A 235,063-nucleotide genomic window follows, 5' to 3' on the forward strand; every position below is an offset into this window, starting at 1 on the left:
CCACAGCTGCCCTAAATTAACAGCATTGGTAATTACCAAAATCTTTTTTTTTTTTTGTTTCTGCAATGGTTAATACACCAATATGTAGAAGATAGTAGATGATATTTTTAATGCTAAAATATAATTATTATTGTTATCCATGAATTTTCAAATGTACTGATTTACACCAAAAAACTGAAAAAATAGTAAAGCACATTAATATTTCTTTGTTAACATGTCAAATTATAGTTATTTACTTGCATTCCTGAACAGAAAAATTAGTTTTAGTGGTTGAATGTTATGCTTGATTAATTTCGGACTTCTCAGAGAAGCCCAGTGAGCCGGCTCAAATTTGCGTGAATTCAGTTTGAAATTCCTCATTCCTGTTCAAAATGGTGAAACGAGGAGAGCTGACTGAAAATGAAAGAGTCCACATTAAAGCACTTCATGATGCTGGATGGTCTTTGAGACAAATATGTCAGGTAGTCTAATAAGTTTGTTAAGCATTGTATATATACAGCAGAAGACAGGTTACAGAAACTAAGTGATAACACAAATAATCATGTCACCCCAAACAGCCAAACCTGACTCACTGTTCTGGCATGAGCAACTGATGTTTGGGCCAGATGTGGCCTTAATGTTGCTAGACAGACCTGTCTTGGGTAACAAGAAGTGTTGCTTTGGCCAGATGTGGACCAAATACCATGGGCCAGACCTGGCCAGGGTTTACAGTAATTGTGTGAGCCAGATGTGGCCTGAATATTAGATGCAAAATCTGTCTTTCATCAAGTGTTTTTGGGTGCCAGTATGCAAGACAGACCTTGCTTGGGTTGCAACAAGTGTTGTATTGGTCATATGAGCCCAAAATCTGGAAGGTTGACTTGTCTTGGGTTGCAGGAATTGTTGTGAGCCCAAATGTCAGAAGCGAGACCTGGCTTGGGTAATGCCACGTGTTTTTTGGGCCAGATGTGACCAACCTGTTGCAAGCCAGGCCTTGCTTGGGTTATGGAAAGTATTGTGAGACAGGTTTGGACTGAATGTAACGAGTGGGACGTGGCTTGGGTTACAGCAACCGTGTTTAGGCAACATATTGCCAAAATGTTTCACGCTGGACCTGACTTGGGTCACAGGAAGTGTTGTATTGGCCAGATTGGTCCAAATCTGGAGTGCAGCCCTGTCTTGGGTTACAACCACCAAATGAGAACCAAATGTCGTTAGGCAGACCTTGCTTGTGTTACAGCAACTGTTAAAAGACCAAATAAGAGCTATGCCTTGCATGGGCAAACAATTGTTTCCCACAGATGTGGCTCACATGTTACAAGCTAGACCTTGCTTGGGTTATGGCAAGTGTTCTGAGACAGATGTGGACAAAATGTAATAAATGAGACCTGGTTTGGGTTAAAACAACTGAGTTTGGGCAAGACATGGCCAAAATGTTGCTGGTTATAGCAAGAGTTGTTTGGGACAGATGTGGAACAAGTATCATGGGCTGATACTAGCCTGGGCTACAGCAATTTTTCTTGAACAGATGAGACCTAAAAGCCATGAGCCAGACCTTGCTAGGGTTATGATGAGTGTTATTTGAGCCAAATGTGGCCCTCATGTTGCAAGCAGGACTTTGTTTGGGTTACGGCAAGTGTTTTGAGATGGATGTGGACGAAATGTAAAGAGCTAAACCAGGTTTGGCTCATGCCAATAGTTCTTTGGCCCAGATGTGGCCCTCATGTTGCAAATGTGATCTTACTAGCCTTATGGCAAGTGCTGGGAGACAGACTGGGACCAAATGTAGTAAATCAGGCCTGGCTTGGATTACAGCAGCTGATGTTTGGGCAAAACATGTCAAAAATGTTGCTAGCCTGACCTGGCTTGGGATACAGAAAGAGCTGTTTGGGACAGATGTGGACCAGATATCATGGACCAGACCTGGCTTGAGTTACAACAATTTCTTGACAAGATTAGACCCAAATGTTATGAGCCAGACCTTGCTTGTGTTACAGCAAGTGTGAGACAGATTAGGACCAAATATAATGAGCTGGACCAGGCTCAGGTTATCATGGGGATTTTAAGTTACTTGAAAGAAAATAATGCCCTTGTTACAGGCCTTGGGAAACTAAGCTGCAGTTTTGTTTTGACTTTGAAGTGAGCAAAAAAAACATGAAGAATATGTTCAGATTTTTTTAACTTTGTATTTTATACTAGCACAGAGAATGTCAAGACAACATGTAGGTCTGTCAGAACACTTTAGTCTCAATCTGAGTCAACTCTGTAATTAGGACAGCAGCAGATGCGGGCCCTATATAAGTTGGACATGTGGCTGAGTTTAGACAGGCAGATTCACTCTGTGTGTCGTGATTCAAGGCCAAATGTTAGCCAGAAGAGAACTTAAGATGTGGGCCTATTTTTGGCTAATTATTCTTTGCTATCTGGGACACTTAACAACCAAGCAACTTAGCTTAGTCACTAAAGGAAGTAAGTCAATTCAAGGACTGTTTTGGTCCAGTTTCATCACAACAAAAAGAATCAGAGTTGTAAGATGGCCCAGCCCACTCCTGTCAGACTCAGGTGCTTTGATTAGCCTACAAGTAATTCAGCCAAACTTAAAAATTCTGTCCTTTAATATTTTTTAAATGTTATGTTGATCAGGTAATTCTCTCAAAGAGTGTCGAAAGAACTCTGAGGGTCTCCGGCTCTGAAGGAGTCCAGATACTTGTTTACGAGCTCTTCTCCCTCATCTTAAACGAGTGGCATCACCGTGGGACTTGGCTGTTAAAACCTCTCCATCCCAGCAGTTAGAGTCACAGCGGGCTGAATCCTGGGCCCCGGGTCCTCGACTAATGAACACCTTAGGGCTTTTTCCTTGAGCCAGGAAGACACAAACTCACACAGAGCACATAAGGCATACACACACTGAGCTCCATGGAAACTTCAACAACAGCCTTAGCAAAGACAAATCCTGATCGCCTGACTGATTCGGACTCTTCACGGCGGGAGAGGCTGTTAAAGTGTCGATCTCAGAGTGTCTCAGTGAAGGAGGTGGAGTAGACGATACCAGAATAGCCTTTACTTTGGACATTAAACTATTCATCAAACCCTCCCCTTCTATGTCTCTAACGCTCTCTCTCACTGCTCTCTGTAATTACTTGCCATGGACCCCTCATTTATTGTGGGCTCCTTTTAAGGTCTGAAAATCACTTTTCTTTCCAAATTTCAGTTTGTTTTTCAGTCCTGGCCTAGTCAGGTGTTTTTCACAAGGTTAGTTTACTTTGGATTTATGTTTGAACAGGCAAAATACTTGTTTAACCTGGAAACTTACAGTGTTTTTGTTTTTCACACTGTGAGAAAGAGAGGTGAATTGTACATAAACATATTTAATGAGACAAATAAGCTGAAAATTTGAAGCGAAAATATGAAAACTAAAGTCTGAGGAACTGTTGAGGCAGTGATTTCATCCTTCTGATAAGAAAGGAGGTTAGGATTAAGCATAGGGAAGAGGGAAGAGCCAATATGGTAGATTTCAACATGGTGGATTTTTCTAAAACTTGGGTTAAGCCTGACACTGTCTTCAAGACTGCACATCACCACACACACATCATCCCCAATGTGGAGCACGGTGGTGGCAGCATCATGCTGTGGAGATGCTTCTTGGCTGTTGTAAAATAAAATCTACTATTTCAAATCCCAGCGGCCTGGATTGTCTTCCAAGAGGATTGGGGAGAGATAGATCATCTTTAGAGCCATCAGATACTCAGGCCTTTGCTGTTGTGGTCTTGAGGGGAATCGAGCCAAATATCATCCAGATCATCTTGAAATTAAGCCTAACCAACCTACTTGATATACTTTTACATATATATGTAGAATGGGATATATTACACATCCTTTTGAGGAAAACCCCATAAAAAGTGTTTGGGAGGATCAGAACCTTAAAAAAAACAAGGTGATTGGAAATATATTCCATCTGGCCAACTAGAGCAACAAAATATACAACTTAGTAGGGATGCCCCTCTGTTTAGGAGCAGAATGCGTAACACAAGCTTGACAGGCAGCTGCTATCATTCACTATCAGTGGAGCCAGTTGGTGAATTCAACTCTCATCACCATTACTGGCTGATTTACAGTACAACTAAACCACACCTGGTGGCGCTGATTGGCTCATCCATTCTTAGACCATCAGAGTGAAACTTTACCAGATGGACCGACCTGATGACAGACATGGTATCTAGCCAGTTCATCAGCTTTGCAAGGTCATTAGTGAGGCCAAAATCCCCCAACTATCTTAAAGTGTTCACCCTGCCTTAGAGTTAGAATAGGTTGGTCAGGTATGAGGAGTGTATGTTTAGGGTTGCTGTTAACAAGGGTTGAGGGTAAACCCAAACCCCACATGTTATGTATTTATGGGCAGTGCTGCCAAAATTGTTGCCTTCATTATTTAAGAATTCCCCTCACATGTACCGCTCATCTTCCTTTTGAAAAGTCACTGTTACACCACATGAAACTGGAGACAACTTTATGTCATAGCTACATGATGTTACATAACGGGTTAGACTGCCAGCCTTCAGGCGGTAGTAAAGGAACATTTACATAGTAGTTAGTAAAAGAGAAGGTTTGTGACTCTCTTAAGAAGGCCTTTGTGTTCGGACTTTAAAGTTTCTGACGACGACAGCCAACATTACTCAACAGATATAGCTGGTGGCAGTTTTAGTCAGCAGGTTTAATCACAAGGTAGAAATCAAGCAGGCTTTTTCCTCTGCAGTGACATGTTTCTAAAGAAGAAAAAACACATGAAAAACTCTCTTAACTAAAGATAGCAATCCATTACATAGAAGACTGGTCTAAAGCTTCGTCATAAAGTTGTGAAAAGATATAAAGAACATTTTAAACCTTTACAGGAGCTTCTGAAGGTTGAGTGTACCTTGTAATGTGAAAAGAGTATTCCTATGAGTCTGCAGCATGATGATAACAGGATCTTGTACAGCGTTTCTTCTTAATCACACCAGTGAGTCATCTTTTTATGTGAGCCTTGTTTTGCTCTGAAACAACAGAGCTGAGCTCAGCTCGCGCGTCACCAGATTACTTTGATGCTTTCAATCAGTTCAAGGATTCGCAGACACTGAGATGATGTATTTATAGACAGTCAGGGCTTTATTTGGGACAAAAACAAGAGGAAAGATATGAAAACTAGAGCTGGTTATTAATATTTGATAATTTGTCCCAAACAAAAGTTCAAAGCTTTTAGGTTAACTTGTATTTTATCCTTGGGACCTCAAAATGCAAACTTTTCATAAATATCTTCATTGTGCAGGATAAATGTGCATTATCGAATGATAACTGTCAGCCTTTATGTTGATTTAAACCATCATTCATACTTTTTTAGTGAGTACACTTCAGGGTTTTTGTTTTGCCATGAAAACTTTAAGAAATTTAAAATGTGTAAGGCTGCCCTCATGCTATCAAATCTTAAACAGCTTCAACTCATGACAGACCACAGATTAAAGGACAGTTTCAAACAATTTTTCATTGTATAAGCCTCTGAAAACTTCAGAAGAAAACAAACATGGACGACTGATGGATGGCTGTCCTGGCATGCCAATTATGGTAGAATTTTTCCTTATTTTTGTGTGGGGTCCACATTGTGTGCTGTGGTGAGTAATCAAAGTTTGACGAGCTGCCACGGCTACGCACTTTGAGTTTTGTACACAAGCCCAGTAACTTATTTTCATAAAGGTGTCTTCTAGCAGCAAACAAAAATTCAAGACAATCTGATTATTACTTTTGGAGTAATTCTGGAAGGATCCCTAGAAATGGCTTCATTTCCAGTTTTTTAACAAAAAATTCAAAATGGCAGACTTCCTGTTGATTTGGCGATATTAGTCTAGAAGGCCTTTTTGTAGGTCCTGCTGTGCTGAATATGTTTACCTAATTTCAAAATCATGGGTTAAACAAGTTGCGGGGGCTGATTTTTTAAAATACCGTACATTAAACTCAGTGACTTTAACCTTTGACCTCTAAAGTCTATTGAGCTCTTTGAGTCAGAGTGGAGTTGTTTGCAAAGTTTGAAGAAATTAATGCTCTTGACATACAACTAATAACTACTGCCTCAGAGTTATAGCATTATTTTTGACCTTGAAACACTCATTTTTTTAATGAGGAAATGCTCCCATCCCTGTACTGCCCTCAGAGTTAAGTTAGCTTTTCCATTCCCTCCCATTTATCACTTAGTTTCATCATCCTTCTGACTCTCTAATCAATTCCCCTCACCTGCCTCCAGACGACAGCACAAAAGTAGCTCAGCAACAAGCTAATTTGTGCTACAACCTGTCAGATTTAGATGGAGTGTAAGCAGGCAAACAAGGAGCACTAGTGTGTCAGATTCCTGTGTTGTTTTTATTAGGTCCATTAGGCAGCTGGCTGTACGGTCCCCGAGGTGTGTGAGCTCGGTTAGCGTGTTTGTTTTTCTCTGGGCTTTGTTGGCGTTAATGATGTCACCATTAATTGAGGCACACATGCACTTCCTTGTCTCTGAGGATAGGACTGTATTTAATGAGGAAGATCTCTAACAATGGATTACTGATTCCAGCTTGTTAATTTTTACAGTCACATAAATGTGAATAGAGGAAATAAAGAGCATGAATGCTGTAAGCTACCTTATTTTTATTTTCCTTCTTCCTGGTTCTGTTCATACTACACAGGCCAATTTAAGGGGTAGAACAGCTATGCTTTAAATGTTTGTTGATCTTACGTCTAGCAGTTTAAAAAGCAGGTTAATTATCTACATTAAATTGTGACCTTCACATGTCTAATGAAGAGGCAAAAATAGTCCTCTTTGTTTGGAATTAACCAAACCTTTTAAGAGGAAGACTTAAGCCAGTGTCTGTCTATACAGTCTTTGTTACAACAGTCACTGACAATTTTTGAATCAGAACTAGAATTGGGCTTATTGACAAACACATTTTCACATACAAGGAATCTAGATTGGTGTTTGGTACAAACCAAGTAACAAAGGAGAAGAAGAAAAATTTTAAAAAGGCGGATAAAAATATTGAGGGCCAAGACTTAAATAGATTGTTATAAAAAAAAATTAAAAATCTATAATACAGTGTAAACTAGTACTGTTAATTGATTTAAAAAATTAATGAGGTTCATCATATCACTATGCTTTAGTTTTAGTAATTTCTTTTTTTATTTTTAAACTTTCTTATTATCAACTGTTTATTTTCATTATTTTAACTATATCAACAGCACTTTGAAAGTGCTTTTTACTAGACAAATTATTTTTTATTACTATTAGTAGTCATGGTATTATTATCTATAAATTAACATTTAAAATACTACCATTTACTTGTATTTTTGTTTCAGATAAATTAGTGCAAGTATGGTGTTTAAGTGAAGAAATATTAAACAAACTAGAGTTTTTGAACTTATTTGTGGTTTGTAAATCAGAGTGTCTTAATTCACTGAGCAACAGTGTTAATTTTGTTGACTAATTATTTTCGTTATAGTTTTCGTTAATAGCCTTTTTACCCCCGACGAAAACGAGACAGTAACTAATAAAAACAAGTGCACATGGACAAAACTAAAACTAAATTAATTGACAATTTAGTCAACAAATAAAAAGAGACGAAAATGTTTGACAGAGACTTTTATCCAATCAGACATAATTTCATCATGTATAAAATAGAGGCAAGTAACTAAGGCATATATCCAATCACAGCTACTTTGGCTGTGTGGAAAGGTGAGATGAGATATGGGGGAGATCCAGTCACAACTGCTTTTGCTGCATAAAGAGAGCACTGCGTGGTGGGGTAAGTTGAAGAGAGATCCAATCAGTTAAATAAATTTACTGTAAATTTCATCAACTAAAACTAGACTAAAACTAAAACAATTTAAATGACTAAATTATGACTAAAAGATATTTTTGGCAAAAGACTATAACTAAAACTAAATTTAAAAGTGCTGTCAAAATTAACACTGCTGAGCAATGATATTTATAAACTGCAAACGATCCCAGAAGACAAACACATCAGGTACAAAATAACTTGTGCTTGTGTCTTGAAGCCCCTTGTCGTCAACAATGTCGATGGTCTGCAGTCTCTGGCGTCCCATTAGCGATCTTATTAGTTATCTTAGATGTTGTCGTTTTGGGGACAAATCTCGGTCAGCTGGGCTGCGCCGGTGTAGCTTGACGTTATGGCTTGATCCTGTGTTGTTGTTAGCATCTTTGCTAACATTAGCAATGATACGTTTTGCCCGGAGGTGGTACTTCAGACTCGTGCATTGGGGTAAAGACAGTTCATCACTGCGGTATGTACACACAACTTTTGTTTCATCTGGACTTTTATTAGGCAGTTTTTTTTTATGGAAATTTGCTGTGAAGCAGACCTGGGTCTGTCTCCTCACTCATCCCTGCTGACTGCGTTTGACCCACCTGTAACCTTTTCACCCCAGGGATGTAAACATCCGCGCAGGAGGACTACGGGAGGAAGTTGTGGTCACACTGAGTCATATGTTAAAACTGCATTATTTATTTTTTTTTTTTTACGCGTTAAGTTTTCCAGAATAATCACGAGCGTTAACGTGTTAATATTAACAGGCATAATAACATTAGATGGTCCTGGGTGATGTGGGTCCCCAGGAAGTGGAAAGAGTCCACAGTGGAAACTGAGGAGCCACAGAGGGCGATGGGGGCGTCAATCATAAAATTCAAAGAGGTGTTGCACTTTGGCCATTTTATGTCCAGAGTTGCTGTAGAGCATTGTGGTTAGAATGGCAGCCATGGACACTCACAATTATAATGTGCTTTTGTGATCACAAGATAGCAGACAAAGTGTCCATGAATGAGGCTAACAGGTCAAGGTTCAGCAAAATTAGAGTAATGGTGCAGGGAACCCAAAATGTAATGGGAAGTAGGAGGTTAGAGTTGTATCCTCATAAACTTATAGGGTCTTCTCTAGCTTTGAAAAAAAAAGGTTGGGGAAAAAAAAGACAAACTCAAGAGTTTAAGCAAAGCTGTTCAGAAACCATGTTTGAATTCAAAGATGGTATAATCCAGCGTTACACACAACTAGAAAAAAACAAGCGTCAAGAAATGAGTGTGCTTTTTTATTGCTACTTAGCACTGTTTCCTTTTGAAAAGAATAAATATCCACTGTCTACTTTCATAAGTTAGACAGTACTGCTTTAACTCAAGTTAAAAACCCATTACAGCCATCTACCTGCCAGCTTCTCCCTGTCCAGTATTTGAGTTAAAAAAAAAAAAAAAAAAAAAAGGTGGGCAGTGAGCCATTTCCAAAGGTCACTGGACCTGATTTTGCTCAAAAGCTGTTAAACATTGACTAGACCTCCTCCCTATGGTCCCAAATGTTTCCCTAAAAAAACTGCCCCACCACCTCCACACCAGAGCTCTGTCCTCTTGCCCGGCAGCCAGAGCCAAAGATAAGATGTAGGGCACTTAGCCTGGCAGCAGCATGGGAGCCCTGCCGCCTGGAGGCCTGAATAATTCAGTGCCTGAGATAAATTCACTGCTTATAGAGACATGGAAAAGAGACAGAACTTTATATTATCTACACTAAAATTCATGTGCATATTTTATTTCCTCGTTGAATTTGTGAGAGAGAAACAAAACTGGTAACACCCTCAACCTTGTCTTTTTTAAAGTCTGAATAAAGAGCTAAAGTAAACACACATACGTGCAACTGGAGTCAATATTTGCACCGAGTCCATGTCCTGCACTGTCAACCACATCTTTCAGACAGGTTTAACACCCTGAAGTTATCCTGTGACCTTGTGTGTGTGTGCTGACAGCAGTGGGTGGGGTGGTACAGGGTTTCTTTCCCACTGCATGTAAATGTTCTCTCATCCCTGTCAACACTCGGAAAGTCAATCCTCCCTCCGGCACGGCCAAGTGACACCAGCGGCTTCCATGTGTCAGTCAGAAGGCTTGTTTAATCTTTTCCTTGCTTTTGTCCTGAGACAGTCAGAAAACAATCATTTAGTGAAATAATAGCTAAAGAAATCAGATTTTTACTTTTCTTTTAGCTAATGTTAGGGTTCAACCATTAGCATTATGGAATTTCTTTGAAATGTTGTAACAATAGTATCCAATGAAACGCACTCATCATCCTCCCCACCTGTGAAACAAGCTTCTGGAAAACGTGAGGTCCGCTACAACCATGAGCTCAAAAAGTTAAGGCTAAAAACATCTCTGTTTATTTTTATCTTTTTCCTGCTTCGCTATTAACATTTTACTTTCAAATTTGAAGAAAATATTGTCAACAGACAGACAGAGCTAGCTACTGCCAATACACTGCTAATGAGCAGGAGGAACCACTGTAGCTAAACCAACATGGCGGATCTCTTACAAAGCATTGACGCATGATGACACAATGGAATTTTCCTGTATGTTTCAATGTTATTAATCTGCAATTAATTGGCAAAAACTAAGCAGGAAAGGAATAGAAAAACGTTTCTATTTTGAAATGAAACACTACTAAATTATTACTTCATGAAAGGTACAGCTTAGCTAACAGATTTATTATCTAGCCAACTATTTAGGCATGTAGCTTGTTGTTATATTGCGTTATATACATATATACATACAGTTATATGATATCCTACTTTTATGGATGCACCTGTATATAAAGCTAGCCAGCCAACTAACCATTTTGTATTGTGCAAGTGGCGTATGAAATATGTTATCCTGTCTCCTAGCAGATTTTGCCTTTTTGACATTTTTTTGGTACTGATGAATCAAGAACGAGATGAGTGCATTTATATGTGAATAAACTGTCATTACCCATATTAAAACAACCTGCCTTGAGCTTCCAACCCTGACAATGACTCAGAGGAAAATGACCACTAAGTAATTATTGTCAGTGCTCTCTTTAAGGCTTGAAACTTGTGCATCCGTTTTACAATTATGTCTTTGATGCAGTGAAGAATCAGGTCAAGAGGAAACAAAAAGCCAAGAGTTGTTAATCCTCGGTGTTGCACATCCAGCACAAAAACACCTCCATCTCCGCCTCATCTCCATTATCTGGAAATAATATAATAGAGAGCCTGAGGTCGTCAGGACTACCTCCTCGAGATGAAGAAGACAAATCATCTTTTCATTACAGCAGAGATGGGAGAAGGAAATGAGAAAGAGCAGAATATGAAGACGGATGTTTCCATCTGTTGAGGGAGGAGAGGGTTAGCCTGCAGGTCAGTGGACGCTGGCTTTTATCACTATAATGTACTCATGTTTCACAGTCTACACTGTGATTAAAAGACAACAGTACAGTCAAGCATTTATGGTATGATATGTATTAGTCATATTTATTTACTTTTTTCATTACACAACAATAAAAGCAAACTCCCATGTTATTACTTATAAAACAGTGTTTTTAAAAAATGAGGCACTATATGACATTCACAAGTTGACACAAAAAAGTCTAAAATGACCCAAATATCTGAGAAAAATACATATTTGATGAATATGTCTTTACTAAAAAGATACTCGAAAGCTTAGTCACTCACATAAGATAGTTTATGAAAAAATCAAATCAGCTAAGGCCGAGGTATAGTGACTTCATTAAGTTGTTTAAGTGCCCAAAACAGGAGTCTTACGTTTCCCTTAATTCTTAAGAAGCTTCTCAGTCTTATAAACCACTAAATTTCAAACCTTTTAAATCATGATATGGCTTCAGATTGATGGTAAAGGGTTCATGTACATTCATTTAAGACTTCTTTAATGTTAAACTAGATAGGTTTATACGCTGATGATATTCAGATGTGATGTTTAAAGCAGCAAAGGGGCAAAGATAAACAATACAAGTAGATTTACAGGTTTGGATTTTCTGACACGTGCAAAATGAAAATACGAAGACTAGGTTGTGTTGTTTTTAAATTAATAACACTGTCGCTTTAAGGGACAAACACTGAGTGAACCGTATGTTTAAAATCTTTTGGAATGCCTTATTCTCTTCTTCTTAGGAGGTCAGATTTGAAGAAACTGGTCTGAAACGTGTGCCGCTATAATGCTGACATGTTCACGTCACAACAGGATATTGAGCTTGTCGAGAGCATTGACGCAGTCTACTTCCTGGTTCTGTGACCACTTAATCAGGTTGTTCCTGCTTCCTGGTTGGGAATGACAACCTAATATTTAATCTCAGACAAGCTGAGCAGGTTTTCTTGGGTGTTTTTTATCACTTAACTGGTTGATGAAACTCTCTTATGTACACACAACATAGTTCAGCAGCATCAAACAGTTGCCTTGCCTTAATGAGCTAAAGCAAGGCACTTTATACGTGTAATATAGGAGGAAAATGGAATGATATCCCCCTGCTTGTAAATACCTGGCCTGTGTGACTGTGCGTGTCACTTTTGCCACTGTCACCCTCATCAGCAGCACTTTGAGCTCACTCGGCGCTGGAACACGGAGGGATGTCTCTTTTTCTCCTCCTGTGCTGATGTTTGAATGTTTGTGTTTGGGTTTATATTAGTGTCAATATGTTTTCTTTGTCCTGTTTTTGTAAAACCTGCAAAACAAAATTGTTGTTTTATCATTGAGACATAAAAAGGGCAAAAGCACATGCACGTAACTGCTTATAAAGTGAAAAATTACCTTGATTTCTATCGTTTCTCTTTGTCTGAGTCTTCTGTCTGCTCCTGCTGAGAATGAAAAGTGAAAAGTCAACATGTGAGCCAACAGTGAAATTAAACAAAAATGGATGTTGTAAGTGTTCCAAATCTGAAAATAGGTTTTATGTATGTAATTGGTACATCTTTGAATCATGAGGTTAATCTCTCTCCACCCTAAAACCAAGCTCTGATCTCTGAAATGACCTAGCCACATTTATAAAAGCTGCTCTTGATTCTTTGGACTCAGTGTAAACAAGAATGTTTGTACCTGATAGCCTTTTAAGCTTTTTGTTTGATTTGAAATTGGGTCATTTTATTGCCTTCATCACAGGTCAACATATCAACCTTGTCTAGTGTGCAACAAAGTTCATAAACTTAGAAAGTACCTCAAGTTTTTTAAGGGTTCAAGTTTGATGTTGTGGGGGGGGGGGGGGCAAGCTTTATAAAGCTTATAATTATCTATAGAGGCCATGTTATCTCCAGTAGGGCGGTAGTAAGTTAGTAGTGCCAATGCAAAGCAATTCTTATGCCTGGTCTTTTGGGAATAAAAAAAATACAAAAGAAATGTGTTCTAGGATCTTGGCTTTTCGATTTACTATTAAAACAAGTGTTGCACTGTGACATCAGTGTGATCTGACACCATGACTTACAGGTTGGAGACAGCTTTGAAGGCTGTAATATTTTAAACACAATGTTTATTACTAGTATACATAAAAAAAATGTGCAGGAGTGCATGTACAAAATGACTCACTGAAATACAGTGATACTCAGTAAATTCGACAGCACCTGTTCCTGTCAGAAGTTGCAGTTTAGTTTAGATAAGATAAGATAAGATAAGATAATTTTTCATTAAGCACACATCAGGGGAATTTTGGTCATTACAACAGCTCAATAAGAGACAGACAGGAACTAGAAATATTTAACAAAAGTAGAAATAAAATGTGCCAACAATACAAAAATACAATACAACCAAATTTGCAATAAAAATAATGATAATATTTACATGGTAACAAGTGTACACCTTCGCATGTGGAAGGAAAAGACCAGATTATAACACACACAGTGTGTATGATATTGATGTCTACATTAGTTATTTTCCAGATTAACAATTCTGCTCAACTTTCCAAAGAAGTCTTAACAGCCTGCAATGGTTGCAGTGCAACACAGTAGGTGATCTGTTTTTGTCCTGTCACGTCTTTCCTCCCAGTCGCTCATGGTGAGAATGGCAAGGAACAAGGAAAGATGGAGATGATGAGGCATCAGGAGAATCTGACAGGAATATTTTCTTGATTTTCTTTTCCTTTTCTCAATCAACAGAGTTTGTTAGCTTGTCTTACAGTGGAGGTGGTTGTGCATTATTAATATGCACATCCATTATTCAATTAAGTTGTGCTCCAACTTGTGTGTAAATCAAGGCAAAAATAAAATAGTTGGCTAAATACTCTCCCATAGAGCTGGAGGATTATGGCAAAACTCAAAATCATGTTTAATTGAACTTTTTTTTTTTAAACTCAATTACTACTAAATGATTATCCTATCCCATCAGTGACTTGATTTTTTTCCTTGGGCTAATGGATGTTTAATTTTATTTCCATAATAAAATATTGCCAGTCTATTAACTATTTTAAAAGATCTTCAAAAGTGCACCAGATTGCATCTAATTCAGGCTCTCATTATAAAATATATATGAAACTAATCTTCATCAGAGAAGTGTGCTTTGTTAGCTTTGTGTAGCAGAAAAATGCTCAAGAGTTTAATCATCAAAGACAATAAACTCTCATATCTGATGAATGACAACCATTAAACACAAATGTATTTAACATCGTGTGTTGGCAGAGAGCAGCCTAATGAGGGATACAGAGTGAAGACACTCAGGATACTGACCTGCTGAGACTCTGACGTGGTCCGGCTCTTTGGCTCCGCCTCGACAGGAGAAGTAGGAACGCTGCCGTTAGAGTCTGATATCAGCAGAGTCCGCCTCTCCCTTGTTGGTTTTTCAATCTTTGTCACCCTGAACCTAAGGGAGAAATTAAAAACAGGAGAGATTTTGAAATAAAAGAAAGGCAGAAAAGAGAGTTCCGGTTTACTGCAGTGTGAAAATTAATACACCAAGGACAGCCATTACTGTTCAATGCTTTTAAGAAACTTTTCAAAAAGGAACCAAGAGGGAATTATTTTTCTAGGTCAATAAAAGAGAACATGTTAGCCCATGCTCTTGCTTCTTCTTTTTTTAATAGCCTACATACAAACAGAAAACTATCCTTAAATGAGTGCAGTTGTGACTCAGTGGGTATCAGCCTCACTCTGGCTCTCACCTGTAGTTTACACCTCTCATTCACCCCTGCATGCACGCTCACACTCCAGCAGCTTTAATTAAATCAGCAAATGAATATTCGTATCCAGGTCATGTTGACCCTGTGAGTACACGTCCATTCATCTAGGCCTGAAAATGAAAGCAGCCTCTCTGCATCCCAATCAGCTCACGGTGGGATGTTAGGAAAGAGGAGGGGGATCCCTGCATGACAGAGACGAGGCTGTGCATGTTCACAGGTTGACTGATGGGCTGAGGATGTCTTCTTTAATTTTAAGATCAGAGTCATGTCATATAATGGCAGCATGCAGCTTTTTAAGGTCAAATGCTGGTTGCAATTCAAATTAAAGCTTTTTTGGCAACAGCTATGCGGAGTTAATATTTATGTCTATATTGTTTCCAGTTTAGAGAGGCAGTTTGCTATTCTTCTGCCGGATTCAGAGCACCTTTAGATGCTTTGAAAGAGGATGAAGTGTGCCATTCTTTTACTTGATTCAGAGTAACTTTTCAACTCTTTAAACAACCCAAAATTCACCATTATTGCTCACTATTCTGCTGGATTCAGAGAACCTTTTTAATGTTTTGAGGAAACTAGAAGCAAGATGTTTGTCCACTAGTTTTTGTAACCTTTAAAATACTTGAAGCCTTTTACATGGACTGAAAAGTGTCAAATTTCACTCATAAAAGATGATGGATTTAGTCATTCTTCTACTGGATTTGAAGGTAAATGAGTTTGCCATTCTCCTAGTAGATTCTGAGTACCTTTGTCACTTTTTGTTGGATTCAGAGATGGCCAAGATATGGAGAACTTGCCAGTTTTGTTGGACTTTCCTTTGGGGCATCTTTAAGATTTAGGTTTAGGTAGTTTTTTTGTATGACAGACCTCTGTCTTATGAAAAACCAAGCCGAATTTCAGTCTTAAAAAAAACTCTTTGAAATCATGAAAAATGTGGCAGCAAAATCTGCTCTAGGATCATTAGGGCGTGTCGGTTGAACAAATCGAAGCCACACCCACTCATGACAAATAAGATCGACTCAAATTTTTAAAATTGCTTCTGCTCAGAGCACAGCTTCCTGGCTATGCCAGAGCAGGGAGACAAAACTTAGGGATTAAATTTACTGTTTTCTGGCACAGATCTTTCCATTATGTCCTGTAGTCCACTGTGGCTGATAGACTTGGGAAAATTACCTTACAACGAACAAAAACACAGCATGTAACATCAGCTAACAACAGACTGTACTGAGATGAACTGCTCGGTAATTTTATATCACTGAAGCGTTGGAGCGGACGGGGTAGAGACCGGTGATGTCATTGGCTCCTATATTTCCCTCCTATATGTTTTCAAAAATTATTTTGGAGGACTTCTGCCTTTTATAATGGAAGCCCATTTCCGCCAATTAAAAAAGAAAAATGTGGAAGTATGACAATTTAAAAAGGAAAAAAAAAGAATCCTAAGTCATAATTATGAGATTAAAAAGTCAATATTATGAAATTGAGGTTTTCACTTTTATCATAATTTGGACTTTATATCACATAGTTTTGACTTTTTATGTCATAATGATTACTTTTTATCTCATAATTTTGACTTTATCACATAATTTTGACTTTTAAACTCATAGTTTTGACCTTTTATCTCTGCTGTACTTTCACTTTTTTTCCTTTTTTATTTGGCAGAAATGGTCTTCCATATTTTATTGATCATACCACTGAGATAAATTAGAAAGTGGGGGAAGACATGCACCAAATATCACCAGGACTGAGAATCTATCATGGCACCAGTGCATGGAGGTAGAGTCTGCTCTACTAACAGAGCTAAACCGGCGCCCTTGGCTGAGTGTTTTAACATACAAACTACTATCTTTAGTTGAAGCTAGTAAACTTTAATGTTCATTAGGTTTAATATGCAACAATTAAGTTTCTTTCTTTTTTTTTACTTTTACTCAAATGCTAGGTCTCATTTACCAATCACCACTTCAGCACACATAAAAGTATTTTCTGTCTACACAGAAATTATTCTTTCAGGCTTTTTTTATTGTTAAAACCAACATATATATGATCCATTTTTCAATCTAATCTAATCCATACCATATAATATGTTTTAATAATTGCAAAATAAAAGATGACATAAAGATGACAAAACATTTGCAGATGTGTTAAAGGCCTTTACTTCTAGCCTGAAATGTTATTATTAGGGATTATTTTGATGAGCATCTTTCTTTTGACAGCAGGCTCTGTTAAACTGTCAAAATCAAAAGAGTGACTTGCTACTGAAATACTATTCCAGACTCTTTAAATATATATTATAAACATAGTTTATATATATTTGTATAAATAACAATGAGGTATTTTTCACCACCAATGCTGTGCAAATGTAACTAAAGGCTAGTCCTGTCGACGCCAATCTCAAATATTGGCAGATTAAAGCCTGTTGTTTAAAGATAATAAAGAAGGTATAGAAAAGGTCAGTATAGTTCATGGTTTGTGGTTCTCTATGCAACAAACAGCTGTAAACATCTGCCAAAGAAAACCAGCTACTCTGCAGAGAGCTGTCAGGTATCGCCCTGTCTTTGTTGTGTGTGAACCTCTTCTTTTTGTGTAATTATTAATAGAAATGTTTGGTTCTTAAACACGAGTTAACCACTGAAGCTTTGCATAAAAATTCATAGCACTAACCCAGCAGCCTCTACTTTCCCAGGCCTGGATTTTCAGGGTCACTAGTTTGGTGTCAAAGTGCAGAGAAACCTTAGTCTGTGTAATTAAATGTTGATTTTTCTTCTACAACAGTGATTGTTTTGAGTTAATGTTTACATGATGTGTGTTGACTTTTTTCATCAACAGGTAGAACTCCTTCCTTAAAACTCACACACACAGTCACACACACCTGCCCACCTGCCCACGGCCAGCACCGTCACCTCCCCATGGTGGCTGCGGCGCTGCTCGGCCTTGCGTGCCGACGGCCTCCTCATCAGCGGCCATTTCTTCTGGCTGCAGCGCGTGCAGATGTTCTTCTGACCCCCCAGGCCGCCGATGGTGTGCAGGTGGTTGCAGGTGTGTTTGGCGGCTCCCGGAGGAGCGCCTGGTGATACGGGAGTCATCGGTGGAGTCGGGGTGCCGGGGGAAGTTGGAGTTAATGGAGGACTGAAAACAGAGAGGGAGATATTAGTGCTTAAACATTACACCCTCTTGTAATACATAGTACAGTATAATTAATTATGATGTAAATTTTTGATCATGATTACTCCTGAATGCCTTTTCTGGCAGAAAAATTATGCTACCAAGGAAAAAAAGGAAGAAAGCAATATTTAATGGGTCAACAGAATAAAAGAAGCCCCGAAAATGAAACATAAAAAAGCTGTCCAAAGACGACAAACATGCCGTATCCTTACACGTCTTGCAGTGTGTATCTCCAAAGTGTGTTTCTTTTTTTAGATGCAGTATGTGTGAATGATTTATAACCCAGGAGAGCATCTCTTCACACTGTTTACACACACAGGTGGAGTAAACAGAGTCTCTGCTCCCTCACATAAACATTTAATAAACAATGTGCATGTGCTGCTGCCTGCCTGTCAAGGGACAAACGGCATTAATGAGTTACAGTATGCCTTTTTAATGTGTGTCTTCAGTGCTGAGGAGCCAAACTGAGCAGAGAGATGCTAAGATAAAATATATGGACACCTGGCATGGGATTGTTAAAGAGTGATAGCATTTGAGTTCTGCATTAAGAGTCTGCCCTCTTCTGTTGGGGCTTTTTATTACACTTAAGTGGTTGACAGCAGCATCAGACCGCATTAAGATATTAGTCCAAATCCTTCGGCAAGATGTATTTTTTTATTTAAAAATCAGATATTTCTGCCCAACCCCAAATACAAAAAGCTGGGATGCTGTGTAAAATGTAAAAAAAAAAAACATGATGAATTGATTTGCAGATCTCATAAACCCATATCATAGTCACAAAAGAACAGAATTCTGTTTTTATTTACCTTTTACACAGTGCTCCAACTATTTTAGAGCTTTGGTTATATGAAAAGCCATTATTTAATACAAGATAGCTGCAGCTGAAAACTTTCAGTCCTTTAAAATTCTGCCTCCCCACACTGTTACTACCATTGTTAAAACATGAAGGCAGACACCTAAGATACCGTTTACCCTGATTTAAGTTTATTCTCTGCTTCAAATTTGCCTGAAAGAACAGGGGTCGTCTTACTTTCACCGTCTGGAACTTTGAATGCCGATATTCATTCACAACAACAGAAACGGCCACCTTTCTGTAAATGTACTGCTAAAAGGGCTTTCAAGGTCACATTTGCAGCCCTGTATGGAAGTTAAAAGACACAGTACTCTGTGACAACACCACGGTTCATCCATCAGGAGGGAAGCTTGGATCAGAGGGAGGATAAGATCACAACAATAAAAATCCTCTGTCAGCGGGATCAGCTGCCTGAAGTTTGTCCTCACTCTTGTGATCGTTGATGCAACTCTCTTTAACAGGCTTCTCGCTTGGCCTTAAGTAGACCTGGAAGCAGTGGTTGTGGAGCCACAGCCCCGAGATGAGCTGAACTCTCCCAAATCCTGTCTTGGCCTGAGGATTTCATGAACCCATACCCACCAATCTCCTTTGCTGCTCTCTTCCTCCTTGGCAGAGGAAATGCCGGTGTTTTCCTTTGACAAGCGGATAGATCCACTGTGCATCCAAAAATATAAAGAAAATATCTACTTTTACTACTAGCTACTTAGCTACTTCCTCATACTTCCTCCACTATCTATCCCCATTGTCTAACTTTTTATTGAACATAAATGTCTAACCTCATTCTACTGTATGATGATGTAACATTAGAATGAGGCGGGGCATTGCTAACTTGTCTTGCCAATCAATTAAACCACAAAAATTTGGACTGGTAGTTTGTGTGGTTTGTGATAAATTCACTCAATAGCTTGTGAAAACTGTGGACAGGGTCTTTGCCACCTGGAATTTTTAACAAAGTAATTTTTATGTAGAGTTTTAAATGTTAAGAAATGTAATTTCCAGTTTCTGAGTTGTTAAAAAAATAGTATGTTCAACTCAGGCTGCAAGCAGAACTGAGGGCTGTGTCACAACAGTGAATGTGTAGCAATAGTTTGGTGTTTGCAACCCCTGCAGAACAGCAGAGAAACCAAGTAAATCCTTTCAGAACAGTCACAGAATCAAAAATAATTAGCATGTTACACTTTGTATATGAGATAATACTGGCTGCCAACATTAGGTGGCAGTATGACAAAGCAACAAGAGAGTTGCACCAACTTCCTGTAAAACTGGCGAGTCATTGAAATGCTCGCCATCGCTAGTGAAGTGTCCATTAATGAAACATGTAGTGGTGAAATATTAAGGACTTCAGTTCAAAATTTGAGGTTAATAGTTTCAGCACGGTAAGAGGAATGAAAAAAGGCCAAGTTGTGTGAATTCCTGTCGGCAGTAGGAGGCGCTATAATGAGATCCAATCCAATCTGCTTCAATCCAAGCCATTCTGGACGGTCATACTGGTGATGGAAAAGTAAACCAGCACGGCTTGTTTGGATTGGCAAAGCCTAAAGTGATAGTGGAAACGCCCTATGTATGTCAAACCCTGTGACTGACTGAAACTAGGTGTACCCGCTTCCTGCCCAATGATAGGTGCTACATATCATAACATGTTCTTGTGAATCAAATATAAACCAAACTTTCTTTAACACTCAAAGTGTTGGTTGGTGGGTGCTATATTAGGGAAATTCAAGTTAGAATGAGCCAGCATTTCTAAAAGGTGACCACCACAAATGGGCCTCAACAACAGGCTTCAGAAACCAATGAGACTGAGACTATGTCCATGTTTTATACAGTCTATAATCAGACAGTGGGAACCTTATCCAACTAGAAAAGGACATTACTGTAATGCCATTTCGAGTGAACCATCAGTTCCAACAAAACCCAAGCAACTTTCTAGATTTTTCTCCTCAAATGTGTCTTTGTCCTGTAAAAAACAATAATTCTGGAATTCCTTTTTAGGTATTTAAAGTTACTGTACAAATAATGTGTTTTTACAGGGAGTGGTAACAACCTTATGACAAATGTTCAAGTAAACATTGCATGTGAACCACTAGGGTAAACAATCAGAGTATTTGCATGTGTGATGCATAAATTTGCCCTTGTTTTTTTTATGTATATACACTGTAAAAGGTGCCTTTTCTGGTGTATAGTGGGGTGTTTTCTGATGAGCAGAGGAATCAAGCATGAGCGAGAATGACAGGGGGAAAAACCGACATGGCAAAGGGGAGATGAAGTGATGTAGCCGCATCTGTGGACAAAGGGAAAGGGGAATGAAGGATGGAGGGATGGAGAAGAGGTGGAGGCTGGAGGAGTACTGACGTGGAGAGCAGCACTGAGGCGAGTTAAGTACCAAATCTGGAGGGAGAGATAGTGAGGCCTGGCCACACTACAGTCACTCTCCATCCGTCTCTCTCTCTCTCTCTTTTTTCCCTCACTCTCTTTTCTTTCTTTCTTTCCTTTCTCCCTGCCTGTCTGTCTCCCCTCTTTAAGTGTCCCATAAATTACCCCCCCAATACCCCTCTTCTCCCGCGACTCCACCTTCTCTAAGTGATCCACTGGCAGACTGCCCAACCTGGCTTGAAACTGAGAGAGAGAGAGAGAAAGAAGACAGATAGGCAACAAAACGAGCAAAAAGTGAAGGGAATCTGGTGAGAAATATGTGAAAAAAGAGATTTGGAGGGAGAACTGAGGGAGCTGAACACATGAAAGCGACGCGGGGGGAAATGTGTGCGTTTGCAGATTTTACAGCACACCCAGTGTGACTGAGCAGAAAACCTCAAAACCTAATCTTTAATACACTCCTTCCATTTATCCACACAGTTTTCTCCCAACAAAAGAGAACATTTTCCTGCCTTTATCTCCCCCTTCTTTTCCTCCCTGAACAATATGTCGCTGGGACAAAAAAGATGACAGGAGGAGAGAGAGATGGAAAAACATACGCCGCTAACTCGATTTGCTCACACTCATCTTCTGTCACAGGCATCTCCTCCTCCAATCTGTCTATCCGCCCGATTCAATCTTCCTTTTATCTCACAGCAAAGCAAAGACGCCTAATCTTAGCTTGTACTATTGGCTGCTGGTCTAATGGTGAAGGCTTGTTTTAAAGAAGTTTGCTTTCAAATGTTTTTGTAAAAATGTAAAAAAAAAATACACCTACATTAGTTTAAAGGGTAAAAGATATTTTAGCAAAATATCCTGGATAGCACTGCAGCTAGCTTTTACCTATTAGCTATTACTGTTAGCTTAGCAGTTGTTACTCCTTTTACATATTTTTTGAGCACATGGTACATATTTATAACAAACACAATACTACATGTGGTTCTAGTCAGTGGTTTAATAATGAAAATAAAAAGACTTAAAGTCATAACTGAGCATTACCTAGCTAACATGCCAATTCAGCTACTGTTAGCTCAACAAGTTGGTTGGACAAACTCAAACAGAACTGGCACAAAAAGAGTCTTAATTTGTCCATCTGTCAATGAGCATAATACACTTCGTATATGACATAGTACTGGCTGTCAGCAGTAGGTGGCAGTATGACAAAGCATGATGCTGAATTTTGGCTGTGATCTGGGAAGGACTGATAATCATGTAAAATTAAAAGAAGATCGGACATTTTATGTAACGGTGCTATTGTCTTATCACAGTAGGTGGCGCTACAACAAAAACTATAAAAAGAACATTTGATCATAGTTCAGTCAGACATTTCTTATGAGAGTAACAGTGACTTCCTGTCAAATGGAGAGAAATAGGAATTCTTGCAGTCACTGAGGCGTCCGTCATTGGAACATCTCTGTTTCATATATCAAGGCCTTTATTCAGGTCTTTAAATCTAAGCTTGATAGTTCAACTTAGTAAGAGAAATAAAGAAATTGCCCATTTGTGTCATTTCCTGTTGCCTGAATTTCTTTTTCCTGTGGCACTTGAACCCATCATGATGACCTTTAATTTACCTAAGTGTAGGTTCTCCATCCACGTCGAGCAGTAGTGGAGAACACCCCCTAGAGGGCAGGAAATTATTTCTACATAGAGAAATGCTACTAAAAGGCCCATGTTTTGTGTTGTTAACGACTATGTCAAGCTTTCAAAGTGAAAAAATATCAACCTTCTTAACTTTTAAACTACTTCTGTGTCCTGAAAGTAGTGAAATATTTTGGCCAAAAAAAAAAAAAAGTTTTAAAAAACTCACGGAGAAACAGCAGGCAGGAATTAAAAAGCTTATGTCTAAGGCCTGGACGAGCAGTTTCACACAACACTCATGAATGGTCCGTTTTCACAAAGCAGTCCGGTTTGTTTCAACACAGTTTGTCACAGTTTAGCACATTAAACTCTGATCTTACCCATGTTTTGCCAGCCGATGAGGCAACCTGTCTCTTTAAGAGATCTGGATCATTTGGCTCAGAAGTAGAGCTGGTTGTTTGGCTCTCAAACGATACTTCGATTGGTCATGTTTTTTTATTTTGTGTGGATTAAATAACGACAAAGGATGGTGGAAAGGAAACTGTTACTCAAACGGGAGCTAGCTACAGTGGCTAATGTTAAAAAGCTGTTTTGTAGCACAGGCTTGTTAGCGAACAACACATCATACTCACTTTCCCCACAAAGTTGATAGTATATCTCCCTTTCAATGCAAACATATTTATAACAAAATGAGGATATGTGTTATGTGTCAATGTGGCTCAGCTAGCCTCTTAGCTCAATACGAGACTACTCAGCTGGTTAGACATTGCTAGATGCTTGGAGGTACTTAATGTATGTAGACATTTTTGGTGATGAATGCAGCGAACTGCATTGCTAAAATTCCTCCATTCTCATTCTTTCCTTATGGCTGCCTCCCACTTCTTGTGTTTTTAAACACTAAATGCTTTATGTGTGTCATGATTGTTTGATGCTCTTATATGGTCCTTCAATTTGACTGTATTGTAGGAGTAGTATGGTGCCAGAATTTTCTTGGGGATCACTTAAGTTCTAGCTTATCTTAAAGAAAAGTCATTCCAGTGTTCTTCTGGCTCTGACATCAATAAGTAAACATGCAAACATCTCTGCTCCACATGCCGCAAAAACCCCACAGTACACTAAAGTGGAGCACAGTGGCATTTTGAATGTCCCCAGCTGCTTGCTCTCAATCAAACCTGCCAATCTGGAGGAGTATCAGAAAAAAAATGTGGCCTAATTGCCTTTAGAGTTGATCTACAGTGGATACTCTGGTTGCGGTCTGCTCCGACACCAGCAAGCTTTCACAAAGCTTATGCTGCCATCTTCTGGTTGAAGAGGGGACACTCACCCGTCAGAGTCGATGCTGTTTTCATGAACCATGGCTTTCAGGGCGTCTGAGTTTGCTGAAAAACGAGGGAGAGAGAAAGAAAGTTAAACACTTTTGCAGATACGGGAAGGGAGCAGAGGGAGGGAGAGATAAATGTAGTGTTGGGAATTAGCGACGGGAAACGCTTCAGTGACTTCAAAAGCACAGGGCTTATTGGGAGATAACGGATTAACTCCTAACACAATTAAACAGCGAATCACACACACAAAACAACCTCAGAGAAAAAAAACCCTCCAGAATATGACTCAGAAATTATAAAGGTCATGAATTTTGCACGGGGAGATGAAGTCAGACATCAACATTGAGACGTACATTTACATAATTTCCTCCAAGAGACAGATTTCCCCAAGGCTTAAGCCTAATACATTCACTGTTGGCACAAAAGCATGCAGAAACGGGAGTTTGTGCATACCTTTAGGAAAAAAGGGGGAGACACAGCGATGACTCAAACAGGAGTTTCATGTTAGGATTTTATCCAAATATGCAAGGACATCTGACTAATTCTGTCCTCTTTATAATCCCCCTGTATCATCATCAGACACCACAGGGGGGTTTAACAGAAACACCCTGATGATTGTTTCTTATTATTTTAGTCTTTAAGTATAATGAACTTGCTTTTGTGTTAGTCATCTTTTCTCAACAGCACTGCCCTAGGAGGACTGTGGTTTCATTAATGTACAATGGTTCTTAAAAAAAGCTAGAAAAGGCTACACCAGTTCAACAACTTAAGTACCAATTATTTAAAATAAAGTTCTGCTACACAACTGTCAGTCACACTTGAGCTAACCAAACCCAACCAAGAAAAGTAGCTATGCTTTTAAGGGTTTTGGCATCCTTCTGTTGGGGTACCTCCTTATATCTGGAACAAACTCCCAGAAAACATCAGGTCTGCTGAGAGTTTGAGTTCTTTTAATCAAGGTTGAAGACACACCTGTTCACTGCTGCCTTTGACTAAAAAACGTTTTACCTTTTTAATTTTCCATTTTTGTTCGAACTCTGCACTGTAGCTTTTACTTTAATATCTGTTTTTATCTTTATTGATTTTTTTTGCTGTTTTAAAAAAAACTTTCTATGTGTGTTTTTATCTTTTTTGGATTTTATCATTGTGTTTCTTTTTCCCTTTGTCAATGTATTTTAATGACCTGTGTGAAGCACTTTGAATTGCCTTGTTCCTGAAATGTGCTATACAAATAAACTTGCCTTGCCTTGCCTTACCAAGCATACCTATAGTTCCCAGGGATTGATCTAAAATGTCATCACATCCTGTGTGACAAATTAAAACTCTGCCAAACCAAACAGGTCTTCTGAGATGCTACCCATTTCTGGTGCTTTTCTTTTTTTACATCCAAGCAGTGCAGTGAAGAAAGAAGGGTTAATTAGCTGCGCTACAGTGAGTCTATGGTGAAAGATCTGGCAAATGGTGGGCAGCTGCATTACAGCTTGAGCACAAACTTCAACCATTATTCAGGTACACTGGGTAAAAGAAAGGTACTAATTGTTTAACCGACTAGTATCAATGGTGCCGACTCACGCAAGTGACGAAGTTTAACTATTTACAGTGCCTATAAAAAGTATTCACACCTTGGATGTTTTACCATTTTATTGATTTTATGAATAAATCATGGTCAATGTAACTTTTTTTCCGACAAAAAAATTACAAAATGCGCTTTAAAGTCAAAGTGAAAACAGACTTCTCCAGAGTAATGTCAATCAACTAAAAATATGCAAGGTAAATTAAGTGACTGCATAAATACTCAATGCCTTCAAGTCAGTATTAACTAGATGTTGACAGGTCTCAATCAGGCTTGCACATCTGGACACTGCAGCTTTACTCCATTCTTCTTTGCAAAACTGCTCAAGCTCTGTCAGATTGCACAGGGATTTTGCGTGAACAGCATCTTCAAGTCCAGCCACAAATTCTCTTTTGGATTCAGGTCCAGGCTTTTACTCAGCCACTTCAGAACATTCACCTTGATGTCTTTAAACCATTTCTGTGCAGCTTTCACTTTATACTTTGGGTCATTGTCTTGCTGGAAAAAAAATCTCCCAAGCCAAAGTTCTCTTGTAGGATTTTCATATAAACTGCCACATTCATTTCACCCTCTACCTTTAAAGCCTTCCAGGGCCAGCTGCTGAGAAGCATCCCCACATCATGATGCTGCCACCACCGAGCTTCACAGTAGGGATGGTGTGTTCTTGGTGATGTGCAGTGTTTGGTGTCTGCCAAATATGTATTGTGTCTTGTCTGATGGACAGAAAGCACCATTTTGGTCTCATCAGACCAAAGACATTTCTACCACTTGACCATGGAGTCTCCTACATGCTTTAAGGTGAACTCTAGTCAGTCTCTCTCACTAGTCTCCTGCAGCGTCACTCAGTTTGTGAGGATGACCTGATCTAGGAAGATTTTCAAATGTGCCATCCTTACATTTCTTGATGATGGATTTAATTAGAATCCGGGGGATGTCCAGTGCCTTGGAAAGCTTTTGCTGTAAGACTTATTCTTTTCAATATACCTTTTCTCTGAGTTGTTTGGAGTGTCCTTTTGTCTTCATGGTGTAATGGTTGCCAGGAATACTGATTAACTGGCAGCTAGGCCTTCGAGAGACAGCTCTCTTTATACTACAATCACTTGAGACACATTCACTGCACCCAGGTGATCCCCATTTCATTACCTGTGAGACTACTAGCACCAGTGGGCTGCATATTTGTTGAACTGGGTGAGTTACTTTAAAGGGGCTGAATATTTATGCAAATCACTAATTTAACCTTACATACTTTTATTCAATAGACATAACTTTGTAGACATCTGTTTTCCTTTTGACATAAAGAGGGTTTTCTTGCCAAAAAAGCAAAATTATATTGACCATGACTGAAAACTAGACTGAAGTATACTTTAAATCACTTTTTTCCAAGGGGTTTCAGCCTTGAAAACACAATAAAATGTGGTATTAATGCAAAGTAAACCAATAATCAACACCAGACACCAATTACATCTTCTTTTGAATGTCAGAAACATCTGTCAGGACAATAAAAACTTGTCTGAGGACGAGTAAGGCTGTCAGCTGAATGTTTTACTTTAAAACTATCTCTAGATGGCAGTATTTTCTCAGTTTTAAAGAACACTTCTCCCACTCTGGTTTTCTGTTTGTTTCAACATAGTCTGATACTGGTCTGGTAGAGACGTTTTGTATTAGAGCACCAAAATCAGTGCGAGGACCCTATTGAAATTGAAGAAATTTGTATTCGTATTATTATCATTTTCATTATTCTGCGCTTTGAATTGCCAGCAAGTGAGATCATAAAGGAAAAGGGACATTTTGGCTTTTTTTTTGTCAATTTATGGGTGTCATATTTGAATCATACGCCCTAAAACTAATTCTCAATTATTTCTTTAAAAAAAAAAAGGAAATACATCTTAGAGAAGCCTGGAAATACAGTGCATTCAGAAAGTATTCAGACCCCCTTAAATTTTGTCAGTTTTGTTACGTTGTAGCCTGATGCTACAGTTGAAAAATATATGTATATTCTCATTACTCTACATCATTACAAAGTGAAAACAGATTTTTAAAAATGTTTGCAAATTTATCAAAAATAAAAAACTAAAATATCGCATTGACAAAAACACATGAAATTTTGCTCAGGTTCCTTCCATTTCTCCTGATCTTTGCTAAGATGTTTCTACACCTTTAACTGAGTCCACCTGTGGTAAATCAACTTGATTGGGCAGGATTTGGAAAGGCACACACCCCTCTATTACTTATGCCATTGTAATATTTTAGTTTATTTATTTATTTATTTATCTTTCTTTTTTTTTTTTAAATTGTTGAGAAATAACAAGACAGAGGAGTGATACTCAAGTAGTACATGAGGGACGGTGAGAGATGAAGAGCGGGAGAAAAAGAAAAATACATTTTTAAAAGTATACATATCAATATATATAAATGATGTTGAAACAGAATAATTAAAATGTATATAAAATGATAATAATAATAATAATACAAACTAAATAATAAATAAATAAAAATACAATAAGAGGGACACATAGTTGAGACAGCAATGCAGACTACTGGAGGCCTATAGCAGAGATTTTCAGAAGGACAGTTGTTGTAAAATTAGAGTGTCAGTTGGTCAGTTTTTTATTTTTAATAAATTTATAAAAAGAAAAAAATCCAAAAATCTGTTTTCACTTTGTCATGATGGGGTCCTGAGTGTAGATTAATGATGATATAAATGACTTTTATGGACTTCAGCATCAGACTGCAACATTAACAAAAGTGAAGGGGGTTTGAATACTTTATGAGGACACTGTAGTTTATTCATACTTTTTCTGGGTTTAATATTATAAAATGAAACACTGTCTTCTTTGAGACAGCAGAACTGAAACAGTCATTTTCCTATAAGGTTGTGTATTTTTAGAGTAGGAATCTTAAACCACACCATGTCACCACTGACCCTGTGAGGGTGACTCACAGCTCCAACTCGACAAACATTGATTCTACAGAGGTACAGATGAGTCAGCTTCAAGTTTTACTTACTCTTCATGGAAAATAGATCATCACCATTCATGTTCTGATTACAAACTGGAATGTTGCTAAAACTGCCTTTTAGTACTCCCTCTTAATAACCTCTAACAGTAATAACTTCTTGTAGCATGAAATGTAGTCATTAGTAGTCTTTAAAGTACCATATTAATAAAAAAATGTCAATTTTACTAAAAAGTTCTCTTAAATATAACAAATGTGTGATGTTATACTGTGATTGATCATTATTATTACTACAGAAAGTTATTTTTATTCAGTTAATAAATAAACAGTTCTCTGAAACTACTGCATCAGTGTTTTTAAGCTATTTTAAAAATGTCTCAGAGAACTGTACAAGGAGAAGAGGTGCTATGAGACATTATAATTAATGACAACACTTTCTACAGCAAACAAGAAACTAAAAAGCAGTCCAATGGAAAAGCAGGATGGAAAAAGTGTGATAATATGCTACTATTGTGATGCTGTATCATTAAAGAGAAAGCAATTAAATGTAAAAAAAAAAAAAAAAAAATGTCATCTATTTTACTTAACAATATTATCGGCATAATTTGGGTATCAGCGCCTATTAGCTATAAAAGCTAATTAACAGATATGAAAATTGTTGCTGATATTGACAACTGATACTGGGCCAATATTCACAGGCGACAGGCAGAACCCACAGACCTACGATCATCCTCATTCCTTCAATTTAGAACTGTGTTTTAAGAACTGAAGTTTTGGGTCTGAGTATCAGTATTAATATCAGTATATTTGCTAGAATTAATCTGTAAATATCAGCATATGAATATTGTCAAAAATTCAATACTGTGCATCTCTCGTATCTTTAATTGATGCATGGTTCACACAGCCAGGCCTTAATTGTCCAAATGAAGAGTCGAGGGAAATTTGACAGGGGTCGGCCCAATCCCAGTCTCCACCTTAATGCCGAAACTCTAAGTTGGCTATAAACAGACAAAAGCTTTTTCAATTGTGCTGTAATAACCAAAAAGGAAAAACTTACAATTTTCACATTAACTTGTTCTGATTACAATCATGATTGCTTTGATTGAATTTATTTCCCCTTCAAGCATCACTGTATACTGCTCCAATAGAGTCTGTGTTTGTTTACATTTAGAGGAAGGCTGGATGGTCACGTTCTTCACGTCAACAAGTTTGCAATTAACTCTGGGTACATCCCACAGGACAGTCTGTGGATTCTTATGGATTCACGGAAAGAGCATAATTTTCCCTTTGAGAAATCCACACCTAACCCCACCAAGCACAACCACCACACACTCAATGATTTTTCAGTCGGACCACATTAAGAACTCACACACTTACTGAAAACATGCCTCAGAGTCTGTGAGTCGGAGTGTGGAGTTTGAGAGTCAGCCATAGAAGTTGGGATGACACAAAGGTATGAAACAAATCAAGGTTTTGGCCTCTTTTTTTCTATACTTAAAGAGTAGCTAACCCCATAAACAAATTTTATTCAGCAACAAAAACCTTTCTATATGAACTTTTTTAAAATCTTTTTCTAAGATTTATTTTTGGCCTTTTTGCCTTTATTGGATAGGACAGTGGATAGAGTCGGAAACAGGGAAGAGAGCGGGGAGAGACATGCAGGAAATAGTGCCACGGGACAGATTCAAACCCGGGTCACCTGCGTATATGGCATGCGTCTTAACCACTTGACTACCGGCGCATCTCTATATGAATATTAAGTAGTGTTGCTATACAGTTCAGGTCCAAATCTGCTCATAATATTGGGATAGACATGTGCATAGCTATTGCCCTCTACAGGCTAAAAACAGGCTATGGCAACTGAATTTTTGCACTGGCTGATCTGGATGTAGGTGATAAATTGGAATAATATTCAGTTCCTCTGGCTGGCATTGTCTACAATTCAGGGACATCTCCCATCCTTTCCTGCCCCTCCATGTCCTCAGCACTGGGTATCTCAGCACTTACTTCATGTGGTTTAAACTGATGCTGATTTGTTGAAATTCCAGGATAAATGCACTTCAGTCTCAGGGGGTTAGTTACCCTTCAAGTGTGTCTTAACCGTAGGTAGAAACTCTGGGTGGCTTGGTCTTTGAACCACTGTTATTTCTATACTTGTGCCTCTTAAAATAAATGACATGAAGAGTTCAGTTTTTCCTAAATAGTGTGGCAAACAGTACAAACTTACAGTTGAATTTCTACTGAATGACTCTGGGAATGTCTTGTACTTTATGTTCTTTAAAAAATCTCCTGCCTTAAAACAATGCAGTTTTTGGATCTGTATTTTTCCTGTAGGGTCTCTCACCTCAGCAGAAATAAAGAAGCATAACCATTGTGTATTTGGGAAAAAATTATTAGAAATACTATAACTTAAAAACAACTGTGGAAAACATAACGTTAACAACGTAGAGTAAAGCTGCAGTCATTACAGAGAGTCATTAAATCATCATCAGTTTGTCCTGAAGTTGAACTTCCATAAAATCCTGTTTCCCACATTAACAGACTCTCACATCTGCTGCTACAATTAAACTCACGTTTCCTTCCTGTATGGCCTTACAGTAACAATGAAGCCGTCAACACTCTAACAGACCCAGCTTTAATCACTTCTATGGAAAGAGGTTTATCAAAAGGAAAGCTTCTCTACCATAAAGACTTTCAGAGGACTATTCTATCTGAAGCTCCTGAAAAAAGCAAAAATTCAGAAATATAAAAAGATACACACAACACAATGTGCAACTGATAGTTAACTTTCAAAATCCCTGATAAAGTCTGCATTTTTGGTTGTTTGTTGAACACTTACCTTCATTTTTCATGATATAGCGAACGATCTGTCCAACTGTGTCGTTGTTGTCACTGAAGGTGTCGTTAATGTCTGCAAGACAAAAAAGACACAGCTGATTTAATACCATAAAAAAAAGTCTAACTTCAGTAGATTAAGACGCCTTGAGATGTAATCCTATACAGATAGAGTTGCAAAGTGGTCACATTACGGCTGCTTCATGTTACAACATGGTATGATAGCAAATCAACTAACAACAAAAATGGAGGGTAAACTTCAAACCAAATAGTATGCTTTTGAAACTGAAGAAACCGAACAAACAAATACATAACCGAGCCAAATAAGTCAAATATTCAATTCGAATCCTGGTTCATTTTAACTTTATTGTTGGTCAGTTCCTACCTCATACTTCAGCAGGATATTTAACCCTAATATTGGATTATTCAAACCAGGAGCAAGCGGTGTGTTGCCTCATGAATCCTACCTCACAGGTAATAACTTCTAATTTTTTCATTCTGTAAAGCTTTCATACAAAATGCAGATTGAGTTAATTGGTGCTTGTTGGTTATTTTTGCTGCTAATTATCATGTAACTTTTTATAATCCCCATAAAGGGGACTTGCACAACTTGATGTGCAAAATGAAAATAGATCAAATTTAAGGCCAATAATTGTCTTAAAGCACACAGAACAGTCACAGAGTTACTCTGATGGCCATCAACAGTCACAGAGTTACTCTGATGGCCAATCAACAGTCACAGAGTTACTCTGATGACCAATCAACAGTCACAGAGTTACTCTGATGACCAATCAACAGTCACAGAGTTACTCTGATGACCAATCAACAGTCACAGTTACTCTGATGGCTGCTCAACAGTCACAGTGTCAGAAAATAAACTTTCATTAAAAAAGTACCTTAGCCCTACTTTATGTAAGTAATATTCACAGTCTCTAACTGCTTTACTGTATCTCAAATACTGTCAGAAAGCTCCCTTTTGTAAATGCCTCAGCTCACATTCATATTTGCACTAACTAATCCACTCACCGTACTTCAAATTTAGTCTATTTACCATAATCAAATGCTGTGAGTAATTAATCCATTCACATTTACTCGAATACTGCAAGAAGACTTTCTGTGGTAAAATGCCTCACCTCATTTTTACATTGCACTTTTCAACTATCTTAAATCGTCTTATGTAACTCATGTAAATCAGCCAACATCCTTGCATGTTTTATACTCCTGAGCATGTCTAGTCAGCATTCTTGCACCCTTTGCACATCTTCCTTGCACCCTTTGCACATCAGACTTGTATATCCCAGAATAAATACCTACAAGAGCTTACACATATCTATATCTCTTTTTTTTATACTTTTCTGGTTGTGTTTATTTTTGTATTTAATGTTTAATTCCTGTACCTTGACAGCGAGGCTAACCGGGGTAAAATACCGTATTGTGAAAGCATACTTGGCCAATAAAGCTGATTCTGAGATCCTTTGGAATTGCTCCGGGGATGTGGTCTATAGGGATAAAACAGCTGATAACACCCCTTACACACTTCCCACACCCCTGTGAGGCACTTCCTACAGCTTCTTGTTCACTCCTTTATTTTTGTCCTCTTTGCAGATGAAGACAAAACCTTCTTATATTTTTAATGGGCTGATTTTATACAGTGATCTATCAGTATAAAAGTGAAAGAGAGCACCTCATGATGTAGAAAAGCCTCTGACAGATACCAAAAGAGAAAGAGAGGAAACCTGATCATTGTGAAACAAGAGAAGCATGTATCAACTGAATGAGTGAGCTCACACGAACACACAAGCAATGTTTGATTTTTTTTTCTGCTCTTTTGTCTCCACATATGAGAGAGAGAGAGAAGGAAAGGGTTGGGCCTGTTGACAGAGACAGTGGGGAAAAACCCCAGAGCACTCATGACTATTGTGCTGCTGGCAGAGAGCTCACACCGCTCAAGAGAAACCAGATTTACATCTGCCCTTCTCCAAACCTGCTGCACTTTTAAATGGCTACAAGTGAATTAGATTAAGTGGAGAGGCTAGGTGACGGTAGGAATTTCCCCCAGCCTTAAAACATACAGCAAACATTTTCATAAAGGTACAAAAACTGTCCAAAAATAAAGCATTATGAGCTTTTAATGCACCACTTATCTCAAAATGACATCCTAAAATTAAGTCACATCAGCCTAGCATTATCTGCATTTATCACTGCAAGCCGAGGGAAATTACACTGGAGGATTTTTTTAATTTCATATTACATAACACCCCCGTGGTTGAGTCACAACATGAGTGATGTGCATTAGAAGCTTCTTCCTGGTTTCTATCAGCCTCCACTCCTTAAAAGACTGAAACAATGAAAGGATTTGGTTTAGCCAAAGCTGCAACTAAAGACAATGTAGATGACGCACAAAGCTTTATATTGTTCATATATTGAGCTTGTGTTTGTGAATAGCAGAGACTAATCTTCCATGTAGGTTTTTTGTATGTTTTTATATCATTTTTGACAAAAATGCACAGAGAAAAGTGCCATTCATGTCACACTGGTGTTTCTGATATTTTTCACCACTTATAGGACCTGGCACACAGCAAACTCATTAAGTTTAAGAGTTTAGCATGAAACCGTCATTGCTAGAGAGCAGGTGTGAACATACAGTAATTTCACTGCCCGATAGCTGACCTTGAATCTCACCGTCACACTGGAAAACAAGTCATAACAAAGCACCTCTGTATTTACTTCCTATTAACCTACTGAAACCAAACCAAACATGGATTGATTGAGTAAGGTCAATAAGAAACCTGAGTAAATGTTTGATTTGGAGTTTCTTCACTTCATGTGCTGCTGTTGAGAAGCAAAGTGGGAAAGTTGAAAAAGTTTTATAAACCACAAGATTCTCATTTTATTAACTCCTACTTTTGATGGTGGTCATTACTGTTGTAGTAGTCGTCCTCCAGCTGTGTCTCAATTCAGGGGCTGCATCCTTTGAAGGGCACATTCCAAGACTGACTGCAGTGTCACCACAAGGCCGACCTATTTTTAGACTTGCTTAAATACAACCTCCTTCACAGTCAAACCAGCGCATACTTTCTGGGCCCACAGGTTTCTAAATGTATTGTTCTCTAATTAAAACAAGATGGCAGATATATGCATCAGTGTAGAGTCCGTTTAAGTGTAAATAGTTGGCTTTAATCAAACTAAATAGCTATTAAAATAAATGTTACAAAATCCAAAGAGGTCTTAAAACGTCAATTATCTTTAAACAAAATAACAAGTTAAATTACATGATGTTAGTTTTGTTAGCTAGCTGCTTGTTGCTAGCTGTCAGGAGCAGTACTTTTTGACACAAGTGTAAGAGCAGAAACAGCTGCTAAAGAAAGCATCTACGTCCTGAGACAAGGCAGTCTCATTTCAGTTCAGCCTATGTTGGATGTTCCCTCATAGCCTGCGTTCTTGCCCCTGAATTGAGACACAGTGTATGAGTTTTCTTTGTATATTTCCATCTACCTACAGTAGTCTTATTCATAAAGCAGCCACAGCCATTCACTGAATCATTTCAGTTCAAACTCTGATGGATGCATCCTTCATAGCTTGCATGCTTGCCCTGAATTGGGACACAGCTTCAGGTGTTTTTCTGTATTATCTCCTTACAGTACTCTTTTTTACAAAGCAGTCACAGCTATTCACTGAATAAATCAATACTGCTATTAATACACAAGGGAAACTAAAGGGCACAACGCATCATCAAAAGCTTGCTCTCATTCTGAATTTATCTCATTCATATTAATCCAAATAGAAGTCTTAATGGGAATCTGTTAAATTAATAGTAATGTAAACTTAAATCCTTCAGCTGCTGCTTTATATCTAAACATGCATCTTGCTTCTCCTAGAAGGAAACAAGAGTGACCATGATGCATATGTTTATGTGTAAATTTTCACATCCCATTTCAGTAGGCATTGATTGCACTTTGGGTTACAATTAACCAACTCTTAACAACAACAACAACACAAGTTTGTTTGGCTGCCCTGTAAACACGCACAACAAAATACTGCCACAAGGACAGAAACCTTTTGTAGGTCAATTCATAGATTAACATCTGCGTGGTACCCTCAACAAAGCGCTGTAGGATTTCTTCACAAGACTTTGGGCTATTGCTGATACAGCATGTGCAACAAAGCTTTAATGTAACCACATGACAATCTTGAAGAGATATTTTGCTATTTTTGAAGTTGGGTTGTATAAGTTGCTTGGCAATAGTTGGCAAAAGCCTGATTTCAGCGTGTGTTGCTCTTTCAAACAGGACATGCATGAGGAAGTTAGGCTATACAGTGCTACAAAAGGGTACAAATGCTTTAATTATAGTACTAGTTATTAGTACAAATTATTCATAGCTGACTTTGTAATCAATTTTCAGACAAAAATAAATGCTTTATAAAAATAAAAGCATTAATTAGACCAATACATTGATAAACGTTTATGATACAAGCCAAAACAAGCTTCTCTTCTGTCAAGTTATTGTCCCTTCTCTCCTTTATGTTGCTTAATCTGTTTTCCATATCCTCAGATTAATCAAAGCCTGCTTGAGCAATAACACTGGGTGTGTTCTGTATATGAATGGTAGATGCCTCACATCGATGAGTCCATAGATTTAATAAACACATTAAGCTGGCTGTAATCGTGTGAAACACCACGACACATTGTCTCACAGCTGACTTGTCTGTAATGTCAGATTGTATTTCAACACCAAAGAGTTTCTGAAGTTGCCTGGATGTTTTAGGCTATGTTCACACCGCAGGCCTTAATGCTCAATTCTGATCTTTTCTCAGATCTGTTTTTTTTGTTTGCCTGTTCACAATGCAGTCAACTTCCAAAAGATCAGATACATATCTGATTTAGAACCACATACAAAAGTGGCCTGAATCTGATTCTAAACAGTCAGATTCAGTGTGACTTGCGCTGTTCACACTGTCAGAAAAAAATCAGATACAAGTTACATGTGAGCAAAAAAATCAGATTCAGGTCACTTTCAACTGCAGTGTGAACGTAGCCTCACTCTGACGTCCTCACCTCCCCCCAGCTCGAGGTCTCTCTCGTTTTCCTCCACGCACTCCGCCTCCTCTCCATCCTGGGCCTCAGTGGTGCAGCGGTAGCCCTTCCTCTTCAACACGTGGCAGATGACGACCCCGAGCAGGCCCAGGAGGAAGAAAACAGGAACAAGGACGAACGCTATGTAGTCTGGGTTTGACCCGCTGCCTCCACCTTTATCTGTAACAATTGTTGGACCCGCTGGAATGACAAAAGTAAAGAAAAAGGATTAGTTTTAACAAAAGGTAAACAAAACACAAGATGATATTAGAATGCCCTTGATTGCAACTGGATACCGTCTCTGAGCAGCTGAGGGATTTAAATGCCATCAGCTGCAACATGAATGAGATTTCATGTTCCTTTCCTGGATCAATCAAGCCTGCTGCCGTCTCTGCCCTCTAACCGCTCCTCTTTAACAGCTTTCAGTGATGAGAGTGAAAAGGCTAGATAACCTAGAAGTACTAAATAAATACAGCAAAGTCCAAAGGGAGTGTATTCAAGCTCGCTTTAATGATTTCACATGCTACTACAGAAGCATGGCTGTTCTTTTACAGTGACTAACCGCAGCAAAAAGAGCAAAAATACTATAAATTTTACAACTCAGGTTACCTTCTCCCACTCCCATCTGCCCAGCCACCCACACATCAGACTTTAGACCCATCAGGGTATCATAACGCTCTTTGGGAAGGGAGCAGGAAACAGCAACAGATTTCAGCATTCTGCACCATTTTATGAAAACTAGACTATTCAAGACTCATTTAAAAAAAATCTCTGCTGCAGAAGTCAACAAAGCCTATATTAAGTCTTTAACATGTTGAGAGGTAATAAACAGCTACGCATCAGTAAAAGGGATTTGAATTTTAAGTCAAAGAGGGCCCCTATGTCATTCTGATTTCTTTAAGTGGAATATCTGCACTAAAGCACAACAGCCATGGACATTTCTGGCAGATATTATTGTCAAATATCTTAAGAAAAAAAATAATACTATGGCCACTAAAGGGAGCTCTTGTGTTGTGAGGGATATAGACATTTTCAAATAGGATTATTAATAGAAAACTCATCAATTTAACCATGAAAAACTACTCAAAATACTCAACACTGGTTCATCTGTATGCTTATCAGGATACATGAGTTTTAAACATCATTATAATATTAATTAATCGGGGTGTAAATCACCATTTTCATCAGGATATGATACCATATGTATTCTTAGGACAAAGATGCTTTCCTTACTTTTATTATATTTTGCCAATTGCTTGTCCCTCTCCTGCTGATCTGTTGTGATAACCAAATTTCCTCCAATGTGGATCAATAAAAGTTTTACTTAACTTAACTTATAAGGTACTTTAAGATCCATTTGAATTAGGAATCAACGGTAGACATTTTAGTTAAAACATGCTGACTTCAAAATATCCAGCATTTTAAGGACCACTTTTCTTTCCTTTCATGTGCTCGGATGACTCTAAAGCACTAATATGTGCCTTTTTCTCACTATTTCATAATCATGACTAAGTCTTTTGGCCTCGTCCTGTTTTGAAATTTCTCTTGAACACATTTAGACACATATGAACTTGAATAGGTAATTCTTCTCTATATCAGCCCTTTATACTTTACATATTAACGGTGCAGTGTGCAATATTTAACGTAAAAGCACTCTGCAGACCAAAGTTGGTAAAAATGGAACATGATATTTATAAACAGGCCTATCTAAGTTAGTTTTTAATCACCTGACTGGATTTTAAGGAGCACCAGTCCAATTTCAGTGGAGCCCTGGTTAGCCCAGGCTACCGCTGGCTCCACCCTGGTCAGAATGAGAATGACGCTACATGTACCTGAGAATTTATATCGTTGTCTCAGTTTAAGCCACAAAAAAAGAACATTGATGCATTGTTTTGTCAAAATGTTTGTTCACAGGTTTTGCACGGTAGGATTGTGTAGTAATGAAACCAAACCATACCCTTATCTAAATAAATTCATACTGTCTTCACAAGCGATCATTTGTTTCTGTTTATTTATCAACAGACAAGTGTAGCTTTGTGTTATCTTCCCGGACGAGCTTCCAAGGTAACACAAAAATATTTTCGTCTGTCGATAAGAGAACACAGACGAAATATACACTACAGTTAAGCGTGAGCCTCATGTTCTAAATTTTTCATTAATGTGTTAGATTTTGGCAAATGAAAAATGGGCCAAGGGCCACATTTTGCACCCAGGCCATTGGTTGAACACTCCTGACTTAGAATAAGCTAGATAGTCTGCTTGCATGTTTCTGTAGTATCGCAAAAGGGACCAAATAACAGAAAACGTACTTTTTTATTCCACTGGTTAGTACCACCAGAAGGGTTTAGCAATCTAGAACAGGGAATATACCGAAAATCTATCAAATTTAATTATTTATAAGACCCTCTTCAAGACCCTCTCGGTTTTTCTTAAGACCCAGTTACACTGGTGACACAGTTATGCATGTCTTTTTTGCAGATTGTAAGATAGCAATTTCGCAATATAGTCAAGAAAATGCAGATATTTGTTTTTGTAGTATGTAAATCAAGCTTTCTTTTAGAAGCTATCTAGCATCTATTATCTCTAGTATCATTAAGACTCTATGCTAGTATTACAGCAGGTAAAAGCTTCACTGCAAAGCTGCTTTTTATTTGCCAAATCCTGTTACAGATAACTATCTTGTCATGAGCAGGCTCATAACAGAAGGGGGGGGGGTGTAAAAAGAAAGCAGCTGTCCAGCTTGAATTACAAGGAGGGCGGGCGGCTTATATTTTAATTATAAATTCAACATGAGACATTAGACTATGATCAGTATAGTAAAGGAGGTATGACACAGCAGACTGTCCTCTTTGTTCAGCTGTAGAGCCTTTATCAGACAACATTCACTACTTCAGCCATAGATAACAAGGAGAAGTGATTTTTATCTGTAAACAATCTTGCACAGTGATCAAATACAGATAAAAACGCAAATGTAGTTGTCAAAAAAAAAGGCGGGAGACCTGTCCTGCTGTAGTCTATGGTCGAAATACAGTCAAGAGAGGAGTGGGTATCACTGTCATCCTCTTACTCTCGGCTGCTAGCTTTCAGTGACTACAGTTCAGCTAGCTTGTTTGAAAGTTAGGGATGACGCATGGCTGGGCTGAAACTGTCAGCAGGTGTGCAAGAATTAAAAAATAATAGCATAGCTTATCGTTTGTTTGTGAGCTCAGACATTAAAAATAACAATAACCACAATCCCATAGAGTCACAGCAATGTCTCTGACTGTAGGAGGCCACTGTTGATTGGCATTTCCACAAATGTCACTCTTAGCAGTAGTTTGAGGGAATTACAATGGATTGATGGATTCATTGTGCATGTCTCTATATTTTGGACCCATTTTCTTCGGACTGATAGTGTCAGAGGTCAAAGGGTGAAACATGACCTGTGTGGAGTTAAAGGCGAGAGCTCCCCTGGCTCTGCTGTTTGAGCACCACGTGAGACATTCCAGTACAACACACAAGAGAGCTTTTGTCTGTTCTCCTGTGTCCATCAGTATGTGTGAGAGAGAGACACAGTCATATAGTCAGTCAGGGAGTGTTAGAAGTATGAACAAGTCTCAAACGTATCCAACCACATGCTCCTAACAGTTTGAAGTGTACCACAGTGCTGTGTGTTAGTGCGTCTGCATACCTAACATGTGCCTCCTGATGCATACAGGCATCTGTGCTCTCTTATTGTCCCGGTCCTCTGGTGCACCAGACTGAAAACACACTGTTAGAGACCATTGTCTGCCTGCTGACGTTCTTGTGAACGGCTGCTGCTGTGTGCATGTAAAGATCAGCATGCTGACACAATCCCATCATGCCTCTTCTGCTGTCTCACAAGCGATCATGTGAGAGTAAGTGGGGTTGTGATAGGAAGCTTTGAAAGACAACAAATGGGCTGTAAGGAGTCCTTGAGGATGATTTTGGAGATGAGTCATGAATCTCTTAGCAACCAAAGCTGGTGACGAAAGTCTTCAGCGGGATAGCTGAGACACATGCACAACACAGGTGCAGATTTAGACAGAACTGTTGCATGAATGTTCTTTCCTTATGAATTAAAAGCAGCTTTTAGGCTTTGGTAAGCTTTGATGAGATTTTGTGCCACAGCTGTGTGAGGACACATTTATCATAGTAATGCTTCACTTTAGGCTGTGTGAGTCCTGCATACAGGTGATTCATTACTAGATTAGATGCTGCATGTATGCTTCTTCTCATCACCACTGTAGCATGCCAGTGTTATTCTCCAGTATGTATAACACTTATTTGCTTTGCTAGCTCAGTCTTGTTGTAACTAAGATATCTGCTGAAAACAGTATCTTTCTGTGAACAAATTTAGCCACCACAGCTTTAAATGTCTCATGTGCTAGCTAGTACAGCACTGCATGCCCTTCTTACTTGCACAGCTCATGGAGGGGATGTTTCAGTGTGATTTTTATGAATATACACAAATAAAGCAATAAATACTTCACAAACCTAAGTATTGAGCAAGAGAGATGTGCCTCCAGCATTAACAGCCTTCATTTACCAGGATGCAATGCACTTGAAGTGCACTGATTTAAAGCAAGAGAGACTAGCAGCTAGCTGGAGTAGAGTGTAGTTTTTTTGGCCAAGAAAACATGAAGAAACAATGACAGTGCTGGGGAAATGACAGATACTGCAGCTGGTTTCAATCTACACACCAAAGACAAAAACAAAGCATCTGCAACCACTGTTTCAACACTTTCTAACTTTCTCTTGTTTTAAAGCTGGTTTTCTCAAGTGAATAATCTTTCCTGGCTTTGTTGAACATCAGTGAAAAGGATGTTGCAAAACAAGCAAATAACGTAAAAAGAAGTGTAAGTCTGACTCACAATGTTATTTTAAAAGTAAGACAAATATCAGTCAGACAATTTATCGTCATTCAAAGTTTTCTGATACAACTATTGAACTGTAGGTGAAAAAGATGAGTATTCATATTTGTTGATGATATAAAGTTCTCTGAACAGATTTCTAAGCCAATATGAGTCACCACATCACTAATTCATGACTCCTCATGGTGCCACTTTGAAATCAATGAGGGTAACATAAGAGAAGAGGACAGCACCACAATGTCTGACATATAAAGAAGTTAAGAGATGAAGAGTAATAAAGGTCAAACTGACAGCAAATTGTGGTTACAAAATCATGACCTAAAACAAAGAAATGCAACATAATGTAAAAACCCACAACATTATGTAACCCATAAAGCAGTCACATCATAATTTCACAATACAGTGTAAAACAGCATAATGAAATGCAACACAGCTTAAACCCCAACTGGTTCGGTTTAGGCGTTTAAATCCAACTGGTTAGGTTTAGGCATTAAAACCCGACTGGTTAGAGTTAGGGTCAGCCTGTCGGCAAGCGGATAGAGCTGAAATTTCGTCGTGGGTAATATACGTCACGCCCCAGCGTAGAGGTCCGCCGGATCGGGCAATATACGTCACGCCCCAGTGGAGAGGTTTCCCCCCAAGCGGAGAGGTTTCACCCCAGCGGAGAGGTCTCCAACCGAACGCCCCAGCGTAGAGGTTTGCCCGAGGGCTGCAGCCAGATGCCTCTCCATCATCCCCTTCAATAGAGCAACTGAGTTCAAATTTGCCATATGAACCAAAATCATTTAGAATTTATTTTTTTTAATTATTTATTCCTAGTTTTATTTATCTAATACGATGCTTGTTTGAATAAAGAGTGATTTATTCCTTGTGTTTGTTTAACACATTAGATGGGGAACCTATAAACAATCGCATATTAAAATTGCAATAGCAATATAAGGAAAAATAATCGCAATTACATTATTTTTGCTAAGCATTCAATCCTAGATGCCACACAACACAACACCACTTAACACGATACTGTGTAAAGCCATGCAGACTAACATCAATGCAATCATGACAAAGTAACCAACACAATGTAACCACACATTTGACGGAACCAAGCGACAACCTCTGATCCTAAAAAGTGAAGCTAAGTATCCACTTGAAGCTGGCTGCAGGAACATTGGAAGTCACATGTCCCCTCACTGAACAGGGGGGTGAATTTATTGTACCACAGTCGTCTCGATTATACTTAGGAAAAAACCTCACTGCGCACTGATTGGCACGTCTCATTTGATTGAAAGATAGCTCGACGGGCAGACGCTACCTTTCTGTCTACCAGAATGCTAGCTAGCTTAGCTGACAGGAAGTTGAGCTCAGTGGGCGGGCTCTTGCCAGCCATTAGGTTGATTCAAAGTTGGAACAAGACAGTGATTTCAATGTGGAGGCTGCAGTTTGAGTCTGCCTATTGTAATCAAACAGCTGACGTCACACAGGATTTGCCCAATTCTTTTTATGGATGGATCATGAAGTAATGGTGCACAAAGTAATGCAAAACAAAATCAAGCAAAAAAAAAGAAACACAACACAAAGTAACAGCCAAATGTAACCAAGTTACACAACACAGTGCAACACAATGCAACATAAGGGAGGGAGAATGAGGGAGAATAACTCATGAGTCTTTTCTTTTAATGCTGCATCATGTCTTGTTGTGCCATGCTGATATAATGCGCTGTAAGGCTAATGTTACATATGTAATGTGACATAAAATCTTGTTTTATCATATTTTGCCATACGTCAGCCTGCCCTCCCACACACACACACATACATACACACAATGTCGAGAAATACTCAGGAGTGACGTGCATGTGTGAAAAGCACTTATGAAACTCACCCTAGGTGTTAGAAATATATACAAAGTGTACATTACATCCTGTGTTACACACAAGGTTGTGTGATCTAATGATTCTCTGGGATTTGTGGTGAGGTCAAACAAACACTATCTGGGCCAAACAGCCTGTAGATTTAAGAAAACATATCAAGTCGGCCATTGCTGCTGTCCTGAGGATTGATAACCTTGTAAAGCCGATGGATTGGCAAAACTCCATGCAACAGATATATGAAGCGGTCCATGTGGAGTGTCAGGTTAGAGGACTGTATCAGGTAAAACTGAATAAGATAACTGGCTCTTTGCCAAACTCTCACCACTGAAGAAGGGTTTCTAAGAAGCACCAGCCAAAGTATTTCTGCCTGCACTGTCAAATTCTTCAGCCGAAGCATCCACTGGAGCCGAGCCTAGGCTGAATAGGTCAGCATTACTGTTGTAGTTGTTTAATTTCCTGCAGTTTTATGGGGATTTAAAAGGCGAGTTGTGTCTGCCTGAACGTTATCGATGTCTCTCCTGCAACACCAACTCTTTCAAGGGATGATGTGAAATCGATCCCTGGAAGAACGCATCAGCGAGAGAGATCTGTGCTCAAAAATAACTGAAGAACAAAACCCATAGACAGATTTTCTTCTTACTTCTTGCTAATGCATATTTTGAGCCTTAACCCATTCATTTTTGGACCACTTATTTTTATGTACCTGTAAATAAATATACCTAAGCTATCATTATAGGCAAATTCAAATGACAACTTCTCTTCATCTATTATAATATTTAGATCTTAAACAATATTTTCCTGCTGCCTTTGTCAGCAGCTAATTCAAATAACCTGGCAGCGCAACAGTGCCAAAAAGGAAGACAGAAAAGAGGATGTTCCTTTCTGCTGATATCAGCATAAGATCCCATGACAGGAAATCACAAAATGTCTTCGAATGGCATTTTGTTTTACTTTACTTTCCAGATTACTCTAAACTTTTGGAATCACGTCACAGAATATTTTGAAGGAAATCAGAACTGAATGTGAGACTTTTACCCATTCATCTTTAACTGCCAGCTACATTCTGTCAGTAATCTGACCCTTCTCTAGTTGTAACTACATCACTCTCCTCTATGGACTCATCGAAGGAAGCAGAGAGAGGATGTGGGATCTAGCTGGCATATCTTTGCTGACCACTGCTAAGCAAGTCAATAACATTTCCGTCCGTTAACAACAATGTCTATTTAGGTATTAATCTTCAGGAACAACAGAAATATTCCCAAAGAAATACTCTAAATCAATCTATATATACTTTTTAAATGGAAGATCTGGGACAGGAAGCATTTTTTTATAAAATTCTTCTGAAGTTCCTACGTGTTTTCAAGCTTTTCCTGACTAAAACTTTCCAAACTCCTTTGAGGGTTCTTTCCAGCCATATTTGTGTGCATATGCATCCCAACATGGAAACAAACAAGGCTTTAATATGGAACTGCCAAATCATCCCACACATGAACTAACTATCCACCATGGTGTGATCTTATGTCTGACATCTGTAGCTAAAGAGAATGTGAAGTCAGAGGTAGAGCCACTCATCATGATAAATGGGTATCAACATACTGTCAACACCGTCTATGGGAGGTTTTCCAGATGGATGTGTGAAACTTAGTTTCCCCTTAGAATGACACTTTGCTTGGGCAGTGTTAAAGTCCATTCTGCCTTGCCTCATTATGTATCTTTTGTTTTGTTCCTATGCTTTTGACAGTATGCATCAGCAGTGCGTTGTATAATCCAACAAAATAACATCACTCGCCTTTTGAAATGTTTCCATAATCATAGCAAGGGAGATGCATACATGAACGCTTATTATTGATGAGGTAGCATATCACAATCATCACTCTAGAGTGAAGAAGTACACGATGATATTGGCGGGAAGAAGCTGTGGAAAAATGTTGTAACAACGAGATATGGACTTTGTTTTTATCTGGACACATCACACCTTAATGAGTGAATTTATTAGAGGGATGTGCCAGTGGACTTATATACAAATTCTTAAAAAAAAAAAGAAAAAGAGCTCTGCAAATATGCCTGGGCAAACACTGATGTCACATCATATCATATCATCTCACATTATATTAAAATAATATAATATCACAGGCTGGGAAATTAATCCATATTTAGATTAAAAAGCAATATGGCAGTTTTCAAATCACAGACCTGAAATGTGTCATAATACCAGTTAATCATATTCATACAAGTGTTAATTCTTTAGAATAGTGTACAACAAATCCTACTTTCCAAGTTATTTTTGTAAGTTTTTCTGATTAAAAATGAGACTGAAAATAAACTACTCATGCCTTCAAACAACATTTTTATGGATTTTGCAATACGAGTCAAAATGAGGGATGCCTGCGGTCAAACGGTTAAATCTGTGTATCAAATTAGCCTGTGCAAGATTTACAACTGGGTAAAACTGATTACCTATAATTACTTATAAACAAGGGCTTAAAACCATGCTATTTGAAATTGTTATGAAGCCTCTCGCCACTAGGAGCCGCTGTAGTTTCAGTTAATGGCTGCTGCCTTCCTTTTAGAGCTTTCCCCCCCCGGCAGGTCGCCAGACGTAAATACGAGAAGCTTAGCATTTAGTAGTAGGAACAGCGCAGTATAATTTTATTGAGCATCTCAAAGCAGGATATCAATCTGCAAACAGGAATGAAGGCTGGCAGAGCTAGCTGCTGATGTTAGCCTACCCCTACAGGCTCACATCATACCTGCTGACACAATGACCCTGTGGTGAACTTGTTGGTGAAAAAGTCATTTAAATGGGCATTTAGCTGAATAAGGATTCAGATCATTAAGGGGTATAAATACGGTATCCTTATTGATAAATCAGCAACCCCCCTCTCTACTGCTCAGCACAATAAAGTGTTACATCATATCTCTTTGTAATGTTACGTGGTATTCAAAACTTCTCTCTCCTGCAAGGGAGCAAGTTGTCATGAGCTGGGAAAACATAACACCTGGTTGTCAGTCAAGCATGAGCCATTAACCTGCTGAAAAAGTGACAAGGAACACAAATGATTCAATGACTAAAGCACATCAGGGTAAGAATTTGTGGCCTGCAGCTCTACAGTATGCTAGGTTTAAAAGGTTGTCTGTGGTTTCCTCATATTCAGGAAATCATGAGCAGCTAAGAAAGCAAATTGGAGAACCGCTGACATTAACTCACCACATTTTAGGGACAGCTCTGCTATCTCAACCTCTAAGCATTTATCAGCTATGTGAGTGTCATGAGTGGAAATGAAACCTCTCTCAATCGCTGTCTCACTTGCTGTGTGATCATCAGAGCAAAGGTGTCAGATTGAGCGTGTGCAGGTATCTCTGGATTTATTCAGCTCTGCAGGTTAGCAAGCAAGCACTTGTTGTGTTGCTTAACTGCATTCTCATGCTGCGTTATGATCAGTGAGCGGAAAACTCAAAGTATACCCATACAATGAGACGATGCTGTGCCCAGCTTGAGAGCAAAGATACTAAAAAAAAAATCATAGAGAAGGGCAGCAGGAGGTGCTCAGATTTCAAACCTCTATTACATTAAAACAGAAGTAAACCTCCTTATTTTGTCGAGCAGCATTATGAGGACTAGCAGTTATTGACTTGCAATGCTTCCAGTCAAAACTTAAATCGTGCATCAATTAATCATGACAGTGTCTCTGCTCTCTCTACATGTGAGGCAAGAATAGCTCCTAATTACCTCAAGACTGAGCAATAAAGGATCTTCCTGCTGTGGCCGCTTAATAATGTAGCTCCATGTGAGTAAAAGCACAGCTCCAAGGACTTCACTTGTTATGTAACCTCATCAATATGCGAGTGATATGAAACCGTAATTGTTCAACTCAGCTGCAAATATGTGTTTGGAAATGTATTTTCCTCCTTCCAAACGGCCCATTTGAAATACTGCGATAGAAAAAGGAAAGGGAACACTGGCACCCTAAAAGTCCAATTCCTTCTAATGACTATTTATCTTTATTTCAGGACCTTAAACACAATGAAAGATGATTTTTTTTATAGAGGTGCACAATACTTTCACCATAATATCAATATCAGCAGAAGGCTCTTTATGCAGGAATGGGTATCATTAAGTTTTTTTCCAATATCGGTGCTAAATCAATTCTTTTGAAAAAGTGCCAGTGTCTGAACAGTTACTGAATCGATCCTTTTAAGACAAGAACCGGTGTGTTGAAAGTCAGCAGCTTAACAAAAGCTGGCTTGTTATTGATTCATTCAGAAATAAAGTAAAGAAAAACAGGTGTTACTTTCTCACATAACGGATTTCATGAATTTCCTTTGGACAGGTGTGGGATCACATTAGGGTCACATTAGTCACGCTGAGACACACAGATTGAATCCTTCTGAAGAGACCTGGAGTGGAATCATGCTGCACCACCCAAACTGAGGCACTGATTTTTGGTTTGTTATTTGGTACAGTGGGTATCAGAGACATTGGTACCGGTACTACGTTAATAAGAAGCAAATTACTGGCAGTCAATATATCATCAAAGGATGTAAATATAAGTAGTAGGGATGTGCACTATAAAGAAAAGTCACAAGAAAATTTTAAGAATCTAAGAGATGGACGATGAGGTTCACCTGCATTGTTAGCTTGATACTGACACATAACAGCCTGGCATGCCAGATGGATTTGTTTCACACATCCATTTGGAAAACCACTCACAGACAACGTTTGGGAAAGGGTAGAGCCTTTGAAAAAAAACTCGGATGGTGATTGGATGAACGTTCTGTCTGTCACATCTTTACAGGCCAATCAGAGCAACAAAAAACATGATGCAGCCGCCACCAAGCTGCCCCCCTCCCGAAGGAGTAAACTCTGCAAACCATGGCAACTGTAGACACAGTTGCTGTTTTAAAATTGGCCTACTACATACTCCTGCCAAAAGCAGTATGGAGTATGTACTGCGCACTGTGTACTGCGTTTGACAGTAGTATGCAGTATGACTGCCAGTCGGACGTTATTGTGTAGTATGCTTGGCCCGGTTTAGCTGGTTTTCGGTATACAGAAGTATATCATACCATGGTCAATATTAAACGACGCTACAGTGTTTTCCATCCATTTACGAACAGAAAAAAATCTGGGAGGTGTTTTTATTTGATTTTTCGGGATTACTATAGCTGTTGTTTTTAGCTTGGCATGTATAGTGCAGTGAAAGGACACACATGACAGCACCTTTCTGGCCGTTATGAGCCATAACGGCTAAACAAAAACAACAGTGACCCTATTACAACTTATTTCACTATAGTGCATGTTAAAAAGGTAAAGACAAAAGGTAATGGCACTTTTTGTAACCGTCAGCCGCCCTGGTTAAAGTTCCGCCCCTCTACACTACTACGAACTCTGACCCGGTGCTTTGCATTGTGGGTAACAGTAGGCGAAGCAGACTGGTCCGATGCATACTGTAAAATTTTCCCGAATCAGTACGTCATCCGGGTATTTTTGGCATACTGCAACTTTTGCATTTGTTCACATACTGCATACTACATTTTGGGCAAATCAGTTTGCACTGCTAGTATAGTAGCTGAATTCGAAAACAGCCAGTGTTTCCCCAAGCGGCAACCTCCCGTCCTGAAAAACAAAGCCAATGCGGAACTGCAAAAAACTGTAATACTGTGAGTGACCACTTGAGGCTGGCAGGAACACCGGAAGTCCCGTCTGGACACGTTAAACAGCCGTTTTTTACACTAGAAATAAACTGGTTTACAGCCTGGTTCAAAAAACCAAACATGTCTCATTAGCTAATGTCTTCATGTGCTCTCACTGTACGGGGTTATTTTTTTGTACCACAATCATTTAGATTATATTGAGGAAAAACCTCACTGCGGACTGATTGGTGCGTCTCATTTGACTGACAGATGGCTTGGCAGGCAGAGGCTACGTTTCTGTCAACCAGAATGCTAGCTAGCTAGCTGACAGAGAGTCGCACTTGGTAAAGAAAAAAACTCACTGCTGTTCTTTGATCTTCTTTTAACTAATAAAACTATACGTAATAACACTTACGCTTTAACAGCATCCACGCTAATCTCTTTCGCCATAATTGCACCGGCCTCTTGTTGTTGCTTGCTTACGTCACGACTCCGTCATGCCTGAAAGTACTGCCCCTGTTGCTGATTGGTCCTGTCACTTTCTAACTGGGCCCAAACAGTTCAGATGGCAGCTTTGCAAGAAGGACCCGCAAGTGAGAAACACGGAAACAGGCGTATCTATCTGCTTTGCAAGGTTAGACACATAATGGAAATGGCCTTTAACCCTGTGACTAGTGCAACAAGGATGTAACCTCTGTACATGGGCTCCTGCTCTACCACCTGAGCTAAACTGACACCCTTACCTTTTTGTCCAATAGATTATTTTTGTGACACTTCATAAGTAATGTAGAACCTTTCTCTGGGTCCTGACCCTGTAGTTGGAAAGCACAGACCCGGCCCACAATAAGTCCTCAAACTGTTAATAAGTGTCAAGCTTATCTGGTTATGCACACTGCTCTGAGTGGCAAAGACAGCTGATGCTATTACAGACACAACAGTATGCTTGCACTGATATAGATGGTTGTGATTCTTCCAAGTAAGTGTTCAGCATGACTTGTTCTAATTAAATGAAGACAGGGACTCAGCCTTGGCTTTCCACAAACCTGAAGACTTTTCTGGACTCTTCGTGGAAAATGGAACCAGGTCCAGTGTTTTGAAAGGTTGCAGAGAAAACCAAAGCATTATCAGCATAGATTAAAATACATGTCCGACAGAATGTTTTTTAAGATTAGATTTTTGGGCTTTTTCCCTTTTTTTAGCTAAAACAGCTGAAGAGAGACAGGAAATATGGGGGAAGACATGCACAAAATAGCACTAAGACCGGGAATCGATCTCGCAACCAGTGCATTGAGGACTCCATGGTCTCCTCTACCACACTAAGCAGCAGGCCACAAACTTCATGCTGAGTTTTGTGATAAAATATTAAGATTAAGTCATTTTCTTCAACTGCAAATTGTGTCTTCAAACAAAATCTCCATCTCAGATAAAGTTTCCTGTCATTCAATTTACTTTTATTGTTGTTACTGTTGACAAATTGAGATTGTCACACAGTTAAAAACATTTTTTTTAAAGCGTAAAAAAAGATATGCAGATTTTTCAGCATCAGGAAAGAAAAAGAACATTTCTGGCACATTTTAATCACTTTCACCTCCTGTGAAGAACCTTCATAAGGTTAACTAATAGATTAGACTGAATGCCGATGCCTCTTTTTAATCGACAAAAAAAAATTATTAAATTAGAATTTTTGCATTTATGCAATACAAGTGATGGTTCGAAGACATTGGAACAGGATAATTTTCAGAAAACACTGCCTACAAATGTATAGAACAAGATCTGCAAAGCTATAAGTCCCAGCATGTTCTTTAGGGGGCGCCAAAACTGACACGACTGAAAGCTTCTCACCGCAGCTTTAATCTGCGTTTGCATTATCATCACAATAAATTAATAGAACTACAGATCAATCTGTGTAGCTATTGAATGACACCAAACAAATAAATTCAATACAGTGTCACTTTTTTCTCTCCATAACTTGGAAGTTGAAAAAATAAAAATATTAAGGAATACTGAGTAGAAAAGACAGCAGATATGATTCAAATAAACATCCTTTGTTGTGCTTCACATTATCACTATTTCCTTTCTTTTCTTGAGATCATTTTGGAGCACATTTTCAGTGACATTTAAGCTGGCATGGCAGTAACTTATCATACCCCTGCATCAATATATTCCTTTCTGTGGAAGTCTGATCAAAAGATGTGCAGTCTATGACAGCAATCATGTAGATATTTATAACTTAATTTATGGATATAAGTATGTGAAAATAATGTTTTGGACATGTATAACACATGGCCATGTAAAAAAAACAAAGGAGATAACAAAAGCATCTTGCACCTGCCTTACTCACTCTTGATATGATTCTTTAACATGATTAGCCCTTTTATACCACAATGTCATCTGTTTTGAGGAGCTCCAATATGAATTATAAGGACTTTTAAATAGCTTTTTAAGATTTTCAGGACATTTCTTTACGTCTTATCCATAACTGTAACATATTCATCCATTTTCCAGCTTTTCAAGGAGACACGGGAACCCTGCTTATCAAAATCATTCAGTTTGTTCTTGTAATTTATGTACAAAAAAAAACAATTTTGACGATGTAATTCAAGCAAATAAAATAAGGACATGTTCATTCCTAAAAATACTACTGTAACTCATTAAAAATGTCTTCGTATACAGTTTGGGCAGCTTCATTGACGCACCATACTCCAACAGAAACGGAAACTGGTGGCAAGTGCTTTTTGTGAGGCGCTAAGGTCAAAAGTTAGCCTTAGGTTTTGCTTTGAAACATGGGCATTCGTTATTTAATGCCTTTATAATGAGCATTTATATATATATATACACTATCAAATAAGACGTATACTGTGTTAACCTTATTTTTCTCTTTTTTCCAGATGCTCAACGTGTATCTTCTTTAAAAACATCACAGCCAATTTCTGAAAACCCCCTCAAACTTTCCTCATGCTTTGCTAATGATAGTAGATGAACAGTTCGGACTTTGACTCAATAAACTCTAGCTTATTTTAAAAAGAGCACACTTTTCTGTGAGAGGGAAGAGGAGAATTATGACAGTGCAGCACTGCTGCACTTTCTCATTTCTACTGTCCAAACGTTGTAAAAGAAAAAAAAACTTACGGGAGACGGCGGGTGTATCAGCCATTGACGGACAGGACCGCAGATGGCCGGTGGGTCCGAGAGATGATGCTTCTGACAGGCGGTCGATGAAACCCCGTGAACGGTCAACCGTAAACCGTGGCCAAACTAAACTTAGGGACGGACTTCTTACAAACATCAACGCATTTCCTAATTCTTAAAAACTGGATACGCCCTAATCTTAAAGTGGTACTCCCTCAGACAGAGAGCACAACACAGGAAGTCAAGCGAGAGGATGCACTGGCTGCTACTTCCGCATTCATTTGAAAAATGGCGGTTTCAACGGTGTTTTAAAATCAAAACTCACAATTTGTTCATGAACTTCCTGTCCCTTTCCGTTTAATTGGATGCTCCTGTGTGAAAACTATCAATTACCACACTAATCTAATTATTTTTATTATGAGTATTTCGATAGTTAAATATAAAACGTAGTTTATTAGTTTGAAAATTGAAAGCTAGCACTGTAGCCAGTTGCTCCTTTTAATCCCTTAAAAAACATATTTTTTTTCCAGCCAAGTATTCCTTGCATAGCGTAAATTAAGTATGATAGACTCAAAGGTCCTGACTATAGAGCTTCTTCGTAATAGTCTGATTTAATCAACAACAAACTTTAAATAGAAAATTTGTAATTTAGACCAACAAGCTTAAAGTCATCTGTTGCTAACTATTTGGGGGATTTTTCTCTTTATTTCTCTTTTATTTTCAGTAGATCATACAACTCTTTTAAACAGATTCCGTAGTTTTATTTGCATTTTTGGCGCTGTTTTTACCTGTTTTAAATCTATGGTGCTGTCCATTTAATCTCACTAGGAAATTCCAAGCTGACATCATCAGAAATGCACCCTGAACCTGTAATTCCCAATTGGAAAACCTCTCCTGGGTTATGAGCTTCAAGGAAATGGTATGCATTCATCTCAGTTATGTTGTCATTCCCAGCTCCAACTTCCGAGGTAAATGGAAGAAGCATTACTTTACAGACAGAACATTGTATGAGAGTATGGGGGAATATTTGTCTAGACTTTCTGAAATTCAGTGTGGTTTTTCCCTGAGGTTCAATTTAGGCCCTACACTTAATCTTTACATGTTACCTTTAGGGAATGTCATCAGGAGGAATGGCATCAAGTTCTACAGCTATGCTGATGACACACAACTCTACATTGCCTTGTCTCCTGATGAAACAGGGCAATTCGATGTCCTTTTTATAACTGTATGTAAGCTATCGAATTGTGGATGGCAGAGAAGTTTTACAGCTCAACAAGGACAAAACTCAGGTTTCAGTCACTGGTACAGGGGCCAAGAGAAGGAAACTGGTCGGCAAACTCCAAACATTATCTGTTAATCCTTGCTAGCAAGATAAAAGTCTTGGCGTGATATTTAAACTGGACCTTAGTTTTCAGCCACATACTCGAGATATCACAAGAAAAGCATTTTATCACATAAAGAACATTGCCTGGGTGCAGCAGTTTCTCTCCCAAGCCAATGTAGACATTAATACATGCTTTTATTACCATACATATATACATGGAAACATCCGTCATGATCCTATGTATGTTTATTTCATTTTCTGCCATGGAAACACCTTATTATTAGGGACATTGAACCTAAATAGCAAGTGGGGCAAACAGCACAAGCTGTAGACTATTTTGGAGTTAAATGAGTCCTTGGCCCACTTACAATAAATCTGCACTATTGTAACAAAGTGCTGTTTTGATGTTCATTTTGCAAGCACTTGTGGTGAAAATCATACAAAAACAAGATTTTTTTTTCATGAGTAAACTCCTTGATGGTTTATTTTCTTATTGTTTTGTCGACCAACAATAACAAGCTTAAGCTGATAGCAAGTCACTGTTTGGAAATGCTTCCCTCTGGTGGTCATATTTCATACTGCTAACATTTGAATCTGCACTTCCAGATTTCCACATTCCTCATGAATGCAGCATGCAGACTTCAATGAGCACATTTTATTGTGCAAAATGTATTTATCCTCCAAACACAGCTTTATGCATCCCCACGTGGAATTGTTCAAGGCTTTTTAAACCCCAGAAGATTGTTTATTCCCCCTTTATATTCATTTAATTTTGAATAGTCCTATTTCAACTGCTTAATATTTTAAACTGACTGTATGAAGAAAACAAAAACACAATAATGCCTTTGTTTAAAAATATTCTATATTTACTTTTCCTCTTAATATTAAATGTTTAGCCCAAAACAGTAATGATGGCATAGGAAGAACAAAACAGTTAATGTCAAATATAGAACAAGGCCAACTGTGACTGCAATGACATAGCATTTCTAGATTTTGAATGAGGAACATTTAAACTGGTAAACAAGTCAGTGCAGTGTACTGTTCCATCAGTCTGCAAAAAGATGTGGACACAAGCACCTGCCAGTAGCTGGTGCCAAACACTGACCAAACTATTGGCCAGATGGCTGACTACAGCTCAGCCAATGAGATGCTGCAAATCCAAACTAATATCCAACCAGTCAGATGGAAACATACTTTTAAAGTGGCAGCACTGAAAATGACCCACTTCTCTCTGTCTCTCTTTCTGTCTTTATTTCTTCTGTCACTCTGGGGTCTTGTAGGTTAGATATTCTGAAGCTTCAAATGAATCTTTTAGTCTATGTTTCACACTTTTTTATTCTGACACATAAACTCAGACAAGCTAAGTGCAAACTTGCAACCATTGGCAGAGAGGCCAAGTAAACCGCTGGCTGGAGAAGAGAGTGGAACATTCAAACAGGGCGAGTTTAGACTGAAGTATTAGGAACATTTTACCTAAATAGTGAGAAACACATTTATTTTTTTATAAACTGATCAGCTGTGCCTTAATAAATATATATGTTTCTTATCTTGTACTTTAGACTCTTACCTTGTCCAGTAAACATTACTGCACATCCTGTGAACATACTTGCTTGTTGTCTATTTTAAACATAGCCTTATATGTTCTGACAATTTCAAAATACAGTGAAAGAAAATAAGATATGTAGTTCCTTTATTAGAATTTATGCTGGGATATTTCAAAATCTAATGGATGTCAAACACTTTTTTGTTCTTGTTTAGATGTATTTTGACACAATAAATGTACTCCAGATAGTGACTACTGTGTTACTACCGTAGTTCTAATTTTCTCAGTGGCATGCGCCCTACATCTGCACTGTTTACAGGGACTCAACAACCACACCGTTAGCCGCGTGCCTTCAGAGAGAGCAAGGAGATCGAAAGACGTCACCATACTGAGAACACAGGGAACACGTTGAAATGCTCATGTCTGGGTCTTGGCGCAGCCGTAAAGTGCGAGGTAAACGCGCAGCAGAAATAGCTCCGTTAGTGTGTTCATGTCTATAGAAATTAGTCGAAAATTAGAAGCCACGTTTTCTTGCTACTAAAACTTGATTTTTGTTTTACCGACTTCCCATTTTCGTTTCTCAATATTAGAAAGAACAAAACAAGCTTTAGTCTACAGTCCTATACAATGGGTAAGGATAGATATGAAAATAGAAATAAAATACTGGTGATTAAAAAGCCTTTGTGATACGTACGGGCGCAGATTCCATTCCTTGAATTCGGACTACTGTCAGTAGATGAGTGGCATTTTAAATTGATACGTTTTACACTAAATATCAATGCGATGTTATTATACTTTTTACGGTAAATCCAAGTAGGCCACTTCAAATGTGGGCATGGACGACGCCCTCTCGTGTTCCAGTGTGTTTGGAAATGAGCTCCAGACCATACACTCTGCAACGTGATGTCTCAGCCTCGTGCGGGTAGCTCCGCCTCTCACAGCCAATCAAAAGACGCTTAGCCATGCTAGGGCGGGGATAATTCCCCGCGTTGTCCAATGGCGATGCCTGTTTCAACATTACTTGCCAGACCATGCACTGGCACGTGTAGCCCTGCGTGTAAACTACTGCTGAGGGAAAACCGAAATGTCCCGATCACAGATACAGACCGTTCAGCGGAGACAGTCGACGCTGCGGGATTTTGTGCTGTTTTTGTAGACTTTTACTATATCATTGAGCATTATCGACTCATTTGTCAACAAGAAGCATATCTAAGGTAAGACGGGGAGGTTTTGGGTGTCGTACCGTCCGTCGTTGTTGGTTTCAAACGTTAGCTAGCATGCTAACGTACCTCGGGGTAACAGTACGCCAGAGTCTGAACAGCTGAAATATCTTTATTTCACTATCCTGTGTCGCTGCCCTACGATATAGACACAGGATAGTGAAATAATATATATAATATATATATATATATATATATGTTCCGAGTAAAAAAACTGGGTGTTAATTCACGGCATTTGAAGTTGGGAATCGTGCTTTGTTTTGACCCTTTAGGTGCCGCGTTATGCTATCAGGTAACGTCACAATCATATCACCTCTATTATATTTAACTTCGATTAAGTCAACGCAGACATAAACGAAAGAAAATTTTGGAAAATAATTTTATTACTAAACATTTTTTGTTGTTGTTAAGGTTGGAGGATGGACGCAAATGTTGACGTTGCAAAATGTAGTTGCAAGGCTGCAACATGGAGCATAGGTTCAGTACAGTCGCTTGTTGATTTATGCTCGTAAACTATTAAAAAAGCTCAAATATCATTAAACAAGCCACTCATTTACATAGTACTTGAAGCATTAAACTATTATGCACATTATTTTAATAGCGCGTGCTCATTAGTGTAAATGTAATAACTCAATTCACTGCCTGGACCCTTGCAAGTGGCACATTTATGCTGGATTGAATTTTCGAGTTTGCCTTTGCTATAAATGTTCAAACACCAGCACCCTTGTGTGCTGTTATTACACCAGTCGAAACAGTAATTTTAACTCAAATCGATGTTGAATTTTGATCCACTAGAAGCTCCTAATACCCATAAAATACACAAGATGAGGGAGTAACTAACCAGTTAATCAACCATGGTTGGCATCTGTTGCAACCCACCAGTGCATATTCAGTGTGCAGCTGCACAGAGGCTGCAGCAGCTGCATATCACATAGCTTTGCTACATCCCAACATTCTTGGGCTCTTGAATCAGCTTCAATTGTGTGGGCCCTTTGCTTGTGTTTTGTCATTGGGCCAGTTTGAATGCCTGTTTTCACACCCAGCAAGTGGCAAGCACATATCGACAAGCTTGCATCCATATCCTCACCCCCTGTTATGTACAACATGTTGTGGCATTTGTGACACCGCACATCAAAAATCTGCAAAGCTCTTTTTCAGGATGGCAGATGCTTCATGAGGTGATCGTGCAAAGACCCTGCCCACAGAAATCTGAATAGCAGTTGTATGAAACAAGATTGTAAACAGCAGGACAAAGAAAGCCCTCTTCTATTGTGACTTGTTAACAAGTGCCATGGAGATTTTTGGGCAGGCAACACTGTGATGAGTCTCCCTGATTCTGCATAAGCTGATCAAACTTGTTAGTTTTGACACTAATAGTGTCAGGCAATGTGAGATTACAGCCATGGCAGAGGTGCTGTGAACCTCATGATTGCATGCATTAAGGAGACTGAGTCATCGGCGCAGATAGTTGAAGTAAACATCTATAATTTCAGCCACAGTGATGTTGTATAGAGTTATTTACTTGATGAGTCTTAGGCTAAAGAAAAGTCACACAATACATCTAATTTTACCTGCCTTTACATAAATATACACCCAGCACTTCCTGCTGCATTTGCCAATGTAAATTGAATCTAGTTTGCCCTGAAATAGTGAAAAACCAAACAAAGAAAGGGAGATATACAGAGAGTATATGTGTCCTCCATGTTCTCAGATGATAATAAAACTATCATGGCCACTGGGCTCACCACAGGCTGCCTGGAAATAACTCACAAGTGGCTCTTGAACTTGCCTGCGGTTGCAGGGGTTCTGGTGTTTTTTGCTCATTAAGGATGTCTTGCCATTTAGAATGCTCATTGCTAGGCCTGGCTACAAATTCTTAGGCTCTTTTGGTAGTATTTTGAGTCTGTTTGCCTCATTTGGCTTAGCTTTAGCTTTGTTTTCAGTATTTGAAGCCTAACAGGTTGTTGAACCGAGCTCTGGGGGTGGCTATATTTGAACGGAATTTAATATTTCATTTCTCTGGGCTTGATTTTACAGTGTATAAAAATATGCTACATCTTTTGGCAGGCTAGCCAAACTGCATTATTTATTAAACTGTTGCTATGAGCAGTGGATGTTGTTTAATATTTTTCTTTATAGGACAGAAAACTTGGCTTTCTCTAGTATAGCATGTGGGTGTTAAGATTGAATTTAAGATTTTTTTTTATCTTTTAAACCTTGTTTGGATAGGACATGGACATGATAGGAAATCAAGGAGAGACATGTGGAAAGGAGCTGTAACCAGGACTTCAAGGAGTATTGGTCTGTACACGGGGCGTGGCCTAACTGCTATGCCATATCCAGTGAATATATGACTTAGCGTATTGATAGATACCCAAATTATCTACGTCTTTAACTTCTTTTCTTTTTTTTGCATGCTTTCATGGATTTTTTTGTCTCTAAATATGTTATATTTACATTAACAGTGCAGATTCAGAGATTTCCAAAAAGCATAGATAAATGGGGAAAAGTTGTATTGTTGCAGGGGAGTGCAGGATTCTTTAAAACATTCATAATGCACACACCCGTGAATATTTTAATAGCATAATAAGTTACTGTAATTAGTTTACTGGGAACATGCTGCCTGGCTAATCTATCACATGGGTGTTGGAGAAAATATCCAAGGCAAAAAAAGTGGAAATTGCGAAGGGTTCGTGCATTTTATGTAAACTTATATTTGCACCTTGCACAGGTAAACCTTTCAGGATGTTCTCTTTCCACATGTATCAGTAATAACTGACGGACAGTGCTTTGGTGTAACTTTATCAGGAATAATCTCACATCAACAAGGTGCTCGGGTGTGAGCATAATGCAGAAATGTGTTACAACTGTAACTGTATTCATGAGAAATCCAAACAATGCAAGTGTTCTTCCAGGTTAACCCTTAGTATCTTTACCTGGCTGAAACAATGGATGAATAAACTAAAATAAATGGGTCTCTTTGGTTTAGGTAGTTTGAGCCACAACAATCAGCTATAGGAGTTTATTTAAACACCAACTAACACATGACAGAATTATGTTTAGTGGCAACTTATTTAATGCCAGACACTTTTTTTTTTAAATCAAAATTGTCATGCAAAACTGATCATTTGTAGGGATGTACTCATACTGATACCAAGCCTAAGAACTCATGCAACATTGCAGGTACTTTACCTGGTATCATTTTACAGCATAATGTTTGCCTTTCAGCATTTAAGCAGGTGGTTAAAGTTGGAGATGTGTCTGGTGTTTGATGATATTTTAGCATAAATGAGGGTGATAAAAGAAGGGCAGGCTGCAAACTGTGCAAGGCCAAAAAGTCAAGAGTACAGGTAAGGATCATCAAATGAAAATAGCGGAAACTGAATTGCCATTATTAGGCATTTATATTTGTACTCTCTGTATTGATGAGTGTAAATACTTGTACTTGTGCTTAGTATCAAAAATAGAGCCAAAGCAACCGTGCATCCCTATCATTTTTAATCAAAATGGCCTATGTTAACTCCTTTGCCCAGATTGTAGTGCTATGTAGTTGGGCATAGGGCAGATTCCACTGTTGAGTTCTCATAAAATCTGTTATTTCTCATAATTTGTGCATATTATAGTGTTTCAGATTTATAACTTACAATACATAACATTGTTTATAAATTAGTATCAGAATATTCACAACATACTGAAACTCTGTATTTCAAAGTGCTTTTATTGCCCAATCCAAAACAAGCTCCAGTAAATGTCAGAATTTGTGTCCATTGTTCTTACAGTAGCATGATACAGTGAGTGCTTGACATGACATCATGGAAATAATGTGGCATCAGTAATTTGCAGTAGCTGGTTGTGGTTTGAAAACCAGTTTGAATGAACATTAATTAGATTTTGTAGCATCCTCCTATAATAACACAGACGGAGAATGGTGAACAAATGTCACAGATACTTGCTGCAAAATATCCTAAAGGTTATGGCTGCACCAAGTGGAGCTTTTCTGATTCCTTACTGACTGGAACTTCTGCATTTTCTATGAGCAGAGGAATGTTATCATAGGTGAAAAATTTTATCTCAATGTTAAGGCAACCAACAGGGGCATCAAAGATAATCCACGAATTATTAAACAAAACAATTTCAGCTGATTCTGATATGATTCGTTTGTAATACCACATCAATAAATTACTAAAATGCCGTAATAAAAGTTTTTTCCCGCAACATAAGCAAAGAAAATCAAATAAGAGTGGATATAAATGAGTACAAACGTTCGTTTGTAATAATTTAGTAACTAAATCCCACGTTATGTAATACCTCCTACTATAAGAAATAATGTGGCAATGAACTGAAGACATTTTCCTCTCAGCAAACTCATGCAAAGCGCGTGTCTCGTTCTCTGATAAATGTACATCATGTTCACCCCGCGCGCTCTTTCGCAGTCCCTGTTCCTGGGTCAGCTCGCGCGCCTGCCTACTGCCTTCCTTATATTGAGGGCAAACTCCCGAGTCTGATCTGAGATCAGCGTCTGGCACACTTTTCAACCAGGCAGAGTCCTCTGTCGCAGGCAGGCCAGCCTCTGCATGACGCGAGCTCTCATTGGTCTGACGCTCCGACCAATCAGCGGCCAGCGAGGCTCGCGGAAAACGCAGCCGCGGACACGTGCCGTATGTACACAGGAGAGAGGCGGAACCGAGCTGCGGTGTACTCGCTGTCAAACACAGGACAATGACAGCTTCAGCATTGTGCTTTCGGTTTTTGGTCCTTGGGACGCTCAGAAGGATTTAAACGGTCCTGGTCTTTGACTCCGACGTGTTTTTATAAACCAAACATGCCGTGTTGATGCGGGTTGTGGTCACAGAGCGGTTTTACAGGCGGAGATATTCACACATGGTCACGCACGGAGCCACGCCACAGTGTCCCGCAGCCTCCGACTGTACTCTGCAGCAGGGGAGTGTTTCAGGTTAGCACGAGTGCGTTTCAGGTGATTGTTGTTTTGAAAAGGGAGTGTCGTTTCTATAGTGTCTGTGGGTTTCAGTCTAATGTACATACTGTTACTGCTGCTGGCTGTCAAACCGACACACCAAGCTTTGTTTATGAAAAGAAAATGTACATTTCATTTCTTTTGATTTACAGTCAATGTAGAAGCCTTACATTATGGCAAACTTGTTCTTCAGTGTTTTACTAGGGCTGACTGGTGTGGACCAAAAATCATATCTCAGTCAACTGTATGCCATACTTCGATATGAAAAAGACATAAAAATGGTCATCATGATACTAGAATCAAACTTCAATATAAGAATATTGGGCACTTTTTTGTTTTGAATGATCAAGCATTGCAGGTAAACTCCTACACAGACTCTAACTTGTAGGAAAACATTGACAACTGTACAAAGTTTGTCAAAAATGTCACTACTCTTAAATACCATGGGTTTCAGAATGATAAAAATCCTCATAGTGTTTATGGTCATTGGTATCAGAAATTACCAAAATATATTGATCTTCAGTTGTATTTGAACCAAAAGATAGAGAGCACTGCCAAAATTGCACAGATACATTGGCAACTTTGGAAAATTAGTTCAGATGAGTGCAAGAGTTTGTCTGCAATTTTTGAGCCTTCAAAATAATATTTTACCCTATGCTGGGGGTCTATGGGGTGTAATTTTGGTGTGTTTTTAACTAATAAATGCTCTTGAATTAGATGAAAAAATGAAGTAATAATTCAACTTTTAGATGAAACAAAGTGACTCATCCTGCGGTCATTAAGTGGATTTCTGTTATGGGTAAACAATATTACTGAGCATTATGCCTGGCATCAGTTTTTTGAATCAACAATAGCAGAAACTTGGATATTAATGACACTGTCTTACCTTATAACTCATGGGACAATATAGATATTTTAAAAACTCAATATATTGGCCAGCTACATGTTGCATAGACACTGCACATGTATAGTTTAATATATAATACAACCCCCTCAAAGACTGACACATTCAGGTACATGGACTGCATCCATAATAATAATGATTGCAGCTTGATTATTAATCAAACTGATGCCTGGCCTGTTTTGTGTTTAAAATATCAAGAAAAACATTCATCAATTTTCCCGTCATATAAGCTGGTGTCCTGGACCAGTTCTCAGTTACATTGTATGATATGAAACCTTTAAACTCTGTCTTTCTTTTTAATCTGTTAATTTGCTAATCATTTAATTCATTTGTTATTTTTGTCTTGGTAGCTTGAACCCCTTTGTTCTCTCTTTGTTGTTTACTTTTGTGTCCACCTAGCAGAAAACCGATGTTAACAGTATGCTTCTGGATAATTAGCAGCGCCTTCTCTTGTGAGCTCTCTCTTTCAAAGGGCTGATTATTTTTGGTTTGAAATTGGCTTTGTATGACTCACTGATTATTCTGATTTTCAGGCTTGGTGTTACATGGAGTTTGAATGTTTAGATCATATGATCAGACCAAAAGGCAGTTCTCTCATTCTAAACGCTGTTTTCTTTCTATTTGTTCAAAACCAAAACTTATGCAATCAAATGACACAACATACACTTATGAAATATTTGCTTAAAGAAACTTTTGCTTGTACATGTGGTATTTTCATTGATAGGTGTAGTGTAACAATGGAAAGGACTGATGCTGTTTGACTGTACACTATAAAAGCTGAAAACACACTGCAGTAGCCATGCAAGCAATAACCATGTAAGAAAATATGTTTTGTGATAGTGGATGGCTATCAATAACACTGTAAGTAAGTAGTAACATGCTAAGATTTTTTTTACAGGGACAGAAAAGATGTAAATACCTTTGCTAAGAAAGCTTAAAAATAAGAGGGAATTTACTGCTGGCATCTTGCACACCTAACAGCTGAATTAGAGAAGAGAATAATTGTTTGGGGGGTTCTGACCAGAGCTGTTTCCAAAGTCAAACAAAGGAGACAATTTTGCATTGTGGGAGTGTTACACCAAAAGAAGTAATGAAAAAAACATTGGCATCAGTGTCAGCTGTTGGATAAAATATTGTTTGTAACACTGGAATTGGCCCTGATTTTAACAATCTGTGCATCTCTAGTTTTTAAATTCTGTGCACACAGTTTTATTAAGACTAAAAAAAATACCCACATATTGCATTGTTCATAGTAATACAGTCAATATCATATGTGTCCAAAAGTAATGTATAGCCAAATTCTTGCAAATGAACTGCATTAGCTAAATACTGGGGTACAAGTCAGACTTACTTTTTGCTTGCTTTAAGCACTTCAAGTGCTTTTAATCCAGGTTATTAGAGTGTAGTTGAATAGAGGACATGTTTATTTCCATTTTCACTTGTACAGGGCAGTACAGGTGCATTTGAATTTGTTACAGTTGCTCAAAGAGTCAGCTTTAGTTAAAGAAAATAGGCAAACAAAAAATGGCAAGAAAATAGACTTAATACTCTAGAATATAAAGGAGGTTGTGCATAATTGAAAAAATGTAGTTTTATCCTTGGGATGGTACATTAAAACTGAGGAAATGCTTTTTTATCATTAATTGCACACCATCTTAGCTGGAGTGATCGGTTGACAGTTGAAACAGGGATCACGTTGGTTGAGGGCAAAATGGTTTGCATATGTGCCACCCACAAATTTCCCTGCATGCATTCAAACAACATGGACAGAATAATTTATGCAACATGTGGCAGTTAAGAGCAATAATAATCGGTTACAGAGGGAGACATGAAATCTCAGAAATTGGTGTGTTTTACCAAATTAAAGAGTGCTCAAACAGTTAAATGAATGTTTATCAGAGACAGAGGCCTTGTTTATAATCTTTTATCATCTGATGGTTCTATATTGTTTCCCACACTAAGATAGCCACCGCCTTGCATAATTAGACCTTGGTCTTACTGAGTGCATTTCCTGTGAATAATTTGAGCAGGTGGGCGGCAGAGCGGCTCATTGGCCTGCACTGTTACTTCACAGACATGGGTTCAAACCTGACCCGGTCTTCTCAGGCATGGCAGTGTGGACTTGGCATGTCTGCCTCGTGTTTGTGTGGGTTTTCCCCCGCGGTCGGTGGACACGCGTGTTACGTGAACTGGAAACTGCAAGTACAGAATTGTGCCTTTACCCTTAATTTGCTTTCATTGGCTGGAGTAAATCAAATTCGGGGAAAGTTTGCTCTGTGAGTGGGCAGCACATCCAGGTATTCTAGTAGCCTGAACACACCACCTCCACCCACCGCCTTGTGTCTTCGCCATCACCCATGGAAGTATGCATGGATGCCAGGCTGCCTCGACGCCCACTCACACCCTGCTTGCATATTTCCATATCATAATTACTCTCGCCTCCCCCCCGTGGTCCTGCAGAAACACACAGCTCGTCATGTGCAAGTATACATCATCCATCTGACTAAACATGTTGATTAGCACTTCATGGACACCTAGGAGGCTCTTCAGTAGCTTTTTTTGCAGCAGTGTCACCCTGACAGTGAACTTTTTGAACTCTCAGGGTTGTTACGTTTGTTTTAGTTATTTCTGTTATTGCCATTATCCTCTTGTCAGATCAAATGAGCACTCTCGACCAGTCGTACTGCGTCACATAAAGCCTACATTTGTCTGAGCTCTGCAGCGCAGGAACCCTAATTGAAAATGTCCTGGACAAACTCTGCCACTTAAAGGCATCACGGCGCATCTGAGGCAGGCAGGTAAAGGGGGTTGTGGGGCAGCCAGGTGGACACATTTGAATGGATTTGACGACTCCAGTTGCGTCTGTAGGGATTAAAGGATTATAGGGCGTCTCCATCGTACGGGGAATAAATAGTAGCAGACTCTCGCTTGCGTAGGTGGAGGCCAGATATAAACACAGAGATACTATTCATCTATAAACAAGCTTCCTCTTGCGCGCTTTCTCCCTGTCCTCCTGCTGTTCTGTTTACAGTGACCGTCATCTGGGTAAAAGTGGACTAAGCCATGACGACCAACTAATGTCCCATGTTAATTTGGCTCTAGCACATGTTCACCTGGTCTATATTCGGATGTTTACATACGCACCTATTGCATGTGAATAAGAGATTATTGTTTGTTCCTGTAGGATGAAGTGATTGTTTCCTGTTAGTAATCTGGGTGAAAGAACATCTGGAACTATTCAGGAGGAAAACATTTCATGGCCATGTTTGAATCCTCCTCGAAGGCCAATGAGATAAACTATTGATAACCACTTTTTTTGCTTCTCAGAGTTGAATAGGGAGCATATTAAGTCCTGCTGCTGATATTATTTCTCCTTTCTCTGTCCATTTCTACCTTACAGGTGGCCTTTAACACCCAGAGCAACACATCTCCAAAGAGGCGAGAAGAGCGGATACAGAGCGAAGAGATTGTTTTTGTCACTCTCTCACCATCTTTCATCCCATCTGTCGGAGGTGCCTATGCCAAGGCTGTTTCATCAGAAGAAAGCCATCTTTAAGTGACAATTTTTCAAGATAGTTGCTGTTTGGTCTTTTTTGCAGGATTGTTACAACTGCTCTTTGTGAACGCTTAAGGCCAAGAGCCTTCATTTTCCTCTTTTTTAAAGCACAAGAAAGAATGAATTTCTCTCCTTAGTTTCTCATGAAAAACATCAAGCAACTATGATTCATCCTGGTATACATAGTAGTCCCACTTAAACTAGTTCCTTCTGTTTCCCCCCGGCTGACACCTAAATCAAGCTGTACCAGCCTCATCCTACTCTATTATGAGTTATGACAACTCTAAAACGCCCAGCAGCAGCACTCGTGGGCGAGGGACGAGGGCTGAAGAGAAAGACAATGAGCAGGATGCCGAGTCAGAAGGGTTAAACTCTCCAAAAACTGACAGTAGTCAGAGTGGTGCCAATGTCAAGACTCAGGAGCAAGGAGGCGGAGCCGGCGCCGGACGGGGCTCGTCTCCCAGCGGAGGTTCGGGATCTGGGAGCTCATCCGGACACCGAAGGGGGCCAAACTCAGATGACACTGACGGCCTCTCCAGCGGGAACGACTCTGGGGAAAGAGAGAGTGAGGGGGGGATGGAGAGGGAGAACGGGTCACGCGGGCGGCAGTCAACGAGAAGCTCCAACAGCTCATCGAATGGGAAGGACTCCGGGATGATGCTTGAAACGACAGAGAGCAACAAGAGGTGAGAGAGGGCGCCATTTTTTTTAATCTTTTCTTTTTCCAAAGATAGATTTTGTGTTGCTAATGCTTTTCTTCCTCAAACTCAATCCCAGTCTTGTGCTGACTGAAGTTTTATTCAATGATGCATGTAAGAAAAAAAGCTTCATCCTCAGAATCAGGTAGTCCTTAAGAAAAGCTTCCCGCCCTTTAGGCAGAGGTGGAGAAAACGCACAATTATTGAGCTCAAGTTAAAGTACAAATACTCTGATTAACATTAGCTGAAGTAAAAGTACTGGTCTATAAATCTACCCATGAAAAGTATTTTATATAAAGCTTACTTTAAGTACTGAGGAGTTGTACAGTAAAATAAGAGCCTTTCTTATTCGCAAGAACAACAAGAGAATAGATCTCCAATCAGGTTGTTCAGGCAAAGTCACACCTCTATAATAAAGTAAAATACACAGTAAAATTGACAGTGTTAATTATACTCATATGGAGTTAAATTTAAATTTTATTTTAGTCAATGACACTTAAAGTTAGACTATTTCACAGTAAGACAGAGCTGTAGAAAATCTGTGGCATGGTGGGTCTCCTCTGGTCAGAACAAAGCAGAGCGTCAACCTCATATTAAGATGATGCATACTGATGCACTATACGTCTTTCAGAAACACCTAAAGTGACAGGCAGAAACTCTAACTCAGTGGATGACTTCACACACGGTGCAAGTGTGTCTCACATCAAAAACAACAACAACCAACCAGAAACATGAAGAAAGAAACCCAGAAGTGACCACTGTACAACAGGCAACATCCAAACACAAACACATCTAAACACTCTGCCCAAGGGCATGATGGGAACTCTGCCCAAGTATCTCCCAAGATTTGTCATTGCAGTGAGCAGAGCAAAGATCAGTTTACTCTCTACAGAACTGAACTAGCATTAATTTTTCTATAATTAAAGCATACATTTCTTGGCAAGATATAATCTACAGTTTTCTGATGTAGAAAAACTGGCTTGTCATTTAGTAAATAAACACTGGGATTCAGTAAAAAATCTATGAAATCTAGAAGAAGGTTAGAGAAGCTCCAAAAACATTTAAATGAATCACAATGCCAAAAAAGAAGCATAAATGTTCCTTACATCCTGGACAATTCAGTGGGAAATCTTTGGATTTTTTATGAATCCTACATGGAGGTGTATAGAGTCTATATCAGGGATGTACGATACTAGACTTTTGCCAGTATCCAATATGTTGATATTTACAAATCAGTTTCAGCTGATATAATTATTTAGTTCAGACCTACACTTTAGTCCTTAAAACACACAGTTTAAAGTTCTAGGATAAACAAATGACACATTTGAGGCTTGAAACACACTTAAATTGTGAGGAATGATGATGAATAAAGAAGAAGACTTCAGCTGATGTAGGTCTGTTGGTGCAGCTCAAAAACCAGAAACATATTTTTCTGTACGGCCAATATTTATAGCTGATAGAGGCGGATTTTTATAGGCAGAATGTGAGTTGTGTATATCAGCAGAAATGTTCCTATCTGCTGATTACAATATTTAATTTTTTGAGTTAATATTTGCCAATGCCAATATCATGCTGATAATATCAGGCATCCCTAGTCTACTTATGAATATTAAGTATGCTTCTTTAATTCTGTTACTTGTTATTGGAAAGTATTTCTTTTCAAATCATTTTGCAAAGTGTTTTCATCTAATCCCATCCTCAACTCCTTTTCCCAAATTGCTTCTACTGAAATAAATGATAAATCACTTCCTTTAGATAATATTTCATAAAATATTGCAATTTTACATCTAATTGGGATGGACCGTAGAGTAGAGGGAGATGGCAGTGGCCATGCCAAAATTCTTGGCACAGTCCCTCCAGGTCAAAAGAGTATTAGAGATAGTGAAACTGACCTTTCATGATTTTGATTGTCCTGTGAGGTAGAGTTAGACTGACATGGCGATGTCCTATAAGTTGGAGTATTTTCAACTGAGAGCGTGGTGAGTGCAGGGACAAAATCCACCTGACGACAAGGACATTTTAGCACTTGGACTACTCTGGTTTTGTATTAATAATGGGTGAGGATTCTCCTCTGCAGATGTTTTGCTAAAATATTTGTCTGCCTTTGCGTCTATCCACCTTCTTTTGTCCTAACAACATGAGAAAGATTTTTAAGAAATCAACACACCCTGACAATTACACTAATATGTCTGTTGTTCTGGGCACTCCATCACTTGAGCATTAAGTGATGTCCATCTCCTCATTTTACCTCCCCCTCCACTCTTGCAGCACCAACTCCCAGAGCCTCTCGCCCCCCAGCGGCTCTCTGGCCTACAGTCTGCTGTCCACCAGCTCCGAGCACGACCCCCCTTCCACTTCGGGCTGCAGCAGCGACCAGTCGGCGCGGGTCCAAACCCAGAAAGAGCTCATGAAGGCCATCAAGGAGCTGAAGCTGCGTCTGCCGAATGAGCGCAAGGCCAAGGGTCACTCCAGCACCCTGAACGCACTCAAATACGCCCTGCAGTGTGTTAAACAAGTGCGAGGTGAGAGGGTGTTATTGTTTTTCTTTTCTTCTAACTTTAGCCCTCTGAAGTAAGCGATATCCACTGTGTAATGTAATTCTATCTTTACCTCAGTTCACCCTCTGACTGATGTGTTTTGGATGTATTCCAGCTAACAAGGAGTACTACCATCAGTGGAGCGTGGAGGAGTGTCATGGCTGCAGTCTGGACTTGTCTGCTTTTACCATTGAGGAGCTCGACAACATCACCTCAGAATACACACTCAAAAACACCGTAAGCTTATACATTTAATTACTTCATCATTTTCTAAAAGCAGATTGATCAAGTGACCCACCAGACTTTGGGAAAGAGTGCTTCACTGGGTGCAGAATGCGCTCTATCTGTTGCATTATGCAGTAAAGTTTCGCTTTTTTTAACCAATTCCTCTGAAATTAAACAAAGCCCTTAGTAGTAGTGGTTTTACCCACTTGATAAGCTTTTGAAAGGAAGAATTTAAAAACATAAATGCTGTAAACTTCATTCTTAGTGAAGACAAATGTAATAACTTGACTGTCTAGATCAGTTTCTTTAGGACTATTTTATTCAGGAACGTACTTTAACTTCACTGAGTCGCCATCCACATTATCTTTAACAGGTAGACTTTGGCTTCAAGCACTTCTCACACAGTCCTCTCCTCCTCTGTTTTTTCTCCATTTAGGACACTTTCTCCATGGCCGTGTCTTTCTTGTCAGGCAAGGTTGTGTACGTTTCACCTCAGGGTTCGTCCCTGCTGCGCTGCAAGCCTGAGTGTCTGCAGGGGACCATGTTTTCTGAGCTTTTAGCCCCACAGGACGTCAGCACTTTCTACAGTGGAACGGCACCCTGCCGTCTGCCACCCTGGGCCTCCTGCATCGGGTCTGGTAAGAAAAATGTGGTGAAAAGGCATAAAAGGTTGATGTGGTTGTACGGTGTGAGATTATATAGAGAACAATGGTTGTCCTTTTTTCAATCTTTCCATCTCTGCTCCTTCAGCTTCATCTCCAGTGGACTGCACTCAGGAGAAGTCCATGTTCTGTCGGATCAGTGCGGACAGATCACACGGCGGCGAGATTCGTTACTACCCTTTCCGCCTCACGCCATACCAGCTGACCATCAGAGATTCAGACGCTGCAGAGGCTCAGCCGTGCTGCTTGCTCATCGCAGAGAGGGTCCACTCTGGATATGAGGGTATTTGTCTCACAATTTTATAAACAGATATGCATTCACCTAGTTAAATAAGAAGAAATGCAACATATCAACCCCTAAATCAGAGCACATGGCAGTTTGTAAGAATTAAAATATAGTATTGATAATTAGTTCTCTGACACTTATAATAAAGGTAACATTTTATTTCAGTGGGCCCTAATTACCTAGAAATTTTATATATATATATTTTATTTTCATTTTCCAAGCAACAAAAATTACACAGACGATAAGAGAAATATACAATTATCATATAAAAACCCAAACAAGAAAAGAAACAAAAAACAAAACACACAAAAACAAAAAACAGATCTGTTTTTTTATGTGTTTTTATAAAACTGAAAAAAATACCTCTGTTAATTTTATGGTTAGAAATTTATCAGCTACATGGAAAAAATGAAGAGTCTTTTAAGGGAATCTATAACACTGCCAAAGCATACTTCATTGTGGAATAATCCTTGGATAACTCTTCAGAATAAAGTGTTAAGTTGGTCTACATGGAGGGAGAGAGGTATAGAAACGGTGGAGGATTTAATGAATGGTAACAAATTAATTTCCTGGACTGACTTTAAAAGCAAATATGGTCTGTCCAGTGGGGAATTCTTCAGGTACATGCAGCTGAGGAGTTTATTTCAAAGTTATGACCTTGAATCTTTTGGACAACAGAGTGAGTTAGAGGAAGTTATACTCAAGTCTGAAACATGTAACAAACTGACAAGTAAAGCCTATAAAATCTTGCAGAAATCTTATTTGGTTGACGCTTTGTTGAAATCCAGAATTTGTTTATGGAACCAGGATTTAGGCAGGGAGGATATAAATTCCAAGTGGGAACAATGGTGGAACATAACAAATGATTTTACAGTCAATGAAAATCTACATTTGATTCAATATAAAATAATGTATAGAATTTATTGTACCAGAGATAAAATGCATAAGAATGATAGGAAGGTTTCAAAGAACTGCTTAAAGTGTGCAGAGTCTTTGTTTCATGCGTTCTGGCAATGTGGTAAAATTCAGACAATATAGTTGGAAATAGAGAACTGGCTATCAGAGGCTCTCGGTACGAAGCTTAATTTCCACCCATCACTTTGTATCTTACAAGATGTTTCAAAGAATAGTGTGCAGTTTCCACAAAAATGGATCATTCTTCTTTCCTCGTTGATATTAAAGAGACTTATTTTTAAAAAATGGAAATGTACATATCCTCCATCCCTTAATCACTGGAAAAATGAATTGTCTTATTATTTGAATATGGAAAAGCTTATTGCCATTGAAAAAAACAAAGTGACTCAATTTGAGAACATATGGGGAAAAATAATACAAGTGCTGAATGTGTAAAATTATATATTTAACAAATAAGTAGTCTGTGTCTTACTAGTATAGCACTCTGGTACTCCCTGATGTTTGTGTATGAATTGTCTATGCTGATGACAGAGTATTTATTTATTTTTTCAGTAGGTTGAATCAATAGCAATGCCTGATATATGGAAATTTATATGAGTTGTTCAGAGAGATGAGTATATTCAATTTGCTGGATTATAGGGATTATAGTGATTAAAGTTATGATAAAGGACATGAAAGGAGGAAGTTGAGTCTTTTTGTTTTTCATTTGGGTCTGTTGTACTTCTATGTTGTATAATTACCTAGAAATTTTATAGTAATAAGTGTAATTATCCAGTTATTTCGCATGCTAAGGCGGTTCATACCTTGTAATAAGTTTGTATTTTACCAAGTTATATATTTCTTCTAATAAAGACCAGGAATCAAACTGTGGATTAAGAAGTGGGAAACAAAGAGAGGAGAAAAATATTTTTGTCTCCCTCTTCTTTATCCACAGTTTGACTCCTGGTCAAACACCAGGCTCCGCTTTGTCTTAAAGTAAACTGTAACCATGTCATTTCTCTCTCCATGTCTGTGATGAGGCTGTGCATTGATAAAGTTATGTCAGAATAACCCTGACAACACAGATACAGCAGGTTTTTGATAAATGTTCAACCAAGAAGAGTTCTTCTTCCTCAGCTTTCCAAGCTTTGAGTTCTAAGATAATCATCATTTCAACACAAGAATTTAGTTTCATTGTAGCCAATGAACTTGACAGTGTGTAACTTTGAAGAAGTCAAACACTCTCTTTAATTAATCTTTATAGAGAATACAAAGAGGCTTTTTTACTCTGAACATAGCTCAAGTTTGCATCGAAATATGAAATCATCTGTGTATAAACTCTGTTTGAGTTTATTTCTCACCCTGTCCTCTTAACATACTTCGTATTTTTGGTTCCTCTCAGCTCCTCGTATCCCTCCAGACAAACGGATCTTCACCACCAGTCACACTCCCAGCTGCCTCTTCCAGGAGGTCGACGAGAGGTCAGTGAGCTGAGTGTTTATATGATGTTTTACTGCTGTGTTGCCTTCTGGGAAAATGTTTTTTTTTTTTTTTGGATGATAAAATTACACATGAAAGTGTCAGACTTCAGTAAGTCTGTGTTTATAATATACTTTGTTTGTCAATGAACTTGTAGGGAAAGACAAAAGGATTAGAAGCTTTTGATTGGCTGACTAATTTAAGTCTTTGCAAGCAAAACACCATGTTTTACTCAGTTCATTCCTTAGAGCAGGGGTCCTCAACTTCATTTTCACAAGGGTCAGCTTTTTCTTGACCAACACTCTGGGGGCCAGACATTGAGATAAACTGAAATAAAATCTATATTTTCATCAAATTAACACATCATTGCAAAAATATTATCTTCTTCAAAAATTAATGGAACTTTAAGTCTTTAACAGGGAGATCAGCCCCTAGATCAGTCAGCCACAAGGGGGCGATAGAGATATTAAAGGTATTTAAGCTGCATATTTCTGGAGCGCTCATGTAGTCTATCTCTGTTTGATGCTAATATGCTGTGTCTTCATTGGCCGAAAACACATGCAGGAAACGGGTCTGCTGTGAAGATTCTCCGATGGGGAAAGTGTACTCTAATGTAGAAAACTGATGTGAAAAACTGCAGCTTTAATCAAGATAACAATAATAAGTTTATGTTTACTATACTAAATTACAGAAGTGCTCGTGTGCTTCTTGTTTGAAAAGTCGCCAGGTTGAAGGTTTTATTTAAACATGAAGAAGAAAGGCTTAAAAAAAAGCATGGCTTATTTTTGCCCTTTTACATTTTCTGAATTTATTAATCCTCAGGGGGCCGGATGGGAAGTCCTAGGGGGCCTGATGTGGCCCTCAGGCCTCCAGTTTATGATCACTGTCTTAAAAAAAAAACAACTTTTCACTCTTTTCTTGGTAATGACTTTATCCTGGCTGTTTTTCAAGAATCTAATGGATTCTCCTAGTAATCTCTGATAACAAAGGTGGTTTTTCCTGTTAATTTCAGGGTTTTTGGGGGATCTGGACTTTATTTACTTATTTTGTCAAGTTATCAGTTGGTTTTTCTCATGATAATGGGATAATGGGTTGCAAACTGTGTTAGATTAGACTGCAACATGAAATGTATGTGTTTATTACCGACATGAATATGGTAAATAAAGTCTATTTCTATGAATATGATGTACAGAAATAAACATCTTGATAAAACAACCAGAAATTACTTTACACTGTGGGAAAATAGAGTAACAGAGTGTGTGGTTTCATGTGAGTTTGATGCTCCATGTATACTACTCTAGAACAGTGTTTTTTGGTCTAACTGTGTGTTCATACGTTGTGTTTTTCAGGGCAGTGCCTTTGTTAGGATACCTGCCTCAGGATTTAGTTGGAACTCCCACCCTGCTCTACATCCATCCTGAGGACCGGCCCATGATGGTGGCCATACACGAAAAGAGTTAGTCTATTTAACTCAGTTAAAATGTGTAACTGCTGCTCCCAATTATTGAAAATATAAAAATCTTTTTTTTTCTTAATCTCCATTTTCTTCCATCTGAATCATGCTTAGACTGCTCACAGTTGCACATTGTTGTCTTTTTAGTCTTTCAGTTTGCAGGGCAGCCATTTGAATATTCACCCCTGAGGATGTGCGCCCGCAGCGGGGAATATCTGACCATCGACACCAGCTGGTCTTCATTTGTGAACCCTTGGAGCCGCAAAGTGGCGTTTATCGTAGGACGTCACAAAGTCAGAACGTAAGAGTGTTGATTTAATTGTCAGTAAATTTCTGAGCTTTGAGCTGAAAGGAAATGTAAAGTTTACAGCCTTATGTTTGAGTAAAGATAGAAACACATGGTGTACATTTTGTTAAATATAAAAAGAGCATTTGTTGGATTGAAGGTCTAATCTGAGTCTTCTTGTCCGATATGTACTTTAACATCTTCTCCCATCTCATTCAGGAGCCCTTTGAATGAGGACGTCTTCACGATGCCACAGGGCTGCGAGAGCCGGGTCACCACGCCCGACGTCGTCCAGCTGAGCGAGCAGATCCACCGGATCCTGGTGCAGCCGGTGCACAGCGGGGGCTCTCAGGGCTACAGCTCTCTGGGCTCCAGCGGCTCGAGAGGCTCCCGACGCTCCCACCAGCAGCACCTCAGTGCCTCCGCTGCCTCATCCAGTGACAGCAATGGGCCCGCTATGGACGAGGCTGCAGCTGCTGTCGCTTTGCACAAACCAGTGAGTCTAACTAACCAGTGGATTTAAATCTGGCTACGTTTTAGTTGGCTGCTTAGGATTGGGAAAAACAGGTGTTTTTATTCCTGTGGTAGAATCACTAAATACTGTATCTAGTGCCAATATTTTGACTGAAAACAAGGCACCCTTACCAGAGTAAGCACTTCAAGTACTCCTCAAAACATGAACAGAACTAACTGGCCAAAATAGTGGTCATCATAATAAAAAGCAGATAATGTCAGAAAAGTGAAGAGAAAAATGAAAATTGTTTAAAGATGACAAAATTTTCATAGATTTTAGCCTCTTTAATGTGTTTCGTTTGTTAAGTCATATGCTGTTTGTCTTTAGATGACGTTCCAGCAGATCTGCAAAGATGTTCACATGGTGAAGACGAACGGACAGCAGGTGTTTATCGAGTCTCGTAACCGGCCACCACCAAGAAAAAACACTAGTGCAGGTATATAAAGGGCCAACTAACACAAAAGTGTTGTGCGTATCAAAAAAAGTTTGACGACAAAACTTCCATTTCCGGATCCTCTCTTTATTTTTCATCCAGGCACAGCAGGCAGCCGAGCCGTGGCCAGCAACCCTGTCAGAAGTGTGATCCCCGATCTAACCAAAGCTCCCAAAGCTCTGGTCCCTGCAGCGCTGGTGCAGAAGGATCCTCCTGCCGGCTATTCGTACCAGCAGATCAACTGTCTGGACAGCATCATAAGGTGTGTGCTCAAGCAGATGAAGACCCCGTGTCTCTGCATTTCAGTGTTTTCAATCAGGGTTTAAGTTTTCAGGTTAATGTGGATATTTTACCAGGTGCTGTTTCATGCTTGCTTCAGTTATTACCTCCATAATTACAAGTGGTAAATTACAATATAATAAGGAGATTATGATGTATAGCACAATTGGAAACAAAAGACACAAAGTGGGCTAAAGGAAAAGGGTAAAGAAAAGTCAAAAATTGATTCACCAAAATGCTGAAAATAAAGTCCCACACTTACTGTATGTGTCCTGAGCCAGGTCATCATAGTACGTCTAACTTTGCAAAACCATGTGACTCTGCGCAGGTACTTGGACAGCTGTAACATTCCTAACACAGTTAAAAGGAAATGTGGCTCGTCCTCGTGCACCGCCTCCTCCACGTCTGATGACGACAAGCAACAGGAGGCGAACAGCAGCAACAAAGGTACTTTTTATTCCATGCTGATGATAATGTGGGAGACTAAGGAAAAGTTTAGCTGAACACTTGTTATTTACCATCAAAGTACTTATAGAAATGTCTTTCTTGTCATTTCATATAGAATTTTCTGGACAGATTTTCCACATTAAAGCAGGCTTGTATCTGTATGTTTGTGTACAGCTGGTTACACAGTCTTTACTGAATCTGTCACACTCGTGTCCTATCTGGTGCTTTAGTCAGCCTTGTAGGTGAGCCGCCTCCGCTACCCCCTCTAACCATGGCCACAAAGGCGGAAAGTGTAGCCTCAGACCCATCGCAGTGTAGCTTCAGCAGCACCATCGTGCACGTGGGAGACAAGAAGCCTCCTGAGTCAGGTGGGAACCCTCCACACTCACGCTCTCTTACCCTGTTATAGCATGATTTCCTCAATAATTTAATTTGAATTTTTGAGGAAATTGAAGATTTAGCAAAGACTTTCCAGATCTTTTAACTCCAGAACCCTTTTTTTGTCTTTTTGTTGACCAAAATTATTTTGATACCTTATTTTTGTTGCAAAAAAACTGATCAGAATGGCGTTCACAGCTTCAGAAGTCTTAAGAGTTATCTTGCAGAAACGTGTAGCAGCATGATAAAACTTCAGAGTGAAGGTAACCTTTTTAACTTTTATTTTTTCCCTTTCTGCTTGCTTTTTTAAACTTCTGCTGTCTAGAGAATTTTGCTCTGACTGGATCATGTTGAGTTTGAAAATTTGGTGTAACAGTAGCACAAGTACAGAAGTATGGACACCTATTTCCACCGCCTAAAAAAAGGAAAAAACTAAAGTTAGGTAATTAGAATTTTTTAAATCGCACACCAAAAGTATGAAATAGAAGTTGGCATTGTGAGATAGAAAATCAAAATTATAAGATATTGAATTGTAATGATGAGATAAAGGTTGGCATTATGAAATTAAATATTGAAATTATGCAATAAAAGTTGACATTATTAGATAGAAACTGAACGTATGATATAGTGAGACATAATTATGAGATAAAAAAGTGGAAATAAAGAGTTTAAAAGTCAAAATTATGATGAGTCAAAATGATGAGATGAAAGTTAGAAAAAAAGAAAAAGTCAAAATGTTGAGATGAAAAGTTGAAACATCGATAAAAGTCAAAGTTAGGAAATTAAAAGTTAAAAATAAAGAGAAGGAGATGAAAAGTTGAAATAAAGAGATTAAAAGTCAAAATGATGAGATGAAAGTTAAAGATGAACAAAAAGTCAAAATGATAAGATGAAATGTTGAAATAGAGATTAAAAAGTCAAAATCAGGAGATGAGCAGTTGAAATAAAGAGATAAAAAGTCAAAATTAGAAGATGAAAAATTGAAATAAAGAGATAAAAAGTCAAATTAGGAGATGAACTGTTGAAATAAAGAGATAAAAAGTTGAAATTGAGGAAAAAAGTCAGAATTCGGAGATAAAAAAGCTGAAATTAAAGTCAATTATGAGATGAGAAGTCAAAATTATGAGGTAAAAGGTCACAAGTGGAGAAAATTTGATACAAAGAATCTCATAATCTCATAATTTTGAATTTTAATTTAATAATTTTTACTTACTTTCCTGTAAATTCCACTTAAGATTTTCGATAATAATTGCCTTTCTTGCATACTTTCTGTCTGTTTTTCTTTTCTTATAAGGTGGGTGAAAGGGGGAAAATGGGCTTCCACACAGAAGAGTCTCAGAGTCTGAAAACCTAAACAGAAATTTTTATTCCTCCATAAAACGTGCTAAATTAGCAGCTGTAAACCAGTGATTATACTTGATTAAACAAGGCTGTAGCAGCAAACTTAATGAGTGTAAATTTAACCTTTCATTCCTCTAAAAAAGAACAGAAGTCTTTCAGTTGCACTTCAATGCTCTGAAACTCCTCCATTCTTCTTCTTCTGCCTCAGACATCGTCATGGAGGAAGCTCCCACGACTCCCACAACACAGCTCGCTCCTTCAACAACTACACTGCCTCGGCCCACCAGCGGCCCCACGCCTCCCGTCAGTACTGCCATTACCCCTCCTCCTCCTCCTCCCCCTCCCTCTATCACACCGTCTCTCCCTCAGACCAGTCAGCCAGAGAGGGACAGCCGGAGGAGTGGAACTGTAGGAGGCAGTGGTGGCAGTGGGGGGAGCGGTGGTGGAGGCAGGATGGGTCTGACGAAGGAGGTTCTGTCCGCCCACACGCAGCAGGAGGAACAGGCGTTCCTCGACCGCTTCAAGGACCTCAGCAGGCTGCGGGTGTTTGATCAGACGACATCTTCGGGTCTGCGATGCCACACTCCAGCTGCCAACCCTCTGTCACGAGGTACAAACGTGCTTCTTACACACAAATGTGTTTTATAATTATGTTAACGAAAAGTGTGCATCTTTTTCAGTCTGTTAGTAGTTACATTCATGTCATAGTCTTTAAATAACCTGAAGTTTTTTAATTTTTCCTCTACAATTAAAGCAATTCTGTATCCAAACAGGAAATCAATTACCCTTAGTTTAAGACAGTATGAAAAACCTAAATTAAACAAAAAAAAACTATTTTAAATGCAAAATTTTATCATTTCAAAATGTGTAAAAAGTGGAGATTAATCCTGATTAGGAATTTAAATCATGCGCGTGGGAGGCCCAGGTTGAAGTCTGGCCTGCAGCTCCTTTTCCACATGTCTCTTCTCTGATCTCTCATCTTTGTTTCTGACTCTGTTCACTGTCCTCATCTCTAAATAAAGGCATATAAAGCCCAAAAATAGATGTTTAAAAACTTGTAATCATTTGACAGCACTAGTGAGAAAGGAAGTACGTGTATAAAACAGCTTTAACATATGAAATCATTACTATTTTAGAGACATTGCTGTGACACTCAAGGACTGTGGGTATTGTAGTATTTCTGTCTGAGATTGGAAATAAACTTTTTTTTTTTTTTTTTGATATCTTTCAAACCTTTGTCTTAGACAGAAGCATATACCAGCCTGTCAGACTCCAAACTGATGGTTTGGAGTGTTGTACATATTATATGATTAAACTGATAAAATGGCTAAACTAAAAGTCCTCCATTTGTTCCTAGGAGTGCGCTGTTCCCGGGATTATCCAGCTGCAGGAAGCAGCACAGGTCACAGACGTGGTCGCGGGGGTAAAAGGATCAAGCATCAGGAGTCTTCGGACCAGCACAGCTCTCTAAGCCGGAGTGGGAGCCGGCGGGACAACAGAACCAGCACAGCCCCCCTCCCCCTCAACATACCTCTGGGACCCCCAACAAACTCCTCCTCCTGGCCTTCTGTGGGCTCCCAGGCCAGCATTCCCTCTGCCCCCTTTGCTCCAGGAATGCTTCCCCTCTACCCTATGTACCCCCCACTCACACAGCCCTACCCCCAGCCCGTCCCGGATCCCTCACGCTTCCCCCCGAACCAGATGGTCCCCCCCATGATGGCCTTGGTGCTGCCGAACTACATGTTCCCCCAGATGGGAGCCCCCCTCTCTCAGACAGGCACTACACCCGGACAGTTTTACAACCCAAACTTCTCGTTCCCCGTCAACACCCCTGCCCCCATTTCCAACTCTGTCCCCATCCCTAACACCTGCGCCCCCTCCCGCAGCAGCACTCCCCAGTCCTACAGTCAGACTCCAGCCGACCGGGAGGGTGCTGAATCCCCTCTCTTCCAGTCCCGGTGCTCCTCACCACTGAACCTCTTGCAGCTGGAGGAATCGCCAAGCAACCGGTTAGAGGTCGCCACAGCTCTCGCTGCATCACAGCAAGCCACACCTTCTGCACAGGGCGGGGCAACTCAGCCGCTCCCAAGCTCAGCCAATCAGGGGAGCTCTGATGACACCTCGAAGGAGAATGAGAACGTAAGTACTCAGACACTCAGGAAAGGACGTCACGCTTTAATAAAACATTTTCACTCATGAATGTTGTTCTTTTTTCCACCTCAATAGGGTGAAACTAATGAGTCCAACCAAGACGCTATGTCCACCTCCAGCGACCTGCTCGACATGCTGCTGCACGAAGACTCCCGCTCTGGAACTGGCTCGGCCGCCTCTGGTTCAGGGTCCTCTGGCACCAGGTCCTCTGGTTCTGGTTCTGGCTCCAATGGCTCCAACGGCTGCAGCTCCTCTGGCACCAGTGGCACAAGTGAGCACTCATTTTACAAGATTGAAATCACAACTGTATATCGCAGAACAGAAATACACATTAAAACTTTCAAAATAAAATCAGATTAAACTTCCTTTTAGAGTAAGGATAAAGGTAAGGATACTAAAAGTTAAAAGCCTGAAGTGTAAAACCTGAAAACAAACTTTAAATAAAGTCAAGTAAACAGTCTGCTCACAGGAAAAAGCTCGTCCTCCATGAAAGTATTCCAACACAGCCAGCAAAGTGTTCAGAGCTCCGTTAGCTGGGTAAGCTAACTGCTTGCTAGCTGCATAGCTAAAGAAGCTATGAAGCTAACAGACCTACGTAGCTAACGGAGCTAAAGTTAGTCTCACAAAGCAGCAATGTAAACTACTCAACTGTGTTTTCTGCATAGCTAAATTTGCTAAAGCTAACTTGGCTATAGATAACATAGCTAATGTAGCTACATAGCTGACAAAGCTGAATCTAAGATCACAAAGTCTCTATGTAAGCTACGTAGCTAAGTTCGCCAAAGCTAATTTAGCTACATTGGTGTAGGTAGTAACGTTAATTATGTAGCTAGTGTGGCTATGTTAGCCTTTGCCAAAACTAATGAAGCTTCAGTGAGCCACCGTTTGTGTAACTGCTTCTAAACAGGTCTCTAAATAATTTAATACCAGATTAGACCGCTGACCTTTTTCTCTGTTTAATTTATTAAGTGTTGTTTAGTCTGTAATGTTTGTAATGTGGTTATTTCATGACTGAAACTTCCAGACTTTGTTGATAAATAAAGTTGAGTTTCAAAAAAGAATCTACAACTGGAAATTCGTTGTAACGGCAAATTACAGCACTTCTGAGATATACACTGCTCAGATGAACGTTCTGTCAGGACAAGAATCCTTTCCATTGTCTCCATGTTTTCTGTGTGATATTTTCTTAAAATACATACATGAAGCACACAGCTATTTTAAACTGATACAGGTTCCGAGGAAGCGGGTTTCACTTGTTTTTAACATAGCAACAAGTAACGCTGGTGAGAAAGTGCTCTAAAAATTAGGCTTTAGGCGCTTTTTCCTCATTCAGGTCATGAGTGATAATATTAAATAAAAACTTAAGCAGCTTAAAATCAACTATTTAATGAAACCCTGCATACCTATGTTAAAATGATTAGAGTGAATGATTAGAATGATTATAGATATTTTATACTAAGAAACACAGCACATGTCTACATTTGGAGAAAAAGAGAAAAATAGATTCACTGCATTTTAGTAACTGATGTCATCTGGCTTCTTCTTTCCATGTCTTTTCTAATAAACTCACCTCAATCAACAGTACTAGAACTACTTCTTTTACATCCTCTCTTTAAAAACTACACTCAGGTTTAAAATTAATAAGCACTTTTTGCCCTAGCGTGGCTCTTAATATTTGATTAAAGTTAAGTATGTGTCTGCCTTCAATGCTCTGTACACAAGTCTCATCCAGCTTTAACTTCCTTTAACTTCCAGGCAGCAGTCAGGGCAGCCACACCAGCAAATACTTCGGCAGCATCGACTCATCAGAGAATGATCACTCCAGGAAACAGCCAGCAGGGGGCAGCAGCAGCGCTGGAGGAGACGGTGGCGAGGAACAGTTTATCAAGTGTGTCCTGCAGGATCCCATCTGGCTGCTGCTGGCCAACACTGACGACAAAGTCATGATGACCTATCAGCTGCCTGTCAGGTAAAACACAGAGTGACCATATGACACAGACTTCATTGAGAATTAAGAAACCAAATGAGAATTTTTTTTGTTTGTTTGTTTGTTTTTTTGTTTTCTGTCATTTGGGTATAAATTGTCATTGTTAAATTATATCATACATCCTTTTTTAATTTCCTCTGAAATTATTAAGATATTAAGTGGTTGCTTATGACAATAATCCATAAATTTGTGGTAACTGAAGAGCGTGTGATGTAATTGGTCAACAGATAACCATGACAAAATGTCCAAATATAGTTAAAAATTAGCCCAGAATAAGGTGAAACTGCTAGGCTATGTATCAAAAAAACATGTTAGTTAAGTTAGATAATTTAAAAAAATCATCAACAGGTTCTAAGTATTTTTTCCCTCTCTTGTCGTCTTACAGGGACATGGAGACTGTCCTGCGAGAGGACCGTGAGGCCCTAAGGAGCATGCAGAAACATCAGCCACGCTTCACTGAGGAGCAGAAGAGGGAGCTAAGCCAGGTGCACCCTTGGATCCGCACCGGACGCCTGCCCCGGGCCATCAACATCTCTGTGAGTATCTTATTTAGATAAATTTATAAGGCAACACAAAGAATTTCTAAGAAAGTCATCTATATCTGTCTCTTTCTATCTCAGGGCTGTACGGGCTGCAAGTCTCCCCCCTCTGTGCCTCCTGTCGCTCCTTTTGACGTAGAGATCCACGAGATGGAGCTGTGCAGCATGCTTAAAGCTCAGGAAGAGGGCGCCAGAGATGGCAAGAAAAACCTCTCAGAGACGGCGATGGATGGAGCGCATCCAGAGGACGAGGATGAAGAAGAAGTGGAAGAAGGGGCGGAACTGAAAGACACAAAAACACTAGACAGCAACCAGGAGATGCCAACAGAGGAGCAGAGTGCGAGCTCGGACACAGTGGCAGAAAAAGCTCAACAGCCTGAGTCCGACATGACTCACTGATTCACTGGCCAAAGATAATGAGCACTTCTGTCAGGATCTTTCAGTGCTGAGATGCAGGGACCTTTCTGTGCCCAGAAAATATCACAACACAGAGCAAGGTGTTAAAAGTGCACCTTCTAGGACCTTTCTGCACCCAAAGCAGCACTACACAAGGTGCCAGATGTTAAGTTTGCACCTTCTTGGACCTTATTGTAATCCAGTTAGCATTACAAAATGGTGCAAGGTGTAAAATATGCACCGTAAAGGAGCGTTTTGTGCTTGAGAAATCTTTACACAGGTTGTAAGGTGATAAAAGAGGAATTTCTAGGTGCATATTTATTGAGAAACTTCCATTAATTGATTGACAGGCCAGGTTAGACACTTGGCCACGTACACTTTCTGTGAAGTTTAATAACAGCACACCAGGCACGTTTTTAAATGACGTCTACTAAACGCCTTGGAAGCCACAGGACACGCACACAGTTTCAGAGAGTCCCTTTTGTGTCCCTCAGCTGTCCCTGTAGCTCCTGACATATTTATTTAAGTTGTATTATAATCAGAGAGGACGAAGAGGAATGTGTTACATATAAGGCGCCTTTACTAAAAGATGGATGTTCTTCACCACAGTGTCCTCCTATATGTCCTCATCCCTCCTGTTCATGAGGAAAGAAGGGAGTTTACCTGTGACTTTTCTTCTTGTTGAATGTTTCCCACCGGATCCTTTTTTCTCCCACAAAGTCAAGTTCATTTTTTATGTACAAAAGTTAGCTCAAACTACAGAAAAAGCACCTTTCACTCACTAGTCAAAATGTACAATAAGAACCAGGTTTATTTTGTTAACAGTGTGTATATTTTTATACTTTCATCCACTGCAAATAGAGAAAAGATAGAAGCGCTATACGGTAAAATGTGAAAATTGAAGATAGGAATCTTGATGGTTTTAAATCGCAGCAGAAAAAAACAATCACTTCACATTCTCTGAAACAGAGATGTTTTTTTCTTGTGACACAGCAATCTAGTGCTCTTCTTGAGCAATGTGCAGTCGATTTTGGGGCAACGTGGCAATCGCCTGGAGACCAACCTGGACGTTTAAAGGTTACTCCTCGGCCGGGCATTACTCCGTGCATTTGTGTGGGAATAAATCACAAGCAGTATTTCCACCCCAAGAGGCTGAGAGAGCCATTGTGTTGCCAGTGCTTTGCTCATGGTGGGAGGTGTACTCGAAAGAGGAGGACTGGACTCTCTAAGATGTCTGGAGAGTTTGGAGAGTGTTTACTATCTTTCTTTCCTCTCTGTCCCCTTTCTCTTGCTCTCTGTGGCACTGTTCTGGTTATGTGATATCCTATGCTTATTGGCGTCAGTGGTGTTTGCAACAGTTTCTTAATATTTTTGTGAAATTCTTTGTACAAAAAAAGACAATAAAATGACTTTAAAATCCTTCAAATGTGAAGTTTGTTTTTTCTTCCCTCCAGTCCTGCTGCTAGATTACATCTTTTTTGCAGCCTATTTTTGTCAGTGGGTGTTTTGCAACAGTTGGCGTGGATACACAAATGTGTCCAGAATGAACTGGAAGAAGAAAGCAGATTGGGGCAGGACCACAGTCTGCTCTATCCAGCTGTGGTTTCTACCCAGAGTGGTCACCGCAGCCTAAAAAAGACAAAGACATGCCCTCAACACACAAAGCTGGAAGGTTAACTTCACTGAACTTTATGATTAAAACAATTGCAGCTGTCATTCTTGTGTGCCATGTTTGTCATTTTCTAAGGCAGCTCATGCTAATAAGCTAGTTTCACTTGTTTTGAGCTACAACTGTTTAGTTAAACTTCCTTACAGTAACGACAGGGCTTTTGTCCTGCCAGAAACTATTATATATGGCAGTGGAATCCACTTTATAAATCCAATCTCTGTATTTTTCATACTTTCCAGCATTTAACTGAACTCTTTAACCAGCTACTTATTTTATTGAGATGTAATTTAGTGTAAAGGAATTTAATCCTCATAATAACCCTCACTTACAGAGGAAATCTAGCGTTCATAAGTAGAGTCAGTTTTGTTAAATACACTTGAATACAGTGCCTGTAAAAAGTATTCACCCCGTTGGACAGTGGTTCCCAAACTTTTTCTGCCAGACCCCCCTTTGGCGAATGAAAAACAGACTTCAGTCAGGACCAATTTGTCACGAAAGACACATGATTATTGTTTATAATTTTTTCTACTTATTAGCAGTTTACTCTTATTGCTTTTATTTAAATTGGTAGTGTGGCCATTCTGGGACCCCCCTGCCCTTCCACAAGCCTATGAGGAGAGAAGAAGCTATAAACCCAGAGCAGTGATTAAGACAGATATAGCATAAAGGAGGAGCTGGGGTGGAGGAGGGTTGCAAAAAGCAGCTTCAAGAGGGAGCAGCAAAGCATAGCTAGGCTAGAGCAGTGTAAATATGGCAGCATGAGTGCGATTCGCTAATAGTGTGCTTAGAGCGAATCAGCTGGCTGTCAGCTGATGAGGGCTTGAGTGAGATCAGCTGATCGCCATTATATTTCAGTACTTAAGGCCATGGCCTGAACTAATGCTGTATGATTGAGGAGGAGGAGAAACAATACCCAGGCCCTCTGAAATTTTAAAGGGGTCACACCAATCAAAGAGCTGAATGTCAAGCAGCAGCAACAACAGACGATTCTGATTGGATGAATGACTGTTCTCCTCTTAACCCTTTACATGCAAATACAAACAGAAAAGGTGTGTTTGTTGGGGTTTATTTTCTTGGAATCGTATTGTTTATATGCAGATTGTTAAAACAGTATTTAAATTATGACATTTAAAATGAAAAAAGCCCTCTCAGAAGGCCTAGAGGACCCTGACGGTTCCCCACTGTCATATACTAATACATTCATGCTTGTTGAGATGTGAACCAAAGCTCCACTTTTCCAAACATGGCTGCTGAGTTGCTAATGAGAGAAACAAAAACCTGGCTTGTATTAGTGACAGTGGTGCTCTGTCTATTAGCACACACCTTCAGAAACATACATTTTCCATATATTCCATTACCGGCCGAACAACAACACATAAACACGCTGTACTCTGAACTGTATCATTGCTCTTGGCTGTGCTTGAGTTTACAGTGTAATTATGTCATTTCCTCAGGTATCAAACAACCTTCTGTCCTCTCAGAATCAAATTTATTCACCTTTTTCTTTCTTCTTCATAACACTCCCTTCTCCTCCCCTCTCGAACCTCACATCTCTCCCCTCCCCTTCTGAGTCTGACTCTCCCTCCTTCCTCTTCTCCCGTCTTACTCTAATCTGTACAGCAGGATGGAGGACAGGGTGTGGACTGGGTGTCTTTTAGTCATTCTGACATTGGGATGGACCGCCGCTCAGAGTCAGACCAACTTCACCAGGTAAGCAGCGTGTGAGTGAAGACTTCAGATATCAATGTCCTTTTTGTGCATCTATTCCACTCAAAAATCCTGCACGTGGCATGCCATTCTCAAGCCCACATGTGTCTATATAAACTACTGTGTGTGTTATTTCCTCTCCTGGTTGCAGTATTATGATTACAGAAAATTGGGGTAGAATTAGAAGGCTGCAGTGTTTTCAGGAAGATGTGGTTACCCTCCTATAAACTCCTTAAATGACAGCATGCTGTGAATGATGCGGAGATTAGACTGCACACATCTAGCCCTAACATGGGATGTTTTCATCCAAAGTGGCAACAATTTAAAACTTAAATTTGCATTTCTGTTGTCCAGCATTAGAAATCATTCTGCCCCTTCCAACATCATCACCAGATCAAGGACATTTAATGTCACAGCCTTTCCTGCTGTCATTTCTGTCTCCCTGTATCCTTCCATATTGGTGTTATTTTTGAAAATTTCTTTGTTTACCATATTTAATTCATGCTCAGGAAAAATGGAGAAGAAAGGAGATAGAAACGACTCTTACATTTCTTACAGTCACTGATGTGTTCTGAAAGCAAAATAAAAAGGCAAGATATTTTACTTTGTTTTGCATTTTCTCTGCCTGAAAACGGAGGACTGTCCCCCCAAGACAGGGAGTGAGTCTTTGCCCCGAGTGAAGGACTTCAAGTATCTTGGGGGTCTTGTTTATGAGTGAGGGTAAGATGGAACGTGACATTGGCAGGCAAAGTAGTGTGGCATTGTGCAGAGCCATTATGATGAAGAAATCTGAGCTGAAAAGCAAAGCTTTCGATTTACCAGTTGATCTTTGTTCTAACCCCCATAGCCGTGACTGTTTGGTGTGACTGTGGAATAAAATATAGAATACAGATACAGATACAGGCAGTTAAAGTGAGTTTCCTCCAAAGGGTGGCTGGGCTTAGCCTTACAGATAGAGTACGGACTTTGAACATCAGGATGGAGGTCAGACTAGAGCTCTGCTCTTTTGCGGGGCAGGCAGCCAGTAGGGGTGAGTCAGGGATCTGACGATGATACCTCCTTGTTGGCTCCCTTTGGAGGTCTTCCAGGCATGTCCAACATGGTGGAGACCACATGGAATTTACCTCAGGGATATACTATTACTAGAAAAAGTATTCAACCCCTTGGACGTTTCATCCTTTTATTGATTTTATGTATTCATCGTCATCATTTCTAAAAAAAAAAAAAAAAAGAAAGAAAAAAAAGGTGATGTCAAATGAAAAATATGTAATGTAAAAGACGTGACTGCATAAATATTCACCCCCTTTAAAGGGATTGCCCTAATTTAATGGAGTCCAGCCAATTGGTGCTTGTATTCTCACAATTAATGAAATAGGGATCAGCTGAGTGCAGTGAATGTGTCTCAAGTGATTGTAGTATCTAGACACCTGTGTCTTGAAGGTCCGGTCACTGGTTAATCAGTATTCCTAGCTACCATTACACCACAGAGACAAAAGAACACTCTAATCAATTCAGAGAAAGGGTTATTGAATAAGTCAGGGGATGGATACGAAAACATTTCCAAGGCTCTGAACATCCCCCTGGAGTTCAGTTAAATTCATCATCAAGAAATGGAAGAAATATTGCACGTGTAAATCTGCCTGGATCAGGCCATCCCCACTGGGAAGCACAGTAGTGACAGCATCATGCCTTGGGGATGCTTCTTAGCAGCTGGCCCTGAAAGGCTTGTAAAGGTAGAGGGTAAAATTAATTTGGCAATTTATATGAAAATCCTGGAGGGCAATCTTATTTAGTCTGCAAGAGAACTACGGCTTAGGGGAAGATTTAGTTTCCAGCGTACAGGAGAGCTACACAGAAATGGTTTGAAGACAACAAAAGTGAGTGTTCTGGGGTGGCTGAGTCACAGCCCAGACTGCTCACGCCCAATCTCTGTGCATATTTTCACTAAATTATATTGACCATGATTGATTTATAAAATCAATAAAAGGGTAAAATATCAAAGGGGGTGAAACAGTCGATCTGGCGTGTCAGGTTAGTGGTCATTGCAAACTTTGCACATTTAAAGCCTGTTTCCATGCTCTGTACTGTCGTGTGGATGCTGTGTGTACAGCGACATGATGATGGTGGGGCTTTTGTACAGTGCTGTTGTTGAACCACTGTCCTTTCATATTTGTTATGTGTTGTTTTCTTTCATTTCAGTGATGAATTCAAAAAGGTGAAAGAAAAATGTTGACAGTTTCATTTTTCTAGATGCTATTTGAACCTGAATTGCACACTGCCGAAGCTACTCTCACACAAACACACACACAGGGGTGTAAATGAACATGAGAGACAAACACATGCCTGTGGGCTGTTTAGCCATGGAGGGTCAGAAGGGAGGGACCACACCGCCACTGGGAATTTTTTTTCTTTTTGTAACCAAATGTGGCCTTGCAGCACCACAGCAGACGTACAAGAACAAAACAAAAATGAAAACAAACTAAAATGTTGTGTTTTCACTAAAAAAAAACACAAACCTCGACTGGAGGAAGGCGATTCATGCTGGACCTCAACAAGTTAGCACAAAACTACAAAAACAGAGCCGACACATGCCAGAGCTGCAACATTAACAAGCTGCAAAATTAAAAGTCAAGGCTGGCCCCTGCTTTGATCTGTGTTTATCAGAGTGTTTAAGAGTGGGTGTCTGTCACCTAATGCCATGTGTGTCCTGTCTGCTACAGTAAAGTACATGTAACATCTACATGCAGCTTTCTTGTGGTGCACTAAGACTGTGGAGAAAGCTTACAGCAGGCGTACTGTATGTTGGCAGGATTTCTGCTTTAAAGTTTGATGAACAAACATGAACCAGGAGAGCTCACAGGGAACCTCCCCAGACTTGGAGAACAGAGACAGACTGTGCCGCTGTGGTTTGCAGTGTGTATGTAGGGCCTCAGTTTGGCTGCAGACGAGCTGCGCTTTCCTCCAGTGAAGCATGCAAAATAAAATGTTGAATCGTGGCGGTTGTGTGATATTTCCTTGTTTCTTTCCTTTTTTCTAGGCCTGTTTTCCTGTGTGGAGGCCACCTGGTCATAGACTCAGGTATCGTTGCCAGTGAAGGATTCCCCAGTCCCTACAAACCCAACAGTAAATGCACCTGGTACATCACTGTGAGTCTCTTTAATCACATCATGGCATTTAACCAGTCTCACTGCACCTGAAGGTAGTTGAACACAGCCATGCTCAATGAAGAAAAGTCATGTGCATACAAGGCCGTTTATTAGGGGGGATAAAGGGGAGAGCTTTCTGGGGCCCAGCCAAAATGGGGGCCAACAGAGATCAACAAAGTCAGGGTTCATTGTAAGGTTAAGCTGAGATATCCATTTTTTAATATTTACTCTTATCAAAGCAACAAGTATCTTTTTTGTAATTTGTATGTGCCGTAGAATCTTGCCATCACTAATGTAAATTTCTTTTATTACAAACTGAATTAAAATGGATTAAAATTGCTAAAATGGGTTAAAAATGGCCAAAATTGGTGGAAAAGAGGGGGAAATAGGATTTGAAAAAAAAATAAGCAAAAATGGGTGGAAAGTGGCAAAAATGGGTGGAAAATTTGGTGCAAAGGGATTTAAAAGTGGGAAGTGGTTTAAACTGTCAGAAATGGTCATTAAAACTGGTGAAAAGAGGTTAAAAGTGGTGACAGTTGGTCAAAAGAGGCAACAACAGGTAGACAGTGTCAAGAATTAGTATAGAAGTGGCAAAACATGCAGGAAAATTTTGATGGAAATGGTCCAAAAGTGACAAAAATATCTTAAAAGTAGAGGAAATGTACTGACAAGGCAGGGAAATGGGATTACGAAGAGCCAGAAATGGGATTAAAGTCGCAAAAATGTTTAAAAGTCACAAAGAATGGTGGGGAAAATTGATGAAAACAGGTTAAAATGTGGCAAACATGGGTTAAAAAAGGCAAAATGAGCACAAATAATGCAACATTTGTGAAAAGTGGTAAATAACAGTGGCACAATTGTGTGGGAAAAGTGGTTAAAAAGTGGCCCAAAAGAATACTTTGAACACTGGAACCCAATAATAGTTTGGCGCACTTTTCAGCTCCAAAATGAGGAAACTGTTATTCAGGACGCTAGTGATAAAAGACACATGCATTCTTATCATCAATAAATCACAACTTGTAAGGGCCCGTTCTCTGGGTTTGTCAGGGACACTGCCAAATCTGTGTGCAGGCTTACTTTTTACATTTCTTTTTAAATTACTTTAATTGCAGCATAAATCTCATTACATGATTATTTAAGGCATCTAGCAGCCCCCTCTCAGTGTCTTGAGACCCCCACGTTGAGAACCACTGCACTAGACTACATTGAGTTTTGATAGGAGAACTTAATTGGTCCATTTTGGGCTGTCTTGCATCAAAAATTCATTTAAAATGTTAGTGAAAGGCACCAAAACCCCTGCACTTATAGTTGCCCTTCATAGGTAACATTTAGTGTGATAAGACCTATATTAACCTCCTCCCAGGACTGTGTGGGACTGTGCAAACAGCTACTGCTGGGATGAACAAATGACACCTCTCCCATCTTTACCAGCATCTCAGGTTCATTGAACTTGTGTAATGGTTGGTTTTGAAATTACGGTGTTTGTCAGCTTTATCCCATCAGCTAAGGTAAGTGAAAATGGTGGTGGTTGTCAGTGTTTCAGCATCTCAGTTGTTTTTTACAAATATGTTGAAGTAACCATGGCATTATACATTCTCAGTCTTCATTCATTCAACCTTCAAACCTCTTTTAAATCCCTTTTTCTTCTATTGTTTCATAGAAATACATGTTTCCCTCCTTTAGGTCCCAGAAGGTCATGTGGTCATGCTGTCATTCCGCCTCTTTGACCTGGAGGCTGACCCCACCTGTCGCTACGACTACCTGGATGTTTACAACGGTCACTCCCGCCTGGTGCAAAAGCTGGGTCGTTTCTGTGGGACGTTCAGACCTGGGGCTCTTATCTCCACTTCCAACACCATGATGTTAGAGTTGGTGTCAGACGACGCAACAGGAGGGAGAGGATTTCTTGCTGCTTTCAGCGCAGGAAAGCCGCATGTTGAAGGTGTGGACGATGATTCTACAAGCTTACACTAAGTAACTGTTTATAACAGACATGGTCTGAAAAATAAAACAGTCTTTACAAGTCAAATACAAACATGTTTGGAGTTTTTGAGAAATGCTGAGACTAAAAATTTACTCTGGAACATACACATCTCTAAAGTATAAGAAATTTATTGACACCATTCAGAACCTCTTTAAAGAACTCAAAATAAAGGATATAAAAAATATTAGTTTATGTACTTTTCCCTCTTTTTTTCCCCACAGAGAACCAGTTCTGTGGAGGAAGGCTGACCAAATCACAGGGCTCTGTCAGGACACCAAACTGGCCCAACTCTAATTACCCAGCAGGCATCAGCTGCTCCTGGCATATCTCCGTAGAACCAAGCAATGTAAGCAACAACCTTAATATTATATTTATACACCTATTTTTTAAAATTTGTTTTATATATAAGATACTAACTCAGAGGCCAAGAGAGCAGCATGTCAGTATTTAAACAAGAAGGTGAACAGTAATCAGACTAAAATGTTTGATAATTCTGGTAGTCTTAAAATCCTTGTTTGACTTTACTTGTATTAGTTCACAGTTGTTTACAGCAAAAATTTGAATGTTATTGACCTTGCTATTGGCTGTATATTAAGATGGACAGAACAAAAGCTGCACAGTTGTGACGCCAATATATTTGGAGCTCCCCCTGCTGACTAACTGCAGTATAGGTCAGAAATCCATGTAAAAAGATGATATGTTGGTCAAACTTAAAAGTTATATTGCATGTCATGTCCAGTCTTTTATTAAGACAGATATGCATACATTTTTTTAGTGAAACATTATAAATTCATATTATTTATGTATTTATTTATTAACAGAAATATGTCACTTTACAAGACAGTCTGGTTGCAGACCGTACATTTCTGATGACCATTCTCACAGATGGTACATCTAAGAGGCTTACTATTTCAGCATACAACATACAAGCAGTGTTAAAGTTTTTTCCTTAACTTTATTCACAAAGTCTGACAGTTATATTCATGAAATAAGCCCATTGCAAACATTACAGACCCAGCAGCATTTTATATACAGTGGAAAACAGAGAAAAAGGTCAGAGGTCTAATCGATTTAAATCATGTATTAATCTAGTAACACAAATAGTGGCTCATAATAGCGTTGTTAGCTAATGTAACTATGTTAGCTACATAATTAACATTTTAACCTGAGCCCATGTAGCTAAGTTAGCTTTAGCAACTTGAGTTATAGCAAATTAGCGAAAGCTAACCAAGCTACTTATCTTACATAGCTGCTGTGTGAGCTTAGCTTTAGCTAGGGTTAGCTACACTGCTGTTCTTTGCTAATGCAGCTAACAGAGATACACAAGCTACACGCTCACTGCGTTAAAATGTTTTCAAGAAGCACAAGCTTTTATGCTGTAAGCAGACTGTTTGCTTAGCTTCATTAAATGCTCTGTAATCAGGTTTTGCAGGTCAGGTTTTTAACTTTTGGTATCCTGAGCGTTACCTAAACACCTACCCTAACTCTGAACAGAAGTTAAATCTTATTTTATTAAGAAAGTTTAACCTTGTATTTCCATTCGTAAAATCAACATTGTCTCAAATGAACGGTCTGTGAGAATGTCCATCAGAGGTGTATACAGCCAGATATATAGGCTGTAAATAGCAGTAAAAATCACTGACATCTGAAGCTAATATCTGCCTGTACCAATATGTACCATGCCGATAATACTGTGTATTTCTACTACGTAGCTCCTTTTCATTATGTCAGATCCTCACAAATCCTAAATGTTATCTTGCTAGGTTGGCTAGCTAGCTGGACAGATAGCCCTGTTGTTTAGCTTTGACTTCTTGAATGTGATATATTTAAAAGCTAACTAGAGCAGTCTGAAATCACTATTTTGCTAAAGTAGTTGGCATACAGAGCACTGTTTGGAGAGGAAGAAAAAGTGCTGCATTTAATTTTTTTAGATAGAGTTGTAACCCTCAACTATTAGTTGGTACCACACAAGCTAACATTTTTTGTAAGTTAATTCTTTTATGTTCTTTAAAAAGTTGGAAATTATCCACAACATTCATTTTTTGTCGCTACTGCCTGCACAAAAACTTTTTAGTCATATTTCAGCCACACATAAACATAGATACACAAGGCTAATGAATGTGGGTGGAGGAATGAAAAATTTGTGAGCTTATAAGGGGCCCATCACAAGGAAATATTCCCCCTCTCATCCCTTATGTAACATGTGTAAAGTGCATGTGCCTGTAAAATTATGGCAGTCTTCAGGTTTAAATGAAAGGCTACATTGAGTTCCTAAAGGCGTGTTCATGTGTGCCAGGAGATTGAAAGTTGGGTTAGAGGAAAGGAAGCGAGAGCATGGAGAGAGTAAATGCCCCTCTGTATTTTAGGACCCTTGACCCCTCCTCCTCCTCCTCCACCTACATGACCACTTTCAGTCTATCTCTACTAGATTCATGAGGAAAAACCAGCTCACACTAATCATTCCCCATAAATTAAAGTTTTCAATGCTGCATCCTTCCCAGGTGATTGAGGTGAAGTTTGAGAAGCTGGACTTGGAGCCTGACACGTACTGTCGCTACGACTATGTTGCATTATTTAATGGGGGAGAGAAGGATAACTCAAGGCGGATCGGGAAGTTCTGTGGAGACAGAACACCAGGGTGAGATTACTGATCAGAATTTGGTGTTGAAATGAGCAAAATATGTTCAAAAGTTGCTTTTTATGAGACTTCTGAGCTCCGCCTCCTCTTTCTTTTTTTATAGAACTATAGTGACAAACGGGAATGAGCTCCTGGTCCAGTTTGTCTCTGACCTCAGTGTGACCTCAGATGGCTTCATGGCCCACTACGCCAGTGTGCCCCAGGGGTCTAGGACGCCAACTGCTGGAGGAGATTTTATCTATGGTCCTCAGACCACATCAATGCCACGTAAAACACCTGTAAAGCCAACAAAGCCAGCAAAACCAACAAAGCCAACAAAGCCAGCAAAACCAACAAAGCCAACAAAGCCAGCAAAACCAACAAAGCCAACAAAACCAACAAAAGCAACGCCCACTCCTAGACCTGCCCCTCCGCCTAAACCCGCCCTCAAACCAACCAAGAGACCTTTGGTGAAAAAACCTCTTCCCAAAAAACCCATTGTCAAGCCCACACCTAAACCCAAACCCACCAAGCCGACACCCAAAGCACCTGTGAGAAAGCCAACGCCTAAACCTGGAACCAAACCCACACCAAGATTTAAGGTTATTAAGCCAACCATGAAACCAAGAATCAAGGCTAAACCTACGAGTAAGCCTACACTGAAGATCAAGCCTACCCCGAAACCCAGCATCAAACCTGTAAAGCCAACCTCCAAGAGCGGCATCAAACCCACAGCCAAACCAAAGATAAAGCCTAAAGTGACGCCTAAACCTGGTGTGAGCAAGACAGTGACAAAGAAGCCTGTTGTGAGCAAGAAACGTGAGTAGAGGATTAAATGATTTAATCCAGGGGAGTCCAAACTTTTCTTGCTGAGGGCCACATACAGAAAATGTTAAGGATGGTGGGGCAGTTTTCATATACCTCACCTTTATGGTATCAAAGTCAGTTAGTCCTTCCCGGACGAGCCCCCAAGGTATCGCAAAAATATTCTGGCCTGTCAATAAGAAACCATAGATAAAAATATACACTACAGTCAAGCATGAGCCTGATGTTCTAATGTGGGCCATTTTTCATTTATGTTTCAGAATTTGCTGAGGCCCAATAAAACATAGGCCCCCGCATTTGTCCCTGAGCCATAGTTTGGACACCCCTGGTTTAATCGAAAGTTAGCACACCTGTATCATAAAATAAGTAAGGTGCTTATCAAGTGTTTGCATTTGTTGTTGCTTCAGCTTCACCACTGAACCCACTGTGTACACAACCCTGTAAGAGGACGGGAACTCTCCAGTCCAGCTTCTGCTCTCATGACTTCGGTGAGCCACATCAGCTGAATCTTTAATCCAGTCTTGCAGCTTTGAGAAACCTGCTAAAATTCAGGGATTTGACAATAATTTCTCTCCCATTCAGTGATTACGGGTAAGGTCACAGCAGTGACAGCTGGCCCTGGAGGTTCAGCCACACTTGAAGTGTTCATCATCAAGGCCTATAAGCAAGGACGCCTGAACATCGCAAAATCAGGGCCCGTAATGTCAGTCACACTGGCCTCCACCTGCAAGAGATGCCCAGGGGTCCTTAAAGGTATGAAAAAAGTCATCCCTTGAAGTTGTTGTACCATTTTTTATGCATCCATAGCATCAGTGCTCAGGTTCTTCAACAAAGATTTTTTTCAGTTTTTTAAAATTCAACACTGGGAAGAGGACAAACTGTCCTTGTACGCAGATGACGTGATCATCTTACAAAAATTTCCCAAGTACAAAAGTGTTAATAAAAACAGAATGACATGATTTCAATTTGCATAAAGCCATATTTTATTCACAGTAGAACATTTACAACTTACCAGATGTTGATACTGAGACATGGGAGCAACACATCTCAAAAAAGTAGGGACAGGGCCATGTTTACCATTGTGTAGCATCCCCTCTTTTTCTAACAACAGGCTGTAAATGTCTGGGAAGTTGCTGGAGAGGAATGTTTTCCCATTCTTGTGTGATTGTAGGATTCTGGCTGCTCAAAAGTCCTGGGTCTTCTTTGCAGGATTTTTGTTTTATGATGCACCAAATGTTTTCTATTGGTGAAAGGTCTGGACTGCAGGCAGGTCAGCTCAGTACCTGGACTCTTCTACTGTGATCCACGCTGTTGTGATGGATGTGGTATGTGGTTAAGCATCGTCTCGCTGAAACATACAAGGCCTTCCCTGAAAGAGACGTTGTCTGGAAGGGAGCATATGTTGCTCTAAACCTCCATATACTTTTCAGCATTGAGAGAACCTTTCCAGATGTGTAAGCTGTCCATATCCTTGTAATGACTAAGAGATGCAGGCTTATGAACTGTGCACTGATAAAAAGCTGGATGGTTTCTCTCCTCTTTAGTATGCATGGTGTCCATGGTTTCCAAAAAATAATTTCAAATTTAGATTAATCTGACCACAGAACAGTTTTCCACTGAGCATTGGCTCAGAGAAAATGGTGGTGTTTTTGGATGGCATTCACATGAGGCTTCTTCTTTGCATGACACAGCTTTAACTTGCACTTGTGGATGGCACAGCGAGCTGTTTTGACAGACAATGATTCCTGGAAGTGTTCCTGTGCCAATGCAGTGATTTCCAGTACAGAAGCATGCCTGTTTTAATGCAGTACTGCCCAAGGGCGGATCACAAGCATCCAATATTGACCTTTGGCCTTGTTGCTTGCTCAGAGATTTCCCCAGATTCTCTAAATGTTTTGGTGATATTTTGTACTGTAGATGGTGGGATATTCGAAGTCTCCACAATTTTACATTGAGGAATATTTTTCACAGATTTTTCCATCTTTTTCTAGATGCATTTTTGGCAGATTGGTGGAACTCTGCCTGTCTTCGCTTCTGAGAGACTCTGCCTCTCTATAGTGCTCCTTTTATACCAGGCCATGTTACTGACCTGTTGCCAGTTAACCTAATTAGTTGCATTAGTTCATTAGTACCACTTAATTTTCCAGGTTTTTGTTACCCTGCCCCTGATTTTTTGAGGTGTGTTGCTGCCATCAAATTCAGAGTGAGCAAAAAATTTTAATGAGATGGTAAAACATCAGTTTCAAATCTGATTTGTTGTTCTTGTTCTGCTGTGAATAAATATGGGTTTATGACACCCCAACTTTTTGGAATTAGGGTTGTAAAAATAAGAGTCATTTAATTGTTAAATAACATTAAATTAAGATAAGACACACTGGTGTAAAAGACAGTACATTTTATTAGAACATTTTGATAAAAATTTTTGAAAACATGTGCTTTAAACAATTGAATATTCCTCTTTAAAGTACAGGAGGTGGTTGTTTGCAGTCCATCTTACCATGAGACTCACATAAAACACTAGCATTGTTCTTGCACTAAGAGCTTCATCATCACAAAATTTGATCAGGTAGGTGCTCTCCTCAGGGGTCCCCTAGGCATCAGTGTGCATGACAAAGAGGACTGGGGAAAGGGCGCACCCTTGTGGTGAGCCTGTGGGTGTGGTTGGGACTTAAATTTGGCCAATTATGGAGATCCTCCATGTTATGTTAGTCAGAAATCCACGCCACCAGCTGATCAGGCCGATTAATATCCTAGATCATTGTTGCTGAGAAAACATGACACTGCATGTTGTTAAAAGATGATGAAAAACCTGCAGATATGAGCCAAATGTGAGCTAGTGCTTTCTCTAAGTATTCATCTTAGTAGTTCAAGAGTAAAAACTTTGCATCCTCCCCACCTTCCTACCTAAAGTGATGCCTAAACCTGTTGTGAGCAAGAAACTTGAGTGGAATTAAATGATTTATCAAGGAGTCTCCAAACTTTCTTTTTTTTGCTAAGGGCCACATACAGAAAATGTTAAGGATGGTGGGGCCGCTCTCATATACCTTCCCTTTTTATTAGTCAGTCTTTCCCGAACAAGCCCCCAAGGTAACACAAAATACTCCCGCCTGTCACAGATGATGACAGATAATAACTTTAAGCAGTCCAGGCTAATTTATTCATATAAATGTATTTTCCTCTTAACATTAATATAGCCCATTAATTCACCAGTACGTTAGCAATGACATTAATTTTAATACATTATATAGAGCAAATAGGCCTACTATTGTACAGTAAAACACAGCTCCCATTTCATCAGCTTAAAAATTGTGAAACCATAAAAAGTATCTTCAGTTTTTCCTTGTATTATAATTTTCTGACACATATTTAATGCTTCTTTTCAGGCAAGAACTACGTGTTGATGGGAAAAGTTGACGCGCAGGGCAATGGTCTTCTCACCCCCTCCAGCTTCACGCTCCTCTACAAACCCATCCACAACAAAGCACTGCTCAACCTCTCCAAAAAATCCTGCTGACATCACAGCCCTGCTAACCAATCAAATGGACAGCATGCAACTTCACATTTAAAGGGCAGAGGTTACCAGTAATATTCAAATGTAATTTTTTTTATAGTGCAATAATGTTTTAAGAAAATTAAATAAAAATACTCAAAAAATCATTCGAAATTTTATTTTTTATTTTGTATGTAAATTATAAAAATCTTTAAGACTGATATCAAATAAACAACATGATGATGTTTCTTGGGGGTTTTTAATGTTTAATAATGTCACTGACACTGTGGATTTACCTAAGCTTTCTTTTGTTTCATATTTAAAGAAGAAGCTTTGCGCTTTACATAAATCTATGATTCAATATCATACATGTTGGATTAAATCTCAAATAATCAGCTGAGTTTGGAACTACACCCAAAGATTTTGCAGCAAATGTGCCAGAAGATTTCTGGAGATTTGAGGGCCAAAATGAGAGCAGATGTTGGAAGTAAAGTTCATTAGTGGGAATTTTTTCAATATACAGTACCTATATGAAGTCTGTTTTACCCATTTACTGATTTTATAATTCAATCATGGTCAACATAATTTCTTTTTTGACAAAAGAATTTAAAAACAACCTCTTTATTGTCAAAGTAAGAACAGATTTCTGCAAAGTAATGTCAGTTACATAAAAATATATAATGTAAAATAAGATTGTCCTCCAGGGTAGGGCTGAATGATTTAGAAAAATAATCGTATTGCTATTTTTTCCCCCAGTATTGCAATTGAAATTTGATTTGCGATTATTATTTAAGTTCTTTATATTGTGTTTTTTTTTTAACCAACAAACGCAAACAATGAATAAGTATATATTATAACCAGCACAATATCAGCTAAAACTAGAGCTGAACAATTCTGAAAAATACTGTAGCTAATTGGGATGATTTTGACTCTTATTGCAAATTGGATAGGAATTGATGTACTGAAGGGAGTTATAATTATTATGCCATTCTTATATTTAATAAGAAAAACATACAAAAAGTATGATTTTTTGTAGACTATATTAAAAAATCATGGAAATGATTGCATGATATGTAATGCATAACATCTCTGCTGCAAAAAAAAAAAATGTTTTAAACTGCTATTTTGACACAAATTTTGGGTAAAATAAATATTGCATCTTCTGCGATTTGAAAATTGCAGCAGGCCATATTGCAGTTTAATCTAATTTTTGATCAATTACCCAGCCCTACTCCAGGGTTTCCCTATATTTTGCCCTTTTAATTTTACCCCATACTTCTACAAGCCTTACAGGGCCAACTGCCAAGAAAAACCCCCACAGCGTGATGCTGCCACCACCATGCTTCACAGTGAGGATGGTGTGTTTGTGGTGATGGTGTCCACCAAATAAAGTGTCTGTCTGATGGCCAAAATGCACAATTCTGGTCTCACCAGACCAAAGAACTTTCTTCCACTTGACCATGGAGTCTCCAACATGCCTTTTGATGAACTCTAGTCAAGATTTAATGAGTTCTCTCCAACAGTGGCTTTCTCTTTGCCACTCTCCCATAAAGCTTTGACTGGTGAAGAACCCGGGCAACTCTCCCATCTCAGCTGCTGAAGCACTCACTAGTTAGTCACTAGTCTCCTTGCACAGTCACTCTGTTTGTGAGAACGGCCTGATCTAGGCAGATTTACACATTGGCCATCTTCCTTTCATTTCATGATAACTGTTTGTAACACATCCTTAAAAATGTGAACTGAAATAAGAAGCAGGCTACATGTTTCCTCAAACCTTAATCAAGACGTGCACAAAAAATTGGAGATGTTATCCATACTTTAGTTCAGATCACCCCAGCAACCTATTTCAGCAATGATCTCCTTAACTTCTTCTTCATCATCATCATCCTCTTCTTGTTCACCTTCCCTTCCCTCCACCTCCCTGTAACCTTAAAACAAAGTGAACTGTTGATTCATTTCTGAGGCCACAGTCAAACAGATACTTGTCATTCGGCAGTTGATGTCCTTTGAAGATAAGTCTACTTTGGTCTTCTGCAAAACAGGCACAAAGAGAGACAGCAGGGGTTAAAATAACAATTGTTTTCACTAATTAATCACAAAAATCCACTGAGATAACACAATGTTTACCACCCAGTTTGATAACCAGCTTTACTTAACCAATACTTGTGTGATAAAAGCAATAATGACTAGTTACTGGTGAAGCACCGATTAGCAGAGAAACAATCTGGAAACTCCGAATTGAGTAAATGACCATCAAAATGATTCATAAATATGATATAAATTCATGGTATTTTGCCTGAGCACTCTAAAGTCCAAAACCGCCCCTGTCCTACACATGCGGTTTTCCCACACACAATTTGTTCTGCCTCGCCTTCATTTGCAGCTTTGCTCTTTATGTCTATGTGTGGAAAACAAACTTACTGATATGACTAGCAGTTCATCAACAGTGTTTGTTTTTAAATAAAGATTTTCTTGAGGATTGTTTTTCTCCAAGTAAGCCGTAGATAAGCCACAACCGGTCTCTTACTAGCCCCATGCAGCTCGGGATAGTCGAGTAGACGGTCTCTGTATAAGAGCATAACGGGGTAGCTATGTTTGACTTTCATAGACCATACTTGGACCCTTTCGATATCTCTGATCTGGATCTTCATCTCCAGCACCATCGACGGAGTTATGGGGTGGCTACATGGGCTTAAGCCCCGTGTGTTTTCATAAAAGCCCCGAACATTTTTGGTTTAGAGTGACTCATATGGAGTTATTTAAAGGAAGTCACTGTGCACAGTCCTGACACAGACTCGCTAAGAGTTTTTCCTCAATTCACAGCTAATTTAGCCCCTTCATTTTTAGTAAGAACAAATGCAAAACACACCACAGTATAAGAAATAAGGCGTTGAAGCTAAAAAGTTTCTGGGGGTTCCTGCCTGCGTGAAGGTCAGTTATAGAGAAAAGAAAACCCCTTACAGTGGACGACCCTCCAGGAAGGAGTGAAACAATGGAAGTCAGGAAAGGAAAATGGGAGTAAATGATGAGCCAAGAGAGGAGAAAAATTACAAAAATTATAATTGCACCACAAAAAACACTTCATATGGCTCATAGCTGGGCCTCATATGGGAAAAGTACATGGGGGACATTTGGAAAAGAATTTTGGCCCTCATACGACCCACATGTGACTGACAGATTAAAGTCCATACCATTCCCAGAACCTAACCTCATCTATACCAAACCTTTGATCTGGCACAGGTTGGAAGTGAATGATGGGTCAAATCTGACCTAAAGCTTAAATTAAGTATGAAAAATTAGATCTGAAAAACTAAATATGTACAATTTACTGTAAAAAGAAACACAACCTCTTCATAGTAAAATATTTTACCTTGATGATCATGTTACATTTATTAAACACACACATATATGAAAAGAATGAATCTGTCATGGTTGCAAAAATGTAAAACAAAAACAAATACAGAAAATACAAAAGCTTATTAAAAGATAAGGTGAAATGTACTAACAGAATTATCATTTTTTTTAAAAATTAAGAGTCCACTGAGAAAACTACAAATACAAAGAGGCAGAAGACATACAACTAACTGACAAAGACTACGAGTCACAAAGAAACTAAATAGAGATGAAGGTGGTACCATTAGATATTCTGACACCCCCTACCAGAAGGTGGCAGAAATGCACCATTTGGTTGCTTGCTAACCATGAATAAACCTCACTGAATAAGAAGAACCTGAATAAAGATCTGATTAAACACAGGTGTGACAAATAGGACACAGGTTAAACTAGTAAGTGCAATAGAAGTGGAGGGAAAAACACAAGGGCTGAAGAAAACTACTTTATAAAACAGTAAACATAATGAAGACTCTGACAAAATCAGATCAAATACAAATATAATATAGAAAATATGCACATATAAATGTTTCACAGCCTTGTATGAAACATAAAATGAAGCATGACCAGCATACAGCTATTTGGTTAAAAGGCCCTCTGATAATAAAAACATGCAAAACTGTCATTGAGTTAAATAAACACATATTAACAGTTTCAGTGTACAAACCTTTTTGTTCATTGGAAAAAATGTGAAAATGCATTTGTTTGGCTCTACCTTTATCTTTCACTCCACTTTAACAACCAGGAACATCCAAACAGAGCCAACACAGCAGATGCAGCAGAAAGACACCGACATGACACACAAAGTAACGGCTTAAGTGAGTGAGTGTACTCACAATATCAGCAGCATCTTCTTCTAGTTCTCAGCAATGCTCAGTGAAATAGTCTGACATTGGCACATATATTCCAATCATGTTTATGTGTGACAGACACAGGCTTTACGGTTTTCTTTAAATTAGAGGCTGTGATTAAAAATGTCTATCTAGACATAGCCCAGCTTTAAACATAGTTAGATATGGTTGATGACGTTTAAGTAACAAAATAACAAACAGTCAGTGTCTTTGTGAAGTTTAAGAAGAAATGTATTGCCTCATTCAATCACCTTTTCTCTCTGCGCCTGTCTTCCTTTTGTGTTTGTGTCTAAGCTGCTGTCTGGAGTGAGCGATGAAAGGACAGAAGTGGGTTTAGATTTGAAAGTCAAGAATGACTAACAGATACAATATAATCATGTGATTAAACATTTGGTTAACATGCATAAAAGACACTTCATTTATCTGGCCGGATTTTCTTCTCTCCATTACAAAAAATGCAGATAGAATAAATATTACAATGTCATTTTTTTAACTTCTTAACAAAATTACAGTACTAACAAAATGGTCCATGGCAAATATTTCCTTAACAATTTTTCACCTTTCTTCTTGTGTTGGTGGGTCACATTTATACCATCTCCTCCTGATGACTTTCTTAATGGCTGCTAATGTTTTTTTTTTTTTTAAACAAATGCTAGTCCTGTCTTAAAACAAAATCCCCTGTAATTATAACAAAGTAGAGGACCTTACATGTCAGGTATAACATAGCTCAGAATCTTCTTTATAATCGGATGAGCATTTTCCTAACCTCCGCCAAGGAGGTTACGTGATCGGGAGGGTTTGTTAGTTAGTTTGTTTGTTAGCAACATAACTCAAAAAGTTACGGACGGATTTTGATTAAATTTTCAGGAAATATCAGAAATGGCATAAGGAAAAACTGATTAGATTTTGTGGAGTGATCTGGATCACTGTCTGGATCCAGGATTTTTTTTAAAGGATTCTGTACTATTGGGAGATAGGGCTCATGGCAGAGGTCTGCACTCTCTGAGTGCTTTTCTAGTTCTAAATTTCTTTGAATTATACACACCTTTTATGGTTCAATTGATTGCATTTTTATCTACATTTAAACTGTTTTATCTATCATTCAATAAAGTCTCCAACAACCATCTTAACATCTTAATTGGTGTGTAGGCCTTGCATCTTTCCATGAAGTCGTTGTCTGCTGTCGAGTCCAATCTTCTATTGCCATGCTTTCCTAAAAACAAGTTCTTTTACATGAAACTGCAGAAAGTTTACAATTACTGATCTGGGAGGTGAGGAAGTGGCAGGTTTTAGAACCAGCACCCGTTGGATCTGAAGCTCCACTCCGTCAGGTAGGGTGAGGTGTTTCTTAAACAGCTCACTGACAAACTCAATGACCAATCTCCCCTCTTTCTCCTCTGGTACATCATAGATTCAGAGATTATTTCTCCTTGAACGACTCTCCAGATCTATCAGCTTGTCTTTCACCTCCCTTGTTGTGTTTCACTACAGTCAGCAGTAGACCCTTCATCTTGGGGCAGGCTGGTTCCAGGTCTGTTATTTGGATGTGTGCCTCTGCGATACTTGCTTTTTGACTTTGGGGCTGTCGTCTTCCCCGTTAAGTCATGTCAGCTTTATCTGAGTTTTCTTGTGTTTCGTCCATTGTCTTGTTAGTCTCCTTTTTATACCAAACCTAAACCGATAAAATATCACATTTATAGCCAGGAGGTGTTTGTTTTAAAAATGACTCTGAGGAGCTCAGCCCCACATATCCACCATGCAGCAGCATAAGGGCAGTTTTACAAAGATACTTGATACTGCTGTTATACTTGTTCAACCTGCAGATACTGTCTCAAAATTGTAGCCAAATTATTTTCAAAGTGCAGTATCTGCTTTACTGTTTGATCTTTAACATGGGATGATTTGAAGCACAGCCATGAAGAATGTAGTCTGACATAAGAGGTAGGCTAGAGGAAGCCTCAAACCTTCATAATTAAGACAGGCGGCAAGAAAAATTAGCGAGCTGATCCATACTTCCGTTTAGACCATCCCCTTTGACCCATTCCAGTATCGTCCTCTTCATTGTCTTCTGCTAGCTCTTCCTCTTCTTCTTCATCATCCTCCTCTTCATTACCCTCCTTTTCATATCCCTCCTCTTCATCATCCTTCTCTTCATTACCCTCCTTATCATTACCCTCCTCTTCATTATCCTCCTCTTCATCATCCTCCTCTTCATCTCCTTATACCCTCATAGACTTGTCTCCCCCTCGTAACCTTAAAACGAGATGAACTGTCGATTTATTTCTGATGCCGTAGTCATACAGACACTCGTCGTTGTCCTTCAGTACCTGGTGTGAGAAGATGAGTATCATTTGGTCTTCTGCAAAACACACAAAAAAAGAGAGACTGAAAGAGTGAGCATGATTCATACATCCAAACCTATAGGCCTGATATAGGCCTGATATAGGTGACAGAAATGAGATACAACTGCCAAAAAGAAGTGGCCAAACAGTGTAAAAATGGGAATAAGTGGCAGTAAAGCGAAAATAACATCAAAAATGGGTTAAAGTGGCAAACAGGGCAAAAGTGGTTAAAGGTGATAAAAAGGGGGTTGAAAAACAGTCAAAATGGGTAAGAAACTGCAACAAAAAAAAAGTAGCAAAACTTGGGGGCAGCCCTGATTATCATATTATTATTTATCATCTCATGGCCAAGCTTTTATAATGGAGCAGAACTTTTACATTTAGACTGCATTTGTGGTCTAATAATATTAAAAATTTGCGTGGGTAATGTCTATTTGGATAGACCGGATAGCCATCTTTGACAAGAAGTCACAGGCCAAGGGTCTGTTCGATTAGTCCATTTTGCTTAGGAAGGTTCCTAACTGAGTGAAACGACCCAGAAGCATTTTAGTGTCTGCCATGATAAAGGTCGTTTAAATTCTCCAACTGAAAAGGAAAGGAGCTTCATTATTTCTTTTATTATCTCCTTTAGCCTAGGAAACACTGGACCATCCTTTACCAAAGGAGAGATGAAAAGATGACCCACAATTCTTTGCGTAAACTTCATTTAAAGTGACGCACCTGTTGACCGCTCATCAGAACAAGTGAATAACTTGACTGTAGCTTTACTAGCCCCGATTTCAACCTTAAAATTCATTGTCAAACTTATAATACAACATGTGATAAATGGAAGGGAGTAGGGATGAATGGAGGAATATTACAGACATGAAAACTATATCATTCAACTTATGATAACAATTTCATTTCTTCTCATTTCCTTTTTATTCAAATAGCAAACTGATCAGTCAGTATTTTAAACTGTTTTTGTTTTGCTATTTTGAAATATTAAAGTAAATGTGATAAACATTTGTAAATCACAACCAATTAAAGCGATAAAGTAGGCATGTTGCCATAATTGTTAAAATTATATCTATTTTTTTTTTCACTTGTGAGATTAAAGTCAGAATTCTTAGATTAAAGCAAGAATTCTGACTTTAAACTCAGAATTCTGACTTTAATCACAGATGTCCGACTTTTTTCTCAGAATTGTCCCTGGACAAAGGTCCCTGGAGGTCTGAGGACAATTCCTGACACAGGAACGGATGAGTGCACGGTCCTCTTGTGGGGTAAAAAGACGTTTCCTGCCTCGACCAGCTAGCAATTTGGTAGTACCATGTTCGGCTTGGTTTTTCTTGGTGTAATGAACGGCTGTCTTGGAGATCTTCAGTTTTTTGGTTACCTGTCTCTTACTCATGCCAATTTCCAGCAGTGCCAAGATGGCTGCCTTTGTGGCTTCACATAATTCTTGTGTTTTAGGCATTATGTTAGAGCTGACAACTTCTGAGTTGTGCTACAGCTTGAATGTAAGCAGCAAACCACTCTAGGCCTTTGTATGTGCAGTGCTGCTTATGACATGAAATGGCCTCTTATATACCCTGGGAATACAATTAAGCTTAAGCATGTCAAATAGGACATAAAGTATTATGGAATCAGCTGCATTTTTTGTCATGTTCATTGTATTCTTCAGGTAATATACCTTTAGTGGTATCAGGCATTAAAATGAACAAGAAATTGAAGAAAACAAGGGTGGTCTAATAATTTTTTCCATGACTGTATGTCCCTTTTACCTGCCAGATTTGGCAATGTCATGACATATGATTAATATTTGTGCTGGTATGTTAGTCCAACTGTGCTCAGTTTTTTGAACTGAGGAAAATATAATGCTATTATTTTATAAGTGTTCTGTCCCCCAAAACACCTTGGGGGGCAAATAAAATCTGCTCACTGGTTGGGACGTATGAAACACCTGATATGAAACATTACTGTTATACCATCAAGCTTGTGTCCCTAATGGGAGACGTGCCTTTGAATGTGTATGAAGAAAATATTCCTGCTAATCAATCACATAACACACAAACAACATACATAAAAATAACAAAAAGAATATAAAACGGCTCTAAAACGGGATCCGGCTCTTTGATACTCCTCGGTCATGAACGACCCATCACTACACTGAAGGGAAGGGGGAAATATAAGGGGGCTGTATGATGCTACTTTGCCTATTTCTGCCTCTTTTATCCTTTGGGTGGCAATATAGGCTCGTGTTTGTATGTGGACATTATTAAACACAGATAATTGCTAAAACCCACCAAAAATTAATCTTCCCTCTCTTCTTGAAAGGTGACTTTCCTGTGGGGTGATTTTAGGATCAGATGAATCTGTAGCTTCTTAATCATTTTTGCTCAAGTACTCATTTCATGACAAACAAGATTTACTCGCTACCTAAGTCAGTAACTCACTGTTCAGCCATATTATAATGCTCAAACTATAATACTATACATACATCTTTTTGAATGCAGGACATATCACCAAGTAGCTGTTCTGTGCAGTACTACTAAAGGGAGACCTTTTCAACGCCCAGCCAAATGTAGGTCAGCAAAATCCTGGTCCATCTGTGATAACCATATTTGATTTTTAACCAAAATAATAACCATTCTCATCAAAGCAACAACAGAAATAGTTTGATTTATTCATGCTGTAGTACAATATAGCCTTTTTTTTTTTTTTTAAATATAAAGCCCTTTTTAATCAGGATGTGTATGTTAACATCCACCACAGCTCTCCTCACTTCCCAGACATCTAGTCTGTTGAAAGAAGGTACATTTCACATTGGTAAACATGGTCCAGTCCATATGGATTTATGAGATTTGCAAATCATTGCATTGTTTTTATTTACATCTTACACAACGTCCCAATTTTTTGGAATTGAGGTTGTAAGAAATAGTCAGAAATACAATGGGCTCATGACAGTCAAATCAACATTATACTGTAAATAGTGCAACAAATCAAATTGTTGCAACAACAATGACAGCTAAGAGGACATAAATACTCAAACATAAACTAAAAAACAAATATGTTAACCATGTGGATAAGACTGGTACACTTGTCATTCAAGTATTCAGAAAAAAACAGCTTGCATAAAAATAACACAATAAACAAAGACTGTAGCAATAAAATAACTTGGAAAACTTGTCTTACACTCTCTCCTCTGATAAGGCTGTTTGTCTCACCAGCTATTTTATTCTGAAAAAGGCATTACATTTATTATGGATAGAGGTTAAACCATTAGACAAAACGATCAAGAGATGTACAGGCAAAACCTGCACTGACCCTCTCCATTATTCTGCTTGGTTTGACTCTACAACGTGTCATGCCAATAACATATTAGGCCACACTTGAGGTTAGCTTCAGCATATTGTTTGCCTTTTTAAAAAAGACATAGTGACAGCCAATTGGTGCTAGTAGTCTCGCACTTGGTGTAATGGGGACCACATATAAATGTTACACAGCTTTTCATATGAAACATAACATTAAGTATGACTAGCGTACAGCTACTTGGCTAAACACAGGAGATGCTGCAGCGATACGCTGACATGACACTCAAAGTAACAGCTAAAGTGAATGAGTGTATTCATGATATCAGCAGCACCTTGTCCCAGTACTCAGTAATGCTCAGTAGTCTGTTCATATGTGAAAGACACAGGCTTTTACAAGTTTTCTTTTAATTAGAGGTTGTGATTAACTATGTCTGTCTATCTAGACAGAGCATAACTTTAAATATTGTTAGATATGGTTGATGATGTTTAAGTTTCACAATAACAAACATTCAGTGTATTTGTGAAGTTTAAGAAGAAATGTATTGCCCCATGCAAAGATCACCTTTTCTCTCTACGCCTGTCTTCCTTTTGTGTTTGTGTCAAAGTTGCTGTCTGGAGTAAGCGATGAAAGGACAGAATTGGATTTAGATTTAACAGCCAAGAATGACCTAAAAGATACAATATAATCATTTGATTATACCTAAGAGATGTTTGTTTTAAAAACGACTCTGAGGAGCTCAGCCCCACATGTCCACCATGCAGCAGCATAAGGGCAGTTTTACAGATGCTTGATACTGCTGTTATATTTGTTTAATCTACAGATACTGTCTCAAAACTGTAGCCAAATCATTAAGTGCAGTATCTGCTTCACTGTTCGATCGTTAACATGGGATGATTTGAAGCACATCCTTGAAGAATGTAGTCTGACATAAGAGGTAGGCTAGAGGAAGCTTCAAACCTTCATAATTAAGACAGGCGGCAAGAAAAATTAGCGAGCTGATCCATACTTCGGTTTAGACCATCCCTTTGACCCAATCCAGTATTGTCCTCTTCATTGTCTGGATTGCCTCCCCCTCGTAATTTTAAAATCATATGAACTGTTGATTCATGTCTGATACCATAGTCATACAGACACTTGTCGTCCTCCAGTCTCTGGCCTGCGAAGACCAGTATCATTTGGTCTTCTGCAAAACACAAAAAAGGAGAGACAGAGACAGTGAGCATGATTCATACATCCAAACATACAGGCCTGACCTACAGGTAACAACAGCCTATCTTTAATCTATCTAATAGTGTGTTGGTTATATAGTAGAATGATTTATTACTTGCTTTTGTGGAAAAACTAGAAATGTAAAACATAATCACATATTTAATCGCAATATTGGGGGGAAATAAACAACAACATATTGATTATTTTGGCAAATCGTACAGTCTTAGTAGCTACTGAAGAGTTAACCGTAAAATATGATCATTCCTTATTGAAACAATGTCAGACAGGTTGTTCAGGTTAAAGTAATGCCTTTATAATAAAGTTAAATACAACAGCTGTTGAGGGATGTGATGTGAAATCATTCTGTCACTGTGTGCTACTGTGTAGTCAACAGAGGTAGGAAAAGTACAGTTATGTTCATAATAATAGCAGTGTGTTTAAAAAGGTGAGTAAACCTCAAAATTCTTCAAATAAATTTTATTTTAATGAACACAAATGCATTGGGGACACTGCACATTCTATTTCAAAGCAAGAAAATTGGAAAAAGTAATTGAATTTGATAATATTTGACAGAAAATCAAGAAATCTAATGTTCAAAAAAATAGCAGTGTTGACATCTTTCTTTACAAACTCAAAAATGTACTGTATAAACTAAGAAATGCTTGAAGATTCAACTTTCCTGAGAATCATAAACTAATATTTAGTTGCATAACTACGGTTTCTGATAACTGCTTCACATCTGTGGTACATGGAGTCGACCAACTTCTGGCACAGGTCAACAGGTATCGCAGCCCAGGACAATTGTACTACGTTCCACAATTCCTCTGTATTTCTTGGTTTTGCATCATGAACAGCATTTTTTATTTTTTTTTTATTAAGGTCCGGGGAATGTGCTGGCCACTCCATTACTTGAAGTCTGTTTGTCTGGAACCATGATTTTGCTCGCTTGCTGGTGTGTTTGGGGTCATTGTCTTGTTGAAACACCCATTTCAAGGGCGTTTCCTCTTCAGCATACGGCAACATGACTTCTTCCAGTATTCTGATGTACTCAAACTGATCCATGATCCCTGGTATGCGATAAATAGGACCAACACCATAGTACAAGAAACATCCCCATATCAGGATGCTTGAACCACCATGCTTCACCGTCTTCACTCTGTACTGTGGCTTGAATTCAGTGTTTGCAGGACGTCTGACAAACTGTCTGTGGCCCTTAGACCCAAAAAGAACAATCTTACTTTCATCAGTCCACAAAATATTACACCATTTCTTTTTAGGCCAGTCAATGTGTTCTTTGGCAAATTGTAACCGCTTCAGCACATGTATTTTTTTTTAACAATGGGACTTTGCGTGGGCTTCTTGCTGGTAGCTTGGCTTCACATAGACGTCATCTGATTGTTACAGTACTCACAGGCAATCTTAGATCTTCTTTGATCCTCCTGGAGCTGATCATTGGCTGAGCCTTTGCCATTTTGGTTATTCTCCGATCCATTCGAATAGACGTTTTTTCTTTTTCTTCCTCGCCTTTCTGGTTTTGGCTGCCATTTTAAAGTGTTTGATATCATTTTAGCTGATCAGCCTATCATTTTCTGCACTTCTTTATAGGTTTTCCCCTCTTTTATTAATTTCTTAATCAAAGAACGCTCTTCTTCTGAACAGTGTCTTGAACGACCCATTTTACTCTGTTTTTCAAGGACAAATGCACAGCCAGCATATGCAGCGTCAGTTGCCTTGATCCTTAAATAAGGGCCACCTGTTTAACACCTATTTTTTCCACATAATCAATGATCTCACTATTTGAACTCGGCACTGCTATTTTTTTGAACATACCCCTTTCAGTAAATGATTCAGTTTCACAGAATCAGCAGCATGCACGTCATGCCTGTTGGGTCTGTTGGTTTTCTACCTTTACTAAACCTTCTAGAAACTTACTTGCAGTGTAGAAGTTGAAATTCTAACAAAAACAGTGATTTATCTTGCTAGTGATGTGGGACTGCTATTATTTTGAACACAACTGTATAAGACTATTGTAGGCCTACTCAAGTAAACATACAGTTACCCTGGTTAAAACGTACTTAAGTAGAAGTAAAAGTACTGAATTCAAAAAGTAAAGTAAAAGTAACCACAAAAACTAGTCATTTACATGGATTTGAGTGATGTAATTGGTTACTTTCCACCTCAGGTCTTAAGTTTGTATGTCTGGGTTCTTGATGCTGTTGGGTTTGCTGGTCGGACATTTAAGGTTCTTTAACTGCTTGGGTTCTGCTGATGTTGCTGTGTGTCATTTGTTCTGTTGTCTTTGCCTTTAGTTTGCATTCTTCTGTCTCGCTCTACACATGTCAAAGCACTTCGTAAACGCTTGTTTTAAAAGTGTTTTACCAATGAATATATTATCACAAAGGCCACCCATAAGAGGGAGATAAAAGGCAGAGTTTTCTGGGGCCCAGCCAAACTGGAGGCCCCAAAGAAGATCAGGAAAATCACGGTCCACTGTAAAGTTAAGGTGTAAAATGAAATGATAATACTTTATTTTTAAAACAGGCAAAAGAATGGCCAAGAAAATTGGCAAAAGGGGCCAAAAAAAGCTGCAAATAGAAGTGGCAAACAGGGCAAAAAGTGTCAAAAAAAGACTGAAAAGCAAATGAAACAGATGAAAAGTGGCAGAAAGGAGACACAACTGGCAAAAAACGTGGCAAAAGAGTGGGAAAGTGAGCAATAAGTGGCATTAAAGGGAACATTTTTTAAATGGGTTAAAAGTAACACAAAGGGCAAAAAATGCCAAAAATAGGTAAAAAGCAATTGAAATGTACAAAAAGTGACAGAGATGAGATACAACTGCCAAAACGAAGTGGCAAAACAGAGGAAAAATGGGAATAATAAGTGGCAATAGAGGGAGATAACATCAAAAATTGGTTAAAGTGGCAATCAGGGCAAAAGTGGTTAAAGGTGATTTAAAAAAAGGGGGTGAATAACAGCCAAAATGGGTAAGAAACTGCAAAAAGAAGTAGTAAACATTGGGAGCAGCCCTGATTATCATATTATTTATCATCTCATGGCCAAACTTTTATAATTAGCAGAACTTTTACATTTACACTGCATTTGTGGTCTAATAACATTAAAACTTTACGCTAATGATTAGGGTAGACCGGATCGCCATCTATGACAAGAAGTCACAGACCTAGCCTACCTGGAATCCCTTCCTCACAGTTCATCTTCGACTTCAACTCCAGCGTCGTAACGGACCTAAACTTCTCCTCAGTGTCACACAAGATCACTTCTAAGGTCTTTCCGTCTAACTTTTTCACGTAGAGTTTGACCGCCATTTCCACGGCGTTTGTCGTTTTCTGGAACAAAGTTTGGACCGTAGGCTGGCACAGAAGTCTGAGCGGATTGTTAAACCTGCGTTCAGTCCCCTTAAATCATGTCCTCCATGAAGGGGAGGGGGAAATGGAGAAGGGGGGCTGTGGGTTATTCTACGTTGGCCTTCCCCATGTCCTCTCCCCGAAATTCTTCCATCAAACAAAACTCTCCTTTACTTTATGTTAGCATATGAAGGGCAGGAAATTATTGCTGGTACTGGCGCTTTGACACTCACCTGGAGTCTCTCTATTTTAATTGCCTAGAACAGAATAGTTACAACGGGGTGTGAATTGACTGGGGTATGGGGGAGATTCCCCTTTCTGGTTGTGATTTACCCCCTCTGATGACATATTTACATCTCCGAGGGTATATAAGTTTAATCTGACCTATCTGTTGAGATTCGTTGTTGAGGGGCGATAGTTTCTCCCCTCCACATGTAGTTACATCAGGGTGCGAATATTTCCCCCCTTCTGGGCTAGCCTGTATGTTTTACCCATGCCTCTGTTTTCACTGAATGCCTCCCACCCTGGTCCTCTGTTCTCAGCAGTCACTATCTTGATTGAATCTCTTCATGACACATGACATGAGTTCTCACACTGAAGGAAGCATGAAGTGCTCTAACATGTCCTGGTAGACGCTGCGTTGACTGTGGACTTCAGAAAACACAGTGGACAGGGGCGGAGCTACACCCTCCGCACAAAGGGGGCGGAGCATTCTCTAGGGGCCCTTAGAATAAAGGCATTTTTATCCCCAGCATTACATTAGTTTATATATCTTGTTTTATGTTTTGCATTTCAAAATATGTCACTTATTGAGCCAAGTAAGCCTATTCAACTATTACACAGGATTAGTAATACCTGGAGACCTCTGATAAAAAAAATATAAATGCTCTCCTCACTTCATCGTTTGATGGTGGTACTATATTAGAACAGGATAAGTCGTGGTATACTGAAATTTACAGAAATTTCTGGTGGAAAACATGGAGGTGCTGCATGAAATCTGCAATGAAAAATGTGCAGTATATTCTTGTTTTAAATTCCACACAAAAGGCAACATAAAGCACAAGGTGTTTGCAGGTGACATTTCCTTTGTGTATCCTTTAGGTTTCTGTTTTATTTTATTTTATTATAATCTGTAGCTATCCATGATCAATAAATGGTTGAAATTCCCCCAGCTCTCTTATCATCTATCATCAGCTGATCAGTCAGAGAGGAAGAAGCACTGTCCCTCCGTTCATTCATGAGAGTGCGAACTCTTATGCCAAATATGAACCTTTTCAGTGATTGTTTTCTGTAGTTGATGCTGTACATGTTATTCTCAACTCTAAGTTTGGAGTGTTTTACACACCAATAACAGTCCACCGTATGTGAATAAGCTGTTGTAGCCTAGCCAGTGAATAAAGCCAGATAGTAGACAAAGTCAGGCAGACAAAAGAAGCTCTTTGAGACAGAGCAGTGGTGTCACTTTATAAGAGAGCAGCGGCGCACACGCGGGCTCCGTTTGGACAGTATAAGTTTAAATTAATAAATTAGGCAAACGAAAGTAATTTTTGAAGATAAAATGAAATGAACTAAAAGTTCTACGAAGCCTTTTTATTATATTTTTTTACCATCAGGTGCAGAAAAGCGCAGGACTGTAATAAAACCACCACCTCAAATTACCGACATGCACGGATCGGTAGCCTATTACCTGTGGACCTATGTGCGCTGAAATATGGTCGGTGATTTGCCCTCGAAGTTTTTTATTACGTACAGATATGGGGACCAAAAACAAAGACACAGCATAATAATCCAAGGTAGTTCACAAACTTTGAACTTGTATATGTCCCGGTCCATCCTCTTCTCTATCATGATGGCAAAGCTGCTAACCTCTTTGTCCCTGTCGGTGTTTATGCCCCTCACTAAACACAACTCAGGGAGGTGTGACAGTCAGGCCTCTTCCATGCACAAACGCAAACAGCTCTTAATTAGCCTCAGACGAAGGAAACTGTTCAGCTGACTGTGGTGGTTGGTGGACAGGTATCCTCCTCCATTACCTCTCATAGATGGGTCTCCCAGGTGCTGATGGTAGAAGTCCTCCTCCGCTGACGTGCCTTCCTCGGTTTCGTAGCTGCTAAACTCGTTGTTAGCCACGCTCAGTGCTAGCAGTAATTTAGAACAGTTACCGTCATCTTCATCCGTTTTTATCTTTACTGTTGTTTGAGGATGAGCTAGATGAGCAGTAAGATGTATGAGGAGTACATGGCGCTTTTTAATCTTTCCTACTCTCATGCTAATTAGGTTTTAAAGCCCAATATGCATTTTCTCTTCATTTTAGCGCTAACAGGATCAAGAGGAAGCTAACCACGGCACATCACATAGTGGCCGTTCATCAATCCCATGAGGCATGGCGCTAGACTTAAAAGAATTTAAACATATTATTTTGTTTCCTAAATGCAAAAGTTACTCATTCATTTTTGTTGTTTGTGGTGTTTTGTTCAAAAGATTACGATTTATGTTGGTTTCAGTCATTTTTGTTCTTTTAGTATCCGATACCATGAGTGAGAAGGCTGTTGCTGCAATTCATATTATCTAAAACTCGCTAATTATGGTGATTCACATTGAAGGATTGTGTGAGTTTGAATCAGTGAAGATAGCGAGTGAGTGATGCATAAACTTTGATTTGAGATTAAATTAGGCGACGCCCACGACCCCCCCAGCGTGTGCTCCGCTGTTGGCAGTGGAACAACATCCGCAGATGTCATGGCAGTCCAAATCATCACTGATTGTGGAAACTTAACACTGGACTTCAAGCAACGTGGATTCTGTGCCTCTCTACTCTTCTTCCAGACTCTGGGACCTTGATTTCCAAATGACATTCAAAATGTACTTTCATCTGAAAAGAGGACGTTAGACCACTGAGCAACAGTCCAGTTATTTTCTCCAAAGTGGCATGCATTTTTTTTTTTCATTTACTGAAGGCTGATGCAGATAAACTACCAAATACCAAAGATCAACCCTGAGACTTTTGACACCTGAGACTTTTGAGTGACTTAATACACTCATTTACTTATTTAAGTTGTATGTAGACACCTGCATGTCCTAATCAAATTAAGCTTTAATGTTTCATTTTCAGAACAACAACAAAATCTGAAAAAATGATTATCTCAATTTTACTTCACAGGTGATAACAGCTTTTTGTTGTAAGAAGTTGTATGAATTAGATTCAGATAATATCCTTCATGGGTCATCACCTCCATGGCTCTACTTTGACTTTACTTTTTGTTGCATTTCTTAAGCTTTTTTCCACTGCTGTCTCTCTGACAGCCGCTCTGACGCTGTTGTCAACAGTAGTTTTGACTCTTTTTCTGGTAAGGCCTCTGTCAGTCCCTCTTGTTGTCATTTCAGGTTTTGGAACAGCGGATTCCTGTGTTTCCCAGTCAGTCTTGTTCTCCTGTAATCTTTTAGTTTCCCATTTTTCTAATATAGAGTTCAGAGGACAGGTTTCTAAATGTGGCTTTGAGCTCCCTCTAGTGTTAAAACACTGGAAGTGACCAGTTGTGTTGTTCTCAAGCTCCTGTCTGTTTGGCTCATCTTGTTTTTGTCCCCCATCTTCTTGAATCGAACCTTCAGGTTCCCTCAAACAGGCCATTTCGTGGTTAAGATGATTTTCCAGGGTGTAGGAAAAGTTTCTTTGTGTTTTCAAAACCACATCATGATGGTTTTGATTTAACAAACCCCCATTTAAGTGCTTCCAGTTTTCCTCTCTGCTGCATTCATCCTCCAGCTGATGATGAGGAATCAAAGGCTCTTCCCTCTCTGCTTTTTCATGTCTTCTTTCTGCTCCAACATCAACATTTATGCTGCAAGCTCCCTCGCCATCTGATTCAGGACCTTTGCTCAATTTGAAGGGGAAAAAATGAGATTAGAATCAAAAAATTGTGTTTAACTGTCTTTGTGTTGATGCTCAAACAATGCCAGCTGTGACAAAACAACTCACCCTCAAAATGGAAATTTTACAAGAGAGCTGGCGGAAATGGATAATACGTAGATGAAAAATACGACTGTTTGTGTTCAGAAGTACAGTGATGCCCAAACATTTTAGATAGTTTTCAGGGGTTTTATGCATGTGTAAACAGCACATGATTTGTGCAGCATAATCACCCGTGTCCACAGCTGCCACTTTTTGCATTGGCAGCACTTAATTTCAATACAGAGCCAATAATCCAACTTTTTCGATAACCGGCACCTTAAGAGGAAGATCTTCCCCCAGCATCAATGGTATTTGATGCAATGTTCACAGCCAGGGGTGTAGCTAGGGATTTTGAGCCCCCAGAAGAAAAAAAGTTGCAAGCCAGTCAGCCAAAAAAAAAAATGTTGCGCTGTTTAACCCATATTGATGCATTTATGTAAATCCTTATTTAAATGAGCCCTATTTTTGCTATGGTTAAATAAATTATAAATGTGATTTCCTTCACTTTAGTTTATGTTTATTAACCTCTATTTTCCTTATCTTGCTCTCTGTCCCTGCTCTCTTCTCCTCCATCTTCTTCATCTTGCTCTTGCTCTCTATCCTTGCTTTCTTCTCCTCCGTTATCGTCACCTTGCTCTGTCCCTGCTTTGTTCTCCTCCATCTTCCTCATTCTTTGTTCCTGCTTTTGTCTCCTCCTGAAAGCTTTAAAGTCATTGAATGTGCCACTGTGTGCACTCTCCTCTCTTTGAAAAAAAAAACTATTTTAGGAGTTGTTTGCTCTCATTCTGCCTCCTTATTCTTACTTTTCCATCGAGCACCTGATTTGAAGTGTTTGCACAGCATTACTCATCACAGTCACCTGTCTTCTCTCCTTTAGGCTCTGCTACAGCACTAAGGGTGGAGTATACCATTTGGACATTCTTGAAGGGAGGCGCAGGGGCTCTCCAGGATTTTATTTTACTCTACTTGAACAATTCTTTGAGTGGCTTTGATTAAGTAACACCACCTCTCCCCTCACTAATTTTGGGCCCAAGTAATCAGTACAGACATTAGACAGATCTTAAGATTAAAATCCACATTGTAATGCCTCACAAACTTACCCTTCCTGTACATGAGGAGATAAGCTGTAGAAGACTTCAAACACTTGCCACTCTCTCCAAACAGTGATTGTCTGACCTGAAATATTTGGAAATAATATCACAGTATTTTATTACACTGATGAGAGGATTTGTGAAATTATACTGAATTTAAAATGAGCTTCCTTACCCCTTTAACAACATCATCATTGAAGTGATACCACCCCTGAGTCTCAAAGGATTTGATATGTGAGGTGTAATGGCCTCCTGTTAGATCTCCACAGTGGTGCACTAAAGCGTAGAGATCATATGTGCAGTTCTGCAGAGAGAGTCATTACATCAATTCACCACATTTATAAAATGCTTTTTTCAATATAAATTAATAGCAGTGTACCTTCATGTGTAATGTTTCTGGGACTTCTACCACACAGTGAAGCTTGACATAACACTGGTGTTTGTTGTCGAAGCTGAACCTCTTCAGCAGGAGGGTCAAAATCTCTGGATGCTGGGTTATCTCACATCCCTAAACCACATTATAAAAACATAGGACTTCATTTAACAGACTTTAGACATTACCAGGCAAGGAAAAAAATACACTTTTAAAGTTTGAAGACAAAAGCATTCAATAGCAAGTTAAATCTAGTAACACTACACATGAGCAGCCATAATTATCAAGCCTTGGAGGGAAGATATGCTTGCTGTTACTGGAGAACACCACTAGAGGGCAAATCAGAGTGCTCAGCCTGTATGCAACTATCTGATGTTTGGGATTTAAGGCTAAAATCAGATCACACATACTACTAACATTAGATCAGCTCAACGGTTTATGTAGTGACTGTGTTAACTGGTGACATTCAGCTGACTGTATTCAAAGATGTCATCATTACTGCAGCTGATTAAAATAGAAATGGTCCTCGTGAATGTTTTAACAATGTCAGCAGAAATACTCCTCATTTCCACATACATATGGTTATGGAGGCCAGTCAGCTGAAAGTCCATTCATTCCAATGGGAATCTTTGTGATTGCATGTATGAATTTAGTGTCTCTTCACACAACATATATATCAGAGACTGTATTTTAACTTGCATAAAGTCAATATGTCTTTATAAGCAGGATTATCTTAAAAATCGGATACTGTGACAATCTAATAACAGATGCTACAAAATCATATAGTCACATTTTAGCAGACTCAGATCTAGACCATCATTTAAAAATAGAACAGAGAAATGACGTCAAAGTTCTGGCAGGAATTTTAAGAAAATATAAATACTCACAAATTTTGCATTGTGCTTTTTGTTGCAGTGGTTGCAGTAAACCTTGTTGTCCCTGCTGACTCTCTCTCCCCTGAAGAATGCCTCCAAACCTTTCTCCTGGAAACAAACTGTATGAACACTTTTGTATTTTTAAAAATTTATCAAGAACTTAGATTCTTGTAAAATTAAAGCAGTACCACACTGTAGATCTGACGGCTAGAGTCTTCCACTGCAAGAGGCAGAATCCAAAACAAGCTCCCGCTGTCATTTCTCTGTTTGCACTGGAGGCATCTGGTCCAATGATTCAGCTCTCCCTTGAATATCTGGATGAAGATTAGATGTTCAATAAGTCCAGCATATACTGGTAGTCAAAGGAGAGTAACAGAAACATTTCCCAAGAAAAAGCTGTCACCATATCTTACTCTGATTTCAGCAATCTTTTTATACATTCCACAGTTACAATATGATAATTTAACAATCTGAAAATCTGATACTGACAAGAATCTGTACCAAATTGAGACGGTTTCATCAGTAAAAAAAAATCAATCAATTCCATAGTTTGACCTTTTAGACTCACAATTTAAAATTTTGAATCATATTTTGACTGTAATTTCCCGATTACAAATTTTATTTCATATTTTGACCTTTTAAACTCATGATTTTGTCTTTCTCTTTGATATAACTCCCTTTAAAAAACATTTTTCAATTTCATGCTTTACCTTTACTTTTCTCAATCCAATCCAATCCAAATTTATTTATAAGGCACGTTTAAAAACAACAAAATGCCGACTAAAGTGCTGTAGAGTAAAAATTAAAAACATGAAGAGGAAGAGCATTCCAGAGCTTTAGCGCAGCTACAGAAAAAGTTCTCAGATTGTGAGCCTTTAGACTTATCTTTTTAACTTTTTAAATGTCAAAATCATTTATCATCAGTGCTAAGTTTTTATATATTTTATTACTGGTGAAATGAGGTTGACAGTTTATGATTAAAAAGGTGACCCTGTTAGGCCCTCAAGTTAGACCTGAATCCAGAATCGGGCCCCTGCTGTGATTGAGTTTGACACCCCTGGTCTAGATCCTTGGTTCCCAACTTGGGGTCCGGGATCCCCTTGGGCAGGCATTAGATTTCAGGGGGGAGCACTGCTCTCTGCTGCCCTTGTGAACGGTTCATACCAAGGTCTTTTGCTAATAACACTTGTGCTTTGGGCTATTGTGTTTGGCTTTTGATTAAACTACAGGGAAACATTAAGTTTTTTTGTGATTTTCATGATGCACTATGCTTGTTTCTACCTTGGATGCCTCTGGACTGGTCAAACACAGGATCTTCTCAAAGTTCTCAGCAGCATCCCAATGCTCCCATACTGTTTGAGTAGACAAAATTTTGCTTTTATTTTTATTGAAAATTAATGCAATTAAAGTTGTTGTTTCTGTGAGTCAGCAATGAATTCAAGCTTACCATTTGTGATGCCCAGTTTTTCAGTTATACCAGAGGTTTTGGCCTTTTTTTTCTCTAAATCAGAAAAGAGTTTTGCCAGATGTGCTTCAGTCGTTGTTGAATCCTCACTGCAGCACCTGTGACACAGTAAGAAATATGTTTATTTTATTACACATCAGAGTTAATGTGAAATGTCTGTTTTAAAGCTCCTGTGAGGAATTTTATTAGTCTAGATATTTTTTACATCTGAAACCAGTAGTGGTAGGTGTCAGATGCAGGAATTTGCAACTCCTCATTTTACAATTTTCTACAGCAAAAGGTCCAAATGAGGGGTGCATATGTCCATTAAAATGAAGAAGGGTACATTTAATGTAAAAAATATTACTTATAAATGTAAACAAGATGAACAAAGAGACAAGAGGTACTACTTTGTCCACAGGTATCATCAAAGTCAACAAAGAACCAAAAGTTCCTCACAGGAGCTTTAAAGGAAAAGAACTTTCCCTGAATAATCATCAAGCTAAGCTAAATACCTGGCATGAACTGTCAGCTAATTAGCCAAGTTCAGCATAAAGTCTTGAGTAGAAACCTCTCAAGCTGACCAGCTGAGCTCCATTAGTGTTTAAATCCATGTAACTTTATTTTGTTACTCTAGCAGCAATAGTGAAAAACTAGGCTAGCCATTTTGCCTTGCCTCCAACAATGTTTTCAGTGAGTGTGAGAGTGCCTGGTTGTTTGTCTCAGCATGTCAGCCCTGTGATTGACTGGTGACCAGTCCAGGGTGTACCCTGCCTCTCACCCACTGACAGCTGGGATAGGCTCCAGCCCCCCGCCACCCCAAACAGGATAAGCAAAATGGTTTGACAGAGGCAAAAAATAGACAGAAAGTGGCTAAAATTGGTTAAAAGTAGCAGAAATGGGGGAACGGTGGTGAAATTGTATTTTAAAAGTATCAAGGGTAGGTTAACAATGGAAAAAGTGGGGGGAAAGGGGCAAAAGTGGTGAAAAAAATGATTAAAGGGGTTTAAAATGTGGCAAAAATTGGTGTAATATAGCAAAAATTGGTTAAAATTGTGCAAAACTGATGATAAGTAGCATATGACAGTGGCAAAATGGATGGGAAAAGTGGTTAGAAAGTGGCTAAGTTAAAACATTTCAGCATCACAGCCATATTATAGTTTTACACACTTTTCAGCTACAAAATTAACTGACTGTTAGCTATGATGCTAACATCAATGCTACTGATCACACACACACATTGATAATATCAATCAATCACAACTGGGGAAGAACCATTCACTGGGTTTGTCAGGCCTGAGAGGGAGCATGTAAAATAAAAACTAAAAAGGTGAGGTCCAACAATGGACCCTTGGGGGACCCCACATGAAATGATAACTGGTTCAGAAATAAAATATTCTCTGCTTTGAAGGTATGATTCAAACCAAAGCAATGCTTCTCACTTTTTCAGCCCGTTCAGTAGAATGTATGGTCTACTGTGTCAAATGCTGCTGTAAGATCCAGGAGAACTAATATAGTAATTTAAGAAGCATCACAGCTTAGATAAATATCGTTGAGAACCTTAGTAAGGGCTGTCATTGTGCTGTGATGTGGCTGAAATTTGGACTTGGGGTAGATGAGTCTTTATTCTCTGAACTTTGAGAGTGATTGTGCTGATTTTACTGCCACCCATTATTGGTGGTTTAACAGATAATACGTGAATTTATCAAAGAATACACTATCTATTACCTAAAATATACTCTTATGTGATTGTTGCTCATTAAACTCAATGTTTACCAGGGTAAACATTAAGTGCATTCGCCTTTAAAAAGGGTTTCAAAAGTAGGTCACGACATTTTAGGCTTGAATTTAATTGAGTAAAGGCCTTTAGTTGCATGAAATGATAAAAAAAAAAGACTGCTTTGCAAGTGGTACCTCAATTTTTTGCGTACTTAGGTAGGCTATGCTGGACTACTTTCGTAAATCCCCATAAATTGATTGGTACATAAATGATCGACAATGCAATATTTATAATGCTATAGTTTTTACGAGGCTCATAGAAAAATGAATTTAAAAAAATATATGAGACCATGTTATAATCCATATTGACGTTCTAAAGAGTCAAAAGCATAAGAAAATCTGTAAAACCCCGAAACATGGTCCGTGAAGTTGTGTTTTGGTGTCATGGAAACCGTCAAGTCTCTGATTGTCCACAACAGGAAGTCTTCAAAAGAGATTAAAATCTAATTTGAAGACAAAAACGACAGAAGTTACCTGAAACAACAGTAAACTTGCCATAAAATGATGTACCCGGTAACAGTACAAGTAGTGTCGTTTATTTTCAGGATTGTGGTACAATGGGAGGGTAATCCCGTCGGTACTTCCCGTTCACGTGTAATCAAATTCTTTCACTTTCGAGGGAAGAGTGGGAAGAGGAGAAAGAAGATATCAAGAAAAACAGAAGTGCTGAACACCGAACATTGGGCCAACCTTCAAATGAAGACCAGTGGGACTAAATTTTAAATATTTCCCCAAGAGTTGAGTAGTTTTGGGCTGGTGTGGTGGTGTTTCTTCCGGTCTAGAACGAAAGCATCTTAAAGGGAAAGTGACCATTTTCAAAGGTAAGATTTAACTTTCTCTTGCCAAGTTCCTGACTGTTATTAATATGCGCGTCGAAGTTTAAAGAAAGTTTAATTTGACCTTTTGCTTTACTGGTTTTATTTCTGCTTGTTAATAAAAAAAGACAATGTTGTCAGGAAAGCTTTAGGCTAAAGCAGTTTCAGTTTTAAGACTTACTTTAAACTGTTGACATATGCGATTTTAGTCAAAAAAATCACTTGTGTTATAATGGAAATATGTTGAGCTTTCGAAGAACATTAAGTTGCAAATGTCGACGTTCCATGTTTTACTGTAAATAGGTCAATGTGACCCTAAAGCGTCTGGAAAACTCTTGATCAGCTGAGTTATGCAAATAAAACTTGAGACGTGCTGTTTGTCAGAGGTTTCCAGCACTTGTTAAGTTATAGAACTTGTAAAACCTGAGGCATGGCGTGACCATATTTTTTTAGTTCTTACTGATTACTTAACATTTTCTCTCCTACACCCCAGGATTCGAACACGACAGTCTGACAGACTGTCCCGACAATACACGCTTAAACGTTCAAAATAAAATCGAATAAAACTTCCGTTTACGGTTACGGTAAGGTGACGACAAGTTCGTCATATGTGGCATTAGAAGATTTAATACCTCAACTGATGGGCTGTTTTTTTTTTTTTTTTTAAGTATTTGAAATTAGGATTTATAGTGAAATATTGAGAATACTAATAAAATCAACAATATAGAGTGAGGAGTTCAATATTTTAATTGTTTAATGATTCATCTTCAAACATAAAACATGTTAAATTCTCATAAAATCGACTGATTCAGATAATCTTCCCTTTCCCACCCAACACCCAACATCATTTAGACGTTTTTTTCTACATTTGGTCCGTCAAAGCCTTAATTTAGCCAAAAGATAAAGACCATCATAGGAAATTGAGCCACGTTTTGTCCGTCTGATTCAGTCCAAATTTAGCCCAATAATAGCCCTTTTTAAATATGACCATGTTACAGCTAAGTCTTTAAAGATACGTCTTTTCAACGACCTGAAATTTTTTTTTTTTTTAACCTTTCACTTTTCAATTAATTTTAGTTTGTTTATACAAAGTGGAGACGGTTTTTTAACGTCTTTACTACTAATATTTGCTGGGTTGGATGCACGTTGTAAACAAGCATTTGTTTACAAATTTCCAGCTACTGCTACCATTAACGACAGCGATGGGCGGTAGACCGAACGTTAGTAGTCTATATAAGCTAAAATAAGATGTAAATTTCACCCAAGCAGAATGAACAACATGTTGCAGCATGGGATTGTGTAACATTATTGATAAAACATTACTGATAGTAAGGGAACTAATGTTGTCTTATCATTAATGTTATCAATAATGTTACACAGGTTATTAGAAACTAGCAAACATTACCCAAAATATTATAATTATAATTCCTTGCATTTATCCCTCTAGTGTCCCTGAAGCCTTCAGCAAGCCCTGTACCCCAATTTTCCCCTGGTTCTGTTCTATATGTTTATTTTATTCTCTTGTTTTCGTGTTGTATTAAGTGGAAAATAAAGAAGCGTTTGGAAAAAGAGTTTGTGGATTTCATGGGTGATCAAAGACTTTGGGGAAGAATGGCTTATCATGTATAAAATATTTCTATATAATGGAAAAAAAAAAAAAAACACCACAAAAAAGTACTTCAAGTTAACTTTAAATTTCTGCCTATCAAAGTAGTGCTAACTCAAGCAACTCACTTGCAATGCTCATTGACTTTGCTGGTGGCGCTGTTGTGACAAAACACAGGTCCTAGTTCAAGGGTCCTGAACCTGCGGTCCTGAAATTGCTGCCTGCGAGCCTGCAGATAGGGTCTATTGCAAGAATAAGCCTGTGTAGATGTGATGCTGTCCATGGTGCTGGATTGACACCTGCCACTTAGAGAGAGTGTGGAAAACAGACGCTGTAAACAAATGATTTCACATGCTTCTCTTCAGCTGATTTCAAGCGGTTCATGTAAAGGCGTTATTTGTGCTCGAGGCACTGTACATTTTGATGCCTTTCATGACTTTTTGTCTTTTGCTGACCATCCAGAACAAAGCAATGACTATTTTCCCTGACCTCACGGTTGAAGTATTGTTTCTTGTGACCTACAGCTGCAAAGATTGCCTAGAGCAGCATGTTTGCTACCCGCTGGGCCTGGTTGGAGTATTTTGTATCATCACAAGATGGCAGCATAGCCTTAATTTTGGCTCTATTAGGAGGGAGCTTTGAAACTTTCAACAATAAAAATACATTAAAAAAACTTAGTTTTCATTATAAAATATGGGCCCAAGTGGCTTTTTCTTAGGTCCTGAGATGGCCAGTATGCTCAAGAATTTGTAAATGCCTAGGTAATGTGCTGCCAGGGCTGATTTTTTGAAATATTGTAGGGGGTGCTACTGGGGCCAAAAGCCACGCCCGCCCACAACACAAAGAGAGGTAATCTCAGATTCCCACTGTGAATTTTTATGCCAGGTTTCAGGGCTCTGCAAGTTTTCTAAGCCATAGATAATTCTACATCCTGTTCATGGCAAAGAAAAAAAATGCCATGACCACGCCCCTTTGAGTAAGGAAAAAGTTTAAATAAAATATTTTACTTTGACATATCTTCTTTTTATGAATGCCCAAAGAGAAATTTTGAAAAACCAAAATAATCAAAATGACGGTGTTCCTGTTTGTAATATGGTATGGGTCCAAGAGGCTTTTTTGTAGCTCTTTAAAGATCCTGTAAAGTGAAATCCAATATTTGGGGCCAATATTTGGGCTCATGATGTCATGAGCCCATAGTAGGGAATGACCCCGCCCCTCTAACGCTACAATATAAAATCACAGAGCAGTTCATCTCAGTACAGCCTGTTGTTAGCTGAAATCACTACCTTTATTGAAAGTTAACAGTCAGTTAAATGCTGTTTTATTGTCCATTGTGAGGTAAATTTGCCAAATCTATCAGCCACAGTGGTCTATAGATCATTTAAAGCATCATAACAGAGATTTGAGCCAGAATACAGACTTGTCTCTTCTTCTAAGGTCAACAAAAGGTCAAGAGGCAGGATAATGGCGTGAGCGCTTTCCTCAATTCAGACTGTAGCATTTTTTTAAACCTGAGAAGATTGTATTTCTCCTGAGTGGGCGTGGCTTCATCTCATTCAATAGACACGAACACACCATCCTGGAGCAGATTTTACTGCCTCATTTTTCATGATTTTGAAGCTTAATTTTATAAACTCAAGAATGTTTTATTTAACTGAAATTTGATTTAAGGGTTCATAACACAGTACCCTGTCATATAACAAACCTAAATACAGATTCATTTTTACTTTACGGGGTCTTTAAATGATGTATTAGCTGAAGAATGTTCAAAATCCTAGGTTAAACCTGCTGCAAGAGCTGAATTTTTGAAATATTGCAGGGGTTGCCACTGAGCCACAAACCCACATCTTCCAACAATCATCCTATAAATCATCTTGTTTCACTAATGAGTATTTTTGTGCCAAGTTTCATGGCTTTGCAAGTTTTGTGAGCATCAGATAATTCTACGTCCTGTTACATGGCGAATGAAAAATTGTCATGGCCACATCGTTTTAGGTAAGGACTCTTGACCTTCAAATTTGAGTAAGGTCAACTTTGGGGGAGGTGCCTGGTGAAATTTCAGCAGGATTTAGCCAATCTTGTAATAAACAGAAATTTTTTTTAGTAAGCACCAGCCACTTTTATCACATGAAGAAGCATTTAAATTTGAGGGGCTGCCATGGCCACACCTTTCGACTAATGAGAAAGTTGTGAATAACTTTTGACCTTAGACATCCCTTCTTGCTCTACACCAAAGATCATATTGTTTTGATGAATGCCCTCAGGCTAGTTTGTTCAAATACAACCCCTAAAATATGCCTCTTTACCAAGAAAATCAAAATGGCCACTTTCCTGTTTGATTTACGACATGGGTCCAAGAGGATTTTTTGTGTGTCCTGGCATGACACTTCTGCCCACAAATGTTTGAAATCTTACATTAAACCTGCTGGGGGGGCTGATTTTTTTGAAAAGTTGTAGGGGGTGTCATTTAACCAATAGGCCACACCCATGTACAAAAGTGATATAGATCAACTCAGCACTCAAAATACAATTTTGTGGTTAAGTTTCATTGCTCTACATAAACCATAAGCCTCTGAAAATGTCTACTTCTTGTTGCATGGTGAACAAAAAATCACCATGGCCATGCCTTTTGACGTAGACGTTTGACCATCAAGTATGTGTAAGGTCAACTTCTTGGGTACAGCCTGAGCAAATTTCAGCATGATTTGACCAACTATGTATTGCAATTTGAAATTCAGCGACTTTCTGTTGCAAGAGGGTAGCACTGCACAATTTTTCAAAATTTAAATTAGGGATGTGTTCTGGCCAGAACCGTCATGTCATTGTATACCAGAGTTATGGCAGTTCAAAATGTAGGCCAAGACTTTATTGTTTGCCGCCCTGCTGAGGCCACACCCTCTGGCAAAAAGTCACAGATTTTTGCACAGATGTAAATCCACTTCTTTAGGACTTCCTGACACAAATTTTAAGTGGATATCTTCAAAGGACTTGTAACAGCCGCTTGTCCTGTAAACCTTGACATTTCCTGTCACCACTAGGAGGTGCTATTATCTATAGGAAATATGATCATATGAACATGTGCAGGCAAAGACCTTCCATAAACACAGGAAGTTTGAGTCAGATTGGACAATGCACGGCTGAGTTATAAACAACTTCTTGTTTGTCAAAAAGTATGCTAATTTGAGGGTTCACCATGGCCATGCCTTTCGACTAATGAGAAAGTCCTGAATAACTTTTCATCAGCCATGTCTCATTTAGCTGTATGACAAAGTACAAGTCAATTGGATGACATCCCTAGGAGGAGTTCATCTAGATATGACCCCTGGAACTGGCCAAAAACACCTAATTTTTTGGCTAATTTATTCTAAATGGTGGATTTCTTGTTGAAGATAGAAACGTGGTCCCACTGGGTTTTTTGTAGATCTCCCCAAGATGCATCTACACACAAAATGTCTTAAATCTCACGAGAACTGTCTTTCACAGTGTTCTGTAGAAGCACAAAGGGTGGCACTATCGAGGCAATTCTTGGGTGCCAGTTTTAGAAACTTTAGTAACCTCTCATTTTTTCAGAGTTCTACATGTGTGCAAATTTTCACGCAAATTGGTGCACGTTTAATGCCCGAAAAATGGGTGAGAGTGGGGGGAAATGTGATGGACATGATAACAATAGGGCTCTCACACTGGTTAGTGCTCTGGCCCTAATAATGACGAACCTGACCAATTCCAGTAGGATCCTTGCGCCCTCGCTGCTCGGGCCCTATTAATCCTAGCAAATACAATTAGGTCCTTGCACCACCCAGTAATAATGAGGAACCCGACCAATTTCAATAGGGTCCTCACACCCTCGGTGCTTGGGCCCTAATTATAGTAATGTGAGTAAATGTAATAGACACACTATTATTAGGCCTACATTAATATAGAGAGTGCTAGAAGTTAATGGCTTACTTTAAATGGGCAAAATTTGAGTAAAATCAATGAGCTAAGAATGAACAAGTGTGGAGCCAAATCTCACTTCTAGCTAGCTCGTTTCCACTGCAACAATAGTAGGCTTCTGCTTACAAAGAGACTCAAGTATCAAGCAGCCTCGTAGGCCAGCTCCCCCATAAAACTGAATTGATATTGACTTTCAGCCTTTATTGTACAAGATCAAGATCTTAGTTTTAAAAATACCACTTTAACTCAACTAGCCTATGTCAAAGCCTACACCTCTCACTTTTTGTCTGTTAATTCAGATGAAGTGTTAATTCTGGCTTTTATTTTTGATAGGGTCAGATGTTTCCACATTGAGTAGATCAAACACTACACTCCAGGGAATGGAAGAGAAGAAATACGACCCGCTGGATACCACCCTAAAGTTTGTCCAAAGGCGGGACGACTTGGATCCAGTCTGTAAGATTACCTTTTATTTTTTTAGCAAACAGGAATAATTCTTTGTTTTTATTTGCTGTTCCACAATACCTGACACTTAATTTTGACAAAAAAACAAACTAATAAAGGTATTTTTATGTTCCCTTAGCCTCAGAAGACGACTCAGGCCTCAGAGCAGAGATGTCCTGTGGTCACGCTGTCAGTCCTGATTCTCTTACACAGTGGTGCATCAGCCTGCTCAAGCAGGTTAACATTTTCATGTCATTTACAATTAATCGGCTGCTTTCTAAAGCAGTTTATCTTTGTCTGTCGTCTTTGTTTCTGAACTGGTTCTTCTCTTTGTTATTTGAAGGGGAAATACAAATTCAGATGCCCTGCATTGGTAGAAGGTACTAAACAGTGCAATAAACAGTGGTCATACAAGGAGGTCTGCAGACTGGCGGATTTGTCTCCAGAGGAGATGGAGTACTTTGAATCGACGGTGGCTCGCCTGGCTGTTGCAGATAACTATGACATCAAGCCAGTAAGCAGTCTATTGTTTCTGACATTAAACTTGACATTATACTCTCATTTTACCTAAACTGATTAAACAATATTGAGAGTGCTGTTTTTATTCTTATTAGTGCCCAAGTTGCAGAACAAATGTGGAGAGGAAAGATCTCTCCAACCTGTGTGTGCGCTGCACCATCTGTACAGCCGATCTGAAGAAGACCTATGACTTTTGCTGGCAGTGTCTTAGAAAGTGGAAAGGCTCAGGCCCACGGTCTGACCGCTGTGACAACGATGGCTGCATCAACAGGGATCTGCAGCTTCTGCAGACATGTGGGAGCATCAGCCTGCCTGATGTGAAGGGGGTCACTGACTGCCCATCAGTGCGAGCCTGTCCCACATGTGGCATGATGGTGAAACACAGTCGAGCCTACTGCAAAAACATCTACTGTCCTCGCTGCCATGTTAAGTTCTGTTTTGTCTGCTTGAAACTAAAGCGTGTATGTATTAAAACGAGCTCACCATATGAAATCTGTCCCAGTGGTGTGGCTCCTAGACAGACTTCCATCCCCCAGTGGCACAGGAAATGAGGAGAAATGTCAGCCATGGACAGATTTTATCAGACAACAAAAACAGTATGTATGTAAAATATTCACATTCAGCAGAACATTCTTAGATTAAAGAAAAATGCATATTTTTGTATTAAGTCATAGAGTGTGACCAAAAATCCAATATATCTTTTAACAAAAAAAAAAAAACAAAAACAAAAACAAAAAAACACACCAGAGCCAATTAATGCTGGCATGCTGCCACAGCCAAAAATAGTGTTTGCTTCACTCACTTGGCCCCAACCACCTGGATCCCTGACCTTATGCCAAGCACAAACACAGACTCCCCCTAGTGTTCAGTTATACTCATAATGCAAAATCATCAGTTGGTTTTGACCAAAAGCACCAGGACATTTTTCCTCCAAGAACTAAAGTCTGCATTTCCACCAGGGCCTAAAGTCCTGGGAATACTAAGAGAATCAGGCATCCTGATGCAGCCAGGTTTCTTTAAAATGATCATCTGGTATTAGATTATTAAGACTTCAATGCCAGGGGTCTTTTATGTAACACACTAAATGTGATTGTCTTTTTGTTTGTTTTCAGACACAGCATTTGTCATTTTAAAAGGCAAAAACCTCGGCCTACGGCCTGAGATGCAGAAAACTAGTCAGAGGTGCTGGCAGGACTGGATTCAATGAGATTCCGTGCAGCTGTGCACACGGTGGTTAAATTCTTCATCTTAAAAAAAAGAAAAACCAAAATTAGACAAAAAAATCCCTCTCCTTCAGTCTTAAAAAGCATGCAGTCTGTATCAGACTCTTTTTGGAAAGCATATTTGAAAAGCTGAGGTGATGAGCTACGCTGCTGTGCGCTCTGCTCTGCTGTGCGTCTTCTTAATTTCTGTATCATCTGCATGGAACACTTCAATAACTAGAAGCTAAAAGAGGCCTGGGTTAAGTGCATGACATGTCACCTGTGGGCCAATGAAGCTTGCACTCCAGGAGTGCCATACACCTGTCACCACTGTCTGTCTGACACTGACACTAACAAACTAGGCACATACAACCCACACACAAACTCACCCACACCTACGTTCAGTTGTTGAAGCCAGTGTATGTATCACATTTTGTTTACTTTTATTATTTCTACATTTTAGTGTTACACAAACACACACTAATGTTTGATTGTTGAAGCTAGTGCAAAGTTGCACCTTTTGTACAGTTTATTATTAAAAATGTTCAGATGTTAGAGTAGTTTAAGTCCTGTACTCTGCAGAACCACAGCAATTTTGTTTAAAAGTTTTGAACAAAAAGCTTTCAATATCTTAAATCATTGTCATGGTCCTTATTTCATAACGTTACATTTCACCCCAGGGTACGTATGTTACAACTGACCCAGACTACGGGGTCAATTGTAACATTTCACTCCTTGTATTTGAGATTAAGCCATGCATTTTCTGTTTGTGTTGCCTCAGGCATTTTCTAGGCCATTTATTAGCAGACACGTGAAGCTAGTTTGTATAGCAGTTTGAACACACTGGGTTAAAAGAGTTCAAAGTTAGAGACAGAAATGTCAAAAATGTTACAACTGTCCCTGGTCTCCCCTGCCATATTTAACTCATTTATTGCATCATATTACATCCTTTTCTTGTTATAATTATAGAAATATCATTATAAATTAGTGAAAATTTGTATTTTAAACACCTAAGTATGTAAATATTGAAAATGAAAATAAACTTTTTTTATTTTCCTTCTTTTTTCTTAAATGTCTCATGGGCTGCCATTTGGCGGATGGCTGTCTTATTGTCGGTGCATCTTTTCCTACCACACTTTTTCCTTCCACTCAACTTTCTATGAATACGTTTGGATGCAGCACTCTGTGAACAACCAGTTTCTTTAGCAATGACCTTTTGTGTCTTACCCTCCTTGAGGAGGGTGTCAATGACTGTCTTCTGGACATCTGTCAGGTCAACAGTCTTCCCCATGATTGTGTAGCCTACTGACCCAGACTGAGAGACCATTTAAAGGCTCAGGAAACCTTTGCAGGTGTTTTGAGTTAATTAGATGATTAGGGTGTGACACTATGACTTTCCAATATTGAACTTTTTCACAATATTCTAATTTTCTGGGACACTGAATTTTGTGTTTTCAATATCTGTAGGCCATAATCATCAACATTTCAAGAAATAAAGCCTTGAAGTATTTCACTCTATGTGTAATGAGTCTATATAATATATGGGTTTCACTTTCAGAAATGAGTGACAAAAAATATTGAACTTTTTCATGATATTCTAATTTTTTGAGATGTACCTGTATACACCAGCCTTCACTCATATAGGGGGAGAATAAGTACAATGGGACACTTCATGAGTATCTGCCTTCTGGGACAATTTCATAAACTCCAATACAAAAGCTCTGACTTCATACATTTTTGTAAATTTCAACTAATTTCCTGCAGCATGCAGAGGAAAACAAAATATAAGACAAAAATAAATAAATATACAACAGCAGTAAAGGCTAGCTTTATGTCTGTATTCCATTGTTTTGATTTCATAATTAATTTTGCATAAGTGAGAAAAGCTGTCAATAGTGACCTACCTAGTTTGCACTACAAGTGATCCCAGAATGCTTTGAGAGTAGCACAGAGAATAAGCCTGGAAGGCTTTTTTAAGTGTTCTCCTTCATATGAAATTCACCAGGGAAAAGAAAACATTGGTTTACTGTTTAGCAAATACACTGTATGTATGAAGTGTCATTTTTGTTGAATAGATGCCAAAGAAGTGAACAGTGTAGCTGTTTTTCTCCTTACATCATCTTTTGTTTCTGTTCATTGACAGCCCCCTGGTGGCTGAATTCACACACTGTGTGTTTAATGTAACAAAAGTAAAATTGTATTTCTGAATAATGCCAGACTGGGTTGCAGCTACAAATGCATTTATGTGTTCATTATTTAAGTGCTGCAGGTGGTAAAAAATGGAGTTTGTTTGGTGTGATTTACACTGAGACAGTGGTCAGTTAAATCAGAGCTGGAGGTGAAGGTACACCACACAGCAGAGCCAAAGTGGCACGTTTCAATTCATTTAATAAAGGCTGGTGCAGATAAACTACCAAATACAAAAGATCAACCCTTTTGACAATACACTAACTTACTTAAGTTGTATGTAGACACCTGGATGTCCTTATCAAATTAAGCTTTAATGTTTCATTTTCAGAACAACAAAAAAAAAAATCAGAAAAAAATGATTATCCCAATTTTACTTCACAGGTGATAACAGCACATCATGGACGGACAACAGTGCTAAAACAATGTGTTTTGTATCTTGTCATATAAAAGACATAAAAAGAAAAAGAAATGGATTTCAGTTATACTTTTAAAGAATTAAAAAAAGTGAATGGAGGAGCTTGGTGCTTTTCAGGCCATCCAACTAAGCACAGCTTTTTGTTGTAAGAAGCTGTATGAAGTAGATTCAGATAATATCCTTCATGGGTCATCACCTCCATGGCTCTACTTTGACTTTACTTTTTGTTGCATTTCTTAAGCTTTTTTCCACTGCTGTCTCTCTGACAGCCGCTCTGATGCTGTTGTCAACAGTAGATTTGACTGTTTTTCTGGTAAGGCCTCTGTCAGTCCCTCTTGTTGTCATTTCAGGTTTTGGAACAGCGGATTCCTGTGTTTCCCAGTCAGTCTTGTTCTCCTGTAATCTTTTAGTTTCCCATTTTTCTAATATAGAGTTCAGAGGACAGGTTTCTAAATGTGGCTTTGAGCTCCCTCTAGTGTTAAAACACTGGAGGTGATCAGCTGTGTTGCTCTCAAGCTCCTGTCTGTTTGGCTCATGTCGTTTTTGCCCCCCATCTTCTTGAATCGTCCCTTCTAGTCGGCACAAACGTACCAATTTCTGGTTAAGATGATTTTCCGGAGTGTTGGAAAAGTTTCTTTGTGTTTTCAAAACCACATCATGTTGGTTTTGGTTCCACAAACCCCCATTTAAGTGCTTCCAGTTTTCCTCTATGCTGCATTCATCCTCCAGCTGATGATGAGGAATCAAAGGCTCTTCCCTCTCTGCTTTGTCATGTCTTCTTTCTGCTCCAACATCAACATTTATGCTGCAAGCTCCCTCGCCATCTGATTCTTCAGGATCTTTGCTCACTTTTAAAATGGGAAAAAAAATGATATTAGAATCAAAAAATGTGTTTAACAGTCTTTGTGTTGATGCTCTAACGATGCCAGCTGTGACAAAACAACTCACCCTCAAAATGAAAATTTTACAAGAGAGCTGGTGGAAATAAATTCTGGACAATATGGAGATGAAAAATACGGCTGTTTGTGTTCACAAGTACAGTGATGCCCAAAAATTTTAGACAATTTTCAGGGGTTTTATGCATGTGTAAACAGCACATGATTTGTGCAACTTAAAAGCCTGTGTCCACAGCTTTTCGCACTGGCAGCACTTATTTTCAACACAGAGCCAATAATCCAACTTTTTCGATAACCAGCACCTCAGTGTGTATATGAGAGATACAAATATCCATCCAACAAGATGAACTGGTCTGATCATGCAGGGTTCCTTTTAAGAGGAAGGTCTTCCCCCAGCATCAATGGTATTTGATGCAATGTTCACAGCCAGGGGTGTAGCTAGGGATTCTGGGCCCCTGAAAAAAAAGTTGCACAGGGCTCTCCACAGCCAGCCAGCCAAACAGAAAATGCTGCGCTGTATAACCCATATCGATGCATTTTTATGTATGTTTTTACTAAAAACTCCCTATTTTAATGAGCCCTATTTTTGCTAAGGTTGAATGAAATTTAAATGTTATTTTCTTCACTTTAGTTTATGTGTTTATTAGCCTCTTTTTTCACTCTATCCCTACTTTCTCCTCTATTTTCCTGATCTTGCTCTCTGTCCCTGCTTTGTTCTCCTCCATCTTCCTCATTCTTTGTTCCTGCTTTTGTCTCCTCCTGAAAGCTTTAAAGCCATTGAATGTGCTACTGTGTGTACTCGTCTCTCTTTGATAAAAAACTATTTTAGGAGTTGTTTGCTCTCATTTTGCCTCCTTATTCTTACTTTTATAGCTTTTTTTCCATTGAGCATCCGATTTAAAGTGTTTAGGCAGCATTACTCATCACAGTCACCTGTCTTCTCTCCTTTAGGCTCTGCTACAGCACTAAGGGTGGAGTATACCATTTGAACATTCTTGAAGGGAGGAGCAGGGGCTCTCCAGTACTTTATTTTACTCTATTTGAACAAAACTTTGAGTGGCTTTGATTCAACAACCCAATATTCAATAAATTAGACAGATCTTAAGATTAAAATCCACATTGTAATGCCTCACAAACTTACCCTTCCTGTACATGAGGAGATAAGCTGTGGCAGACTTCAAACACTTGCCACTCTCTCCAAACAGTGATTGTCTGACCTGAAATATTTGGAAATAATATCACAGTTTTTTATTACACTGACAAGAGGATTTGTGAAATTATTCTGAATTTCAAATGAGCTTCCTTACCCCTTTAACAACATCATCATTGAAGTGATACCACCCCTGAGTCTCAAAGGATTTGATATGTGAGGTGTAATGGCCCCCTGTTAGATCTCCATAGTGGTGCACTAAAGCGTAGAGATCATATGTGCAGTTCTGCAGAGAGAGTCATTACATCAAGTCACCACATTTATAAAATGCTTTTTTCAATATAAATTAATAACAATGTACCTTCATGTGTAATGTTTCTGGGACTTCTACTACGCAGTGAAGCTTGACATAACACCGGTGTTTGTTGTCGAAGCTGAACCTCTTCAGCAGGAGGGTCAAAATCTCTGGATGCTGGGTTATCTCACATCCCTAAACCACATTATAAAAACATAGGACTTCATTTAAAAGACTTTAGACATTACCAGGCAAGGAAAAAAAAAAACTTTTAAATTTTGAAGACAAAAGCATTCAATAGTAAGTTAAATCTAATAACGCTACACATTAGCAGCCATAATTATCAAGCCTTGGAGGGAAGATATGCTTGCTGTTACTGGAGAACACCACTAGAGGGCAAATCAGAGTGCTCAGCCTGTATGCAACTATCTGATGTTTGGGATTTAAGGCTAAAATCAGATCACACATACTAGTAACATCAGATCAGCTCAACGGTTTATGTAGTGACTGTGTTAACTGGTGACATTCAGCTGACTGTATTCAAAGATGTCATCATTACTGCAGCTGATTAAAATAGAAATGGTCCTCGTGAATGTTTTAACAATATCAACAGAAATACTCCTCATTTCCACATACATATGGTTATGGAGGCCAGTCAGCTGAAAGTCCATTCATTCCAATGGGAATCTTTGTGATTGCATGTATGAATTTAGTGTCTCTTCACACAACATATATATCAGAGACTGTATTTTAACTTGCATAAAGTCAATATGTCTTTATAAGCAGGATTATCTTAAAAATCGGATACTGTGACAATCTAATAACAGATGCTACAAAATCATATAGTCACATTTTAGCAGACTCAGATCTAGACCATCATTTAAAAATAGAACAGAGAAATGACGTCAAAGTTCTGGCAGGAATTTTAAGAAAATATAAATACTCACAAATTTTGCATTGTGCTTTTTGTTGCAGTGGTTGCAGTAAACCTTGTTGTCCCTGCTGACTCTCTCTCCCCTGAAGAATGCCTCCAAACCTTTCTCCTGGAAACAAACTGTATGAACACTTTTGTATTTTTAAAAATTTATCAAGAACTTAAATCCTTGTAAAATTAAAGCAGTACCACACTGTAGATCTGACGGCCAGAGTCTTCCACTGCAAGAGGCAGAATCCAAAACAAGCTCCCGCTGTCATTTCTCTGTTTGCACTGGAGGCATCTGGTCCAATGATTCAGCTCTCCCTTGAATATCTGAATGAAGATTAGATGTTCAATAAGTCCAGCATATACTGGTAGTTAAAGAAGAGTTACAGAAACATTTCATAAGAAAAAGCTGTCATCATATCTTACTCTGATTTCAGCAATCTTTTTATACAATCCAGTTACAAAATGATAATTTAACTATCTGAAAACCTGATACTGACAAGAATCTGTACCAAATTGAGACGGTTTCATCAGTAAAAAAAATAATAATTATCCACAACTATCACCTTTGTTCAAATATATAAGCATCTCAAATAATTTGAATATCATGAAAAAGTTTATTTTCCCCCATTATCTAATTAAAGAAGTGTAACTTCCATATAGTCTAGATCAGGTGTGTCAAACTCAAGACCCGGGGGCAATATCTGGCCTGTGGAACAGTAAAATCCAGCTCGCAATATGATCTCATATTTCTGTTATAAGTGGCCCATCAGTATGAGGTCTGCAGATTTCCTCCAGTATAAAAATGTGAACTTATCCTTGATGATTTAAGACATTCTCAGACAGTCACAAAATCTGAAAAGTAAGGAGTAAAAATAATTAGATAGCAATTAAGGAATGTGGGAAAAGAAATTAATTTGGGTTTTTAATTTCACATTTTCAACTTTGCATCTCACAATTAGGACTGAAACTTAGGATTTTGACTTTTTATTTAATACTTTGAGCATTTCAACTCATGATTTTGACTTCTCATATAATATTTTGAGGTTTAAGATTCATAATTCAAATTATTAAGTTATGTTTTGACCTTTATAACCAATTATTTTGTATTTCATCTCATACTTTCAACTCCCAACTTTGACTTCATAATCCCATAGTTTGACCTTTTAGACTCACAATTTAAAATTTTGAATCATAATTTGACTTTTAATTTCATGATTACAAATTTTAATTCATATTTTGACCTTTTAAACTCAGGATTTTATCATTCTTAAAAAGGTGACCCTGTTAGGCCCTCAAGTTAGACCTGAAACCAGAATCTGGCCCCTGCTGTGATTGAGTTTGACACCCCTGGTTTCTACCTTGGATGACTCTGGACTGGTCAAACACAGGATCTTCTCAAAGTACTCAGCAGCATCCCGTTGCTCCCATACTGTTTGAGTAGACAAAATTTTGCTTTTTTTATTGAGAAATAATGTAATAAAGTTGTTGTTTCTGTGAGTCAGCAATGCGATTCAAGCTTACCATTTGTGATGCCCAGTTTTTCAGTTATACCAGAGGTTTTGGCCTTTTTTTTCTCTAAATCAGAAAAGAGTTTTGCCAGATGTGCTTCAATCGTTGTCGAATCATCACTGCACCTGTGACACAGTAAGAAATGAGTGTATTTTATTACACATCAGAGTTAATGGAAAATGTCTGTTTTAAAGTCCCTGTGAGGAATTTTAGTTGGTTATAAATAAAAGCCTGAAACTAGTTGAGGTGCCTCTAAATTACCTACAAAAGAAAGCAAGGCCATCAACATAAACACTGATTATTTTATTATAGACATTTTTATATCTGAAACCAGCAGTGGTAGGTGTCAGATGCAGGAATTTGCAACTCCTCATTTTACAATTTTCTACAGCAAAAGGTCCAAATGAGGGGTGCATATGTCCATTAAAATGAAGCGTACATTTTATGTAAAAAAAAACATTACTTACAAATGGGAACAAGATTAATAAAAAAACAAGAGGTACCACTTTGTCCACAGGGATAGTCAAAATCAATAAAGAACCAAAAGCTCCTCACAAGAGCTTTAAAGGAAAAGAACTTTCCCTGAATAATCATCAAGCTAAGCTAAATACCTGGCATGAACTGTCAGCTAGTTAGCCTTGCTTAGCGTAAATTCTTGAGTAGAAACCTCTTAAGCTGACCAGCTAAGCTCCATTAGTGTTTAAATCAGTATAACTTTATTTTGTTACTCTAGCAGCATTGGTGAAAAACTAGGCTAGCCATTTTGCCTTGCCTCCAACTTTTATGACTCCCATCAAAACACCTGACAAGCACACTTCCTTAAACATGGGACTATTCAGTAACTTCAAGATAAAAAGGATAAGGACAATAGACAGCTGAGAAGACGCACCCTTTCACAGCTTCACGGAAGTCCTCAGTCATGAAAAGCACCTGGAGGACGCTGTTCAGGTAGCAGGTAAGACCCGGACTCTTTAAACCATGGTAATCTAAACCCAAACAGTGACAGAAAATATGTAATTATCATTTTAGATTGATTAAAATGTAGATGAATTTTATGTAATTTACCTGAGATTTTTAAATTGTGCAGTTTCTTTCCGAACTTTTCCACTAAGTCATGATTCATCCTGATCTTCCAATGTTGACATCTTTGGATCACTGAAGATTTTAGGGGATTTGTTGATTCTGCCTGTTGAGATACAAGAGATACAGCCGGCTCCCAGTTTTTTTTTTTCTTTTTGCTGCTTAGCTCTCACAGTGCTCAGCCCCAGCTCTGGTCAGAACTTTGTTTTGATTGGCCAGCATGGCAGCCATGCGGACAATCACATGTGAGGATATACCATTACGTGAAAACTGAGAGGTGGGTGTCACTAACCGATCCGTCCCGGAAACCTGATTTGTACTGTGCATGTGCAAACGCGCATCTACATCCGCTCGGCATTAATTCTAACCCTAACCAATGGAATTTAAAAGCTAAACCTAAGAATGGTTTTGTAACAGAATAAATGCACAAACTTAGGGAATTATAAGGCTTCACATAAAAACACTGAATGCAAAAGGGTGTTCAACACACTAACCATTATTTTTTGCGAAGTTAAGGTAAATTATAGGGCTACAAAAGATCCTAAATAAAGAGCCGTTTGGGAGTCAAAAGAGCCAGCTCTTCTTTGGGAGCCGAGCCAAAACAGCTGGTTCTCTGAAAAGAGCCGAACTTCCCATCACTAGCAGGGATTGGGCTGCATGTGAGTGCTTAGGGACGAAGATGGCAGCCCGCGCTGCTCAGTGAGCAACAACGATACGTGCTTTCACGTCAGTGTCTGTAAAACTCTCCAGTAACAAGAGAAAAAGTCGCTAGATTTGTCGCTAGTCACTTCTTTGAAAAGAGTCGCTAGAGGGGTCTGAAAACCCGCTAAATATAGCGACAAACTCGCTAAGTTGGCAACACTGAGTGGAGGAGAGCTGCTGCTGCACTCTGCATCTGAGGGGTAGGGGCCAGGCATGGAGATGCACAGAGCGGCAGGAGCAAAAAGAGAGAGACAAATCCCCGAGCAGCAAAAAAAGTAAATCGGCTACATGTTGATTAATCTGTGAAACGCTATAATCGGCTCGATTAATCAGCCCGCCAATAAATCGGTCAAGCTCTAGAAAGTAGCAGAAATGGGGGAAAGGCGGTGAAATTGTATTCTGAAAGAATCAAGGGTTAACAATGAAAAAGTGTGCAAAATGTGGAAAAACTGGTGAAAAAAAGTGATGAAAGGGGTTTAAAATGGGGCAAAAATTTGTGTAATGAAGCAAAAAATTGGTGAAAATTGTGTAAAACTGATAATAGGTAGCATAAGATAGTGGCAAAATGGATGGGAAAAGTGGTTAGAAAGTGGCTAAATTAAAACATCACAACCAAATTATAGTTTGACACACTTTTCAGCTACAAAATTAACTGACTGTTAGCTATGATGCTAACATCAATGCTACTGATCAAACACACATACGTTGATACTATCAATAAATCACAACTGGGGAAGACCCATTCCCTGGGTTTGTCAGGGGCCCAGACAAATCTATGTGCAGGGCTGAGGGGGAGCAAGTAAATTAAAAATTAAAAAGGAGAGGCACAACAATGGACCCGTGGGGGACCCCACATGAAATGATAACTGGTTCAGAAATAAAATATTCTCTGCTTTGATGGTATGATTCAAACCAAAGCAACGCTTCTCACTTTTCCAGTCCATTCAGTGGTATATATGGTCTACTGTTTTAAATGCTGCTGTAAGATCCAGTAGAACTAACACTGTAATGTGGGAAGCGTCACAGCTTAGATGAATATCATTGAGTACCTTAGTAAGCTGTCTTTGTGCTGTGATGCGTCAAACTCGGACTGAGAAAAATAAAAAAATGCTTGTTTCAGAAAAGTCTCCAATTGTTAAAACCTTTTTGAGTATCTTACCTATTAGAAACTGCATACATGAGTCTATATTCTTTGAATTTTGACAGCAATTGTGCTAATGTTACTGCCACCCATGATTATAAAATGAATTCATGGAGATTGCAATTCTTAACATTAATCAGAGTGCATTATTTTAACTGTTCATTAAATATTAACTTGAAATGCTAGCTATATGAAGTTGAAAATTAAAAACTGCATGTAGAATTCAACCTGTAAATCAGTTTGAAAAGGACAGACACTTAAGTTTATCAATGAATATACACTATATATACTATCAATTAACTCTTATATATAGTCTAAAGTGATTGTTTCTCATTAAACTCAATGTTTACAAAAGTAATCATCCAGTAAGTGCATTCACCTTTAGAGAGAAGGTTTCAAAAGTAGGTCACGACATTTTAGGGTTAAATTTGATTGAGTAAGGCTTATTAGAATGAAAAGATGAAACAGACTACTTTGCAAGTGGTACCTCAGTTTTTTTGCGTACTTAGGTAGGCTATGCTGGACTACATTACTTCCGTAAATCCCCCTTAAATTCACTGAATGATCGATAACGCAATATTTACAATGCTGTTTTTTATGAGGCTCATAGAAAAAGAAAAGAAAATATAAGACCACGTTATAATTTTCAAGATATGTCCAAGCTGAAGTTTTATCAAGAGTCAAGTATTAGAAAATCTGGATAACACCTAACCGTGAAGTTGTGTTTTGGTGTCATGGAAACCTTTGGGTTTCCTATTGTCCACAACAGGAAGTATTAAAAAGAGATTTTACAAACGACGAAAGTTACCTGGCATGAAACAACAGTAAACTTACCACAAAGTGATGTACCCGCTGACACTACTAATGCCGTTAATTTACAGGATTGTGGTACAATGGGAGGGTGAACCCGTCGGTACTTACCGCTCACGTGTAATCAAATTCTTTCACTTTCGATGGAAGAGAGTGGGAGGAGGAGAAAGAAGATATCAAGAAAGCAGGAGTGTTGAACACAGAACCTTAGATCAGCCTTCAAATGAAGACCAGTGGGACTACATTTTAAATATTTCCCCAAGAGTTGAGTAGTTTTGGTATGGTGTAGTGGTGTTTCTTCCGGTTTAGCAAAAAAACAAAAAAAAAACAAAAAACGTCTTAAAGGGAAAGTGACAATTTTCAAAGGTAAGATTTAACTTTCCCTTTTCAAGTTCTTGACTGTTGATATGTACATGCGTGTCGAAGGCTGAAGAAAGTTTAATTTGACATTTTAATAGGCTTTACTGGTTTTATTTCTGCTTGGTCATTAAAAAAAGAATGTCAGGAAAGATTTATGCTGAAGCAGTTTCAGTTTTAAGACTTACTTTAAACTGCTGACATATGTGATTTTAGTCAAAAAGTCACTTGTGTTATAATGGAAATATGTTGAGCTTTAGAAGAAAATTAAGTTGCAAATGTAAGTAGGTCAATGTGACCCTTAAGCAGCCGGAAAACACCTGATCAGCCCGGGATTGGCTGAGTCATGTGAATAAAACTTGAGACGTACTGTTTGTCAGAGGTTTCCAACAGTTAGTTAGAATTATTGAGTTATGGAACTTTGTAAAACCCGAGGCATGGCGTGACCATATTTTTAGTTCCTACTGATGACTGAGCATTTTCTCTCCTACACCCCAGGATTCTTTCACGACAGTTTGGAAGGCTGTACAGGAGCGCTGTATATATCAGAACGGAAATACAAGACTTTCGAAATAAAATCGTTACCTTACGGTAACGGCTAATATACCAAAAGTTACAAGCCTGACCTGCTAAACCTGATTGCAAAACATAAAGCAGAGTTAGTCTGCTTACAGGAAAAAGGCTCACCTTCCATGAAAACATTCAAACAGCAAGCGTAGCTTATGACGTCCTGTTCGCTGCATAAGCTACATAGATAACAGAGCTAAAGCTAAGCTCACAAAGAAGCTACATATCTATGTAGCTAAATTAGTTTGAGCCAGGTTTGTTAAAGCTCAACCTGCTAAAGCTAACTTATATAGATTAATAATAATAATAGTAATAATAATAACTTTATTGGTATAGCACTTTTAAAAACATGGGTTTTCAAAGTGCTTTGACAAGTGCAGAAGCAAGCAGAAAAACAAAGCAACAAACCCAAACAGAAGACAACAAGACATAGATGACAAAGTTACGTATATAACAAAGCTATGTAGCTAATGAAGTTAAAGCTAAGCTCACAAAGTAATCATGTAAGATACAAATACACATTATCTACATAGTTACATTAGCTTTAGCTATGTTTGCTAAAGCTTACTTAGCTATAGATAATGGAGCTACATAGCTAATGTAGCTAATGTAGTTACATTATCTGCATAGTTAAATTAGCTATAGTAATGTTTGTTAGAGTTCACGCTGTTAAAGCTCACATTGCTAAAGCCACCTTAGCTTAAAATAAAAGTGCTACATAGCTACTGTAGCTGCATGGCTGATGTCACTGAAGCTAAGCTCACAGAGCAGCCAGGGAGATAACACGTAGATGCACTATCTTTGTAGCTATGTTGGTTTAGCTACATTTGCCAAAGCTCATGTTGCTAAAGCTAACTTAGCTACATTGTCTTACAGTCATGGACGAAGGTATTGGCACCCCTGGAATTTTTCCAGAAAATACACCATTTCTCCCAGAAATTGTTGCAATTACAAATGTTTTTGGTATACATGTGTTTATTGCCTTTATGTGCATTGGAACAACGCAAAAAATCTGAAGAAAAAAGACAAAATTGACATAATTTTACACAAAACTCAAAAAAATGGGCTGGGCAAAATGAACATGGACAAACTGTGGGTAAATCATTTTATTTCAAGCATGTGATGCTCATTTAAACTCACCTGTGTCAGTAACAGGTGCTGGCAATATAAAAATCACACCTGAAGCTAGTTAGAATGTATAAAAGTTGACTCAACCTTTGTGTTGTGTACCTGTGTGTGTCACACCAAGCATGGAGAAGAGAAAGAAGAGCTGAGGACTGTCTGAGGACTTAGGAAGCAAAACTGTGGAAAAATATGAACAATCTCAAGGTTTCTGAAAAATTCCAGGAGTGCCAATACTTTCGTCCATGACTGTATGTAGTAATGGTCATTTTTCCATTGTTAGTTTAAGCTAAAGAATCTTAAGCAAGCCACCATTTGTGTAACTACTTCCAAAACAGGCCTTTACACAATTTAATCCCAGGGTGAGACCTCTGAACTTTTTCTTTATTTTATCTCTGAAATGTTGTTTAATCTGTTATGATGGCAATGTGGTTATTTCATGAATGTACCTGCCATACTTTGAAGTTGAAATTTTAAAATTATACAAACTGGATATAGTACATCCTCGTGGCAAATTTATGGCACTTCCTCTCTGAGGTCAACTGTGATTCAGATGAAGGTCTTTGAGAATGGCCACCAAAAGTGAACGGTCTGCAGCCAGACTGCTCTTAGATTTACACCTTTTGAGATTTTCATTTCAGTCAAAGGGACTTAGAAATGAATATCTGTGCATTAAACAAATAGATATCTCTGCATACTTAAAATGAAATTTAGCATAAATGTTCATCAAAAGTAAACAAAAACAGTCAGGGCTGAAGATGCAGCTCACTGCTAGAAAGTTTTTTCCATCACCTGTTTACTTCCGTTAAAGACCACAAAATCTCAGATGGGCCACAGCCTGCAGACTTCTTGTCTTATTCCCTCTCCTTTCATATAATGATGTGTCATTCATGAACAAGGCAGCTCAAAGAGATGGATCTTGTATAGGAATGATGGGATCCAGATCCTATTTGAAAGCTTTGATTTGATTGTTTGTAGTTTGTCATTTAATTGATGGATTAGGGATGATCTTTTCTCCATACTAATCTGCCACAGGCCTGCAGGGTGTTTTGGGGAGACAGAATATTTCAGAGAACATGGAGTGTTAATCTAAATCTTATTTCTTATAGCGTAACAAGTTCTTTCACTGAGATTAAACATGAGTATCCCAGGAGAGGAGTCGATGAAGAGATACGACCCACTGGATGCTACCTTGACATTCGTCTACGGGGAGGATGACCTGAATCCAAGTTGTAAGATACATATCCTGTTTCCTTCAGCTCTTAAAGAATAATGTTTTAAAACAGAATAATTATAAACAGTATAATTCATTTCATTTTCTATTTCTCCAATAACATTTGTCTTCCTCATCTGTATCTGACACAATGATAGGTCACTACAAATAAATGAATAATAACTGTATTGTGTGTGGTCTCAGTTAATGACAGTGATGATGATGAAGATGAAGATGATGATGATGGTCTGAGAGCAGAGATGTCCTGTGGTCATGCTGTCACTCCTGTTTCACTTACACAGTGGTGTTTAAGCCAGCTGAAACAGGTAAACTCTCAAGACAGTGACAAATTAAGTGTGATAAAACAATAATCTTGCTTGTGATACATTTTTGTATTTACCTGTTGTTATTATTATTATTATTGTTGTTTTTATGATTATGATTATTATTAATAGTAGTAGTAGTTGTAGTATTTCTATTATTAGATTCTGTATTCATTCTTCTTTGTCATTTGAAGGGTATATACAAATTCAGATGCCCTGCATTGGTTGATGGTGTCGAACTGTGCAATGAACAGTGGTCATACCAGGAGGTTCGCAGACTGGCTGATTTGTCCGTGGAGGAGATGGAGTATTTTGAGGCAGAAATCGCCCGTCTGGCTGCTGCAGAATACTGTGATATCAAGCCAGTAAGAAATCAAGTGTTTATTGTTTGTTTCATACATTGACGTTAAAGTAGATTATTTCATTTTTTTAAAGTTAAATCACCGTAGGTGATTTATCACACACAAAGCAAACTACTTCAAAGGTTTTCTTGAATCAGTCCTGATGATAAGGCTTATAGCTCAAAAACACTATCTTGAAATATTAGAATATTGTGGAAAAGTCACGTTTCTTGTCAGTTCTCTCAGTCCTGAAAGTGCTGTAATTGGCTAAATAACTTAAAAAAAAAACCATCTGTAAAGGTCTCCTGAGCCTTCATTTGCTCACCCTGGGTCAGTAAAAAGTAGTTAAAAAAAGTAGTGCAGTAAAATAGGATGTTTGAGAATATTGTTCACATACCAGGTTGTTAAGTCAAGCCTTTATAATGCAGTGAAATGCAACAGCTTTTTTGGATGTAATGCATGTTTATTAGGGTATTTGTTTAGCAACTAAACTGTCACATCTTTTATTCCAGTGTCCTAGATGCAAGACCTACGTGGAGAGAAAGGACCAGACCAACCTTAACGTGCGGTGCACGATCTGCACGGTGGACAAGAAGAAAGCCTACCAGTTCTGCTGGCAGTGTCTGAAGAAGTGGAAGGGACCAGCTCCACGCTCCGACCGCTGCAACAACGACAGCTGTGCCAACCACGACCTAGAGCTTCTCAAGAGTTGCAGGACCACACCACTCCCTCAGGTGCAGGGGGTCGACGCGTGTCCCTCCATCCGGGCTTGTCCCACCTGCGGGCAGACAGTAGAGCACGACAAAACAGGCTGTAAGAACATCATCTGTCCTCGCTGCCAGGTTGAGTTCTGCTTCGTGTGCCTGAAGCTCACTCCTGAGTGTCTGAAGACGAGCTCGTACTTCATCCCCTGCAGCGATGGGGTGGCTCCCAGACAAACCTCCATACCTGTGTGGCATAGAAGAAAGAAGGAATGAATAAAGGCGTTCTTTACTCTGTTGAAGCTTGCTTTTTTACTCTGAAATGTTCTTATTCCTGTTTTTTGTTGTACTGCCAACAATGTATACTTACAAGCTTATTGTTTTTTTCCTAAATAATATTGCTGTAGACCTTGCCTCTTAATCTCTGCTCAGTATTACTAAATCTAAAACCTGCATCAATAAATAAAACTCAATTAACACAGTGTGTGTGTTGATGTCTTACCTAAAGAAATGTGTGAATGTTTGACAGAATTAAATGGCAGTAAAATAATAACAATATGTGAAAAAATAACATCTAAATGCAAAAAAAAACATATTTATTTATTTAACATAAACTTACAGTAACATTGCTGTTGTAATGTTTAACCATGTACAGGCCCCAGATACTCTGTCTTTATAACAGAATGAAAATTTGCAACACCTGTCCAGGAAAGGCGTTAACAAATTAAAGTTATAAATAAAGTCAAAGTCATATCTATTTATATAGCATATTTTAAAACAGCATAACTTGTTGTTTGCTTGTTGTTGTTTAATAAATTAAATGATTGCTCTCTCTGGTAGCTAGACATCACTATGCACTTTAAAATAATTATGGGAATATAAGCATACATTTATCTAACCATAATTAATTGATGATAATAATAATAATATTGTTTTGATGACAATAACAATAATGGTAAAAAATTGGTAATGTACTAATATGAAAGTAGCAATAATGATGAAATAATAGCAATAAGGCTGTCTGTATATCTGTGTCAAAAAGTCAAATATCTGGATCTAGAAACATACATTCAAATCTATGTGTGTCTTACCTCTGTATCACAACAATGAAGGAAATAAGGAAAATAAGAAAAATGGTAATGTTTGTGTATATGTATGTGTATGTATATAGATATATATAGTTATGTGCAGATATTTGCCGTATTAATTTTATCCCCTACCTTAACAAGGCATCCAGGGCCAACTGCCAAAAAGCATCTCCACAGAATCCAGGCAACAGAGTCTCTACGGATGTTCAGTGCCTTGGAAATTGTACTGTATCCGTCTCCTGACTTGTTCTTTTCAATAACAATAGTACCAATCAGCTGGACTTCTGTTAAATTAGGCCAGGCTCTGTACATGTCCAATGTTGAGATAGGTAGGTAGGTATACGTAGGTTGGTTGGTTAGTTGAATTACTGAAGTAATATCAGTCAAGTCCTTCAGACTAAATAGAAAAAGGACCATCCCGTTTATCAATGCAAAGTTCACAACCAGCATCTGTGACAGTATCGGAGTGTTTTAGTGCCCATGGCATGGGTAACTTGCACATCTTTGAGGGCATTATTGATAGGAGGCAGAAATACAGGTTTTTGAGCAACATATGCTTCCAACCAGGCAATGTCTTGTTTATTTCAGCAAGTCAGTACTCTTTATTCTGATTTTGACATTCAACAGTCTCACAACTTTTTTAGAATTGGGGTGCACATTATAAAAAATAGAATTTAGTAATAACATAGAGATATTTAAAAATCTTGCCATTTGTTTTTTATTGACATGACAGGTTTGCCTGCTGAGGTCAATGACCCTTTTTAAAGGCTAGTTTAGACCTTATTTCTAGTTATCAAACCTTATTGAAATGATGGTACAAAATGTCTCCAAAGACTAAGGGCTGGTACAAACCACGTGTGTACAATTATGTAGCCCCAGCCAAGGGTAGTCATGCCTTTGAGGATTCTGTTCAAGTGATGAGCAATGTTATCCCCACAGAATCTACTTTTAAAAAATTGCTTTAGTTATTGGTTACCTGAGGCTCTTTTTGGCAATAAGTGTAGTATTTGTCCTGTCCCTTCATATCATACGGAGGACAACATGCCAAAATAATACAAAAAAATAATGTAGAATGTAGAGTACTTCTGTATTTTTTTTAATGCCAGGTTTTATACCAAGCCACCATCAGAGGTGTGGCAAAATCCTTTCTTTGAATCTTACTTTCTCTTTGTCTAAAACAAACCCCTCCCCCAGTCTGTCTGCAGAATGTTGCATACCAACTTTTAGTTGCAGGTACTTTCTCAAGTTGATTTTCTTTTGTTATCTAGGTTTGTTACTTTTGTTTTCTAGGTTTGCTTGGATTCGAAAACTTGAGTTTTGAATGAATGAATGTTTAAATAGCATGTATTTTTTGGTGAACCACAGGGATCTGTCTTCACACCCTTATATTGAAATGTTTGAGCTTTTCACTTTGTTTATAGTGATAATTTAACATTCTGTATTCATTTGTTGCTATTTTGTTTGAAGAGCACACTAAATGATTAAGTTTGATGTAGCTAGCGTTGTAAAGTATGAGTATTTCTTCATGCTTTCATCTTGATAGAATCTACAGTCTGGGCACTGGGTGGTCTGTTTGGATGGGTAGGTGAGATGTGGGCAGGGTTTGATACAGAAAACCCCTCTGTTTCCTTGTTAAGCACTAAATTTAATCCAGGGAATTGCTTAGTCATCTTCTTGTAAGAGCCAGTAATTCCTGTAACAAACTTTGTTGTTGACACACCTAGTGTGATGAGAGCTTTGTTTAGCATACTTTAGCGTGTTAATGATGATAAATTATATTTTCTCAAAGAGGTTTGAGAGTACTGTACTGTTTTACCAAGGCCTTAAGAAACCAGTTTAAGCTTTTCTTTTTTTCTTTTTAAATTCACCTGTATTCATCAACAAAATCTGGCAGTTACAGTCATGAAATAACTACAATATTAACATTACAGATGAGGAAACATTTCATAAATAAAACTAAGAAATAGGTCAGAGGTCTGTTGAGGGGTTATTTATGTAGAGACCCAAAAGGTGGCTCACTTAAGCTTTGTTAGCTTTAGCTAAAGCTAACATAGCTATGCTAGCTACATAGTTAAAGTTACTACGTAAGCCAATGTAGCTAAGTTGGCTTTGGCAACACGAGCTTTAGCAACACGAGCTTTAGCAACATGAGCTTTAGCAACATGAGCTTTAGCAGCATGAGCTTTAGCAACACGAGCTTTAGCAACATGAGCTTTAGCAACATGAGCTTTAGCAACATGAGCTTTAGCAGCATGAGCTTTAGCAACACGAGCTTTAGCAGCATGAGCTTTAGCAACATTAGCTTTACCAACATGAGCTTTAGCAGCATGAGCTTTACCAACATGAGCTTTACCAACATGAGCTTTAGCAGCATGAGCTTTAGGATTATGAGCTTTAGCAACATGAGCTTTAGCAACATGAGCTTTAGCAGCATGAGCTTTAGCAACACGAGCTTTAGCAGCATGAGCTTTAGCAACATTAGCTTTACCAACATGAGCTTTAGCAGCATGAGCTTTAGCAACATGAGCTTTAGGATTATGAGCTTTAGCAACATGAGCTTTAGCAGCATGAGCTTTAGCAGCATGAGCTTTAGGATTATGAGCTTTAGCAACACGAGCTTTAGCAACATGAGTTTTAGCAGCATGAGCTTTAGCAACATGAGCTTTACCAATATGAGCTTTAGCAGCATGAGCTTTAGCAGCATGAGCTTTAGGATTATGAGCTTTAGTAACATGAGCTTCAGCAACGTGAGCTTTAGCAACGTGAGATTTAGCAACGTGAGCTTTAGCAAACATAGCTAAAACTAACATAGCTAAATGTCTATGTAGCTTATGCAGCTAACAGAGCTATGTAAGCCCCACTCCCAATTTAGAGCTTAATATCATGTAATGTCTGTTGGTTGTTTACTTTATAGAGCTGACAATTCCCTGAGAAGATTCAGTGGAGAAAACGTATGAAAAAAAAACAGATATGCAGCTTTGGGAGCAGAAGCTAAGAATGATGGAAAGTTAGAGTCTGTCCAGTAGCAGTGGGATGAAGGGAGTTTATAGCAAGATTAGCAGAGCTGGGAGTGCAGGGACAGGGTTGGCAAAGGACAGTTTACTTTTCTCTACTCTTATCTAGTAATCTCTTTCATGTTGTCTTTTCTCTCTTTTTCCTCATGAAAAACGGGAGTAGTGGGAGGTAGAGCCTTAAGTCCAGTCAGGACATCCAAGCTCTGCCTCCCCTGCCTTCTTGCTAAGCTTGCTGTTGTCACACTTTTCCCTGTCTTTCTACTTTGTCTTGTGCTCTTTTTGCAGTTTGATGTGTCATTTTAGTCGCAGTCCTGACTCGTGTTAGGGGTAGATTAGATAGTACCAGCAGTGTCGCTACCTGGAGCTTGCATATATGAAGCCTGGGTCTGTTGAAGATGGTAGGACTGTTTGGGCCATGTGGTAGGGTAGGTAAGATAGAGAATGTCTCTGTTTTGACATGGCGGGCAGTGAGCTAGCATGGAAGGGGATGGCTTCTGGACACTGGAGATCACTGTTTAGTCCTTTGGAAGGGTCGTGGGACTAAGTGGACACAAATACGGTGAATAGGTTCCCACCTGACAACCCTGGAAAAGGGCTGGCTGTTTGCTTCCCATCCATTTGCACAGTCAACATGCTCATTTGACATGCTTTCTGATGGGCACAAGTTTACTTCAAATTTAGCTTTAGCTGTCAGAAATAAATCATGGCTAAATCAAAAGCTACTTACAGTAATTACCATCCTTGTTCTTGTAAGATGCCTTATGATGATCCACCCTTTGAGAGAATGTGGTCAGTCGGCTTTGACTTGCTACTGACGCTCTGCTTGATCGGATCAGACACATTTGGCTCCAATGAGGGACTTTACAGGTTGATGATGTGATGACTAGGAATACAGGTCACGTAAAGTTTGGTTTATTCTGGTTAACTGTCTGGATTATAAAAGCAGTGACAATCAAAGTTAAAGTAGTGTCAGTAGACCGCTGGATCCTCTGCAGCTGAAGATGGGCAACAATTCATCATCACCAAAGAGATCTCCTGCTCCACCAGTATGGAGAAACCACTTTGCTACTGGTCCAAGAAGAAGAACAGTGGAACTTTACGATTCTGATTTATCAAGCAACTATTGGGAACCTGAAGAGAGAGTTGCACAGAGTTTGAATGTTATGCCACATAAGCCTAAACAAGGCAAAGTGAGGAGAAGATTGACTAATTCAATATTTTATGGTGTACCAGAACTGAAGACAGCTGAGGAATGTGATCCTGCTAAACCACTGGACAGAAATTTGACAATTTGTAGGTATGAACTTTATAATGAGCTACAGAAAAAATTGAAAACCAACCAAAACTTTATTGCTGAACCAATGAACTGGCAAGACTCTTTGAGAGCTGGGCAAGAGGAGGAGCTGTATGACCCATCTGACACACCATTCACCGATGAAGAAGATGACATATATTGTAAGTAAGAGAATCCCCAAATCAACATAGATTTTACCAATGTGGTGATAGCAATAACACGGATCGTGTGAATACTTAGTCTATTTATTGAGGTAGGAGGTCACATAGGGGTCATATTGCCGGCTATGTAACAACTTGGTGACCATATCAACAGGGGTGCAGGCAAAGCCTTCCTTTAAGCTAGCTTTCTGACCATCTCTCTGAGCCAAAGAGAGCCGGCTAGAGACGTCTTTCACTGCTACACTACCTTCATCAAGCTCCCGATGGCTCATGAGGGGAACGCAGCTGTTGGCACATTTTAAGGCTGTAATTATACATCACATCACAAAACAGCTGCTGTACACAGCAAAACTGGAATGTTGATATCTCCGGATTAAACATTTCAGTTGATTTTAACTCCTAAAGTGTAATTTTAACTCCAATCTGAGAGAAATGGTCTTCAGTGTCAGTTATCAGTGTTGATCCATGTTAGTTTAACTCTGTAAAGAATCAGTTGATCTGAGCTCTGCCCAGTGTGAGTTTAAATCTAACCCATCATGCCCTTGGGCAGAGTGTTTATTTATATATTAGTATCTTAATGTTGCCTGTTGTACACTGATAGCTGCTTGGGCTCTCTTGATTATGCTTCTGGGGGATTGTTGTGTTTGATTTTTGACACATTTGCACCATGAGTGAAGTTATCCACTGAGTTAGAGTTCTCACCTGGGACTTTTGGTGATCCTTAATGCGTACTCTTCATCAGTATGCATTTCCTTGCCATGTCTCTGCTTTGTTCTTGCCAGAGGTGACCCACCATATCACAGATTTTCCATAGTTACTGCAGCTCTGTCATATTGTTAAATATCTAACAACTTTAGTTAATGACTTTAATTAGTCCAAATAACTGTACTTTAGCTTGCGTACAATAGTGATGTATTTTCTGGTCCACACCTTACTTAGTTAATCTACACTTTTTAAAGCATTATATATTTTACAATATGACAGAGCTGCAGTACCTATTGAAATTTTGTGGCAAGGTGGGTCTCCTCTGGAATGAACAAAGCGGAGAGTCAACCTCATAGCAAGGGAAAGCATACTGATAAAGAATAAGCACTTAATTGCGTTTATTATGAACATCTAAATGAACAGGCCCTAACTCTAACTCTGTGGATAACTTCACTCATGGTGCAAATGTGTCGGTGGATCAACACTGTCAGATAACTCCAACACTGAAGACCGTTCCCCTCAAAATGGAGGTAAAATTACACTGATGTTGTTTAACACTGAGACATCAACACTACAGTTTTGCAACTGTTTAGGGATGTGATGTGGAATCATTATGCTAATGTGTAGTCGACAGAGGTGGAAAAAGTACACGTCTATTGTACTCAAGTATAAGTGTAGTTTTTTTTTGTTAAAATTGACTTATGTAGAGGTAAAAGTACTTGCTTTAAAATGTACTACTCAATTATAGTAATTTGAATAAATGTACTAGACACACTATTATTAGGCCTTCATTAATATAGAGAGTGCAGAAGTTAATGACTTACTTTAAATGGGCAAAATCTGTGTAAAAGTAATGAGCTAAAAACAAACAAGTGTCGAGCCAAAGCTCACTGCTAGCTTGCTTGCTTCCACTGCAACAATAGTAGGCTTCTGCTTCAGCAGAACCTGTCAACCTGTCTTAGGCATCAACAGAGACTCAAATATCAAGCAGCCTCGTAGGCCAGCTCCCCCATAAAACTGAATTTATACTGACTTTCAGCCTTTATTGTACAATATCAATAGCTTAGTTTTAAAAAATACCACTTTAACTCAGCTAGCCTATGTTAAGGCCTACACCTCTCACCTTTTGTCTGTTAGTTCAGATGAAGTGTTAATTCTGGCTTTTATTTTTGATAGGGTCAGATGTTTCCACATTGAGTAGATCAAACACTACACTCCAGGAACTGGAAGAGAAGAAATACGACCCGCTGGATACCACCCTAAAGTTTGTCCAAAGGCGGGACGACTTGGATCCAGTCTGTAAGATTAACTTTTTTTTTGTTTAGCAAACAGGAATAATTCATTGTTTTATTTGCTGTTCCACAATACCTGACAACTCATTGACAATTGACAACAAAACAAACTAATGAAGGTATTTTTATGTTCCCTTAGCCTCAGAAGACGACTCAGGCCTCAGAGCAGAGATGTCCTGTGGTCATGCTGTCAGTCCTGATTCTCTTACACAGTGGTGCATCAGCCTGCTCAAGCAGGTTAACATTTTCATGTCATTTACAATTAATCGGCTGCTTTCTAAAGCAGTTTATGTTTGTCTGTCATCTTTGTTTCTGAACTGGTTCTTCTCTTTGTTATTTGAAGGGGAAATACAAATTCAGATGCCCTGCATTGGTAGAAGGTACTAAACAGTGCAATAAACGGTGGTCATACAAGGAGGTCCGCAGACTGGCAGATTTGTCTCCAGAGGAGATGGAGTACTTTGAATCGACGGTGGCTCGCCTGGCTGCTGCAGATTACTGTGACATCAAGCCAGTAAGCAGTCTATTGTTTCTGACATTAAACTTGATTAATTCCCATTTTTACCTAAACTCATTTCCCAATATTGAGAGTGCTGTTTTTATTCTTATTAGTGCCCAAGTTGCAGAACAAATGTGGAGAGGAAAGATCTCTCCAACCTGTGTGTGCGCTGCACCATCTGTACAGCCGATCTGAAGAAGACCTACGACTTTTGCTGGCAGTGTCTTAGAAAGTGGAAAGGCTCAGGCCCACGATCTGACCACTGTGACAACGATGGCTGCATAAACAGGGACCTGCAGCTTCTGCAGACATGTAGGAGCATCAGTCTGCCTGATGTGAAGGGGGTCACTGACTGCCCATCAGTGCGAGCCTGTCCCACATGTGGCATGATGGTGGAACACAATCAAGCCTACTGCAAAAACATCGACTGTCCTCGCTGCCATGTTAAGTTCTGTTTTGTCTGCTTGAAACTAAAGCGTGTGTGTATTAAAACAAGCTCACCATATGAAATCTGTCCCAGTGGTGTGGCTGCTAGACAGACCTCCATGCCTGTGTGGCACAGGAAATGAGGAGACATGTCAGCCATGGATAGTTTTTATCAGACAACAAAAACAGTATGTATGTAAAATATTCAGGTTCAGCAGAACATTCTTAGATTAAAGAAAAATGCATATTTTTGTATTAAGTCATAGAAGTGTGACCAAAAAGTCCAACATCTTTCAACAAAAAAGAAAAGGAAAAAAAAAAAGGAAAACAAGAGCCAATTAATGCTGGCATGCTGCCACGGCCAAAAATAGTGTTTGCTTCACTCACTTGGCCCCAATCACCTGGATCCCTGACCTTATGCCAAGCACAAACACAGACTCCCCCTAGTGTTCAGTATCAGAATTATACCCATAATGCAAAATCATAAGTTGGTTTTGACCAAAAGCACCAGGACATTTTTCCTCCAAGAACTAAAGTCTGCATTTCCACCAGGGCCTAAAGTCTTGGGAAGACTAAGAGAATCAGGCATCCTGATGCAGCCAGGTTTCATAAAGAGTAATTCAACATGATCATCTGGTATTAGATTATCAAGACCTCAGTGCCGGGGGTCTATTATGTAACAGACTAAATGTGATTGTCTGAGTTTTTTGTTTGTTTTCAGAAACAGTATTTGTCATTTGAATTTAAGTAACATTTTTTGGTGAATTAAACCTTTTTTTTTTATGTTTGTAACTTGGTCTGTGTAGGTGCTCAACTATCTATGGTCAGTGGTTTTCATCTAGTTTAGTGTCAGGACCCATCACCAACTTCTTATATCTCATATCCAATTGTTTTGAATTAAAAAATTGGGTACTTTGGCCTTGAGATGGAACAAAAGTTTCAACAAGAAAAAAAGATTGAGACATTTCCTTCAAAATAAAAGCACATTATTGTCTTTTTGCCACATATTTATGTTTATTTATGTTGCACAAAGCTTGATCCAAATGGAGCCACTTGGACTTGGTTAAGGTTGTTGAAGCCTTTTCGTCTCCCCTGTGGAAAGCTTCTGCAGTTTTACAATGGACCTGGACCAGAGATAAATGCATACCTTTGTCTCTGATTAGAATTCTTCTACTCTAGATCAGGGATCAATGACTACATTTGCTCAAGGGCCAGCTTTGTCCTTGACAGACACTGTGGGGGCGGGACAGTCAAATAAACTGGTAACAAACATTTTGGTCTAATTCACATATTCTTGTTTGAATGGTTTTTATTTTACTCAACAATGTATGTTATTTGTAACCGTGTAACTGAGATCAGTCCCTATCACCTTCACTGCAGCCAGCCACCAGGGGTTGATTGTGATATTTAGCTGAATTTAGCTATAAAATAATATTTAGCTGAGGCGCGGGTGGCCTAGTGGTTTAAGGCATGCCCCGTGTGCAGGGTCGGCCAGGTTCGAATCCGGCCCGTGTCACTTTCCCACATTTCTCTCCCCAGCTCTCTCATCCCTGTTTCCAATTCTGTCTGCTGTCCTCCTCTGTCAATAAAGGCATAAAAATACCAAAAATAAAAATCTTTAAAAAAAAAAAAAGATAATATTTTGCTGACTCTAAATTGCCCGTAGGTGTGAGAGTCAGCATGCCCGGTTGTTTGTCTCTATATGTCAGCAGTGCGATTGACTGCCGACCAGTCTATGGTGTACTCCGCCTCTCACCAAATGACAGATGGGATAGGATCCAGCCCCCCACGACCCTAAACGGGATAAGTGGTGAGGAAAAAGGATGGAAAAAATATCTTTGTTGTTTTGAGGTTTGCTCAATCAGAATCAGGTTTAATGACCAAGTATGCTAACACAAGGAATTTGACTCATGCTAGCTTTGCTATCAATAAACAGGAATTAAACATTAAACATAGAAACAAAACCTGGAAAACAAATAAATTAAAATATTTAAAAGCTCTTGTTAGACATTTTAGCTTATACATACGCTGATACCTTAAATACTGTAACATCTTTCGCCTCACATTTTCTGAATTGAAGAATCTCTTGGGCCGGATGTGGCCCTCGGGCCACCAGTTGATAATCACTGCTCTAGATGGTCACTTGATAGCTGTTGGCAGAGTTATTGACCTAGTTACCAATCAGAGGCATTTGGCAGTGCAGCCCCACCCCTGTAATTCCTGGGTCTTTGCATGGTACTACCCAGGGACTTTTCAGGGTAGATTTTTTGTTTTTACCCCAGAGCTAAATTTAGGTCCTGGTTCCTGCAGTTAAAATCTACAGAGCTCTTCAAAAGGTGCCTGGGGAAAGTAAAATAAACTAAACTAAACAATACTAGTCTTGATTTGGAAAACTCAGCTTCTATCTTTCAAAGCAAAAAATAGAAATAACTAAAAAAGCATAGAAATAATGCCAGATCATGTTGGTTAACAGGCATCTGATGACTTGCCTATTCTAAGATGCCATCAAAGCAACCAAAAGGCAATATTCTTTGTTGGTCTACTACACTATCAATGGCATAAAACATTGTCTTAGATAAAGATTTAAATGTTTCAGTCAATACCAACAGGCCCAAACATCAATACCTTAAAACCCCATCCACTGGAAGTAACAGAACTTTTACCTTGTAGCATTATCTCTAGCCATGTTCCAAAATCAAGTCCACAGTTGTATGGGATATCTCAATTACTTTGAATCCCTTTAAAGTCATTTGTGTTGGGTGATGCATTTGTTGTAAAAAGACTGGAACCTCCTTAAATGTGAGCATGGCATCCCACAGGGCTGTATGCTGGGTCCTCTATCTTTGTTTCCACTTCAGTTAAACTCAACATCTGTATGTGTTTGATCCAAAACCACGAACAAGGATTGGGTTGACATCACTGTTGTTGGCCCCATCACCAACAAAACTGCTTTCATATTTGTTTTAATAAAAGATGAAAGAATTTTCCAAGGCCTCAAGGGATTTTTATAAACATTTATTAGAAGATTTCTTTTCGTCACAAGCAAATTAACATCCGGCTTTAAAAATCAATGTATTTATTAGGTAATATTATAAAGGAAGCTTCAATTTTTCATTCTATATTAAAAAGGATAAATAGTCCTATAATTGTGCTTTAACCCTTTAGAATCAGATTTGCTTTCAACTAAGTGTAAATTTGAAAAAAGAAATGAAACCAGTCATCCCATATTTACACTTATTTTCATTTTCACATCAGTAAAATGGTTCTTGTTGATATCTCTGAAGCAATCTTTAACACTGAGATCAATTCTCTCCACTTAATAAAAATCAGAGCAGTAGTATTAGAATAACAATAAGAATCACAACAGACAAACAACCACCAGCGATCAGAGTGATGATGAGCGGTTTCTTCAGGGTGTTGGTTGAACTCTTGCAGTCTAGAAGGAAAGTGGGGGCAAGTTAATTTCCTCTAAAATAAACTTTAACTTGGTTGTATGGAAAAAGTACCTGTCTCGGACTTACCCGCTCCTGATTTGCTGTGTTGTACTCCCTTGTTTATCTTGTGACTTTGATGCAAGAGAAACTCTTCTTCCCTCTGCTTCTCTTCGTGTATCTGATGGCCATGAGCCTGTTGCTTCATTTTGCCAATCCTCTCTCCTTGGGGCTGTGGTTTTTGTTTTGTGGGTATTTCTCCATCCTGATGATCAATTCCTCCACCTTTTCTTTGATGTTCCACTGGGTCCCCGTCATTCTTGACCTTTGGTTTTTCCACCTCCTTTCTGAAACCCTCTAAGGCTGTAAAGCAGAGGATGAAAGACACATACTGATTAAATATCTGCACTTTTTATGGTTACAGTAATATTCTCTGTTTCTTACCTCTGTACATGAGTAGATATGCAGTGCGGGACCTGTCAAACAGTTATTTTAAGTGATTATTTACATGAAATACAAAGTTGAGCACATAAAAGTAAGAAGACCTTTGTGATTATGTGAATTTTGGCCTTTAAAGCAGTTGTTGAAAAAAGTTGCACTCAAGTTCCACTTTCAGTTCACCGTCCTCTGAGCAAATTTAACAACTTTTTGTTCATTTTGAGCTCAAGAAAAAATATGTAAGTGTTCAAAAGAAGAGATATAAACTTAGCACATAAAGTAAGAACATTTGTGTTTGATAGATAATTTCTGTTTTCTCACAATGCTTCTCGGCAATAAATCTTATACTGTTGGAAAATCTGTTTATTTAACTTTTAAATGGTGCCACATTTGTAATGAACATGAATTTGTAGGATGAGCAGCAGAGCTGAGTGTGTGGATTGCACCCATGAAAATGTACCAGTTCTTCTCTGCCAATGCTAAAGAGCTTATTCTGATGTTGCCACTGACTCTTGTTTTGAGCTTCTGGTACCCCTGGGTTCTGACAATCAGGTGCTGATGTTCAGCCATGAGACCAGATTTTGCCTGCCTTTTTTCTTTAGTTTAGAGAAGACACGGAGATCGCTTTGCTGATTGCTGCACCAATAGAGAACCATCTTTTGATGGAGGCAGTGTGATTTTCCTCACTGGAAAATCAAGGCTTGTCATCACTGGAGGCAATCTCAATGCAGGGTGACATGAAGAGGAAATTCTGCAACCAGTGACAGTCAAGTCTGGGACCCAACTCTATCCTCCAAGATGACAACGCTCACCCCCACAGAGCGAGGTTTATCAGAGACTACCTCCAGAATTTAAGAGTGTAGAGCAGTGGTTCTCAAATGGGGGTACGCGTACCCCTGGGGGTATGTGAAGGCACGCTAGGGGGTACGTGAGATTTTAAAATATATTCCAGCTATTTCAGAAAAATAGCGCCTTTCTATGCATGTCCGGAGCAACACAATGTTGCGAGTAAATAACGTACATCCTAAAATCACATTCGTGCTGTGAGCGTCCGTGGTGTGTTTTCTCTGTCCTCTGATAAACAGTGATATTTACTGAAGCGGAAGATAAAAGGTTTCTCCCTCCACGCCCTTCACTCCATGCATAACACGGCACTTTTACGCACAGCAAGGAGGTCAGTGCCGTCTTGTTTCACTGTTTCATTTACTATGCCAGCCAAGTTTGTAAGAGGAGGGACTGACTTTTCATTCATTCTATGTCATATATGATCAATAATAGTAATAAGCACACAGCTGAGGCTCGCTGTGAGAGGAGTTAACTCACCTACAGCGCACAGATTGGCTCACCTGTTTGTGTTCCAGACTGCTCAGAGGAGTAATTTCAGCAAGCTGGTTGATTCGGAGCATTTATAAGTCATATTTCTGAGGTCAGAGGAGACTGTGTTGGTAATTATTTCCCTAAAGTCCTGTTAGCTTGGAAACAGCTCCAGTTGTGTGAGTAGCGCATTTGCACTCATATGCACTGAGGCTGTCTGCTGCCTGTCTCCCTCTCTACCAGGCTACATGAGGCAAAAACACAAGCACTGACTACAGACAGATATGAGAAGAGGACAAACATCAGGTGGTGTTGGAGAGGAGAACGTTTTTTTGTTCCTCCGTCTGCCTTTAAAATTGGCACCACCACCATGTGCGCTCGTCGGAGCAAAACTTTGAAAAATATCCGCAGCAATTTCGCGCTGCGAAATAATGTTGCAGGTGTGGAAGCTTGCATTGAGTCGCAACAGGTTCGAAAAGTACGTATTTTGTGTGAATAATTTGCACGAAAAATTTGCGTCTGGAGTGTAAGGACCTTAAGTTTATGAAGTGGAGTTCATATTTTGTAAATTATTTAATTTAATCACCCCAAAACCCCAGAGTCTTCCCCATGGCAGAATGGTTTGACCCACGCTGGCACATGCCAGTCGATCACTGTATTCATAATCTCTCCATTCATAAAAAGGTTTATGATTTATTTTTTGTGAAGAAATGCTGATCTATAACTAAGTTCATGATTTCGGTTTGAGAAGAGATCTTTATTATGATCTCAAAAAGGAGCACTAAGCTGTCTTTTTTATAATTAGTTAATTTTTTACAGGTTTTTAGTTCTTTCTAGCTCTCTGTTTTTATTTCCAAATTGTTCCAGAGCAACCACTGCAGCGGAGCAGCATTTTGCACACTTCTGGGTTACAATGTTACAATGTCATTTAACAGACGCTTTTCTCCAAAGCGACATACATTCGAGAGCAAGAACAACACAAGCAACGATCTAGACAAGAAGAAACAACGTCAGTAAGTGCCATCAAGTGCTTCAGGTCCAATTGGATGCAAGTGCTGCCATGTAGAGTTTAAGGCAGAGCACCTAAAAATGGTTTAAATGGATTTATGCCTTTCCAGTCTCTGTTTTCACTACATTAATTTGAATTCCCACATTTAGTTATGAGAAGATGTGCCATGAATTTAGTCATGCATTTTTAACATTTAGAATGTTTGAAAAAACATTTGTAATTTTAAAGTTTGATAAATCAGACAGCTGTCACAGCGCTGTTAAATGTCTTTCTTTTTGGCCATAAAGCTTTGCGCTTTTTAGGGGGTACTTGGCTGGAAAAATATTTCACAGGGGGTACATGACTGAAAAAAGATTGAGAACCACTGGTGTAGAGGATGGGATGGCCTGCCAGCAGTCCTGACCTCAACCCCGTTGAACACTTGTGGGATCAGCTTGAGCGTGCTGTTCATGCCAGAGTAACAAATGTGGGTTGTGTAGGCAAATTTTCCACCCAAATACTCAGCTCTGCTGCTCATCCCACAAATGCATGTTCCTTACAAATGTAGTGCCATTTAATAGGGAAATAAAAAGGCTTTCTAACAGTATAAGAAGCATTATTAAAATGAAGAAATAATCTTCCAAACACAAATATCCTTACTTTTAGTGCTAAGTTTTTAGAAAATTTTGAGGCTCTTTATTTTTCCTCTTTGTTTGGCACAATTTTGCAGTCCAACCATTAGGCTTAAACTTGTCTTAAAAGGGTAAAATATGTCCCCTTTAAGTTGTTTTGTCAAATATGTCAAACAATAGATTTCTGTGAACATACTTGTGGGTCACAGAGTTGGCAAACGGTTGTTCTTCAACCTGAAATATGCAAAAAAACAAACAAACAAACAAAAAAACCTAGTATTTGATGGTTTTTTTGTACATTATGAACATAGACTGTATCTATACTGTACATGTGTAACACTTTAATAGAGTGTGGATGGATAGATGTATATATTGCCAATTTGGGCACATTATTATGATCAAGACTTCAAGTTATAGGCTACTGGTTAAAGGGAATAGTTAAAGTATTAAAGAAAACACCGGCATTCTCTCTGTCTCTTTCATAATATTTTGAGGCTGGTTAGAGTATCCTTTCTAGACAAACAGAGAACAATTTACAGTCACAAAATCACTGTGATAGGTTAATTTTATTTACCCAGCCAAGTCACCAGAAGTTCAAGCAAATTCACACGGCACTATTCAAAAATACCTACATTTGGAGGGTGCTATAGACCCATTTAAAATGAGATCATAATTTCAAAATACTTGAATAATACAAGCCTTCATACAAAAACATCATGCCATTTGTAGTAGCACAGCCAAATGATTCTGGTGGTTTTGAAGCATTCACTGAAGGTTTACTTAAGTGCAGCAACTCTGGTTTTGGCGCGTGCTAATTGTCTTTTTACTGCATTTATCTGGTCCCTACTGAGAGTTCTACTTTTTTTTTTTTTTTACTTTAGTTAAGGTGTTTTACATGCTATCAATCTTCCACACGATCTTTGTGAAATTATGGATAAGGAGTTTTATCCTCACCTTTCTGACCCGATCGTCATTAAACTCATACCAGGTATTGTCCTCTTCGGACAGAATGGTGGCTGTGTAATGTCCTCCTCTTAGTCCGCCCATGTGATTCACAATCCCGTAAAGTTTGTACATTTTGTTCTACAGAGAAGAAGATCACTATTAGTGCAAGATAAAATATCTAAGCAAACATAAGGAAAACTATCTAATAAACTAATTCTTGCCTTTCTCTGAAATGTACACGGCATCTCCACACAGCAGTCTGTTTTGAAGTATGACTTGTTGTCATTCCTGTCAAATCTCTTTAGGAGTAAAACAAGAACACGAGGTAACCCAACCATCTGACACTTCTGAAAAAAAAACGCAACAAAACCAAACTGTATTAAAAATCATGGAAACCAAAACAACAGTTTTGTCGAGCCTTGCTAAAACTTGATTATAATATTGTAGGTTTTAATGAACTCACACTGGTGGCGTCTGTAATCTGGTCACATATCTCACAGTACACTGCGTTGTCTCCGCTGAGTGATTTAGTCTGGAGAATGTCTTCAATGCCACTTTCCTGGAAAAAAACAGGAAAAACAGGTTCTCACATCACTGACCATAATCACATCCCCCTTTGACATCACACTTTATGTAAATGTTTTTCAGGCTTATAGTCACTGGATTTTGGGTGTTTTAACATTGTTTACAACCCCATTTCCAACAAAAATGGGGTACTGTGTAAAATGTAAATGAAAACAGAATCTCATAAACCCATATATTATTCACAATAAAACAAAACAACATATCAGATGTTGAAAGTGAGATATTAAACCCTTTAAAAACATTATCTCATTTTGAAAATGATGGAAGAAACACATCTCAAAAAAGAAGGGACAGGGCAACAAAAAGCTGGAAAAGTAAGTGGTACTAATGAAAGAAATTTGGAGGAGCAATTTACAACTAATTAGATTAACTGGCAACAAGTCAGTGATAATGGCTGGGTATAAAAGGAGCATTTTCGAAGAGGCAAAGCCCCTCAAAGATAGAAAACGTTCACCATTTTGTGAAAAAAATGCATTTAAAAATTGTGGGAAAAAATCAGAATAATGATCCTCAATTTAAATTGTTAAGGCTTGGAACATCCCACCATCCTCCAGTTCATGAATCTAGAGGAATCTCTGTGTGCAAGGGACAAGGCTGAAGGTCTATATTGGATGCTTATGATCTTTAGGCCCCTAAGGCAGCAGTGCATTAACAACAGGTATTATTCTGTACTGGAAATTACTGCATGGGCTCAGGAACTCTTCCAGAAACCATTATCTGTCAACAAACTTTGCTGTGACATCAACAAAGGCAAGTTAAAACTGTGTCATGCAACGAAAAAAGCCCTCATGAGCCAAAGCTCATTTAAAATACACCAAGGCAAAATGGAAAACTGTTCTGTGGTCAGATAAACCCTTTTCTTTTCAAACTATAGGCATTGTGTGCTACACACTGAAGAGGAGAGGGACCATCCAGCTTGTTAGCAGTGCACAGTTCAAAGCCTGTATTTATGATGGTGTGGGGTTGCATTAGTGCCTATGGTGAGGGCAGCTTACACATCTGGAAAGACACTATCGATGCTGAAAGTCTAGAATGGTTTCAGAGCAATATATGCTCCCATCCAGAAATCTCTTTCAGGGAAGGTCTTGCATTATTCAGCAAGACAATTCTAAACATCCATCACAACATCATGGCTTCACAGTAGAGGGTGCTGAACTGAGGGGCCTGCAGTCCAGACCTTTCACCAACAGACAAAAATTAGGCTCATCATAAAATGAAAAGTCTGGCAAAGAAGATCAAGGACTGCTGGGCAGCTAGAATCCTGCATCCGACAAGAATGGGACAACTCCCTCCCAAAACCCTTGCAACGGGTCTCCTCACTTCCCAGACATTTCCAGACGGTTGTCAGAAGGGCAGATGCTACACAATGGTACACATGGCACTGTCTCTGCTTTTTAGAGATGTGTTGCTGCCACAAAATTCAAAATGAGCGAATATATATCATGAAAAGCTAAAATGTCTCAGTTTGCCACATTGGATTTTCTCTAGAGCTGGTATGCCATCAGCTACATCATAGGCCATGAGGCATTTGTCTCTGCGTTATGTTACTACAGCTTTGACCCTGAAGCAGACCCATAAGTCTTCCCTGTGCACTCTCATGATAACCTGGTACGCCAGATGGGTTTGTTTCACACATCAGTGAGAAACACGGAAACAGGCATATCCATCTGCTTTGCAAGGTTACTCTTATGAGGCTCTGCTTCAAAGTTGATAGAATTAGATTTACACATATTCACTCAAATAATAATGACAAACCCACAGAACATTTTATAAAAAGGTCTGGTACAGTGGATGCTAAAACACCAAACCATGACTCTGAACTTTGGCTGCTCACCACATTGTAGGTTGTATCACCATTAGCATCTTTCAGTGAAAGAGGAAGAGTCAGGAATGGATCAGGCTCTTCAATGATGATGTGGCCTTTGGAGCAGATTATTGTGTTCTTCAGCTCTCCTTTAAAGACCTTCAGATAGAAATATCAGTTACTTTTACAAAACACGCTCAAATTGTCATTTACAAGACTGTTGGGGAAAATAATGATGTTAGACAATGACATGTCTTTGTCCTGGCTATTTTCACCCCATAATAAAGAATTTGATTTTTAATTTGTTACACGCTCACCTGAGAGGCCCAATGGCTGATCTTGAGTAAAATCATCTCCAGGCACTCAGCAGCATCACGTTGTTGATGAACTGAAAATTAAATATGAAATCAAACTTCACATACCAAAGCGTCTTTCCATCCACTCTCTCACTAATATTTCTGTAACTCGATGGTAAATTTACCGTTCTTAATCCCCAAACAAGTGGTGATGTTTGCTGTCCCACATGTTCCTTCTTTCAGTTTTTCAAAGAGTTTTTGCAGCTCTTTATCAGTGACTCGCAGTTTTGGCTCCAACCTTTAGAAGGACAGGATATTAGTGGTGATTTTTAATGTCTAATTATTTAAAATGTGTTATTTTGAATTTTTCTATACTTGTGTTTGATTAGTAAATAACTGCTACAGAAGAGCACTGCTTTATCACACTAACAAAATGGGTTTCCATAACAAAAAGACTAAGCTTATTGAGTTTAAACATCTAAATACCTGAAAAAATACGGAAGCCATTTTACTTCACAATGTTTATCTCATATGAGAAGTAAAACTTGGTTGTTTTCCCAAGAAATCAACTTATCTATGTCTTTATTTTTTAATAAAACACAATTTATGTGTAAATTAATTTCCCATGATCTCAAAAAAAAAAAGAAAAATAATAACTTTCCTCAGTTACCACCTTTTCATGAGAAAACCAGGATTGTTACACCAAGAAAACAGGATAAATCAAGAGCTTAAGAATAAATATGAAAACAGCTTCTTATTAGAGAAAATACGTCTAAAATAGTCTCTCATTTGACGTAAAAATATGGTTTTATAATTAACAGACAAAATAAAATGCTTTTCCCCAAATTATCTCATGAAACAACAGCACCATCTAGTGGCTGAACTTACATAAAGTGCTTTATTAAAGTGCTCACCTAACAGCCTCTTCTTACAGTAAATACATGATTGGTGTCAAACCTGTCGTGGATCTCAGTTGTCATGAAAAGAACCTGCAGCACACTGTTGAGGTAACACGTGGCTCCCTGATTATACAGACCATGATGGCGTTTCAACGGCTGATTCACTTCAAGGAAAGGATTACAGTCATCAGTATTAACCATCATTTCAATTACAAATATTTCAGTAAATCCTTGATTGCTATTTCATTTAAAAATGCACATTTTCTTTGTCTTGAGGCTCCACCTGTTAAAAAATCTGTTCTTCTCCTACATGTATATACAACTTAATCAACCAAGACCCTAAAAAAGAAAAAAACAACTACAAATATTTAATATCTATGGGCATTGAAATAGCTCATTTTGGTTTTTTTTTCCTATAATTGCAAAGATTTAATAGACACAATCTCTAAATATATTTTAGGATATAAATCCAATCTGATCGAATCTCATTACAGCATGATATAGTACATCAAAAGTATGTTTTCTCAAGGTAAATCGTGTATTTTACCTGTAAAACTCAAGCAGTATCATTAAAAACCAGTGGACTTACTGATCTACCATTTCCCAGCTGATGTGACTGGTTTAAATTAAGCAGATTAAGACAGGAGGGCAGAGGTCGTGGGGAAACTGCAATTTCACGCAGTACTTTTATGTCAACAGCGAATTATTTTGCCTTTTTTGGGGTTGACACAGGAGGGTCCTGGGGTATCCTTTCACAGTAAGTCTTTACTCATCAGGTAGTTAAATGCACTATTTTCAAGCAATCTTTAATACAAATTTAGATTCAAAACACCAACAAAAGAATTCATCTTTGGGAAAAAATGAAGCAGTCCCATCTTCTCTGATATATATATATATATATATATATATATATATATATATATATGTATGTATTTTTATTTTTATTTTTTTTTTAAATGAACATAACATTGAAAGGGTATGTATTTAATACACATGTTAGATTGATAATTAACTAGATAGATAGTTAGATGGGTTTAAATATATTTAACAAGAATGCAGAAAATATTTTAAATACCAATAGATTATGAACTTTAAGAAAAAAGGACAAAATCAACCATAAAAGCAAGAAAACAATAAAATAATTAACAACTGGTACATGGCTTGTTCTTTTATTTAGTTTGTCTATTTTCTTAAAACATTTTGAAACTTGTTTTAATTCATCTTGATTGATTTTTTAAATTTATTTTTATTCATTTATTATTTATCTTCAATATATTCTTTTCAATTTTTGATTTTATGAAAACAATTTGAAACTCATTTTCAATTTCTTGTATTTCTAAATTTTTATTAGAATATTTTTATTTTATTTTTAATTTTAATTTTTAAAAAATTACGTATTTCTAATAATTTTCTTACATTTTTTATTTACTTTACAACATTTGAAACATATTTTCTTTATACATTTTTTATTCCTTTTGAAGGGTTTTATTTTATTTTTATTCATAATAATTTATTTGTTAAACATGTTTAGTATAGTATTTTTAGTGTTTTGACTTGATTAAAAAATAGAAATTTATCAAATTACTTCCTCTTGACATTATATTCTTATTTAATTTACATCATTATATTTGAATATTTGTATCTTATTTTTATTCATTTAATTTTTCGTTTTTTAATTCAACATTTTACTATTTTAGTATATGACTAAATAAAAAATAAAAATCATTCAATGACTTCTTCTTAATTTCTTTTATTTTCCATTTCATCGTTATTTTTATTATTTTTTTTTTAATTTTTGTTTGAATTTTATTTTTCTTTATCAGTTTATTTTTTTATCATTATTTATTTCTTCAATTTTTTTTTTTTTTAATTTTGTGCTCTCTTTTTTGTCTTTTTTAGTACATCTAGTTGGCTGGAAGTGTTTCCATATAACTTCCTTGTATGCATCACCAAATATACGTATTAAAAAATGAACAACTATCACTGCATTGAAAAAGCAGCTTGAAATTGATTTAAATCTGTGTTCGTCTAATTAAAGGTACATTTTTATTTGTTTAAAAACATAAATGTTGGTGTATTAATCATGAAGGCAACATATTCTTCCTTCCATTGAATTAGAAATTATAAATCTCCAACACTCTGTAACTGTTTGGCCCTTTGGCATTGACTATAAAGTTAATGTGGCCCTCTTAGTAACCAAAATTTCCCATCCCTGTTTGAAGTCATAAAAATGCATCAGTGTTAATTTCAGTATGTTCAACAATGAGTTTAAAAAGTCACAGGAGCATTAAGTTCAACTAATGGACTATGAATCGTACTTGATTTAATAAATAATATTTTCTAAAGAGTTGTAAATGGTTCTAGATGCTAAGGATGGCATGGGCCCCACTTGAAATGTATCCACCATCCCAGGTGACAGTACTAAATTACTGTGATTCAGAAACTTTGTGAAGGATATTTGCCATTTAAGGCAAATTTTGCTCTTTATTTGAAACGCACAAGAAGCTTCCTGTCCATATTCTCTTACCTTTCTGTTTCTTCTGTGCTGGTTCTAACACTTCTAAGAATCGTTTCCTGGTGTCCATTATCCTTATTTTTCCACTGAAAACAGGAAAATTTATTCCACCACTTTTAATTTGGTCAGTGTTACAAAGCCAACCCTAAACACATGTTGAAGCTCCTTTTTCAAATATGTTTTAAGTCACACAATCCACAACCATCTCTGGTGCCTGTTAGCTTAATAAAAAACAGTTTCCCTCAGTGAGTTAAATAAACACCCTTACCTTAATTTACAGACACAGCTAAGTCCTCACAGGACGCAGTCTTGTCCAGTAGGGGTCGCTATCACTCCACTTATTCATGGCTCATATTGACTCTTCAGCTGGACTAGAAGCCCGCAGAGAAAATCTGATGTGCGAAACAAAATGTTAAAAAAAGAAATAAAGCAGTGACGTTAATACTTTTTTGAGTCTGCTCTAATCTCAACAAAAGTTGTTTGTTCATAGCTACCCCCTACGACCGGAACTAGCTTGAGTCACAAAAAGAGAACCCAGAGTAGCCTACATATAGGCTGATTCCTTTAGTAAGCTAATACTGTTTATAAAGTACGAGACAGAACAATGGTAGTGTAGAGCAAACCCAAAGTGAGCGTTTACCGATGACTTATTAAAATATTACAGTAGGCAGAGACCTCTCAACAGTTCAGACAGTGTTGCGTGTAGGGTGTTCTGGTAATTCGAGCATCATATTTTACCTTGCGCTTGTGCACATTATTCTAACGGAAACGCGTCGATTATCGGGAGAAAATCTGTATTATTTTACTGTTCACAGAAATACACTAATACATATTCACCAATTTAACATAAACAAATCAGAGTGAAAATATTAAATGCAGGGGGAAAAAACACAAATTACAAAAATTAGCTTAAACAAAATTAGCTTTTGGGAGTGTTTTAACCCAGTAGGACTATCTAATGCTTTAGTCGTGAACAAAAAGAAGAGGAGGGAAAATACTCACAGACAGCTTAAAATCAAGCTCTCAACTTCGAGTGGAAGCTGTGTCGTCCTCTACTCTACTCTAAAACTAGTCAGGCAAGCTTAAGTTCCCAGCTGTAACTACGAGCAGGGCCGGCTCTAGTCATTTTGGCGCCCGAGGCGAGATTCCACATGGTGCCCCATCTTCAGCACTTCATCTTTGAGAAAATCCAGTAAGTTTACTCACTAATATTAGCGGTGGATTTTTATTTAGATTTTTTTTCTATATGATGCACAAGGAGATGTTAAAAGAGGATTTCAGTGAAGATAATATCAGATAACTATAACATGTATGAGGAAGTCACTGGGCCAATTAAGGTATAGCCAAGAGCTCATGAGGCCTGGGGGTTTTCCCCCCAGGATATTCTTATTTATTAAAATCTCTATTTCGATGTCATTTTATGCACTCTGGGTACTTTATTTTTGATCAAATTAATCACTAAAAATGTGTGCCTTAAATTTGCTTTATAGTCAATATCATTGGACTTTATTTCTGTCCATTTCTTTCACCATAGGTTTCATGTAATACATTATCATTATCATTGATAGTAATATCAGACTGAAGAAGGAGGCCTTTTGGACTTGGTTTGCCCAGGGGTCTGTGGAAGCAGCCGACAGGTGCAGGATGGTTTGGAAGGCTTTGGGTGTGGCTGTTGTGAAGCAAATACCCAGATGTGGGAGGAGTTTGGGGACACTATGAAAAAGGACTTTTGGTTGGCCCCCAAAGTGACCGTGGGGTTTGGTGTACAGAGTGATGCTACTTGCCCAGTTCTTGACCCAGGACCAGTATAAGTCATGGATAGGGGGTAGGTTGGTCCAGATAATACACTCTGTAGACCCGATCATCCATTGCACTATGTTCTTGTCCTGTGTGGTGGCAGATCTAACCAGATGGTGATGGACGTGCAGAGAACAGACTGGATTATGGTGGTGTAGAAAATGATCAGCAGCTCCTGGGGTAGGTTGAACTTCCTGAGCCGTCTCATTAGTGTATTTTTTATTTCATACTAATTAGTGTCATTATTGAATCAAAAGCAACTAAATGAATTGGTCAATAGACTGAGAGAAGAGTGAAAAAAAATACCGGGGGGCCCTGCTCCTCCCTCAGAAATGTCCATATGGTATAGTTCAGCGCTGCAAAATGAATTTAATTTAACCATTGTAAAAAAAATTGCTCATAAATCTGGAAATTATGGTTCAAAAATACATTTAAATGCATTACAGTTTGAAAAAAAATGATGTAACATACAATAACAACTTTTTCAGAAAAGGCAAAAATGACCAGGGTCAATATTATTAGCTCCCCTCAAGAACTGGCCTTTTTAAGACTTTCTTTTTGTTGCCATTTATGGCAACACTTCTATAAATTAGATTAACTTCTTATCAGGAAATAAAAACAAAACATGGCTAAGTAATACCAACAGCTAAATGCAAACCTTGTTTCTGTATCAGTTGATTCACCCACTTAGAAAATGTAGTCAGTCTGCTTTGACTTGATGCCTGTTAACACTTGGCTACAATAAAGAATTTTTACAGAAAGTCCCGTTACTGTTGAGGACGGGAAAAAGAAGCACGGTGAATTCCTGTAGGCTTTATCTTTGTCAACAGTTGACACCCAGTGGAAGGCAATGATTTAGGAAAACAACAATCATACCAACAGAGATGATGTCAGGCTCACAAAGGTGCGGTGTAACTTTCAAATAATCACATATAAGAAGTATAGAAGGTAATGTTCACCCGACAGGCAAACAGCAGAGGATCATGCAGGGGTCCTGTGATGTCCTTCAGGTGGCCCAACACCAGCCTCTCGAAGGATTTCATAACCACAGATGTCAGGGCAACAGGCCTGTAGTCATTTACTGAAATGCTATGTCAGAGGGCTTCTTAGGGAGCAGGATGATGGTGGAGCATTTGAAGCAGGAAGGCACTTCACACAACTCCAGAGATCTGTTGAAGATCTGCGTAAAGATGGGGGTCAGCTGCTCATCACAAACTTTCAGGCCAACGTCAAGAGTGTGACTTAGGCCATTTTATAAGCTTTTCAAGATGTCATGTTCTGCATGAGACGCTTCCTTCATGCGTCCTATACAGACTGTTACCTAGAGTTTATAATAGACAACAACTACTACAACTACTGTTCTCTACATTTTAAGACCTGTACCAAGCTGTCCATGACTAATAAACTAGTGAAATATCCCCCATCAACTTCCATTACCCATCAAAGTGGCGTAGGTCACCTGTGCATATCTGCAGGTGATCAGACAGAAGAAAGAAAGTTTAGCAACTCTCCCTTTACTGTAGAAATGGAGATGTCTGATGTCAAATATTAATCTGTTCTGTTACTTTTAACTGAAGAGAATTGCTTATATGTGTCAAAACTTTGTTAACGTTCTCCTACGCAGCCTCTATTATTTTTTTCAAATACAAAGAGGAGTAGAAAAAGTTAAAGAGATATTTCATCAAGATTAGTATTACTTGAGGACCTCTTTGCACTGAAATATGGTCGGTAGTTTGCTCTGGAAATGTTACTCTGCAAATTACAGACATAGTCAATTTTGTAGAACACAGACATCCTCCACGATTATTACAAACATCTACGCCTCTAAGGGTTCAAATGTATTTCCTTTTTGGTAGGAGATGAACTTGACTATCTTGACACTGATCAGACCCCATCCAATAAAAACGACAATGTGACCATCGTTAAAGAAATGGAGCAGCATGTCTCTGTCTCCTCAGTCTCTGGGTGCTCCACTAACGTTTTCAAATGTTTGCGTCTTACCTTTCCTGTGGTCCATCAGTAGTGGGGGGAAAGAAGAAGTTCACTGTTTTGCCAAAGTCACTTATTCCAGAAGTAATTTGGCCCATGTCAGGATAAAAATGGCCTGGGTCACATACGTGAAAACTTGATTTTATACAGTTGAGGCCTTTTTAGGTTCAAGACTTTCTTTCTGCTGTTATTTAAAGCAACATTATTATCAGTTAGATTAACTTCTTATCAGGAAGTAAAATAAAAACAGGGATACGTGACACCAACAGCTAAATGCAAACCTTGTTTCTGTATTAATTGATTCACCCACGTAGAAAATGTAGTCAGTCTGCTTTGACTTGATGCCTGTCAACACTTGGCTACATTAAAGAATTTAAACACAAAGTCATGTAACTGTTGATGACGGGAAAAAGAAGCACGGTAAGTTCCTGTAGGCTCAGTCTTTGTCAACATTTGGCACCCAGTGGAAGGCAATGATTTGGGAAAACAACAATCATACCAACAGAGGTGATGTCAGGCTCTCAAAGGTGCAGTGTAACATTCAAATAATCACATATAAGAAGTATAGAAGGTAATGTTCACCCGACAGGCAAACAGCAGAGGATCCTGCAGGGGGCCTGTGATGTCCTTCAGGTGGCCCAACACCAGCCTCTCGAAGGATTTCATAACCACAGATGTCAGGGCAACAGGCCTGTAGTCATTTACTGAAAGTTGAAAAGTTGTCATCATACGAAAACCTAGGATACATGTATGTATGTCCCCCATACAATAGACCTTTTGCCACATTTTTTTCCCTGGCACACATTTTGCGGCCCACTTGAAAGAGCTTTGCGACCCACTCTTAGGTCCCGACCCACCAGGTGAGAAACACTACTTTAGAGGATCATATGATGTAGCTTCTAGTGCTCCAACTCTGATGGGTTGTGTTAATCATTGCTAGTGTACATCGAGTACTGATGTCAGTAGTGTAGTGGTGTGTGTTGAAGTGGGTATACTCTAAATCAAATTTTAAAGCGGGTATTCTCTACAGTGACAAAAAACTAATAAGTGGTTATATCCTGTATACCTGCATATACCCTGCACTAAACCACTGACTGTAATGATTACGTTGTATGTTATTTGTGTGTTATGTTGCATATTTCGCTGTTCCTTTCAGTCTGTAAGCTTTTAGCTTTTATGTTAGCAATTGGATTGCCAGGTTCAAATTAGAAAACACTGGAAGAGTCCTACTGAAGCCTTTTTTTTTAAAGTTAAGGTTGTCTCTTAGATGGACCAAATACTAGATTTACCTGCCATATTTTGACTTAACAGGCAGAGTTGTGGTGCAAGCTTGGTACAAATATGTCCTGTCACAAATGTTATTCTACTAAATAAAGGTTATCTTTTAAACATTTCATATTTAGTTCATGCCCTCCTGTTATTTTTTCCCACATAAGAAAAATTAAGCAAAGTGGATTATTGCTTCAAGTCTATCATTTCTAGTTTATAGCCTGTTTTTACAGCAAGGACATAATGTGTTTGTGTTACCTAAACCAGGGGCAGTTTTAGTAATTTGGAGGCCCCTGTTAAGGATGGGAGGCCTTTCTCATTTTGTTTTAACAATCATAGTGAGTGTATAAAAGGCTTTGAAGCATCTCTGTCCTGGTTATTATGCTAGATAGCAACAGCACATACCCGAGACTGAAGTTTATCTAACTATTTATAACATTTTTTTAAATAGCCAACAGTAATTGCTCATCTTCTCTTAAAAGAATAAATGGCTTTTTCATTCTTGTAACAGCACATGTTCTCCACATGTGGGGGTTTTAGATGTTGCAGTTCTCCTGTCATATTCTGGCTATAGCTTTGGTGCTAACAGTTTAGTAGGCCTTCTATTAAGTCATTAAACTCCCAGCTGTAAGGCTAATTTTGTGTTTGTGACCCGATATTTTGCTTTCTATAGTGTTATTACTATAACAGCTTTCATAAGTTGTATCCCCACAAAAAAAAAAAAAAAAATAACATGAAATGCATTAATACATTTAAGGTATTTATTTAATGAAAATAGAGAACAAAGAGGAGAAATTAAAAAAAAAATCAAACATTATTTGTTTCTGAGCTGAATGCACAGTATTTACCTAAATGTGACAGTGTAATTAAAGTCTGTGGATTGTCTTCTTCATCGTCTGATCCACACATGAACGATGGACTGTTCACCACTTTATACAGTCAGTGGCTCCACATCAGTCTCCTCCAGGCAGCATTAGGAGGGTATGGATGGTGGACATATGTTGGACCCCATATGTCATCACTAGAGATGACTCCTCCATGGTCTCAGCTCTGAACACCATCCGGATTTCCTCATCTGAGGAGAAATATGGAATCTTAGCTAAGTTTGCAAGGTTTTTCATTGCTTTTTTAATATAAAATGCAACATCTTTGGAAGAATATGCAGACTGATTTCAACTGCTAAACCCAGTGACTTTGAAATGATGATTTCTATTTTTCTTATTGCTTTATGTGTACTGAATGACTTTAAGTGTCTTTGTTGTTGAAACAGTGATTAGCTGCCATTATCAGTCAGATCTCTCTTAAGAAGGAAATCTCTTTAAGATTAAAAAAAAAGAAAAGATTGTCATTTTTGACTGATAGCTTAAAATAATAATCATACAATCATTTATGATTAAAAAAAGGGCATAAATTTGACATACATTACAAAAAAACATGTATAACAGAATAAGCAAATGTACACGTTTAGGCAATATAAGATCAAAATAAACACATACAGGCCTGCAAAAATAAAGTGAAACGTACTTATCCTGAGTTCTTGTCTTATTTTCCGTTTGAGCTCCCCCACAGTCATGTTTTTCAGCTGCTCCTTGTCCTCACACACTTTGATGGTCCTTTGCTCTCCTTTGGGTCCGTTCACCCTCAGTTGGATCACCATTTCTGCTGTCTGAAAATCTGCGACAAATGCGCCTAAGCACTGACGATGCACGCTTAAACTGAAGTTTAAGACTTTCTGTTTCAGATCAGGCATAATGACTCACCTATGAGGTGACTGAGATCACGTGACTCCTACACAGGTGAGTGAAGGATAAATCCTTTACAGCCCATCCGTCGTTGAGAGAGTAAAGATGGGAAACAGAGCATCTTCTTACGACACTGATCCTACTTTACCACGGCCAAGACGTTTTCTAACTAGCAGGCCTATCAGAAGAAGAAACTGGGAGGATGAGCTGCTATCGGAGCTGGCCAGACTTGAACTAGCTGAAGGTGAGAGAGTCGATTCTGCACGACCAGTCTTCACCCCACGGACACAGAACACAGTGTTAGGACGCAGAGTATATAGAACAAGAGGCTCTATATTACCGTTTTATGCTGAACCACCCCGCCACACAGTGTCTACTGAGGGGAGTGGACCCGAGCAACAACTGGCACGACCTCTGTCCCCTCGTCAACCCACACCCAGTGATCCACGGGCGACACATGTAAGCAGACCAGAACCAGTGACGTGGCCAGACACCCAGAGAGCTGGACAGGAGAGGTGTTACGACCCAAACGACACGAGATTTACATTCGTTGATGGAGAAGATGACATGGACTGTAAGTAGAGAACCCGCAAAAATAACCTAGAGTTTTATCAAGGTAGTGCTTAAGATTATGGGATCCAAGTGAAAAGGCTCCTTGATCCTTTTTGGTAAAGATTTGAAAATAATTAATGGGAAGTTGACAGTTCCACTGTGAAATGTAATATTTGAACAACATTAGATAATTCATACAATTAATTGACAAACACAATTCCAGAGTGAAAATCAACCTTTTCGGCTTCACACTCACTCGGTGTTAAAATTTGAATAGATGGATGAATGGATGGATGTCTTATAAATCCTAAGGGAAATTCAGAGTTATTAGTCTTGGATGGCCAAATCTGCAATTATCTTTCAATCTTTACTCATTTGTTTGGCATCTGTTTCATATATAATTTCAAAATAGATCTGTTAAATGGTTTTAATGTGTTTATGTGTAAGGACATTTAATGGTTTGGTAAAAGTAGCAGCACTATTAAACATGTACAGTTGCTAAAAAAGGAAGTGAGCTTAATTGCATTAGTATTTTTTCCCTTTTTGCGATGTATCCACTTTTTTTACAATGCAATGTTTGAGATAGCTCATAATAAACGTAAAGCTGGGATTTACTGACCGCTCTAGGGTGTGTTTATGCACCTGCACTTGGTTGGCTAGCATTTAAGAGTGAAACATCTGTGCTAACCAAAATTTTTCATTGAGATAAAAGTCTAATGTAGTTGTTGTACACAAACTGCGGATGCGGATTAGTACGGAAGAGCAGCGGCGCCGCCAGGATGACAATTCAATGTACACACAATGACCATTCCAGCGCGTGAATGAGACCTCTACGTTCCCACGCGCACTTACAAGAGCGCGCCTACAAACAGGCATACAGAGAGAAAGAGAAAGAGAGAGAAGGGGAGAGAGGGAGGGAGACTATGCGCTAACTCACGCTGCAAGTTTTGCGCCAAAATTCAGATTAACCACACGTAGCCAGAAAGCTGCCCCTTAAAACAACAGACATCTTAGACAGACAGTTAAATGTTGAAAGCAACATATTATCTTCAAGGCAGCATGACGTAAAATTCAGCAGGCTAAGCAGGAAATTACCCACTTTATTTCTGGGGCCGCTACTGTAAACCTGAAGCTGGCGCTAAAGCGGAAGTACATTAAATACTTGTGTTCTAGTGCAGCAACTAAAGATAGAGGCTAACTACAAACGACAGTTGTTTCGATAGGAATTCACCTCAAATTTGTAAAAATCGACAAACTGTTTGTATTGTAAGCTGTAAGTGAGTAAATAAGCTGGATACCTCCGTATTCCTGGGGGTCTACTGTAGCTACCAATGTGGGCAGGACATTAACAATAATAGCCAAAACGTGATTTTTCCAAGGGATTGCTAAGGTGACTAGAGTCAACAGTGGTTGTTTTTAAAGAAATAAATATTCGCTGTAAATACTGCCTCATTTTTGTTAAATCAAACATTTTGCTAACGTTATAAGGCTGAAAGTTATAAATTATATTTTCTAATATTCTCAGTACCTGTTGCTCCGTTCATGGTAATAACGTGACAAAGTTAAATATATGCTTTTAAAAACAGATTTTTAAAAACACATTATTCACTGTCTAAATGCTTCAGGGATGATTCTTTCAATATTTGTTACCTCCGCCAAGGAGGTTATGTGATCAGCAGGGTATGTTGGTTAGTTAGTTAGTTTGTTAGCAACATAACTCAAAAAGTTATGGACGGATTTTGATGAAAATGGTAGAAATGGCATAAGGAAGAACTGATTAGATTTTGGGAGTGATCCTGATCACCGTCTGGATCCAGGAATTTTTTTAAGGATTCTGTACTATTGGGAGATAGGGCTAATGGCGGAGGTTTGTGCTCTCCAAGTGCTTTCTAGTTTATCATGAATTCTTAATTAGTTACCAAACTGAAGAGCTGACAACTTTTGTCACTGATAGTAATATCTATATAATTCACACATTTTCGAAGAATTAGTTGGTGAAATAAGACTTTCAGCAACCCCATGAAAATGAGCTTTACATTTTATCTGAATGTGGTGTCCCAAAACAAAACGTGATCGTTTTTACTATAATGATATGAAGCTAATAAAGTTAGTTAAAAATGCTTGTCTAGGATCTGTGTGTTTTCTGGCAGATCCATTTCCTGATTGAAAACAGACTCAACTAGAAAAGCACTCGGAGAGCTCCATTAGCCCTATCTCCCAATAGTGAAGAATCCTTTAAAAAATTCCTGGATCCGTCCCCATGTGCCCCCCACCACAGCATTCGCCAATAGAGTGGTGAAATCATGACGCAATTTTGTAGGCAAACCCCGAAGTAAGCATTACATGGGTTCCCTTGGCGTCGAGCCTATGGGATTTTTCAATGGATTTTTGGATTATTGCTGAAAAAAAGCTCTGTTTCCAATAAAAGTATATGAAACTTACACATTTTGTTCATAAAGATAATCTTCATAAACTGATATTATAAGAATCATATCTGGTTTGTTAATCTAACTGGCGAAAGTAAAAAGCTAAGATCATGCTAAATTGAACTACTACACGGTCGACTGAATTTACGTCATCACCCATGGATACAACTGAACGGCTCAATTGCCGCGCTTCGGATGATAATGTATGTAGTCCATGTTAGCTATCTTTTAGCAACCGCCTTTATTAAGACGTGAAAAAATACACAATTCAAAGGTGGGGCACGTTTCAGATGTATTTTATGTTGTAGGATAATACGTTAAACTCTCCTGAACTTGTGTTCACCACAGACCTTATTTTAGGCATTTAACCGAAAACACATTCAAAATTCCCATAGCCTTTCGGACAAGGGAACTGGAAGGGCTAAAATGCTAACTTATGTCCGCGTTGTAGGACTCATTCCTGCACCACTCTATTACTCCCTCCCCAGTAGGGTGGAAACTCAGTGAAACAAAGCATTGGCTTCATTACAGGTGAACTGTCATGTTAGAAGCATTGCCTGCTTGTGCCAACAGATGCACTGACAGTCTCACCCATGGTCTCACCGGATGACTTGAAACTTTGAATAGAAACATACCCAAAATGCTGCTGGGATTGAAGTTACTCATGTCCACCATCTCCTGGTGTAAAGTGGTAACAGCGCAGACCTCTACCATCAGCCCTATCTCCCAATAGTACAGAATCCTTCAAAAAATTCCTGGATCCAGACGGTGATCCGGATCACTCCCTAAATCTAATCAATTCTTCCTTACACTATTTCTGACATTTCTGACTAGATTGATTTGTCTGTTCATTATTGATTATCTGTTGCTTGTTTTCAACATTTTGCTTGTTTTTCTCATAGTCGAGTACAATGAGTACAAGTCTCTCAGAGCAAAGATGTCCTGTGGTCATACCGTCACTCCATCGTCTCTTATTAATTGGTGTCGCAGGCAGCTGGAAGAGGTACATTATATATTTTTTTAATTAAGCATTTTTAAATCTGATTTCAAAGATTACTTTATGTTGATTTTTTTTATTCATTTGAGAGCTTTCTATCTTTTTACCTATAAGCAGGAGATTCAAAGTTATCAGTGAACTGTCAGAACCAAAAACATCAAGCTTGTACATTTTTATAACATCTACCTCCTGTTTTGGTTACTTTTGAATCCATTGATGTAGGTTACTCAGAGTATAAGAGCTTTGTTAGGTGTCTGTTCATTTGGGAACGTAAAGGACTTGTTATGCAGCTCTTCATCTCTCAATTCATGTGTGACAGTAGAGTGATCGCATTGACAAATAAGTACATTTGACTGATTTTCTTTTCAATTCTCAGGGTAAGACAGAGTTTGTTTGTGGTCAGACTGACTGTAATGCTGTGTGGTCGTGTAATGAAGTTTTTGAAATGACTCTTCTGACTCCTGAAGAAATTGAGTACGTTGAGAAAAAACTTTTTGAAAAAGCCGCCAAAGCTTACTTGGATGTTAAAAAGGTAATATCCACCAATCACAGGGTGCACTTGTACCAATATACTGAAGAGATTTCTCTGATGTTTGATTATCAATTGTATTCTCTCAACAGTGTCCTGGCTGCAACAGTTTAGCACTGAGGGAGGATGTGAATGACGTGAGAGTGTGCTGCACAGTGTGCACACGTAACAAAGGAAAGCTCTTTGAGTTTTGCTGGCTGTGTTCAAAGGAATGGAAATGTCCATCTCCGTACCCAGACCGCTGTGCAGAACCTGACTGTGTTGGTAAGCCAGAGACAATACTAAAAACGTGTCCTGTGATCGTCTTCAAGGATATAAAGAATGTGACCGGCTGTCCCTCTATCCGTGCCTGTCCCACCTGTGGGTTTTTGATTGAGCATAACAAGAAATGCTGCAAAAATATCATCTGTTCCCGGTGTAAAGTTGAGTTTTGTTTTGTGTGTCTGAAGCGCACTCCTAAGTGCCTAAAGACGAGTTCATACCTCAGGCCCTGCAGTGCTGGTGTGGCTCCCAGACAGACCTCTATTCCTGTGTGGTATAGAAACTTACCGTGAGGGGCAACTCTTTTTCAGGTTCCTGAGTATAAGTAGCAAGGTTGCACCAAGCAGAGCACACAACAACTTAAAAACCCAATATTGTCTTTTATGCCTGAGCTAGACCAAACTTTAATTTTTTATGGCTAGATTGACCTCAAGTTATGCATTGGCCCAGGAATAATTCAGGCATTGTCCTACATTTGCAAGACTTACAATTCATTAGTTTATTTTTTATACGAAGCTAGTTTGAAAAGACTTGAGAACAGTTCGGGTCATTTTTAAGGGCAGCAAAGTTATCTGCCTCAGGCACTTAACTTATATATTAATTATTATTATATTATATATTATAATGATTATTAGTATTATTTATTAACTTATTTATTTATAATAAGATGCATGCTCACTATATCTTTAAAAAGAAGAAGAGGGGAATTCTGAAAATTTGCTTAACTGCTTTGATATAAATCCACCTAGTCCAATCGTACCTTTCAAATATTTCAACTCTTTATACAATGACATTTTTAAAATCCAGTATCTAGTTCAAAAAGGATCACTTTGTCAAGAAACACATGATTTGTGGTTATATATTTTTCCCATCATTAGCAGTCATTAATTTTGCTCTCATTTCTGTTATTTATATTTGGAGGTGTGGCTGTTCTGGGATGCCCCTTGCCCTTCCACAGGCCTATGTGAAAAGCATTTCAAAGGGGCAGGTGCTTTTCCTCTGCCTACAAGGAAAGCCTGAGGCAGAGAAGCAGCAATAAGCCCAGAGCAGAGCAGGCATCAGTGACAACAGAATGGCATTGATTAAGCCAGATATAGCATAAAGGGGGAGCTGGGGTGGAGGAGGGTTGCAAAAAGCAGCTTGCAGAGAGGGCAGCAAAGCAAAGTCAGGCTCGAGCAGTTCAAATACGGCAGCATTAGTGCAATTTGCCAAAAGGCATGCTTAGAGTCAATCTGTAACGGGTGGTTTTAGTACCCAATAGCAACACACTAGAGAAGGAGAATAGACGTAATGTCCTTTAATGATCACAGCTGAACAGCACTGAACAGTCAACAATAAACAATCACTTCTGAAGAGCTGCCCAGTCGGGGGAGAGACAGAAGATGGGTCAGAACCAGAAGATCCAGGAGGAGCACACTCACTGTATCTGAGCAGAGCTGTCACACACCAGCTGAGGAGTCCAGAAGCCGAGCAAACAGAATCCAATCCACAGAGGCAAAAACTTGAGGTCAGGGACAGAAGGCTTTGGTGTATTTCCAGGGCAGAGACGCAGTTCAGAGGTCAGAGACAAGCAGGGTCGGTACCGGGTAGTCAATCCTAAAGAGAGTGCTGGAAAGTCTTGCATGAGGGCTAAGAACAATCTGGTAGAGTCTGACTGAGCAGAGGAGGCTTAAAACTGGCTTGATTGAGCATGAGAGGCAGCTGAGAGCACAGGTGAGCAGAGTTGGCTGATGAGGTGGGCGTGGCTGACTGGCAGAGTGGAGCAGAGGCAGTGTGAGTGAAAATGCAGCAGGTGAGCAGAGGAGTGACACTGTGACACAATCGGCTCTGTGGCCCGCCAGAACTAATGCTATATGCTCGATTACTACTGCTTTTGCTTTGTACATTTTTGCCAAGCAATTGTACAAACAGGTAAAAGCCATATTTTTGGGTTTAAGTCATAAATGTATTGTCTATATTTTGACTGTTTAAGACTGTTTTAATATCCCTTTTTTGGTTCTGTCATTTTTCTTATCCAATAGTGATATTATGTGTAGGATATGATGTTTTATTTATGTTTTTTGAGTAAGGAAGCATCTGAAAAAAGTTTTAGGTTTAGTATACAGCTAAATATCATCAAGAGTTTGATATTATCCTGCTTAATGCAATTCTGGTCAAAATAAAGGCACATTTTGTCAGAAGTCTCCCTGTAATTATTGATAACTGAAAACAACTACCCAATACTGAGTGCATGTTCATGAAAGCTGGTAGCACATAGCAAGAGAATTAGTCCATATTTTATTCAATATTAGCAGAAATATTGCAATTTATGACAAAGGTGTCTTTAATTAAATACCTGTTTTGAAATTAATTACCTCCACCAAGGAGGTTATGTGATCGAGTGGGTTTATTTGTTTGTAGTCTTGGTTGATTTATCCAAACAGGTATCAGTATGGTTTGGTATTTACTAGTGCCATCATGAGGTTTATATTCGCATCGTGACGATCCTACTACAGATTACTGTGATTCTCTCCAGTGGTGTGGATCCTGTTTCTATTGGAGCAACACTTCCTGTAGGAAACTACAACTGCAGCTAGGAGACATACAGCAGCGGTGAGGCTCAGAGCTGCAGTAACACTGGGAGGAAAACGGGTCCAGTCCTGAACCAAAGTCTCATTTGGATCACTGTCCAAAAAGAAATAATGCAAAAGTTAGCATGAGGTTTCCACAAAGATAAGAGTGTTTACTGGCTTGGCTTCACACTCACCTTATGATATAAACAGGAAATGTATCAACGTCATCTGAAGGAGGAGTGATGTCAGAGTACAGACATAGCCTCCTGTCAGGGCAGGTAACTGATCCCAGGTAGCCTTCGATCTGACCAATAAAAAAATCAGATTAGATCATATGGTCACATTTCCAGATCATTGTATCATCACAATACTTGCACACACCCTTTCACAATGTGGATAACCTCGACCTGTGAATGACTGAGCCAATCAGAAGAGCTCCTTTAATACCCTTTCATGGCACTATCACCTATCTAATTAGCCCATGTACCTGCAGAATGTTCCAGGTGTTTTTCGAGTATTCTACTACTTTCCCAGACTTTTCTTGCCCTTGTCCCAACTTTTATGGAATGTGTTGTAAGCATTGAATTAAGAGTGTGTACGTTAAAAAGAATGTATTCAACCAGTTTGAACATTAAACATTTTGTTTTTGTGCTTTATTCAAGTTAATATGCTGTAGGTAGAAAATAAAAATACTGTTTTTATTTGAAATTTACACAGTGTCTCAAGTTTTTTGGAATGGGGTTTGTTTTTTCAAATACATCTGTTTTGGTGTTTCTTCAGTTTCTAATATTCATGCACATTGGTGCATATTTATCCATAGTTTGTGTTTATTGCACAGGTTTCCCATATTTCATTTGCAATGACATGCTTTCTTATTTATTTTTACTGTACAGATCAATCACGTCATCAAATATTTTAGCCCAAATATAATAAGAAAAGTAGTTCCTTTCAGTGTGGTGCAATGAATAGTTTTGTTTAAGTTCCAACAAACAAATACTAACTTACATATTTGTATGAAAATGTAAAAAAAAAAAAAAAAAAGGATATAAGAATTAAAATCTGCTGTTTTCTGTCCTTTTTTGTACTTTTACCTGAATGCTGCCCCCTGGTGGACAGTCCAACCATTCAGAGCCAGACACCTGGATTTGATACCTGTTGGGTCCAGTACACCTGTGACTGTAACAGCGACCCTCCACTGACTTACTCAACAAATTCAACTGACTCTGGTTCTAAACAGAAAAAAAAACAAGATTAAAAAAATTGTTATAAAGAAAAACAGCTGCATGAGACAGACACTCACATGCATGCACTCATGGTTGCATACACACCCGCTTGGCCAGACTGGAGAAAAAGCATCTACTGTCAAAGCCAAAGATCTCCCCAGTCCAATCCTGTTCAGCTGACTGCTTGGTGTTTTCCTTTTTCCAGCACTCACTCTGAAGGAAAAGAGTGTCAAGAGGGAAATATGAGGCTGGTATGACAATAAAATGGTGCAGAGTGCAGGCGACTGCATTACAAATAGGACTATACCTAAAATTATCACTTACACAATTTGATATCAACAACTACAGAATAGAGATGTGATGAATAAACACTACTTTAAATGCTACACAGGAAGAATTAATTCTTACTCCATTTTTCAGGGGTTTATAAACTCTGCATCCCTCTAGGTACTGATCAGTCTGGCACTCCCCCTTGTGGAAGTGAAGGTAATGACACCCAATTCCGCTGAGAAGGAACAAATGCAAACATTAGTGCTGACAATAAAAAACTGACATTAAGAGTTCCTATTTAAGTGGTTTATTGTTTGGAAATCAATAATTATAATATACCTGCCAGTGCAGAAAAACGAGGACTTGTTCGGACAGGTTGACAAGGACCCAAATGTGGCTCCCTCACCTGAAAAGACAAGTAAATAATTCCACATACATTAGACTATCTACCTCCTATTTCTGACTTTTATGTTAAACAGTTTTGTGTACTCACTGTCTCCCCAGACCAAACTCTGTGCCTGGTTCAGGTCCACATTGTACCAGCCGGTGTCCTGAAAGGCAGACAAGGTTACCAGGTCGATCCGGACTAAGGATGAGTCTGCCAGTACTGCTGTCATGATGGAGTCCTGCAAGAGCCTGGACTCCCAGTGTGAGGACAGTTTTCCAGGAGGTACGCCCTGCATTAATAAAGTACAAAAGCATGAAAAGGACAGCTAATAAAAAACCTGGAGCTAAGGTTGGAGCAGCTCAGTTCTGTACATGGTTTTCCAGCAAGCCCCCAAGCTCAGGATCAGTGGAGTCCAGGTGCTTCTGTAGGGCTGATATAACAGAGGGGGTGTAAATCCTCAGTTGACCAAATCCATCAGAGTCAGTCACTTTGCCATGAGGAGAGCAGCCTGAACCCTTCACTAAAGAAAGAAAAAAACTTTTTTTAAATCTCACGTTTAGAAAACATTCAAAAACATGTCAAGACCCATTCGTGTCACAGTACTTTAAAGTTAATACTTTTAAGGTCACAGAATTGTGCACGCTAGTCTTCAACATTCCCTCTTAATATCACACTTTGAAGGGTTCCACAAATTCCACACTTGGGTGGGGCACTGGGGTGCTTAAAACAAAGCACTTTTGTGGGTACTTCAAAGTGCACATTTCTAAGAGTGTATCAAAGTGCACACTTTGAAGGGCACTTTGAATTTCACACTTTTTAGCACGCTTCAAAGTGTTTGCTTTTGATAGAACAACCATCTGCACTTGAAATCGCACAAGATGCACTTCAAAGTGTACATTTTAGGTTTGCACTAGTGTTAATTTTGGCAGCTATTTTTAATTTTCTCAGTCCTAGTCTTAAAGCTTTAGTATGTAACATTCAATGAGAGCTGTGTGGAAATCTACTCCCCCTCCCTTCCTGTTCTTCTCCATGTTTGAGTTCCTTAGCTCCGCCCTTCTTCTCACATTGCTCCTTGCGGATGTGCATTTCCGCTGAATCGAATAATGATGGTGGCAAAGCTCTCGTGGAGTGATTTTGCTCCACTTTTCCACAGAAATCGATGGCCATTTTACAGGCATGAAAACACTTCATCTCAGCATGAGCAAATTCTACATCGGACCGAACACTGCTGGTAACTCCGCCATTGTATCAACTTCTCACTGAGCTGAGAGGCGGTAGTGCACCTATTACAGCGGCCAATAGGAACGCTCCCTCTGACCTGAGCTGTGATTGGCTGCGAGTGCTAGCCTCCTCATTGGCTGGAGCATCGTCCCTTGCTGGTTGTCCTCAAGTGAGAGTGCAGTGCGAGGAGGCGTTGCAGAAGTGTGACATTCTGTTGGATGACTTTAATAACAAGACCCTGACAGGTTGTGTTGTTTTTGTGGGCGTACAATACTAAAAATAAATCCCTTACTACAGCTTTAAGATTAATGCCTTTTATTTTCTAGTCACATTTTAGTCATTTCTACCCCTCATAGTTTTATTCTAATTTAAGTCATGAAAACTCAAAACATTTTTGTGTAGTTTTAGTCCATAAATATTCCTCACATTTTAGTCCTTACTTATAGTCTAAACATTTATTCCCTTGTCTAAATCTGGTACCACATCATGTTAGTGTGTTCTGTGCACTCTGCCAAACCTTGGGTTCCTGCTTTCTACAGCCGAGAGGCAGAAGATGCATTGTATTTTGACAGATTTGACCACAGTGTAGAAATATCATAGATTTTGAATGTCTGACAAAAATTAAAGTACATTTTTAGTCTCATTTTAGTCATCTTAACAAAAAATAAACTTGCTTTTTTTCAGTTCTGTGATCAAAGATCTAATTTTGACTAGTCTTAGTGTAGTCTTTCTCATGGAAAAAAAAGTGTCAATGAACATTTTTAGCCATAGTTTTAGTCGATCAAATTAACACTGAGTTGCACTTTCATGTAGACACTTTTAGGGTTTTTTACAGGGCTCCGTAACTGCACAAGTTTAAGTGAAATTCAAAAAGTTTTCATGAGTACCTCAGAGTGAAAGTCAAAGTGCCACCCAAAGTATGCCCAATGAAGCTTATGATGTAGTAAATATTACTGAGTAAAACAATAATTACCAATCCATACGGTGGTAAATTTTGATACTGAGACATACACAAAAAAGTATCATAAAACCTCGAGTCATGGAGGAGCAGTCTGTCCAGGTGTGAAATAGCTCTTTAGAGAAACCAAGTACGTGAAACAGCTCATGGATCAAGGTCTGTAAAAACACATTAAGTCTCAAGATTCAAAGACAACTTCAAACTACTTAAATAATTATCATTATTGTTATTATTATTATTATTATTTACAGTTTTTAATACAAAGTACCTGTACAGCAGCTCGGTGTCTATATGTGTCCTCTTTTAGCTTGTCCCTACAGATGACTACCACCCCCGCCACAGGTCGACCATACGCATCTCTCCGGCAGTGAGCAGCATAAGCCAGAATATTGGGCTGAGTCAGCAAAAAGACATTAGAACAAAAATGAAAAAACAAATAAGCAGTAAAAGAAAGTTGAAAAAAAAATCCAAAAAAATGCAATTAAGATGTGAAGAAAATAAAAAGACGATTAAAATTTATTGTTGATTTTTGTGGGGGTCAAGAGCCAAATTTTAATCCTGATTGTTCTTTAATTCATTCTTTATCCTCTGCTGCCAACTTGAGGAATTTTTCAAAAACAGCAGGAATAGGCAGGAAGCTAATATTTTAACACCATAAATGACAAATAAAGTGAAAAACAAGAGTCAGTAGTACAACACAAGATCCATTTAGACTAATCAGTGTAACAGATCTTTAAGTTTTCGGTGCGTACCGCTGCTCTGCACTTGTCAGTGGACCTTAAGTGGAGGTACAGCAGGAAGTCAGTGTTGGGGAGTCCTGCACCTCCAGGACGAAGCTCAGTCCTGTGAGGTGAGTCAGCATCTGTGTAAACATCACATCCAGCCAGATGAGCATCTGGGATCTGAAAACAAGGGTGACAAATGTTTTTTTCTTCTCTTAAGTTTAGGGGGAAACATTAAAAAAAGCCACATGATGTTTATGAGTCATACTTACAGTTACATCCAGACAAGTCTCAGTTCTGTAGTTACTGTTGGCTCGACCACACCTGAAAAACAAAAACTATGCTTTTTATTCATTAATAAAATTGCCGTGAATTGTTCACAGTTAACAAGCGATCTAAAGAAAATACAGTCATCAAAAATTTTTACATTCATGGGTTAAAAAGAGATTTAGAAAGTTTGACTAACTTAACTAAAAAAAATAATTTTGCAAAAGAGATCATTCAAGTGTTTTTGGTTTTTCATTTTTCAAATAAGTGTTTAAAGATTCTGTTATTGCTCTCAAATTTCTGTAAACTTCCCTGAAGTTTGGTAGCTCTAATGGAAGAACATTTTAAGGAGAAAAATACACGAGGAATAAGCATCCATGATTAAAGTTTTTGGAGTCACAATAACAAGACAAAATGTCCAAATTTTGAAACAGGAGCACAACATTTTTAAAAGAAATGTAAAAGTAGAAATTATAATGCACTCATAATTATGGGATAAAAAGCAAAAACTTTAAGACATGTAAGGTCAATATTATATGATAGTATGTGGCACCAATACACAGCAAATTTGTTTTTCCCTTTAAATTTGACTTTTTATTTTACACTCATGATGTTATCTTGCTGTTTTTTTCTTATCTAATAGCAGAACTGTTCTTCAATCAAATCTATTATCTGTTTATTTTGAAAAGTATTTCAGCCTACCTCAAAACTCAGGATTAACAGAAAATATATATTTCCCTTAAACTAAACCATTTAGCCCAGTTCTAAGAAATATTTTTGTAACCTAAAGATGTGTTTGGACCTGCATCCACACGCTTATACATATATTTCACACATACCTGTTGTAGTTGGCGGTACTTGAATTCCTCCAGAGAAACTTGCAGTATTTGTTGATGTCTCTGCTGAGCAGCAAGGGGCCCTGGACTCTGTTAACTATTTAAAAGTACACAAATGATTAAAAACACCTTGTTAGTGCCTTTTATGCAATGCTTGGCCTACTTTCTGCGACATATTTCAGGCTGAAAAAATGAAAATGTAAAACTGGAGACAAATACCATGTTTTCATTTGTTTTTTGTTTTTTATTCTGTTGTCAAGTCTAGATGAATTTAATACTCGTTAAAACTACGACAGACAGACAGACAGATAGAATGGTAGTTTACCAGTGTTTATATACTACATAATGTTGATACTTCTTACTGTTCAGTCCATTTTGAAAATGCTGTCTAAAATGGAACTGCGTTTTATTTTGAAAGACGGCATCTTGCAAGGTCTCGGAGAATTTAATGTTAAACTATAACGTTCCCAAAAGTGACCTATGTCCTTGTTTGTGGTCCGTTTCTCACCTGACAGTAAAGCAGACACCACCCTCACAGCCTCCTCCACCGCTGCCTCCATCCTCTCTTTCTCAGCCTCTGATAGGCTGTCGCTCTCTTTAGCAATCCAGATCCGGATTCTGATTGGCTGAGGAGATAGAATGGTAGGCGGGTCTTTCTTTCGCAGGCTCCTAAGAAAAGGTGATGCTCTCCGTCGACGGTCTAAGGTGAGCAAATGACTGGGCTCGTAGGGCGCTGCTTGGACTCCTGTTACCTCGGACTGAACCTCGTCAAAGATGCACCTCTGCTGGAATCCAGGGAGCTCCAACACCACCACCATCACCGCGAAAAAACCCACACAGAGTTTCTGGGCCAGGGGTGAAGCCATAGTGAAAACTGGTACCTATTTCTGTGTGGATGAAGATTAGTGAAAACTTTTTGTTAAAGACATACTTAATAGAATCTGTTTTCACTTTCACACTAAAAACCTTTTTTGCTAATTTTTTTCAGTCAAAAAGCCAAATCATGTCGACCATGATTTAATTATAAATCAGTAAAGGGTAAAACATCCAAAGGGGTGAATACTTTTTACAGTTACTGTACTTTAATTAAAAGGAGGTTGTCAATAAATAAATGAAGACATGAGCACTGACCACCAAACTATTCTCATAGTGGTATAAAATGAAGGATGGAAAAAGCTTTGAAACAAAAATCAAGATTTATGCCAATTTAGAAAGACAAAAAAGCAAATCTAGCAAAACAATCAGAAATTTAAAAAATTGAATTCAGGGGGTGCTAACTTATCTCAATAATATAACTTTGATTTTTAATAATAAGAGCCAGTAAACTGGTAAATTGAAATTTTAAAATTCATCCTTTTTGCCCACAAGCAGAAAATACTAAACTAAATGCAGCTGATGTAAAATACTGCTTTCTATTTACAGTTTTTAATACAAAGTACCTGTACAGCAGCTCGGTGTCTATATGTGTCCTCTTTTAGCTTGTCCCTACAGATGACTACCACCCCCGCCACAGGTCGACCATACGCATCTCTATTTTTCCTCAGTTAAAGTGAAAGTTGTTTAACTGACTTATTTTTCATACAACTGACATTTTTTAAACAAATAAATTAAAATTTATAGACAGTATGGTACTTCTGATAGTTAGGAACTCACTTTAAAAGGTGGATTAAATAGTTTTTAAAGTAAAATGCTTGTATGCAAAAGTGTAAAGGATTCCTAGATTAGACTTTTCCACCTTTTCCTGGATAAACTTGGTTATGAGAGGGAAATAAGTCATTTAGGGTCTATTTAGCATGGCTCATTTGGTGTAATGGGGCAACTGTTAATTTTAAAGTCAATTCAAGATAGATTTATCCTTCCCTGCAGAATAAATCAGTTGAATCAAAAGAAATAATCAAAATTAACTTACAAGTGGATGCAGCCTTCGTCCATCTGTGTGGCTTGGACCTTCACTGGCAACAAATACTGCTCCGCTGATCCTGTAGAGCGACTTCTGAAGAGCTTTCAGGAGTCCCTGAATCTAAATGGGACTTTTGAATACAAAGAACAATACAACAAGTCTTTGGTCTCGACTGCTGAGGTGTCAGGTGTGAAGAAACACACGATACCCATCATGTAAAAGTGCAAATTGTTTAATCTCAGCCACATTTTACTTATATACAGTGAAATCGACCCTAATAAACCTTAAAATCACTTTCTCTCTTTTATTACCTCGAAACATTGCAAATTTAAAACTTCTGGCTACTCCACGTTGACCCAAATACATTCAACAAAGCAAAACAGAAAAAGAGGGAAAAAAAGAGAAATAACTTGAAATTAAAACATCATAAAATGTACAATAATACAAATGGCACACCATGAATCTGTTGTGTCAAAATATGACAGAATGATCAATTCCCCTCAAGGGTTTGAAGGTTCAAGTTGAGGTTTTTTTGTCAAATCAGGGCCCTCACTTGTCACTGGGGCACCTAATCCTCCTGTGTACACTACACAGACACACTCACAATATCTATAATCAGGCACCAGATTGTCTTTTGACACTTTACCTTTTATAGGTTTCATACATTCACTTGGGAAAGGTACATGAGTGTGGGGGTATCCCAAAGAGTTATTGCAAAGTAGACATGCTTTTTTTTTTTTGTTTTAATAAAGCCTCTGTTGTGTCAGTGTGTGCTGTGATGTGAGTAAACGTGCCTCAGTGTGTTTCGGTGCATTGTATCAGGAATAATCCAAATCTCCTCAAACCATCGACAGAAAACTCCTCAAAAGGCACTTAAATAGGGGAAGTGATTCGTTTTCGGATAATTACCTGTGATAAAACATGAGACTGGATACAGGTGGCAGAAGTATGTGGAGATAATCCACATCTACAAACATACTCCACTGTCAACGTAAGACTAATATGCAAATGCATTCACACAGATGAAGTCATACATACAATATTTACCACCATATTCTCTAAAAAAAACTATTCATTCAATATGACAGCAGCCTGCCTCAGTTTCAGGATAGGGAAAATTCTTCTGTGCAAAAGTTTACCTTCAATGTGCATCCTAGCATTAATTAAGTGCACATCCAACGCTCAAACATACTTTAGGTCAGCCATGCTTTTTGTCTTAAACTTTTCAAGGAAGTCTTAAAAAAAAAGTGAAATACTTGATTCCATAAGTCAACAAATCAATTTCAAAAAGGCACCAGACTTGCACAGTGCGGGTGAGTCTCGCTGTGGGCCACTCCTGTGCTCAAAGTTCAAACCAACATGGAAAGACTGGGGATCAATCAACCAGGTTCACACAACAGCCATTTTTCCTCTGAAATCATGCTGAGTAGGAGGCTCAAACGCTGATATATCATAACTGTTTGTGAATGAAAGACTTACAGATGAGGGAAATCTTACAAATAATTACAACCCAGATTTTTCCATACTGAAGTGCAACTAAACTGACCTCAGACAGTGAAAGTCTGGAGGCACAGTCCACCATAAGTCAAGTTAAAACACCAAATTTGAAAACCGAGTAAATTCAAGCCTTTAGCCACGTTGAATCTGATACCACCAATAGAAAGCATGTGGCTGAATTTTAACAACTTATGAGAGTATGATTAAGACACATCAGATGATGTTTTAAATAAAAAATAACCTACAAGCTATTAACAGACATTTCCTACAGATGCGTATAAAACTAATAAAGCACTGGCATTTTGCTTCACGTTTTCTTATTTTACTGCGAATAAAGAAATACCTGAAGGCTAGATTATTGTATTAAAAGGGTTAAAAGATGTGACAGTAAATGCACAAACATAACTTTGTGGCAACAGGTTTGAGCATCCATTAGTCAGCTAGCATTCAGCCACTTCCTATCAATTAAAAAACAGCATTTCATTCCCAGCTGTTGGTTATATAAACTTGAAAGTAGATGAATGCTAATATTAACCTTTGAGATGGTAATATACTATAGCAAAGCCAAAAATGAACTCTGAAAAAGCAACATGATCAACATTAGCATTTCGACCTTTGAAACTGGACTGTAGCTCAAAGAATGCTTACTGATGGAAAAAATACTGCACTTTGTTTTTAAGTAAATGATTATGCTTACATTTGCTTTTGGTTTAGTAAGAGATGACAGGAACCAATAGCTACAACACAACAGCTAATGTTAGCATTTAGACACTCATGTTTGTCAGCAAAATTAGCTTCCTCTTTCATAATGAACCCTACAACCACACAATGCCAAATGCTACCATTCAGCTACTTCCTGTGTTATATTATCATGAACACAGAAGTGTCTGTAGGCTAAGATAACCCTTTGAATGCAAGGAATCTGGTTAAATATTTGAAAATTAGTACTGCACAATGATGAATACTTCTGTGAGCAAAATAAGCCTTCTCTATTATAATTTATGATCCAGTTTCAACGAGACATTAGCATTCACGTCCTTGCAAATGGGGATGTAAACTTAAAGCAGCCTCTGTTGCTCACTTTAGCTTTTTGGTTAATAAAGATATAATAGAAACCAACAGCTACTACACAACAGCTAATGTTAGCATTTAGATACTTTTAGCATTTAGAATTAGATGCCTTTTGTTTCATAACTTACAACCTAATCTAAAGGAAATGACAGCCTTTACTCGCCAACTAATGGTTACGTGTTATCTGCTAATGTGTTACTTTCAACCAAAAACTACCAAATGCTAACATTTAGCTGATTCCTGTGATATATTACCATAAACCAGGAAGAGTATGAATGCTAAGATAACCCTTTGAATGAAGGATATATGATAATAAAGCCATGAAGATTTATCTTTGAAAAAGAAATGCATTTCAAAATTAATTCTCTAGATAAAAATACAGCTAAACTTGATGACAAAATACTCACGTTATCAAAATAAGCATTCCCTATTAGAATTTATTACCTGGTCCAAAAGAAACATTAGCATCCACTTCCTTGCAAACAGGAATGTAAGCTTAAATGAGGTTTAATACTAAGGCTACAGTTTTGTTTTTATAATAAATGATTTGAGCAGCATAAAAACATTTGTCTGATAAAGGCTAATTGATTAACAATGGCTAACACTAGCATTTAGCTGCTTCAACTCTACTGCTTAATGCCTTTATAACAGGTGGCAAGTCATGTCTTTCAGATAGTCGCTCAGTTTAAGTTAAATGTAATGTTAGCATTCACTCACTTTCTTGATAATGGAAATATACAGTAGGAGTAACTTAAGTTTTACATTTTAAATTTCTGATTATAGCTAATGGATAATCCGATGGTGTTTGGTTGATGTGCCTTCAGATTTTCACAATTTATTGTCTTTTTAGTTTCCTCCTAACCACATAATGTGAAAGTGATAAATAATTGTCAAACTCCTTGTAATTCTACCCTGTACAAGTAAAAGATGCAGCACTACAACCTGGAATTCCCCCATTATTATGGTGTCAGAGGAAAATGGCTGCCGTATAAATATGGTTGAAGATTATCAGTAAGGAAGGATGTAGGGGGAAGTCACTCAGGTCAGCATGGGCACGTCGTCCTCTGAGTTGGTGTCCTCTGTCAGAGGAATGAGCAGCACCTCGTCGTCTGAAGAGGACAAGGAGAAGGAAGGGGAAGCCGAGAGGGGCATGGAGTTAGTCGAGGAAGAAGAGGATGAGGAAGGCGAAGCTCTGAAGAGGGAGATACTCAGCCCCAACGTGTGGAAGATGGAGGCCAAGGAGGGGCTGCTCGGGGGGACTGGAGGTGTGGCCGAGGGTGGAGCTGGGGGAGCGTAAGGAGGCGGTGGTGGTGAAACGGCTGGGGGAGGGAGCAGAGGAGGCGGCGCTTCCTGTTGCTGTTGCTGCTGCTGCTGCTGTTGTTGCTCCGTCTGAACCAACAGGCCGAGTTTCTGAGGCACTGGTTGGTTGACCGCCTCCACCGCCAACGAGGAGCTTGTGGGGGTGGAGTTGGTTGGTTCTTGACCAGCTGGAGCGGAGTCCGTCTGCTGCTGACTGGAGCTTGACGCCTGGCTCGGCCTGGGGGGAGGTCTGGGGATTAGACCCCACCTCCTCATGCGGCGGACTGCCCGGCGAACGAATCGGGGCCGACGTCTGCGGTGTGGTGAGTTTGCGGCATCCTGGCGGAGGAGCTGGAGTATTCCCCTCAGGGAAAGAGACGAGGTCTAAAACCAAGAATGGAAAATCAAATAAAACACCATGAAGGGTATAAAACATAGAAATGTCTTAGTGATGTCATCCACTGGTTACTTAAGAGGAATTTTCAGTCGAATGACAGTTGCTGTATTTACAATACTGACTTTTATTTCCAAATTTACCCAATTCAGACAAAAGGTGGAGCTGAGCCGGGCCTTTAACCTCCTGACAATCAGCTACCTGTTAGACATATCAGCCAGCTCCCAAATTATGAAGATTTATGCAAAACTCTTGGCCTTTATATAACCAAAGTAAATGAGTTTTATAAAAGTTAACCTGTTGTCATAAAAAAGATAAAAGAGCTATAAAGTTGGTTTTTGGAACAACCCTCAAGCGAACACTCAAGGAACTGCCGTTTTTTGCACTGGCTTAATTTTTCAGTGACAGGTAACTTCAGATCTTAAATAGTTGCTAAAATCATAAGAAATTCTGAACAAGACCTACATCAAAGTTCAGAGAATGAGTGTGTAGATTTGAAACAAAGTCTTCTCTGTCTGATGGGATTTGGCAAACCCTTAATCCCTACTGCTAGCTCATGTGTCCTCCCCCACGAATTATTAAGCACCTTAGTGTGAACCAGCACAGCAACAGCATATGAGCTCTGTCTTAATTCGCTCCTTAGTGCAACCCCACACAGCCTGCTGGGGATTAATGAGGCTGCTGAAGTGAAGCACATGAGTTACAGACATTAAGATAAAACTGGTGTTTGTACAGTACGGATGGTTTTGGTATGCTTTTTTGAGAGTTTTTGTGCATGATGTTAATTCAAACAAGCATTTTCTTGTCACACGTCACACATTCAGACTCTATGTCTGTCTTCAGGCAAATTTATCTCGCAGAGCTCCAGTCTGAAACGACTATGCCAGGTCTGAAAATGGACTAAACTAATCAGCATCATTTGAGAGAATGAGGCTGTAGCTACAGGTTAGTGTTAGTTTTTAGTTCAGATGTAGCTATAGCATAGCTGCAGTTTTATCACAGCTGGTCCAAAGCATGAGTTTTATTCACCAACAAGCTCCACTGTTCATAAACTATGGCCTGTCTATCAAACTTGGGTTACTACCAGAGTTGCGTAATGCCTACTGCCTCATTTGTCTTGTTGCTCCGACTGGCCCATAATGAATGTGACTGCACATTTGTCCAATAACATTCCCAGAATTACAAAGTCCTGCCCTTTCCAAGCACTTTGAATGGAAGGTTTCCCAGATGAATGTGAAATATGTCCTATGCAATGGATATATGAAACAGTCTGGTGTTAGTTACGCACATTTTGGTCCATTTGCAAATCTCCCTGTGTTAACACAGACCAAAACTGACGTAATTATGCAGCAATGTAACAAATTAGTCAATCATTAGGACCAGATCAACCAAACTAGAGCTTTGAAAATACCCTAAATGTGCAGGCATATCTAGTAGAAGTATGAAAGCACAGAAAAGTAAAAAAAAACAAAAAAAACAAGCATTACTTTTATGTAATGTCAGAGTGAGTAAATGTGTGAATATTCAGGATTTTCTCAGGGTTTTCAGGCATGCATGTGTGAAACAGGGTTAATTTGGCAGCTATTTTTAAATTTTGTCCTAGTCTTGATATCATAATGTTAGTTTGAGTCCCATTTTAGTAATTTCTTTCCTTTATTGTTTAGTTTTAGTCGAGTGAAACTTGAATACATTTTTGTCCAATTTTAGTAAAAAAAAAAGTTTTTCCATTCAAGTCAAAAGTTTTAGTCAAAACAGTTATTCTCTTTGCCTAAATCTGGTGCCAGATCATAGTTGTATTTTTAGGCACTGTCACACCTGGGATCCTTGATTTCTACAGCTAAAAGGCAAAAGAGCTACAGATACGTTTTGACAGATTTATCCACAATGGAGAAAAGCATGAATTTTGAATGAATTAAAAAAAAAACTAAATCAGATTTTGGTCTTGTTTTAGTCTCCTTGATGACAACTTACTTTTAATCAGGGTTGTAGTAGTTGTAGTATCAATGACCTGTTTTTAGCTAGTCCTAGTTTAAGCTACCTCATGGAAGAAAGGTGTAGTTGACTAACATTTTTATAGTTTTAGTCATCAAAATTAACACTGGTGTGATAAAGCCTCAAAAAGGACTTTGTGGATCCCCACAGAATGGTTCTAGTTCTTGTGCTGTTTTCTCACCTCGTTGGGGTTTTCTGTGGGGAAGTCCTCCACTGGGGGGATGATGCCCTGGGCAATCAGCTGACCGTAGGAGGGAGGAGCCTGTTGCTGGATCAGCTCAGCTTCCTGACGGCTGATTGGAGCAAACAAGCTGTAAAAAAAAAAAAAACACATTAAGCTTCATTGGTGTTCTTTTGATTTATGCTTTGAACCTCTTGATAGTTCAGTAGACAACTTGTTTTGGTTGAGAAATTTACACCTCATAAAAAGGTGCTGTTAGTGTAAATTTTCAAAAACTAAACATGACATAACTCATTTTGACTGAAACAAATTACATGTGAGAGGCTCACACACTTAACAACAATAACAAAGAGGAGAGTACGCAGTGTTCTGGCTGTGCTGTAAGAGGCTTTGTGTCTGATGGATCTGGCAACAACTGAAGCTAGTAGTGAGGAACACAAATCTCTGACTCACTCTGTCAAATCATGAGAATAAAATCAGGCCGCAGCACAAGAAATCCCCTTTGAAGGAGCAAATGGCAAGCAAGCATCAAAAATATATTCTACAATATATAAAATAATGTGATTATTTACAATATAGTGAGATGTACAAATGTTTTACCTGTACTCCCTGGTCCTGAGTGAGTACAGTTTACAGGTGCAGCCCATCGCGATGACCAGCAGAAGCCCACAGACCAGACTTCCCACTGTTGCCGCGGTGATGACCTTGCGAGGCAGGATGACTGTGCAGTTGAGCTCATCCGTACCATCTTTACAGTCCACCTGGCCGTCACAGCGCCAGCTCTCAAACACACACCTGCAGTCAGGACAAAGGAGCACTTGTGAGTCGGAATGTGGTAGAGAGAAACCTGGAGCTGCAAACTCAGGGGCTGCTGGGAAATAATTTCATTAAACTGCACAACATTAAACCAGGTATATGCACGTGATAAGGTAATATGAAGGAAAACAAACATTATTTCTATTGACTTAATTAAATGGAATAAAGAAATGTTACATGCATAAAATCCAAGAGATTTCCTGTGAATTTTATTACATAAGGTTTCAAACTGCAGCCCTGTTAGCTGACATGAGTTGGGGAGAACGATAATCATAGTCAAAGTTTTTATTAATTTTTTAACATCTAAGATAATTTAAAAAAAAAACAATTATGGTAGCCTCTAACTTTGTAAAATAGTTTCAATTAACATCCTTTTCAAAGCAAGAACATACTGCCTCCTGTACTTTCACGATCTTATTGAATAACATTTTCTACTGTTTCAAAAACAGTTTAACTCTGTGGATCTTTATGGGGGTAAAGCATGTAACATGTTTCAATTCAATTTCTTTCTGGAGTTGGATCCTGGGGATCCTTTCTATCTATTCCAGTTTTGTTGGAATAATATGATCAAGGAAGTACAGTAGAGCATTAAATGGCAAGTTACAGATGCATAGATTTTGACCGCTGTGTTAGATTTTGAAATCATTTACATGGTCTGAATCACAAGAATTAACTTATGAGGCATGATAATTGTGTAAATAATTAAGATAACCAGTAAAAAACACACATTGATGGTTAATAGTTGGACTGTCAAACTTTAAACAGGTATTAATGTTTATATTTTAATCAATGTTGACTTCTCTTGATTCTCTTTTTAATTAAAGCCAGCGTTGTTAATTAGGGTTGCCAACTGTTCCTCAAAATAAGGAGTCATTCCTTATTTGAAAGCCAAATGCATGTTCCTTACTGAATTGATAAGGAACGCCTTTTTTCCTTATTACTGGCCTATTTGAAAGTCAAGGTCATTATAGTTTTTATCCTATTGAAATCACAGCTGCTGCTGTCTCTCTGCTTGGAACATGCAGTGCTTTTAAGTGACCAAAGAGAAGCATCAAGTTTCAAAGTTCCAAGTTGACCAATGAAAAACATTTTTAGTGTTTATGCCTCATGGCTGCTAAGATACTGCAGACGTGACTTTTGAAAAGTCTGGCTGATGGGGAGGCCACTCCACAAAGAAGCCAAGAAAAGAAATTATGCACAGTGTTTTTGTTTACAATCTTTAAAAAGTTTTTTTGCACTTATAATTCTAATTTCAAAAGTAATTTAATTAATTCTGTCATTTTATGTCATTACGATATTATTTTGCACTTTAAGTGTTTTTAAGAGTGTTATTTTTACAGGTTGTTATGGCTGTGGCCGTATTTTGTTGAGTTTTGTATCCCTGTGTGTTGTAGTTTGTTCTGTTTTTTTGTGTAGGAGTGAGTGCTCTGTTGCTGTGTGGATCTTTGTCTTGTTTCGTGTGAGAGTGAGTCTTCTGTTCGTCCCATGTGTTCGTGAGTGTGTGGTCTGTCGTGTGAGTGGATCTTTGTTGTCTACAGGTGGTGATGCGTAATTGGTCGCTAGGGTGGCGGTAAAGAGACGCGGCGCTGATTGGCTCTCCACTCTTTAAAATACGGCGGCCTGCAGCTGACGAAGAGCCTGACTGACAGCAGCATCCCCTTGTTTGCTCCCAGCCTCCAAAACCTTAGTGTTAACTGTGTTGCTTTGCATTTCAGAATAGTTTAGCAGTAGCTTTGATTGTGTTTTGTATTCTTAGTTAGTTCCTTCTGGTAACTGTGTTATTTTTTTGGATACATTTTACTTTTGAGTGCTAGATCGCCTCCTTAGTTTGAATCCAGTCCTTTGTTTGAATTTATAGCCGATTGAGTGGCCTGTTTAAGTTAAAATATTTTAAATAAACGTTGCAACACTTCTTTAGATTCTGACTGTTAGTTTGGGGACTGGGAAGAAACATTTACTTTTTCTACTTATATTATGTTAGGTACCTTCCACCTAGATGGGTGCGTAACACAGATTAAATAAACTTTTGTTAATGCTAATGTTATCCATCTGAAAACAATGCATGCAGCCCCATTAGTGCTTTTTGGTGGTAGAAAAAAGTTGTAATTCTCGATGAAATATGTTGCAGTGCAGATTACTTAAAGTTATAAGATGGAAAAATTACTTCAGTAACTCTTTTCCAGAGAGTGTCTCTGGCTCACACTCTTGTGTTACAGACGAGTCACACCTAGTCCTGATAATTAACCTGACCACAATGAAGACTCAACAGACAAAACAGACAACAAAGACACCCAACAACAGCAGCTGAACAGACGGTGGTCAAAACTTCAGGTCAAAACTTGCTGCTTACAAGGTAAAAAAACAAAACATCAACTTTATGTTAAAATTTAGAATAACAAAAAACATAGTGGCCCTTGGGAATAAAGACTGAATGTCTAGATCTGAAAGGCAACTGTCTGTGGATGATTTATGCTCAAAAGCTCCTGAGCAGATACAAAATCAACTTTTGAGCTTTGGTCATTTTGCTGGCAGCTGTTTCTGTGGTCAACAATAAGCACTAGGTCTTGTTTTCTGCTAATTCAGGGGGCAAAGCTATTATTTTGTTTCTTCTCATAACTGCACAAAAAAAAATTAAATAAAACAGTTTTAAGTCTGAATCTCTCCTGCACACTTACCTGTCGCTGTCACAATGAAAGGTCCCAGGCTGACACACAGTGCAGTCCCTCTCATCGCTGCCGTCGGCGCAGTACAGCTGGTAGTTACATCGCTCTGAGACCGGGTAGCAGACCGGTCTACCAGCGAAGTGACTAGACGCCAAAGATCTCTGCCCCGCCACCCCACAGGCGAACTGGCTCAGGCTGCAGCCTCTGCATCCTTCCTCGTCCTTCCCAGTCTCGGGACAGTCCCACTTCCCATCACAGCGTTGCTCCTGTGTGAAGCAACCTCCCGCTGCCCCCCCACAGCGGCCCTCCCAGGGGGGACAGTAGGTCCCAACGTGGAAGGTGGCGTTGAAACCGCTGCCCTCAGAGCCTGGAAGAGTCTCGTATGTCATCGACAGCACGCCGGTGTGGGATTCAACCTGGACTGACTTGTAGTTGGAGGCGCTGGTGATCTGTTAAAATACAGGAAAGAACTGTTATGTTACGAAAGCCTTGTTTTTATTTCAACTTTTTTACATATTTAGATTTATTTTGGGGGGCTTTAATGCCTCTATATAATGTCATTTTTCCACAATGCCAACATTTTTGCCCATGCTTGACCATGAAAGCAGATCAAGTAAGTCCAATAGGTCTTATCTTCTGCCCAATAAAATTCCCTGAATTGATCATTAGGTGTGCTAAAGGTCGGCCTTAAATTGATACAACACAGCAGCAGATAAACATCTGCTACTAACATCGGTTTATGCCCACATCATATGCCAAAATTGCCACTGTTCACATTTTCTATCTATGTATTGCCTAATAAATTCCAATAAAAGGATTTAAATAAAGTTAGGTGAAAATTAAAAAATAAGAAATCACAGTAAAATCTGGGGGAAAGCAATCTTGAATTACCTTTTCTAAAAGTGGGCAGTGTCAGGTGAGCCTTATATAACAGATTTTTATAGAAATAGTACCACAAGGTATTGCTACATCCTCTCTATCAGGTATCCCTCAGATGCCAGAGTGAACAGAAATATATATATTTTTCCTTTTGAAAAATACTGATGGCTGACATTTTTGCTGCAGTGGCTGACTCTCTCTGGTCAGAGCAGCAACACTGCAGTACTGAAAATGTTTTAAATGGTCTGCTGCAATAAAGTCAATGTGCAAGATTTATTCTTCTCCTTGGCATCAGTCTTATGAAACATATGTACTTTTTCAAGGTTTCAGCACTTTTCAAAACAGTTAATAATTAAAATAACAGAGACTGCATTGTTTTAAACATGTGGTATGAAAAAAGTATCAAATTATTGCAAAAGTCTAAAAGAAACTCACAATTTTAATAACGTCTCCTTTTCCTTGCTCTCTGTTGTACACAGTGAGCCGGTCCCCAGGCCCAAAAACCAGCTGCTGCAGGTCAAGTCTGAGGGGCCTCGAGTCCTGTGGATCCAGAGTCCAGACGCAGAACATCGCCGGACCGTGGTTTGCCGGAGGAGAGAAGGTCCCATAGAAGGTCTGGAGGAGCCCACCGCAGGGCCACTCAATGGGAGCGGGTGTCACCACCGGCTCTCTGTGAGTCTGTGGCTGCTCTCGCTCCAGCTGCGCCTCTTCCTCTGTCCGCTCATTGAACAGGTCCCACAAATCAGACTCTGAACTGATCTCAGGAGTCTTATCATCAGTTGTACTCCTCTCTGAGTCTCTGTCGTTGTTCCTCTCCACGTTCTGCTTGGCTCTAGCATCTTCAGCCTGTGTGGTGCTGAACTTTAAGAGAGGTTCTTGTGTGTCTTCTTCTTCTAATTCACAGCCCTCTTCATCTGTGCCGAGGCCGCCCGCTTCATGGAGACACTCTACCTGACCATTACAACGCCAAGAGAGAGGAAGGCAGCGACCCCCAAGGCACTCAAAGGATGTTTCTGGGCATTCACCAGAATCTGCAGGTAATGAAAAAGCAATATATAAAAAAACTCAAAAGATGAATTCTTAATGTTATCTAAGTTAAACAGTAATTTAATACAAAAAAGGTCTCACTGCTTAAATTCGCTTTGAAGTTTGATTTCAGTGAGCCCTTTTTGTCTGTTTGTTGTTTCTTTCTGTACTCTTCTGTAACACGTATCTTTTTTGTGAAAAAATGCAGGATGCTGTTTCATTCAGGGTGAAAATGCTGTCAATATTTGTTTATTTATCCTCAGTAAAGAGGAAACACATAAGACTAGCTTGTCAGTCTGATATTTGGTCAATGTATTATTTGGTTTAAACATCTTTTTCATGAATATAAAATCAACTATCTAAAAGATAAGAAAGCAACACTGTGCTATCGCATACCTCTGGCATAGTTCAGCAGAAAAGACGATACAGGGAACTGATGTGGGAAGAAGTGGTGCGTCACTGAAATATTTCCCCCTGGGAACTCCATTGGCGGTGGCAGTTTGGAGCCACAAAGGACGATGGGATCTCCACCAGCTGAGGATTTTATCGTCACCCATTCCTTCCGACAGCGAGCCGAGAACTGGGAGAAACTGGGGGAGGATTTAAAAAGAAAATCAGGGAGAATACACAGCTTCGATGAAAATACAAAAACGGAAGCAGTCATTGTAACTAACAAAACTTCTTTGATAGAATTACAGCTCTGCTTCAATTTTCTAAGCTGCAAACTCAGCTCTTACATGTCACTTCAGGATGAAAATAAAGTGAAACTTAAATAGAGTGCCTTGAAAGTTTTTTTGTATCTAGTATCTTGAAATGTGACATTTAACTGGACTTTTCTGCTGAATGTGGCTTGAATTATGTGTACTTAGATATGTATGATTAGAAACTGGCCCATTGTTAGGTCTCAGATTGGTTTTTGCTGATCTGCCAATCAGAGAGCCCCCACTCACAGCAATCACTTTTGGGACTCTTCCACCCAGGCCAAGTCTTTTCAGTGTGACATGCAGTATTTGTGACTTTTACTTCATCAAGAGTGACTCAAGAAATCCACATAATCTGGGAGCATCTCTATCCCTTTTCTTAAAACAAAGATCAATTGTGAAAAATGCCTTCCATGGATTTGACTTTGGATGACTACACTGAAACTTTACCTGCGTTTGCAAAGAAGGTTCATACTGGAGACAAAAATTAGTAAGGAATAAGCAGGAAGCGACTTTATTTCAGCTGAAAAATTAACTTCATCCTCACGATGTTTACCTTGGTCAGTATAGATCCTCAGCTGATGGAATATTTTTATAGAAATGTTTGGAGTCACAATGGTATGTTAATTGGGCCAAAGTATTACAATTGTTATAATCAGAGTTTCTACCTTAAGACAATAGGTTCTCCTTCTGCTCCTTTGATGATCCAGCAGTCATATGTTGAGCCGAAGCGGTAGGACCAGCTGTGGTAAGCTGAACTCCTGATCTCTCCAACTTTAGAGTCTAAAACCTGGAGAGAGTGCCCACAGCGGGCTAAAGTACAAAAGAAATAAAAGAGAGGGAGTTAGGAGCAAAATACTTCCAGCTTTTCAAAGCCGTTAGTGTCAATGGTGCTTGACTTTGATTTAATTTCAGCAAATGATATTTTAACCAGAACTATATAATTAGCAAACGATTATTATTTTTCTTAATTCAAGAATTAGCACAGCACATAAATGAGTGAAATTACAGTTAAACATAATCTGGTCTGATCGGTATCTTCTTTTATCACCTGTATGTTACTTTGTAATAAAGAGAAAAACTTGAATGTGACACTGAAAAACCCTTGATGCACCATCATCACACAGGATAAAATGATGGGTGACTTTGTCTCCTTACCTGAGCAGAGGGCTGGTTCAAAATGGCTGCACGCTGCAGATAAAATAAGCAAAAATGAAGCAAATCAGGCAGGTGTTTAATCACCACAGCCACAGAGCTCATAAATGCTGTACAACATGAAAAATGCAAACACAACCATTGCTTGATCAACACTCATACAAAGATATACAAACAAATCTTAAATACACACCTACAGACATTTAATCACTCACCTGCTATGGTGAAAACTAGAAGGACAGGGAGGTTAAACGTGATGGTCATCATGAAAATTCTTCTCCTCGGAGGTGCTGGGAATTATTTGAAAAACTGAAGACTTAAAAGGGTTAAAAAAACATCAGAAAGGTGCCATTTTTTGGACGTTTTGTTCAGGAAGACTTCCCCTGCAAAGAAAGAAAAAAAGAAGAATTACACAACAGGATCTTCGACTTTTAACCTCATAATGTAAATACTGCTACATTCAAACAACAAAAACACATGCCAACACTGTTAGATTGTTAGGATTAGGGCTGAAGTATTTTGTCATTTACTTTAACACTTTAAAAGTCTGGTAGCAACTGTTTTGAAATCAATGGAGTTGATTAAATGAAGAAATGTTTGCCAGCTTTTCATCTGTGTCATTTTTTTAAACTTCTGTCTGAGCTATAGGCCATCTCTGACTTTCACTGCTTGTTTAAATTTTCAGCACTCGCATCCAAACTTTATAAAGAGGTAAATAATAAAATAATTTTGTTTGTTGCTTATATATGACAAAATAAGACCAAGTTTGGGGGAAAAAATTTAAATTTCAAGGCATCGGTGTGTTATGTTTCTTCTACCTTATTTTACTATTATTATTATTATTATTATTATTATTATCATTATTATTTTGCTTTCTATTTGTAAACTTCTTCTTTATGGTACTTCTTTTAAGGCAATATATAGTTAATCTGATCCAGGGTTGTCCTGATTTCATTTTAAAGTCTGATATGCAAGTTAGAGATTGATCAATTTTTGAAGGTGATATTTGGCATTTGGCCGATAAGTGTCAGCATTTTATTTTACAGATAATCTATAAAGTTAATTAATCAAGAAGTGCATCACTTTTATCCCACTGCAAGATGGTTCTTCCCCTCTGGTTTTATTTTTACTCTCCACAGTCTCACCAAACATTCTGATTACAACACAATCTAAATGGCTAGATGGCACGAATACAAGCCAATCAGCACTTTAGCCTGGGTGCCACTAACACAGTGGATGTATGGCATTACTTTCTTTTTTTCAGCTGAAACAGTGTTGCTCTGGGCTGTTTCTCATGCCGATAGAGAGCTAGAGCTAAATTTTTAATATACCTTAATTTATTTTTTGATCACACAATTTTATTTTTACAACATTATGTACATTTTGCATAATATAATATGAGCTAATGAGCTACTAATAATTGGCATCGATATTGGGCCTGAAAAACATCGGTCGACACCTAATATGAGTAAAAATAAAAAGATACTGATTACTGTCTCAGTACCACAGAGTCAAAAACAGAAGCTTTACGCACTCAATATTCAACAATTTCATGCAATTGTTGGTGGATTGTTCAAAAACCCATGAAATCAAACAACAACTAAATACTGAAAAGCTTAAAAATCTTGTTAGGGTAACTGGTGACTATAAATTGTCCATATTTGTCAATTTGAGTGTGCCAATATGTCAAAAGCTATGTCTATACGGCTATATGTCAGCTAGGGATGGGAACCAAGAACCGGTTCCCATTGAGACCCGGTTCCAATTGGCTCGATCCATTGACATCATTTACATTTTATCTTAACGATTCCCTTATCAATGCTTCACTCCCGTGTGCCATAAAATACAGGCCTTGCATCCGGCAGCAAGCAAACAAGAACAGAGAAGTTGAGGACATAGACAAGCATTTACAGGACTAGACAGTATCTCTGCAAGGTGTTTAAAAACACACATTAAACAAGCACTTGTCGGCGTGCATGTATAAACACAACAAGTGGAGCACACGTGTCTCTGCAGTGCTTCATCCAACCCTTTATCAAAATGCTTCGAGTTTGAAATAAAACAGGTTTATAAGGAGACATTTACAGGAGCGGGAGAAGTGAATTATGTAAGTGAAACAGGTTAAATCAGGGCAGGGGAACAAATGAAGTTTCTCTTTATTCTCTTTCAATGACACAGACGTGCGCTCTTTTCCTCCCTCCCCTCCTCTCCTCCCAGAGGTAAGATGAGAAGTGATAATCCTAATCTAATATCACAGAATCTGGGAATGTGAAGTAATGTTCTGTGTGCTTTTAAACAGATTTAGATTGGACTTTGTAATAATTTATGTCCATGTTGTGCTTTAATAGCGAACTCTGTCCTGCTGAGTGTTTACTTTATGATGATCTTATAAAAAGTTACAGAATACTCAAGCGCATAAAATGACCAACAAGCAGAGAATAACTTCATCTATATTTCACATTAAAGTGGTAAAGATAAGTTTCAATGTTTTTAAAAAATGCTGTCTTAGATCACATTAGAGCCACATCTAACAGTTTGACTTTAGAGGAGACTAACGTGGTGCCAGAACTGTGCCACCATCTTCATGATGGTAATCAAAACAACACCTGTACCCCAGGATACAGTATTATTGTAATACCACCCATTTCTAGTGAACCGTCACAAAAACAGACTAAAGCGGCAAAAAGTGTTGCTTTATTTCTCCAGAAATGACACACACACGGCAATGTGAAACTTCTGTTAAACAGTGATGTCTAGCCTAATGCATGACATGCACCTTTTTTGCCAAAGAATCCAGAGACTAGTTTTATATTCATTTTAAGGTTTTATCTTTAAAGAAAATGAGCAGTAGTACTGTACTCTAATTCCAAATTCACAGATTAAAGATCTAGAGAGCAGTCTGTTTTAACTGAGACATAACCAACATTTTTTTCGTTTTATATTTTAAGTTGTTTTCCTCCCAAACACTCGATGTTTAACAATTTTAGCAATTCCAAAAAATAAAAAATTCACAGGAAGGAATCAATAAGGGAACCGATAAAGAATCGAATCCATAAGAAGAATGATAACGGCATTGATATCGATAAAATCGTATCAGTTCCCATCCCTAAGTCAGCACTGTGATTGACTTACACAGCAGTATAGCTGATAGATGAATGGATGTGAAATATGTGTTTCTTCTGAATCTTACAGTATGATCAATTTTTGAGGTCCAAGAAATGAAAATGATACAAACTATATCATTTTATGATAAACAGTGTTGAGAAGCACTAACTTTAGTTTTTTTTTGCCATTATTTAAACACAAAGAGAGGGGGAATGTCAATTAATTTTGGCGCAGTTTCAGTATCGAAATGTTATAAACGTATAACTATAAATGTAAGCACTTAAAACCAAGAAAAACTCAATAAAAGGGGGCACAGACTTTGTGTTGTCGTTGAACCGAGAAAGCCATCGATATCGATTGAATTATATCAGTTTAGTATTTAAGTCCAAAATCTGGTATCGTGGCATCCCTGCTTAGCTGTTGTATTCCTGGAAGAAGACAACAATGCAGGGTATAGGCCTCTTGAAGTTGAGGTTATTCTAATCTTGAACACACAAACAGCGATATCCTTCCTATAATCCTCTCAACAATGACGCCAGAAACGTCAACATTTCCGTGAATAAACCACTGCCTAGCACATCACTTCAAAGTATTTCCACTCTTCCAGATGACATTAAACTACTACTTTGCTGTGCCCCGACCCATAAACTCTCTCATTTACACCCCAAAAAGTAGAGAAAACACTGCGGGGTAGTTTCGTTTTGAGGAGAAGGAGGGAGCAGCTGCCTGCCCTCTTCAGTCACAAGAGCTTTAATAGCTAGCATCCCAGCGAGCTAGCTGCTAAGGCTAACATCCTCACTTCTGGCTTCGTTAAATCGCTTTTTTCAGGCACAGACACCCCTTGAAAATGCCTCGGACTCACACAGTAGGAGTTTCAATATTCAAATAGATTATAATATGTCGGTCAGAGGCAACAATGACACAATAAAATGATAGTAAAAGAGCGGAAGGAGAGTACGTTACCATGTCCGTCGGCCTCTCTTGTTGACAAGTTCAGACCTACTTCCGTGTGTTATTGGTTCATGACACACGGGGGCGGGACTTAATCCGTCATCTTCCATTTCCGTTCAGAAAACTTTAGAATAGGCTACCATTTATTCCCACCTAACGGTTCAGCAGTTAGTGCTTTTGAGTAGTATCTAAATTACAAAGATATTTCTTCAACTCTTTTGTTATACACAGAGGATAGTGTCAAACAAACCAGATGATTGGTTGCAGTGTTTTATTTTTAACACAAGATGTCAGTGTCGCTACGCACAAAAATTAAACCTCTAACATAACCCTTGCCAAAAAGAATCCTTTATTTTATATTATTTCTAGGGCAGGATGAGTTAACTTTTGTTTTGCAGGCAACAGTTTTTTTTCTTATTCTAAAGAGCATATTCAAATTTACAGTCCATTGATAAAAAATGCAAAAGTGCAGTGACTATATAAAAAAGTATTCACCCCCTGAACATCCCCCAGAGTTCTGTTAAAGCCATCATCAAGAAATGGAAGGAATATGGTACATACATAAATCTGCCTAGATCAGGCTGTCCTCACAAACTGAATGGCCGTGCAAGAAGGACATGAAGGAGGAGCTTCAGCAGCTGAGACAGGAGAGTCTTTGCATACAACAAATGTTGCTCTGGTTCTTCCCAAAGCCTGTGAAAGTGAAAGAAAAAGCCTCTGTTGAAGAAAACTCATATTGGGTCTTGACTAGAGTTCCCCAAAAAGGCATGTGAAAAACCCCACTGTCAAGAGGAAGAAATTTCTTTGGTCAGATTAGAGCAAAAGGGTGCTTTATGGCATCAGACAAGACGCTTTGTTTGGCAGACAACAAACACTGCACATTACTACAAACACAGCATCCCCACTGTGAAGGATGTGGTGGCAGCATCCTGCTGTGGGGATGCTTCTCAGTAGTCAACCCTGGAAGGCTTGTAAAGGTAGAGGGTAAAATGAATGAGGCAAAATATAGGAAGATATTAGTGGCCAATTCTATTTGGTCTGCAAGAGAACTACGGCTCGAGAGAAAAAGTATGTCCAGCTAGACAATGACCTGAAGCATACAGAGAAAGCTACACAAAAATGGTTTCAAGACAACAAGGTAAACATTATGAAGTGGCCAAGCCAGAGCCCAGACCTCAATCCATTAGAGAATTTGTGGCTGGACTTGAAAAGGGCTGTTCACACCTGATCCCCATGTAACCTGATAGAGCTGAATAGAATAGAATGTAAGTGTCCAGATGTGAAAGCATGATTGAGACCTATCCACACAGACTCAGTGCTGTGATTTCAGTCAAAGCTATGTCTACTAAAAACTGATATGAATGGGGTGAATATTTATGTACTTATTTGACATGACATATCTTTATTTAATTTACCTGACTTTTTAGAAATCTGTTTTCAAATTGACTCAAAGTTATTTTTTGTCAAAAAGCCAAATTATATGAATAAAGTTGAATATGCAGCAAAATAGAGATTAAACTCCTATATAGGCTGGTTAAATTTGACACTTTGAAGGTCTTTATATATATCCACACCAATGTTGATTTTGTCGACTAACACTATGACTGAAAATGTTTGTCAACTTCCTTTTTTCCATGAGGAAGGCTAACTAAAACTAGCTAACAATGGATCTTTGATTACTGACAAAAAGTATGTTTAATTTTCATCAAGGAGACTAAAACAAGACTAAGATATGATTCAGCTTTTGGAGGTCATATAAATTGCATATAAAGTATGTTATTATTTTCATAAGTTTATTTCAAAATTATTAAAGTATTAATAGTGCATAAATATGAGTGATTTACATTTAATATTAACTCTACAATATGACTGATTAAATAAGTAGAAAATACATTTCTTAACTAAAAGTAAAGGACTTTTTATTGACTGAAACTCTACTAAAATGCTTTTAAATTTAAATCAACTAAGACTATAAAGATTTATCATGACTTAAAGGTGACTAAAACAAAAGAAAGTCTATGATATTAAAAGTAAACCTAGGACTTAAGTCAAAATAGCTACCAAACTAATTCAGTCATAACCTTGCAAAGCAGATGGATACGCCTGTTTCTGTGTTTCTCACTGGTAAATCCTTCTTGCGAAGCTCCTATCTGAACTGTTTAGGCCTGGTTAGAAAGTGACAGAACCAATCAGCATCGAGGGGCAGTACTTGCAGCTACATCATGGGTTTTGTCACCCTGATTGGCCCGTAATGCTGTGACAGACAGAAGATTCATCCAATCAACCTCTGATATTATTATTATTTTTTAAGGCTTGGCCCTTTCCCAAATACTGTCTATAAATGGTTTACTAAATGGATGTGTGCAAGATTGACTCAGTCACAGGAGTGAAATTGAACTAGGTGGATAACTTCACTCGTGGTGCAAATGTGTCTCACATCAAAAACAACAACAATCCACCAGAAACATGAGCAGGAGAACCCCAGCAGGGATAACGACCAAAGGCAACACCCAAACATAACTAAACACATATTAAACACATCTAAACACTGCTTAAGGGCATGATGGGAAGCTCTACCCACATATCCTTTCAGATTTTAGATGGTAGTGGCCAGTTCTTAGATCATTTAACTCTACAGAGATGAACAATCACTGTCAAACAGCTCCAACACTTAAAATCATTTCTCTCAGAATGGAGTAAAAATTACACGTTGGGAATTGAAATAACTTTTAAAATGTTTAACCCTGAGTTATCAATACTCCAGTTTTTGTTGGTTATGGATGTGATGTGGAATCATTCTCTCTCTATGTGATACTGTGTAGCTGACAGAGGTGGAAAAAGTACCAGAGTATTTTACTCAAGTAAAATACAGCTACTCTGGTCAAAACAAAGTTTAAGTAGAAGTAGAAGTGCTGATTTCAAAACAAACTCAAAAAGAAGTACACGTACCCAATTAAATATTCAATTACAGTAATTTTAGTAAATGTGGTTTGTTACTTTACAGCTCTAAAAGCGACAGCAAAGAGTGAAACCCAATCCTGAAACTGATATGTAATGTTTATGCACAATTAAAACTTAAAATTAAGGATTTTTAGTCACAAAATACGTCACACGGTTGGATGACCTATTCTTCGCTGTAGCTCTGACATCTTTACCTAAGTATACCATTCCAAATTATCACTATAGCCCATATTCCTTCATTAATAGGTATGTTAATTTATAAATCTGCTCAGCTGGTCCCAAGTAGCCATGAAAAATGACGTCTTCACATCTGGAGGAGGACCTAGAGGGAATCCACATCTCTCTCTCTCTCTCTCTCTCTCTCTCTCGACCACGTCCTCAAAGTCTGAACACAATCCCAGCAGAGGAAAACGGGCCAAACAATGAAGCTATAGCGATCACCAGCTGAGTATTTGTGACAGCTGCTCCATTATTTGTAACATTTTATTTGTTGTTTTCGCCTCAGCTCTTATTTTAAAAAAGCTCGATTTGATGTGTTCAAAGCGTCCATGCGGATCCGAGAAAAAAAAAGTTACTGCCACGTTTTTGAGGCTTTACGGAGTAGCACCGAAACTTTGGGGTCTGTTTTAGTTTTTTTCTTCCTCCTTTGCTGTCAGTTCGACGGGACCTGTGTAGACATTTAGTTTTTTAAAGGTTTATTTTTTCGGGGGGAGGTAGTTTGCTGGTAGAAAAATGCTGCTTCAGCTCCTCACCTTGGCCTGTGGTCTCTGCTGCTTTGGTTTTATCTCAGTCTCTGCAGATGTGCTAAAAGCAGAGGTAAGTGATGAAAAACATCATTAATGTACTTTAAACGATAGTTACAGTGTTTGAGAAAGTGTCTTACTTGCTATAGCTTAATTTGCCCGGTAGAAAAAAACTTTAATTTGTAATATTTTTATTGTGTTTTTAGTTGTTTCCTAATATCATCTTCTCTGGCATTCCTCCAGGATGTCTACATGTAATGTTCAGAGGCAAAAATCCAATCATTACATTGTATTTAACCCTATCTTATTGTAGCATTAATGATATTTGTAGTTTTTCTGCTTCCTGTAGTGTCTCTGAAATATTTACCAGATTTTCTCTACAGTAAAGGAGGGACTGTTTATGCTCTCCTCGTGTTTGTTCGTCCTCCTCCAAACACTCCTGACCTTTCTGCAATAAAAGCAGCTTGAAAGAGTCAAAACTGTAACAAGAGATGAGGGAAAAAATGTCATGAGTCTGAAGTCTTGTGGCTTGGGAGGGAGGAGGAAGAAACCTCAGCTGAGATGCTTTGTTCTGGGTTAATAAGAAAAAATAAGGGAGGTGGTGGTGGTGGTACGGGGGAGGGGAGGGGGTTAATGGTTTTCATCTGTTTGTGTGCAGACTGTACAGGCCCGGACGCTGCATTTAAACCAGCCAGACATGAGGCCTCAGGCTGTTGACCTGGAGATACTTAAGTGCAGTTTAACCTTCGCCTGAACAACATATTTTATCATTAGGTCGTGTGTATCCTTGTAAATTATGGAGTACAAGCCCCCATGGGCGCTTTTTTGCTTGACAAGTTGCCCCACCGCTCACAAAGGTGTTTAATGTGTGTATTTATGGCACAGCATCAGAGTGTAGTCATATCCAGTGATGCTTTCAGGAACTATCGTTTCTCTGTAAAAGGCAGGATGCTCCAGATGTCACAGGAAATTGATTCACAGTGAAAAAAGTCCATTAACCTAAAAAAACAGTGAAGTCACACAAGAGTAGATTGCTGAAGTTTGTGTCGACAGGATGCACGAAGGAGGACCTTAGTCACTGACCACAAGCGACTGGCGCGTGACTCAAGCCAGACGTGGTGGATAACTCACAGACAGTTTACAAGAGGCCCTCCTGCGGTGGACACAACGGGGCAGTGATGAATGTCTGCAAACTAAACTGTTGGCAGGAGTTTTGCCTGGATAACACCTCTGATTTGGGTGTAATGGAACTAGAACGTTAAACTTTGAGATGATAGTAAAATCAAACAATATAAATAACATCCTAGGTGCCCAATACTCAGTAGCTGTTTTTTTAATGATCAGGCAAAAACTGTCTAAATTGCACATTACTAATGTTTTTTGTGCAATTTAGCCATTGTGTAGGAATTGCAACTTTTTGCCGAATACAGTCCTCCTCTGCACAGCTGTCTTATGACTGTCTTATGGTACTATACAATACAGTTGATCACTAAAGTAACACATCTTATAGTTTTAAGTATGAAAAATGTTTAAATTCAAAAGAGAGTTCATGTCGTGTTTGCTCCTGTGTAACTTTAATCGACTCTACGCTGATGATACACTGCTTTCAGACACATAATTCAATCCTGCTGAAAGAGGTTAATTAAGGGTTTAGGGTGACATCACCGAAGAAATGTTTGTGAACCCTGTGATCAAAAGACAGACATGTTTGGAGAATGAAAGCCAGAGCAACAACTGAGTGACATAAATGTTTAATTAAAGTTGATGAAACTCTTTTCAGAGGGGTTGTGAAAGCAGAAGAGGAATGTTTGTGGTTTATCAGAGTTGCTTAACCTCCCTCTCTTGACAAATTAATCCCACCTAAAAGTCCTGCTTTCTGAAAAAGGAGATACCTTTGCAGCCTCCGGCATCTGTTTCCAGTCACCCCCTTTTTTGCCTCGTCTAACCTTTCTTTGCTTAAATAAAAAGCTTACTCGTACCTTGTGAGCAAAGGAAGTGGGCAGCAAAGAAAACACTGAGGCCTAAAACAGGATCTCTCCCTATCTGGTTTGAGATTTCCTGTTGCCATCTGGAGACACATGTCTGCTGATCCCATGCAGATAGGGCCAAAACACATCTGGCTTCCATTCTCCGTTTTATCTCGACTCGGGTGGATGTGGATGGAGCATCAAAAGAAAAAGTCCCCGCTGCACGCTGCTTGTACAGGCAGCGGTAGTCGCTTTAGAAACGTCAAAATAATCAGCTGGATCGACCCTAATGGGAAACTGATGGTCTTATCTTTACACAGCATTCCCACTGTCTCATTATCGAGATGAAGAGCAAATTTCCAGCATGACGTTAGAATGTCAAGTTTGAGATAGATTCAGTTTCCAATTTTATCTGGGGTTGTTAAGGTGTGTTACTTGATAACATGTTTTCCGACCACCTGTTCGAGGAACAGACCTGCACGGATCCAGGCAGCCGTTTTGACACGAAACATTGAATGTTTCGTGGATTTACTTCAGTAACACTGGTGCTAGCGTCTTGGCTAACAGTTACCTCATTTTGGAGCTGAAAAATGTATTAAGCCATTAATGTGATCTGATGTTCAAATTATTTATTTTACCCCCATTTATGCCACATTCTTTCCACAATGACCAATTTTTGCCTCTTTTAACCACTTTTTATTGCCTTTTAACACCTTTTCACTACTCCCACTCTTGCCAATTTTTGCCCATTTTTCCCCAGTACCCTTTGTTGGAACTTTTTACCCATTTTTGACATGTTTAACTCTTTTTGTGCTATTTTTACCCACTTTTCACCATTTTCCTATCCATTTTGGACCTTTTTTTATACCTTTCTTTGCCAGTTTTGCCACTTTGAGCCCTTTTTTACACCCTTACCCTAGTTTTCTTATTTAAACTAATTTTTGCCACTTTATTGCATTTTCACCTCCTCAATCCCAATTTTCACTTCTTTGAACCCATTTTACCACTGTGTAACCATTTCACCCCTTTTTTCTGCCAATTTTTGCCACTTTTGGCTCCCTACTTTCCTCTTGTAACCTATTTTTGCTGCTTTTCAATGCCTATTCACCACTTTAGCCGCTCATTTTTGCAATTTTTGCCCATTTTTTGACACACTTAACCCATTTTGCCATTTTTAACTGCTTTTCACAATTTTTTCCACAGTTTTTTTTTTTACCCCTTTTTGCCTTTCTTAACCAACTTGTCATCCAATTTTTGTGTCTTTTAACCCATTTTTGCAAATTTCTTCAAATTTTTGCCACTCTTTTACCACTTTTTACCATTTTTTGCCACTGTGCAACCCATGCAGTTCCTTCTTCTTGCTTCTCTGGAAACCTGAAGTTTGTGCACATCATGGCTTAGCCTTGAGGTTTGAAGGCACTGATAAATAGAGTAAGAGCAGCAAGTCTGTAAAAGGGATCTTTAAGGAGTGATTAAATGATGATATTGAATATGTGAGACATATCTCCTCTGGTAGGCAGCTCCAAAGTCAGGCGGTTCTTTCTTTAGATTTTAGTCTCGACTTTGAAACGACCAGGAAGGCCCAGGCTGAGGATCTAAGGCTGCGTGATGGCTCCTATGGGGTCAACATGTCAGAAATATAATCTAAGGCAAGACCCATAAGAGCTTTAAAAGTGATAAGTAAAATCTTAAAATAATTCTGAAAGTACAGCTACACTGGTGTAGCTTTAATTACAATATCAAGGCATTTTCTTTAAGGTCCTTTTATCTAAAATACAAAACATCAGCAGTTTTGGCCCATTTCCAGAAGCCCTTCTAGGACAAACTCCTCTAAAGGCATTCATCTAATTCAGCTCAGATTTATTTTACTGCTAGAGGAGACCTTAATGACAGCAAGTTATTAGGCTCATATATAAAGCTCAAAGCGTGTGGCCTCCACTTGATGCTTGTTTTAAAATTTTTGCCTACCAAAAGCGTCCATATTCAGGAAAAACATGTCTTTTCTTTGACCTGTCTGACCTTATAGAAATGTTTCTGCCATAAAAATATTGCACACTCCTGGTGTGATTGGAAGCTAACTGGGTCAGCGGCGCCAAGGAAAGATGGCAATGTGAGCTTCAGCCACTTATGAGCCCAATTCTCAGGGTTTTTTTCCACTGGCACCGAGTGAGAGGAACAACTGACTCAGTCCCTCAGACTGAAATCCAGCCATACTTCTAACCTCTCTCTCCTCTTTTTTCTTTTCCTGCTCATCCTCCTAATGTCTTTACCTCTCCTCTACTAATGTAACTCTGCACTTCAGATCATTTTACCTCCCCCTCTGTCCATTTTTCCATCTTTGGTTGCATTTAGCGATATAATTCATTTGTCTGTCAGGAGAAAACCACTCAGAATAAAGTTTTCCAAGAAGTAGCTTGGAACAAATAGTGTTTTGACATTTGGCAGCATTTATATACACAAGAGTAAAACCTTTTGCATTGTTGAAAAGACACAAGACTGCACAACAAAGTGTATAGACAATGAAATAAGCCAAGAAAACATAAATCTCTATGCACAAACATCCTTATACCCATTTATTTCTGTTTTGTCTAAGTGTACATTGCATAAATTCAGAAAAACACACATGATAAATGCGTCAGACGAGACTGACAGTTTCATTTCCTATTTAAATGTTGTCATCCTTTTGTTTTCTTACCACAGCAGCTATAAACACACACTAGACTTTTGGTTTGTAACTCTTCCTGGAATTGTGGTTGTCTTTTTTTAATTGTGCATCCGGTGAACAAATTATAGCCCAGAATAACCTGTGAGCGAAAATGCATGACCATATATTGCAAGCTTATTTCCTGAGAACTTGAGTAAATGTTTCCCCGGTATGATTGTCTGGTATTTTAACCTTTCATATTCGCTGGAATTTGTAAGGTATAAATTTGGCAACACTGCAAGGGGCTGTAAAGCTATGTTTTTTGTTCCTTGGCTTGTTTGTTGTAAGATCAAAAATAATATGTCCTATGTACCCTAAAAAAGCAGGAGGAAATCGGTCTTGTAGTTGATATTTTAGGAAAGCTGTTTAGCTTGGTTGGTAAAGCAGGCACCCACCTATCTAGGTGAGACTCGATTCCCAATCCTGGCTCTGTTTGGTGCAACAGGTCTGGCTTCTTGATGGCTATGTGCTAGGCCCATACCCCATCTCTCCAGATATCTTCCCAGCAGTTCACAAAAATCCATGGCCGCCCCTGGCATCTGAACCACCCCACCATGTCAGCATGAGACACGCAGTCTTGCCAATGATACCCAAAAATGTGCCATAGAAAACTATCACAAAGGAGTATAGCCGGCACCTCTGCCATCAGTCAATATCCAGGCCTCACAAGAGTATTGTAAGACCAGGTGGACCAAAGACAGAAAGACTGTTTTTTGTCTGCATGCTCAGATACCGGGAATACCACACAGTCTGGCTCAGCGAACCCACTGCCCCATAATCTAGTCAAAAAGATGATATAACTTGACCACACACATTGGTTGTCATAGCCCATGTGTCAAAACAATATACAAGCCAAAGCTAGGCTAGCAGCAGAAACAATTGGAAATAGATTAAAAATGGATTTCAAAAAAGACATTCAACATCAGAGAATCTGGTGTGGGTTTAATCTTTAAAGACCCTGGAAAGTCCCCCGAGTTCCAGGCTTGCTAGAAAAGTGTGGGCAGTGTGGGCTACGAAGGTGTGGATTATGTCATTAGAACAGAAAAGTGGAGGGTGTCCAGAGGAAGAAAGGTAATTGGCTATGATTAAGAGTTCAAAAGTTATTTAACTTTTGCAAGTTGTATAGCTTCTTGTTGTGACAATGTCAGTCTCGAAGAGTTCACCAAAGTGGGCTGGAAGGGATTATAAAGCATAATCACGATATAAAAGATTAATGCACCACTTATGACCATTAATTTATTTTGATTATTGCAGTGACTCAGACTGCTTCAAATAAACTATTAGTGAATCATAATAAAATAATTAACACATTAAATATACCAGGTACTTCACATAAATCATATTCTGGAGTTCCTGTTAAATGTTTTGTTTGATAGCATAATGTTAACCTGAGGGCCATGTGGTGGTGTTCAGTGAATTACAGAGATTATGTAAGGCTTGGGAGGAATGGGGGGTTAAAGGGGGCCCCACAGTTCATGGTTGCCCCTAGGCCTCGTTTAAAATTAACACAGCCCTGGTGACACTCATTGAAAAGGATATCATTGTTACAAAAAATTGAGATTTTGCTTTTTGGAACTCGATAAAAGATAATTATTAGATGGACATGATGGCACTAAGCATTTTTGAGGCAGTGCTTCTACTTTAACCTCAGTTTGAATTTCTCAATAGTTAAAATGTCTTTTATCAATTTGTTGAACATCTAAGTAAAGAATAGGATTAGAACTGCAACTAATGGCCATTTAAGCAAAAATATTTTTAAGCATTGAGTATTTTTGCTTTATTGATATTAAAATGATAAATCCATGAATGAAATAGTCTGATTTTTTTATTTTCAGCTCCTAGTTTGACATTGAGGTCACAGCAGGGCCACAGCATTACCAAAACAACCTCTTCCTCCATCACCCTTATCATGCTGGTTGTGTTTTACGGCCTGTTCATTATGTATTCAGATCTCACGTCACTGCACATACATAGACAAACACACTATACAGCCCCTTGGATGTGTTTACCAAACCAGCAGCCAGCCCTGTGACCACACATGGCCGTGTAGTTAGCTACCTTGCTTCACCGAGGCCAACAATACCAGCCATGTACGAGGCTTAATAAAGAGAAGCTTTGATGGGAGTTCCAGGGAGGAGGGGTGCATGCTGGGATACCTGGCGTCCCTACCGGAGGTGGTGGTGGTTGTGTGTGGAGTGGAGGGAGAGAAGTGGAGGTCTTCACGGTGTGGGGGAGACTTTTGCATGGGAGTGTTTTTATAGAAGCAGACGCGTCACCACACTGGAGCCGCAGGACACACTAGCAGCAGTCAGCAGAGAGGTGGAGAAAGTAAATTTGGTTGGTGTTAGACGCTGATTGACTTAGAGAGAGTCAGGGGATAAATTAGATTAACTAGATGCTTAAATAATCCGAAGAAATCTAGGAGAAATTGTGAGGGGGGTATGTAGAGACGGAGGAAAAAGGGGGGATAAGTAGACTCTGCAGGTTGTCATAAATGAACCTTGTTCTCTGGCCTCTCTGCTTACCACATGACTAACAGTAGCTGTGTGTGCAAGGCCAGGTAGTCCTGCTCATGCTGTTTCTACATTTCCATCTCTCTCCCTCCTCATGCTTTTCCTTTCACTTGTTGGAGGACGATTTGAAGAGGAAAACAGAGCTAGCGGTGGAATAACAGACATCTGAGGTTGAGATGACGCTGCTAATGAAGGAATTTGGGGTTATTCCTCCAACATAATCTGTGGTGGAAATGAAAATGTATGCTAAGTCTTTGAGTGTGGATACACAAGTGGAAACACACATTTCAAGACCAGTTAAGTCTCCACAAAAGGACACTTAGAAAACAGATACCACTCCCATATGTCTAATAAGGCTGGATCAGCCTCACAAATGTAGTCAGATTTTGGCCTGACTTTGTCGTCACACCCATTGTCAAACATCAGGCCTGAAAAGGAACCACTACAACCAGGATTCAACAAGACTGTCATGTCTCACATCTTTGGTTTAGTATAACGACCATATCTTTATGCTGACCAAAAGAATAGCATTAGTTTATATATATATATATATATATATATATATATATATATATATATATATCATCATTTACCAGAGCACCATTGTACAATTCCTCACACCCAGAAGGCCTCAGGTGATCTTCTGTTACATTCAGCAAAACTAGCATAGCTAGCTAAGTGGGCTAATTTTCTTGGCATGTTACCAGATTTCTACCTTAGGTTCTATTTAAAGATAGCCAGTTCATATTGTCCTCCTATGCTTCTGGTTCTGAATAAAAAAGCAAAAGTTCAAATGAATACCTCATACTGTTTCATTTAGCCACCTGTTTCTAAGACATTTTTGAAACAACTGTGGCATTTACAGGAAAAATATACCTGTTTTTTAGGCTTAGATTTTAAAAAGACCATAAGCTTGTGTTAGCCAAAGACTCCTTTAACACTCTAATCAAAGGATTGGAAATTGCTGAATCATTCAGGGTTTGTACAGTAACTCCTCTTTAGCACTTCCTGCAGCTGTCTTCCACTTCCTAAACTGTCAGTGCATCTCAAATCACATACTTCTGTTAGTATACTGTATTAGCGTACACTTAAATGCACTACAGAGTACTTGATGACAGCATGTTAGTATTGTCTGAAAATCATGCACCGTGATTTTGTACTAACAGGAAGTGACCGGCATCCTAACGGATGATTTGAGGGCTATTTTCACAGAATTCTCATCACTCATATTTTGTTAAAATTATTCACTTCAATGAAACAAACTTATTTAGCCTTAAATGCCTTTTTCTTGCCACATTTTTAACACTTTTACCATTGCAAAAAAAAACCCATTTAAGCAAGCAAGTAGATGGTAACGTTAGCCAGTGCTAGCATGCTAACATTACTACATCACCAATACAGTGTTCACAGGGTGTGAAGTGTCCATCGTTCCACATGTAATTCTTGGATGTTTTTCAGTGTGCTAGCTGTATACTGCATTTGAGTATACTTCTCTGTATAAAGGCCTTATGTGCACTTATACACTCAAAGTGTTTAGTATTGAGTACATAATTACGCAATTTGGGACACACTGTGTCACATCTTTACCTTTTTTCAGGGGTTACAAGCAACAGTTTTACTCGCTCTGGTTCGACCAAGAGTTAGTTTCTGATGGCTAATGCTAGCTAGCTAGCTGGATGTATATATTAATAAGTCAGTTATTTGGCCAAGATAATTCAGCTGTTTGCTTCTGTTAGCATTGGCTAATGCCTTCTTTTGTTGTATTTTCTCTCTGTGAGAAATTTTGAAGCACCAGTTTTGCTCTGGCTTGACCAGTAGTTTGGCTAATGCTTGCTAAAGTAAGCAAATTGGATGAATCTGGGTTAGTAAGATGTATATTAGTAAGTCAGCAGGGTTTCATTACCATGCTCGTACTTCTGTTAGCATTAACATTAGCCCTGATGCTAATGTTTGCTAGCTGCCATGACCTAGCATTGGTTTCATATGTTTCTGTGTTAGCATCAATGTCAGCCCTTTTTGTTCTTCTTCTTCGTATCAGTGAGGGATTTTAAGCTCCAGGTTTGCTCTGGCTTGACCAGTAGTTAGGTTGTGATGACTAATGCTAGAATTTGGTGTTGTATGATGTAGGCTAAATTAGTGGTTTAAGTACCATGCATGTTCTTCTGTTTCATTAACATTAACCCTGCTTTGTTCTGCTTCGGATGCTAATGTTTGTTAGCTGCCATGTGCTAGCTCTAGTTTCATATGCTTCTGTTAGCATCAGTGCTAGCCTTTTTCTGTTGATGCTAGCTAGAGTAGGTAAGCTGGAGAAATTTGGTGGTGTAGTTTGTAAATTAGTATCTAAGTCAGTTTTGGGGTATTAGTACCCTGCTTGTTCCTCTGTTAGCATTAGCCCTGTTTTGTTTTCTGCTGCTACAGATGCTGCCATGTCCTTGCTTTAGTTTCATATATTTACAGTACCCACAGTAAATCCACCTGGTCTCAATTCTCAGCAATAAAATGAAAAAAGCATACTTCTCTCTTAATGTTTAACTGCTCCTTTAGGGGACCACCAGCAGCAGGCAGTGGAAAGAGTAGGGTACGTTACCCTTTCATGTGTTAAGATAAATAGTGGTGGTTTTGGTAGACAGAAAGAGGAGGAGGAGTACAGACATAGACAGTAGCAGCAAGTTCTCAAATTCACGCTTTGAGGAAGCCAAATGTTGCTGAAAATGTTACTTTTCTTTTTTCCAGATTCTCAACCGCGAGTTGTCTTTGGCTGTGATAGTCTAGACAGACTTCGGGGTCATCGTGGCTGAAATGACATCAGTGTTTTCATATCGTGTGTTTTATTTGGCTCTCAAGTTCCTCTCTCATCCCTCCTTATGACCCCACAACAAAGTGTCCCGAAGCAAATTTAGCATTAATCACGGGGGCATGCAAGGATTTGGCACTGGTTTTTAAGAGTTCATAAACTGTATAATGTCCCAGTCACATGGAGAAAAGACAATAAATTTAACATGTGAGGTTACTTCGATGTGTGTGTTGGCTGCTATGGAGTATGTAGTTTTGCACACAACCCCTTTGTCTTCCTGGTTAATCTCCAATCTGTGTAATCTGTGTGAGAGACGAGTCCAAACAAGCTGAAAGTGGACTGAAAGTTGAAAACACCCACAGGTGGCCAATCCCTTCTTTTTTGTTGACTACAACATTTTGTAAGATGTATTGAGGTGGTGTTTTTGTGTTTTCTGGCATGTCTGACCAAAGAGCAGACTCACAGAGTAGATGTGAATTATTCCTGCAAAGCTCCTGATTACTGCTTAGTATGAAGCCTTTAAACAGAAGAGTATCTTTATGTAGAGCAAAAAACTTAATTTTCTACAGTGGTTTCATTTTTATTGTTTGTTATTCAGCCTTATTATAGCATATAACAGACACACCAAAAAAAGTTTCATGAGTTTAACTGACTGTCAAGCTCCACTGGTAATCCCATGGTACCTGCTTGCGTCCCATTCAAATCGATAGAAAACACACTTTTTCATACAAGCTCACAAATTGAGTACTTCAGTTTGGTGTTTTGGTAGTTTTCAGATCATCTTCAAGTCCCATGAAAATATTCTTTTATGAGATGCTACACATTTCTCAGTCTTGGTACAGTTTTTTTCTAATGCATAGTTTTGTGTAAGATCTACAAAGTTTTTCATAATAAAGGTGTACTTAACTGTTTCCCTAAAAGCTTTATGACCTCAGTAAGAATATTTAATTTCTATCAAAGTCAAACATCTGAATGGATAGATTTTTAATTAAAAGTTGTATTTATAACATCTTAAAGTCTCAGTTTTTCACAGGTAGAAGAAAATGTCTAACTTCAAAATGTGCTTTTGTTATCTTCTGTGTTTTGGGGAAGTATGCTCAACTTTTGCACATAAACTAAAAAAACAAACAAAAAATCCATCAATAACTTAACAACAACACTGTAATTGTCTTTCAGGCGTGGCTGCAGCAGTATGGCTACCTGCCTCCAGGTGATGTCAGGGCCCAGGCCATCCGCTCACCAAAGACGATTGAATCAGCGATATCAGCCATGCAGAGGTTTTACGGTTTGACAGTCACTGGCTCCATAGATGCCAACACACTACAGTGAGTCCTGGTCAACAGCAATATTTTTAAAACACATAACTGAACATGTTGTTACTCCTGAATTATTGTTAGACTTGGGAAATGTTCTTCAGAGGAGTCTGAATATTTGACATTGTTGATCAGTTTTGTTTTGTTCTCTTGCCAGGGCAATGAGTCGGCCACGATGTGGCGTCCCAGACAAGTTTGGCCCTGCCCTGAAAAGCAACCTTAGGAGGAAGAGATACGCCGTGCAGGGTCTGAAATGGGAAAAGTCTGAAGTGACTTTCAGGTATACAACGGCCCTGTTTATGAACACAGTTGCTCCTGTTGATTTGATTTGATTAATGCAAAAAGTAGACACTTGTAAGTAATTCCAGTATTATTTTTAATATACACTCATCTTGAGGTTATTCCTTAATTTATTAAGTTACCACATGCACAATACAGTTACCAAAATGTTTTACATGTTCATAACTGTCTCCTAGCTTCCAAGTTGAAGAATTCATATTGCTTATAACAACTAAACATTAGTTTAAAAAATCAAGGTGAAAGTATTTTTGTCTCTCAGATGAAGACTTAGAAAACCGAACCATATTAATACTCTAAGTTTTGCAATCAGGAGATTTAATTTCAAGCATTTATGCAGAAAAATTCCTTTAAGAACAGTGGACAGTCAAACAGCTTGAGGTGAAAAAGTCACCATTAAACTATTATTTTGAGTCCCATTTGCTTTATTCTACAGTGTTTCTAGTCAAAAAGACTTAGCCTATGCTAGAAACAAGACTTTTAATTGGAGCAAAACTACAACAAGCTATCGTGTATAATAACTTGTGCTAACACTTTTATTTTGAAACACCTATTGACTTTTATTTTGAAAAAACCTGACTTGCATGTTAAGTTTGCTGTATCTCTTTTATGTGTTATTTTAAGTCCATTCCCTCTATTTGGCCCTTAAACTCACCATCTCTGTGTTCTTCCCTGCAGCATACAGAACTACACGCCAAAGGTCGGTGAACGAGCCACGAATGAAGCCATCCGAAAAGCTTTTAAGGTGTGGGAGAGTGTGATCCCACTCACCTTCAGAGAGATCCCTTACAGCCACATCAGAGACAAGGTCGACAAGTTCGCGGACATCATGCTCTCCTTCGCAGAGGGTTTCCATGGTGACAGTACGCCGTTTGATGGCGAAGGTGGCTTCTTGGCTCATGCCTACTTCCCCGGCAATGGTATCGGCGGAGATACGCACTTTGATCTGGCTGAGCCGTGGACCACTGGGACCGCTGATCAGGGTGGTAAGAGAGAGTAGGGGAGATGCTGAAATGTAGATGCTGATAGTAACTAAACAGACCAAACTTCATCTTTTTTATTCATCTTTTTCTGAAGGTAATGATGTTTTCCTGGTGGCCGTCCATGAGTTGGGTCACGCTCTGGGTCTGGAGCACTCCAACGACCCCTCTGCTATAATGGCCCCCTTCTACCAGTGGTTTGATACAGAAAACTTCCAGCTTCCAGATGATGACCGCAGAGGCATCCAGGCCATTTATGGTAGGTTTGTCTCTAGAGAACCCCTGGATGTTTTATTCTCTTATGGATTTTATAACTTAGTCAGGGTTAATGTAATTCAGCTTTTTTTTTACCAAAAAATGCAAAAAACCTCTTCCATGTCAAATTAAAAACTGATTTCTATGAAGTTATGGCAATTATGAAAAAAAAGTCAGGTAACTCGAATTGAAATGGACTGTTTACGCCCATTCACCGTGCAACCTGACAGAGCTGGAGCAGTTTTGCAATGAAAAATGACTGTGCTGTGATTGCAGTCAAAGGTGTGTCTACTAAATGCTGAATTGAACAGGGTGAATATTTATGCAGTCACTTATTTTCCAATAGATACTTTTGTTTAATTTGTTTTACTTTGGAAAAATCTGTTTTCACTTTGACATTGAAGAGGGTTTATTGTACTTTTGTTGTCAAAAAAAAGCCCAATTTTATTGGCCATGATTGATTGATAAAACCAGTAAAGGGGTAAAAACATCCAAGGGGTGAATACTTTTAATAGGCACTGTACATGCTGATTACTACATACTCAAATAGTACTGCAGATCTGGTCTATGTCTATGGTCTATGTGACTTCATCAGACACGTTATGTTGGACAAGCTAGCAGCAAGCCAAACATATGTCTTTTACTAATACCACTTTGTATGTGTTTCACAACATACAAAAAATATCACTGTAATTTCTCTACTGCTTGTTATCTAGTTTTTTTGTGTTGTCATCATCAAAATTCACATTTCACTCCTCTCTTTAACAACTACTTCCCAGGATCAAAATCTGGGGCTCCACCTCCTCCTCCCCCTCCACCTCGACCCACAAAGTCCTCCTACCCTGGCCAAGGTCCAGACATCTGTGAAGGACACTTTGACACCATTGCCATCCTCAGGGGGGAAAAGTTTGTGTTTAAGGTATGAAAGACCATGTATCTGAAACTTTAAAATTACCCCAGAAACCAAATTATTAACCGTTCGTACATGCGTTAAAACTCGCAATATTGGGGCAACACAAGTGTTACACAAACATTAACAATGGCTCTGATCTTGTCAAGATAAGTTTTAACAGTGAGTCAGCATGTACGATACCAGGAACTTCAGCTAATTGAAATGAAGCCATTTTTACTTGTATTATTTATGCCCCAAGAAATTAACGGTTCCCCAGCAAGATGTGAATAAACATCAACACATGTGCTTTGAACCAGCAGTGTTGGGGCTATCCTTTTGGCTACATGTCTTTTTCACCTGGCTCCGATCAGAGTTTGGTGCTGACTGAAAAAAAAAGTTACCTAGTTAATGTGGTCAAATGCAGGATCCAGCTCCCTCCTTCTCTCTTCCTCTGTTTTCCAACATCCTGACTTTTTTTGAAGGTCCTGCTATAGGAGTACACTGAAACCTTAATAATGACCACAATTTGTGATAATTTAAGTTAAAACTAAAATTTGATGGATACTGCTTTAAAGTAGGATGGACCACATTTTGCTGACCTCCCAGAAAGTCTGTCCCTTGTCCCCCCTTGTTTATATGTTTATACCTCCTCCAACGTGATGCTCCTTCAGAATAAAGTGAGGTCTAGAGATGATGAATTTTAGAAATGCATGATATTATCGGCACAGTCAGATTATAGCTTTAAAAGTAAACTATCAGTATTGATATATCAGCCATACATTTGGCAGAAAGGGATGTCTATTTCAAAGAAAACTTTATGATTCTAAGATACAGTCTTGGATGTAAATCTGTGTTTGTTAGCTTGATGCTAACATATGATGGAAATTACCTTTAACAGGCTGATAGATTTAGTAATGCTTGGTGCTAATTTTAACTTAATGGCCAGTTTTGTTTAGTTTAGAGTAAAATAGACCATTCAATTGATCATTTACATACAAATGTTCAGTAAAATCAACCATTAAGAGAAGGAACAACCATTTTCATATTTTGATGCCTCTCTTCTCGTCAGAAAGGAAGACCAAAAGCAGATGGAACCTTCTGCTGAGAGCGTTGACGTTAATGATTTTGACAAATTGGTTTGAGTTGTCCTTTATTAATTGCATTGATTTGTGTTTGTATGGCGAGTTTTTGTTACATTCCTACAAAGAAGTGTTATAAAGCGAGAAGAAAATTACCACCATAGTTTCAAATTTCATGCACATTTCATTCGACCCTTTGTTCAAAAAACTTAAAAAAGGCAATAAACTGTTTCATTTGTTCGCCTGATACTTTTGCCATTTTCCTCAAAATTTATCTGCATTTTTTTGAAATGCTTGAAAAATACTTGAAAAAACTCTCTTGTAATATGAGCTAATGTATTATGATTTCACGTGTTTTTAAAGGACAAGTGGTTCTGGCGTGTGCGCAACAACAAGGTGCTAACTGGTTACCCGATGACCATCAGTCACTTCTGGAAAGGCCTGCCATCAAACATCAACGCTGCCTACGAGAGGGATGATGGGAAATTTATCTTCTTCAAAGGTCGGTGCCTGTGTGTGATGAGATTGAAACCACATTTTAAACACTGACAGCTGCTTGGGTGACGGCTCTCATGTGTTTACTATTATGACTGCTGCTCTTTCATGTTCTTTTTCCTCTGATCTTTCACCCTCTCTGTTTATTATCTCATATCTTCTCATCTTCTGTTTTTCTGCTTTCATCTCCAGGTGACAGGTACTGGGTTTTCAGTGAGTCCACCATGGATAAAGACTCCCCCAAGAGCCTGAGAGACCTCGGGACAGGCCTGCCCAAAGACAAAATTGACGCTGCTCTTTTCTATACGCCAACAGGACAGACGTACTTCTTCAGAGGCACAAAGTGAGTCCCTTTAATGTGTTCTGTTTGGTCAAGTTTGAACCTGCAAAAAGCTTATTTTCCTTTTTTAATACAGTGAAAACTGTTTTTCTATGTTAAGCAGGTTAAGGCATGTTATCCGTCAGAATAATTTCTCATTGTTAAGATTGACTGAAAGTTCCTCTGAATCATTTGGTAAACATTGCAGAAGCATCCCTGCAGCATTCATGCCTAGATAAAATCTCTTTCCCTTTAGCCAAGACAAATCTGGTTCATACTTTTTGTACAGATGTACTTCCTAGTTAAAACTAGTTATTTTATCCAGGCTACTCTTAAAGGCTGCTTTATTTAGTATTCACTCTTTGTGTCTTGAATTCAGCCAAAAATGTTCTAATACAAGTTGCAGTACCGACTTTTATAATTCTTTTAAGTTGCTGTTATTTTGGTGCTGTTTGCATTGAGAGAGGAGGCGGAACTTTCTTCCAAGCGGGGAGGGCCAACCGAACCTGGGGGCGGTGCTAACTCCCCACATGACATCATGAGGGGGAAGTCTGAGAACGGCTTGTTTCAGCACATTTTCTGAAAGATGGAGGGGGGGGTGGATTTTTCTGATTCTTGAGTGGTTGTGGACAGGCCAGGGGCACATATTTGAGCTAGATAACCCTGAAAATGTGTATTTTGCATAATATGTGACCTTTAAAGACAAGAAGGTGAATTTTCTCGAGTAGCCCACACCTCAGCTGTGATTATGAGACTGAGTTGATATTCAGACAAAGAAATAGTCAGACACTACACAGTGTTTATTCAATATTGTCTAATACGAGTCCTTCAGAGAGCCATGATTCCCATTACTGTACTCAGAACAGCTCATTTTAAACTATTTTAGGCCATTATGGATTGTTGTGATTAGATTTTTTCCTTTACTTTATCTAAATATGCCAAAATGACTGCGCCATTCTGTGTAATCTTAGAACATTAAATCGCTACTCAGGATGTTAAAACGCCACATTCCCAGAAAAAACACTTAGGTCACGGCCCTCAGAGCTGTAGCAGCTGTGACTGTCAGGTTTGGTAGTGATCAAAAGCAGAGGACCAAGCTGCAGACTTTTGAGAAGTCTGGTTGATTAACTGATGAGATTTTGGAGATACTGTTCTCCATCGTTGTGCTTTCACTGTCCTGGAGTTGTTTACTTCGCAGACACATAAATCTATAATGAAGTAGTTTTAGTTTTCTCTGCAGAGACTGATAAAAAAACAGCAGATCTTAAAACCATTTGTGTCTTTGCAGGTATTACCGTTTCAATGAGCAGACTCGCACCGTGGACAACGGTTACCCAAAGCCCATCAGCATGTGGAGTGGTGCACCAGAAAATATTAAAGCTGCCATCATGAGTGAAGATGGATGTAAGTTTTCCTCTCTATGAAATAGATTTTGAGTGAAGGAAATGCCAAAAACGATGACATTGATTACTTTTTCCACAGCTTACACGTATTTCTACAAAGCCAACAAATACTGGAAGTTTAATAACCAGTACATGAAGGTGGAGTCTGGATACCCTAAATCTGTGCTCAGCAACTGGATGGGCTGTGAGAGCGAGGAGCCCAAAAAGGGCCGAGAAGAGGAGGTGATCATCATCGAGGTGGACGAATCACAAAGCGGGGCGGGGCCGGCGGCCGTTGTGATCCCTCTCCTCCTGCTTGTGCTGGTCGTGGTCACTCTGGGAGCACTTTTGTTTTTCAGGAAGTACGGCACACCTCGACGCCTCCTCTACTGCCAGAGATCCCTCCTGGACAAGGTGTAGACCGAGCCACAGGGTGATTGATGGACAGGCTGCCGCAAGAGGGACAGAAAGAGAGGGGGAGAGATTAAGGGCCGGGTGTGGATTGAAACTGAGGAAATGGAAGAGGAACTGGAGAAAAGACAGAAGAAAAGAGGGATTGGAGAGAGATAATTTGAAGTTTTTGTGGTTTGTACAGGCCACACAGAGCGAGAAAAAGGCCCTAGGAACTGAAATCAGGAAAATGTGTATTTGTATGTTAAGTATTTACATGTACTGTTGTGTGTCTAGAGATTTACAACGTACCCAGAATCTCACATAGAGAAGGGAAATATACCAAAAGACTCATATTGATCCCCTCTCACCCCTCCTTCCTTCCCATTCTTTAACTGGACGACTCCAGCTGAACTGCTGTCTGATTCATTTTAATTATCTGCTTCATTTTTGGTTTTCCTCAGAAATTTATCATTTCTGACATACATTTGAAAACAAAACTGTGTTTTTAGGTACGCTTTACTTTGAAAGTCATATTTACATATGACATTCACTCTTGAATCCAATGCAGTGGCAAAGTTTGATAGTTTGCTCTCTGGTGTCTTTTTCCACTATTAAGTAGGATTGGGAATTAAACCATGCACTTTTTCCGGTGCTGCCTCAAATAAGTCAACTGTAAAGTTGACATGAATGTCAGGTTACATTAATAGCCCTGTTTTAAAGATTGCATTTTTGGCTATTAGAATAAACATTAAAGTGAGGCAGCAATTGCTCATCTTTAAGTTAGGTACTTTAAATTGGTCCTAAAAAATCAATTCAAGCCTCATAACTAAAAGGATTCCTTCACAACAGCAAAATACTAAAAAACAAGTTAACAGCCACTCTCACTGATTGTTCATCTGAGACACCGTCTGTTTCAGAACAGATTTACCACAGTTTGCCAGTAAAACGTATTTCCAATTTAAGGTTTGTTTTTTAAAATTCAACTTCATTCATAAAGTCTGGCAGTTACATAAATGAAATTAAGCCAAAGCTAAATTTAGCTAAAGCTAGCATAGCTCTGTAATTAACATTACTACATAAGCTGATGTAGCTATGGAAGCTTTAGCAACATTAGCTTGGGCAAATGTAGCTAAAGCTAACTTTAGATACCCCAGCTACATAGTTGCTTTGTGAGCTTAGCTTTAGCTACCCTAGCTAAATAGCTTTGTTAGCTACATAGTTTTGTTAGCTACATTATCTATGTGTTAGGATGTCTTCATGGAGAAAGTGCTTTTTTTCCAGCTAGGAGACTGTTTACTCGGCTTCCTAAATGTTTTGTAATAAGGTTTTGCAGGTGTGAGTGTTATTAGAGTGTTATTACACTGCAAAGACTCACATCATAGTAAATGCATTTGTGTCTTGACAAGAAAACGTCTCATTAGATTCATTATTAGCCAACTAGCAAGTCCAGATCAAGATAATTTTCATGGTTTTAGATAGTATGGCACTAGAAAACATAAGAAAAACATAGGCTCTGCCAATGCAACAAGGAAAATTCCTAGTGAAATTTCGTGGAATGTACTGTCTAAATAAGGGTGGGTTCATGCAGCCTTCAAACATGCACTGACAGGGATGCTAATCTACAGTCAGCCACAAAAGTCAGCATTAACATGAACGCTTCCAGAGTTGGACCTTCTCCTTTGGAAGTCTTAAAATGTAAAGACAAAGATGCCCCGTTGTCGTACAAATCTAAAATTCCTCTTAATGTGTGCATCCAGCAGCAGCATCATTCTTAGAGCAAACTATCTCTGATTTTAATGCAGCATCTTTCCAATAAATTATATCACCATGTTTGCTAAAAAGGGGCTAAAACTTGTAATAATTTAAAGTCCTATGCAATCCTGTCCATTTTAGAAATGTCAAAACAAAGATGGTCCTTCCGGAACAAAATCTAGAGTTTCTTTACATTTTCATCCAGCTTTGCTATCAATCTTTGAAAAAAAAATCCCAGATTTATATTAAAAGTTGCCTGATTTTAGAGTATTTTATGAAAACAGAATCTTTAACTGGTAAGTCAAAAGAAATATTAAAGTGAGGTACTAAACAATCTGTAGACCATTCATCCCTCTATACAGCTTGTCCCGTTAGGGGTTGCCAGCTACCATTGGATGAGAGATGGTGTACAACCTACACTCACTGCTGGTCAATCACACTCACAACCACACCTATGGGCAATTTAGAGTCACCAGCTAGCCTAACGAGCATGTCTTTGGACTGTGGGAAAAGCTGGAGAACCCGCAGTCTGACTGGGATTCAAACCAGGGACCTGCTTGCCACGGCAGCAGCCATTGCACCACTGAACCACCATGAAGCCAGTAATCTGTAGTATTGAAGAAAATTTGCCAAAGCTGTCCCCATTTTGCTTAACAATTTTTCAAAACTCATTGGTAGTTTTCAGCTTGGTAAAAATAAACATTCTTTATAATTTTTTTAAACAAATTTATTTGCTTATTTTTAGGCTGGGTTTGTTAATCTGAGGTTATGTCTTAAAGGTTCGACTTAATGTAAGGAAATCATACATGGTACCGAAATCAACATGCATTTTCTGTAAAACACAACAAAATAGGATATTTTTACACAAACTCTTATTTCAGTGCAAGCAGTCAGACGGGAAAATAATTTCTTGAAAAACAGGATTTTAAATCTCACAACATGGTTGTTTTCAAACATTCCAGCTCATTTCTTGTTGTTGATCTCAGCTGCTTGTCCTAATATGCCATTAAGCGGTACGGTTTTCAACAATATGGTGCAATTTGTTTTAATTATTTCATTTTTTAATGGGGAAATTGTTGTTATTATAAGTATGGTTATTGTTATTATTGTTCTCCTGGTAAAGTTATGTTTTTTTGTTTTTTGTACATTGTCATTTGGAGTCCTGCTGGACAGAGGCAAACATGGCAATGATGGAAATGAATCCCAGTTTACACTCGGTGTGAGGAATTGGATCAGATCAGTGGAGAAAACGTGAGATCAGGATGTTAGCACAGGATAACAAGCAATGCTATTTATGAACTTTAATGGTGCTTTATGTTGTGTTCTACAAAATCAAAATTGAAGGTGAATTCATTTAATTAATAACAATGATAATGGTAATGATATTTATAATGATGATCATATCAATGAAATGGAATGATTTTTTTCTGCCTGTTTCACTTTTGTATTTCATAAGATAAAGTGAAATTAAACTATTTTCTACAAACAGATTTAGCTTTTCTATCTCTTTATATGTTTTTGATCATACACAAACACAACTGTAAACCAGAGTCAAAATTTATATGTTAAAATTAAGTGTCTGACATTTTATTAATCATTGGGTTACTATTACTAGCTTGTTTAATGGCAATGCATGCCTATCAAATCCCTGTACTGAAGACTCACTGTTATAAACTGTGTTTATGAAACTTCTTTCACAACCTCAGTCATAAAATCACAATATAAAAAAGCCTTCATCACTGAGTCATCACCACACAGTTCAGGCTCAATAACAGTCAACCACACATTAAATTTATCAGATAAATAAGGATGAATTGTGTGGTTGTGTATTAATGTACCTAATAAAAAGCCTTGTAACATAATAATTCTTATCATAGATCATTGTTGGCAGTTTGAAAGAAGCACAAACTCATGAGCAACAAATGGCACAACATTAAACAGATGACATGCTAACTTAGAGCTTAAGCTGAAGTTTTATTTGAAAATTTCTGTCTTTCAGTGATTTTCTCAATAACATATTAAAGGAGAGAATTTTATTGGATGACTTGCAGCTTTTCAGTCTCTATCTGCAACCATTTCCACCTGATTTCTCATTCAGAAAACAAACGAAAACTCAGTTGTGTTCACATCCCCATGATAAATAATAGGATACAAAGTTTTAAAAAATTGATTTTTGCAGAATTATTATATTAAAAGTCCAAATAATTGAAAACTAGAACTATCGCCTGGTGGTGATATGTATGGAGTTATTATAGGTAAAAAACTCAACAAGACGGACTGGCTGCGGACCGTACTTCTTTGCCGGCTAATCTTTCTTTTTGAAATGCCACACATCTCAGAAAGGAAGTACCATTATTTGCCAGTACAACTTTTACGATTTTTTTTTTCTATTAAACATATTGCATGAACAAAGTCTGACAGTTACATTCATGAAATAACCACACGGCAAACATTGCAGGGCGAGCAGCATTTCATAAATAAAATAGAGAAAAAGTTCAGCTGTCTAAATTAGGGATTAAATTATGTACAGACCTGTTTTAGAAGTAGTCACACAAATGGTGGCTTGCTTAAGCCATCTTAGCTTCAGCTAAAGCTAGCATAGCTACGCTAGCTAAGTAATTAATGATACCACATAAGTAAATGTTGCTAAGTTAGCTTTGGCAACATGAATTCAAGCAAATGTAGCTAATGCTAACTTACCTACATAGAGAATGTACCTTTGTAGCTTACACAGCTGCTTTGTGAGCTTAGCTTTAGCTACATAGTTACATTATCAACGTAGCGCAGCTAACACAGCTACATAAGCTACTCTTGCTGTTTGAATGTTCTCATGGAGGACATGCTTTTTCCCCCTGTAAGCAGACTGTTTACTTGACTTTCATACATTTTGTAATCAGGTTTTTAACTCTTTTACTTTTGGTATGCTAACATTTACCACATTGCCCACATTGATGACGAAACAGCTTTAAAAAACAGAGAAAAGGATCAGCAGTCTTATCCAGGATTGAATGCTGTATAGAGCCTTTTTGGAAGTAGTTACACTAACTGGGGCTTGCTTTAGATTAGGTAGTTTTAGCTAAAGCTAACATAGCTATGCTAGCTACATAATTACTGTTACTACATAAGCCTACATGCTACATACTACATGTAGCGACATAGATACCATAGCTCTGTAGCTGCTTTGTGAGTTTAGATTTAGCTATCCTTGCTAGCCACATAGCTTTGTTGGCTATGTTATTTACATGGCTTACACAACTAAAAGAGCAACATGAGCTACGCTTGCTGTATAAGAATGTTTTCATGGAGGACTAGCCGTTTTCCTGTAAGCAGTCTGTTTACTCAGCTTTGCATGAAGAGAAAGTTGCATAAGTGCATATGCACAGAGAAAAATCAGAGTGGCAGTTTCATACTCAAGCAGAGGCAACCTGAATGAGAACAGAGCAAAAGTGCATGAAATTTGAGCAAACTACAAGAAATTTGAAAGTGTGCAGACATTTTGAGCTCAAATAGAGAAACTCTAAGCTCGAGGAAGCAGGTTCAAGCACAAAGGCAGGTTTTAAGGGAAGGTTTGTTGAAAATCTAAACCCCAAAATTGGTAAGTTGTTCTCTTAGGATGTTAAAATGTGCTCTTGAGTTTTGCAGCTGTAATGACTCCATATCCCGGCTTCCCTGAGATATCGTTTTTACAAGCCATGGGTGAGCATGAGGCCCCAATACTTTGACTAATGATCGCCAAAATCTTACCAGTTCACCCTTGAGTCAGAGTGTACATTTGTGCAAAGTCTGAAATAAACCCCTCACAGCTTTAAGAGAGTGTTTGAGAGAAAGGCCTATGTGGATGGATGAATGGACAACCTGAAAACCAAGCAAGCAAGATCTCTGGGTTGCTAGGGCGGAGGCATATAAACCATTCAATGAG

At 38.6% G+C, this 235,063-nt stretch overlaps 11 protein-coding genes across 16 annotated transcripts; 7 read left to right on the forward strand and 4 right to left on the reverse strand.

The window, feature by feature from the left end:
* Positions 1-11,268: 11,268 nt before the first annotated feature.
* On the reverse strand, positions 11,269-52,357 carry rell1 (RELT like 1). Of its 3 annotated transcripts, none has more exons than XM_041780008.1 (8): positions 52,188-52,356; positions 36,668-36,886; positions 31,616-31,687; positions 24,251-24,305; positions 17,799-18,047; positions 14,482-14,614; positions 12,581-12,624; positions 11,269-12,494 (listed from the first exon to the last, which is right to left on the reverse strand). In XM_041780008.1, the coding sequence occupies exons 1-7, from the start codon at positions 52,342-52,344 to the stop codon at positions 12,589-12,591; spliced, it is 921 nt and encodes a 306-aa protein (XP_041635942.1). In that variant the 5' UTR covers positions 52,345-52,356; the 3' UTR covers positions 11,269-12,494; positions 12,581-12,588. The 3 variants fall into 3 exon arrangements, 2 of the variants coding, with proteins under 2 accessions (XP_041635942.1, XP_041635941.1); XM_041780007.1 differs by having other exon boundaries at positions 12,581-12,627; positions 52,188-52,354; XR_005991490.1 differs by lacking the exon at positions 11,269-12,494 and having other exon boundaries at positions 12,612-12,627; positions 17,791-18,047; positions 52,188-52,357.
* Positions 52,358-56,110: 3,753 nt separating this feature from the next.
* Positions 56,111-84,114, forward strand: per1b (period circadian clock 1b). 3 transcript variants are annotated; one of them, XM_041779795.1, is made up of 20 exons: positions 56,111-56,268; positions 65,554-66,395; positions 68,676-68,929; positions 69,060-69,181; positions 69,606-69,807; positions 69,920-70,114; positions 72,414-72,492; positions 73,840-73,946; positions 74,091-74,244; positions 74,449-74,725; positions 75,071-75,179; positions 75,279-75,438; positions 75,784-75,902; positions 76,133-76,270; positions 77,830-78,231; positions 78,979-79,760; positions 79,848-80,043; positions 81,528-81,741; positions 82,145-82,295; positions 82,380-84,114. In XM_041779795.1, exons 2-20 carry the CDS (start codon positions 65,977-65,979, stop codon positions 82,695-82,697), a joined length of 4,398 nt encoding a protein of 1,465 aa, XP_041635729.1. In that variant the 5' UTR covers positions 56,111-56,268; positions 65,554-65,976; the 3' UTR covers positions 82,698-84,114. The 3 variants fall into 3 exon arrangements, with proteins under 3 accessions (XP_041635729.1, XP_041635731.1, XP_041635730.1); XM_041779796.1 differs by lacking the exon at positions 56,111-56,268 and adding an exon at positions 60,807-61,228; XM_041779797.1 differs by lacking the exon at positions 76,133-76,270.
* A 1,873-nt stretch (positions 84,115-85,987) lies between these two features.
* Positions 85,988-98,156, forward strand: pcolceb (procollagen C-endopeptidase enhancer b). Its single transcript, XM_041779993.1, has 10 exons — positions 85,988-86,073; positions 89,108-89,216; positions 90,900-91,158; positions 91,422-91,546; positions 93,702-93,838; positions 93,942-94,132; positions 94,223-94,636; positions 95,050-95,130; positions 95,225-95,395; positions 98,026-98,156. Exons 1-10 carry the CDS (start codon positions 85,988-85,990, stop codon positions 98,154-98,156), a joined length of 1,704 nt encoding a protein of 567 aa, XP_041635927.1.
* A 6,211-nt stretch (positions 98,157-104,367) lies between these two features.
* Positions 104,368-124,798, reverse strand: LOC121505003 (ubiquitin carboxyl-terminal hydrolase 17-like protein D). The gene is made up of 16 exons (XM_041780117.1): positions 124,644-124,798; positions 120,319-120,434; positions 120,153-120,223; positions 119,060-119,185; positions 118,884-118,979; positions 118,003-118,131; positions 117,799-117,927; positions 117,633-117,708; positions 116,187-116,453; positions 114,581-114,721; positions 114,390-114,481; positions 112,817-112,840; positions 112,409-112,565; positions 109,130-109,195; positions 104,679-104,732; positions 104,368-104,588 (listed from the first exon to the last, which is right to left on the reverse strand). The coding sequence occupies exons 1-16, from the start codon at positions 124,796-124,798 to the stop codon at positions 104,368-104,370; spliced, it is 1,920 nt and encodes a 639-aa protein (XP_041636051.1).
* On the forward strand, positions 122,736-131,777 carry LOC121504610. The gene is made up of 5 exons (XM_041779540.1): positions 122,736-122,915; positions 128,782-128,904; positions 129,032-129,129; positions 129,236-129,406; positions 129,507-131,777. The coding sequence occupies exons 2-5, from the start codon at positions 128,829-128,831 to the stop codon at positions 129,960-129,962; spliced, it is 801 nt and encodes a 266-aa protein (XP_041635474.1). The 5' UTR covers positions 122,736-122,915; positions 128,782-128,828; the 3' UTR covers positions 129,963-131,777.
* Positions 131,778-133,156: 1,379 nt separating this feature from the next.
* On the reverse strand, positions 133,157-141,969 carry LOC121504608 (ubiquitin carboxyl-terminal hydrolase 47-like). 2 transcript variants are annotated; one of them, XM_041779537.1, is made up of 11 exons: positions 141,838-141,969; positions 139,059-139,179; positions 138,883-138,979; positions 138,006-138,118; positions 137,843-137,913; positions 136,683-136,808; positions 136,507-136,602; positions 135,626-135,754; positions 135,422-135,550; positions 135,256-135,331; positions 133,157-134,066 (listed from the first exon to the last, which is right to left on the reverse strand). In XM_041779537.1, the coding sequence occupies exons 2-11, from the start codon at positions 139,114-139,116 to the stop codon at positions 133,411-133,413; spliced, it is 1,551 nt and encodes a 516-aa protein (XP_041635471.1). In that variant the 5' UTR covers positions 139,117-139,179; positions 141,838-141,969; the 3' UTR covers positions 133,157-133,410. The 2 variants fall into 2 exon arrangements, with proteins under 2 accessions (XP_041635471.1, XP_041635472.1); XM_041779538.1 differs by lacking the exon at positions 141,838-141,969 and adding an exon at positions 141,751-141,830.
* On the forward strand, positions 141,960-146,832 carry LOC121504609. The gene is made up of 5 exons (XM_041779539.1): positions 141,960-142,092; positions 144,882-145,004; positions 145,190-145,311; positions 145,503-145,673; positions 146,162-146,832. The coding sequence occupies exons 2-5, from the start codon at positions 144,911-144,913 to the stop codon at positions 146,624-146,626; spliced, it is 852 nt and encodes a 283-aa protein (XP_041635473.1). The 5' UTR covers positions 141,960-142,092; positions 144,882-144,910; the 3' UTR covers positions 146,627-146,832.
* A 4,981-nt stretch (positions 146,833-151,813) lies between these two features.
* LOC121505004 lies at positions 151,814-154,972 on the forward strand. The gene is made up of 5 exons (XM_041780118.1): positions 151,814-151,907; positions 153,789-153,911; positions 154,044-154,141; positions 154,248-154,418; positions 154,517-154,972. Exons 1-5 carry the CDS (start codon positions 151,814-151,816, stop codon positions 154,970-154,972), a joined length of 942 nt encoding a protein of 313 aa, XP_041636052.1.
* A 20,606-nt stretch (positions 154,973-175,578) lies between these two features.
* Positions 175,579-180,531, forward strand: LOC121505007. The gene is made up of 4 exons (XM_041780120.1): positions 175,579-176,047; positions 179,354-179,454; positions 179,825-179,980; positions 180,070-180,531. The coding sequence occupies exons 1-4, from the start codon at positions 175,579-175,581 to the stop codon at positions 180,529-180,531; spliced, it is 1,188 nt and encodes a 395-aa protein (XP_041636054.1).
* Positions 180,532-190,791: 10,260 nt separating this feature from the next.
* On the reverse strand, positions 190,792-208,356 carry lrp10 (low density lipoprotein receptor-related protein 10). The gene is made up of 10 exons (XM_041779224.1): positions 208,318-208,356; positions 204,465-204,632; positions 204,253-204,285; positions 203,763-203,907; positions 202,790-202,983; positions 201,803-202,398; positions 200,501-200,937; positions 197,610-197,804; positions 197,010-197,139; positions 190,792-194,826 (listed from the first exon to the last, which is right to left on the reverse strand). The coding sequence occupies exons 2-10, from the start codon at positions 204,514-204,516 to the stop codon at positions 194,182-194,184; spliced, it is 2,427 nt and encodes an 808-aa protein (XP_041635158.1). The 5' UTR covers positions 204,517-204,632; positions 208,318-208,356; the 3' UTR covers positions 190,792-194,181.
* Positions 208,357-211,645: 3,289 nt separating this feature from the next.
* mmp14a (matrix metallopeptidase 14a (membrane-inserted)) lies at positions 211,646-232,632 on the forward strand. The gene is made up of 10 exons (XM_041779663.1): positions 211,646-212,082; positions 223,164-223,312; positions 223,458-223,580; positions 224,276-224,583; positions 224,675-224,836; positions 225,612-225,751; positions 227,167-227,305; positions 227,491-227,641; positions 228,906-229,021; positions 229,100-232,632. The coding sequence occupies exons 1-10, from the start codon at positions 211,999-212,001 to the stop codon at positions 229,417-229,419; spliced, it is 1,692 nt and encodes a 563-aa protein (XP_041635597.1). The 5' UTR covers positions 211,646-211,998; the 3' UTR covers positions 229,420-232,632.
* The last annotated feature ends 2,431 nt before the right edge of the window (positions 232,633-235,063 follow it).

The sequence above is a fragment of the Cheilinus undulatus genome, linkage group 22, assembly GCF_018320785.1.
Source record: "Cheilinus undulatus linkage group 22, ASM1832078v1, whole genome shotgun sequence".
NCBI classification, from domain to species: domain Eukaryota; kingdom Metazoa; phylum Chordata; class Actinopteri; order Labriformes; family Labridae; genus Cheilinus; species Cheilinus undulatus.

Bases quoted from the DNA above. Each gene is read 5' to 3' on its own strand.
- LOC121505007 (XM_041780120.1), top strand. From the start codon at position 175,579: ATGGGAAACAGAGCATCTTCTTACGACACTGATCCTACTTTACCACGG. The intron at 176,048-179,353 runs GTAAGTAGAGAA...TTTTTCTCATAG, and splicing joins TGGAGAAGATGACATGGACT to TCGAGTACAATGAGTACAAG. The intron at 179,455-179,824 runs GTACATTATATA...TTCAATTCTCAG, and splicing joins GTCGCAGGCAGCTGGAAGAG to GGTAAGACAGAGTTTGTTTG.
- LOC121505003 (XM_041780117.1), bottom strand. From the start codon at position 124,798: ATGGACAGCATCACATCTACACAGGCTTATTCTTGCAATAGACCCTAT. The intron at 117,928-118,002 runs GTACACTGCTAT...CTCTCTCTGCAG, and splicing joins CAGAAACATTACACATGAAG to AACTGCACATATGATCTCTA. The intron at 117,709-117,798 runs GTAAGGAAGCTC...CAAATATTTCAG, and splicing joins ATGATGATGTTGTTAAAGGG to GTCAGACAATCACTGTTTGG.
- LOC121504608 (XM_041779537.1), bottom strand. From the start codon at position 139,116: ATGAATCATGACTTAGTGGAAAAGTTCGGAAAGAAACTGCACAATTTA. The intron at 136,603-136,682 runs GTACTGCTTTAA...GTTTGTTTCCAG, and splicing joins GCCGTCAGATCTACAGTGTG to GAGAAAGGTTTGGAGGCATT. The intron at 135,332-135,421 runs GTAAGGAAGCTC...CAAATATTTCAG, and splicing joins ATGATGATGTTGTTAAAGGG to GTCAGACAATCACTGTTTGG.
- lrp10 (XM_041779224.1), bottom strand. From the start codon at position 204,516: ATGATGACCATCACGTTTAACCTCCCTGTCCTTCTAGTTTTCACCATA. The intron at 203,908-204,252 runs GTAAGGAGACAA...TTTGTACTTTAG, and splicing joins TGAACCAGCCCTCTGCTCAG to CCCGCTGTGGGCACTCTCTC. The intron at 200,938-201,802 runs GTGAGTTTCTTT...GTATTTTAACAG, and splicing joins AAGGAGACGTTATTAAAATT to ATCACCAGCGCCTCCAACTA.
- pcolceb (XM_041779993.1), top strand. From the start codon at position 85,988: ATGGAGGACAGGGTGTGGACTGGGTGTCTTTTAGTCATTCTGACATTG. The intron at 86,074-89,107 runs GTAAGCAGCGTG...CCTTTTTTCTAG, and splicing joins AGTCAGACCAACTTCACCAG to GCCTGTTTTCCTGTGTGGAG. The intron at 89,217-90,899 runs GTGAGTCTCTTT...TCCCTCCTTTAG, and splicing joins AATGCACCTGGTACATCACT to GTCCCAGAAGGTCATGTGGT.
- rell1 (XM_041780007.1), bottom strand. From the start codon at position 52,344: ATGTTTGTAAGAAGTCCGTCCCTAAGTTTAGTTTGGCCACGGTTTACG. The intron at 31,688-36,667 runs GTGAGGACGTCA...TTTGTCTTGCAG, and splicing joins AGACCTCGAGCTGGGGGGAG to ACATTAACGACACCTTCAGT. The intron at 24,306-31,615 runs GTAAGTGTTCAA...CTCGTTTTTCAG, and splicing joins CTATATCATGAAAAATGAAG to CAAACTCAGACGCCCTGAAA.
- LOC121504609 (XM_041779539.1), top strand. From the start codon at position 144,911: ATGAGTATCCCAGGAGAGGAGTCGATGAAGAGATACGACCCACTGGAT. The intron at 145,005-145,189 runs GTAAGATACATA...GTGTGGTCTCAG, and splicing joins GGATGACCTGAATCCAAGTT to TTAATGACAGTGATGATGAT. The intron at 145,674-146,161 runs GTAAGAAATCAA...CTTTTATTCCAG, and splicing joins AATACTGTGATATCAAGCCA to TGTCCTAGATGCAAGACCTA.
- mmp14a (XM_041779663.1), top strand. From the start codon at position 211,999: ATGCTGCTTCAGCTCCTCACCTTGGCCTGTGGTCTCTGCTGCTTTGGT. The intron at 212,083-223,163 runs GTAAGTGATGAA...ATTGTCTTTCAG, and splicing joins CAGATGTGCTAAAAGCAGAG to GCGTGGCTGCAGCAGTATGG. The intron at 224,584-224,674 runs GTAAGAGAGAGT...CTTTTTCTGAAG, and splicing joins TGGGACCGCTGATCAGGGTG to GTAATGATGTTTTCCTGGTG.
- per1b (XM_041779795.1), top strand. From the start codon at position 65,977: ATGAGTTATGACAACTCTAAAACGCCCAGCAGCAGCACTCGTGGGCGA. The intron at 69,182-69,605 runs GTAAGCTTATAC...TTCTCCATTTAG, and splicing joins AATACACACTCAAAAACACC to GACACTTTCTCCATGGCCGT. The intron at 80,044-81,527 runs GTGAGCACTCAT...TTTAACTTCCAG, and splicing joins CTCTGGCACCAGTGGCACAA to GCAGCAGTCAGGGCAGCCAC.
- LOC121504610 (XM_041779540.1), top strand. From the start codon at position 128,829: ATGGAAGAGAAGAAATACGACCCGCTGGATACCACCCTAAAGTTTGTC. The intron at 128,905-129,031 runs GTAAGATTACCT...ATGTTCCCTTAG, and splicing joins GGACGACTTGGATCCAGTCT to CCTCAGAAGACGACTCAGGC. The intron at 129,407-129,506 runs GTAAGCAGTCTA...TATTCTTATTAG, and splicing joins ATAACTATGACATCAAGCCA to TGCCCAAGTTGCAGAACAAA.
- LOC121505004 (XM_041780118.1), top strand. From the start codon at position 151,814: ATGAACTGGCAAGACTCTTTGAGAGCTGGGCAAGAGGAGGAGCTGTAT. The intron at 151,908-153,788 runs GTAAGTAAGAGA...TATTTTTGATAG, and splicing joins TGAAGAAGATGACATATATT to GGTCAGATGTTTCCACATTG. The intron at 154,142-154,247 runs GTTAACATTTTC...TGTTATTTGAAG, and splicing joins GCATCAGCCTGCTCAAGCAG to GGGAAATACAAATTCAGATG.